This window comes from Diplotaxodon limnothrissa, linkage group LG11 (assembly GCF_057381915.1).
Source record: "Diplotaxodon limnothrissa isolate DT_005_m linkage group LG11, D_limnothrissa_male_GT1.1, whole genome shotgun sequence".
Taxonomy (NCBI): Eukaryota; Metazoa; Chordata; class Actinopteri; order Cichliformes; family Cichlidae; genus Diplotaxodon; species Diplotaxodon limnothrissa.
In genome coordinates this window covers 37,700,534-37,987,220 of record NC_140606.1, presented here as the reverse complement: position 1 = coordinate 37,987,220, position 286,687 = coordinate 37,700,534, and the positions used below count along the sequence as shown (strand labels likewise).

At 41.0% G+C, this 286,687-nt stretch overlaps 18 protein-coding genes, 1 long non-coding RNA gene and 1 pseudogene across 23 annotated transcripts; 8 read left to right on the top strand and 12 right to left on the bottom strand.

The window, feature by feature from the left end:
• Positions 1-27,972: 27,972 nt before the first annotated feature.
• On the top strand, positions 27,973-51,336 carry LOC146623550 (uncharacterized). The gene is made up of 25 exons (XM_085364949.1): positions 27,973-28,451; positions 31,856-32,108; positions 34,032-34,060; positions 34,700-34,991; positions 35,220-35,260; positions 35,574-35,847; positions 36,685-36,732; positions 37,020-37,063; positions 37,437-37,722; positions 38,094-38,137; positions 38,694-38,979; positions 39,489-39,532; positions 39,837-40,110; positions 40,493-40,542; positions 40,631-40,704; positions 40,881-41,095; positions 41,208-41,461; positions 42,100-42,252; positions 43,226-43,373; positions 45,034-45,063; positions 45,311-45,358; positions 47,218-47,298; positions 50,062-50,105; positions 50,263-50,530; positions 51,016-51,336. Exons 2-25 carry the CDS (start codon positions 31,865-31,867, stop codon positions 51,018-51,020), a joined length of 3,276 nt encoding a protein of 1,091 aa, XP_085221075.1. The 5' UTR covers positions 27,973-28,451; positions 31,856-31,864; the 3' UTR covers positions 51,021-51,336.
• Positions 51,337-53,558: 2,222 nt separating this feature from the next.
• On the bottom strand, positions 53,559-56,293 carry LOC146623549 (protocadherin-1-like). Its single transcript, XM_085365989.1, has 2 exons — positions 56,069-56,293; positions 53,559-55,292 (listed from the first exon to the last, which is right to left on the bottom strand). The coding sequence occupies exons 1-2, from the start codon at positions 56,291-56,293 to the stop codon at positions 53,559-53,561; spliced, it is 1,959 nt and encodes a 652-aa protein (XP_085222115.1).
• Positions 56,294-61,810: 5,517 nt separating this feature from the next.
• On the bottom strand, positions 61,811-62,095 carry LOC146623548 (apoptosis-associated speck-like protein containing a CARD pseudogene; annotated as a pseudogene).
• A 2,124-nt stretch (positions 62,096-64,219) lies between these two features.
• On the bottom strand, positions 64,220-65,687 carry LOC146623547 (NACHT, LRR and PYD domains-containing protein 1 homolog). Its single transcript, XM_085364948.1, is given in 7 exon segments — positions 64,220-64,332; positions 64,719-64,762; positions 64,764-64,852; positions 65,031-65,157; positions 65,286-65,445; positions 65,448-65,510; positions 65,579-65,687. Coding segments are annotated over 7 exon segments (705 nt in total).
• A 1,818-nt stretch (positions 65,688-67,505) lies between these two features.
• On the bottom strand, positions 67,506-107,412 carry LOC146623546 (uncharacterized). The gene is made up of 26 exons (XM_085366713.1): positions 107,252-107,412; positions 105,641-105,893; positions 99,811-99,839; positions 98,873-99,164; positions 81,055-81,095; positions 79,793-80,066; positions 78,908-78,955; positions 78,577-78,620; positions 77,918-78,203; positions 77,502-77,545; positions 76,660-76,945; positions 76,107-76,150; positions 75,530-75,803; positions 75,098-75,147; positions 74,936-75,009; positions 74,545-74,759; positions 74,179-74,432; positions 73,766-73,894; positions 73,041-73,170; positions 72,811-72,840; positions 72,398-72,439; positions 70,712-70,759; positions 69,533-69,576; positions 69,251-69,358; positions 68,787-69,072; positions 67,506-67,669 (listed from the first exon to the last, which is right to left on the bottom strand). Exons 2-25 carry the CDS (start codon positions 105,882-105,884, stop codon positions 68,794-68,796), a joined length of 3,309 nt encoding a protein of 1,102 aa, XP_085222839.1. The 5' UTR covers positions 105,885-105,893; positions 107,252-107,412; the 3' UTR covers positions 67,506-67,669; positions 68,787-68,793.
• Positions 107,413-116,982: 9,570 nt separating this feature from the next.
• Positions 116,983-117,249, bottom strand: LOC146623545 (apoptosis-associated speck-like protein containing a CARD; the record flags this gene model as incomplete). Its single annotated transcript, XM_085365988.1, has 1 exon — positions 116,983-117,249. A coding segment is annotated over one exon (267 nt), but the record flags the coding sequence as incomplete, so codon positions are not given.
• A 15,404-nt stretch (positions 117,250-132,653) lies between these two features.
• On the bottom strand, positions 132,654-132,920 carry LOC146623544 (apoptosis-associated speck-like protein containing a CARD; the record flags this gene model as incomplete). Its single annotated transcript, XM_085365987.1, has 1 exon — positions 132,654-132,920. A coding segment is annotated over one exon (267 nt), but the record flags the coding sequence as incomplete, so codon positions are not given.
• A 3,943-nt stretch (positions 132,921-136,863) lies between these two features.
• pycard (PYD and CARD domain containing) lies at positions 136,864-147,291 on the bottom strand. 2 transcript variants are annotated; one of them, XM_085365986.1, is made up of 4 exons: positions 146,963-147,291; positions 146,143-146,187; positions 141,073-141,105; positions 136,864-137,123 (listed from the first exon to the last, which is right to left on the bottom strand). In XM_085365986.1, exons 1-4 carry the CDS (start codon positions 147,210-147,212, stop codon positions 136,864-136,866), a joined length of 588 nt encoding a protein of 195 aa, XP_085222112.1. In that variant the 5' UTR covers positions 147,213-147,291. The 2 variants fall into 2 exon arrangements, with proteins under 2 accessions (XP_085222112.1, XP_085222110.1); XM_085365984.1 differs by lacking the exons at positions 136,864-137,123; positions 141,073-141,105 and adding exons at positions 144,236-144,597; positions 145,479-145,520.
• An 8,737-nt stretch (positions 147,292-156,028) lies between these two features.
• etsrp (ETS1-related protein) lies at positions 156,029-160,598 on the bottom strand. Of its 2 annotated transcripts, none has more exons than XM_085365982.1 (8): positions 160,499-160,598; positions 160,115-160,196; positions 158,627-158,755; positions 158,465-158,533; positions 158,006-158,155; positions 157,676-157,915; positions 157,449-157,567; positions 156,029-156,875 (listed from the first exon to the last, which is right to left on the bottom strand). In XM_085365982.1, the coding sequence occupies exons 1-8, from the start codon at positions 160,553-160,555 to the stop codon at positions 156,597-156,599; spliced, it is 1,125 nt and encodes a 374-aa protein (XP_085222108.1). In that variant the 5' UTR covers positions 160,556-160,598; the 3' UTR covers positions 156,029-156,596. The 2 variants fall into 2 exon arrangements, with proteins under 2 accessions (XP_085222108.1, XP_085222109.1); XM_085365983.1 differs by having other exon boundaries at positions 158,627-158,722.
• Positions 160,599-167,602: 7,004 nt separating this feature from the next.
• Positions 167,603-190,417, top strand: fli1rs (Fli-1 proto-oncogene, ETS transcription factor-related sequence). Of its 2 annotated transcripts, XM_085365980.1 has the most exons (10): positions 167,603-167,716; positions 175,521-175,726; positions 177,732-177,901; positions 181,852-182,055; positions 183,298-183,378; positions 187,874-187,942; positions 188,095-188,157; positions 188,839-188,886; positions 189,126-189,212; positions 189,704-190,417. In XM_085365980.1, the coding sequence occupies exons 1-10, from the start codon at positions 167,699-167,701 to the stop codon at positions 190,225-190,227; spliced, it is 1,470 nt and encodes a 489-aa protein (XP_085222106.1). In that variant the 5' UTR covers positions 167,603-167,698; the 3' UTR covers positions 190,228-190,417. The 2 variants fall into 2 exon arrangements, with proteins under 2 accessions (XP_085222106.1, XP_085222107.1); XM_085365981.1 differs by lacking the exon at positions 189,126-189,212.
• A 1,630-nt stretch (positions 190,418-192,047) lies between these two features.
• On the bottom strand, positions 192,048-201,738 carry zp3d.2 (zona pellucida glycoprotein 3d tandem duplicate 2). Its single transcript, XM_085365979.1, has 8 exons — positions 201,178-201,738; positions 194,719-194,834; positions 194,502-194,605; positions 193,421-193,595; positions 193,231-193,336; positions 192,653-192,741; positions 192,495-192,568; positions 192,048-192,385 (listed from the first exon to the last, which is right to left on the bottom strand). Exons 1-8 carry the CDS (start codon positions 201,736-201,738, stop codon positions 192,048-192,050), a joined length of 1,563 nt encoding a protein of 520 aa, XP_085222105.1.
• A 6,549-nt stretch (positions 201,739-208,287) lies between these two features.
• Positions 208,288-213,451, bottom strand: tektl1 (tektin like 1). Its single transcript, XM_085365978.1, has 8 exons — positions 213,122-213,451; positions 211,530-211,814; positions 211,159-211,263; positions 210,187-210,337; positions 209,687-209,853; positions 209,507-209,602; positions 209,321-209,434; positions 208,288-208,513 (listed from the first exon to the last, which is right to left on the bottom strand). Exons 1-8 carry the CDS (start codon positions 213,449-213,451, stop codon positions 208,316-208,318), a joined length of 1,446 nt encoding a protein of 481 aa, XP_085222104.1. The 3' UTR covers positions 208,288-208,315.
• Positions 213,452-214,724: 1,273 nt separating this feature from the next.
• On the bottom strand, positions 214,725-226,710 carry LOC146623538 (uncharacterized). Of its 2 annotated transcripts, none has more exons than XM_085366705.1 (11): positions 226,546-226,710; positions 223,298-223,524; positions 222,218-223,224; positions 221,848-221,994; positions 219,863-219,943; positions 218,728-218,832; positions 218,317-218,466; positions 217,868-218,026; positions 216,853-217,005; positions 216,118-216,309; positions 214,725-215,293 (listed from the first exon to the last, which is right to left on the bottom strand). In XM_085366705.1, the coding sequence occupies exons 2-11, from the start codon at positions 223,467-223,469 to the stop codon at positions 215,189-215,191; spliced, it is 2,271 nt and encodes a 756-aa protein (XP_085222831.1). In that variant the 5' UTR covers positions 223,470-223,524; positions 226,546-226,710; the 3' UTR covers positions 214,725-215,188. The 2 variants fall into 2 exon arrangements, with proteins under 2 accessions (XP_085222831.1, XP_085222832.1); XM_085366706.1 differs by having other exon boundaries at positions 221,848-221,991.
• On the top strand, positions 226,639-229,449 carry LOC146623537 (uncharacterized). Its single transcript, XR_014906587.1, has 3 exons — positions 226,639-226,720; positions 228,554-228,666; positions 229,005-229,449. It is a non-coding gene; the product is annotated as an uncharacterized LOC146623537 (long non-coding RNA).
• Positions 228,529-234,380, bottom strand: LOC146623536 (lysosomal thioesterase PPT2-like). The gene is made up of 8 exons (XM_085366707.1): positions 234,216-234,380; positions 231,805-231,958; positions 231,210-231,305; positions 230,989-231,096; positions 230,825-230,908; positions 230,660-230,744; positions 229,829-229,883; positions 228,529-228,672 (listed from the first exon to the last, which is right to left on the bottom strand). The coding sequence occupies exons 1-8, from the start codon at positions 234,378-234,380 to the stop codon at positions 228,529-228,531; spliced, it is 891 nt and encodes a 296-aa protein (XP_085222833.1).
• A 1,249-nt stretch (positions 234,381-235,629) lies between these two features.
• Positions 235,630-259,811, top strand: dhx16 (DEAH (Asp-Glu-Ala-His) box polypeptide 16). The gene is made up of 21 exons (XM_085366704.1): positions 235,630-235,862; positions 237,430-237,635; positions 237,743-237,984; positions 238,142-238,322; positions 238,411-238,467; positions 238,562-238,816; positions 238,896-239,129; positions 240,977-241,168; positions 241,424-241,534; positions 241,621-241,736; positions 242,635-242,845; positions 242,950-243,048; positions 243,916-244,068; positions 245,231-245,371; positions 246,804-246,966; positions 247,050-247,168; positions 247,853-247,920; positions 250,303-250,465; positions 250,694-250,855; positions 258,441-258,614; positions 259,167-259,811. Exons 2-21 carry the CDS (start codon positions 237,438-237,440, stop codon positions 259,293-259,295), a joined length of 3,168 nt encoding a protein of 1,055 aa, XP_085222830.1. The 5' UTR covers positions 235,630-235,862; positions 237,430-237,437; the 3' UTR covers positions 259,296-259,811.
• Positions 259,812-262,080: 2,269 nt separating this feature from the next.
• On the top strand, positions 262,081-263,043 carry rnf183 (ring finger protein 183). Its single transcript, XM_085365975.1, has one exon. It carries the CDS (start codon positions 262,081-262,083, stop codon positions 263,041-263,043), a length of 963 nt encoding a protein of 320 aa, XP_085222101.1.
• A 2,455-nt stretch (positions 263,044-265,498) lies between these two features.
• On the top strand, positions 265,499-269,145 carry LOC146623533 (uncharacterized). The gene is made up of 2 exons (XM_085366703.1): positions 265,499-266,345; positions 266,425-269,145. Exons 1-2 carry the CDS (start codon positions 265,641-265,643, stop codon positions 266,494-266,496), a joined length of 777 nt encoding a protein of 258 aa, XP_085222829.1. The 5' UTR covers positions 265,499-265,640; the 3' UTR covers positions 266,497-269,145.
• A 3,443-nt stretch (positions 269,146-272,588) lies between these two features.
• Positions 272,589-276,494, top strand: mgat1a (alpha-1,3-mannosyl-glycoprotein 2-beta-N-acetylglucosaminyltransferase a). Its single transcript, XM_085365974.1, has 3 exons — positions 272,589-272,771; positions 274,147-275,000; positions 275,160-276,494. Exons 2-3 carry the CDS (start codon positions 274,389-274,391, stop codon positions 275,847-275,849), a joined length of 1,302 nt encoding a protein of 433 aa, XP_085222100.1. The 5' UTR covers positions 272,589-272,771; positions 274,147-274,388; the 3' UTR covers positions 275,850-276,494.
• Positions 276,495-277,950: 1,456 nt separating this feature from the next.
• sh3bp5la (SH3-binding domain protein 5-like, a) lies at positions 277,951-285,204 on the top strand. Its single transcript, XM_085365973.1, has 6 exons — positions 277,951-278,615; positions 279,013-279,075; positions 279,682-279,810; positions 281,512-281,676; positions 283,659-283,832; positions 284,042-285,204. Exons 1-6 carry the CDS (start codon positions 278,394-278,396, stop codon positions 284,585-284,587), a joined length of 1,299 nt encoding a protein of 432 aa, XP_085222099.1. The 5' UTR covers positions 277,951-278,393; the 3' UTR covers positions 284,588-285,204.
• Positions 285,205-286,687: the final 1,483 nt, after the last annotated feature.

Genomic DNA, 286,687 nt, shown 5'->3' with positions numbered 1-286,687 from the left:
AATGTAAGTTAAAGGCAAGAAGAGAACAGCTTGAGATCGAGACAGCTATTGCTGCTTCTACAGCCAAAATAAAAGTGTTAGGACTGTGAATATGACAGCTGTAAAAATGATGTGGAACAGTGTGAATCGGCTGTTAAGCACTTCAGCTTCCAAGAGCCAAAGGTACAAGGTGAACATGATGGGCATTCAAAGGTAAACAGTCACAGTGTAAAACAAGAAGATGACTTGCACCAAACTGATGCCAGTGTTATTCCAATGAATCTATGTGAAGTCATGTTGAAACAAAATGATATCACTGAGATGTTAGTCAAACAACATAGACTGTCACATTTGCCTCAAAGAGACATTCCCATTTTTAGTGGTGATCCACTTGAGTTCATACCATTTACAAGAGCCTTTGACCATACAATTCATGATAAAACTGACAGTGACAGGTTATATTACCTTGAACAGTTCACCAGAGGTGAGCCCAGAGATTTGGTAAGAAGTTGTCAGCACATGGATCCTCAACAAGGCTACAGTGAGGCAAGGAAGTTGCTGTTTTGTCATTATGGTAATGAACTAAGAATTGCAACTGCCTACATGAACAGAGCATTCAATTGGCCACAAATCAAAACAGATGATGCAAAGGCTCTTCATAGCTATTCACTGTTTCTCACTGGTTGTAACAATGCAATGCAAGACATCAGTCAACTGCAAGAGATGGAGATTCCCACGAACCTCAGAGTTATAGTCTCCAAACTGCCATATAAAATGAGAGAAATGTGGAGAGTCTCTGCCTTTGACATTCAAGAAACAAGTGGAAGGAGAGCAAAGTTCTCAGATCTGGTTAGATTCATAAACAGACAAGCAAAAATAGTTGCAGATCCTTTGTATGGTGACATTAAGGATGCTGAAGACAAAGCAAAGTCATCTGCAAATCTGAGAATGACTAGGTCAAAGTCAAGTCAAAGTCAGCTTTATTGTCAATTCTGCCACATGTACAGGACATACAGAGAATAGAAACTACGTTACTCTCAATCCCTAGATAAAATAGCAAATGAACATTTAAATATAAGAGTGATTAAAAATGCAAGTAAAAATTTAAATAAATAAATACAATACAATTTTACATATAACAAGAAAGCTATACAATATAATGAGTAAATGACATTGAGTGCAAACCAGGCAGAGTAGTGCAAATGGGCAAATAGTGCAAATGGAGATTTGGTAATGTACGGTAAGAGATAGTGTAACAACAAAGTCTTATGAGGTAATGGCAGTCCAATGCTCCACAAAGTGACTGGTAACTGGTGCAGGCCAGTGTGTGTGTGTGTGTGAGACAGAGTTCAGTAGGACCGTGGAGGGGAGAGGGGGCAGAATCGGGAGGGAGTTAAGCTTCCTGACAGCCTGGTGGATGAAGCTGTCCTTCAGTCTGCTGGTCCTGGCCTGGAGACTCCGCAGTCTCCTCCCCGACGGCAGCAGCTTGAAGAAGCTTTGCATTGGGTGCGTGGGATCAGCCGCTATGCAAAGGGCTTTTTTTTAGTGAGACGGGTGCTGTAAATGTCCTGGAGGGAGGGGAGAGAGACACCAATGATCCTCTCTGCAGCTCTCACTATGCTGCTCTCACTATGCTGCTGGTCATCCAGGCAAAGGGGAAGCACATTTGCTACAAGTGTAACACAAGCTGCAAATGAAAGGTCACCTGAAATTAATAAAAGCGCTTCTTGTCACACTAGCAATGCCTTCCAGAAACCATGCATATACTGTGAAAAACTCCATACACTGGCAGAATGTCAAAAGGTCAGAAACCAGCCTTACAAAGAAAGACTGGAGTTCCTTAAAGCAAAGGGTCTGTGCTTTGCATGTCTGACACAAGGTCATCTGAGTAAGGACTGTAAGAAAAGATCATTGTGTGAGTACTGCTCTAAGAGACATCCAAGTATGCTTCATTGGACAAAGGAGGAGGACAGTAAGGCAGACGATTGCATCCAGAGAAATGTCTCAGACATTCCCACAACAAGTGATGAAACACACACTCCAGGCAGAATTTGCGGAGTCACAGGGGCCGGAAAAGGCATTCATGTGTTATCGATCGTTCCTGTGTGGGTTAAGTTGAAGAAAGGCAATAAGTTGATTGAGACTTATGCATTCATGGACAATGGGAGCCAAGCCACGTTTTGTTCAGAAAAACTGATGAGACAACTGGGTGTAGAAGGTAAGAAGACAAAATTCATGCTTTGCACAATGGGACAAGAAAAGATGATGACAAGTTACCATCTGTCAGGATTAGAAGTGTGTGGTTTAAATGAGAACACCTATATAGATCTTCCTGACATTTACACTCATGCAGACATTCCAGTGTCTAGAGAGAACATCCCTACACAGGATGACTTAAAAAGGTGGCCACATTTTCGGCAAATCAAGTTCCCACATTCAGATGCAGACATTGGACTTTTGATAGGATGTGATGTGCACAAGGCTATGGAACCATGGGAGATTATTCATAGTAAAGATAACGGTCCATATGCTGTTCGAACAGTCCTGGGTTGGGTTATCAATGGCCCTCTCAAGAGAGATTCTTGCTCTACTCCTTCTGACAGAGAGCTGAGTGTTTCAGTAAATCGCATCTCTATCACTAATGTTGAGAATCTTTTGATGCAACAGCTCAACTATGATTTTCCAGAGAAAGCTTCTGAGGAAAAGCGGGAAATGTCACGAGAAGACATTATGTTTATGGATTCTGTCAATGGCACAGCTGAAAGGATTAATGGTCATTATAGCATAGGTCTTCCTTTGAGAAACAATCAGCTCTCTGTCAGAAGGAGTAGAGCAGGAATCTCTCTTGAGAGGGCCATTTTTTTTTTTTTTTTTTTTTTTTTTGTTGATGAGTGAGCATAGGGGTGGGATTTAATAAGTTTTCTTCGTCCCACTCCTTTTTCAGGCAAGTTTTGTTTTTTGTTTTGTGTATTTTATGTTCAATATAGGTATTTGTTGTGCCTGAAAATGAATAAATAAATGAAAAATGAATGAAATGAAAACAAAGCTGTCAAAATGCCAAACAACCGCAGTGCAGTAATGCAGAGGGCAGAGAATCTGAAAAGAAAACTAATCAGATACACAGAGTTTCATAAGGAGTATCAGAGCTTCATGTCTGACTTGCTGAATAAAGGCTATGCAGTTCAGGTACAAAACATAAAGACTACCCCTGAAAATGAGAGAGTTTGGTACATACCACACCATGGGGTGTACCACCCTCAGAAAAGAAAACTCCGTGTAGTTTTTGACTGTGCAGCATCCTTTCAAGGGAAATCACTGAACGAAGAACTCTTGCAAGGGCCAAACCTAACGAACACACTGATTGGAGTACTAACAAGGTTTAGGTGGGATCACATTGCCTTGATGTCAGACATAGAAGCTATGTATCACCAGGTGCGAGTACCTCCAGAGGACAGTGATCTTTTGCGTTTTCTCTGGTGGCCAAACGGGAACTTGAATGAACCTCTGCAAGAATACAAAATGATGGTGCACTTGTTTGGGGCAACATCCTCCCCAAGCTGTGCAAACTATGCACTAAAAAAGGCAGCAGAAGATGCTAAAGAAAAAATGCCACTAGCAGCAGTTAATGCTGTTCTGAACAATTTTTATGTAGATGATTGTCTTCTGTCAGTTTCAGATGAAACAGAGGCATGTACTATGGTCAGGGACCTGTCTGCATTGTGTGAGAGTGGAGGATTTCACTTAACAAAGTGGATGAGCAACAGCAGAGCTGTCCTTGCTTCCATTCCTGAAAAGGAAAGAGCAAAGGAGATGAAAGATTTGGATTTGAGACATGATGCACTACCAGATGAAAGAGTCCTAGGAGTGAACTGGTGCACAGAGACAGATGTATTCAAGATCAGGATAACTGAAAAACCTGTGCCAACGACTAGGCGAGGCATCCTCTCATTTGTAAGTGCAATATATGACCCATTGGGCTTTTTGTCTCCTGTCATTCTGACAGCAAAAATCATCCTGCGAGAGCTATGTGGCAGGAAGATTTCATGGGATGAGGAAATCCCAGCTGAACTGGCTCAAAGGTCACAAGTTTGGCATTCAGAGCTTTCAAAACTTCATGGCTTCACCGTCAACAGGTGTTTGAAACCTGCTGGATTTGGAGTGGTCATATCTACACAATTGCACCGCTTCGCTGATGCCAGTGAGAGAGGTTACGGAGTCGTTACTTACCTCCTTATCACAAACCAGAAAAGAGAAACTCACTGCTCATTCATTATGGGCAAGTCCAGAGTGTCTCCTCTGAAGCAGATAACAATTCCACGTCTCGAGTTGACAGCAGCTGCAGTTGCTGTAAAAATGGACAAGCTCATGAGAAAGGAGCTGCAAATGCCACGAGAAGAATCTGTGTTTTGGTCTGACAGTAGCACTGTTTTAAAGTACATTTGCAGCGAGAACATCAGATTTAAGACATTTGTAGCAAACAGAGTGTCACTTATTAGAGACAACACAAAACCAAGTCAGTGGATGTATGTAAACTCTGAATTAAACCCTGCTGACCACGCTTCAAGAGGAATGAACACAGAGACATTCATGAAGTGTTCAAACTGGATTGCTGGGCCAGAGTTTTTGACAAAAGATAAGAAAAACTGGCCAATTCCACCGGACATTAAAGAAATACCAAAAAATGATGTCGAAGTCAAAGAGGTAATGAGTGTAGATGTTACAAAATTACCTGAAAATCCAGTGAACAAACTGATCTCTCACTATTCAGACTGGTACCGTCTAAAAAAGGCAGTTTCCTGGATACTTACGTTCAAGCAGCTGCTTGGCAGGTTAAGTGCGCATCGGAGGCTTCTCATGTCACAAGCAAGTGGCTGTGACAGCAGCAAAAGGAAATCTGAAAAGGTTGCAGGTCAAATGCAGCAGTTCAAAACATGTATTAAGGGATCTTCACTTACTACTGCAGATGTTGCAAAGGGAGAAACTGAGATTGTTAAGTTTTGTCAAAATCAAAGCTTCGCAGAAGAAATTGCAAGTCTTCAAAGGGGTGACAAGCTTAAAAGGAGCAGTCACATTGTGAAGCTGGATCCTTTTGTCCAGGATGGAGTTTTAAGGGTTGGCGGTAGGTTGCATGAGTCTGCACTACCAACCGATGTTAAGCATCAGGTGATTCTCCCTAAAGGTCATCATGTTTCTACTTTGATTCTGAGACACATTCACCAAGAAACAGGCCATGGAGGAAGGAATTACATATTATCCAGGCTGAGAGAAAGATTCTGGATTCCACAGGCAGATTCAGCAATAAGAAAGATCCTGTCAAAGTGTGTAACATGTAGAAGGACATCTGCGAAACCTGGTGAACAAAGAATGGCAAACTTGCCACAAGATCGCCTGATTCCTGACAAACCTCCATTCACGAATGTGGGCGTAGACTATTTTGGACCTTTTGAGGTCAAGCATGGGCGCAGCAGAGTTAAGCGATATGGTGTATTGTTTACATGTCTTGCTGTTAGAGCAATACACATAGAAGTTGCCCACTCACTTGAGACTGATTCTTGCATAAATGCATTCAGGAGGTTTATTGCAAGACGAGGTCAAGTTTCTGTCATGAGATCAGACAATGGCACTAACCTTGTGGGTGCAGAAAGGGAAATGCGTGAAGCAATCAAGGGATGGAATCATTCAAAAATCTCAGAAATGCTCGTGCAAAAGGGCATCACCTGGATATTTAACCCCCCAGCAGGGTCATATTTTGGAGGAATCTGGGAGAGACAAATTCGCTCAGTTAGAAAAATTCTTAACCAGATCCTAAAGCAGCAACCTCTGGATGATGAATGCTTGCGGACATTGCTATGTGAAGTTGAAGCAATTGTCAACGGCAGGCCAATACCGTAGCAGTGTTGAGTAAAATGACAATATTGTCATTAGCTCTGAATATAGCAAATGTAGTTATCACCGCGACTACTAGCACAGAATAGGAATAAAGACTGAGTAACTTTAACATAAAATATACCTCATATTGACAGAGATAATTATTTTTTTCAAGCAGTTAAAGCAGTTTTTGCATCTAGTATGATTAACTAAAGTATGTGCACATTATTTTTTAAGGCTTATTGCTGGAAACATGCTCTGATATAGTTTCTTTTTATGCAGAAATTCTGAGGAAGTAATATTTAGTGTTATTAAAAAAACCAAACAACAGCAACTTGACCATGCAAATTATCTTACTTATTTAGCCATGTGTTTCATTTTTTCAGCACACATATGACAACTTAGAATCTGTCAAAGTCCTTGTAACCACTTTTATAGATGAGAAAGAAATTTGTAAAAAAAAGAAAATTCTTATTGTCAGCAGTGCCACAGACATCATAGGTCAAAGCCAAGCTCAGCACATGGGCTGTGTGCTTGATAGTTGCTAAAGTATAACACTGATTTCATGGAATATATTGATGTTGACAGTGAGGTAGACGTGAGGCTATCGTCCTGTCAGCTGGAGGGCCACCGATGGAAACCTCTCTTGGGGGGACAAAATCAGGTACACTTTGCATTTCTCCAGTTTCCTAAGACATGAAATGTGTTTTAACAGTTATTAACTATTAGTCAGGATCAGATTTATTCACCAAGTAGCAACTAGAAGAAAATCAATTTATTTATTATTCAGAATTTATTTTATTCATTGAGTTATAATCACGGTAGTTAAGAAACCGCCTTCTTCTGCTGCAGCTTTTTGAGTAAACTCATGCTTTTATGCTCTGTGGAAATTTGCTGTCATGACTTTGAAGATTATTGCAGAGAGGTAAAGTCTCTGGTGTTGCCTTTACACAGTCTACCATTACCACAGAAGAACAAATTCAACCCCTGAAGTCACTCAGGAAAGCCCCACAGATTCTTAAGGAGTATGAAACCTGTCGGTGCCATCGAGGAGGCTCCTTGTGAAGACTTGCATTGGGGATTTGGTGGAGAGGTGTGGTTAGTAAGTATCGCACTTTACTGTACTTTGTTAAAATTTTGCAATGAATGTTTTCCTTTAAAAATGTTGAAGTGCACAGAAGTAAAAAAGTTTACCTTTGTTTTCCAGTTACCCTCTTAGTGCAGAGAAGCTAACTGTAGCGAAAAGCATCATCACCACTTTTCCATCCCTGAGTGGCAGGACAGGGGGAAGGATTTGTAAGTAAATTTAGCATTTTAGTAATTTAAATTCCACTACATACTGTAAATTGCACTTGTTCCCACTTACTGTGTATCGTTTAACCTTTATCTAATTATTTATTAGAGCTTTTTTTCTCAGTTAAAATTGCTCAGCTGTTACCCATATACCTCTGTCCTTTCTAACTAAGGAGCATTATTATACACATATATATACATATACACATACAGGCACACACAGATACAAACATCCATTCCCACCCTCATGCTCTCATATGCACTTACTCCACACTCAACCAACGTGGAGACAGACATAAAGAGACGTTGTACACACGATCACACTCCCCAAGCGTACTCTACAAACCGGGTCTAGGTGCCCCCGCCCCTGGAGGGGGGAACTGCACCCAGACCCAGGTGGTGTTTCCCTTTTCCCTGCGGTGGGGGGAGGCAGACCGCCCCGACTCCGCAGCAGCAGGAAGGCTCCACACTCCAGACCGCAGTCGGACGGCCAACTCCTCCTCCTAGCCCTCCCGCTCCAGCAGGTCGCAGAGAACGGGGGTGAGAGAAGACTCCAAACCTCCCTCCACCCGCTCATTGTAGTGTTGATGCATATGTGTTCTAAGGTGCAATTAAAACCCAGGAGGGCATGGAGCTACCTGCCAGAGAGCAGCAGGTAAGCGCATGGTCCCTCCTGCTAGCCCTCAATGTCTATGTGTATTTAAAATTGAGAGGTGGGCAACGATGCCAGGGGTGGGGTGTACACCCTGATGGTACTTTGGACTCCGTGTATCGTGCCCACCCCCAAGATCCTATATGTATGTGTAATGAGAGTGTGAGTAATGTGAATGTCTAAGTTGTGGGATAAAATTGAGGCAGAGGCAGCCAGAAGGGGACAGAGGGGGGGGTAGCCTCCTCTGCACCCTGGTGACATACCCCTACTCCAAGGCCCTGCATGTGTGGGTGGTTGTGGTGGAGCGGGAAGAGGGAGGCAGCTGGAGATGGGGAGGGAAGGAAGGGAGGGGCAGGTGACCCCTCCCTGGGGCCAGCTCCCCCGCTGACCCCAGTAGGCACCCCCATACTCCGCGACCCGCCAGGGAAAGGGGGCCCAGGCCCATCCAGACCGGGCCCAGTGCAGCAGCGCCGCCCGGCCCCACAGAGCCCGGGACAGTCCACCCAACCCCACCACAGAGAAAACTGCACCCACCCCACCATCCACTCATCTTCCAGACTACATAAGACAATAAACACCCAGGCTGAGATCTTCCTCCACCTCTCCTGTATCTCCCCCTCCTGCAGAGGCAGCTCCTGAGGAGAGGAAAGCTAATCATCTACTTCTTCTTAAAGGGCAGCCAGTACTGCCACCTGGATTGTTTCAAAGAGAGGACTTGTATGCAAAAAAAAAAGGTGGAGACAGGTGCAGTACCTGTCAGACATTTTTTGGAAGCGTTGGACCAAAGAGTATTTGCCGCTTCTACAAGAAAGACAGAAGTGGTTAGTGACTAGGAGAAATCTGAGACCAGGAGATGTTGTTCTCATAGTTGATGACAGTGCACCAAGAAGTTCCTGGTTAATGGGAAAGGTTGAGAGGACAGTTCCAGACTCACATGGACTTGTCAGACGTGTGTTTGTCAAAACCAAAACTAGCGTTTTGGAGAGGCCTATCGACAAGTTATGTTTGTTGCTTGAAATGGAGGCAACAGTTTGAATCTAAGCCTCATGTGTAACAGATATATGTTTAACACATATGACTTATGTTTCATATAATGTTTGGTTACGCCAGTTAGATTATGAGTGTTGATATTAAATGACGCTTTATTGTGTTAATATGTAATTGTTATGCCTTAGCAGTAACAATTAGAGGCCGGAATGTTAGCGCCATTTATAGTCATTACATGTTTTATTTTGAAAGGCCTAAAAAGGATATGGTGCTTTGTTGTGAAAGGTTGTAAAAAAATAAAGCAAGCGAATGGCGGAGCGACACGATGGTTTTACCGTCGTTGTTGCACAAACCGACGCGTAAAACAGCCTCTGTCCATCCAGACTCTTATTTTAGATATAAGAGAAATAGAGAACTCCAAGAAGAAACAAAGATAGCCACTACACTACCAATATCTACCAGAACATAACATGATTACATTACAAAGGTATAGATGCCTTTTCTTTGTGGGGGTTTTATTTTACACTTACATTTTTGTAAAAACTGTTCTATGTGTTGCATTTGCTCCTCAGTGGCTCCTTTAATTGATCCATTTTACAGGAAAAACTATGGATATTTGAAAGTTTTATATTAAAAAATGTAAATGTTATATATGTTAAAAATGAATCAGCGATGTCATCAGCCATGTTTTTATCCAAACACGTTTCATCCCAAAACGTAACATATATGTGACAAATCGTCGCTATGTTGCTCGTTCCCAGGCGTGAGAGCGGGTTGAAATTGATAAATGTAAGGTGATGGTTAATGCTAGGGTTAGGGCCGCGAAGAGAATAAAAAGGGGAGTGCTTCAATTAAGAATCCTGAGCGTTCATAAGGACGCAGAGGGGTACCTTTCGCATTACTATGAATCATCTGGGGCCGTGAAGCTGTGAATGAGTTTTATCCATAAATCATCCAAAGCCTCATTAATCTCTTTTTCAATGTCATCATCTTATTGTAACTTGAAACATAGTGACAAAGATTTACTGTCCTTAAAAAAAATAAACCAAAATTAAACTCATGTTTTTCTTGTTCATTTTGATGATTAATTAAAACGTTTTATAATTTAATCTTTGAAATAAAATCTTCATTTTTATCAAATGATTTATTCAAATAATAATGCAGTGTACATTATGGAGGGACGGGGGAGGCAGAAAATCAGAATATTCATTCAAAAATATGATGGTAAAACACAGAACAATTTCTGCACAAGATTTTAAATGATGTTTTGCATTTGTTGTCCACATATGCGGACATCCCATTGTAACCGAGGACAAGGGATGAGTAAACGGGGCAAAGAAATAAATCGATCATTTATTTATTACATGAGTTAGACATACTAATTCCCAGTCACTTCCAGACAGGACTTACAACACATCCTGCTGATATCCCAGCTGCACATGAGACTTACCACACAAACTGTGCGAAAATAACACTTTTTAGGTCCGCCACTCTTGGGCGCATGCGCACGCAGCGACCGGCAGTGAGAGAGAGCTTGGCATCCTAAGTTTTTAAGTTTTTATTATTTCTTTTCGGTTTTATTTGTTGGCATGTGTTTTGGTTGAAAGAAGTGACAGTTTCTTACAAAGTGACACACGCTCCACAACAGTGAGAACGTCATGGATTCTTTCTTCTTCATTTTTGTTGGATTTCTATTGTGCTGGCTTGTTTCCAATGAGGTGGGCGAGGCCCTGAGTCAGCTGAGGATTGTTTACTCCCGCGACGAACTGTTACAACTTAACTTACCGTATGATGGTAAGGACCTCACCTCATGTATACCGGATTTTATACATAAAGACTCTAACAGAACGAGTGAGAAGAGGAAGAGGAAAAGAGGGAGACGTGGAGGTGTTAAATTGCGTATGAGGAGACAACAGGTCAGTCGGTTTCCCCTGCCGTCTGTTATCCTTGGAAATGTTCAGTCTCTTAGGAACAAACTGGATGAACTCCAGGGAAACGTCAGGTTCCAGAAAGACTTCAAGCACAGCTGTGTAACAGGGAAATCTCAAGGAGGGGGGAGTATGCTTGTATGTGAACAAACGTTACTGTAGCGCTGTGACTGTTAGAGAATGTATTTGTACACCAGATGTTGAACTTTTATCTGTGTCACTACGCCCTTTTTATCTCCCTCGTGAGTTTCCACAACTTTTTATAACCGTAGTTTACATTCACCCGAAGGCTCACCCCGCCTCCACTTGCAGCATCATTTCAGACGTAGTGCAGAAGCTGCAGGCGCTTTCTCCTGATGCACCAAACTTTATAATGGGGGATTTTAACCAGGTCTCCCTTAAATCAACTTTGGGCAATCTGTATCAATATGTATCCTGTCCTACCAGACGGGATAAAATGTTGGACCTCTGTTACGGATCGGTGAAGAATGCTTATAAATCCCCCCCGCTTCCTCCTCTGGGATCTTCTGACCATAACTGTGTGCATCTTCTGCCCATCTATAAAACTGTCTTAAAACGAGAGAAGACAAAGACTAAGGATGTTGACATATGGTCAGAAGAATCTGTGCTTACCTTGCAGGAATGTTTTAAGTGTACAGATTGGGAAGTTTTTATTCAGTCTTGTGGAGATGATCTCGACGCTTTGGTGGATGTTACTAGCTCTTATGCAGTATTTTGTAAAGACATGATTACACCCCGTAAGCGTGTTAAGATTTACGCTAACAATAAGCCATGGGTCACTAAAAGTGTCAAATCCTGTTTAAGGAAAAAGAGACAGGCCTTTGAAGAGGGGGCTGTTACCGATTTTCAGACAGCCACCAAGGAACTGAAAATCGAGATTTTGAAAGCAAAACAGAGCTACAAAAACCTTCTTGAAAGCAAATTTGCTGCAAAAAATTTGGGGTCTGCCTGGACTTGTATGAAAACCATAGCAGGGTTTCAAAATCCCCAGAGCAGCAGTCAGGTCATTTTAGATGGTTTTAATTCAGACAGATTTTGCAAATGCTTTGAACATGTTTTATGCTCGTTTTAGTTCTTCTGATTTTAGCGAGGATATTTTGGAACTGAAACAGAAACTGAGAGATACTCAGCACTTTATTATTGAACTCAGCGATGTTAAAAAGGCCTTTCATACAGTCAGTGTGAACAAGAGCCAGGGTCCTGATAATATTAGTGCCGCCTAATTAAATCTTGTGCTGATGAACTCAGTCCTATATTTCAGGTTATTTTTAACAAATCCTTGCAAACACAACATGTGCCCTCTCTTTGCAAAGAAGCAGTCGTGGTTCCTGTCCCTAAATCTAGTCGTCCAAAAATTCTAAACGACTTCAGGCCTGTTGCCTCACTTCAGTTGTCATGAAAGTCTTTGAAAAAAATCATCAGAAATGTGATTATGAAAGAGACTGAAGGTCAGCTGGATCCAATGCAGTTTGCATACAGGCCCAACAGAGGAGTGGAGGACGCACTTTTGACTTTACTAAATCTAATTCTTAAACATGTAGAGAGTAAAGGGACTTTTGCAAGACTTCTTTTCATTGATTTTTCTTCGGCTTTTAATACAACACAGCCCCATATTTTAATTAAAAGACTTTTAGAACAGTTTGAAATCAGGAAAAACCTGGTGGGCTGGATTTTAGATTTTCTAACAGACAGGTCACAAAGAGTGAGAATAAATGGGGTTCTGTCTGACCCAGTGTTCTCCTCCACAGGTTCTCCTCAAGGGTGCGTCCTATCGCCCTTATTATTCACTCTCTATACAAATATGTGTCAGGGCAGACATGAAAACAGGGTCATTATTAAATATGCAGATGACTCTGTTATTGTCAGCCTACTGAAAGAGGGTGAAACTAACCACGGTCCAGTCATTGATGACTTTGTTCAGTGGTGTGAGGAGTCTCATCTCCAGCTGAACATATCTAAAACAAAAGACATGGTTGTTGATTTTAGGAAACAACAAAATGGGGACGGAGTCACTTTAATTAAAGGTCAGAAAATAGAGCAAGTACAATCATATAAATATCTTGGGACCATAATAAATGAAAAACTGAACTTTGATCAAAATTGCAAATCAGTTTGTAAAAAGGGTCACCAGCACCTTTATTGCCTTAGGAAACTTGTTCATTTCCACATTGACCAAAAAATTTTAACTTTGTTTTATCGTTCTTTTATTGAGTCTGTTTTATCCTTTTGTTTGGTGGCATGGTTTGGTCAGACCTCTGTCACAGAGAAAAACTCTCTAAATCAGATAGTGAGATGGTCCAGTCGTCTGATAGGTGAGCCACAGTCTTGTTTAGCCTCCCTGTACTCTAAGCAGGTACAGAGGATGGCTTTATCAATCCTTAAAAATGGTTCCCATCCTATAAGGGGTGAATTTCAGCTTCTTCCCTCAGGACGGAGGTTTCTATTTCCGAGATGCAGGACAAAGCGTTATAAAAATAGCTTTGTCCCCGTTGCTGTCACTGAATTAAATAAGAACTGTTTTTGATTCGAAATATTAAAATTACTATATATGTGCCACAGTGAGGTTTATATCTTTACTAGGTATGTGTGTTTTTAAAGGGATGTCAAATGCTGTCATTTTTCTGTAAAGCAAATTTACCTTGCCTTTAGGTATAAATAAAGTTACCTTACTGAAACCCGTCACACCCCGCTTAGCGACACTGCAATCGTGGCACACACTGCAAACAATTCGGGTCTCAGCGCAGCTGGGAATCAGTGCTCTGCATGGCCTGCGATTGGGAGATGAAGGGAAGTAGCACAAACAATTAAACAAAAAAAACAAAAACAAAAGGGAGGTTAGTCCGCCCTTACACAACTTACTCTCAATCAATAACCACCTTTACGGCTGGACGGACTAACCAAAACAAAATTACAAATCAATCAAAAGAACGAAAAAAGGACAGCAGAGACAGCACAGCTGAAAAACAAACATCAATTAAAATATTACCCAATAAAATATCAATTTTATAAAACCATTCAAAATCATGAAGCTAAAACAAACTCAATATACCTACAATATTGATCAGTTTCCCTGCGCGCAGTCGATCTAGGGCTTGATCAATTCTATTAAAATTCGTGGTCACACTAAAAAAGTCCAATGACACATTAAAAATAGGCACATGCAAAAGCAAACGATCCAAACAAAAATGGCAAAAGTCTCTTACCGACAGTATACCCACTCACACCTGAGTGAATTAATTGCCTCTGGTTTTTTCCACAGAGGAGCGCTGACTTCACCCCACACACCCACTACCTTTTCACAGTTCTTCAGCCAATCACCTGGCAGAGAGGAACAAACTGCCAGGTGACACTTGTTACAACCCTCCCCTTCAAAGGGCATCGGCGACCCGACGATGAGCTGAAAAGAGAGCACACTTAAAATTTTGCTCATTTTATAATGGATTGTGGCAATTTAAATGGGTTTGAGTGCTGTCCAGCAGTCTTCCTCATTGACCTACGAGACCCTTGCGCCAAGCTGGCAACATCTTCCTCCCCAGGTTCTAGAGTGCAACGATGACCCAAAAGATACTCCCTAAACTTTTCAGTGACGGCCCACTTGAGAGCTACAAGCTCAAGCTTCATGGAACTATAATTCCTCATATTCCGCTCTGTAGGCTTTAAGGTCCGACTGGCAAAAGCTATTGGCCGCAACTTACCCTCATACTCCTGGGAAAGCCCTAGCTGCTCTTTCATGCTGATTTCCATCAGAATTGGGTAATGTCGGGCAATATGTCCAATTTGCTCACACCTAAAACAAATGGGTTTATCATTTACCGTCCTTCTACGTCGAGAAGTGTGATTGCTAGAAGCAGCCACCTCCTGTGGGTTTAATGCCTTAATGACCAACTCTAATTGTGTCTGTTGGGCTTTAAAAAGGGACACCAACTCAGCATATTCTGATGTTCTAGAATCTACACTTTCACAAGAAGCATGCATATCTGCAGAGACTGAAACAGACTGATTATATCTAGACCTAAAAGGCTGATTCTCATACTATGCTATCCACCTGGTCGCTTCGGCTCTCGCCTCACGAATCGTCCACTGTGGGTTGGCATTAATCAAATCTCTCAGCCTGATCCTCAGTGTCAGATCTCTAACACCATCACAAAATTGATCACGCAGATCTTTTGAAGCTTTTCTTGCGGCTTCCTCATCCGTTTTAATAATCTGGTCCATTAACGCCATCAGAGAATGAGAAAAGTCAATTAAGGACTCTCCTTCTAATTGTTTACGATTGAACAATCTGCGTTGCAAAGAAATGTGGGAATCTAAGCAGCTGTACATTTCTTTCAGTGTAGCAAAAATTTCTCAACATTTTCTTTCTGTTCCTTTGGCAAAAACTTTATCTCAGTGCGTGCAGTACCCTCTAAATGGTTAAAAATAATTTGAGCTTGCTCTTTTTCTGTTCTGCCTCTCGTGCGCACAAAGTCTCTCATTTGCTCAATCCACTCATCTAGAGTCAGTGAGCCCATATTGTCCAACTTCCCTGTAAATGTTGGCAACTTTCTATCCTGTTGTACATATACCACAGGATTGGGTCTCACAGTCTCTGATTCACTTCCTGTAGCTCCTGTTGATGTAGAGTGCCTCTCTGTACCCACAGATGCCGTTTTCAAGTCTAAGTTCATTCTCCAACTCCTGTATACATTGGGCCATTGTTTGTTGCTCGCTTCCCTCCATGATGGCGATCGAGACCTGGCTGCTCCTTTGCTCCAATCTTACAAACCTGTCCCTGCTGTCCTTACAAAATAACAAAACAAAATGGCCACTCCCTTGAATCCTGTTCGTAACAACGCCAAAATGTAACCGAGGACAAGGGATGAGTAAACGGGGCAAAGAAATAAATTGATCATTTATTTATTACATGAGTTAGACATACTAATTCCCAGTCACTTCCAGACAGGACTTACAACACATCCTGCTGATATCCCAGCTGCACATGAGACTTACCACACAAACTGTGCGAAAATAACAACACTGAAACCCGTCACACCCCGCTTAGCGACACTGCAATCGTGGCACACACTGCAAACAATTCGGGTCTCAGCGCAGCTGGGAATCAGTGCTCTGCATGGCCTGCGATTGGGAGATGAAGGGAAGTAGCACAAACAATTAAACAAAAAAAAACAAAAGTGAGGTCACACTAAAAAAGTCCAATGACACATTAAAAATAGGCACATGCAAAAGCAAACGATCCAAACAAAAATGGCAAAAGTCTCTTACCGACAGTAGTGATGGCCCGCTTGAAGCTGACGCTCCGGAGCGTGTGTCGAAAAAAACAACACACTGGTTCAGAAGCACTGTGTCGAGGCTTGCTTCGTTTGGCAAAAGTCACGTGACCAGTGACGTCCGAAGCTTCATTACGCACGTAACTGCTTCGGTACCTGATTCAAACGGATATAAGGAAGTGAATCATCCACGGGATTCGTGGAGTGTGTTGATGGTGACAGAGAGCGAAGAGGTGATCATTCCACTGACAGATATGGAGCCAGCGAGGAAGAGAGGACGTTCTGGCGTGTGGGAATATTTTGAGTTGATTTTGCTCAATTCATTTTATCTGCCGAAGTGAAAAACTTGAAATGTCCAAAATCATGTTTTCATAATGTAAATATCATTACAGCATATGACTTTAGGAACACTTCCATGTGAATTAAAGCTAATGAAGACTACAAAAATGTATTTGACACTATACGTACATTACATTGCTACACAGTTTAGAAAATCATTTTGTTTATTGTTTTTAGGTGATAGTCTGCAGGACCCAGGAATACCTGCATATCTACCAGCTTGCAGTGTGGTTCCTGCACTCCACAGCCTCTTCTGTTCCATGCAAGTGGATTTTCTCCAGGGCAGGAGAAACTATTTCTAAGAAAAGAAACAGACTCAGCCAGCGCACAGTAACACTAATCCTCTTTTTAAATGTAAATAACAAAAGGGCTACCTGACATAGATCATGTTTTTACTTTGCAAGTTCTTGATTAGGGGTGGGTTTTGATTATCGCCTTTCTGATTACAATCCATGCTAAATTGAATAAAGTGATATTGATTCATTAAAATCCCGTGTCGATTTGTAAATTAACGTTATTATGGCTGAAACGCCAGCATCTCAGGTTAAACCTCACAACATGTCGTCAAACACCATGCAGCTAAAACAGTAACTGGGAGCAGGTTTACGGATTCTGCATACAAACGTGAACACAGAGCGCGGACCCGACGCGTCAGTCAGATTTTGGTGCGTCGTCGGGTCCGCGCTGTGTTTGCCTCTTTTTTTCCCCGCTGGCTTCTGCAGCTGCAGGTTTCATAACTCTCTGTTTACATCTCTAATTAAGTCTCACATGTGTCAGCTTTCTTTTAATAGATACGAAATTATGGATATATACTGTTAAATGATCAGAATTGTAATATTTCTGACTGAGGCAAAACTTTCCAGATTCCAATCAAATTGAATCGGATCCTGTATCGAATCAAAAATGATTCTACAAATCAGTGACGATGCAGCCCTACTCAGCTCCCTAAGCATTTTCCCTTTCCAGTTCACAATCAATCCCACCCCTAGGTCAAAAATATGTATAGGACAATTGGCCTAATCTAATATTTTGTATGAACCTGTCCAGCTGTCCAGTGATTAAACGACAAGTAGATGGAGGCAGGACTTCACAGCAGGGGCATACTCCATAATGTGCTGTGCATTATCATATGTATATTATATATATTGCTCACTTATTGTATTTACCAACATCAAGGAGTTATGAGCAAAGAAAGGCCACCATAGTGCATGTTTAAATAGGGAAAGTTTATTGATCAAAATGTATTACGCAGATACGCATTACATTTTTTTCAGCCCCCCAATCGAGAAAACAAAACCAATTACATGTTCAAAGCAACGGAACGGTGGCCCAATATCAGAGAGAACTCCACTGAGTGAGCAGTGATAATTGAGCAGTCCATTTTATTTTGCAGATTCAAGCTGCTCTTCAAAATTTTCACCACCAGATGTCACCGGAGAGGACTGTGTTGAAAAGCTTCGAGTAACGAACCGTTTTTCAATACAAGCTTCAGTGCTTCGGAAAGCTTCATTTGGCCATCACTAACCGACAGTATACCCACTCACACCCGAGTGAAATAATTGCCTCTGGGTTTTTTCCACAGAAGAGCGCTGACTTCACCCCACACACCCACTACCTTTTCACAGCTCTTCAGCCAATCACCTGGCAGAGAGCAACAAACTGCCAGGTGACACTTGTTACACACTTAAAGCCAAATTAACTCATAAAATGTGTCCGTCATAATAACGTTACAGGCTGTGCTAGGCTTTGGCCCACATCAGTCTAAAATTGTATGTAACCATGAATAACGTGTTTTGGAAACTAACTGCACAACAGGCAGCACTATTAGTTCTCTCAGTCTCAGAGCAGCATTTCTAATTTTGATTGAAACTGTCAGAGAAAACGGCAGCCTCGAACAGTATTAGTTTACAGAGGCTGTTAGAATTATATGTCTAACGTTAAAATGTTGGTGACACAATAATTACATCCTAATGGCACTGACGTGTTAATTTTTGAGACAAAATGTCATGAGGAAGTCATGCTTTTGCAAATATCCACCTTGTAGTGCAGTTTGCACACATTGTTTTAAAAATGCACTCAGCCTACAAACATTACTGATGAGTCAAGATCTGCACAAAGTCACAGAAACACTGAAGCAGCTCCACATTTTATTCTTATTGTCATGTATGTCCTATTTGTCAGGTGACAGCAGAACCAACACAAAGCTCAGAGAGCAATGGTGATACAAGATCACAGGTGAAATTGGGGGATGACTTGTTGGTTCATGACTGTATTTGAAGCACATGTGTGACTGCATGTATGTGGAATGTCTCACTGTTATTGATCAGGTGACAGAGGCAGCTCTGCCATGTTGTAGCTCAGACAGAGGTGGAGAGGTGAGCTCACAGGTGACTGACTGATGATTTGGTGCTGTAGATTAAATAGTATTTATTATCATGACAATTGCTTGGCTGCTGATGTAAATTGATTCATTAGTGTATTTGACAAAGAATCTGAATTGACACGTCTCACGTTTTATATGGCACGAATCAGTGTGTTATTTTATCAGGTGGCAATATGTCCTAGTGCAGTCAGAGGGGAAGAGCCAGGGCCAAACATGAGGCACATCAGGCACTTAATAATAATTTTAATCTGAGGATAGAACGCAGGTACTGAGGCTGAAAGAAGCTTCAGTGCTCTCAGAAGACTAAAAAGTTGGCTACGGTCAACAATGACTCAAATGAGATTAAACAATGCTGCTGTGTGTCCACCAGGAGAGACTGGACAGTATAGATGTAAAACCAATATGCCAGCAGTTTATCTCAGTTAACGAGAGGAGCAGGCCTGTGTTTGGCTGCTTCACACAGTGGACATTGAGTTGTGTGGGACACCAGTAGTCCATGTTGCTGTAACAGTAGTTCATGTTTAGAATAGAAAATCTCAGCTCACTGACTTGATCGGGGCAATAGTGCCTAAAATGTTGCATAATCTTGCTGAGAGATCTTTTACTTTGTGGTAATCTTAGATGAGTAGTTTTATGGACAAAAACCAGCAGGTCATTCAGTGTTCCCTTAGTGCTAATGTGTCAGAGATGTTGGTGTGCTTTAACTGAAGTAATGTTTTAAGTCCTTAAAGTCATATTCTTTTATTGTCATGACTGTATTTGAAGCTGTTTTTATTTTTGTATGATACCTGATTTATATGGAATATGGCTGAAGTAAACTAAAGCCTGAAATACTTAGTCAGTCATTTGTTTAATAGTAATTTAACATTATATCATTCACATATAAAACTATGAGTTGTGATTTTAAATAGTTTAAAAGCATGTAGAATAGCATATGTAGGCAAGTATACTTCTCCTTTTATCAAGAAGCAAAGACAAAAAGGGGAAAAAAAGAAACAGGGCAGGGTTCGGTGGTTGAATCATCCGTCCCCACCAATGCCAAAACCAAATCTACGCCCTTGCCTGGTGTAATGTTTTTCAGCTAAAAAGAAACATGGCCTGACTCCTACCTAACTATATAAAGAGCAACTGAAGGTTAAATGCAGCTAATATGTCCTGTTTTAAGCCAGGCACTTACACCTCCACTCCCCTGCGTCTCAGCCACCATCGCTCTGGCAGCAAGAGCGCCAGAGCCAGAGGAGGGGGGAGCTGGAACAAACCATTTTGGGAGGGGGGAGGGGTTATCTATACTTTTGTTGTTAAAATGTTATGTCTCAACCAAGTACTGTATGCTTTTTATATTTTTAGCAGTGTGTCACACAAACAGCAAATATTGTCAAAAAAAGTAAGAAATCTTTGGGGGTGCTTTGATTCATTCAGCACCCCTGAAAATGGGCTAAAATCGCCCTGCTCCAAACATTGTGGTGTCTCTACTGCTGCACTTGAACGTGTCCTCACCCACAGCATCTCATCATGATATAATAGTTGCAATAGGTTTGCAGTGGATAAGAAGGATTGCAAAAATTCAGTCATGGCAGTATAAAAGACAACTTTCATGCCTGAAAATGGGTCAGAGGTGAAAAGTTGTATTTTCGGGCTTTGAAAAGTATCATGTTGAAAATGAATCTTCCTTTAACAAACTGAACAATTTTCTGTTAATCAGAGGTGGAACAACCATTTGAATTGCACATGTCTGTCATGTGACCTCTGTTTTTGCCAGGTAGAAACGATGGAGTCTCTCATTCAGCTGCTTTCAGAGACACTGGGGAATCTGAGTGACAGCGAGCTCATGGACTTAAAGAAAGGCCTCAAGAGGAAATATAACTCAGCCGTCCCATGGAGGTTGCTGAAGGTGGCAGACCCGCAGGACACAGTGTTTTTAATGTTACAGGCTTATGGCCAACAGTCAGTAAAGAAAACCATGGAGGTTTTAAAGGAGATGAAGATGACGGATCTGACTCAGCAGCTGTCAGACAGCAGCTCAGAGCCAACAAGTAAGTAAATAGTTAAAAATACCAAAACTTGTTCTCAACATATTCCCTCATCCTCTCTGTGCAGAGCTCAGCTTTTATTCAGTAAGATGCAGAATGACAATCATAATGTAATCAATTAGACTGGATAGCTCTTTGGGTGGCTCGGGCCCATCGTCCTGTAGGCCCACCACCTGCAGGGGGCAGTGCAGTGGGTGGGTTTAACATGTACTGAGTGGTGGTCAAAGGCAGAGGCCCTTCTTATCCAATTCTCAGTTATATGTGTGTCCTCAAAAAAGTGATTCATTTGCCTGAATAATAATAATAATAGTGGTCTAAGAAGCTTGGAAAGAAAAGCATGTGAGTGGGTGTTAAGGCGTCTGGGAAGGATCTCAACACTGGATTATAGATGGCAGACAGTTGGTGTCGTAAACCACCGCCACTGTTCAAAGATGGTCGCTCACAGTGGACAGAAATGGCTTCTTTCACTCCTCTTTCAAACCATCTGTCCTGTCTGTCCGTGTGTACATTGGCATCCTCGAGGATGCCAATGTACACACGGCTTACGACACCAACTCTCTGCCATCTATAATCCAGTTCTGAGATCCTTCCCAGACGCCTTAACGCCCACTCACATCCTGGGGCGTCTGACCTCAGGAAATCACATGATAGGGTGGGGCCAGGTTTCACATTGAGCTCACCTGAAACCCTGGCTGATTGTGACCCACACCCGTTTTCACACCTTGGCTCATGTGATTAGGTAGAGGATCATCAGGGGGTCCTTCGTCCGTCTTTGGGGGGAAACTCCCACTGGGTTTAAATCTGGGACTCTCCACCATTTGATCCTAGAACTGAAGAATCAGAATCAGAATCAGAATACTTTATTGATCCCTGGGGGAAATTATTTTTTGTTACAGTGCTCCATTTTAAACCAACATTAAGACAAGACAGACAATACACTAACTAAGAATAGTACAATATATACATATATATACATACATACATACATACATACATACATAAGTCACTTATAAATAAATATTTGGAAAAGAAACATGTGTAGTTGTAGCAGCAAACAGTGTGTTAAGTGGATGCGTTGTACAGGGAGATGGCCACAGGCAGGAATGATTTCCTGTGTCGTTCAGTGGTGCTTTTCGGTAATCTCAGTCTCTCACTGAACGAGCTCCTGTGACTGACCAGCATGTCATGGAGTGGGTGGGAGGTGTTATCCAACATTGTCTTTATCTTGGACAGCATCCACCTCTCCGACACCACCTTGAGGGAGTCCAGCTCCATCCCCACAACATTGCTGGCCTTACGGATCAGTTTATTAAGTCTGTTGGCATCTGCGACCCTCAGCCTGCTCCCCCAGCATGCAACAGCATAGAGGATCGCACTGGCCACAACAGACTCATAGAAAATCCTCAGCATTTTCTGGCAGATGCTGAAGGACCTCAGTCGCCTCAAAAAATAGAGACGACTCTGGCCCTTCCTGTAAAGTGCTGTGGTGTTTTTAGCCCAGTCCAGTTTATTGTCAATGTGTACTCCAAGGTATTTATAGTCCTCCACAATGTCAACACTGACCCCCTGGATTGAAACAGGGGTCAAGTGTTTCCTGGTCTTCCTGAAGTCCACGATCAGTTCCTTGGCAGATGATTCTGCTCACACCACGTGACAAAGGAGTCGATCACAGCCCGGTACTCTGTCTCATCATCCCTGCTGATGCATCCAACCACCGCAGAGTCATCAGAAAACTTCTGAAGATGGCAGGTCTCTGTGCAGTGGCTGAAGTCTGTGGTGTAGAGGGTGAAGAGGAAGGGGGAGAGGACAGTCCCCTGTGGTGCCCCTGTGTGGCTGATCACCTTGTCAGACACACACTGTGGGAGACGTACATATTGTGGTCTTCCTGTCAGGTAATCAACAATCCAGGACACCAGAGAAGCATCCACCTGCATGGATGACTGAGAACCTTCACAAACAATAATAATAATAATAGTGAATACACAACAAGGTCTTCACACTGTGAATGCTCAGGCCCTCGTTACTAAATGTATCTGTGTTTTCAGAATCAGAATCAGAAGAATCTGAAGGGTTTTATTGCCAAATGTTGAGCAGGTTTACAACATTAGGAAATTGCTGCGGTGCTTCAGTGCAAACATACTGTCATAAATTACGCTTAAATAGACATGAAAATAAAAATAAGAATAAGAATTAAAAGTGCTATGTAGAAAGATATATACATGAGTGCAGGTGGTGATCAGTGCAAACATGGAATGATGCAGTGAACACACTGCACTGCACATGACAGTGCAGTGTCATGTGTTTGTGGTGCGAACAGTCATACGGTTATTGTTCATGTGTCCAACAGCAGAGGGGAAGAAACTGTTCTTATGGCGAGAGGTTCTGGTGCGAATGGACCGGAGCCTCCTGCCTGAGGGGAGCAGGTCAAACAGACTGTGTCCAGGGTGAGAAGGGTCAGCTGAGATCCGAGCTGCACGCCCCAGTGTCCTGGAGGTGTACAGGTCCTGCAGAGATGGGAGTCTGCAGCCAATCACCTTCTCAGCAGAGCGCACAACACGCTGCAGTCTCTGTTTGTCCCTGATAGTGGCTCCAGCGTACCACACGGTGATGGAGGAGGTGAGGATGGACTCGATGATTGCAGTGTAGAATTGCATCATCGTCCGTGTTGGCAGGTTGAATTTCTTCAGCTGCCTCAGGAAGTACATCCTCTGCTGGGCTTTCTTAATGACGGAGGTGATGGTGGGCTCCCACTTCAGGTCCTGGGTGATGGTGGTACCCAGGAAGCGGAATGAGTCCACAGAGGTGATGGGGGTGTCAGTCAGGATGATGGGGGGAGTGGGGCTGTGTGCTTCCTGAAGTCCACAATAATCTCCACTGTCTTCTGGGCATTCAGCACCAGGTTGTTGTGGCTGCACCAAGACACCAGACGTTCAACCTCCCTCCTGTAGGCAGACTCGTCCCCGTCCGAGATGAGTCCGATAACGGTGGTGTCATCTGCGAACTTGATTAGCTTGACAGACTGGTGGGTGGAGGTGCAGCAGTTGGTGTACAGGGAGAAGAGCAGAGGAGAAAGAACACAGCCCTGAGGGGAGCTGGTGCTGATGGTCCGGGAGTCCGAGACATTCTTTCCCAGCCTCACATGCTGCTTCCTGTCTGACAGGAAGTCAGTGATCCACTGGCAGATGGGATCAGGCACATTCATCTGGGAAAGCTTGCCTCGGAGATGGTCTGGAAGGATGGTGTTGAAGGCAGAGCTGAAGTCCACAAACAGGATCCTGGCGTAGGTTCCTGGGGAGTCCAGATGCTGCAGGATGAAGTGTAGGGCCATGTTGATGGCGTCGTCTACAGACCTGTTGGCTCTGTATGCAAACTGCAGGGGGTCCAGGAGGGGGGCCGTGAGGGTCTTGAGATAGGAGAGAACCAGGCGCTCAAATGACTTCATGACCACAGATGTCAGAGCCACGGGTCTGTAGTCATTTAGTCCAGTGATCCTAGGTTTCTTGGGGACAGGGTCAGTCGTTGTGTCCTTGGGCAAGACACTTCACCCGTTGCCTACTGGTGGTGGTCAGAGGGCCCGGTGGCGCCAGTGTCCGGCAGCCTCGCCTCTGTCAGTGCGCCCCAGGGTGGCTGTGGCTACAATGTAGCTTGCCATCACCAGTGTGTGAATGTGTGTGTGAATGGGTGGATGACTGGATATGTAAAGCGCTTTGGGGTCCTTAGGGACTAGTAAAGCGCTATATAAATACAGGCCATTTACCATTTACCATATGGTAGAGGACTTGAAGCAGGCAGGCACATGACATGCCTGCAGTGAGGAGTTGAAAATGCCAGAAAACACTGGGGCCAGCTCGTTTGCACAGTGTCTGAGTGTTTTAGGTGAAAATCATACATTATCATAGAAATGCCAAAAAATGTCTTAGTGTGGAAATGATATATTTTCTTTATAAATGTTGGCTTTTTTATCTTTAAGTTTTTAGAGAAAACGTGATTTCAATTAGTTTTAATATTTAAAACAGCAACAGAAACATTAATATTTAATTTTTCTTCATGAATGTTTGAATTTTCCAGGTTGCAACAATGGCAGCTGTTAAAGATCTGCTTCTAGAAACACGGGAGGATTTGAGTGATCAGGGTCTCAAGGAGTTCATGTGGTTCCTGCAGTTCACATGTTTTCAGAGGGGCCTTCCACAATTCCCACCGAGTACAAACAGAAAACATATAGTGAACGCGATGGTGCAAACATGTGGCCAACAGTCTGTGGAGGTAACCATTGATGTTTTCAGGGACATGCAGAGAACTGATCTGGTGCAGAGGCTGTCAGAGAGCAGCTCAGGACTCAAAGGTAAGAGAATAATTATCCCTAATAAAAAAAATTATCAAGAGTTGATTCAAAATCTTTGAACCAAGTCACAAAAACTGAACAATGGAAGTTTTTTTGTCTTCCTGAAAGAAGGCAGGAGAATTTTCTTCACTGAAGTGTTTAATAATAGATATTGTTAAATAAAACACAGACATTAATATTAAGATTACAAACAACTAAATTCTTTCCTTACACACTTAATTGTTTTCTGATCATTAACCCTGACGTTAAATAAGTTATGAATGGATTTAAGGTGGACGACAGACACTAGACAGACAATCATTGTGGAGCCTAAAGAGAGCAAATGAAGTAATAGATAGATGAGGTGTTGTTCACAGCCGGCACCTTTCTAACTTTGCCAGCATCGCCTTTAAAATCTGTACCTGATCCTGAGAGTTGTTGTTGTGGCGGCTGAAAAGCTGCAGCCGTGTGTGTTTGTAACAGCAACCGAGTGTAAGTATGAATAAAGATTGTGCTGAAAAGCATTAAACTGTGGACGAGTCTGCTGTGGGGATACTACACTTTCTTTTCTCATGGTAACCATGATATTGTAATATTTCTCCCAGAGAAACTTTGTGGATGAATGCTGGGCTGCGCTGAGCCAGAAAGTGAGTAATATCACCTATGACTGTATTTAAATGATGCAGCGTTCACTGAACATGTTCAGTTTAAAAAACTCCTACATGTAGAAAAGATAAACAGAAAGATTAAATTCATCAGGTTGGAATAAATGTTAATCAGGTGTGTAATTATCACTTACATCATTTGCTTGTAACTGTGTCTGGTGTAATCTAAACATTTATGAGACGTTGATGAGATAGAAAAAAAACCTGGAGAAAAGTCGCATTTACCTTTTTTTTCTCAGGTAGAAACGTTGGCGTCTGTTATTGAGCTGATTTTGGAAACCCTGGCTGGTCTGAGTTACTGGGAACTTGAGGTTTTCAAGGAAGTCCTGCGTAAAATTCATTACAAACATTAGTCAGACATCCAAAGAATCATCTACATGAGGACAGACCTGCAGGACACGGTGTTTTTCATGGTCCTGACTTACGGTGAGCGGTCAGTGGAGGAGACCATGGAGGGTTTAAACGAGATGAAGGGGGCTGATCTGGCTCAGAGGCCGTCAGACTGCAGCCCAGAACCCAAAAGTAAGACAACAAAGAGGAAATAAGTTAAATGAACTATGGTGGTTAAGATGTCTCATAAGTAAAGTTTTTGTCTTTCATAAAAATATTGTAGAGAAAAGACAGATTGTTGTCCAAATCAGAATTTATGAGTGTTCAAGGAACAAAAAAATGACAAAAAGTGACTCCTTCAGTCTGAGAGACTGAATAACACAAACAGTGTCTATCATAGTTGAGCTTTAAATGTAATGTTGAAGATTATACAACTGTCAGTTGGTAAGTAAGTCTCTTGGGAGTGACTTTGAGCACTTTTCTCCTCAGAGAAACACTCTGTGGACGAACGACGCTCTGCACTGATCCACAAAGTGAGTCATGTCACATCTCTGATTCAGTACAAGACAGCAGGCTGAAAGTCAGAGGACTAAAGTATCATCAGTTCTCATGTTGAGTCATTTTTCTCATGATTTCTGCTTTTTTGTGGTTATGAGAAATCATACTGAACTTTCTAAAAGACCTTATTTGGATAAAATGGATAAATAAATAAATGTCCTGCAAATTGAATGACTTTTCCAGGTGGCAATGGTGGCAGCTGTGAAACAACTGCTTTTGGAAGCTTCGAATGATTTGAGCTCGAGGAGTTCAAGAGATTCCTGAAGTCAATTTTTATTTGGATGAGTCTGTCATACAAATCACAGAGTCCATCATCAACCAGAGCAGATGTAATGAATCTGATGGTGGATGAACTTGGTCATCAGTCTGTGGAGGTGACCAGAGAAGTTTTCATGCACATGAACAGAACTGATCTGGTGCAGAAGTCACCAGAGAGCAGCTCAGCATCCAGAGGTAAGACCAACATGCATGAGTGTAAACTCTGTGTCATCAACAGGTTTTTGTGTTGGTGGTGTCATGGTGGTGCAGTGGTTAGCACTGTGTCCTCACAGCATGAAGGTTGTGTGTTTGAGCCTCCTGGTTGGCTGGAACCTTTCTGTGTGGAGTTTGCATGTTCTCCCTGTGCCTGCATGCTTTTCCTCAGAGTGCTCTGGTTTCCAGTCCAAACACATGCTTGTTGGCTTTATTGCTGGTTCTAAATTAAATGTGGGTGTGAAAGGTTGTCTGTCTGTTTAAAACCTGAGGTGGACAGGTGTACCCTCTCTCATTATCACAGCTGGGAACCCCCAGTTACTTTGGTTGGACAGGATGGAGGGTTTCTTTGTTGGGTTCTTATGTCATTTTATTTAGTTTCACATGATTTTCTCTTTTAAATCATCTGTGTCGTCTGAAGGCTGATTCTACTTGGATGTGTGATGATGTTTGAATCCTCAGAGTTGATGGTAAATGTCTTTCCTCCTCAGAGAAACACTCTGTGGATGAACATGGAGCTGCACTGTTGAAGAGAGTGAGTGTGACTCTAACTCAGCTTTCATTCAGTAGATTCAGGCTGTAAATCATCCTCATCTTGAACATTAAACACGATGAAACAGACGAAGCATCTTTGAAACTGGATGCTTCTCACAGTGTTAATGTGGAGTCTGCAGCAATAATGTTTCCACTGACGACAGAGTGAAGGACTCCGCCCTCAAACCAGCGTCCCTCCCTGTACCATTGTTAATTCAGTGGGTTGGTTTCGCCCCCTGTTGGCTCTCCAGGAGACTGCAGGTCTTCCTGATCGTTGACAGATGTTTAGTGAATAACAGAAACACACAGTGTTAAAGATTTATACCGTCTGTGGTAAATTACAGCTTAAGAGTGTTCAGTCAGACATAAGTAGCTCTAGTTAGCATGTGAATGTGATGCTTACTTTGGATTATGGAACTTTTTATTATTATTAACGGATTCAGTATTTATTAAACTCGGTGTATCCGTTGTTGCTTTGGAGATGCAGAGACTGATTAAAGAGACACGACGTCACTCTTTCTACTCATACCTGAGCCAAAGGTAACGTTGATGGAAAGGCGGTAACATCTATTTCAACTCGGTTTATTTCTATGGCGCAAAATTAGAACAACAGTCGCATCAAGGCGCCTCCGTTATTCAGGCGGGCTGACAGCTGGGAGGAGAGAGACGCAGAAAAGCGGAAGTTGTTCCGCCTCAGCGTTTACAGAAAGTGAGAGAAAGCAGCGGGAGAACAGTGCCTCACACTAAGCTGCTTCACAAACACTGAAGAATGATTTTCCATCAGCAGTGATTCCTGGTGTTCACATTTTACATGAAGTATTGAAGGTAAGCGCGGCATTAAGTTCTGCTTCCTCCTGGAAGTTCACGTTCGTAGTTCTGCTTCCTTGTTAGGGGAGTGCGAAGGCCCTCTATCTGCTCTGTTTCTTCTTCTTCTTCTTCTTCTTCTTCTTCTTCAGGCAAAACAAGTGCCTGTTTGAGGGCCTAAACATGCTCAAAAACTCAGCCACCTATTTGGGGTTCTATTGCATAACCTTCATATTTGGTCAGTGTCAACTACACACCCGGGCCATGTTAAACTGCGGAGCTTTTGAGTTTTCGGGACACGGTGAGGCCGTGGCGCCACGGCGAATTTCGATGATTCGCCATGAAAATCTTATTGCCTCTCACTCTGTCATACATTGTCCGACCTGGACCAAAGAGCACACATATGATAAGGCTTCAGCCCTGAAACATCTGCAACCTCAAATTTCTCCAGGAAAGACTTTTTTTTTTTTTTGCCTGTCCCGTTTGGATCTTTAGCCATCAGAATTGTTGCCTGAAGGCCAAGAAAGATGCTTTACTTTACCAGTTGGATCATCATGGCCTTGCCATATTTGTCCATTTGATTGACCTTCATTATAATTATGTATTTATTTTATTTTTGGTTGTTACAGGCGGGACAGACATGACTGGGGGATAGGACAGGGAGAAAGAAAGAGAGGGAGAGAAAGAGTTTTTTTTTTTTACCTGGATCACCTGTTGAGAAAGAAAAAAGAAAACAAGCAGAAGAAGACGAGAGCAATACAATAAACAACATCATGATGATCTATGTGAACATAACAGTAAATAGGGGAGACTGGGGATAGTTGTAACGTGGGTCAGTTGTAACACTTCCAATTTCTCCAATCAGGGCTAAGTTTCAAATGATGTGATTCATCCTGTGCATGCCCAATTCAGTTCTGCTATCACATGTGAAAAATCAGCACATTTTGTCAAACACAGACAATTTAACACGAAAAAAAGTAATTTGTATGCCAAAAAGTAAGTTTTTCTACTTTATTTCAATGTGTAATAGCATTATCTGCTTTGCAGTTAAACTCATCAAACTTAAATTATGTTATTTGTATGTCTATGGGGATATATTCTGTGTAGGTCTTTAGTGCTAATGTTTTAGCCGTTGGCTGTAATGTTAGCTAGTTCATGGCTATAGGAGTCTGGGTCAGTTGTAACAATAACGCAGATGTTAAAACTTACCACACTATTACTTTAACTTATATTAAACAAGTTGGGGCAACAACATCAGCAGAGAGAGGTTCACTGGTCGCATTTGTATATGTGGTTAATGCCATTGGCAACACAATTCCTCCACTGTTTGTGTTCCCACACATACATTATGCAGACCACTGTGTCAGAGATGGACCAGTAGGAAGTACTGGTAGTGGAAATAAATCAGGATGGGTGCAAGAAACAGATTTCCTCATCTTTCTGAAGCACTTTGCAAACCACACCAAGGTAAGCCATGAAAAAAAGTAATGGAATTGCGATGCTGGTGAACAACTACATTTTTTCAGCTTCATTGTTATGTTCAAAATTGGTGCAAGAGTTGTAGGTTATAATGCCCACTGAGCCAATGAGGCCAAACTCAAGGAAGACCAACCAAAGTTAATGAAATATTCAGTTGCAGAAAATTCTATAATTTGTCTTTTTTGGGGGGTTGGAATATGTTCAAAAGCTAGATTTCTGCATTCTGTCACACACACACACACACACACACACACACACACACACACACACACACACACACACACACACACAGCTACATAAATGGCTCTAAGTGCATTCATGTGTTGATTAAACAAAGATTACATGTTAATATTTTGTTAGTACCCTTATTTCATTGTGTTACATTTCACCCCAGGATATGTTACAACTAACCCAGACTATGGGGTTAATTGTAACATTTCACTCTTTGTGTTTGAGACCATACCATGCAATGGGTAACTGTGCTGCAGAGAAAATAGCTGCACTATTTAATAGCCGAGACATGTAAATACTTTGCATTACATTTTGAATCCACTACCTTAAAAGAGCTCCAATTTACAGACAGAAATGTGAAAAATGTTACAACTATCCCCGGTCTCCCCTACTAAATGTTAAACATTATTGTGCAGCACGTAAGATCGACAGCGCACAGTGTGCTTTGAGGTAGGAGCCAAAAAGGGTGTAGTTTGTGTGTGTGAGTCCCCGTGTGTACACCTGTCAGCATGGACACGCTTGTTTTTAAAAGGTTCCTTCATGTAAGTAAATAAAAGCCTTGTTGAGAATTAAAGTGTTTCTCACCTGTGAGAATCTAGAGGGCTTTTAATTTGAAAGAGTTTGTATAAACCAGGGGTGGGCAATTCATTTTCGCAAGGAGGCACATTTGAAAACGAGACTGCCTCCACCCCAGAGAGAAGGGTTACATCTCCTGGGTCTAGGTTCAGCTTGCCCCTCTGAGGGCGGGGGTACCTGGACCTGGGATATAGAGTATGTTTGGGGAGTGCGACTGTCTGTGCAGTGTCTATTTGTGTCTGTCTACACGTTGGGTGAGTGCCGAGTATTTGGTTGTGCATATGGGGTGGGAATGCAGGTTTGTGTCCGCATGCACCTGTTCATCTGCGTCTATAAGACCCAACCTCTCTGGGTACATCTCAGGCCCTCCAAAGTACGGAGGCCTATCTCCCCTCACCACACTCCTTGCCGGTGGCTGATGCCCTGTGTGTTGGGGGTTGGTGGTTTCTAGTTTATTGTGATGGTGCTGTTTTTATTATGTTGCTCTTTTTTTTTTTGTTTTCTTTCTCTTCTGTTTTTTTTTCTCCATACAGGTGATCCAGGCATTTTGTTTGTTTTTCTTTCTTTCTTCCCCCCTTCTCACCGTCTCTTCTCCCCTTTGGTTTTCTTTCTCTCCCTCTCTTTCTTTCATTCTTTCTCCCTGTCCTATCCCCCAGTCATGTCTGTCCCGTTTGTAGCAACCGAAAATAAAATAAATACATAATTATAATAAAGGTCAGTCAAATGGACCAACATGGCAAGGCCACGATGATCCACTTGGTAAAACAAATCCACTTGGCATCTTTCTTGGCCTTCAGACAACAATTCTGATGGCTAAAGATCCAAACGGGACACACAAAAAAAAAAGAAAAGAAAACGAGACTGTTGTGGAGGGCCTTTCCAACAAGCTGAACTCAAACTCACACACTCACGCTGCTGTGGGTTGCATGTTTTTATTACACAATTTTACTCAAGGTTCAAGCTGATGTTTGACGTTCACGTCCAATCACAGTTTTCATTTGGGTGATAGAAAAGTAACAAACGTCCATGTCAGTAATGTTGTCATTAGTGAAATACAAAGCAGTCCGTTTCCATCCATCAAATGAACAAACAGCAGACATGCTGTCCTTCATGTATAATATGATTTCTTCATTTTCCAGGTGGTAACTATGACGACTAAGAAGCTGCTCATTGAAACACTGAACCAGTTGAGTCCAGAGGACTTTGCTGAGTTCAAGTCACTCATTGAACTGGAGAAAGATCTATCATCCAAGCCAAGGGGACGACTGAAAACAGCAAACACACAGGATGTAGTGGAGCTGATGGAGGAGACGTACAGAGGAGAGAGTGTGGAGGAGACCAGAAAGGCTTTAATGAAGATGAACAGGACTGATCTGGTGCAGAGATTATCAGGTATCACCTCAGGAACCACAAATAAGAGAACAAAGAATTAAATATGTGAGAATACTGCACATAGTTCATCACATTCATATGAAACCAGGTGCTGACTGATAGAAAAATCTCTTGACTCTGTGTTGTGTAGTGAATGATGAACAAAGACGTTTATATTTTAGTGCTGCTTTTTATAACGTGGATTAGAGCAGAATATGTGCAGGTCAGGCAGGCTGGCTCATTACAGGAGGCTCAAACACAGCACACTACAAAATAATAGCAGCTTATAGCCGGTGTGCAGTGATATTATGTGACTGTTTCAGGACTTCACAATTACAACAAACCACTGAAACTCTTCTTATTAACAGTTAGACAGTTACAGAGGTCACATGCTCTGTATAGTGGTCGCACACGTGCTGATACCTAATGATCCCACACAGTGCAGTGATCCACTGCCTCTGAGAGAGGGCGCCATTGAGCCAATAAACATCACAAATCCATTGTGGTTATTATGGAATCACACACACCATAAACACTGTTACACAAGCTCAGTTACAGTATTTTGATCCGATCAGAACAAAAACATCCAACATCATTCAACATGGTTGGAAAGTCTTCAAGCAGCTCTACAGGTTATAATTATGTCACTATTAACCCTCATCATACTGACTGAAGTCTGTGGTAGATTTTTGTCATACCTCACAGATGTGTTTTTTCTATCATTTAAATTTTTAATGAATTTGTTAGTTTGTTGCTAATGTTTCACACAATTTTCTATTTCTGCTTTGATTGGTGCTTCTTTAAAAATACAAATGTTTGTAGGTGTCAGAGGACTCCAGTCAAACAATTCCACCTTTACAGTTTTAATAAATGGGACTTATTAACTGTATTGTGAATTTATTCAGTTGCAGCTGGTCCTAAATTAAAGTAACACACAGTATCTAGTATCTGTCAGTGTTTATAAAGAAGAAAGACTCAGATGCCATCACTGCCTTCATCGTCTGGATGGGGAACTTTCCAGACAAGAAGTTATCAGAATGTTGGAGACGTAGCTGCATCTACTGTACCTGAGAGAGCTGGAGTTCTCTGGTCACGCAACCCATATCAAGGAAGCATGTAACAGACACGCATGTGCAGCACGCTTTGGAGAGACAAAGCGCTTCATGGAGTCACGACCTCCAGCTCTCACTGGGGCAGTTTGAATCTGAATGTGCAACAAGTGGGTGAAAGTAGCACCTCCAAGTTTTAGGCCATGGTTCTCAGCTGGTAAAGGGTGGAGTGCTCACTCCAGGTCACGGACGAGTTCGCCCATTTGGAGGAGTTTAAGTATCTAAGGGTGTCGTTCACAGGGGAGGGGAGAGTGGAGCAGGAGACTGACAGATAGATTAGTGCTGTGTTTGCAGTGATGTGGATGCTCTGCTGATCTGCCCTGGTGAGGAGAGAGCGGGCCCTGATGTTTTAGATTTGTAGGTGGAGCTATGTTCCTGCCCATGCATATGGTCACAAGCTCTGAGGACTGAAAGAATGAGATTATGGATACAAACAGAAATGAGTTTCCTTTAAGTCTATCTGGGAATGTCCAAGTTATGTCCAAGTTACGGTTGGTTAGCATGGGAGAGGCAGCCTGGGACCCTCATTGGACAGAAACGCCCGGTCTGGAGTCGACTCCCGTCACGTTCAAAGACATGTAGTGTATATTTATATATGTGTGTGTGTGTGTGTGTGTGTGTGTGTGTGTGTACACACACATGAAAGTGATCAGCGATCAGAGTATCCTGTGTGTGCTCTCATTCACAAAGTTAGGCCTCTCTCTAAAATCATTATTAACGAGTTAACGAGGTTTAAGTGTCACTTTGATGTGAAATCTTTCATGTTCTAAATCCTCATAAAGCCTGATGATAAAACAGTTTCTAATCTGACTTTTTCTCTTTCTTTTCTCCTCAGACAAACAGTTTCCTCCACTGAGCCAGAGAGTGAGTAACGTCACATCAGTCGACTTCACACAGTTCAGCTTTGATTCAGTAGATGAAGACTGAAAATGATCTTCATCTTAAACACAAATCATACACATGAGATTCAAGCTGCAGCTTTGTCATGTACACATGAGTTTTATACATGATTGGTGTAGAAATATTAAACCTTATTTACATTTTAAAAGCAGATTAAATTCAAGAGTTTCTGTTTATCAGTAAAGATGCGAGCAGTTAAAGCTCCCCTCTGTTTGTAAAATCAGGAGACTCACTGCAGTTTTTGTAGCTCAGTCTTTGACAGAGTTACAGTCAGGCAGTAAAACAGAGTCACAAACCTGTTCATGAAAATTAAATCCTTCAAAAAGAGGAAAAAATGAGCCAAGAAATAAAAAACCAATCCAAGCAGGTACCCACCGAGCACCAGATGTTCATGGAGGTTATTTTCTGCTCTACATCTGGTCGACCGGTCATGACCTTAAAAAGACGCAGCTTTGAAGGTCAAAGGTCATCTTTTCAGGTTTTTAGAAGGAATTGGATTCAAACATGAATTTATTTTTAGCACACTAAAATGTTTCTGTTGATTAAAAATCAAGCAGACATTTGAATGGTGCATCGCTGTCATGTGACCTCTGTTTTTACCAGGTAGAAACGATGGAGTCTCTTATTGAGCTGCTTTTGGAGACACTGGCTGATCTGAGAGGCAGCGAGGTCAGAGACTTCATCCAGATCCTGGGAAGAAAACATGGCTCAATGATCCCCATGAGTCCGCCTGAGATGTCAGACCTGCAGGATGTGCAGGACGTGCAGGACGTGGTGTTTTTGATGGTGAGGACTTTTGGCCAACAGTCAGTGGAGAAGATCGTGGAGGTTTTAAAGGAGATGAAGAGGACTGATCTGGCTCAGAGGCTGACAGACAGCAGCTCAGAAGCTCAAAGTAAGATAAAGACAAAACATGTTAAAATGATAAAAGTGTTTCTGCTTCAGTTCATATTAGAAACAGTCAGATTTACAGAGCAAAGAGAGCATTGTTGACGAGCAGAAAATGATGTTCAGCAGGTTTAAATGTAACTTTTTTTTTTTTTGATCTCTGTGTATTTTTTTAAAGCTCGATTAGCTTTTATTAAACACTTATTTCTATTTCTGTTAATTTCTCTTTTTTCAGACAAACATCTGGATGAACATCTGTCTGCACTGATCCATAAAGTGAGTAACGTCTCATCTGTCTGACTCTGCAGAGTTCAGCTTTGATTCAATAAGATGCAGTTTGAAAATCATAATTTCATCATTTAGATTAAACAGTTGTCACAGAAATGTTTTTAGATTAAAAATCAAAGATTATTAAAAAGTGTGTTTACATAAATACATCTTAATAAATCAGATAATAAAAGAAAACAAAGTGTTTCAGAGAAAACATTGAAAACATTCAAAGTTTAAAACAGCTACAAAAACATAAATCTGTAATTTTCTCAGTGAGGAAACATTTTTTCTTTATGAATGTTTGCTTTGAATTTTCCAGGTTGCAACAATGGCAGCTGTTACAGATGTGCTTCTAGAAACACTGGAGGATTTGAGTGATCAGGATCTCATCAAATTCAGGTTGTTCCTGCAGTTCACTCGGTTTCAGAAGAGTCTTCCACAAATCGAACTGAGAACTGACAGAAGAGAAATAGTGAATGAGATGATTGATAAACTTGATCATCAGTCTGTGGAGGTGATCAGGGAGGTTTTAACAGACATGCAGAGAACTGATCTGGTGCAGAGGCTGTCAGAGAGCAGCTCAGGACTCAAAGGTAAGAGGAAATAATCTGTCAGAGTTTCTGTAATAACTTTAATACATTTTATTTATTCATTAAAGTTTATTTAACCAGGAAAAAATAAACTTGTGACATTAAAAATCTGTTTTACAAGAGTGTCCTGGCCAACAAGGACAGCTGTACAATAATCATAAGCTGCATAAATTAATACATCAGATATGTTGGGATTATTCTTAACTGTGTGTGGAAGGATTTTAAATATAATATTACACCTTACAGTAAAAATTAATTTAAAGAATTAAATCAGAGAAACTCACAACAAGAACTGCATAATATAAACTTTATTATCATTTATAAATGAAAGAATTTGTTTCCTCTGATTTATTTTGGACAGACGTTGATAAATGAACACATTCAGGTTGTACAAACACAGTAAAATTAAACAGATTTGTTTTCATATTTCAATGTTTAAAGTAAAAATATTCAGCTTATTGAATCAGTGACTTTCTTTAGTAAATGTTGTTTTAAAGCTCTTTGAACTTCTTTCCTTTGAAAATATTTTTCTTTGTTTTTTGCATTTTGAGCTCATTAATATCAGTCTTGTGTTGTAAATGGATCTTTATGTTAGCTTTGATTGAAACTCCACTATGGAGACAGACGACCTGTATGAGGTAAATGATTCAAAGTCTTTTCAGTGATTTCTCTGTGATTGTGTAACTATGGCCTCCTCCTGCCTTCAGTCAGCACAGCTGAAAGTGAAATATTAAAGCTTTTTATTGTCAGGACTCAGTGTTATACTCAGGATGAGCACACATAAAGGACACACACAGTGTCTGTGTCATGTAGTTACAGTTTGTATTCAATGTGTTGCAGCTGCAGGATCATCAGCTGAAGGATTTGATGTGGAGGAAACAGAGAAAGGTCAGTGTCCAGAAAACACATGAATCAATAAATACACTCATTGATATGAAGATGAAGAAGATGAAGAAGAAGAATTACTGAATGAAACAGAACTGGATCATTTCCTCACACGTTGATAGTTTCCCATCAAATATGACTTCATGTTAACAAGTTTAATGTTGTTATTAATCCAACTTACAAGGATCATCAGAATGAAATCAAAGCATCAGTTATTTCAAAGTGTCTGATTATTAACACTGATGTTAAATCAGTCATGAATGAAGCTTTTAATCTTTCTTTTCTGTCAGAGAAACACTCTGAGGATGAACGTTGGCCTGCACTGATCCACAAAGTGAGTCATGTCACATCTGTCTGACTTCAGATCATCCAGCTTTCATTTCATAAACACAGGATAGAAATCTTCAATAGAAACAAATGATTTGATTTTGATTGGAAAAGTCAAAGTTTGATAAGTTGAGCGTGTGCAGTGAGGGAGGTCTGCAGCAGGTCAGAAAAGTCCTGAACTTGTTAACAGAAGCAGAATAATTGTTAATCAGCTGTTTGTGATCATTGTGACAAAGATGACCAATGACATCATCACCTTATGTGATGGATGATGTCATCTAAACACATCTACATTTGTAAAGTGTTGATGAGAAAACAAACAAACCTGAAAGTGAGAAATGTCACATTTATCTCATGAACATTTTCTTTGAATTTTCCAGGTAGAAACGATGGAGTCTGTTATTGAGCTGCTGCTGGAAGCTCTGGATGGTCTCAATGAGCTGGAGCTCAGTGAGTTCAGTCAGACCCTGCGACAAATTCATCATGACAAATATGACTCAGTCCTCTCATTGATGTGGTACAAGTGGACAAACCTGCAGGACACAGTGTTTCTGATGGTGCTGACTTACGGCCAACAGTCAGTGGAGAAGACCATGGAGGTCTTAAAGGTGATAGAGAGGACTGATCTGGCTCAGAGGCTGTCAGACTGCAGCTCACTGCCTCGAAGTAAGACAACAAAATCAAAACTCATTAAAGTCATAAAACTGTTTTCATGTCTCATAAACGTCTGACTAAAGTCTTCTTTGACTTTATAAATAATATTTGTAATAAAGACAAAAAACACATCTTTAAAACATATTTTATGGCTGTTCTGGAAAAATCTACTTCAATAAATCCATAAAAATGAGACCAGATTAAATCCAAATACTTTGTGAGGAGGAGTAAAAATGACTCCTTCATACTGTTTATTATTGCTGAGGAGGTTTCAGTGTAATTCTGCATATTGTCCATTTTTCCAAAGTCATATTTCCTGAATAATTGTCAGTTAGTTGTTAAATGTGTTTGTCATGAGTGACTTTGAGCACTTTTCTCCTCAGAGAAACACTCTGTGGATGAACGACGCTCTGCACTGATCCACAAAGTGAGTCATGTCACATCTCTGATTCAGTACAAGACAGCAGGCTGAAAGTCAGAGGACTAAAGTATCATCAGTTCTCATGTTGAGTCATTTTCTCATGATTTCTGCTGGATGTTTGTGACAAACTGAAGCTTCATTCAGTTTGACTTCTTCAGCAGTAATTTTCTGCAACACTAATGTCAGGATGTCTTTACCACTGAGGATGAGCTGAGGAAGTGTCAGCATGTACATTTGTCCTGACTCTTCAACAGGACAGAGAAATCTGAAAACATCAAACACTTTCAGCTTAAACAGGAAACTTTATTCTACTTACAAATATTAATAAAGAATGAAAGATGATGTGAAATCAGGGAAAGATTCTTGATGGATATATTTCAGTTTTTATCTGCACAGTGAGAGAAGAACTGCAGCCTGTAAAGAAAAAGTATTCAAACCCATAAAAGTGGATCACAGTTTTAGATTTTCTTCATTTTTTTCATAAACGTACCGCAACTAGTAAATAGATGCTTGTGTTTGGCTAAATAAATATGTGACCCCGTGATTGTGTTTATTGTTCCAGATGGCAACAATGGCAGCTGTTAAACATCTGCTTTTAGAAACTTTGAATGATTTGAGTGATGAGGAGCTCAAGACATTTAAGAGGCTCCTGCAGACGATCATTCCTTGGAGGAATCTGTCATTCTTCTCAAACAGGTTCAGTCAGTCATCAACCAGAGCAGATGTAGTGAATCTGATGGTGGATGAACTTGGTCATCAGTCTGTGGAGGTGACCAGAGAAGTTTTCATGCACATGAACAGAACTGATCTGGTGCAGAAGTTACCAGAGAGCAGCTCAGCATCCAGAGGTAAGACCAACATGCATGAGTGTAAACTCTGTGTCATCAACAGGTTTTTGTGTTGGTGGTGTCATGGTGGTGCAGTGGTTAGCACTGTGTCCTCACAGCATGAAGGTTGTGTGTTTGAGCCTCCTGGTTGGCTGGAACCTTTCTGTGTGGAGTTTGCATGTTCTCCCTGTGCCTGCATGCTTTTCCTCAGAGTGCTCTGGTTTCCAGTCCAAACACATGCTTGTTGGCTTTATTGCTGGTTCTAAATTAAATGTGGGTGTGAAAGGTTGTCTGTCTGTTTAAAACCTGAGGTGGACAGGTGTACCCTCTCTCATTATCACAGCTGGGAACCCCCAGTTACTTTGGTTGGACAGGATGGAGGGTTTCTTTGTTGGGTTCTTATGTCATTTTATTTAGTTTCACATGATTTTCTCTTTTAAATCATCTGTGTCGTCTGAAGGCTGATTCTACTTGGATGTGTGATGATGTTTGAATCCTCAGAGTTGATGGTAAATGTCTTTCCTCCTCAGAGAAACACTCTGTGGATGAACATGGAGCTGCACTGTTGAAGAGAGTGAGTGTGACTTTAACTCAGCTTTTACAAAAAATAGTTTTTAGTATTGATAGAAATGAAATAATGTTTTCTTATGAAACTTGAAGTTTTGCAGTTCATAAAGAGAGTGAAGTAAATATCAAAATCACCAGCTGTCTCTTCAGTGATTATTCTAAAACATATAAATATTAATGAAGACATCTTTTTTTTTATTAATATTTGATATTTCTACTACAGTTTCTCTGGAAATTAAATAAAAATAAATCTTTAAATTGTCCAACAGAGATATTATACAGTAACTTAATACATTGTTTTGGTTTTACAGGTAAAAGAACAGGAAGCTGTCAGACAGATTCTCTTGGAAACACTGAATGAATTCAGTCAAAAGGATCTAAAGAAATTCAAGCAGTTGCTGCCGTTCACGTGCTTTAAGATGAGCCTGCCACAAATGGAGAGGTACTGGTATACAAACAGGACAGAAGACCTTGTGGATCTGATGGTGGATAAACTTGGTCATCAGTCTGTGGAGGCGACCATGGAGGTTTTAACAGACATGAACAGACCTGATCTGATGCTGAGGCTGTCAGAGAGCAGCTCAGGTGAGACCAAACAAAGTTTAATAAATAGATTTTCATAATTTACAATAAACTTGTTTAAACAACTTCTAATCAACAAACATTAAAATAAACAGGAAACACAACAGACGTCCAAAAGTAACTTTGCATAAATGATCAGAGCTGAATCCAACCTTTCTCTCTGTCTCTGTCTTGTTCTGACATCACTGGTGAGAATATTTGAATTCATCAGCTTTTGATCATCTTAGACGTCACTCAGCTGCACGTCCTGCTGAACATGTTGTTCTGATGTTGAAGCAGCACTGCACAGCATAAAGTGATCAAACAGCAAACATGTGGACAGTTAGAGGATGATTTTATATGTCAGCATAACATCATTCATTTGAATTCTTTGTGTCTCAACAAGGACGAAAAACTGAAAGAAGTTCAGAGCTTGAAGGTTGTCAGAGCCTGACGGTAATCCCTTCCATTCATCCATTTATTGCTAAAGTTTCTTTCTTTATAAACATGTGTACTTATTGACTAAAGAGACTGTCCTCTGCAGCAGGACTGCAGTGATTGGACTAAACTTGAACCTGAGGTGAACAGTACAGATGCAGACGAGGCTCCAACTTACAGGTAAATCAACTTCCTGAATGCTGCAGCACAGCAAACTGGAACTACAGGAAACAGTTCAGCTTTGGATTTATTCCCAGAGGAAATTCTTCATTTTGCATCCGATTCACACGACTACTCTCTGTGTTTCCATTCACTCTGTTGTTCCTTCATGAGTGTGTATTTAATTCCTGTTTCAGCCTTCAGTCTGCAGCAGGACTCTTTGAATGCAGAGTCTCGGGCTTGCGCTGGGTCTGTAAGGGAAAGACCAGCTTTCAGTACCAGTTTAGATCTTGGGAGGGACACATGGAGAGGATGGAGAGCAGACAATACATGCCTGCAGGTCCTCTGATGGACGTCACAGTCACTGCTGGGAAGTTAAATGAAGTTCACCTGCCACACTGGATCTGCATCGGTAAGAGGACATGAAGGAAGACTTTCAGATGTTTGACATTTCTGACAGTGAGCGCACAAACTGTTATAAACTGTTCTTCTCACCATGTTTGTGTTGTTGTGTTCTCCTGCAGATGACATCCCTGACATATTGGACACGTTTGCAGTCCTTCACATAGATGACTGTGGAGATGTTGTGGAAAAAGTGTCTGAGGTCACACCAACACATGTCAAGTTAACTGAGCCAAATTTCTCGATGATAGCGGCTCTGATACGTTTCATATTTCCTCCAAAAATCAGCTGTTACATGTTGATGTACTATAAACCCAACACATCGTTCCTCAAACTCCACGTCTACCTGATACGACAGGATCCTGCTCTGGAACAGGTAACTGAACATCTTAATGATGTGAAACAGGACAAGATTCCAAACATTAGGACCGACTGACAAAAGACAAAAGAGACACTGAAAGAAAAATGTGTTTTATATTGAACCCAATTGTAAAAATGTCTCTATTGCTACAATAAATCTCTTCTGTTTGATTATAAGAATATTTTTTAATCATAGTTTTTCTTTTAACATCAGCAGCACCTGTGAGAGTCACTTTGCTGATAAATCTCTTCACTGTAATCTGGAGATTATTTGGATCCAGACCAGAGTTTATAATATTACATCATACAGACTTCATATAACAAAACTCTGATTATTAAAAATTAGTCACTTGTTATTAACCCGAGAGTTCACAAAGCACCCATGAAGATGCAAAATATTGATCACCTTCACATGGTGATACTCTCCCTCTCAGAGTTTGACACAATATTTCACAACAATCTCTGACTTTATTCTCATTAATGTGACTTTTTCCTCCCTTTTTCTTTTCCAGCAGACCATAATACTCTCTCACAAAAATCTTATTGCTTGGTTATAAATGTCATTTCAAACACAGATGGTGTAAGTTGGTGTAAAGTTAACCCCTATTTTTGATTACTTTGCTTTTTTGTTTCCTTTTTTTTTTTCTTAAACAGGAAATTGCTGAGAAATATCGTGAGAAAAATGATGAGACAAAATCCCATTTGAACTTTAAAAAAATCATAAAGCATCCCCCAGACCCGTACCTGCAAACCAAGCGTCTTTTCAGCCTCAAAGCCGACAACACAAGTGCAAAAATTCAGCCGAAGGTAAAGTTTGTAAAGTTTGTGCTACATGTGGATCGAAACCTTGTTGACAGAAAACACATCAGGCCTTATTTTAGCCAGAATGACACGGCTGCTCTGAAACATACATGTGTCTTTGCATTGGCTGAGTCAGTGAGGTGAGGGCCATCACACCAGGGACTATCAGCTGTCTTTGTTAGCACAGCTGCACACACTTTAACACAGCAGTGTTTGATGCTGTATTTCAGTCTTCTTCAGGTGCTGATGATAGTTTTACCTGAAGAACATAAAATAATGGTAAAAGTCAACATTAGTGTTTCAGGAAAATCAAGTTCTGAAGAAAATCCTAAAACTCTTAAGTTCAAAAATTGAGTTGCAAAGTAATTATATTAGTGTGCTGCTATTTTTTTAAATGGCTCATTTAAATGCCATCACCTTTTTCCAAAATGACCTGATAGATAAGGAAAGTAAGAAGTTGTGTATTTAAAAAGAATAATAATAAAAAAACAAACAAATGTGATTAAACTGAGTAAAAAGGTCTGTAGGTCATTATGTTTTTATGCCAGTTCACATTTTTCTGGGTATTTTTGTTTTAGTTTTAGTTTATTATGAAACTCTTGATGTGAACAAGGTCAAAGGGCAAGTGCTCAGGTCATATTAGAGCATATTTAAAAAACTCAAAGTCTGAGCCTCAACATTGTTTTGACTGAAAATCACTTACATCTGTCTTACTGCATCTAAATAATATCACAAGTCCACAGATAAACTGTCTTTTTATCTTTAGTCTCTGTCACCTACACTTTGTCCATCAAATATATTTAAATAAGAAGATTTAAAAAGTAAAATGTAAAACTTGGAGGCTCCATTTCTGTACTAATAGCCAGATGTAAGAACCACAACTGTGTGTGTGTGTGTGTGTGTGTGTGTGTGTGTGTGTGTGTGTGTTTGTGCTCACAGAGGTATTTTAAAGTTCTTTTGTTTTGTTTTTCAAACACAGGAGTTAACCCTCAGATACAATAGGCTAAACTTCTATGAGGTGTACCTTAAGAATCCAGGCAGTGAACTCATACTTACACTGGTGCACACTCACCCAGCTGATGGTGAACCAGCTGATAAGCCACTATGGGAATGTGAAATTCACGCAGGTCAGTGGTTATGAAGCAATATTACCCACACTGTTACTAATATAAGAAATACTGTATGTCATAAAATGTCAAATGTAAGATGTTTTTTTTCCATCAAACTTAAAAGAGTCTGCAGCAGTTTGATTGACACGATGTTTCCAAAAGTATTCACTCGCTCATCCACATCCTTTCATTCATGTGTTAAAATCGCTTCCATGGCCTCAGGTGTATAAAATCAGCACTAAGACATGCAGACTCTTCTACAAACATGTGAAAGAATCACTCGTTCTCAGCAGTTCAGTGGTCCTGTGATAGGACGCCACCTGTGCAACAAGTGTCGAGTCGCACATTTTGAAGCCAGTATGATAACCTTATCCCACCAATGCTGTGGACGTCCAGCTTTTCAGATCCAGTTAAAATCCAATCACTCAAAAAGATCCTCTGGAAAAGAGTAGAATTCTTAGAACAGAGTTTATTAAACAGTGTCATATGAACAGCAGAAATCAGTACAATAAACCAGGATGACAGAAAAAGTGAACAAGCAAAGCGAAGCAACCCCGGAGTGTAGAGCCTCAAAGCACAAACAGCACAGACACACAACAGACAGACAGGGAAGAAGCAGCAGAGCGGGGCATATCGACCCTCCTCTTATATGGGATCAGTGACCCCTCCGCCTGCCGTTGGGTACTCTTTCATCCTTTGTTCTTTCTTTTCATCTTCCACGTATGATGCATAACTTTCTGACCCTGCCCCATAACTTTTACATCCATCATTGAATTGGCTCACTTTGTCAAATTGATGAGAAAACGGCAGTTAACAGTTAATCAATTTGACAATTTTGTCAGGTACGCATGCCAGACGTAAGCTGCTTTCTATGCCGAGTAAAGCTTTTTCTTGCCTTCTGGTGGCTGAGGTGAGAACCAGAATCCCAGCTTCACGCACAGGGGGCAGGTTTGTTTGCCGTATAGGCATCGAAAGGGCTGGACACAGCGTGAGGCGCTACAGATAAACGCAGAGAAAGTGTCCTATGCGCATACTTTAGCAGTGCCAAAGAAACCTTTGTTTGAACCAGTCACCGTTGGCCATAACACAGTCAAAGGTTACTTATTGATCCTAACTAGTACATTTTCAAACAGTATTGATCAGCATGTGTTTATACAATAAAGGGCACAAACTTCATTAATATAATTGAAGATAATCTTTGACCTAAATATGTGGGTCTTGTGATTTTGAACGAGTAGAAAAAATACTCCAGTATAAGTATATATTTAGTATATAGAAGTACAGCTGACTGTATGTATAATATTTTGTAGCAAGGGAATTTCACCACAGGACTAATGTTGTGGATTTTCTATGATATATATGACATATGTACCTGTACACACTGGACATATACTCACATATGTAATCATATATTAGTGGTATTATAACAAAGAACGACAGCCAATCAGCCACAAAGTGACGGGCCACGTAAAATCACAGAGGCCTCCAACTTTCTGCAGAGTCAGTCGCTACAAACTTCACGTGGCCTTCAGATTAGCTCAACAACAGTGCATAGAGCGTTTCAGAGAATGGGTTCCCATGGCAACCAGCTGCTTGAACACTCGGCTTTATTCAGATGAAACTTTCATATTTAACTCTAATGTCAAGTATCCATATTTTGATTTTCCTTGAATTCCAGATGACCATCCAGAGTCTGGTCAAGCTGAAGGTAAGATATCACACGAAAGGAGCATTTAGACGAACCTTTTACTCAGATTATAAATGAATGATTTTCTTCTTCTTTTTTTGTTTTTTAAGTAGACCAGAGTTTAGTGGAATATCCTTTGGTGTAGTTATTTAATTGTTTTAATTTGGTGGCACTGAGTCTCTAATGTTTCAGTTTGCTGGCATAATGAAAGTTAAAAAGTTTGAACATTTGTTAAGAAACTAAAAACTTTCCTTGTTATTTTTAACAGCTGCAGGATCCTCAGTGGGAGCAGCTGCTGTCAGCTCTCAGTCGGCTGGTAGGTTCATCAATATTACCTGAGTTTAATATAATGAAACGCATAGAAAACTGATCAATACTAACTGTACTTATGTTCCCCAATGACTAAGATGTTGCTTTAAATTTTAGAGATGATTAAATTGAAACTGAAGCTTTGTCCTGTATGGCATGACCCTGACCTTTGACCTTGAAGTATTGCATACTAAGATGGTGTATTTGATCATCTTCACCCATGTGATTGGACAGAATTGGCTGAAATCTTTGGCTTCTATAAGCCTTCAAAACTTTATGGCATCATTGTGAACTGAAAAAATAAAAAGTGTGTTGCACATCTCCTTCCATGCTGCTCACATGTCGTATTACTGGATATGGATTTTTGTTTTTTTACTTGATTATGGTTTGACCTTAACCTTTTGGTGTAAGTTTGATGCTTCTTTTCTCTGCTTGCATCTGAGTGTTATCCTCTTGTTTACTCTTAATATCCGACATTTTTATTGTCCTCTTGGATTATTTCAAACATTATAAAGATGCACAGCACACTGAGAATCCATAGCATAACGCGCAAACATGACATCAATTTACCTGCTGATTGCAGCGAACAAACATTTCCACAGAGGGCGTTGGCATGTTTCAATTAGCGATCCTATTATGCACAAATTTAGTACATCCAAACTCAGTTCATCAGTCTTTGTAGTGAAATAATGTCTTTAAACTCCAATAGCGTCACCGTTTTCCTTTACGGCTTAAACAATATTATCACTCACCAGCTTTGATGAACGAGTGACATGTTGATCCAGGCCTCAACATCAAATCTGTCGGGAGTACTCACAGACGATCCAGTAACTTTTATTCGAGTTTGACGGTGATCCTTGAAATCCATATATCCAACATATCCATTAATGAAAGATTATTCCTTTGTCCACGGGCAGGTTTTTTTACTTTTTATAGTGGCAATTCCTTTTGTTTGACAAACCAAACATCCCACAATTAAAAGTCCACAAGCCACTGCTGCACCGAGATACTATTCCGTACGCAGGCAAAAGAAGTCCACTGTCCAAACTTGAAAGTTGCGTTTTTATGGTTTATTTTATCCAGTTTGGCAATAACAAGATCCATTTTTTTTTGTTACTTCCTGCTGCTTCTCCTGCTCTGGTAAAAAAAAACATAGGCCCACCCCAGTGCATGCTGGTCCTATACCAGTCTCTTTATTTATAGAAACAAAATGGCCCTACAGCTCTTACTGCCTAATTTAACAAACATCAAACAAACAAAACACTGAAACAAATATTAACCTACAAATAAACTTGTAAATAAACCCCAAAATATAAATAAACTAACAACAAACTTTAACAAATTTCCAAATAATAAAAAATAAGAACAAATAGCTCCAACAAAAGCTTTGGGGTCTGTTTTACTGTAGAGTATTACCCCAGAAATCAGTTTAAGCTGCTGGTGGGGAGACTCGCCTCCCTGTAACTGCCTTTGTCTGCGTGCCTGCCCTTCTGTCTCTAGCAATATAACTAACTGACGAGCCCAACAAATGAAATGATCACTAGTGCAATCATTAAAAAGTAAAAATGTAGGAAAGCAGAGGAACTACAGTCTGTGTTTCCATTAGACATTTTTATTAGTTTGCTGTTATCATGTCAGATAATCAGACCAATTAATTTAATGAAGTAAATTTTCCTCATAACCTTTAGAGCAACCTTTTATTGATATTATAAATGAATGATTTTCTTTTTTTTTTTTAAGTAGACCAGAGTTTAGTGGAATATCCTTTGGTGTAGTTGTTTAATTGTTTTAATTTGGTGGCACTGAGTCTCTAATGTTTCAGTTTGCTAGCATAATGAAAGTTAAAAAGTTTGAACATTTGTTAAGAAACTAAAAACTTTCCTTGTTATTTATTAACAGCTGCAGGATCCTCAGTGGGAGCAGCTGCTGTCAGCTCTCAGTCGGCTGGTAGGTTCATCAATATTACCTGTTCTGTGGTTTTATATAATGTGACACATAGAACGCTGATGAATCCTAGTGAACAGTCAATCACACCTTTTCTCCCGCCACAATTTTACTTTTCGTTAGCTTACATACTTTGTTCTGTCTTCAAGTTTTCATTCTAAAGGAGGAGCTCTCAGTCTCTCAGCTCTCGGTGGCAGCGAGTCACTAAACTCAATCCTGCTTATATTTCTTTCTTTACAGAGATAAATATAATATTCATGTATTCAGCCCTCTGTGAATCACTTCCTTATCATGCTGGAGGGGTTTGTGAGTCCCAGGCTTTTTCCTGAACAGCTGATTTCCTCCAACAGAGTGATGATGGTTGTGTTGTCTTCTAACTTCATGAAGATTAACAATCTGAACAGCAGCCTGTTTGACAGGAAGTCCAGTATCCAGTTGCACGATGTGTTCCTGAAGACCAGAGTGACGAGTCTGCCAGTCAGCTTCACAAACAGCCTGCTGAGAGAGAGTTTGTTATATTTCAGATGTATGAAGAGAGAGTGCAGGGCAGTGAAGACGACATCATCTGTGGCTGTATTCAGCTAGACGACAGTTATTATTAAAGCTAACGCCTACTGGTAGATCAGCCCAGTAAATACTGTGTTTCTGTATTTTTACTGGTTCATCTGTTTCACTTTCAGATGAATCCCAAAGAAGTGGTAAAGTACAAGGTTAGATGTTTCACATGATTTGTGTATAAAAAGAACTGCACTTTGTGTTTGGCTGTGGTGGGTTCCCTTTGGTTGCTGACCTCATATTTGAAGTACTGCAAAATGCCAGGGAATGAATGAATAAGCTCTTATTCAACAATGGCACCAACCAGCTTTTCCAAATCTACTGATGCTGTTGACTGGACTGTCAAAATGCATAAATCGAGTCAGTTCTACTTTTACCACCAGATTTTTAGCACCAGTTAACGAATGTTTTTAGATGTTAAAGAATTCAACAGAACTTGTGGTAAAATACCAAATATAGAACTGTACCACATAGTGCCATTTTCTGTATGAAGCTGCTGGCTCTGTGGACATGAGGACGATCAGTTTGAGATATTCTCAGATATCTATTGTTTGCAGCACTGAACTGGTGTCCCTGACTTGACTGAAGACAGGTGGGATAGAGTTTTATCCTTAATGGGGACGATGTTCAGGAAACTGGAAGTGTCAGCAGGTGTTCTAAGGAGCTCTGAAAGAAAAGCATCTGGACGTCTTTCAGTTTCTTGAAGACGTTTCAGAAGCTTCTTCAGTTCTAAGAGCGACTGGTGGAGCGTCCCAGATTTTAAGCCCTATGGGAGTGTCCCCAAGAGGGTCGTGGACCCCCTATTGATCCTCTGCCTAATCACATGAGCAGTACTAGAAAAGTTACCATTCCTGGTGCAACTCTGTAAGCCTTAGTCTTCTGCAAGAACAACACATTTCACAGCTGTCTGTGGCTGTTTTATCATGTCATCAATACTTGCATGCAATGTGGCAGCTGTTGGAGAGATGTGATATAAAACTCTACAGAAAGATCCACAGTAAACACTGGAGTGGAGTTTGAATCTGAGGCTGAAGAAGATGAGGAGCAAGACGGTGCACTGAAGTGCTCACACTGTGTACACTTCTCTGTCTCGCTCACCTTCCTGTGAACTCATCAAAATCATGCAGAGCAACAAAAACTGCAACCTGGGGCAGTCCTTATTAAGGGTTACTTACTGTGGACCACATCTCAGAGTGTTCATATTTAATATCGCTGGTGCTGGGATTCTTATATTTACATAACACAATAATATCAGCTGGACAGGAAATGTTTGAAAGGCTGCCTGAATCATTAAAGAAGGGTCTGATGTGATCAGCACCTGGATGTGAGCTGATTGTCAGCAAAGTTTCCTTCACTTTGTCTGGAGTCAGTCTTGGCTGTTGGATCATAGTGTCACGGTCCGCTGTGACGGACCGAGTGGAAAGTGCGTGGAGGACTCAGGTGCAGACACGAGTGATAAGGAAGTGGACTTAAACAAAAGCGAGCCTTTTATTGTGGCTGATGAATACAACAGAAGCAAACCAGAATAAGGGCAGCACAAGAGCAATAACTAAACAGAAACCTAAACTGGGAATAAACTAAGGTAAGGCTATGACTTGGAATATAATAGACCGGGCATGGAAACACGGAGGGTGGGAACACAGACGACGCGACACAGACTGTACGAAACACAGAGACTAAATACACATGAGGGATGATCAGGGGAAGTGGATGCACACGGGGAACACAGGTGACACTGATAATCATAACAAGACACGGCAGGAGTGAACGTAACACTGATGGGAGATGGGCAAAGTAAAGCAGGAAGTACACAGAGGTTCAAACAGGAGGAGAGAGAGCACGGGGAGAACGCAGACATAACGGGCTGGGGAAAACATAGAATAAAGCACAAAGAGAGACGAGGGCTCATAAATACACAGAGGGGCACACAGGGGGTAAGAGTCACGAAGGGAAAACACATAAGGAACAACGTAACAGATCAACCCAGGAAGCATGGCCTAAATAAAGAACAAAATACAAAAATACATGAAAACTAAGAATACTGGGCCCACATGGCCCAGGACCATGACACATAGAGAGTGATGGATTCAGGATTTGCTGATTGGGCATTTTGTGACAGAGAAAAGTTGTTTCATTTATTATGTATCATGTATTTATTTTATTACAAAACTTTACAAGTAAAGATAATCTCATTTTTATGTCCTTTCTCAGAGGAAAACACTGTGGACAAACATCTGTCTGCACAGATGCAGAAAGTAAGTAGAACCAAATGATTCTGTCCTCACACCACAGCTTCACTTAATTCATTACTTATACCTGTTATTAAAAATGATCATGTGTGATGGTTTTGTTTACTTATTAATCAGTTATCCTCTAAGAAGGTTATTATTAAATCACTTTGTTTGTTCCCAGGTGTTAACAGTCCAATCAGACAGAGAGCGGATTATGGAAATATTAGAACATGTGGAAAAGAAGGACCTTAAAAAGTTCAAGTGGCTTTTGGTGGAGCTCAAACCCATCCCAAAGAGCGAACTGGAGGATGCCAACATCTGTGACCTGGTGGATCTGATGTTCGGGGCCTACACCCAACATACTGTGGAGGTGACCAAGGAGGTTTTTAGGAAAATGAACAGGAATGATCTGGTGCAGAAGTTGTCAGACACGAGCTCGAGATCCAAAGGTGAGAAACTAAATGGTGTAATTTATTCCATTAATGTTTTACTGTCAAAACTTTATATATGCACTGTTCTTAAAAACACGCATTTATTTTAAAGTCAGTACATGACTGTAGTGTGAACTCAGAGTGATGAGACTTCAGTTTGAAACATGGAGGGTTTGTAATCTAGGAGCAGATTTGAGATTAAACTTTAAAATTCTACCACGAGTTTGAGTAAAATGATGAAAGGAAATCAGTGAATGATCAGTGTAACTGTTAAATGTACAGACTGAATGTCTGATGTTACAGTACTGCAAATACTTAATGATTTCAAAAGTAATATCTTTATATATATTCTTAATCAGTCACCATCTGGTGTGAGCGCACTTTACTTATAAAAATTGTTTTGTTTTTAAAGGAAGTACATACAGACGGGTAGTTTGTTAGAAGCTTCTTCCTGGTTCTCCTGGATTCTGTCCTCTTTATTCCGTCTCTTCCTGTGTTCTCAGACTGACATCAACGTGATGCTGAGATCAGGTCTGTGGGTCTGACCATCTGCTGCAGGACTCTTTATGTCTCTGACTCTCTGTTCGGGCTCGCTGTCCTGCTGCAGGATAGATGCGTCACTCTTAGTCCTGGCGATGGATCAGAATCTGTACTTTAACATTCGTGAGATTCTAAACCTCAAACTCCAGAGTTGCAGCTGTGAACCTGCACAGAGCCTCCATGATGTTTCCCTTTTACCTGCACACACCTGATCCAGACAGCGAGCAAAGCAACATCTGTGTGAATCTACACAGCATGGCTTTGATTTGGTGCTTGCTGCATGAACTGATCAACTCTGATAAATTATTATATTTTCACTGGTGACATGGGGCTAAAAATATGATCAGATTTATCCACATGTTTTCTTTATTAATGTGACAATGTTGGTATCTGTGGCTGTGTGGACGATGAGAGGAAATGTAAAAAGAAATGAATTTGTTTTAGTGGTTTTGTTTGTTTTTTGTTACTCATATGTAGAATGACTTCATCCTGAAGCACGGAGAGATGATTTTACAGTGAGTTCCTATATCTTCTGTCATAGCAGCACATTCAGTTTTTTCTATCAGTACAGTGTGTGACAGACTTTACAGGTAGCCTGTTGTGCTTTTCTTCGTTCATATTCTTCATACTTCATATAAATATTGTTGTTTGATGCTCATATTGAACATGATCTTTTTCATGATCTCTTCTTGTGGTCGTTGCTCCGTCTGGAGGAGAAAAGTTTCAGGACCAACTGGGTGAAGGTTTGACGTTACTGAGGATTACAACACGTCTGTTTGTCACATTTTAATCAATGAGAATTTTTTAATTGGATAAACATTTGAGAATTTGATACTGTCATGTATGTGTTTGTTTTTTTGCTTTTTTACTAATTATTTTCAAAATATTCTTTTATCTGATATAAAGAACTTTAAACCAATCACTGCCTTGTTTGTCAAAGCTGCTGTACAAATAGCTACAACAGTGATGTCTGTTTACTGTAAGACGATCATTTTAAAATGTTTTCTTAATTTTAAAAACTAGAATAATCGCCTCTGAAGAGCTGTTCAGTCTTTGTCTCCGGGGGAAATTTGGCTTCCAGCATCTTTCACAAAAAGAGAAACAACAACAAATAAAGACACATAAGATTCTATTATGAACGATGCAGATGGATCGGTGCTGTGACTGCAGCGATCCAGAGGCTATATTGTCTATCGTAGTGAAGAGAGAGCTGAGCTTTACGGGCGATCGTGGCTCAAGTGTTTGCAGTTCGTCTTGTAATCGGAAGGTTGCCGGTTCGAGCCCCGGCTCTGACTGTCTCGGTCATTTTGTCCTTTGGGCAAGACACTTCACCCGTTGCCTACTGGTGGTGGTCAGAGGGCCCAGTGGTGCCAGTGTCCGGCAGCCTCGCCTCTGCCAGGGCAGCTGTGGCTACAATGTAGCTGCCATCACAAACAGAACCCCGAACAGCCCTGACCCGCTACAATATGCATTGAAACAACAATGTTTAAGAAGCACTTATTTAATCATTAACAAAGTTAAACACAGTGAAGGTGTTAGGTCATTGTAGAGTAAAAGTATATATTCATCTACGATGAAAATGCTCACATGAAGTACATGAAAACAATGCAGTGAGTTACATTTCACCCCCAAAATGGAGAAGTATCATATTTCATTTTCCACGTATTCCTGGTCAAAAGTAGATTCCTACATTACCAAGAATGCGGCTCAACCAGACAGATGGATGAATGATTTCATGTACATGATATTGAATATGTCAAAAACAAGATTAGAAAGAAAAATCAGCTTATATAGCGTACAGGACAGAACTGGAAGACTCTAAAAGTTGTTTGAAATCAGTGAATGAAGGTGTCACGATGAGCTGTGTGGCTGGAAGTGGAATAACATTAGTTTGTTTTTAGCCTGATCTTAGTTTTTGAGAAAAATTAGATCCACATATGAGGACATTCGCTTTAAATTTTGATAGAACAGTGGCAGTATAACATCCTCGTATGTGGCTATCAGGCCCTTTTTTATCAGGCAAAATTTTGTATTTTGGCCTAGACGGCCCAAAATGGGATGTCCACATTTAACCTCCTAGGAGGGCAGGCCCTAGGAGGTTAAACCCTATTGGAGTATCCCCCACAAGAGGGGGATACTCCAATAGGGTTTAAATGTTGGACTCTCCAACATTTGACTCTAAAACTGAAAAAGCTTCTCGGATGAGAGTGAAATCTCTTCAAGCAACATCTGGACTTCTCTTCAAGTCCAGATGCTTTTCTTTCCAAGCTCCTTAGACTATAATGACTGAGAATCTTCACAGAAACAGGAGGGAGACACAGCTGGGGACAATGCAGGCATGACGAGGCACGGGGAAGCAACACAGAAAACCCTAATCCAAAGACTACAAATATAACAAGAAGATCACAAATCATAATAACCAGAACTAACAGTTCATAACATAAAGCACTGGCTCCGTGACCCAGAGACATGACAGATTGATTGTAAAATATATTTTTAAACCACTCTAGTTGGAATCCTCTTTGGCCGTATTAGAAACTATAGAGCTGAATGTCTGAATCACATGAGCAATACCTGCGAGGCTGCCGTACAGGATATTGTTATGCCGAACAAGAGCAGAGCTCCCTAATAGATCTCCGGCAACATCCTTTTCCAAAGGGGTGGAGAGGCTCTCTGTGACCAGCGCCTCAATGAGGGAGATGTTGGACTCGGTACCGTTGATAAAAATGTGGACCAGTGCAGTGGTGCAGAGAGGAGGTCTGCCTTTATCACAGACTCTCACTACCAGCCGATGTAGCCCACTGTGCTTGCCGGTCACTTCCTGTGCCAGTGTGATCTGCCCATTGTAGGGAGATATTTGAAACAGACCATGTGGATTTCCACCTACACTGAAATAGTCCAGCTCAGCATTGAGCCCAGTGTCAGAGTCCTCAGCCTTCACTGCCTCCACATACGTGCCTGCTGGGGTGAAATATGATAGGTATGTGTAGGAGGAGTTGTCTGGTTTGGTGACATATGGAGCGTTATCATTCTCATCTAAGACACTGATGACCACACTCACGTAGGAGGATCGAGGTGGGTCACCTCCATCCACGGCCTTTAGGCGGAACGTGTAGAAACGTTCCTTCTCGCGGTCAAAGGAGATTCTAGACAAGATGATTCCTGTGCCATTTTGGATGAAAAAAATGCCATTTTCCGGTTCCACAAACAGTCTTAGGTGGGAATTTTCATCCTTATCAGCATCTGAGACAGCAACTGCACCAACACGACTGGGTGGAGGCATGTTCTCTGCGGCAGTAAAGCTGTAGCCTTTGAGTATAAACACAGGGTCATTGTCATTTTGATCTTGAACATTTACAATTATTGTGGCAGTGCCGGTTTTACTAGGAACACCCATGTCTGCTGCTGCCACACAGAACACATAACGGTCCCTCTCTTCCCGATCCAGCACGGTTCTCACACGAACCTCCCTGGTGTTGGCATCAACTTCAAAGAGCCTTTTGACAAAACGATCAATGATGCTATAGACAAGCTGTCCATTTATGCCAGAATCTGGATCTGTTGCCACAAGATCCAGTAATTTTTGTCCTCTGTAGTTGTTTTCTGGAAAGTCCACCTCAATCGTTGCAGGGGAAAAGTTCGGTGCATTATCATTTACGTCTGTAACTTGGACATTGAGGGAGAGAGTGCTGGACAGAGCTGGGCTTCCAGAATCCGCCGCAACAATTTCAATACTGTAATTTTTAACGCTCTCATAATCCAGCAGGGTCGTTGTCTGCAGGAAGTATTTGCCCTTCTGATCACTCGCGGGCTGGAGCTGAAATGGAACATCACTATCAACTGCGCACGTTACCACAGCATTTTCCCCTTCATCCCAGTCTGACACCTGGACCAGTGCCACTGGTGTACCAACAGGCAGGTCCTCAGAAATCTTAGTCACACCATCCTGGTATTTTACTAAGCCTATACCTTGGATGTTAAGGGTCGGTGCATTGTCATTTTGATCTGTGACATTTATGGTCACCAGAACTTTGGAACTCTTCATCCTGGAACTGGGGTCACGATCTCTGGCCACCACAAACAACTTGAGGATGCTTTCTTCCTCTCGATCCACAAGGCCTTTCACATAGATGATGCCTGTCACACTGTCAATGCGCAGAAGCCTTTGAACAGTCTCTGATACTTGATGAAGGCTGTAGTCCATCTCTCCAATGGCAATGTCTGCATGACTGGCTCTGACCTACAAGGGAGAAAAACATGGGCACTTCATTCAGCCTCACATTGTCCAAGACAAGAACAAAAACCACAAAATTTGCAGGAACCCAGTTTGGAGTTGCATGGCTAGAAGAGAAAAATAACCTACTTAATATTTCTGGAGGTACAAGCAGTCAGCAAAATATTTCACTGGATGTTAGAAGGCCTTTCTGTCTACACAGCTACTTTTATTCTTTTTAATTGCATTCAGTCCGTGCAATTCAAAGAGTGAGTGTTGACTGACAGCATTTGTGCAACGATCATCTGGGATTTACAGTAATGTTTTTTTTTTAATGTCATTTAACCTTTAAAACTGGGATGGAGCTCAGGAGAGTTTGCAAAGAAGTCCCTAAAAACACTCCAAAATTAGCACTAAATTACTTGTAATTGTTAAAATAATACAAGTACTAAAATAATAGGAAATAAAAGAATAATAAAATTATAATAAAAAAAATATCTGCCAGTGGGATACAATTATGTACGCCTTGTTTTTTCTTTTAAGCAAAACAACCAAACTTAAGTTATTTGGGTCATGGACATACTGTAGAAATCATTTGACATCATTTATTGATGAATTATTAGCACCAATGTTTTTAAATGAAGTTATTTGTGGACGTGGCACTGCTGCAAGGAACATTTGACACTTGGTAGCTGGATTCAGAGAACATATGGTGCATATGTGATTCAGTCCCTTGATCAAACAGATTGTTTTATTAGTTTATATAAAATGATAATTCTAAATGATCCTGTGTTTGGACTGACCTGCAGCACAGACTGTCCCAGCGGGCTGTTTTCTAAGAGTTCGGCCTCGTAGTGACTTCTGTCAAACTCTGGAGCATTGTCCTGCTGGTGACTCACAGTGACTGACCTGCTCGACCTCAGCAGCTTCCCACGATCTACTCTGATGTTCAGGTGAGTGGGTGAAGAGCTGCAAGACACCAGGATGGTGGCTAGAAACAGCAGAACTTTGCACCTAAGCACCGTCATGTCTCTGCCAGACAGCACTGAAAGAGACAGGAAACAGGTTAAGACTCGTGTTCTGTATTCAGTTCACACAGTGCCAATTAAGACTGTTGCTGTTGCTGGGACAGCATTCTCAAACTCGCAGCCCGGGAGCCACTTGCGGCCCACCCTCACCTCTACTTGTGGCCCGTATATTGACGTTAAGAAATATAATGCAATTTACTTTTTGTTAGTGCATTACGTTTGTTGTTATGTGCACTGTTGAAATAAGTTCTTTTAAAAGTAAAGAATGATTTTATAAAAAGGCAATATGAGCAGAGGAAATAGTTTTGACTAGCAATTAGAAACTAATGTGTACACTTATGTCTGCATTTTTATTTTGTTAAATAAGAACAAAATCAGAGCAGAAGTGCTGCCAGATGCCTGGCCAGAAAGAGAGGAGTAATGTGTTGTTTGTAGTTCAATGAAAGGCTTCAGTTAGTTAAGAGCGAGAAAGAAATGTTCACATTTGCATTTTTGTCTTTTTATACAATAATTTTAATTTTTAAAAAAGAATCAAAACACTACGTTTTCATAAATATTTGTGGGTATTTTCTTGTTCTTTGTTTTTGTACTTTGAAAGTCCAAACTTTAGTTGGTCCTGATTTGTGCTACACAAGCACATGTAATGTACAAACAGGTCTTTCAGTGCCCCCTACTGCCAAATATTCGTAAAAGCAGAGTGAGACAAAGGCTCGCACGAACTTGTTTGGTGTCTACAAACCGTTAACAGAGAGGCAGTATATGAGGCTGAGGCACAAAGAACACTTCTGGCAGAGGGTTTTGGAAAAAGGGAGTCACAAAAGAGACCATTTCGTTATTTATATGTTACGAGATCCGTTGACTACGGAGTGGTGCGAACATTCACGCCGAGAATCGTAGTTTTTCTTTTCCGCACAAAGATGCAACAACTTCCACACTCACACATCAGGGCAAACAGACAGTAACAGTCCAACAAGTGAAGTTCACCATGAAACAATCAGATGTCCCTAAACGTCAAAACCTTAAAATTATATATTAGGCTATTATTATTATTATTATTATTATTATTATTATTATAAACGGACTATGCGAATATCATCTGTTCACAGCCATTTAGTGACAAAATGAGTTCATTAAAAGAAAAACTGCAGGCGCATTCAATTCCTTCACTGCAGTATCTGTGTGTTGCTTATTCTGGTTTAGAATTTGGCGCCGTTGTTAGCGGTTTTCAATATTTAGCAGGCTGTGTATTTCTATCATACACTGCAACATGGGCTGTGAAATGCTCTTTTTTTCTGGGAATCTCTAAAGTGCTGCAAGAACCACCGACAGGCCTACTGCATCTATGAGAAGCACCGTTGACTTTCTGCTCTGCTGAATGTTGCAATTAAACTCACCCGTTTCTGATCAGTCCCTTTAAACTCGGAGCTTTGAGATCATGGACAAGTTTACAAGCTCGCTCAGAGCTGAAGCCAAAGAAGTCTGGGGTCCACTGCTCTGAAGGAGGGGCAACCTGGGCTTTTTTTTATGCCTCCTTTCTTTTGCTGGCGTCAGCAAGGAGTATTAGGGCCATATTAAGAAAAAATGCATTGAAATGTGGAATTATCCTTGTTGTTTCACGACAAACTGCCACTCCGTCGTACCCTGTACAAAATGCCTTATTTAGACGAGTTAGTGAAACTAATTCACAAGACGTTTTATGCACAAGGATGTAACCATCGATAACCTTGCACCTGTCCATTATTAGACATTTGATTTTGTGTAAATCCACTCTTCTGAGTTTGTGTGTGTTTGCGTCTGATCTTTTCAACGTTTGAATATGTTTGTGTGCTAAACAGGAATAATTTCCTTCCTTGTAGTAAAACGAATTCTGATGTATGCTTTCACTCAGTCAGCGGTTGTCTTGAAACAACAACGGTAATCTCCACTATTTCAACTTAATCTTGAAATTTTCGACATTAAATGATCACTGATAAATATATTTTTAATGTGGTCCTAATACTCCCTCGTAAATATGATTACATGTGGTTGTGAGACAAAAAAAAGTGCTCTTTTGCAAAATTAAGTTGAAAGTATCATTGTACTGAGGTCTGGAAAGTGCAGTTCAATCAAAAAATAATCAAGCAGATTGAGCCTCTTTAATAGACTGATTCACTCTTTGTAGTGTCCAAATACTAAAAAATCATTTGGAACAAAGGAAATAACTTGGCTCATTTTGTGAGCCACATTTCTAATGTAGACGTGTACAGAGTGTAAGCATTAAAAGACCATAAATGATACAGCAACATTCATGTAAAACAAATGTAAAGGTTGGAGGAAGTGGAAAGAAAGGCTCTTGGCTCTTTCAAAGGAAGAGTACCCAGCCACTGGTACAGATATGTGGACGACACCTGCGTCAAAATCAAGACACAGGAAGTGGAATCCTTCACTGCGCACATTAACGCTGTGGATAAGAACATCAGGTTCACCAGGGAAGACACAAAGGACAACTGTTTGCCTTTCCTGGACTGCGCTGTGCACATTGAAGGGAACGGCAAACTCAACATCGAAGTTTACCGGAAGCCCACACACACGGACCAGTACCTCCTCTTTGACTCCCATCACCCTCTGAAACACAAGCTTGGAGTAATTAGGACCCTACACCACCGGGCAGAACATGTTCCCTCTAAGCCTGAAGGGAAAAAGAAGGAACACACACATGTAAAGGAAGCACTCAAAACGTGCGGCTATCCTAATTGGGCGTTCTTAAAGTCAGCAAAGAGGCACAGAAAAGAAGACCAGACACCAGCGAGGGAAGAAGGACAGACGCAACAACATTGTCATCCCCTATGTAGCCGGTGTATCAGAGAAACTCAGGAGAGTTTTCTCCAAGCATGACATCCCAGTGTATTTCAGACCCAGCAACACGCTCAGACAGAAACTGGTTCACCCGAAAGACAAAACGCCAAAACACAGACTTAACAATGTGGTGTATGCTGTACAGTGCAGCGAGGAATGCTCAGACCTCTACATCAGAGAGACCAAACAGCCACTTCACAAGCGCATGGCACAACATAGAAGAGCCACCTCCACAGGACAAGACTCAGCGGTCCATCTGCATCTTAAGGATAAAGGACACACTTTCGAGGATGCCAATGTTCACATTTTGGACAGAGAGGACAGATGGTTTGAAAGAGGAGTGAAAGAAGCCATCTATGTCCACTGTGAGCGACCATCTTTGAACAGAGGCGGGGTTTACGACACCAACTCTCTGCCATCTATAACCCAGTTTTGAGATCCCTCCCAGACGCCTTAACGCCCACTCACATCCTGGGCCATCTGACCTCAGGAATTCGCATGATAAGGTGGGGCCAGGTTTCACAATGAACTCACCCGAAACTCTGGCTGATTGGGACCCACACCCAGTTTCACACCTTGGCTCAGGCGATTAGAAGATCATCAGGGGTCCTTTTGTCCCTCTGTGGGAGGAAACTCCCACTAGGTTTATATCTGGGACTCTCCACCATTTGACCCCAGAACTGAAGAAGCTTCTCGGATGAGAGGTGAAACGTCTTCAAGCAACTTAAAGAAGTCCAGACGCTTTTCTTTGCAAGCTCCTTTGACTATCTGGGATAATAAATTTCATATTGCATGCATATATGTCTACCAATTAAATCTGGCCTGAGGTCTGCCATGTTTTAAATTCAGTTATTTCTCTCAGAAATTTGAGATCAAAATTACGACTGTGTTACCTTTATACTGTCACTAGTTAGTGCAAAAAGCTCAATGGGACATAGAAACCTTTAAATTAAATTCCATCACCTGATATATATTCTCAAATAATATCAAAGCTTTGAAAGCTGTTTACGGTCAGAATTTTTTGAAAACTGTAATTGTAAATAAATTCAAACAATTGAGCTTCTCTCTCTGTGTTAAACATAAATATAAACAACGGCTTGGACAAGGCATAGAAGCCAAACAGGTTCTCCAAAACCTGTGTTTGAAGTCTGGGTCTGCTGCTCTAAAAAATTAATATACATAAAGCAAAATGTGTCAAATTAACCAACATGTTAGCTGTAGGGACTGCTGCTGCAGCACCGTCAACAGCAGTACCAGCATAGTAACAAGACCTCACACTCACAGTAGGCGGCTGTTGATAGCACCATCCATGGAGAAGTGCAACTGATAAGAAACCAACAACAACTTCACTAGCCTAATTAAAAAAATGGTTTCAATATCAGTGATCAAAACAAAATTAAATATATACATACTATATATATGTGCATAATATTATATCTTATTTCATTTGTTTGTTTCACTCAGAAAAGCAAAGAACATGTAATCAGTTATGGGGCAACGCATTTCAAAGATGCACAGGTCTCAGTAAAAGAGATATGTGAACAAATGAAGACTGAAGCCGTCGTACTCGACCAGAACAGGGTGCAAACCAGAAAAGAGGCTGATATTGATGGAAATGCGCTGCCTACCGAGATGGAGAGCCTTCCCGAATTCCCCAAAGCAATGATAACTTCATTGTATCCACAGAACGGAGTTCCAAGCTCGAGTGAATAAATAACTACTTGATATCTTCAGTGGCACAGGAGACGAGTGGACATCATATTTCTTGCAATGATGCAATAAATGACTTTGCCTCTAGAAAAACTAGAAAACAGGTTCAAAGAAGAGGGAGGAGAAAAGTAGAGTTATGTTTGATTCCTAAACCGTGTTTGATATCTTGTTTTGGGAAGCTCAGGTAGATATTATTGGCTCATCATTCAAACCCTTTTTACTGCAGACAGGCACAGTGCAATACTCATTACACTAGAATTTAAAATCTGACATTTTACTTGATGCCAGAGGAGAGTCCTGAGGGTCGTTTTACATTTAAAAAATGCAAATTTAAAAATATGTACAGTTTGAATATAGATACAGTCACCTAACACTATATAACAAATTCAAATCAGCTGCAACAAAAGGCTAATACACACATTAATGAATCAGTAATTAAGGCCAGTGACATCATGTAAATGATCCTGATTTCATTTTAGGTACTTTAGGTGAAGTCTGATGCTCAAAGCTTTGCAGATTAATTACAAAGTAAGTTGATTGAGGAGGATCGTGACTTTATTTGTTTAGCCAGTTTCAAAGGTCAATTTATTAAATTCTTTTAATTCTTCGAGTTTAATTCTGGTTTATTTTTAAGGACAATAAATGTTTGCATTATGTTTTACTTTATAGAAGATAATGAAATCTGAAAATAAATTTATGACAGTTTGAGTCATGGATAAAAACATGGCTGATGACATCGTCAGTTCATCTTTAAGTGATACAATTTACATTTTTAATATAAAAAAATTTAAATATCCAAAGTGTTTCATGTAAAATGGATCAATTAAAGGAGAGTCACTGAGGAGCAAAGGCACCACATAGCAGAACAATTTTCCACAAAGAAAAGACATCTCCACCTTTTTAATGTAAACATGTTATGTTCAGGTAGATCGTGTACGTTTGGTCTAAAAATGTGTTTTTTTCCCAACACATTTACTTCTTTGAAAGGTCTTCAACGAGAAATTTCTCATTTGCCAAAAGGCTTTCATAGAAGATGTCTTTGCAGGCTGCACTGGCTTTCAGGGGACCACTGTAGAGCTCCCTCATCCTGCCCTGAGAGGTAGGCAGAGCTCTAATTTTGTCATATTGTTCTTGGTCGATAACTTCCTTGTATTGGAGCTCATCCAAAATGGGTGCGATGTTGCTCACTCTCTGGATCAGCTGGACTCTGTGTTTGTCCACAGAGTGGTTTTCTGAGGAAAGATTGCAGAGATTCATCACATATGTTGATAATCAAAGACTAAATCCATGCATAGCTTACATCCTCTGTTACTTATTTCCAAACAGAACTCACTGATGTGTTAAACATTAAAGACTGATTCATTGTTGTGTTTCTTTTTACATAATCAAATCTAACTCGGTATCTTTCTGCTTTTTTCCCTCTTCACCCTCAAACCAGTCAAACAGATGTCTGCCTCTGCCTGAGTCTGTTTCTTTCTTCCCCTCTCTGACACAGTCTGATTATTGGATGCCAATATTCAGCACTAATGTTGTCATACCAAAGGGAACCCTCCACAGCCAAATACAAAGTGCAGTTCTTTTTATACACAAATCATGTGAAACATCTAACCTTGTACTTTACCACTTCTTTGGTTTTCATCTGAAAGTGAAAAAATGAACCAGTGAAAATAGAGAAACACTATTTACTGGGCTGATCTACCAGTAGGCGTTAGCTTTAATAATAACTGTCAAGTGTTCTCTGACTGTGAGGTGCCCACACTTGAAAAAGACCAGACTTTGAATTTCACTCAACTTTATTTTGACCAGGTAGATAGGTAGCAGCAGGTAAAAAACCTTTCAACACAAAAATAAAGAACATTTCATTAACCATTCAGATAAATTACATGCATTACACAGAAGACAGATGAAATAACAAAATACACTTCAGTAAAGCCATTTACCATGTGGTTAACTGTTAATTTAACTGTGGTTCTTAAATATACAAAATGTGTCTTCTTTGCATTTAACACTTTTATAAACAATTGTATTTTAAAGTATACATTTTAGAGTTTACAAACATTTTAATAGAGACTTTAAGGATTTTCTTAACAAAGAATTATTTTCTTTAAATCAAAATCAAACATTTATTCACTAGTTTTACAATCCACCCAAGGATTTGGGGGTAACTATTTTTAATATTAAGTAACATAAATATGTGGGAACACTAACTGCACAAACAATTTATTCAAACTTAAACATTCTTTTTTGTCAATATAATTTCTTTAAACTTAAATGCAGCAACTGTTTCCCTAAGCATAAAACATTTGCACAACTGAGCTTCCATAGTTCCAAATATATGTGCAGCAAATGTGAGCTCAAGAGCTTACCGATAGCCCATCTTGTTCAAAGTCTTCCTCACAGTGGAAAAGTGGATCGTACTTTGTTTGCTGTCCTCTCAGTATGTCGCACATGGGTCAAATGACTGCTGCATGCATTTTAAGGTCTACTAGGCATGCCCACCCTTGATTGCGCTAATGTGGCTCACCTGGCAGGGCGGCGCACACCAGGCCGCGCTTAGTTGTTGATTGCACCCAAGGTCTAAACAGCGGCCATGCGCAAGCAGCAGCACCGAACAGGTAGAGGGCAGGAGGAGGAAGAGAAGAATAACAGCCTACTAGGTCAGCGCGACACCTCCCACTCGATCTTTGCTCAGCACTGTCGTTAGCTGAATACAGCCACAGATGATGTCGTCTTCACTGCCCTGCACTCTCTCTTCATACATGTGAAATATAACAAACTCTCTCTCAGCAGGCTGTTTGTGAAGCCGACTGGCAGACTCGTCAGAATCAGAATCAGAATGGGTTTTATTGCCAAATGTTGAGCAGGTTTACAACATTAGGAAATTGCTGCGGTGCTTCAGTGCAAACATACTGTCGTAAAAATATAAGAATAAGAATTAAAAGTGCTAAGTAGATAGATATATACATGATATATACATGAGTGCAGGTGGTGATCAGTGCCAAACATGGAATGATGCAGTGAACACAGCGTAGGGTCATGTGTTAGTGGCGGGGACAGTCATACGGTTATTGTTCATGTGTCCAACAGCAGAGGGGAAGAAACTGTTCTTATGGCGAGAGGTTCTGGTGCGAATGGACCGGAGCCTCCTGCCTGAGGGGAGCAGGTCAAACAGACTGTGTCCAGGGTGAGAAGGGTCAGCTGAGATCCGAGCTGCACGCCCCAGTGTCCTGGAGGTGTACAGGTCCTGCAGAGATGGGAGTCTGCAGCCAATCACCTTCTCAGCAGGTCTCTGTTTGTCTCTGATAGTGGCTCCAGCGTACCACATGGTACCACACTCTGGTCTTCAGGAACACATTGTGCAACTGGATACTGGACTTCCTGTCAAACAGGCTGCTGTTCAGACTGGTAATCACGGCTCCTCCCCTCTAGGGCCACACTGGAGGCCCCCAGGGTCATGCACTCAGCACCCTCCTGTTCATGTTGAACAGCCATGACTGCTCTCACAGACATGGAGAGAATATCTTCATGAAGTTAGAGGACAACACCACCATCATCACTCTGTTGGAGGAAATCAGCCGTGCACAGCTGTGCAGTTTGGTGCAAAGACAACAACTCACTGCTCAGTGTCAACACATGTTGGAGCTAATGGTCAGACAGCAGGAGAGTTTACTTCATGGTGAGAATACATCAGTTACATACTTCACCATGAACAGGTGTTTATTTTATATCTGAATTATTTCTTCATTCACATTTTAGTTACCAGCATAAAGAGATCACAGGAACATTTGCCACCTGTGTTGCATAATGATCACTAAAATAAACCTTCAAAGTGAACGTGGTACAGTGATGATACAGTTTTGTAGACGTGCTTAAATCTTACCTTTTCTAACAGTGCGGGTCCAAACTGACTGAAGCTCTTTCTGGCGTCAGTCTGAGCTGGAAGTCACTGTCTGGATTCTTCATGTACACTTCAAAGAAATTTGGAGTTCTGCTTTCATATCTGAGCTTTAACGCCTGTTAAAGAATGAAAAGATAAAGTCAGGGAAGAACCTGTAAGATATTTTTCCACTGAGGGAGAGAAATCTGATGATTATTCATTCATATAATTTAAACAGACTAATATATTTACTGACCTTACACAGATTTATAAATTGTTTTGGGATCAAATGAGCAGTAAATAAATTCAACATACCTGAGGACAGATTTCTGCACCATCCAAATCTGCTCTTAGGGTGAAACAATGAAACATTTTCAAGGACTTTTCTGGATGCGGCTTTCGGATGATTTTGTATCCACAGGATTCTTCTCTCCGGTCCATCGTCTACAGAGCGAGAGAATATATATGTTTATATGTGTGTGTGTAAAGATGCTACAGGGATCCAATATTGTAATATTACTGTCTGCTGATTTATTTGTTGCACATTGTCCATCTTATACTGTGAAACATGTAATAACCTGCTGTAGCCCAGGATCATGTGGGATCAGATAAACATGCAGTGTGAGGAAAGCTGTGTTGGTCTGATATATCAACACGTTACAGTTGATTTCCACAGGAACGCCCACTTTCATCAGGAGCGCTCTTGGAGAGAAAATCAGACACTTTTTCCCACAACATCTCCACAGTCATCTATGTGAACGACTGCAAACTTGTCCAATATGTCAGGGACGTCATCTGCACAAGAAAACTTGAATCGTAAATGTAATTTATTGTTAAATAATAATGCCTTCATGTCCTCTTACCGATGCAGATCCAGTGTGGCAGGTGAACTTCATTTAACTTCCCAGCAGTGACTGTGACGTCCATCAGAGGACCTGCAGGCATGTATTGTCTGCTCTCCATCCTCTCCATGTGTCCGTTTTTTACATATTTATTTGTTTTTGACTTGTATTTGGTTCCTGAGGTGATACCTGATCATCTCTGCACCAGATTCTGCTCATCTTCATTAAAGCCTTTCTGGTCACCTCCACACACTCTCGGCTGTACTTCTCCATCATCACATTCACTACATCCTGAGTGTTTGCTGCTTTCAGTTTGCTACTTGAGATGAGGAGTGAATCTTTCTGCTATTCAATCAGTGACTTGAATTCAGGTGAGCAGCTTCTCAGTCGTCATAGTTACCACCTGGAAAATGAAAAAGTCATTTTGTACCTGCAGGACTGAAGCAGCCTGTCACTTCTTATGCAGGAGGTGCAGGGCCAGCGATGGTGACACAGCAGATCCTGACACGTATCTACACAACTACATGGATGTTTGCTCCTTCATGTTGAAATTAGCGTCACATGTTTAAATATAGTCTTTAAATGATTTTGAGCAACCTTTGAATGAAAGATGTCCAACATCACACATCACAGGTTACATTTTCATATCGTCAGTTATTTCCACCTGCATTTTGTTCCTATGAAGTTACAGCTGAATAATTCAGTTTGTCTTTTAAAGGTAAACTATAAAACTTGCTAAGGTTACAGGTTTCCATAATTTCCTTCAGGATTAATAAAGTATTATCTATTAAGGACAAAACGGGGGGGTTACCACTGTCCGGGGTTCGACTCCACCACCAGACCTTTGTGTGTGGAGTCTGTATGTTCTCTCTGTGTTTGTTGGGTTCTCTCCGAGTACTTCAGCTTCCTCCCACAGTCCAAAGACATGCAGTTAGTGTGGTTTAGTTAACTGGTGATTCTAACCTGCCCATAGGTGTGAATGGTTGTCTGTCTCTCTGTAGTAGACTGCCGTCCAGGGTGTACCCCGCCTCTCGTCCTGTGGTAGCTGGGATAGGCTAATAAGGATAATGGATGGGTGGAAAATGTAAACTGGGTTAAATGATTAAGATAAACCTCACTGACACTTGTTCTTCGTGCTGCTGGATTAAAATGGAGTTGATGGAGTCGACGCTGATCAGCCTTTGTAGAACTGAACGCTCCAGAGCGGCTGGAGTTTAAATGAACGAACGAACCAGAAAACAAGGGTAAAAAGGAGTCTTTAATAACAATTAAACCATATAAAAATTTGTACGTACAAGTCAAAATATAAGGACACATTTAGGAACAGTCTGAGTTTCTTCCTTAGACGAATAAAGTCCTCAGAGTCAGGAAACATCCAGTTCTGTGTAAATAAAGCCGTCCGATCCCGGTCTGACATTTCTGATGTTTGTAACGTTTCTTATTGACTGCTTCCATCATTTTAATGTACTTTTAGTCATTCATTTAACTATTCCTCATTCTTACTGTTATTTATGTGTTGATCTTTCTCATTTTGTGATATTTCAGTTTGACTGACTGATGCTGCAAATCAAAATGATCCTGTAGGAAAATAAAGACTGACCTGAACATCTCATCTCTTAAAATACAAAAGCACAGCAATCATCTTACTGAGTGATCTTCATTGTACATTGTTTCATTGTTTTTAGGCCGCTTCATTCCAGCAAAAGTTTCACCGTATAAACATGAAAGACGTGTTTTTACAGATTTTAAAATGTTAAAAAATGAACGAGTTTCTGACAGTAAATAGTTAATAGACACCAATGTTGCTCCCTGATGTATCCGAAAAAATATTTAATTGATAAAGAACAATTGTATTTATGTGGCTATATTTAGTAGAAAGCCAATATAAAATGTTTAGTGACATGCTTAAAAGGGAATTAAAAAACACAAAACAATGATTAAAGCAGGATATTAAAGATTAAAAAGTATAAAATTCTCCAGTTTATCTTCAAAGCAGTCGTCAAAACTTCTTAAAATGTGAGAAACATGGCAGTAACAGATGCAGGTCATGATGTTCCTCAGTAACTTCTAACCTTGGAAACTTTTCTCATTCAGGCTTCACTCCAAACCAGACTGAGCATCGACCACAAGAACAAAAGACAGAAGATAACAGAGTTCATATGGTGTTAATGTAAAATTATTCTGGAAGACTTTTCTTTATGTGGCACATTTATACTGTGACATGGATTTATCGTCTTCAACAAAATGAGAATCATAAAGCTGTTCATGATATTTTTGTATGTAATTATACATATAATGCTCATTTTCAGGTTAATATTTTTAATTTTGGACTGTACTCGAGTAGCTTTGTCTGAGTCACAGTTCAAAATCATCCTCATTTTTCTTATACTTGGTTTGGTTGTAGCTCCTCATCCTCTCTGAAACAAGCTTCTTTTTTACTCCTCTCCCTTTAAGGCAACTTTGTTCTTATTGGCTGTTTCCCACAAACAGAAGGTTTGAGGGACAAGTGGGTGGAGCTTCTGTGGAAAGGGCCAGAACTGGAGACCACCAATATTAGGATATCGCCCCTCAATGACATCACACATTACAGAAGTTAAAAAAAACCACATAAACCTGAGTGTTTGTCTCACAGTGAGTATCTGTAAACATGATGATCTCATTATCGTAAATTTGAAAGTGTATAAATGAAAACAAAGAAAAGCACAAAAAATGCCGTCTTTCTACAAACTGCGCTGCTAGAAACAAACAGAATGTGTTTCTATGAAAGAAGGAAATGAAATCACTGTCAGATCATTTCTACACGTTTAAACCTGAAATAATTCTGCAGAAAATAAAAACATGATAACAGAAAATTAAAAAGAGAAAGTTAAAATAAAATGAAAAGATTAAATATTAAAATAAAAAATGCTTCAAAAATCTTGATCTCATCCTCATGTTTGCATCAACCTAAGAACACGAACACACACACACACACACACACACACACACACTACAGTAATTTTCAAATAGATGTTATTTCCTGTATTTTAACCTCAAATCTGCTCCTACATTATAAACTCTCCCTCATGTCAGAGTCAGTTGGACGGGCAGTCAGACTCTCTGCTACTTTCCATACTACAATCATGTAGTGCACTGAAAATAAATTCAGAAGCTACAAATCTAACTATACAAAAGTATTTTGGATTAAGTAAAATATTCATAAAATCAATGATGCCATTTTGATTGTTACCTTTGCATCATGAGCTGCTGTCTGATAACTTCTGCACCAGATCATTCCTGTTAATTTTCTTTAAAACCTTCTTGGTCACCTCCACAGACTTTTCTGTGTAGGTCTGCACCACCAGGTCCACCAGGTCACAGGTGCTGGCCTTCTCCAGTTTGCTCTCTGGGATGGGTTGGAGCTCCACCAAGACATCACGGTCCCGCAGGAACCACTTGAACTTTTCAAGCTCCTCCTTTTTCAGATCTTCCAACATTTCCAAAAGCTTCTCTCTGTCTGAGTGGACTGTTAATGCCTGAGAACAAATGAGGAGATATAATTTGATATCAATCAGTTATCCAAAAATAAAATTATGCATAACAACCATCCAATTCAATCACGAGGGGGTTTTATTCAGTTTTACATTCTGAATTATGTTTAACCTGCATTTTAATGACTTAAAGCTTTTGTGTGTAAAGTCAAGCGTTACTCACCTTTGGCATCTGTGCTGCAGCATCACTGTCCCACTGTAACTTTAGCTTTTTATGCTCTTCTTCTTCTGGATCCTCATCGTACCTCTTTCTGTTGGGTTTGAACAATGCCTGGTAAAGTTAAAGCAAAGACAGGAATATGATTAGATCAGTGATTAGTTAGTTAAGTGTAAGAACCATCACTTTTAAACATTTTTAACACAGCAGTTAAAATATTGCTTTTAAAAATGTAAATCTTATGAATGAAGCTGTGTTGTGTAAAGTCAGAATAAGTTTCTTACTCACTTTCCTTCCCCGTGCAGGAGGATGTTTATCCACCGAGTGTTTCTCTGAGAAAGAAGAAAGATGAAACATAAATATTGATTGATTTGATTCATGAAGAGTTTTCCGATGGAGTGGAGTGTGTTTAATGTGCCAGGTTAAATATGCTATGAAAACATCAGAATAAGACTAGCAGCAGATATCTAACATTAAAGGACTCAGATAAAGTGACCAGGCCCCGCCCACTTTGGAGCCATTAGAACAGCCAAATAAGGACCTACAGTAGTCCAGCCTAGAAGGAATAAAATACATTAACTGGTTTTTCAGTATCACTCTGAGACAAAAAGTTTCTCATTTTATTCATAATCATCTGAATTTTTAAAGGATGAATCGTGGTCAGCAGGTTCCTCTGTCTTTGGCTGCATCCACACATATAAGGCTCATTTTTGTAAACTTATATAACTGCATATCATTTCTTAATGGTTTGTGTTATATCACCACCTTTTGTTATGGCAATGATCTTTTAAAATGTATTTGATGCACATTTTAGTGTGGAGGGAGATATTTTTTGAAATGAGCCCAGAAAAATCCCTGTTTTGAAAAACAAAGGGTAAATGGGCGGTTCTTATTTAGTACTTTTCTACCAGATGTCTCATTCATCCATTCATACAAACACTTTTTCTGGGCTTTCTATCTCAAATTCACACTCCAGTGAGCCGGGTTCAATGTTCTGCCAAAGGATACTGAATCCAGACTGCAGCAGCCCTGAATTGAACCACCAACCTTCTTGATAACCATGTGCACAACCTTTGTCCCATTTTCAGTTAACTTCCTGTTTTATTTTCAAAGCTGGGTTGTTCCGTTTCCTGTCTGCATTCATGTCTATGATTAAGTTACAAGTGCTTTAGTATCACTCTCATCGGTGTGTATTTAGTCTGTGCATTTTCACTCTCCCTGGTCATTTTCTCATCAGCTTTAACTCCTGTTGTCTCCCTGCATCAGCTTTTCCTTCTTGTTTTGGATTCTGTGGTCATTTTTTTTGCTTCTATTCATTTTCATTCCAGTTTCACTCTATTTTTAGTTTTGAGTAAAGTCTAAGTGTGTGCAGTTCATCTTCAGTAAGGCAACAACTATGACAGTTTTTTCTTGAATACTAAAAGTAATTTACTGAAAAGATAGAACAGTTAATATCTGTGAACCTACCAGCTGCCAACGTGCCGACACCAGCTGCTCCCCTTGAGGATCCTGCAGCTGTGAAACATTGAGGAAAATTTACTGTAAGAAGTTAATTGGTTTAAACCACATTTAATGTAAGGAACAAATGGAATATGGACGCTTGATGTCATTGTTTGATGTATCAGAGTTTAATAATGAAGGTTATGGTCATGATTATGATTGGTTATGATGTTTGATTTGGCCCTTCCTGACATAACACAAAGGGGGATTTGTGCCTCTGACTGGAATCAAACCAGCATCCTTTCCTCTCCAAGTAAACCATACTTCTGTTCTATGGAGCTCTTTTCTAAAACCTTTCTGTAATAAATGGTGCCATTTTTGTTTCTTATCACAAGCTGATACCTAACAGCATCAGCTGTCATGATCCTGGGTCATGTGACCCAGCATTTTGAGTTTTCCTGTGTTTTTGTCATTTTGTATTATGGTTTGTGTTCAAGTTCACTTAGTGTTCTATGGCAGCGGTCTCCAACCTTTTTTGCGCCACGGACCGGTTTATGCCCGACAATATTTTCACGGACCGGCCTTTAAGGTGTCGCGGATAAATACAACAAAATAAAACTAGTACCAAAAAAAGAAGATTTATTCATAACACACATGAAAAGACCCAGGAAAACAGAGTTAACGATAAAAACGATAACAAAATAACACTGAAAACCAATAAAAACCATGAAAACCAGACATTTCACACCTGAGCCTCAACTCTCGCGGCCCGGTACCAAACGACTCACGGACCGGTACCGGTCCGAGGCCCGGGGGTTGGGGACCGCTGTCCTATGGTGTCTAGTTATCCTGTTTTTAGTTTCTACCCTGTTTAGTTCCTTGATTATTTAGTAGTTACTCCTTGTGTCGTTGCCCTCTCTGTGTCAGTTTATGTGTTTGTTCTCCTGCCTTGTTTTCCCTCCTTGTGTTTTTTTATGGATTATCAAAATTCACAACAATATGCTAACTAAGCTTTTAACCTGGACCTTTATTGTCAACTTTGATTTTGGACGCCAACAATGAAGGTCAAGGTCAAAACCATAATCACATAAAAAAACAACATATCCAGTAATAGGTCATATGAGAGGGCATGGTAAGGGATGTACAGCACACTTTGTATTTTTTCAGTACATCATCACAATGATGCCATAAAGTTTTGACAGCTTATAGAAGCCAAAGTTTTCAGCCAATTCTGCTCCAATCACATGGGTAAAGATAATTAAATACACCATCTTAGTATGTAATACCTCAAGGTCAAAGGTCAAAGGTCAGGGTCCCACAATATAGGAAAAAGCTTTAGTTTCTATTTAATCATCTCAAAACTTTAAAGCAACATATTAGTCGTTGTGGAACATCAACACTTTCTTCGTTTGAGCTCTTTAACACAAAAAGGTTAATAAACTAGACTAGATTTCCATATCAACAATGCTGACATCAGCATGTTGTAGTAACAGCTGAGGTAGATATGTTTAATAAAAACAGGCTGATGTCATCATGTTGTGACAAAAACATCATAAACATCAAACTTTTAGTACAGCCCTTGCTCTTAGGGGGAGTTGTGCTCTCTGAGTGCGCCTGCTTACTGTGCAGTGTCTACACTTGGGTCCTCTTGTCAACAACTGCAACAAAATCCTTTAATAAGAAGACAGCAGAGTTGATATATGTTACCATTACCTGAAGTACTGACACCAGATGCTCCCCTTGAAGCTCCTGAAGCTGTAAAGACATTTTTTTAATTGTGTGTTAAATGCACCAATTTAATTAATTTTCATTACAAACAAAGAAACAGATCAAATTGTCTAATATAGACACATTTGCCCTTAACTCACTCTTCTTAGTTTTAAATGACTCACTGCTGATCTGTTTAATTCACTCAGTGTCTGAAAAGTCTGTTTGTCATTACAGACGAGCTTCTAAACTGAACAGTCACTGATGCCAGGAATGTTTTAGCAGGACCAACACAGTACAAACTATTATGTTAAACAGCATTCGACTTAACTATACGAGTTAAAGGTACAGCAACACATTTTATGTTATGAGTGAAAGCAAAGAATTAGTTTGAATACTCTTTAAGTGTATTTTCTTACCTTCAACATAACCAGACATGGGATAGTCATCTGGAATTAAAGGAAAATCAAAATATGAATGTTTGATATTGTTGTTTGATGTGCTGCATTCAGGGACCAAAGATTATGAAATAGCAGAGAAACAACACGTTCACATTGCTGTTGCTCTTCAATTTGCAGTCGTCAAATAAAAGGATGAAAGTTTTCCATTACACTTTGTGTACATTGTATTATTTAACAGAATAACTAACCTTGATGAACATCACATGTCCAGACTGGTTCATCATTATTTGAGTGCAGGAGTGTAAGCCTGAGTTTTCTGTCTGGATTCTCAATGAACACTTCATAGAAGTTTATCCTGTTATATCTGAAGGTTAACTCCTGTGGGGAAAAGTGTAAAAAAAAACACACACACACACACACACACACACACACACACACACACACACACACACACACACACACGGAGTAATATCAAACATGATGTTCAAAGGTTTGCAATATTTCAAACAGCTCAACAAACACGTCCATATTGTTTCTGTGCAGAGTGAATTACAATCTGTCTGCTCGTCCTTTTTACATTTGTATTCATCACTGACTCTGTACGTGATGTGTTGCTGAAGCTATCCAGTTATTTCATATTCCAGAAAGCTCATCACTGTTCATCACACTGCTGCCCTTCTGACCCGGCCCCAGATAAGTAGAAGAAAAAGCATGGATAGATGGATGTATGTAAAATACATATTTTGTGCAGCTTTTAACCCACTAAACAATTTTCATGGTTTAGTGGGTTAAAAATACATGCTTTGGTTCTAAAAGTGTTTGAAGATTGTGGTGATAATGTAAGAACAGCAGAAAGCAGAAAGTGTTCTTAAAAACAAGCTTCGGACATGACTGAAATGTTTCTGAGTAGAGGTTTATCCACACATACAGTGAGGGGCTAGATCTCCTCAGCAGAGCTTTTTACAAACTGTACCTGTGGTTGAATTTCTGCTGTTTCCATGTCGGCTCTGAGGCTGAAAGTACGCTCAGGTTGCAGGTACTTGTCTGGGTGTGGTTTTTTGATTCTTTTGTATCCATCTGAGGATTCTTCCTTGTCTATTCCCTGTTATCAGATGATATCAGTCATCAGCAGCTGAAGATTTTAAAATTCAGTTTGGATTTAAAATCGCAAAATAAATTCATGACGAACTCTTAGGATAATGATCATTTTAGCTTATTACACTTTTATCATTGAGTTTGCAGTCAGTATGATGTCATATTTAAAAATAATGGTCAGTGTGCCCAGATAATATTTTTCACCTTGTGTCTAGTATAAAATATAAAAGCAATCGTACTGTGACTTTCTTTGCCTGCACTGATCCTAATACATTGAATCTGTTCAGTTACCTGTTCCAGAGCAGGATCCTGTCGGATTGGATAGACGTGGAGTTTAAGAAATGATGTGTTGGGTTTATAGTACATCAACGTGTAACAGCTGATTTTCAAAGGAAATATGAAACGTATCAGAGCCCCTATTAGACAGAAATGTGGTTCAGTTAACTTGACATGTGTTGGTGTGACCTCAGACACTTTTTCCACAACATCTCCACAGTCATCTATGTGGACGACTGCAAACGTGTCCAATATGTCAGGGATGTCATCTGCAGGAGAACACAACAACACAAACATGGTGAGAAGAACAGTTTATAACAGTTTGTGCGCTCACTGTCAGAAATGTCAAACATCTGAAAGTCTTCCTTCATGTCCTCTTACCGATGCAGATCCAGTGTGGCAGGTGAACTTCATTTAACTTCCCAGCAGTGACTGTGACGTCCATCAGAGGACCTGCAGGCATGTATTGTCTGCTCTCCATCCTCTCCATGTGTCCCTCCCAAGATCTAAACTGGTACTGAAAGCTGGTCTTTCCCTTACAGACCCAGCGCAAGCCCGACACTCTGCATTCAAAGTGTCCTGCTGCAGACTGAAGGCTGAAACAGGAATTAAATACACACTCATGAAGGAACAACAGAGTGAATGGAAACACAGAGAGTAGTCGTGTGAATCGGATGCAAAATGAAGAATTTCCTCTGGGAATAAATCCAAAGCTGAACTGTTTCCTGTAGTTCCAGTTTGCTGTGCTGCAGCATTCAGGAAGTTGATTTACCTGTAAGTTGGAGCCTCGTCTGCATCTGTACTGTTCACCTCAGGTTCAAGTTTAGTCCAATCACTGCAGTCCTGCTGCAGAGGACAGTCTCTTTAGTCAATAAGTACACATGTTTATAAAGAAAGAAACTTTAGCAATAAATGGATGAATGGAAGGGATTACCGTCAGGCTCTGACAACCTTCAAGCTCTGAACTTCTTTCAGTTTTTCGTCCTTGTTGAGACACAAAGAATTCAAATGAATGATGTTATGCTGACATATAAAATCATCCTCTAACTGTCCACATGTTTGCTGTTTGATCACTTTATGCTGTGCAGTGCTGCTTCAACATCAGAACAACATGTTCAGCAGGACGTGCAGCTGAGTGACGTCTAAGATGATCAAAAGCTGATGAATTCAAATATTCTCACCAGTGATGTCAGAACAAGACAGAGACAGAGAGAAAGGTTGGATTCAGCTCTGATGATTTATGCAAAGTTATTTTTGTACGTCTGTTGTGTTTCCTGTTTATTTTAATGTTTGTTGATTAGAAGTTGTTTAAACAAGTTTATTGTAAATTATGAAAATCTGTTTATTAAACTTTGTTTGGTCTCACCTGAGCTGCTCTCTGACAGCCTCAGCATCAGATCAGGTCTGTTCATGTCTGTTAAAACCTCCATGGTCACCTCCACAGACTGATGACCAAGTTCATCCACCATCAGATCCACAAGGTCTTCTGTCCTGTTTTGACACCAGTACCTCTCGATTTGTGGCAGGCTCATCTTAAAGCACGTGAACGGCAGCAACTGCTTGAATTTCTTTAGATCCTTTTGACTGAATTCATTCAGTGTTTCCAAGAGAATCTGTCTGACAGCTTCCTGTTCTTTTTCCTGTAAAACCAAAACAATGTATTAAGTTACTGTATAATATCTCTGTTGGACAATTTAAAGATTTCTTTTTATTTAATTTCCAGAGAAACTGTAGTAGAAATATCAAATATTAATAAAAAAAAGATGTCTTCATTAATATTTATATTTTTTAGAATAATCACTGAAGAGACAGCTGGCGGTTTTGATATTTACTTCACTCTCTTTATGAACTGCAAAACTTCAAGTTTCATAAGAAAACATTATTTCATTTCTATCAATACTAAAAACTATTTTTTGTAAAAGCTGAGTTAAAGTCACACTCACTCTCTTCAACAGTGCAGCTCCATGTTCATCCACAGAGTGTTTCTCTGAGGAGGAAAGACATTTACCATCAACTCTGAGGATTCAAACATCATCACACATCCAAGTAGAATCAGCCTTCAGACGACACAGATGATTTAAAAGAGAAAATCATGTGAAACTAAATAAAATGACATAAGAACCCAACGAAGAAACCCTCCATCCTGTCCAACCAAAGTAACTGGGGGTTCCCAGCTGTGATAATGAGAGAGGGTACACCTGTCCACCTCAGGTTTTAAACAGACAGACAACCTTTCACACCCACATTTAATTTAGAACCAGCAATAAAGCCAACAAGCATGTGTTTGGACTGGAAACCAGAGCACTCTGAGGAAAAGCATGCAGGCACAGGGAGAACATGCAAACTCCACACAGAAAGGTTCCAGCCAACCAGGAGGCTCAAACACACAACCTTCATGCTGTGAGGACACAGTGCTAACCACTGCACCACCATGACACCAGCAACACAAAAACCTGTTGATGACACAGAGTTTACACTCATGCATGTTGGTCTTACCTCTGGATGCTGAGCTGCTCTCTGGTAACTTCTGCACCAGATCAGTTCTGTTCATGTGCATGAAAACTTCTCTGGTCACCTCCACAGACTGATGACCAAGTTCACCCACCATCAGATTCATTATATCTGCTCTGGTTGATGACTGACTCAACCTATATGAGAAGAATGACAGATTCCTCCAAGGAATGATCGTCTGCAGGAGCCTCTTAAATGTCTTGAGCTCCTCATCACTCAGATCATTCAAAGTTTCTAAAAGCAGATGTTTAACAGCTGCCATTGTTGCCGCCTGGAACAATAAACACAATCACGGGGTCACATATTTATTTAGCCAAACACAAGCATCTATTTACTAGTTGCGGTACGTTTATCAAAAAAATGAAGAAAATATAAAACTGTGATCCACTTTTATGGGTTTGAATACTTTTTCTTTACAGGCTGCAGTTCTTCTCTCACTGTGCAGATAAAAACTGAAATATATCCATCAAGAATCTTTCCCTGATTTCACATTATCTTTCATTCTTTATTAATATTTGTAAGTAGAATAAAGTTTCCTGTTTAAGCTGAAAGTGTTTGATGTTTTCAGATTTCTCTGTCCTGTTGAAGAGTCAGGACAAATGTACATGCTGACACTTCCTCAGCTCATCCTCAGTGGTAAAGACATCCTGACATTAGTGTTGCAGAAAATTACTGCTGAAGAAGTCAAACTGAATGAAGCTTCAGTTTGTCACAAACATCCAGCAGAAATCATGAGAAAATGACTCAACATGAGAACTGATGATACTTTAGTCCTCTGACTTTCAGCCTGCTGTCTTGTACTGAATCAGAGATGTGACATGACTCACTTTGTGGATCAGTGCAGAGCGTCGTTCATCCACAGAGTGTTTCTCTGAGGAGAAAAGTGCTCAAAGTCACTCATGACAAACACATTTAACAACTAACTGACAATTATTCAGGAAATATGACTTTGGAAAAATGGACAATATGCAGAATTACACTGAAACCTCCTCAGCAATAATAAACAGTATGAAGGAGTCATTTTTGCTCCTCCTCACAAAGTATTTGGATTTAATCTGGTCTCATTTTTATGTATTTATTGAAGTAGATTTTTCCAGAACAGCCATAAAATATGTTTTAAAGATGTGTTTTTTTGTCTTTATTACAAATATTATTTATAAAGTCAAAGAAGACTTTAGTCAGACGTTTATGAGACATAAAAACAGTTTTATGACTTTAATGAGTTTTGATTTTGTTGTCTTACTTCGAGGCAGTGAGCTGCAGTCTGACAGCCTCTGAGCCAGATCAGTCCTCTTCATCTTCTTTAAGACCTCCATGGTGTTCTCCACTGACTGTTGGCCGTAAGTCAGCACCATCAGAAACACTGTGTGCTGCAGGTTTGTCCTCATATACCACACCCATGAGAAGACTGAGTAATATTGGTGAAGATGAATTTCTTGCAGGTTCAACTTGAACTCATGTAGCTCTCGATCATTGAGACCATCCAGAGTTTCCAGCAGCAGCTCAATAACAGACTCCATCGTTTCTACCTGGAAAATTCAAAGAAAATGTTCATGAGATAAATGTGACATTTCTCACTTTCAGGTTTGTTTGTTTTCTCATCAACACTTTACAAATGTAGATGTGTTTAGATGACATCATCCATCACATAAGGTGATGATGTCATTGGTCATATTTGTCACAATGATCACAAACAGCTGATTAACAATTATTCTGCTTCTGTTAACAAGTTCAGGACTTTTCTGACCTGCTGCAGACCTCCCTCACTGCACACGCTCAACTTATCAAACTTTGACTTTTCCAATCAAAATCAAATCCTTTGTTTCTATTGAAGATTTCTATCCTGTGTTTATGAAATGAAAGCTGGATGATCTGAAGTCAGACAGATGTGACATGACTCACTTTGTGGATCAGTGCAGGCCAACGTTCATCCTCAGAGTGTTTCTCTGACAGAAAAGAAAGATTAAAAGCTTCATTCATGACTGATTTAACATCAGTGTTAATAATCAGACACTTTGAAATAACTGATGCTTTGATTTCATTCTGATGATCCTTGTAAGTTGGATTAATAACAACATTAAACTTGTTAACATGAAGTCATATTTGATGGGAAACTATCAACGTGTGAGGAAATGATCCAGTTCTGTTTCATTCAGTAATTCTTCTTCTTCATCTTCTTCATCTTCATATCAATGAGTGTATTTATTGATTCATGTGTTTTCTGGACACTGACCTTTCTCTGTTTCCTCCACATCAAATCCTTCAGCTGATGATCCTGCAGCTGCAACACATTGAATACAAACTGTAACTACATGACACAGACACTGTGTGTGTCCTTTATGTGTGCTCATCCTGAGTATAACACTGAGTCCTGACAATAAAAAGCTTTAATATTTCACTTTCAGCTGTGCTGACTGAAGGCAGGAGGAGGCCATAGTTACACAATCACAGAGAAATCAATGAAAAGACTTTGAATCATTTACCTCATACAGGTCGTCTGTCTCCATAGTGGAGTTTCAATCAAAGCTAACATAAAGATCCATTTACAACACAAGACTGATATTAATGAGCTCAAAATGCAAAAAACAAAGAAAAATATTTTCAAAGGAAAGAAGTTCAAAGAGCTTTAAAACAACATTTACTAAAGAAAGTCACTGATTCAATAACCTGAATATTTTTACTTTAAACATTGAAATATGAAAACAAATCTGTTTAATTTTACTGTGTTTGTACAACCTGAATGTGTTCATTTATCAACGTCTGTCCAAAATAAATCAGAGGAAACAAATTCTTTCATTTATAAATGATAATAAAGTTTATATTATGCAGTTCTTGTTGTGAGTTTCTCTGATTTAATTCTTTAAATTAATTTTTACTGTAAGGTGTAATATTATATTTAAAATCCTTCCACACACAGTTAAGAATAATCCCAACATATCTGTTGTATTAATTTATGCAGCTTATGATTATTGTACAGCTGTCCTTCTTGGCCAGGACACTCTTGTAAAACCGATTTTTAATGTCACAAGTTTATTTTTTCCTGGTTAAATAAACTTTAATGAATAAATAAAATGTATTAAAGTTATTACAGAAACTCTGACAGATTATTTCCTCTTACCTTTGAGTCCTGAGCTGCTCTCTGACAGCCTCTGCACCAGATCAGTTCTCTGCATGTCTGTTAAAACCTCCCTGATCACCTCCACAGACTGATGACCAAGTTTATCAATCATATCATTCACTATTCCTCTTCTGTCAGTTCTCAGTTTGATTTGTGGAAGACTCTTCTGAAAACAAGTGAACTGCAGGAACAACATGAACTCCTTGAGATCCTGATCACTCAAATCCTCCAGTGTTTCTAGAAGCAGATCTGTAACAGCTGCCATTGTTACAACCTGGGAAATTCAAAGCAAACATTCATAAAGAAAAAATGTTTCCTCACTGAGAAAATTACAGATTTATGTTTTTGTAGCTGTTTTAAACTTTGAATGTTTTCAATGTTTTTGTCACGGCTGCCGAGGCGAGCCGTGTGGAGTTGGAAGAAGGACCCAAGATGCAGGCAGTGGATGAAATGCTGGTGAGGTTTATTAACAAAGGTGTAGTGGCAAACAAGCAGTGGGGCATGACAAATAACTGAAGACACCTAAACTGGGAGAACTAAAAATAACAGACCTGGGAGCATACGACAAAGGGGATGAGAAGCAGAGAGACGCGGACCAGGACCAGGACCAGGACCAGGACACTGTGGAACACAGGGTAACGCAGACTGACACGAAGTAACACAGACGAACCGGCAACAGGAAAACACAGGGCTTAAATACACACACCAGTAATCAGGGGAATGGGCCACAGGAGGGAGACACAGCTGGGAGCAATTAGGCTAACGAGACAGGGGAGAGGTAAAACTGAACACACTGACATGAGACATGAACTTCCAGAATAAAACAGGAAACTAACAGACAGAGAACCAGACAGGACACTGAACTTGACAGGCAGACTCATAAGTAGACACAATAACACCATGGACAGACAGAGGGAACACAGAGAAGTGGGAGCAGGCAGGCAAAGAACAGAAACCTAACAAATGGCAAAGTCACAACAGAATACACACTCGGAATGAACAAAAGCATAAGGAAACACAAAACACTGAGTCCTCAGACTCAGGACCATGACAGTTTTCTCTGAAACACTTTGTTTTCTTTTATTATCTTATTTATTAAGATGTAGTTATGTAAACACACTTTTTAATAATGTTTGATTTTTAATCTAAAAACATTTCTGTGACAACTGTTTAATCTAAATGATGAAATTATGATTTTCAAACTGCATCTTATTGAATCAAAGCTGAACTCTGCAGAGTCAGACAGATGAGACGTTACTCACTTTATGGATCAGTGCAGACAGATGTTCATCCAGATGTTTGTCTGAAAAAAGAGAAATTAACAAAAATAGAAATAAGTGTTTAATAAAAGCTAATCGAGCTTTAAAAAAATACACAGAGATCAAAAAAATAAATTACATTTAAACCTGCTGAACATCATTTTCTGCTCGTCAACAATGCTCTCTTTGCTCTGTAAATCTGACTGTTTCTAATATGAACTGTGGGGTTATAATATTATTTTTATGCCAGGTTAGACCCCTAATTGTGTGGATGCTTTAAGCATCCACACTATTGAGTTCCTCTTGGGACTTCCGTACACTTTTTGGCACTTAACTACTTCCGCAATTTTCAGCCGATTTTCACCGTTCAAATTTTAAACTATTCTGCTATTTCTGCTAATGTGTGCTATGTCTTTTGGTATTTTTCACTATTATACTTTTTAAAATATTAAGCTTAATTTGTTCCATTGAAATGAATGGGAAACTTCTGCAATTCTGCTAAAATTTGCTTGTTTCTGAAACTTAACTACTTCCTCATATTTTCACGTAGAACAACCATTCAAACTTTAAAATGTTCTCAAATTATTGGGCTATTCAGGTATAAATCAGCTTTTTCAAATCTTTTACCGTTTTACTTTTATGCCTCTTAAAGTTTTCAGTTGCACAATTGTGATTTTTCACAAAATACATGCGTTGTTATGGTTGCTATGCACTTGGCTTCCAGTGTGCCACTGAAGGTTTTGCAGTCTTCTCTTCATGTCCGAACAACTTCTTGCTACTTGCTCAATTTTCACTCAACTTCCACAAATTATACATCAAAACGTAGGTATTTTTGCTGGCTTTCCGAAAATGTCACTATCATTGTTGTGAGATTTATAGAATTTTGGCAAATCTCCTCAGACCAACACAAAGTCGCAAAACTCTCCATAGAAAGTCAATGGAGAGCTTGTTCAAAATCACCGCTTGATTTCTGTAACGAGAGGCATATTCAAATCGTTATATCTCCTTAACGAAGCAAAGTTAAGACATAAGGCTTGTCCCAGTATATCTTCAGACACTCCTGACGCTCACAATTCAAGAATTATTTTCTCACCTATTACCATTCTGAAATGAGTTAGACTTGTTTGAGGGTAGGAAATTTGTCCTTCGCTCAGAGTTCTTCAGATTTCAAACTCTGGAAATGAACCACTTTTTTCTCTCGTCATAACTTTTTGTTGGATTTCCACAGAGACCTGAAAATTTCCATGACTGTTCACCAAAGCCTGCTGTCTCTTACGGTGAAAGAATGATATCGATACTCCAAATAGATTTAGAGTTAGAAAGCGTTGTTTGAGGGCAAGTCAAGGCAGTTTTTGCTTCGCTCTACTCAGTTATGGTGCATTACAAGTCAAATATCTTTAATAATTCATATTTTAATGATAAATTGTCAACACTTGAAGATTCCCCCATCTCTTCTGAACAAAACGGTGTAAGAATGACCGCTCTAGCCCCTACGGTTAGGAAATTATGGTCATTTGTTTGAGGGAAGTTGTCACTATGAGAAATAGACTGCAATAATCCTGTGTCTCTCTGTGCTGCGTGCACCTGTTTTGGCGGGAAAAAATACACAGCCTCTCTGATTGGTGGATTCAAATTCAGCAGCTCCCAGTCTGCTCTACTGAGCTAGAAACTTACTTCTCTCTCCCTGTGTGTGTGTGTGTGTGTGTGTGTGTGTGTGTGTGTGTGTGTGTGTGACAGAGAGAGAAAGCCTTTTAATGGGATGATCTCATTGTAAGATTTAAATTCAATATATTTAGAATGGTTGACTGAATTGGATCTTGTGTGTGTGTCTCTCTGTGCATGTGTGTTTCCTTATGTGTACATATTTGTGATTGTGTGGCTGTTATATATTTTTTTGCTGATTTTTTTCATTTAACAAGTATATTTGAGGGACCCTCAGCATGTTCAGCATTTTTTCAGCTGTCCATTTTGCTTTTCCAATTTTTCTGTTTAAGTTATTACTATTGTGCTAAATCATACTATTTCTGCTATTTTATAAGATTTGTGCTAAATATAGTATTTCTGCCAAATATAGTATTTCTGATTAATTAGAGTTTTTCTACCAAATAGCACAGTATTTTTGCTTTTTATAGGATTTTTATAGGATATTTATATTGCTTAATATAGTATTTCTGCTTTTTAAAGGATTTGTGCTTAATATAGTATTTCTGCTAAATTATAGTATTTCTGCCATTTTATAGTATTTGTGCTAAAACATAGTATTAATTTAAAATTACAATATTCATAGTTCATCACAGTGTCTCTGGTAAATCACAGTATTTCTGCTATGTTGTACTATTTTTCTAAATCATAGTGTTTCCATAATGTTTAAGTATTTCTGGCTAAATATATTCTTTCTGTTATCTTATACCATTTCTCCTAAATTCTTGTATTTTTGAGAAGTTATAATGTTTCTGGTAAGTTACAATATTTCTGCTAAGTTCTGCTATGCTATTGTATTTCTGCCAAGTATTATGTTTCCTCTAAGATATTGCAGTTCTGCTAAGTTATTCCATTTTAGCAAAGTTCCTTTGCTTCTGCAAAGTTTTTACAATTTCTGCAACTTTTCAGCTTTTTCAGCTAGTTTTTGCATACAGCTTAGCTTTAAAGCATCCACACTGCATTTTCGCAGGAAATGCAAATTTTTCTAGTTAAAGATTGTGAATTATTATGTAGTTTTAGTTTGCATTATTCTCCTGAATTAGAAGAAGCTGATAACTATTGCATTTGTTAAACTGATTTGCATTACATTAGACTGCTGATTTATTGTGAATGAATGATGTTGTTTTATGATGCATTATACTGCTGAGTTATAAGAAATACTGTTCGCAGAAAGTCATCGCCTTATTTGTCTGATTAGAAGAGAACAGAACATGCTGGAGTTTTCTGCCCCATCTCAGCAGGAGCAGATAAACAGGGAGCCAAGGTCGTAGCTTAGGCGCCGTGTGAGAGAAAGAATAAGATAAGATAAGATAAGATAACCTTTATTAGTCCCACACGTGGGAAATTTGTTTTGTCACAGCAGGAAGTGGACAGTGCAAAAGTTATGAGGCAAAAATTAGGATACAATAAGAATAAATACAGTACACAACTGTACAGAATAGAATAAAATAAAATACTATATACAGTAGAATAAAATAAAATAAATATACAATAAGATAAAAATAGAATACAAATACAAATGCTATATACAACTGAGTAAAAATACAATGATGACAGAAAGGATTATTGCACTTAGTATTATTGCATATGTATGGATGTGTGTGTTTGATCAGTTAAAGTCTTTATTATGGAGTCTGACAGCAGTGGGGAGGAAAGACCTGCGAAATCTCTCCGTCCCACACCGTGGGTGCCGCAGTCTCCCACTGAAGGAGCTGCTCAGTGCTGTCACAGTCTGCTGCATGGGGTGGGAGATGTTGTCCAACAGTGATGACAGCTTAGCCACCATTCTCCTGTCACTCACCACCTCCACTGGGTCCAGAGGGCATCCTAGAACAGAGCTGGCCCTTCGGATCACCCTGTTCAGTCTCTTCCTGTCCCCAGCAGAGATGCTGCCGCCCCAGCAGACCACACCATAGAAGATGGCAGAAGCCACAACAGAGTCATAGAAGGTCTTCAGGAGTGGGCCCTCCACTCCAAATGACCTGAGTCTCCGCAGCAGGTACAGCCTGCTCTGCCCTTTCCTGTAGAGGGCGTCTGAGTTATGAGTCCAGTCCAGTCTATTGTTCAGATGAACACCAAGGTACCTGTAGCTGTCCACAGCCTCAATGTCCATACCTTGGATGTTCAGTGGTTGCAGTGGAGAATGCTTGTGCCTGCGGAAGTCTACCACCAGTTCCTTGGTTTTACTGGCGTTGATCTGGAGGTAGTTCAGCTGGCACCAGTCCACAAAGTCTTGGGTCAGACCTCTGTACTCCTTGTCGTCCCCATCAGTGATGAGGCCGACTATTGCAGAGTCATCAGAGAACTTCTGCAGGAAGCACTGGGTGGAATTGTGGGAGAAGTCTGCAGTGTAGATGGTGAAGAGGAACGGAGCCAGAACCGTTCCCTGTGGGGCCCCCGTACTGCAGACGACCCTGTCCGACACACAGCCCTGAGTCCTCACATACTGTGGTCGGTCGGTGAGGTAGTCCAAAATCCAGGTAGTGAGGTGATGGTCCACTCCAGAGTTCACCAGCTTGTCCTTTAGAACCGAGGGAAGAATGGTGTTGAAGGCACTGGAGAAATCAAAGAACATGATTCTCACAGTGCTTCCAGCGGTCTCCAGGTGAGCGAGGGAACGATGTAGGAGGTGAATGACGGCATCATCCGCTCCAATGCCAGGCTGGTAGGCAAACTGAAGTGGGTCCAGTGATGAGCTTATTAGGCGCCGAAGCTGAGCCAGGACCAACCGCTCCAGGGTCTTCATCAGGTGGGATGTCAGAGCCACCGGCCTGTAGCTGTTGAGGTCCTTGGGGCGTGAAGTCTTTGGCACTGGTACAACACAGGAGGTTTTCCAGAGCTGTGGGACTCTTCCCAACCTCAGGCTCAGGTTGAAGAGGTGCTCCATCACCCCACACAGTTGGTCCGCGCAGGACCTGACGACCCTCGAGCTGATGCCATCTGGACCCGCAGCCTTCTTGCCATTAATCCTCCTCAGTTCCCTCCTAACCTGGGTGGTTGAGAGAGACAGGCTGGAGCCTTGTGTTGAGTGTGTATTGGATGCTGTAGTTGGGGGTGGGGGGGAGTGAGCAGGGTGAATAGAGGAGGTGTGAAGTGTCTGAGGTGGAACAGCAGCAGTGGGGGTGGGTGAGTCTGCAGCCGATGTTGCAGACTGCCTCATGGCTGAATCAAATCTGTTGAAGAAATGATTCAGTTCATTTGCCCATCTCACATCCCTCCCAGGCAGAGAGTTCTGCTGTTTGTGGCCCGAGATGGTTCTGAGGCCTCTCCAGACTTCACCAACGTTGTTTTGTTGAAGCTGGTTCTCCATCTTCTGCCTGTAGCTCTCCTTCCCATTCCTTATCAGTCCCCTCAGCTCTCTCTGCACCCTTTTCAACTCCTCTTTGTCTCTGGATTTGAAGGCCCTCCTCTTCTGCTTGAGGACGGTTTTAATTTCTGGGGTAATCCAAGGTTTGTTGTTGGAGAAACACCGTACAGTCCTGGTAGGTACGGTGTTATCCACACAGAAATTTATATAGTCAGTAATGCATGTAGTAAGGCTGTCGATGTCCTCTCCGTGGTCATCACAAATCACCTCCCACATAGTCGACTCAAAACAATCCTTAAGAGCCTCCTCGCTCTCCTCCGACCATCTCTGTACTGTGCGGGTGGCTGGTGGCTCCCTGCGCACTAAGGGCTCATACACAGGGACAAGGTGCACCAGGTTGTGATCAGATCTGCCCAGGGGAGGGAGAGGTGATGAACTGTATGCCTCTTCTGCATTGGCATACAGTAAGTCCAGTGTTTTATTGACTCTGGTTGGGCAGGTCACATACTGGGTGAAGGTGGGCAGTGTGGAGTCCAGTGAGGCATGATTGAAGTCCCCTGATATTATGAGAAGGGCTCTCGGTGATTGTGTTTGCAGTCTGCTGACCACAGAGTGGAGAGAGTCACAGGCTGCATCCGCGTTGGCCGAGGGGGGGACATACGCTGTTATCGCGATAACATGCGAGAACTCCCGGGGCAGGTAGTACGGACGCATGCTAACGGCTAACAGCTCAATGTCTCTGCTGCAGAGTTGCTCTTTTACAGTGATGTGCCCAGGGTTACACCATCTGTCGTTCACAAAAACTGCCAGTCCCCCTCCTTTCCTCTTACCGCTGTCTCTGGTCCTGTCCGCTCGCAGCAGCTGGAATCCCGGTAGTGTCACGCTTGTGTCCGGAGTTAGCGATGTTAGCCACGACTCCGTTAGCATCATGATGCTACATTGCCGGTACTCCCTCTGTGACCAGGTTAGCGACGTGAGCTCATCCATCTTATTGGGCAAAGATCTTACGTTTCCAATAATTACAGAAGAATGTGAATGTTTAGGCTTTTATGATAAGGTGGGGGCCACTAGAGACTATAAGAGTTTGATCAATGCTCCACCATTTTGAGATCTGATGCTGTCTGCGTACGGTGTCCATCTCCCACGCGTGTGATCATTAAAATCATCGTTTGACTCAACCCGGCCGGACCAGTGTTGTTCTTTTGGTTTTTCCTCTTGTATCCATCCCCAATATTTGAATCCTAACAGCTTGGGGGCTCGTCTTGTGGTATTGGGGTGGAAGTTGGAGGTTTGGACGGTCCGAGGTTGTCGAACGGACAGGCACAAGCCAGTGGTCTGACGTAAGTGGGCATAAGCCGGCTTATACAAAGGTAAGGCACTACCTGTTGAATCTATTTCCAAAGTGTGCCAAATTGGACATGATAAAATTAAAGTCTACTCACTGAAGTTGCTGGTGGATGTCTGTTTTGATTTTGATGAAAAAATCTCATGAGTTAAAGCAGTTGGACTGCTGAGTGAATTACAGTACTGAGTGTTTAATGCAGTTAGAGCCTGTTAAGAAATGAATGAAATTAATGCAGTTAGAGGCTGCTAAGAAATTGAGTTAAAGGCTCAAGTAGTTTGGTAGGGAATTGGTCGTGTTGTTGGTTAAAGTCCAAATTGGTTATAAGTGTGGACCTGTGTGGTTATAAGTGAGGGGAAAGGCTCCATTGACCTCTAGGTTGCACTTGCCTTAGTCAGACTCTTGTTTTGGCGTGTTGACTGTTGTTTCAAAGTGTTATAAATTATTATAGGACGGCAGTCAGAAACTGCTAGGAAGCGCAGTGCTCGGAGGTTACGCTCCGTCCTGGCCGTGGACGCGCGACCTTGATCTGTCAGCGAACAGGGTTAGTTCAGTTGGTCACTGTGGAGCTTGGGGCACTCCAGAATAACTAAGTGGTTGCACCACTTCACCGTGGAAACGGTGTTTGCGCTTTTTTGGACACTGTTAAATTTAGCGATTAGGCCAGAGACTGTGGAAACAGATACTGGGTAAGTGGCTGCAAAAAAGTTAACTTTCTTCGGTTGGACCCGTTATGTTAAATTTGTCGAAATTGTGTAGGCGCTAAAGCTGTCGGGCCTGTCAGTGTTTGTAAATATAAGACGTCTTTGTAACATAAAATAATAGAGCTTTGTGTGAGCTGGGTGTGACGACAGCGCGCTCCAGCGCTGCGAGCTATTTTTAGACTGTGTGTGAACATGCAAATGAGGTGGCTGCTGTGACGCGCACAGACGACTTTTGCTTCCGGTTTAGCGTGTTTTTGAGTTTTATAATTATGATTTGCAAACAATGATACATGCCTGTAATTAAAACGCTGATTTTGCTGATTATAATATTACAAATAAGGGTTTGAATGACTGCGGTGAATGTTTGATGTTTGGCTGGGTTTTGATATAGAAGAGACAAATTGTGCATGATTTAGACCGGCACTTCAGTCGGCAGAGTAAGAGTGAGTGATAAATACACCTGTGATTTGTTTCAGTTTTGTGGTGTGAAATATGTTGGGTTTTAAAACTGAAGTAGAGAGAGGAGTGTGTTGGGAGGCTGGCATGTTGTCTGCGCTGTAAAGGTGGGCGTGTTGCCTGCTGGTCTATTTAACAGTGATGAAAATGATATTAAATAAATCTCTTAGTGTGTTGATACAGGTGGCTACGGGCCTGGACCAACTGCCCCCACAAGCACAGCGGCCGAAGCAAAATTATAGTAATGGAAACCACACTCAGCAAGAATCAGCAGCTGTGGAAAAGTCAGCAGCTAGCAGAGAATTAGAGGAGAAATTAAGAGAAGTTTTTAACACATAAAATTGGGGCCCACAAACTTGTGGAGGTTGGGAAAGCGCCCGGAGCATCACAACAAAAGGTGAAACAAAAACACACACACGCAATGAAGAAACAGCTTACATTCATGAACACGTGAAGATTTTCCAGCAGGGTTAAAGCAGGGAAACTTAGCATACACCTGTTGTTAAATGATAAAGGTTATCCACTACTAACAAATAAACTCTCTGGGTTGCAGGACAACAACTTAACTTAAAAAAAAAAAGACACTGGTCTGACCAACCAGTGAAGACACGACAAATTTAGTGGTAAAAAGATTCAAATTGTGACATGTTTTCTGCTGATTGATTAATACAAGTGATTACTGAATGAAAGAAAATTCCATTTTTGGGGTTTTAAACATGATCTTAAGGATTTTAACATGTACCTGTGTTGTCCTGTCAGCTTGGTGGGTTATGAGTTGATTATATGGTGAGAAAAAACAAAAAAGGGGGGGAGAGAAGGCTGACACAGGGCCTGGCCCCGTTGTTCCTCCCCTCTCTGAATAACACAGCCAACACAACATCATTTTCCTGTTCGTCCGTTTTTGTTTTGTGTTTGTTTTGTTTTTTCTCTTTATGTTTGATTACAGGCTGCTTTGTTGGCCCGGAAAGCCGAGGCTGACCTGGACTCCTGCTCTCCCCTCTACCATATTTTCTCACTACTCTACCATCTTTGATGTGACCCTGACCAAATGCTACAGCAGCTGGACCCACAACAACAACCTGAAAACGTCAACAGTGCTGCAGGAAAACGATCTCATGCAGCGGAGACGGAGAGCGTTAAATCCAAGGCCCGTTTCACTACACGGGGGAGATTTCCAGACAGCTTCAGCTGACAGAGCTGTGACGAGACGCCCATTAAGCCCGGAGGAAAAGTGAGGTCGAGCAAAACAATGCTGACCTTAACAACTCTGCATTAAAACTGTGCAGGATAGTGACGGACCAACACGGATGATCGGGCAGCAAAAAGGGCGTGCCAGAGACAGGAGGAGTAACTGAGGTCAGGAGGCGCCTCAGAATGGACAAAAGCACAAGAAGAAAATGAGCTGAAGGCACAGGTGTCGGGGCTCGGCCAGGAGCTGACCTCTGAGAAGAGCCGAACAGCAGAGCTGCAGAAGGCCGTGGAGCAAAGCAAGGAAAACATCAAGGGACTTCAATCTGACTTGTACGGAGAAGAATCTGAGGTTTCTGCCCTCAGTAAGAGCTCAAGGCATCAGAGCAGAAACTGAGCATGGCTCAGGAGGAGCTGGCTGCTAATCGAACACATCAGGCTTGGAGTCCCAGACACAGGACTTGAAATCAGGCCGGAGCTCGCTGGAGCAGGAGGTCGCCAAACCTGACGAAAAAGCTCCAACAGCATGAGCTACAGAAGCAAAAGGGTCAAGTTAAGGAGGAGCTGAACAAGGAGAAGATGCAGGACACTGGAGAAAAGGACTGCCTCAATTGGGGCCAGAACCAGTATGGACAGAACTTTGAGCAGCAGCACCAACGGATGCAAACGGACTGAAATGGAGGGGGGCAGGACCCCAGGGCACGCTTCAGGCCGCGGCTTACCCAGAACACCAGAACAGGAAAGTGATGAACACAAACACACACAAACACACACATCTACATGCACTGACTCAGAATGAAGAGAAACACGCATATGAACACATATGCACTCATTGATTGAGTGAGAAATGACACATACACACGCGCTGAGTCAATTCACTGAGAAGTGATCCACACACACACGCACACATGCACACGCTTGTGCAATGAAGAGTGATGCATACACACACGCTGATGCAATGAAGAATGCTTTACTAACAAATGCTGCACACAAACATCCAAATACAGAATCTGTTACAACAATAAGAAGCCATTGATTGTTTATTGGTTAAATGCATTTCATGTATGCCTCCAAATCTGAGGCCATGGTTCTCAGCCGGAAAAGGGTGGAGTGCCCACTCCGGGTCGGGGATGAGTTCCTGCCCCAAGTGGAGGAGTTCAAGTATCTCGGGGTCTTGTTCGCGAGTGATGGGAGAAGGGAGCCGGAGATCGACAGACGGATTGGGGCTGCGGCTGCAGTAATGCGGACGCTGCACCGGTCCGTCGTGGTGAAGAGGGAGCTGAGTGTAAAAGCGAAGCTCTCAATTTACCGGTCGATCTACGTCCCTACCCTCACCTATGGCCACGAGCTGTGGGTAGTGACCGAAAGAACGAGATCGCGGATACAAGCGGTAGAAATGATCTTCCTCCGAAGGGTGGCTGGCCTCTCCCTTAGAGATAGGGTGAGAAGTTCGGCCATCCGGGAGGGGCTCAGAGTAGAGCAGCTGCTGCTCCACATCGAAAGGAGCCAGCTGAGGTGGTTCGGGCATCTGACAAGGATGCCCCCTGGGCGCCTCCTGGGTGAGGTGTTCCAGGCATGTCCCACCGGGAGGAGGCCCCGGGGCAGACCCAGGACACGCTGGAGAGATTATATCTCTCGGCTGGCCTGGGAACGCCTTGGTGTTCCCCCGGATAAGCTGGAGGAGGTGGCTGGGGAGAGGGAGGTCTGGGCCTCTTTGCTTAGGCTGCTGCCCCCGCGACCCGGCTCCGGATAAAGCGGATGAAGATGGATGGATGGATGGATGGATGCATTTCATGTCACCCAGAGGGCATTTGTGTAGATTTGGGGGACAAGGTCTAAGGCGGTTTGGTTATGAAAACAATGTCTGTGCGTGATGTCTGTTTATGGCTTAAGGCCTCCACTGAATTGTTTACTGTGCTTCACACAGCCTGATAAGGAGCAGTGGTACAGAGTGAAAATGATGAATTAACGGCGTGAGCCTTATTTCGGAGCGCCACATTGTTGTGAGTGAGATTTAATTGAAGGAGGAACACACTGAAAAAAAAGGGGGACCAGCCCTAGGATTTACGTAAGCATCTCGCATGCATTTAACACAATTGCCTCAAGCTTTAAAGATTTGTACGAAATTCTGGTTTCCAGTGTGAGACAAAAAGTCATGCAGTTATTAGAACTATGTTAATTATACATGAATGTAAGTGTAAATGGTTATTTGTTTCTATCTGGTAACCTCTCACTTCAGGGTTATTTCCCAGCCCTGCTGTAACCAGGATAAAGATAGGAGGATAGTAGTTGTTGTAGACCCCTTCAATTTTTATGGTAACCATGATCTAGACTTTGTTGAACCCAATGCAATATGAAGACAACATGTAGTATTTAAGTGACCAAGTAGTATTTAGATAAAAGTTATTGAATAGTGTTGAAATAAAATGACAGAATTGTGAAGGATTACAATATTCCAAGAGCTCAACTTACTCCATCTGAACATGTTTCACTCGTGTTTTATGAACCTTAAAATGCACAAGTTTACTAAATATGAAAAGGTTGTGTTGATTTAACTCAGTTGTTTAAGTTTCTGCCAAAGCAAAACCTTTGTGTGCAACCAGTGTCCACTATTGAATCGAGTAAGTCCAACATGTTTTTGTCAGTGCAAAAAGGAGTTACGGTACCTGTGTTCCTGCACAATATTGTCCCGGGAGGGAGAAAAACTTTCTGGTGAAGTTTTGGTTGGTTTTTGGGTTTTGCTTAACACTAGGTTGATTTTATCAGTGAGGTTTGGATTGTTTCCTTTCTCTAAGAGAGAGAAAGATGGTTTTATGCTTGGACATGTTTGCAATGGGCCCCAGTATTTGTCATCATATGAGTATTTTATTGGTTACGTTTGTTTTTGTTTTTGTTACAGTGCACTGAAATAAGAACATCTGAGAGGTGTGGTCCACCGGTGGTGATATTTTGGTATTTTGTGAGCTCCTGATTTAACAAATCAGCTCTTTAATCCAGGCCTGAGAAATTGAACTTTAAAGCGCTATAAAATATTCTTACTGAAAGCAGTTGCAAAGTGTTTTCTCCATGATTATAATGGGCTTGGGAGAAATTCACTTATATGGGACATTGATCACATGAGAAGTCCTGAGCCTAAAAGGACTGCAGCGAGTCAATCCAGTCCAAGAAACAAGGAAATGTTTTCCTTTAAAATGATGACGTCATCTTGCTGGTGATGGAGGCTCGAATAGGTTGCGCGTGAGACTCCATTATCAGCAATAACTGGTATGAATGTGTGTGAAAGTAGGCATGTGACTGGACTGTGATGGACTGACGACTAAAAGTTTTAACTGACTTGATACTGAGACAAAAACAGTACTGACTTTAGAGTTAGAAAACGTCCACAAACAATTCACCCAGCCTGTAAAAGAAGGGTGGATGTTTTGTCTTGCTTTGTTTTGTTTTTGTAAGAACAGAAGGATGACAGACACTAAGGGGGAGGCTGTAGCTTCACATGAGTGTGAACTGCAGACTGAACCCTTTAGTTGCTAAATTTTGAGTTACTGATGTTTGCATTAAGAAAATTGTGTTTGAGTAACTGTGTTTTAATTAATGTATCACATTATATCGTTGGGAATGTTAAATGCTAAAGTGAAGAAAAGGTTTGATTTCACTCATGACTGAACATCTTATTATTAATCATTGCGGGCCACTGTAAAGAGTCAATTAACTTTTATAGAGGTAAAAAAGAAGAAAAAAAAAGGCCAAAGAACCCTCTATTGGGGTCTATGAATAACAGGGGAATGATAGACTTGTCACACTCAAAATGGAGATATGTAATGATAAACACTGGTCCCCGTCTTTTAGGTCCTCTCATTGAAATAGTCAATAATTCAGAAAAGTAGAGATATAACTGACAGGGGCGTGTGATAGGAGGTGGTGCTGCACAAGAACAAGAGCAAAATAAAGAAAAATTATTGTGTTCAGCTTTGAGAAATTCAAATTAAAATGTACCATTACACTCAGAGGATCAATATGAAATTCAATATATGCTAATTTTGTATGAAGTACATGACTGATGACTGTTCTGTCCTGAGCTTTTGTTTTTACAGCACCCACTTGACCACACCAACAGTTTCTCGCCACCAACAGGGGGTACTTGCAAAGAATAGGGAGGAATTGGACTCAAAACTGGGAAAGGTAAGCCCAGAAGGGGGTGATAACACCATAACTTTCACTTACTCCTGCTCCAAATTCTCAAAATTTGACCCCAAACATGAAAAATTCTTCAAACCTTTAGAGACAGAGTGGAGTTCTAGATGAATATAATGTGCCAAACCACATGCGGATGGAGCATTTGAATCGATAAGATGGTGAAATAACACGCAGTAAAATGTTGATCATGTTGATTATGTTTATTCCGGTGTACAGGGCAAGGTTATTATCATTAACGAAAACTAACGAAATAATGACAACTAGAAGTGAGGAAACATTTCATTAACGGAAATAAAAATAAAAACAAAAAAAGGAAAACTGACTAAAACTGTAATGAGTGTTCACAAAATTGTCATGGTCCTGGGTCAAGCGACCCAGTATTTGAGTTCCATGTATCTTCTGTATTCATTTGCATCTAGCTTAGTTCACCTAGTTAATTTCTAGATTGCAGTTTAGTTTTGTTCCTTAGTTGTTTATGTCATCTCCCCCTGTACTAAGTCTCCCCGGTTCATGCGTCATGTCTGCGTGGTTATATTTAGTTCTTGTCATGTCTAATCTCCATGTTTCCTGTTTTACTTTGAAAGTCTGTGTTCACTGTCAGTGTATTCAGTTTCACTTCTCCTGTCCTGTCGTTAGGTTCATGTGTGTCAGCTGTGCTCCCATGTGTGGCCACTTCCCCTGATCATCCCTCATGTGTATTTAGTCTCTGTGTTTCATACAGTCTGTGTCGCGTCGTCTCTGTTCTGACCCTCCATGTTTTCACGGTCAGTCTTTGCAGTGACCATCATAGACTCTGAGTTTTCTTAGTTTGTCACAGTATTAGTTTTCCCAGTTTAGTTATAGTCTAGTCACGCTATCCCTGCTTTGTTTGTACACTTTGTCTTCAGCCATAATAAAGGCTCGCTTTCTGTTAAGTTCACTCCCGTCTACTCACTTGTGTACGCACCTGGGTCCATTACACACACCACCGCACGGCCTGTCTCTGCAGACCGTGACACAAAACTAACTAAAATTAACTGAATTTATAGCAAAATGTGTTTAGTTTCATTGATGTGTGCGTGTCCTACAATAGTCAAGAGTGAAAATGAAATTTAGTTTCCAGATTTTTTCTTGCTGTCTCATTATGCCAGCAGGTGGCAGTACGTTAGTCGAGTCATCTGTGTTGCTGCCAGTGTTGCCAACTTAGCGACTTTTGTCGCTATATTTAGCAAGTTTTCAGACCCCTTAACTAAAAAAAAAAAGACGTGAAAACGCGTATCACTTTTACTCTCAACAAGCAGCGGGGGCTGTAACGCAGTCAGTTCTTGTTTTACTGTTTTACTCTTATGCTGTTTTGTGGATCACAAGGGTTAAAACTAGTTATAAACACACACACACACAAAGTAGCTCCACAGGAGTGCCTATTTCGGGTCACTTTTGCCGGTCCAAGCCCAGGTAAAGGAGCAGGGTTGGAATTGTGTCCAAAAAAACCCAAAAAACAATAATTGCAAAAGAAATTTAATTTGTAGTTCTAAATAGACTCTAAATGCATTTAGGACGTTTTTTACCCACTTTATGTCTCTTCCACGATGTTATTTCTCTCTCCAACAACTTAGGTTACAATGAGGTTAGCATGACCAATTATGCAAAATTAGGCGATGACGTCATTAAGCGACTTTTGGCGACTTCTAGCGACTTTTAGGACAACCAATAACGATTTTCCTTACTGAGGAGTTGGCGACACTGGTTGCTGCTCCGTCCTCGTGCAGAATCATGTCAGGGAAAGTCGGGAGAAAGCACCAGAGTCGAATTTGGGATTACTTAGAATATGACTGTGTTTCGGATAAAGCAAGTGTCTTGTAGTGGAAAGAGACAAATTATGAGGGACATTTATAAAACGGAAAAATCCCACAAACCTCAAAGTGCATTTGAAAAGCTCACACAGGAAGGCTAACCTAGCTTACCTTGAAAAGGTAAGGGAGCACACTCCCCTCCACTCAACCCTCATCCCCAGAAACAGAAGCTAAACCCAGGCAAGGCAGCGTGATGCATCCCGAGACAACAGGACGGGGACATCTACATAACTGTGGGAGTCAATTGCCTTCACAAAGTTTATCAATTCACTTGAACCAAAATTAGGAACACCCGGTGCCGTAAGAGTTAATAGTCTCAATACCCGAGGATAAGCAGAAGAGCATGACTGATATGATGAAACTGGGATTTTGTTACACTTAATTATCGCAAACACAACCAAACCTAAACTGAAACTATAACTGACACTAATCATAAACTAGACTGAAACTAAGGATTTTCAAATAATAAAAACTAAACTAAACTAGCGAACAATTGGTAAAAACTAATTAGAAACGGATATAAAATTGAAAATCTGAGGTCGAAACTAAATGACAACTAATGAAAATTGCAAAACTATTAAAACCCTGGTGCAGAGATTGGCAAATCTGACCAGGAAATGTTATAAAATGGATTGTCGGAACAGTCAGCGTTAAAGTCACCTTTGACAGTCCAGACTAAGATGGCGTTGAACATCTTCAGGGCGGAAAAGGGTTGGTGTGACCAAGGTGTGGTTTGGCTTGTTGTATGTATATTTCATGATCATATGGCTCTGGATGGACCAGTTACCAGGGCATGGAAGGAGGACAGACTCATTAAATGAGGAGAAGGAAATTTCTGGGATTGGAAATCCTCTGGTTGAGTGGTTGACTGAAAGCATGCATACAATAAAAGCTATTTTTCATTTTTGATTGGTAATAGATTGATAATTGGCCACATTTACAGCTGTATTGACTTGTTGTGGATGTAGTCTACTTCATGTTTAAGCACTCTAATTAACAGATTGAAAATAGTGACATTAGAGGAAGAGTATGCAGCGCCACCCTGTCAGACGCCAGTGACGGTGGGGCTCAGTGATGAATCAGGTGAGCTGCACTCATGGCTGAAGCAAAACTAAGTTTCCCTTGCTGTGGTCAGTGAGGGAAAAATGGGGGGAAATAAAATTTAAAAGAGGCTGGTAAAAGATACATTTATAAACGTTTATATGTGAAGTAAAAGGGATAAAAAGGGGGTGTTTTACTGTTATTTCAGCATCAGCATTATTGCATCAGAATCAGATAACAAGCATTGCATTAATCATTTATTGAAGCTTTTGACATTGTACTAACTTTTGTGTTCCAGTGATTGTTATAACCTGAGGTTAACCTTGTATTTACAGGTGTCAGGATAATCATATGATCTTTCATTGCAGGTGTAACCATGATCATTTTTAGACATATTGCAGTTTGTTGCTCATTATAGAGTTGTGCTCAAGTTAATAAGGGTTAAAAGCTACAGTCAACGCGATGTTTGGCTGATCTATGGAGTGGAGTGACTTCGAGCATAGAAGGCCGCACGCGCTTACATAACACTGATATCATGCTTTTCTTTGTGATCTTTTTTCAGTTATATCTTTTGCTAAGTTTTAAGTAGTGGCAGTTAATTAAACGACATTCATTTAATATTACATACCTGATTCAGAACATTACACACAGATCAACTTAACAGTCTGCAAAGCCTTGTAGCTGCAATATTGTGTCTCCATAAGGGACAGTTGGCTCCAGGAGATAAGTGGGAGTCAGTGCCTGTCCTCGAGAAGAAGGGAATATTCCTTGGTTGTGTCAAAAAGTAGTCAACGAGTTCATATTCAAGTGAAGTTCATGTTAATGCAGGTTTTGTTTCTTGGCAATTCTAAGGACGCAGGCTCTGGGTGGAGCCAGGAGTTAAACAGATCTAACATGTCAATTAAATTGATTTCATTCCCTAACACAGGATGACAGCACTGGAGCAATGACACTGGATAGGGGAAGGTCTGATAGTTTCTAAGATAGGAGGTCACTAACCTTTTAATTTTCTAGCTCCGTTGATTTGACACATGGGAATGTGTCAAAAAAGGGGGGGAGTTGAGTGTTAACATTAAACAAGGGTTATATGAACATTTTTATGACTTCATTTGTGTTTTAATAACTTAGGTTTGGTAAAACTTAAGCTAATAGTGACCCTAAAGGTTTCATAAATCATTTTTCCAGGGTTAAGCGTTAATCATTGAAATGAACTGAATTTTTTTGGGGGGGGCAAATGTTGGGATTAAAAATGGCTAATTTGTTTTTGATGTCTTTTGTTAAAATGAGTGGTTCTAATAATTTTCTTGCACACCTTGCAAATGTGCTTATAATGAGTTGGCACTCAGTCTTTTGAAGGTCATAAGCTTCGTTCGGCGTGATGGTCCGGACTGATAAAGTGTAGGGAAATGCCTTGAGTGCAGAGGGCTAAATGCAAACACGCTTACACACACATAGGATATGATTAGAATAAGTCCCTGGGACATTCTAAATGTTCTAAACCAATTCTGAATCACTAGAAGGTCAGTAGATAACAACATTAGATTATTAGGGTTAGGCAGAGAGGTGTTTTGGTTTTCTGTCTCTCACAGAGAAAAGGAACAGACACCAGACGAGGTCACAGATATACGAGGATCCTTCGCAGCGGAGACAGACACAGTGACTGCCGAGACACCAACTGGGTCCAAGTGTCATGGCATTTGGGCTCCTCAAAGGATGGATCCCATAAACACAGCGATAACCATGAAGGGGTTGGTGGAAATCCAGGAACACCAGACCAACGAGGTTCGAGAGGCTCTTGGGCAAAAGGGGGACACGTTCCTGTTCCTTTTTCTGGAGGATACACAGGATACACACACCGGAGGATGCACAGATTGTTGTTTGAAATCGGGGCAGAATAATCCCCTGATCTGTGCGACGACTGAAGGGTTGTCTAACCCCCGGACCAGTGTTGTTATTTGTGGTTTTTCCTCTTGTCTCCATGCCCAATTTTTGAATCCATAACAGAACTGAAGCAGAAACACTTTTATCATTTTAACATGTTTTGTCTTTATCTTACTTTGAGCTTCTGAGCTGCTGTCTGTCAGCCTCTGAGCCAGATCAGTCCTCTTCATCTCCTTTAAGACCTCCACGATCTTCTCCACTGACTGTTGGCCAAAAGTCCTCACCATCAAAAACACCACGTCCTGCACGTCCTGCACGTCCTGCAGGTGTGACATCTCAGACAGAGTCATGGGGCTCATTGAGCCATGTTTTCTTCTCAGGATCTCGATGAAGTCTCTGAGCTCGCTGCCTCTCAGATCAGCCAGTGTCTCCAAAAGCAGCTCAATAAGAGACTCCATCGTTTCCACCTGGTAAAAACAGAGGTCACATGACAGCGATGCACCATTCAAATATCTGTTTGATTTTTAATCAACAGAAACATTTTAGTGTGCTAAAAATAAATTCATGTTTGAATCCAATTCTTTCTAAAAACCTGAAAAGATGACCTTTGACCTTTGACCTTCAAAGCTGCGTCTTTTTAAGGTCATGACCGGTCGACCAGATGTAGAGCAGAAAATAACCTCCATGAACATCTGGTGCTCGGTGGGTACCTGCTTGGATTGGTTTTTTATTTCTTGGCTCATTTTTTCCTCTTTTTGAAGGATTTAATTTTCATGAACAGGTTTGTGACTCTGTTTTACTGCCTGACTGTAACTCTGTCAAAGACTGAGCTACAAAAACTGCAGTGAGTCTCCTGATTTTACAAACAGAGGGGAGCTTTAACTGCTCGCATCTTTACTGATAAACAGAAAGACTTGAATTTAATCTGCTTTTAAAATGTAAATAAGGTTTAATATTTCTATACCAATCATGTATAAAACTCATGTGTACATGACAAAGCTGCAGCTTGAATCTCATGTGTATGATTTGTGTTTAAGATGAAGATCATTTTCAGTCTTCATCTACTGAATCAAAGCTGAACTGTGTGAAGTCGACTGATGTGACGTTACTCACTCTCTGGCTCAGTGGAGGAAACTGTTTGTCTGAGGAGAAAAGAAAGAGAAAAAGTCAGATTAGAAACTGTTTTATCATCAGGCTTTATGAGGATTTAGAACATGAAAGATTTCACATCAAAGTGACACTTAAACCTCGTTAACTCGTTAATAATGATTTTAGAGAGAGGCCTAACTTTGTGAATGAGAGCACACACAGGATACTCTGATCACTTTTATGTGTGTGTATATATACTCACACACATATATAAATATACACTACATGTCTTTGAACGTGACGGGAGTCGACTCCACACCGGGGCGTTTCTGTCCAATGAGGGTCCCAGGCTGCCTCTCCCATGCTAACCAACCGTAACTTGGAGTGAGAGACATCAATATGAAGCCATACCAGCTGGGACGTCACCCAGGTGGCATAGTGGCTCCAGCAGATCCCAGGAAAACATTAGAGATCTCTGTCCAGAAGAGCGCTGTCAGAGTTTTACCCCCGATACTGCTGGATAAACAGAAACTCACTCAGGAACGAGGTCACACACAGCTCAAGTTTTCACTCGCGACAGGGAAGCAGTTGATCTCCAACCCACTTCAACTTGCTTCCCCCTGCAGGTCGTTTTTATTGTTTACACACATGACTATTCATAAAGCTCGTTGCTGTATTAACTAAGACAAATTACTATATATGGTTAGAAAGTGTGTTGTGCAAGCGTGGTTATACAGTGTGAGTGGTTATATGATGTGAGTGCAGCCCTCCCAGGATGATGTCAGTATCTTGTCCCGCCAGGTGGCTTCCTTCACTGCGTACAGTCTGTTCTTCTCAAAGCTACTTGTTCCCTTTATGGAGGTCGTGCAAATACTCATATTTGTGGGTTACACAGCGAGCAAATAAAACGCAGCTTCTCAAGACTCCCAGGGTTTTCCCTGTGGATTATGTAGCTTTGAGAAGATATGGGATCTATGAAGGAATCCTGCGTTTCAGATTGTTTCCATGAAGGTGGAACACATCTTCATGCTGGAAGTGCCTCTCTCACCACCAACCTCTCCCCCAAAGATAAGAACATAATCAGCATTAGCTTGGAGTGCATTAATTAAGTTAATAACTAAAATTAAACGTAAACTATTAATTACAATTGATGTGATTTGATTATTCTTTTTACATTATTTTAGTTTTTCACTTTTTCTGTACAAGAATGTGTGTGTGTGTGTGTGTGTGTGTGTGTGTGTGTGTGTGTGTGTGTGTGTGTGTTTTTATGGTGAAATGCACAGTGAACAAACAAGCTGATGAGTAAGATAACCTGCTGAGAATGACCTACAGTAGCGCTCCTTCCTACGCTGTGAGTGTAACAGTGCTCCTACAGTCCCATGCAGGGGGTGGGTGTCAAGGAGCGGCTGTGTGCTGGCAGGAGAGGACCCAGATGCAGACTCACAGAAACAAGACGTAACTCAAAAAATGGCTTTGTTTACAGAAAGGGCAAATAAACAATACAAAACTCAACTGGGAAAAACTAGTCAGCTGAACACTCGGAGAATTCCACACAACCATGAGTGACGACGCGACACAGATCCAAGGGAGACTCCGACATAAATACACAGAAAGCTAACGAGGGACGTAGGAGCACACAGGGAACACGGCTGACACTAATAGTAACAATGAGACAAGGAAAGAGCAAACACAACATGACGTACACTGACGAGAGACTGTCAAAGTAAAACAGGAAGTACACGACAGACACAGAGGACCCAGACTAGACACTGAACAGAGGGAACACTGAGTACAGGGACAAGAGCAACATGAGACACTACTGACTGGGGAACGAGAAGGCAAACACGAGGACAGAAGTAAACTACACAGAACATGGGGGTACAGGGACCCAAACCTAAGCAGTAGAACTCTCAAACCGAGGAGAACAGAGGAGCTAGAAGTACAAACTGAAACCCAAACCACAATCATCCTAAGAAAACAAAAGTACAAAACTCAAAACACTGGCACACCGACCCAGGACCGTGACAGTGGGAGGTGCTGTCCATGATGAATGTTAGGTTAGACAACATCAGTTTTCTCTGTGGTGGGGTTGGGTGGACTGTCCCGGGCTCTGTGGGGCCGGGGGGCGCTGCTGCACTGGGCCCCGGTCTGGATGGGCCTGGGCCCCCTTTTCCCTGGCGGGTCGCGGAGTGTGGGAGTGCCTACTGGGGTCAGCGGGGGAGCTGGCCCCAGGGAGGGGTCACTGCCCCTCCCTTCCTTCCCTCCCCATCTCCAACTGCCTCCCTCCTCCCGCTCCACCACAACCACCCACACATGCAGGGCCTTGGAGTAGGGGTATGTCACCAGGATGCAGAGGAGGCTACCCCCCCCTCTGTCCCCTTCTGGCTGCCTCTGCCTCAATTTTATCCCACAACTTAGACATTCACATTACTCACACTCTCATTACACATACATATAGGATCTTGGGGGTGGGCACAATACACGGAGTCCAAGTTACCATCAGGGTGTACACCTCACCCCTGGCATCGTTGCCCACCTCTCAATTTTAAATACATGTAGACATTGAGGGCTAGCAGGAGGGACCATGCGCTTACCTGCTGCTCTCTGGCAGGTAGCTCCAAGCCCTCCTGGGTTTTAATTGCACCTTAGAACACACATGCATCAACATTACAATGAGCGGGTGGAGGGAGGTTTGGAGTCTTCTCTCACCCCCGTTCTCTGCGGCCTGCTGGAGCGGGGGGGCTAGGACCAGGAGGAGGAGTTGGCCGTCCGGCTGCGGTCTGGGGTGTGGGGCCTCCCTGCTGCTGCGGAGTCGGGGCGGTCTGCCTCCCCCCACCGCAGGGAAAAGGGTAACACCACCTGGGTCTGGGTGCAGTTCCCCCCTCCAGGGGCAGGGGTACCTAGACCCGGTTTGTAGAGTACGCTTGGGGAGTGTGATCGCGTATACAGTGTCTCTTTATATTTGTCTCCACGTCGGTTGAGTGTGAAGTGCACATGAGAGCATGAGGGTGGGAATGGATGTTTGTGTCTGTGTGTGCCTGTATGTTTGTATTTATATGTCAGGTTGGGTATCAGACGCCACCTCTCTGGGGACATCTCGGGCCTTCCAAGGTTTGGAGGCCTATCTCCACCCACCACCACTTCCCCTGCCGGTGGCGGACTCCCTCAGGTGTCGGTGCGTTGGTGGTTCTTTGTATCTGGGGGTGGGCGTCCGGGTACACACCGGCTCACTCCTTGGCGGCCGCTTATTGGGGCTCGCTCGGGCCATTTCGGAGGTGAGGTGCCCCCGGCCTCTCAGCCTAGGGCTCGGTCACTCAGGCACAGCTGGCTGCCGGCGGAGCTCACGGGCGCATCACTGCAACTCCCCCTGGCTTCTGCTCCGCGGCTGCTGAATGAGCTCTCATCTGGGACTCTCCTTAGCTCTTACTGGGACAGTGGCGCGGCTGCCCCTCTGTGGGTCTTCCTTGGTCTCTTGTGTTCTGGGGGCCTCTGGATGTCTGGAGTTTTGATCTCCTCCATACCCGCTTGATACCATAGAGGACAGGGCTGTGGCTCCCCACACTCCCTAGCAGATCATTACATGGAGAAATCTTTGGAATGCAAGCATGCTGATCCACACAGGTGTTACACATGGGTATTCACAGACGCGGACTACAGCTTTCTTGGCTGCTGCCTCAAAGCACACTGTGCGCTGTCTATCTTGCGTGCTGAACAATATCGTCTATTATTTAGTAACTATTGATATCTATGACTAGCTAGTTTATTGTGATGGTGCTTTTTTTTTCTATTATTATGTTGCTCTTTGTTGTTTGCTGTCTCCTCTGTTTGTTTTTTTGTTTGTTTTCTCCATGCAGGTGACCCAGGAGTTTTTTTTGTTGTTTGTTTGTTTTTTTCTCTCTTCCCCCCCTTCTCACCGTCTCTTCTCCCCTTTGGTTTTCTTTCCTTCTCTCCCCCTCTTTCTTTCATTCTTTCCCCCTGTCCTATTTAAAAAAAAAAAAGAAAAAAAAAAAAAAAGAAAAGGTTAGACAACATCCTCTCCTGAAAACATCCTCGATGGACTTCAGCGGACAGTCCTGGACAGTCCTGGCCCTTTGGACCAGAGATTAGAGAGATTTGACCTGCAAGGCTACTCAGGTTTCTTCATATCAGGGAAAGTAGGGCAGACACTTGCATGTCAAGGCAGTGAGGCTGGACCAGTCCCCTCACCTACATCGGCTCCAGAACCCTGCATTATCTACTGGATAAGACTCAGAGGATCAGCCAGACATGTCTAGATCTGTCCAGCAGCCTCCTCCTGGTAGGACATTCCCAGATAGACTTAAAGGAAACTCATTTCTGTTTGTATCCATAATCTCATTCTTTCAGTCCTCAGAGCTTGTGACCATATGCATGGGCAGGAACATAGCTCCACCTACAAATCTAAAACATCAGGGCCCGCTCTCTCCTCACCAGGGCAGATCAGCAGAGCATCCACATCACTGCAAACACAGCACTAATCTATCTGTCAGTCTCCTGCTCCACTCTCCCCTCCCCTGTGAACGACACCCTTAGATACTTAAACTCCTCCAAATGGGGGAACTCGTCCGTGACCTGGAGTGAGCACTCCACCCTTTACCAGCTGAGAACCATGGCCTAAAACTTGGAGGTGCTACTTTCACCCACTTGTTGCACATTCAGATTCAAACTGCCCCAGTGAGAGCTGGAGGTCGTGACTCCATGAAGCGCTTTGTCTCTCCAAAGCGTGCTGCACATGCGTGTCTGTTACATGCTTCCTTGATATGGGTTGTGTGACCAGAGAACTCCAGCTCTCTCAGGTACAGTAGATGCAGCTACGTCTCCAACATTCTGATAACTTCTGGAAAGTTCCCCATCCAGACGATGAAGGCAGTGATGGCATCTGAGTCTTTCTTCTTTATAAACACTGACAGATACTAGATACTGTGTGTTACTTTAATTTAGGACCAGCTGCAACTGAATAAATTCACAATACAGTTAATAAGTCCCATTTATTAAAACTGTAAAGGTGGAATTGTTTGACTGGAGTCCTCTGACACCTACAAACATTTGTATTTTTAAAGAAGCACCAATCAAAGCAGAAATAGAAAATTGTGTGAAACATTAGCAACAAACTGACAAATTCATTAAAAATTTAAATGATAGAAAAAAACATCTGTGAGGTATGACAAAAATCTACCACAGACTTCAGTCAGTATGATGAGGGTTAATAGTGACATAATTATAACCTGTAGAGCTGCTTGAAGACTTTCCAACCATGTTGAATGATGTTGGATGTTTTTGTTCTGATCGGATCAAAATACTGTAACTGAGCTTGTGTAACAGTGTTTATGGTGTGTGTGATTCCATAATAACCACAATGGATTTGTGATGTTTATTGGCTCAATGGCGCCCTCTCTCAGAGGCAGTGGATCACTGCACTGTGTGGGATCATTAGGTATCAGCATGTGTGCGACCACTATACAGAGCATGTGACCTCTGTAGCTGTCTAACTGTTAATAAGAAGAGTTTCAGTGGTTTGTTGTAATTGTGAAGTCCTGAAACAGTCACATAATATCACTGCACACCGGCTATAAGCTGCTATTATTTTGTAGTGTGCTGTGTTTGAGCCTCCTGTAATGAGCCAGCCTGCCTGACCTGCACATATTCTGCTCTAATCCACGTTATAAAAAGCAGCACGAAAATATAAACGTCTTTGTTCATCATTCACTACACAACACAGAGTCAAGAGATTTTTCTATCAGTCAGCACCTGGTTTCATATGAATGTGATAAACTATGTGCAGTATTCTCTCATATTTAAGTCTTTGTTCTCTTATTTGTGGTTCCTGAGGTGATACCTGATAATCTCTGCACCAGATCAGTCCTGTTCATCTTCATTAAAGCCTTTCTGGTCTCCTCCACACTCTCTCCTCTGTACGTCTCCTCCATCAGCTCCACTACATCCTGTGTGTTTGATGTTTTCAGTCGGCCCCTTGGCTTGGATGATAGATCTTTCTCCAGTTCAGTGAGTGACTTGAACTCAGCAAAGTCCTCTGGACTCAACTGGTTCAGTGTTTCAATGAGCAGCTTCTTAGTCGTCATAGTTACCACCTGGAAAATGAAGGAATCATATTATACATGAAGGACAGCATGTCTGCTGTTTGTTCATTTGATGGATGGAAACTGACTGCTTTGTATTTCACTAATGACAACATTACTGACATGGACGTTTGTTACTTTTCCATCACCCAAATGAAAACTGTGATTGGACGTGAACGTCAAACATCAGCTTGAAACTTGAGTAAAATAGTGTAATAAAAACATGCAACCCACAGCAGCGTGAGTGTGTGAGTGTGTGTGAGTTTGAGTTCAGCTTGTTGGAAAGGCCCTCCACAACAGTCTCGTTTTCAAATGTGTCTCCTTGCGAAAATGAATTGCCCACCCCTGGTTTATACAAACTCTTTCAAATTAAAAGCCCTCTAGATTCTCACAGGTGAGAAACACTTTAATTCTCAACAAGGCTTTTATTTACTTACATGAAGGAACCTTTTAAAAACAAGCGTGTCCATGCTGACAGGTGTACACACGGGGACTCACACACACAAACTACACCCTTTTTGGCTCCTACCTCAAAGCACACTGTGCGCTGTCGATCTTACGTGCTGCACAATAAGGTTTAACATTTAGTATTTACTGTTATATTCACATAGATCATCATGATGTTGTTTATTCTATTGCTCTCGTCTTCTTCTGCTTGTTTTCTTTTTTCTTTCTCAACAGGTGATCCAGGTAAAAATAAATAAAAACTCTTTCTCTCCCTCTCTTTCTTTCATTCTTTCTCCCTGTCCTATCCCCCAGTCATGTCTGTCCGGCCTGTAACAACCAAAAATAAAATAAATACATAATTATAATGAAGGTCAATCAAATGGACAAATATGGCAAGGCTACGATGATCCAATTGGTAAAGTACAGCATCTTTCTTGGCCTTCAGACAACAATTCTGATGGCTAAAGATCCAAACGGGACAGGCAAAAAAAAAAAAAAGTCTTTCCTGGAGAAATTTGATTGAAATGAAAGTTGCAGATGTCACCCATCACTATACTGTACCCCAAAGTGTCCCGAAAACTCAAAAGCTCCGCAGTTTAACATGGCCCGGGTGTGTAGTTGACACTGACCAAATATGAAGGTTATGCAATCAAACCCCAAATAGGTGGCGCTACGGAGCCATTTTCAAATGCTCATATGTAAAACCATTAAAATACGAAATGTTTCACCAAACCTGATGCGTGTGCAAAACTTCATGAGTCTTTGAGCATGTTTAGGCCCTCAAACAGGCCCTTGTTTTGCCTGAATAATAATAATAATAATAAGAAACAGAGCAGATAGAGGGCCTTCGCACTCCCCTAACAAGGAAGCAGAACTACGAACGTGAACTTCCAGGAGGAAGCAGAACTTAATGCCGCGCTTACCTTCAATACTTCATGTAAAATGTGAACACCTGGAATCACTGCTGATGGAAAATCATTCTTCAGTGTTTGTGAAGCAGCTTAGTGTGAGGCACTGTTCTCCCGCTGCTTTCTCTCACTTTCTGTAAACGCTGAGGCGGAAAAACTTCCGCTTTTCTGCGTCTCTCTCCTCCCAGCTGTCAGCCCGCCTGGATAACGGAAAAAGTTCCATAATCCAAAGTAAACATCACATTCACATGCTAACTAGAGCTACTTATGTCTGACTGAACACGCAAGTTTTTAAGCTGTAATTTACCACAGACGGTATAAATCTTTAATACTGTGTGTTTCTGTTATTCACTAAACATTTGTCAACGACCAGGAAGACCTGCAGTTTCCTGGAGAGCCAACAGGGGGCGAAACCAACCCACTGAATTAACAATGGTACAGGGACGAACGCTGGTTTGAGGGCGGAGTCCTTCACTCTGTCGTCAGTGGAAACATTATTGCTGCAGACTCCACATTAACACTGTGAGAAGCATCCAGTTTCAAAGATGCTTCGTCTGTTTCATCGTGTATAATGTTCAAGATGAGGATGATTTACAGCCTGAATCTACTGAATGAAAATCTACTGAGGAAAAGCACACTGAAAAAAATAATCAGTGGGATAAACATAAAAAAATTATTGTAAGCGGTTGCACGAAATTAAGTTATGTTTGGTTAACCTTAGTTTTTTATGTTATACCTGCACACATTTTTCTGGTAACACGAACATGACTTTTTTATGTTGTTGTTATGTTTTTCATTCTGGTCAAATATTTATAGAAACCACTTGTTTATCAGACATGAACTTTTTGTGTTAATTGTATTGGACTACTATGTGTTATATTGACAAGACAATTTTATGGTAAGCTTATTTTATTTTATAACAAATTTCTAATATATAATATATAATCTAATATATAATTGAGTGTTCAATAAATAAAACTAAATTAAGGCTGATCTTACTGTATGTACTGTACACTTTCTCTCAATCAAAGAAATAAGCAAAACATTTTTGAACAATGACCTGTATTTTTGAAAATACTACACAGTTGTAAAAATGGACTTTCAATTCAGGCTTCCAAAATATACATGAGTCATATTTGTACAATGCATCTCTTGAAAAACATTCCACAACATTCCTCAAAGTTATCTGCTGGAACCTGAATTCAACATTGTGGGGCCTTATGACATCGCGCTTATGTAAAAAATAGTTTTTTAAATGTAAGAGCCATAAGGTAATATGGCAACAGGGGTGTAATTATTAAAATGACACAAAGAAGAGACTTAAAATAACATTATAACCCACAGGCACACAACCAAGAGACCTAAACTGATTAGTATTGGCTTGCTTCTATCACTAAACATCACAATCACTAATACTAGACGATGCAATCTGTTTGTAGTGGTGCACCTTGGGAACAAAATTGCAAATTGGTGAAATTGGTGCAAGGCACCATTTCCATTGAGAAAAATGGACATTCAAAGTTTGAATTTTTTTTTAAAAGAGCCATGGCTTGAAAAGTGAAAACTGCAGTAATAAAGGCCCCAAGTTGAAAAGTGCCAGAAAAATAAGTTTCACTATGTACTGCAACTTTACCAGTGCTGGCTTAAAAGAAAGGATGGTATATATTCGAAGAGGTAAACATGTTGTTCCCACATCATAACTGGAAAACTGTTCAATCGTACAGTCTGGTCCTGAGAACCTGGGCCTTCTTTGAAAGGCTGTTCCTTTTGAGCTCCATAACCAGTTTCTATAATACCTCGAAGGTATACTTTTCCAGTGGGTAGGTGAGGTTCAAAGTGTACATTAGTCCAAACAGCATTGCAGCTGCTAGGGTATAGTTATCCAAATCCTGCCAGACTCTCTGGCCTTCAAGGACTATCCCGATGTCCTCAGGGCTGCCATTGGCATCTCTTGACTTTATGATGTAAATTCCCATGGTTGTTTCCTTATTAGATCGTTGGATAATGGCTTCATCTGTGGCCTAGAAAATGCAGAATTCCAAAATTTAATTAAACAGAACACTGGTCAAAGAACATTATACCAAATCTTTTTTCAATCTGTGTCACTATTCCAAAAAATGTTAACATTAACACATTAGGTGAACAAAAATGGATTCATTACAGCATGTGATTTGAGTCCTCAGAATGCTTAAAAAGGTAATGCATGAAGTGAAATCTCCATGCAAAGAAGCAGAATACTGTCAGAGCATAGAGAGGTGTTCAACTATGAACTCCACACATAGTTCTAATGCAGGTAAAAGAAGAAAAAAAAAAAAAAACGCACCCATGGTAAATTGTGAAAATCCCAGGTGATTTTCAACATACTCCTGGCATAGAGTGACAAGCAGCATTTTGTTAAAATTATTATTTTCCCTAGAGTGTATACACAAATTATTTTTTTCTTACCTGGGCCGTGGGCTCCAGAATGTTCTGCAGTCTTCTTCCTATTTGTCCGCCTCGCCTTTTGAAGACCTTTATGAGTTTGTCAGATAGCACATCTATCTGCGAGAGTAATCTGGACTGCAGTGGCATGGTGGTAATGCGCTTAAACTCTGCATTTATCTAAAAAGAGAAGTTGTCACATAAAAATGCTGTCAAAATCTCAAATCTCACAAGGTTACATCCACACAAAGTTGTTATTTTTTGTCATATTACTATTTATTAGCTATGGGTCCCATGTTGCTGAGCAGTTCCATAGTTGCCCTTACTTCCATACCACCCAAAGCCTGTTTGCAACCACAGCAGTTGCCTCCTTCTGGCCATTTTGCAGTTCTGCCAAATGACCCAGAAACTACATCTATTATTGTCATATACACATCAAGGTCTTTCATTAATACTTAGTTAAATTAGTTAATTTGACCTTTCCAGAAAATTTACCTTACAGAATGTGAGATAACATATGCAAATCTTCACCCCCCCCCCCAACAGAGCCCACCCCATGGCAAACTAGCTTATTTAACTGTTTAACTAAAACATTTTAGGTACAACCAGTTAACTAAATGGACACGAGTTTGTTAGTCTGTATTCACTGAGAAAAAACAAGCGGATGTGACTGGGCACACACTGAAAAAAAGCTAATGCACATAATATTGTCCCGCAGCTTAAGCTAGCATTATCGTTAGTTAACTTAAGGAATGACTTGTTTTTTCCATTTTGTTGCTCAACAGCAATTCATGAGAAAAACTTCCCCATCTAATGGATGTTCTCTTCGTTTCCTCTCAAACATGTAGTTTTCAGTTTACCTCGACAAAGTAAAGCTCAGCACCAAACGTAAACGAAGCAACGACAAAAAATGGCGGACCGCCACAGTGAATTTTCCCTCGCAGAACACGCCCTGGGGGGTGGAGTTTCAACAGAAAACGTAACTATTTTCTGTTATTTTGATATGACTGGTTTTAAAAGACTGAACATCCTTCTAAAACAAGTGAAAGGCGTGAGACTTAATTATGTTTAGACCAAAAATATAACTGATTCATGTTGGATATATTTACTGTATTTTTACTAATTTAACAACGTCATCATTGCATTAGTTGCTTTATGCTATAGCATTACGCTTACATTAGCTTGAAGCTCAAGGTCGTCATTTTATTTAATTTCTTTTTCTGGGCTTACAAACAGGACACACAACATTTAGATAACCGTTACACTGAATCTTGGGTCTGTGTTGAGTCTTCCAGCTGCTGACTACAGAAGCTAGATTGACCTTTCAGCATGTTTTTAGCGGCTGTGGCTATGTGCTGGTAATGTTACCGTGTGTGAGCAGTCACATTGGCAGCAGACATGTTTCAACAAACTAGTCATATCCCGGCCCTACATTAGCTTGTTTAATGGTTAAGACACTGCAGGTACCACCACTTACTACAGACACCGATGCAAGTTTGTAATAGTCTGGTAATTTAGACTGAAAGAATATACAAACAATATTAACTCACATTATATATGTTAATTACTAATTTGCTTATCGCATAATTTCGGTTACCATTAGCAAACTGGAGCTAGCTAACATTGGCCTTTCATGGTTTTCGATAAACAGCCCACATACCTGTAAAATGACAACACCCCAGTAAAAGTCCACATATATAAAGGGTCTACACTCTTTCTCACTGGTGTGTTAGCTTTAAAATCCTATTTACCTTCAAGTGTAAAACTCCAGATGGTAGTAGATTTTCCAAAGCGAGAGACAAAAATGGCGGACAGTGCAGCCGATTTTTCCTTTCCAGGGGGCGGAGCTTGAGGATAAAACACGACTAACTTGTTTCTTTTCAACATGATTTGTTCTAAAAGAATGAATATTCTTAAAGAATATGTGAAAATTAAAAGACAAAAATATGTTTAGATGTGAAATTTAAATTAGTCATGCTGGATATATGAAGTAATTCTACGCAGATTCAACAACCACCCTATTGCATTTTTTTCAGTGCATGCAGGCACAGGGAGAACATGCAAACTCCATCCTGTCCAACCAAAGTAACTGGGGGTTCCCAGCTGTGATAATGAGAGAGGGTACACCTGTCCACCTCAGGTTTTAAACAGACAGACAACCTTTCACACCCACATTTAATTTAGAACCAGCAATAAAGCCAAGCATGTGTTTGGACTGGAAACCAGAGCACTCTGAGGAAAAGCATGCAGGCACAGGGAGAACATGCAAACTCCACACAGAAAGGTTCCAGCCAACCAGGAGGCTCAAACACACAACCTTCATGCTGTGAGGACACAGTGCTAACCACTGCACCACCATGACACCAGCAACACAAAAACCTGTTGATGACACAGAGTTTACACTCATGCATGTTGGTCTTACCTCTGGATGCTGAGCTGCTCTCTGGTAACTTCTGCACCAGATCAGTTCTGTTCATGTGCATGAAAACTTCTCTGGTCACCTCCACAGACTGATGACCAAGTTCATCCACCATCAGATTCACTACATCTGCTCTGGTTGATGATGGACTCTGTGATTTGTATGACAGACTCATCCAAAGAAAAATTGACTTCAGGAATCTCTTGAACTCCTCGAGCTTGGAATTCCTCAAATCATTCGAAGCTTCCAAAAGCAGTTGTTTCACAGCTGCCACCATTGCCACCTGGAAAAGTCATTCAATTTGCAGGACATTTATTTATTTATCCATTTTATCCAAATAAGCTCTTTTAGAAAGTTCAGTATGATTTCTCATAACCACAAAAAAGCAGAAATCATGAGAAAAATGACTCAACATGAGAACTGATGATACTTTAGTCCTCTGACTTTCAGCCTGCTGTCTTGTACTGAATCAGAGATGTGACATGACTCACTTTGTGGATCAGTGCAGAGCGTCGTTCATCCACAGAGTGTTTCTCTGAGGAGAAAAGTGCTCAAAGTCACTCCCAAGAGACTTACTTACCAACTGACAGTTGTATAATCTTCAACATTACATTTAAAGCTCAACTATGATAGACACTGTTTGTGTTATTCAGTCTCTCAGACTGAAGGAGTCACTTTTTGTCATTTTTTTGTTCCTTGAACACTCATAAATTCTGATTTGGACAACAATCTGTCTTTTCTCTACAATATTTTTATGAAAGACAAAAACTTTACTTATGAGACATCTTAACCACCATAGTTCATTTAACTTATTTCCTCTTTGTTGTCTTACTTTTGGGTTCTGGGCTGCAGTCTGACGGCCTCTGAGCCAGATCAGTCCCCTTCATCTCGTTTAAACCCTCCATGGTCTCCTCCACTGACCGCTCACCGTAAGTCAGGACCATGAAAAACACCGTGTCCTGCAGGTCTGTCCTCATGTAGATGATTCTTTGGATGTCTGACTAATGTTTGTAATGAATTTTACGCAGGACTTCCTTGAAAACCTCAAGTTCCCAGTAACTCAGACCAGCCAGGGTTTCCAAAATCTGCTCAATAACAGACGCCAACGTTTCTACCTGAGAAAAAAAAGGTAAATGCGACTTTTCTCCAGGTTTTTTTTCTATCTCATCAACGTCTCATAAATGTTTAGATTACACCAGACACAGTTACAAGCAAATGATGTAAGTGATAATTACACACCTGATTAACATTTATTCCAACCTGATGAATTTAATCTTTCTGTTTATCTTTTCTACATGTAGGAGTTTTTTAAACTGAACATGTTCAGTGAACGCTGCATCATTTAAATACAGTCATAGGTGATATTACTCACTTTCTGGCTCAGCGCAGCCCAGCATTCATCCACAAAGTTTCTCTGGGAGAAATATTACAATATCATGGTTACCATGAGAAAAGAAAGTGTAGTATCCCCACAGCAGACTCGTCCACAGTTTAATGCTTTTCAGCACAATCTTTATTCATACTTACACTCGGTTGCTGTTACAAACACACACAGCTGCAGCTTTTCAGCCGCCACATATCAACAACTCTCAGGATCAGGTACAGATTAGCCGATGCTGGCAAAGTTAGAAAGGTGCCGGCTGTGAACAACACCTCATCTATCTATTACTTCATTTGTTCTCTTTAGGCTCCACAATGATTGTCTGTCTAGTGTCTGTCGTCCACCTTAGATCCATTCATAACTTATTTAACATCAGGGTTAATGATCAGAAAACAATTAAGTGTGTAAGGAAAGAATTTAGTCGTTTGTAATCTTAATATTACTGTCTGTGTTTTATTTAACAATATCTATTATTAAACACTTCAGTGAAAAAAATCCTCCTGCCTTCTTTCAGGAAGACAAAAAAACTTCCATTGTTCAGTTTTTGTGACTTGGTTCAAAGATTTTGAATCAACTCTTGATAATTTTTTTTATTAGGGATAATTATTCTCTTACCTTTGAGTCCTGAGCTGCTCTCTGACAGCCTCTGCACCAGATCAGTTCTCTGCATGTCCCTGAAAACATCAATGGTTACCTCCACAGACTGTTGGCCACATGTTTGCACCATCGCGTTCACTATATGTTTTCTGTTTGTACTCGGTGGGAATTGTGGAAGGCCCCTCTGAAAACATGTGAACTGCAGGAACCACATGAACTCCTTGAGACCCTGATCACTCAAATCCTCCCGTGTTTCTAGAAGCAGATCTTTAACAGCTGCCATTGTTGCAACCTGGAAAATTCAAACATTCATAAAGAAAAATTAAATATTAATGTTTCTGTTGCTGTTTTAAATATTAAAACTAATTAAAGACATTTAAATCATGTTTTCTCTAAAAACTTAAAGATAAAAAAGCCAACATTTATAAAGAAAATATATCATTTCCACACTAAGACTTTTTTTGGCATTTCTATGATAATGTATGATTTTTCTGATGATCACCTAAACCACAGATACATTTAGTAACGAGGGCCTGAGCATTCACAGTGTGAAGACCTTGCTGTGTATTCACTATTATTATTATTGTCTGTGAAGGTTCCCAGTCATCCAGGTCATCGTAGTCTAAGGAGCTTGGAAAGAAAAGCGTCTGGACTTCTTTAAGTTGCTTGAAGACGTGTCACCTCTCATCCAAGAAGCTTCTTCAGTTCTAGGATCAAATGGTGGAGAGTCCCAGATTTAAACCCAGTGGGAGTTTCCCCCCAAAGACGGACGAAGGACCCCCTGATGATCCTCTACCTAATCACATGAGCCAAGGTTATTGGTGAGGACAATTCAATAATCGCTGATTATTGGTGGGGACATGTCCCTTCCGTCCATGCCAAATCTACGCCCTTGCTCCTTAGACTATCTGGGATAATAAATTTCATATTGCATGCATATATGTCTACCAATTAAATCTGGCCTGAGGTCTGCCATGTTTTAAATTCAGTTATTTCTCTCAGAAATTTGAGATCAAAATTACGACTGTGTTACCTTTATACTGTCACTAGTTAGTGCAAATAGCTCAATGGGACATAGAAACCTTTAAATTAAATTCCATCACCTGATATATATTCTCAAATAATATCAAAGCTTTGAAAGCTGTTTACGGTCAGAATTTTTTGAAAACTGTAATTGTAAATAAATTCAAACAATTGAGCTTCTCTCTCTGTGTTAAACATAAATATAAACAGCGGCTTGGACAAGGCATAGAAGCCAAACAGGTTCTCCAAAACCTGTGTTTGAAGTCTGGGTCTGCTGCTCTAAAAAATTAATATACATAAAGCAAAATGTGTCAAATTAACCAACATGTTAGCTGTAGGGACTGCTGCTGCAGCACCGTCAACAGCAGTACCAGCATAGTAACAAGACCTCACACTCACAGTAGGCGGCTGTTGATAGCACCATCCATGGAGAAGTGCAACTGATAAGAAACCAACAACAACTTCACTAGCCTAATTTTAAAAAAATGGTTTCAATATCAGTGATCAAAACAAAATTAAATATATACATACTATATATATGTGCATAATATTATATCTTATTTCATTTGTTTGTTTCACTCAGAAAAGCAAAGAACATGTAATCAGTTATGGGGCAACGCATTTCAAAGATGCACAGGTCTCAGTAAAAGAGATATGTGAACAAATGAAGACTGAAGCCGTCGTACTCGACCAGAACAGGGTGCAAACCAGAAAAGAGGCTGATATTGATGGAAATGCGCTGCCTACCGAGATGGAGAGCCTTCCCGAATTCCCCAAAGCAATGATAACTTCATTGTATCCACAGAACGGAGTTCCAAGCTCGAGTGAATAAATAACTACTTGATATCTTCAGTGGCACAGGAGACGAGTGGACATCATATTTCTTGCAATGATGCAATAAATGACTTTGCCTCTAGAAAAACTAGAAAACAGGTTCAAAGAAGAGGGAGGAGAAAAGTAGAGTTATGTTTGATTCCTAAACCGTGTTTGATATCTTGTTTTGGGAAGCTCAGGTAGATATTATTGGCTCATCATTCAAACCCTTTTTACTGCAGACAGGCACAGTGCAATACTCATTACACTAGAATTTAAAATCTGACATTTTACTTGATGCCAGAGGAGAGTCCTGAGGGTCGTTTTACATTTTAAAAAATGCAAATTTAAAAATATGTACAGTTTGAATATAGATACAGTCACCTATATAACAAATTCAAATCAGCTGCAACAAAAGGCTAATACACACATTAATGAATCAGTAATTAAGGCCAGTGACATCATGTAAATGATCCTGATTTCATTTTAGGTACTTTAGGTGAAGTCTGATGCTCAAAGCTTTGCAGATTAATTACAAAGTAAGTTGATTGAGGAGGATCGTGACTTTAAAGTGTTTAAATATTTGTTTAGCCAGTTGGAAAAAAGTAGACAACATTGTTTAAACTCGGATGCAGACATCGTACACTGCGTTTATGTCACTATATTTATTTATTCATTTCAAAGGTCAATTTATAAAATTTAATTATTCACTAAAACGAATTCTTCGAGTTTAATTCTGGTTTATTTTTAAGGACAATAAATGTTTGCATTATGTTTTACTTTATAGAAGATAATGAAATCTGAAAATAAATTTATGACAGTTTGAGTCATGGATAAAAACATGGCTGATGACATCGTCAGTTCATCTTTAAATGATACAATTTACATTTTTAATATAAAATTTTTTTTAAATATCCAAAGTGTTTCATGTAAAATGGATCAATTAAAGGAGAGTCACTGAGGAGCAAAGGCACCACATAGCAGAACAATTTTCCACAAAGAAAAGACATCTCCACCTTTTTAATGTAAACATGTTATGTTCAGGTAGATCGTGTACGTTTGATCTAAAAATGTGTTTTTTTCCCAACACATTTACTTCTTTGAAAGGTCTTCAACGAGAAATTTCTCATTTGCCAAAAGGCTTTCATAGAAGATGTCTTTGCAGGCTGCACTGGCTTTCAGGGGACCACTGTAGAGCTCCCTCATCCTGTCCTGAGAGGTAGGCAGAGCTCTAATTTTGTCATATTGTTCTTGGTCGATAACTTCCTTGTATTGGAGCTCATCCAAAATGGGTGCGATGTTGCTCACTCTCTGGATCAGCTGGACTCTGTGTTTATCCACAAAATGCTTTCCTGGAGAAAAAAGGAAAGAAATGACAATAAAAGTTTACGGTTGTTTATCATGTGAAAATTTTATTAGCTTTATTCTCAGCTTTCATAACAAAATGCTTTAAAAAAAATCACACTTATTTCATAATTAAAATTAATTAAATGTTAAAAATAGAACATAAATGATGTCTGTAGGAGCCATATGAGTTGTTCCTTTTTGACTAAGTGGGTTGGTTTAAATGGACTCACTGTATTGGTGCACAGGCGTGTGGGGCGTGTTTCATGGGTGTGGTAGATGATAAATGTGGTTGCACTCACCTGTTTACAGCACCTGATGTTGATGAGCAGAAAGGTAAGGTGAGCATGAGGCAAAACTTTCTGTTGACCGCAGCTTGAATGATTTTGATGTATTTTAACTGGAACTTGATGGTTTATGTATATTTATGCACTAATTGATGCCATAGGCCAAGTTGTAGTTTGGTATAGTAGTTAGTGCAGTTCTTTGTGAGTAGCAGTTATTTGTTTGTGCAGTCTGTGCATTTGTTTAATAGTTAATCCCACGTGCTGATTTGTATATTGGACAGCTGCATGTGGAATAAAAGAAGCAAATGGTACAGAAGTGTATTTTATGCTTTTATTGTTGCGCGTCATCTGTATCCTCATGTTTAGCCTGCCGCGGCCATAGTTGGAAGAGCCACAACAAATTGTCAACAGAAAAGTTTATAGGTTTTATTGGATTGTTTATATATAGATGAGTTTTATTGGTGAGAGTCTTATGGTTTGCTGTTGCCTTTGTCCACGCAGCTTTTAGATTAAGCCTTTGGCTACACAATACAGATTTCTTTCAGGAGTCTTATTCCCCTGTTAGGTTTCAGCAGTACAGCTGCACAAGGCGTTGTACTGATTTGCTTTCTAGTTATTGTGCATCAGGCGGCTGAAGCCATTGGCTTGGGAGTACCGCCGCAGTTTGTGTTTAAGACAGTTTGTCTTCCTCACAGCTGACGGTATGGAGGTACATAAATACCCACCGCTAGTATGTACAGAAGACTAGGTTGAGTTAGTTAGGTTTAATAGGCAGATAGAGGGGGATATTGCTCCTGTTAATTGTGTGTGTCCAAGGTTGATTGAAGGGAATGTCATCAAGTTGATGTGTTGGGATGAGGCTGTGTGGCATAGGTGCAGTTCAGCGTTTGCATTTTGTAATGTGTTGAAGAAAAATGGAGACACACCAATTAATACAATGTGGTGATGTGGATGGAAAGAAAAGACAGCCGAAATCGACTGCTAAGGCTTTGGAGAATCAGATTGAAAGGCTGCAAACAGAACGTCATACTAAGATTAATAAAATTAAAAAGGTCGTAAAAATTATTAAAGAGTTAAAGCAATCTGAGGATAATGTTTCCACTGTTCAGGCTCAGTTAGAGAATTTGTCTGTTGCTTAATGAGGCAACTCGTCTGCATGAAACCTTGCTTCCTTTGCTTCCTCAAGAAGAGCAAGAGAAACAAACTGCTTGGTTTATAAGTGTGAAAGCACATAATACTGAGTTTGTGGAAGAGATAAAGAAATGGCTTCGTGATGCAAAGGGAAACCCTCAGAGTAAAAATCAGGTGTCTGAGCTTGATTTGCCACATTTAAATCCACCTGGTGTTGAGTCTTCTGATGTATTACCTGCTGGAAATGGTTCTGGTGCTTCTAGGCACACCGGGAATGTTGGTAAAGGTGCTGCGATAGATGATGTTAATCCAAGTGATAGCGTCTCTAATGTTTTTTTTTTTTTTTTTTTTTTTTTTTTTTTTTAAATGACATCAGAAACAGCAGTATGCGACATTACGTGATGGCAGAGCTTCAGTTCATCCTTTGTCATTTTTTTTTTTTTTTTTTTAAATAAATAGGACAGGGGGAATGAATGAGAGAAAGAGGGGGAGAGAAAGAAAGAAAACCAAAGGGGAGAAGAGACGGTGAGAAGGGGGGGAAGAGAGAGAAAAAAAAAAAAGAACTCCTGGGTCACCTGTATGGAGAAGAAAAAAAAACAAACAGAGGAGACAGCAAACAACAAAGAGCAACATAATAATAGAGAAAACAAAGCACCATCACAATAAACTAGCTAGTCATAGATATCAATATTTACTAAATAATAAACGATATTGTGCAGCACGCAAGATAGACAGCGCAGTGTGCTTTGAGGTAGCAGCCAAGAAAGCTTTAGTCCGCGTCTGTGAATACCCATGTGTGCATACCTGTGTGGATCAGCATGCTTGCATTCCAAGGGTTTCTCCATGTAATGATCTGCTAGGGAGTGTGGGGGGCCACAGCCCCGTCCTCCAGGGTGTGAAGCGGGTATGGAGGAGATCAAAACTCCAGACATCCAGAGGCCCCCAGAACACAAGAGACCATGGAAGACCAACAGAGGGGCAGCTGCGCCACTGTTCCAGTAAGAGCTGAGGAGAGTCCCAGATGAGAGCTCGCCCAGCAGCCGCGGAGCAGAAGTCAGGGGGAGTTGCAGTGACGCGCCCGTGAGCTCCGCCGGCCCCCAGCTGTGCCTGAGTGACCGAGCCCCAGGCCGAGAGGCCGGGGGCACCCCACCTCCAAAGGGGCCCGAGCGAGCCCCAGGCCCCGACAAGCGGCCGCCAAGGAGTGAGCCGGTGTGTACCTGGACGCCCACCCCCAGACACAAAGAACCACCAACACACCGACACCTGAGGGAGTCCGCCACCGGCAGGGGAAGTGGTGGTGGGTGGAGATAGGCCTCCAAACCTTGGAGGGCCTGAGGTGGCGTCTGATACCCAACCTGACATATAGACACAGACATACAGGCACACACAGACACAAACATCCATTCCCACCCTCATGCTCTCATATGCACTTACTCCACACTCAACCAACGTGGAGACAGACATAAAGAGACGCTGTACACACAATCACACTCCCCAAGCGTACTCTACAAACCGGGTCTAGGTACCCTTGCCCCTGGAGGGGGGAATTGCACCCAGACCCAGGTGGTGTTACCCTTTTCCCTGCGGTGGGGAGAGGCAGACCACCCCGACTCCGCAGCAGCAGGGAGGCCCCACACCCCAGACCGCAGTCGGACGGCCAACTCCTCCTACTAGCCCTCCCGCTCCAGCAGGCCGCAGAGAATGGGGGTGGGAGAAGACTCCAAACCTCCCTCCACCCGCTCATTGTAGTGTTGATGCATATGTGTTCTAAGGTGCAATTAAAACCCAGGAGGGCATGGAGCTACCTGCCAAGGAGCAGCAGGTAAGCGCATAGTCCCTCCTGCTAGCCCTCAATGACTAAGTGTATTTAAAATTGAGAGGTGGGCAACGACGTCAGGTGTGAGGTGTACACCCTGATGGTAATTTGGACTCCGTGATTGTGCCCACCCCCAAGATCCTATATGTATGTGTAATGAGAGTGTGAATAATGTGAATGTCTAAGTTGTGGGATAAAATTGAGGCAGAGGCAGCCAGAAGGGGACGGGGGGGGGGTAGCCTCCTCTGCACCCTGGTGACATACCCCCACTCCAAGGCCCTGCATGTGTGGGTGGTTGTGGAGGAGCGGGAAGAGGGAGGCAGCTGGAGATGGGGAGGGAAGGAAGGGAGGGGCAGGTAACCCCTCCCTGGGGCCAGCTCCCCCGCTGACCCCAGTAGGCACTCCCACCCTCCGCGACCCGCCAGGGAAGGGGGGCCCAGGCCCATCAGACCGGGGCCCAGTGCAGTAGCGCCCTCCGGCTCCACAGAGCCCTGGACAGTCCACCCAACCCCACCACAGAGAAAACTGCACCCACCCCACCATCCACACATCTTCCAGACTACATAAGACGGTAAACGCCCAGGCTGAGATCTTCCTCCACCTCTCCTGTATCTCCCCCTCCTGCAGAGAGTTCCTGAAGAGAAGAAAGCTCCTGCAAGATGTGACCATCCCCCCCACCAGTTGAAGAGCCCCCCAGGCGGCTCGACGCACCGGCGGCACCCTGCTCCAGGGCCGGGCCCCCATGCACCCACCCGCCCACAACCCCGGCAACACACCAACCAGGACCCAAGACCCCGAGGCCCGGCCCGGGCCCCAGCCCAGAGACGGAGCGCCCCCAGAACCTCACGCCCATCCCGGACCCACCCAGGGGCAGCCAGGTTGCCAGGTCAGTAACCCACGTCCGTCAGCACAGACCCTCCCCTAGCCCCGCTGCACGCAGCCGCGAGGAAACAGTCACCTGAGAGCCAACAGAGCCCCCAACCGGACGTGACCGCTACCCCGGTTGAGCCCCCCAAGGAAGATGCCTCCGGGGAACCCCCCGACGCCCTAAGCCTGTCCCTACCCCCTCACCAATCACAACAGTGAAGGCGGGACCAAACTATGACCCCCCCACCCCCACTAGGTGATGGAGCTGATAAAAGGGGCCCAGAGCAATTGATCTAATGTGGTGGCAGAGGCTGTGTCAAGACTAATGTAATCTAATAGATAATTTCTATATTGGTTAGAATTAAGATTATTTTTATTTTTCCAGTTCATGAGGACTGTTTTCTTGGCTATGCATAGGGCAGTGAAGATCATATGGGCTATATTCTTTTCTGAAGTGACATTATCTAAGCTGCCCAGTAGACACACTAAGGGGGAAGTTGGAATGTTACATTTCAGACACTTTGATAAGTCTTCACATATCTCGCGCCAAAACTTTTGCACTGGTGGACAGAACCAAAGAGCGTGGATGTAATTGTCTGGTGTATTGCCTTGACAGTGTGAGCAGTTGTTGGAAGATGTAAAGCCCATCTTGAACATCCGATGACCTGTATAGTGCACTCTATGAAGTATTTTGTATTGTATTAATTGCAGACTGGGATTTTTAATTAATTTAAAAGTTTAAGCAAATCTGAGACCAGAAGTTTTGGTCTAGGTTGACTGATAAATCTGCTTCCCACTTTGCAGTAGGAAGGGATATTGATTCATCTAATTTAGAAAGTGTTCTGTATATTTTAGATAATAATTTGGGGGATTTAAGAGTAAGAAAATGTGCCGCACTTAGTGGTGTTTGTAATTCAACTTGACTGAGGTTAAATTTCTTTTTTACTATGGATTTAATTTGTTGATATTCTAAAAACCTTGTCTTGTTGATCCCATATTGTTCAACTAGTCTGTCAAATGGAATAAATTCTGTTCCCTCTAATATATGTTCTAAGTATTTAATTCCTTTACAACTCCATTCTGGGAAATTAATCATATTATTGTTTTGTAATATGTCAGGGTTATTCCAGATAGGTGTACGTTTGCATGGGATTAATGAAGACTCCGTTATTTTTAGAAACTCCCACCATGCTGTTAGAGAAAAGCTGATGTTGATACTTTTAAAGCATTCATGTCTTTTGATGTTTGAGCTAATAAATGGTAGGTCTGAAATCTCTAGATCCTTGCATAGTGCCTGTTCAACATCTAGCCAGGGCTCAACTAAGAAGGTATGTTTTAACCATTCTGAGATGAACTGAAGCCTGTTGACTAAGAAGTATTGGTGAAAATTAGGCAGATCTAATCCTCCTCTATCCTTGGTTCTTTGTAGCGTTTTTAAGCTAATACGCGGGGGTTTATCTTTCCAAAGGAATTTGGAAATATATGAATCCAGAGATCTGAACCAATCTTGTGATGGTTTGTTAGGGATCATCAAAAATAAGTAATTTATTTTTGGCAAGATCATCATTTTTATAGTGGCGACCCTTCCCATGAGTGATATGGGTAAAGATTTCCATCTAGTCAGATCGCCTTCTACTTTCTTTAGAAGTGGGATGTGGTTTAGTTTAGTTAAGTCTGAAAGCTTAGGAGAGACATTAATACCTAAATATTTAATATTTCTGGATTGCAGTGGGGCAGAGGAAGAATTATGGAAGGAGCAGTTAATGGGGAGAACTGTAGATTTTGGCCAGTTAATTGAATAATCTGAAACTCTTGAAAACCAGTTTATTAAAGTAATTACCTCAGAGAGGTTGGTTTGTGTGTTTTGCAGAAAAAGCAACACATCATCCGCATAGAGACTGATTTTATGTTCTATGTTCTTACATGTTATGCCCTTAATTGTTGTAGCCTGTCTAAATGCTGCTGCTAGAGGTTCGATAAAAATTGCAAAAAGTGAAGGGGAGAGTGGGCATCCCTGTCTGGTGCCCCTCAGGAGACAGAAGCTGGAGGATGTCTGGTCATTTGTTCTGATACGAGCCGTTGGGGAATTGTATAATATTCTTATCCAGTTTATGAAAGAGTTTCCAAAACCAAATTTGTGTAAAGTTGCGAATAAAAATTTCCAATTAACTCTGTCAAATGCTTTTTCTGCATCTAGAGATAATATTATGGTTTCGATGTTTTTATCGTATGAGTAGTCTATTAAATTAAGTAATCTACGAGTGTTTGTTGAGGAGTGCCGACCTTTTATGAAACCAGTTTGGTCAGGATGAATTAAGAGGGGGTTTATTTTCTCTAATCTCTTTGAGAGAGCTTTGCAGATTATTTTAAGGTCTACATTTAAAAGAGAAATTGGACGATAGCTTGAGGGAAATAAAGGGTCTTTGCCTGGTTTTAGCAGGAGACTAATGTTGGCAGAATTCATATTTGATGGAAGTCTGCCCTTTTCTTTAATTTCCAACAACGTTCTGTAGAAAACTGGTGCTAGAATCGACCAGAATTCTTTGTAGAATTCTGCAGGGAAGCCGTCTGGACCTGGAGCCTTATTATTGGGCATACTTATCAGGGCTTCCTGGAGTTCACTTGGCGTCAGTGGCGAATCCAGTTCCATTGCTTGACTGTCTAGTAATTTTGGAAGAGTTACGTTGTCAAGAAACAGATCAATTTCATTTTTAGATGGGTTTATTTGTGGTGAGTATAAAGTTTCATAGAAATCCCTAAAAATGTTGTTTATTCTTCCAGGATCATATATTGTGTTCCCCGATAAATCTTTAGCAGCACATATAGTTATTTTTTCTTTATTTATTTTTAGCTGGTTAGCTAGAAATCGACCTGATTTGTTACTGTGTTCAAAATTCTGCAAGCGAAGTCTTTGTATAAGGAATTGTGTTTTTTTTTTTTTTTTTTTTATTAATAGTTTCATTTAATTCTAGTTTTGTTTTGCATATTTTGTTCAATGTTTCCTGATCTTGGTGGGACGCGTAGGCTTCTTCTAGTGATTTGATGTTTTTTTTCTAATTCCTGAATATTTTTGTTTTCTTCTTTCTTTTTGTGTGATGAGAAAGAAATTATTTTACCTCTCATCACAGCTTTCCCTGCTTCCCATAGAACAGAAGCAGATATTCCGGGAGTGTCATTAAAGTCTAAATATGAAGTCCATTCCTTTTTAAAGTATTTAATAAAGTCTTCATCTTTAAGTAGTGATATATTAAATCTCCAGTTTTTACTTGGCGTAGTATTATTCTTGTGCATTAGTGTTAAAGATACAGGAGCATGATCGCTGACAGCTATAGGATGAATCTCAGTGTCTGAAATGTCACACAGCAGTGAGCTGCTGACCAAAAAATAATCCAGACGAGAGTAAGAGTGATGAACATGCGAGAAAAAAGTATATTCCTTACTGGTGGGGTGAAGAGAGCGCCATGCATCGCAAAGACCAAAGTCGTTCATATACTGTTTGATTATATTTGTGGACTGCCAATTACGCTGAGTTCCTGTTGTGTTGAGCCTATCCATTTCTTCATTTAGTCCAAGGTTGAGGTCACCGCCAAGAATGAGTGTGCAATCAAGGTGTTCAGAGAGTGCACTAAAAAAACCGTGGAAGAATGAGGGTTCATCAACATTTGGACCATATATACTAACAATACATAGTTTTTTGTTCAATATTGATAGTTTAATAATTAGAAATCTACCCTCTGGATCTATAACTGTATCGAGTACTGTAAAATTAACATTTTTATGTATTAAAATTGCTACTCCCCGTTGTCTAGAATTATAACCGGCTGCAAACACGTTAGGAAACTCAGGTGTTTTAAGTTCATTTAAACCTGTGACAGGTTTGAGTTTCTTGTAATAAAACAACATCTGCCTGTAGTTTTTTAAGCTGGTTAAATATTTTTAACCTCTTTCCTCTGGTGCCAGCTCCATTTACATTCCATGTGACAAACCTCAGCATGCCCTTAATTGTGTGTGTATGTCTAATGATGTATGCTGGGTGTTTCGTTTAGACAGGTGGAGAGAATATGGAAACATCCCTTGTTTGTAAATAGAAAGAGAAAAAGAAGTGTGGTGAGAGACTCCATAAGTCTGACTATGTGTGTGAATATTCACTAATATGAACAAGCGTGGGTGCTGTGAGGCTGTTGTGAATGTGTTGCCGTTGAGCTGATGTGTTTGCGTGATCGTGTTGTGAAAATATGGAGAAATAGAGGGTGTTGTTTGTAGGTGAGTGGGGAAGTAGGTGGCCACAGCAGTGAAAGACAAGAGAAAGAAAGAAACCACATGAACTGTGAGCGACAACAAAAAAAAAGAAACGAAACGGAAACATTCCAATTAAAGCAATGACGGAGGATGACGGTGTTATATCTGCTATGACATCATATTGATATTACTAGCTTAAACTCATGTTAAAGGAGAGAGTGTGAATGAATAAGAAAAGAGTGTAGCGGGTTCTTATCTGGAGTGCAGTTAATATAACCACGGTGTGGTGCCGAGGTCGCGGTAAAGCTGTCCGTCCACGTAGAGCCGGTGTTCCAGATCAACTGGCGTTTAGATCAACTGGCGTTGGTCGAACAGATGTGTGGCAGTCTTGCGTTTCAGTAGCTCCTACCGACAAACCAGCAAAAAAACGCCAAATGTGTCATCTGTGACACTTGTGAGGTTGTCTCAAACACACTCCGTCAGTCTTGATGCTGTTGAACAACAAAATGTTTAAAAATGTGGCGAGTTTACCTGGTGATATCCTCATGCGCGACGCGATCGCGAAAACAGCAAACAAGTAACACCACGCCGTTGTTGTTCACAGGACAGCAAGAGTAAACGATCGGGAGACTCTTGTCGTCGTTATCGTTCCCCTCGCACGGTTTATTTCACCGAATTCAGCGTTTTTGCTTCACAACTAAAGCGAGCAGTTTGCTCTGTGCACCAACATGGAGTCGAGTCAACCAGCGCCACCTCTGGCCAAGTGCCACAGCCTACAGCCAGATCAACCTGTGACACACATCTGCAGCACGTTTGAATTCGTGTCATGCACATTTGTACCTTTCAATTGTGTGTTTGTGCGTCATGCAAATAAACCTTTGAAATGAATGAAATGATATCATGTATTTATTATCAGCCTACATTTGTACAAAATGCCAAATGACATACACATAAGAATCACCATCCTGATATCAATACTTTTGCCCATACGAAAAATGTCGTGAACACACTAATATTTCACCAGTGTTGTAACATCACATGTCGTTAGCATAGTCTGCCTGTGTCTTCCCTCTGCAAACAAACATGTTAGAGTTGGTTGTGATATACAGTCTGCATAAGTGTGGTCAATCTAATAAACATTTATAAGGAGATGGCAGTTACTGTGAATGTACAGCAGTTACACAGTGATTAGTAATAAACAGTCAGACAATGACCCTGACAATCTCATTCAATCTTGCAGATTGCACCTTCTGTGGAAAGTGGTACCACACGGTGTGTGTGGACTTCCCCTGTGCAGAAGGCGACTACAAATGTTGTGGGTGCTAAATAAACAGAACAAATTGATCCCTGTTGTCTTTGCTTACTGATTGTTTTCAGTGTTGACAATCCACATTGCTGCCATTGCATCTTTCAACATGTTTGTGGGTAGATTTGGATGTACCAGGGGTAAGTGCAGCCACTCAGCCTCTACTCAATGTGATCATAGCAGCAGATGTGTCACAAGTTAATCTAGTAGTGGCCTATGGTCATGTGTTAGTGGTGGGAACAGTCATATCCACTCACTCTCACTGGCTGTTTATTACTAATCACTGTGTAACTGCTGTGAATTCACAGTAACTGCCGTCTCCTTACAAATCTTCATTAGATTAACCACACTTATACAGACTGTATATAACTCCAGCCATGTTGATGAATTGCCTATATTGGCTGGAAATATTCATTTCCAGGGAAAAGACACAGACAGACGATGCTTACAGGATGTGATGTGACAACACTAATGAAATATTGATGTGTCATATTTGTCCAAGGCGTATTTCATTGTTATGGAAAAAGAGAATATTAAAATCATGATGACCAATTGGAGTGGTGATTTCTATGACTTTGTGTATATAATTTGGAATTTTGTACAAATGTAGGCTGATAATAAATACATGATATCATTTCATTCTTTCCAAAGGTTTATTTGCATGACGCACAAACAGACACAATTGAAAGGTACAAATGTGCATGACACGAATTCAAACGTGGTGCAGATGTGTGTCACAGGTTGATCTGGCTGTAGGCTGTGGCACTTGGCCAGAGGTGGCGCTGGTTGACTCGAGTCCATGTTAGTGCACAAAGTAAACTGCACGCTGTAGTTGTGAAGCAAAAACGCTGAATTCGGAGAAACAAACCGTGCGAGGGGAACGATAACGACGACAGGAGTCTCCCGATCGTTTACTCTTGCTGTCCCGTGAACAACAACGGCGTGGTGTTACTTGTTTGCTGTTTTCGCGATCGCGTCGCGCACGAGGATATCACCAGGTAAACTCGCCACATTTTTAAACATTTTGTTGTTCAACAGCATCAAGACTGACGGAGTGTGTTTGAGACAACCTCACAAGTGTCACAGATGACACATTTGGCGTTTTTTTTGCTGGTTTGTGGTAGGAGCTACTGAAACGCAAGACTGCCACACATCTGTTCGACCAACGCCAGTTGATCTAAACGCCAGTTGATCTGGAACACCGGTCCACGGCGATGACAGCACGGGAGCCTTTCTGGATGAAGCTACGTCGAACTGGGAACAGGACCTTGCGTCGTTCCAGGATCTCTTTGGGGAACTGGTCGTTCACGCTGAAGTCCGTTCCTTTCAGCTCTCTGCCGCGACTCTTCACCTGTTCCTTCTGTTTGAATTGACTGAATTTGGCCACAATAGGCCGTGGTCTCCCGGTCCGCGACCGCGCGCCCCCCAAGCGATGTACTCTATCGAAGTCGATGTTCTTTACGGTGTCCTCCGGCAGCTTCAGGTGGATTTTAATGAAGTTTTTCACCGTTGTCTCTGCGTCCTCTCCGGCAGTTTCTGGAATACCAGAAAACACAAGATTATCTCTCATGCTACGGGCTTGTAAATCGATAACGGACTCTTTTATTTTTTTATTTTCAATGTTTAGCTGGGTCACGTTATCGGTGAGAGATTTAACCGACTCCCGTAGCGTGGCATTTTCAGCGGCAAGCGTTTCCACCTGCTGCTGGCTGAATTCCAGGGATTCTCTCAGAGATTTGAATTCCCGGTGTAAAATCTCCACCAGGGACAGCCTCGCATCGAAACTGGACAATCGCTTGTCGATTGACTCCAGGATTTCTGCGATGTCTTTGCCGGCAGGCGATGTTGTACCGGGGGAGTCTGCCTGGCGACTTCTCTTCGATGACGGCGTCTCGATTTTGGCCGGGGAAGGTGCACTCTGGGCCTTATGCATTACTAAATCTTGAAAACAGCGGTCGATGTAATCTTGGAGAGCGTCTAAACTCTCCCCGTTGTCCTCCAGGGTGTTAGAGATGATAAAACAGATGTTGTTAGTTATATGACAATTGATTAGTATATTTGGTAATACTGAAGCTTGGAAAACCTTTGTTAAACTCTATGCTACCATTTGCTTTTTCTCCGCCAAACTCTCCGGCGTCTGACGTCACCTACAACATCACTTCCGTCACTTACCGTCTCACTTCCCTATGTACACCGATGTACACTTAATCTACCCCTCACTCAACTAATTAGCCTACCTTTACCAGTGTCCAACCAGGAAGATGCCTGCCCCTTGTCACCCTATCTGCTGGCATGTTTGTTTTACATCTATACTGTCCAGTCTCTCCTGGTGGACACACAGCAGCATTGTTTAATCTCATTTGAGTCATTGTTGACCGTAGCCAACTTTTTACTCCTCTGAGAGCACTGAAGCTTCTTTCAGCCTCAGTACCTGCGTTCTATCCTCAGATTAAAATTATTATTAAGTGCCTGATGTGCCTCATGTTTGGCCCTGGCTCTTCCCCTCTGACTGCACTAGGACATATTGCCACCTGATAAAATAACACACTGATTCGTGCCATATAAAACGTGAGACGTGTCAATTCAGATTCTTTGTCAAATACACTAATGAATCAATTTACATCAGCAGCCAAGCAATTGTCATGATAATAAATACTATTTAATCTACAGCACCAAATCATCAGTCAGTCACCTGTGAGCTCACCTCTCCACCTCTGTCTGAGCTACAACATGGCAGAGCTGCCTCTGTCACCTGATCAATAACAGTGAGACATTCCACATACATGCAGTCACACATGTGCTTCAAATACAGTCATGAACCAACAAGTCATCATCAAATTTCACCTGTGATCTTGTATCACCATTGCTCTCTGAGCTTTGTGTTGGTTCTGCTGTCACCTGACAAATAGGACATACATGACAATAAGAATAAAATGTGGAGCTGCTTCAGTGTTTCTGTGACTTTGTGCAGATCTTGACTCGTCAGTAATGTTTGTAGGCTGAGTGCATTTTTAAAACAATGTGTGCAAACTGCACTACAAGGTGGATATTTGCAAAAGCATGACTTCCTCATGACATTTTGTCTCAAAAATTAACCCTATGAATACGTCAGTGCCATTAGGATGTAATTATTGTGTCACCAACATTTTAACGTTAAACATATAATTCTAACAGCCTCTGTAAACTAATACTGTTCGAGGCTGCCGTTTTCTCTGACAGTTTCAATCAAAATTAGAAATGCTGCTCTGAGACTGAGAGAACTAACAGTGCTGCCTGTTGTGCAGTTAGTTTCCAAAACACGTTATTCATGGTTACATACAATTTTAGACTGATGTGGGCCAAAGCCTAGCACAGCCTGTAACGTTATTATGACGGACACATTTTATGAGTTAATTTGGCTTTAAGTGACTTGCAGGTTTCTTTGAAAAATACTTTCTTATATCCAGGTTCTTCCTTTTTGCTGCCATCCTCCTCTCCTCCTGGCAGCGCAGGCTTGCAGCTGCTAAAACTAAACAGAGCTCCCTGAAAGGCTCAGCCAATCACATTGGCCATATTTGTCACATGAGGTAGGACTCCAGTAGAGAACGTAATTTAACCCTTTCTGCACCGCTGGGTGAATGAGACGCTGACAGATCTTTTTCTTTTCTTTTCTTTCTATCGGGTTTGATTTTCTTTACTCGAATAGATCAAATTATTGGTGGGGACATGTCCCTTCCGTCCATGCCAAATCTACGCCCTTGCTCCTTAGACTATCTGGGATAATAAATTTCATATTGCATGCATATATGTCTACCAATTAAATCTGGCCTGAGGTCTGCCATGTTTTAAATTCAGTTATTTCTCTCAGAAATTTGAGATCAAAATTACGACTGTGTTACCTTTATACTGTCACTAGTTAGTGCAAATAGCTCAATGGGACATAGAAACCTTTAAATTAAATTCCATCACCTGATATATATTCTCAAATAATATCAAAGCTTTGAAAGCTGTTTACGGTCAGAATTTTTTGAAAACTGTAATTGTAAATAAATTCAAACAATTGAGCTTCTCTCTCTGTGTTAAACATAAATATAAACAGCGGCTTGGACAAGGCATAGAAGCCAAACAGGTTCTCCAAAACCTGTGTTTGAAGTCTGGGTCTGCTGCTCTAAAAAATTAATATACATAAAGCAAAATGTGTCAAATTAACCAACATGTTAGCTGTAGGGACTGCTGCTGCAGCACCGTCAACAGCAGTACCAGCATAGTAACAAGACCTCACACTCACAGTAGGCGGCTGTTGATAGCACCATCCATGGAGAAGTGCAACTGATAAGAAACCAACAACAACTTCACTAGCCTAATTTTAAAAAAATGGTTTCAATATCAGTGATCAAAACAAAATTAAATATATACATACTATATATATGTGCATAATATTATATCTTATTTCATTTGTTTGTTTCACTCAGAAAAGCAAAGAACATGTAATCAGTTATGGGGCAACGCATTTCAAAGATGCACAGGTCTCAGTAAAAGAGATATGTGAACAAATGAAGACTGAAGCCGTCGTACTCGACCAGAACAGGGTGCAAACCAGAAAAGAGGCTGATATTGATGGAAATGCGCTGCCTACCGAGATGGAGAGCCTTCCCGAATTCCCCAAAGCAATGATAACTTCATTGTATCCACAGAACGGAGTTCCAAGCTCGAGTGAATAAATAACTACTTGATATCTTCAGTGGCACAGGAGACGAGTGGACATCATATTTCTTGCAATGATGCAATAAATGACTTTGCCTCTAGAAAAACTAGAAAACAGGTTCAAAGAAGAGGGAGGAGAAAAGTAGAGTTATGTTTGATTCCTAAACCGTGTTTGATATCTTGTTTTGGGAAGCTCAGGTAGATATTATTGGCTCATCATTCAAACCCTTTTTACTGCAGACAGGCACAGTGCAATACTCATTACACTAGAATTTAAAATCTGACATTTTACTTGATGCCAGAGGAGAGTCCTGAGGGTCGTTTTACATTTTAAAAAATGCAAATTTAAAAATATGTACAGTTTGAATATAGATACAGTCACCTATATAACAAATTCAAATCAGCTGCAACAAAAGGCTAATACACACATTAATGAATCAGTAATTAAGGCCAGTGACATCATGTAAATGATCCTGATTTCATTTTAGGTACTTTAGGTGAAGTCTGATGCTCAAAGCTTTGCAGATTAATTACAAAGTAAGTTGATTGAGGAGGATCGTGACTTTAAAGTGTTTAAATATTTGTTTAGCCAGTTGGAAAAAAGTAGACAACATTGTTTAAACTCGGATGCAGACATCGTACACTGCGTTTATGTCACTATATTTATTTATTCATTTCAAAGGTCAATTTATAAAATTTAATTATTCACTAAAACGAATTCTTCGAGTTTAATTCTGGTTTATTTTTAAGGACAATAAATGTTTGCATTATGTTTTACTTTATAGAAGATAATGAAATCTGAAAATAAATTTATGACAGTTTGAGTCATGGATAAAAACATGGCTGATGACATCGTCAGTTCATTTTTAAATGATACAATTTACATTTTTAATATAAAATTTTTTTTAAATATCCAAAGTGTTTCATGTAAAATGGATCAATTAAAGGAGAGTCACTGAGGAGCAAAGGCACCACATAGCAGAACAATTTTCCACAAAGAAAAGACATCTCCACCTTTTTAATGTAAACATGTTATGTTCAGGTAGATCGTGTACGTTTGGTCTAAAAATGTGTTTTTTTCCCAACACATTTACTTCTTTGAAAGGTCTTCAACGAGAAATTTCTCATTTGCCAAAAGGCTTTCATAGAAGATGTCTTTGCAGGCTGCACTGGCTTTCAGGGGACCACTGTAGAGCTCCCTCATCCTGTCCTGAGAGGTAGGCAGAGCTCTAATTTTGTCATATTGTTCTTGGTCGATAACTTCCTTGTATTGGAGCTCATCCAAAATGGGTGCGATGTTGCTCACTCTCTGGATCAGCTGGACTCTGTGTTTATCCACAAAATGCTTTCCTGGAGAAAAAAGGAAAGAAATGACAATAAAAGTTTACGGTTGTTTATCATGTGAAAATTTTATTAGCTTTATTCTCAGCTTTCATAACAAAATGCTTTAAAAAAATCACACTTATTTCATAATTAAAATTAATTAAATGTTAAAAATAGAACATAAATGATGTCTGTAGGAGCCATATGAGTTGTTCCTTTTTGACTAAGTGGGTTGGTTTAAATGGACTCACTGTATTGGTGCACAGGCGTGTGGGGCGTGTTTCATGGGTGTGGTAGATGATAAATGTGGTTGCACTCACCTGTTTACAGCACCTGATGTTGATGAGCAGAAAGGTAAGGTGAGCATGAGGCAAAACTTTCTGTTGACCGCAGCTTGAATGATTTTGATGTATTTTAACTGGAACTTGATGGTTTATGTATATTTATGCACTAATTGATGCCATAGGCCAAGTTGTAGTTTGGTATAGTAGTTAGTGCAGTTCTTTGTGAGTAGCAGTTATTTGTTTGTGCAGTCTGTGCATTTGTTTAATAGTTAATCCCACGTGCTGATTTGTATATTGGACAGCTGCATGTGGAATAAAAGAAGCAAATGGTACAGAAGTGTATTTTATGCTTTTATTGTTGCGCGTCATCTGTATCCTCATGTTTAGCCTGCCGCGGCCATAGTTGGAAGAGCCACAACAAATTGTCAACAGAAAAGTTTATAGGTTTTATTGGATTGTTTATATATAGATGAGTTTTATTGGTGAGAGTCTTATGGTTTGCTGTTGCCTTTGTCCACGCAGCTTTTAGATTAAGCCTTTGGCTACACAATACAGATTTCTTTCAGGAGTCTTATTCCCCTGTTAGGTTTCAGCAGTACAGCTGCACAAGGCGTTGTACTGATTTGCTTTCTAGTTATTGTGCATCAGGCGGCTGAAGCCATTGGCTTGGGAGTACCGCCGCAGTTTGTGTTTAAGACAGTTTGTCTTCCTCACAGCTGACGGTATGGAGGTACATAAATACCCACCGCTAGTATGTACAGAAGACTAGGTTGAGTTAGTTAGGTTTAATAGGCAGATAGAGGGGGATATTGCTCCTGTTAATTGTGTGTGTCCAAGGTTGATTGAAGGGAATGTCATCAAGTTGATGTGTTGGGATGAGGCTGTGTGGCATAGGTGCAGTTCAGCGTTTGCATTTTGTAATGTGTTGAAGAAAAATGGAGACACACCAATTAATACAATGTGGTGATGTGGATGGAAAGAAAAGACAGCCGAAATCGACTGCTAAGGCTTTGGAGAATCAGATTGAAAGGCTGCAAACAGAACGTCATACTAAGATTAATAAAATTAAAAAGGTCGTAAAAATTATTAAAGAGTTAAAGCAATCTGAGGATAATGTTTCCACTGTTCAGGCTCAGTTAGAGAATTTGTCTGTGTTGCTTAATGAGGCAACTCGTCTGCATGAAACCTTGCTTCCTTTGCTTCCTCAAGAAGAGCAAGAGAAACAAACTGCTTGGTTTATAAGTGTGAAAGCACATAATACTGAGTTTGTGGAAGAGATAAAGAAATGGCTTCGTGATGCAAAGGGAAACCCTCAGAGCAAAAATCAGGTGTCTGAGCTTGATTTGCCACATTTAAATCCACCTGGTGTTGAGTCTTCTGATGTATTACCTGCTGGAAATGGTTCTGGTGCTTCTAGGCACACCGGGAATGTTGGTAAAGGTGCTGCGATAGATGATGTTAATCCAAGTGATAGCGTCTCTAATGTTGCAAGCAGAAGTTGTAGGAAAAGTAAATCATCACTCAGTGGCTCAATGGTTTCATCTGCCTTGTCAGCACGCATAATGGCAGAAGCTGACATGGCTGCCCTTCTTGTTCGACAGAGGTTGTTGAAAGAAAAGCATGCTTTGGAAGAACAAGAAACACAGCTTAAGAAAAGAAAGGAGCTGCTTGACTTAGAAACTGAAATAGCAGCTTCAGCAGCAGAGGTGAATGTTTTAAAAGTTTCTGAAATGTCCCGAGTCTCAAGTGTGGTTAATGGTAAATCTGATGGAATGAATTCGTATTTAGAACGAGAGCAGGGGCGTTTGGGCGTTTTAAATCCTAACGCTCCTACGTTCAAACCTGTTACCAGAGCCCCAGGCCCACCAGAGGTGTACGAAGACCACAAACCTCCCTCCACCCGCTCATGTGTAGTGTTGCTGTGTCCTGTTCTAAAGTGCTTTTAAAACATGGCAGGGCATGGCTTCCTGCCAGAGAGCAGCGAGTGTCAGCACGGCCCCTCTTGAGAACCCTCAATGTTTACATGCATTTAAAATTCAGAGGTGGCGCCAGAGGTGAGGCTGGACGCTGTATAGTGTGTCCACCCCCACAGCCCTATATGTATGTGTGAGTGTGAGTAATGTGGATGTCTAAGTTGTGGAATAACATTTTATGGCCCGCAAGATCATTTTATATAGATTTATTATTATTGTTATGCATGCCCCGGCGATATGGGGTCCTCAGGGACTAGTAAAGCGCTATACAAATACAGGCCATTTACCAATTCAGCAGACGTTTGTCACCAGAGCAAAGCCACAAACTGAAGCTGTTGTGAAAGCAAGTTCTATTGTAGCAGAGGAGCCAAATCAGCTCGGCCATTTACCGAGGGAGAGTTTCTGAAGAGCTGCATGATGAAGCTGTGCAACGTCTTGTGTCCAGACAAAACGCAGATCTTGGCAAATGTGAGCCTGAGCAGAAATACGATTGCTGATCGGGTTGGTGAGATGGCCACTGATTTAAGAACACAGTTGTGTGAAAGAAGCAAAAACTTCATTGCATACTCTCTTGCTGTGGATGAAAGTACAGACATGATGGACATTGCACAGCTGACCATCTTCATCCGTGGAGTGTAAATATTGAACATTAAATCAATGCACGGGACAACGACAGGAAAAGACATGTTTGAAAAGGTATTTCAAAGTGTAACCGACATGAAACTGCCCTGGGACAACAGATGGAGCGCTGGTGTTGTGCAGGATGTAGGATCTAGTAAAGATGCAGGAGAACTGTACGGTGAGTTAACAGCATATCACTGCATCACTCACCAGGAAAGGCTGTGTGGTAAAGTCCTAAAAATGGAGCATGTAATGATCACCGCAACACAGACCGTAAATTTGATCTGAGCTAAAGGTTTAAATCAGCGTCAATTTCAGTCTTTTATGTGGGAAATAGATTCAGAGTTTGCCAACATTCCTCATCATACAGAGGTCCGCTGGCTGAGTTGGGGAAAAGTTCTCAACAGAGTTTGAGCTCAGCAAGGAAACCTGTCAGTTCATGGCATGTATGATGCGGTGGAGGCATTTCAAGTGAAGCTGTCACAAATGCACCAGTGCAACCTGCCTCACTTTCCCTGTTGCCGAGTAATGTTGAACAAAGCTGGCGCACTTTGCTCGTCTACATGCGGCTCCAACCTTGTGTTTGCTTTCATTTATTTTTTCTGGGTTTTTTGGCAGCATGTTCATATTTCTACTTTGCATAATTTTGACAGGATATATTTTTATGGAGAGCAAAATATAAAATAAATAAAATAAAAAGTTAAAGTTTATTTTTTTAAGTGCATTTATTCTGGAATAATTATTAACAACAGAGTAAACGTTCGTAGCCTGTATGATGTCACCAGGTCCAAATTATAACCAGTGTTTTAAATCCGCCCACTATGATATTAAAGCATAAAACAAAGAGTCTGATATTTCTTATGTTTACATCAGAAACAAAAGGCCAAAAGGCTTTAATATAAAAAATTTTTAAATATCCAAAGTGTTTCATGTAAAATGGATCAATTAAAGGAGAGTCACTGAGGAGCAAAGGCACCACATAGCAGAACAATTTTCCACAAAGAAAAGACATCTCCACCTTTTTAATGTAAACATGTTATGTTCAGGTAGATCGTGTACGTTTGATCTAAAAATGTGTTTTTTTTTTTTCCCAACACATTTACTTCTTTGAAAGGTCTTCAACGAGAAATTTCTCATTTGCCAAAAGGCTTTCATAGAAGATGTCTTTGCAGGCTGCACTGGCTTTCAGGGGACCACTGTAGAGCTCCCTCATCCTGTCCTGAGAGGTAGGCAGAGCTCTAATTTTGTCATATTGTTCTTGGTCGATAACTCCCTTGTCTTGGAGCTCATCCAAAATGGGTGCGATGTTGCTCACTCTCTGGATCAGCTGGACTCTGTGTTTGTCCACAAAATGCTTTCCTGGAGAAAAAAGGAAAGAAATACAATAAAAGTTTACGGTTGTTTATCATGTGAAAATTTTATTCACTTTATTCTCAGCTTTCATAACAAAATGCTTTAAAAAAATCACACTTATTTCATAATTAAAATTAATTAAATGTTAAAAATAGAACATAAATGATGTCTTTCACTTTTTTCATCCAGACATTGAAACATTATTGTGTTTCCTGAATTTCCAAGAGTCAAGTTAATGTTGCAGTTTCCTCTTTTATTACAGAGAATCTAGTGAGCTGGTTTCGCTCGCTGCTGGATGCTTCATTCACATCTTTTAGCCGACTTTCAGAGGGTACTTCACGTGATCTTGGTTGTCAGCCATGGGGGGTCCAGGTTTTTTAGACAGACAGACCCATCATGATGAGCCCCCACAGATTTTTGTCTCAGCCCAGACCTGTCCTGGGTTTTTAGCAGCCGCACTCCTGACTTTGGGAATGGTTGCTTTAGTTGTTGGTTTTGGATTGTGCAGAACAGACTGTGGTGCTCATGGTCAAGGTTACATCAAGGGCAGCAAACACCAAATTAAATTTAAGGTAATGATACTGAATTCCACCTTAACAGCAGCTTCATTCTTCACACTAAAGAACACTGAGGCAATCGTTGATTCAGTGCCCTATAAATAAAATTGAACTGATTGAATTGGAAATCAGCCATCACAGCTCATGGAACATCTGCTTATAAGCCTGCTGAGTTCAGTTGGCTAAATCCACAAATAGTAGCAGCGTCGGTCAGCTGATCATAACCTTTACACAGAAGCCACCTGTGCTCACAAGAGAAATTATTATGATTTATTTTTAAGTGATTTCTGTCCTCATGCTGCAGCACCACAGCCGAACTTAGGGTTTAGTGATGTGTCATTCACAAACGAGCCGACACAAAGAGCTCATTCTTTGTAGCAAATGACAAAAGCCGACTCTTCAGCCTCAACCACTCAGCCCTGCTGAGAATCCATGCAACCAGCAGCTTTGATGGGCACACCGTGTGACCAATGGCATGCAGGGACAGATAAGGATCAGACAGTTATGTGAATAAAGGAAGGGGGCGAACAGCGAGTGTACACTCTAAAAAGTAATTCATCAGGCCTTTTACCACCACTTGATTAAATCCATAGCTGCAACATAAAAATTCTAATTTATTGATTAAGATAGGCCTTCTAAGTTGCAAACTTTATTTTTTGGGTTGTGTTGAATTAATAATGTTGGTAATTACATTAAATTAATTTTATATGTAATTTGAAATTAAATCCCAATGTTAGTGGGTTCAAAATAAAATTCAAGTTGTAATTACTTAAAGAAATTGAATAGATAACTTATTTTTTTTCTTCTGATTTCAAATTCCCTCCCCTACCGACTTAACTAGCCCGGGCAAATTCACACATGCTGGGTTGCATGGTGCAAGCTTTTGTAAAAGACATTTCAAGGTAAGTAACATTTCATTTACAAATAACAGTTCTACCAAAGCAAAGCATTTGTGCTAGTCACCTGTAGTGGATTTGTGTATGATGTGATGCTCATACAGATAAGGAAATACTTTGCACTACCACATGTAGCTAATGCTAGCCATTCTAAACTTTAGCACAGCAGAGGATAAGACTTATAAAGTTTCATTTGAGTCTTCAGCTTCAGCTAGAGAGTGCAACTGTGGCTAGGAAAAGCGTGGTTAAAGTTTTGCTACACAGTGCAATCTAATTTCGATCTTAGGCTAATTTTGTTTTTCTTTTTACCAAAATTAGAAGCCTTTAAACTGTGAATAGTTTTGTCAGAGGGATAACCTAGAGGCTTCTTTTTTCCATCTGGCTCACCTATTTTATGTCTTTATAAAACTTGCATGACCTATACATTTTTTACAAAATGGGCTGGGAGTGAACAATGTGTAAATTCGAAACCTCTGCAAAAACAGGGTTGCTAAAACATTAGAGATTACACCACGGTTATGGTGGGGAAGTCTCCCTCGTCTTCACCAAGATTGTTTTTCTTCCCTCAAAACTTGGGGTAGCCTTAGATCACTTCTATCCTCTTTAAATAATGTATTAGAGCATTCATTAATGCAGTGTAGCTAATAGTCTGCAAGGTTTAATTCTTCTGTTTGTGTGGTCTACAGATAAAGGAGGAGTTCAAGAGAATAACCACTGTAAGCCTTGAATGGCTACACTTGACAATTGCACCCCAAAACTGATGGATGTCATTTTATCAAGGGGAGGAGCTAAGGGAGTGAGAATCAGGCAGATCAAGGACATGCTTCTTGAGGTAGGACAACCTTTAGACTTTGGGTAGCTTTGAAATGCACTTTGTTGTCAGTCACCCATGTATTTTATACTCATATTTTATTTTTTCTTAAATAGCACAAGACAATTGAAACAAGCAGAGAAGTAGCCATCTGCTGCCTTATCACTTTCCTTGGAGAGAAGGACGAGGACCTTTTCATGGAGTTTGGTGTAAGTAATTCAGCATTGTGTGTGTGTGTGTGTGTGTGTTCGTTCCATTGATCATCTGAATTCATTAAGATTCTATAATTCACTAACCTATTTTTTAAAATTTGCTTTACAAGGACACCGAAGAACTTAAGGCAGGTGATGAAAACTGCCATCATCAGTGACCGGTACACCCCTGGATCTAACCATAAGACTGCAACCATTGTGGTGGAGGAAACAAAAATCATGGAGGGCCAGAATTTCCCAAGGTGCTGTGTTTTGCTCATGGGCATAATATATGCTCTCAATCTGAGCTAATGCAAGGATCTGAAATATACTTTTGAAGTTGTTCAGAAGCTGTTCCTTGACCTTGATGGAACCATCATTATGTTAAAGATGTTGACTCTGTTTCAAAAATTGTTAACTGTTTTGAATCCTGTATGTGTAAAATTGATCTTAAAGGTGTTTGCTGCATTGTGTAATAGAAAGATGCAAGATCTTGTAAAGTTTGGTAGGCATTGAAAGTTAACATTTACTGAACACTTGCATGGAAGTATTACTGCAACAAAATGTTTTCTAAGTAGATTTTTTTTACCAATTGAACACATTTGTTTCTGTGGTGTTAAATACATAAAGGCATATTCTATAACTTGGCTGTGATGGTATAAATCTAAATTTCTGGTTTATTTTCACTTTTTAAATACAAAGTGTTGAAATGCCTACTGTTAAAAAATAAAAAAGTTATTTGATTAAAAAAATGTTGAATGAATTCCTTTCTTAAAAGCTATTACAATAAAAAAAGAGAAAGCTAAAATGATGATAATAATGATGAAAATCAGCAACTTAATATTTTAAGTAATGAACTTTAAAAAAATTTTTTGTAATTGCTGTAATTGATTACATAACACTTAAAAATCATTTCAAATAATGTGGAAAAAGTAATTGGAGGAACATAATTTTTATGAGTAAACAACTTAAAAATATGTTTTTAAGCTACCAAATATTACGTAAATGGTAATTAAAATCACCTTTGATTATGGAGGATAATTTAATTCCCGTAACTCAATATAGTTTGTTGGTTCAATCTAATTTCAACATAAGTTATCATAACTCAAAAAGAGTAATGGAAACTGTTGCGTTAATTTTTTTTGTTGAGCTTAAACAATAGTTTTTAGAGTGTAGTGGTACGGACCAGGTACTCAGAGCACCACAGAAAAGTGAAGAAACAAGCAAAAATGGAAAAGGAGCAGCATCTGGCTGCATTTCATTGATTTTGGAGACCAAACAGCTGAGTGCAGACTCTTTCAAATCAGGAGCTGGCTAAAATGATACTTCTTTTTAGACTGCAGGAACACCACAAAGCACACGTCACCAAAATCTCAAAGACTTATTTTCATTTCTGTGCCTCACAGAGCACACATCTTTTTTTCATTACTCTTGACCTCAGGCTAAGTTATAGTTTGAGTCAGGATCAGTTACAGGGAGAGGACTTCATGCTGCACCTACCGTCTGCCATTGTACATCCACCAGATGCTCCAGCTGGAACAAGCAGAGGGGAAAAACTATTGATTAATACTGTTAGAGCCAATCTATAGAGAAATATTTTTGATACTGTTTCAGTTATGTTACATGTTTAATTTTGTATGATATGTTGTTAGAGAATAAATGCTGCGCGTTTAATTTGTGTCGGGTAAGAAAAACATTACAGCGCATGTGTGGTAGCAGGTTAGAGTGAGCCAGGATGGCAATGGAAATGTGCGCTGTAGCAGCAAATAGTTTTTTGACCGTGACATCTTTTGTTTGTATGTACGAATCAGAAATAAATCTGCACAGCTCACATTAAAAAGTGGAAGAATTATTTTTTCGAAGCTTGGGACAGAAATTCGCCACTACAAATACTGATGATGATGTTTTACACTGATAGAATATAAACAACTTCCTTCTGTCCACAGGATGAAGGGCTGCTCAGATTTAAAACTGTGCACCTTATTTGTTTCCAGTTGGTTGGAAACAATAAACGATGGGCTGATGCACCAGAAAACATTAAAACCAACTAAATCATGGCTCTTCTTTAGGTTATTAATATTTGGCTCCACTGGACATACATAGATAAGCTCATTTCAGGATTAGGTTATCTTATCTTTTCTTTATTTTATTCGATCTATTGCTAATAAAACATTGCTAATAAAAACAGCACGCTGCCCTAGTAACCAATGTGCTGATTACAACTGTCTACTGTTTTACGGCTTTTTTCTGTTGTTTTTGTATTTTGGGACAATAAAGACGAGTTTCCACTCTTGAAGTTCTATAGTCAAAGCACACGGCTCAATAATTTAGACTAAAATTTAAGCTCATACTACGTCATTTTGATAAACAATACGGAACTCACCGTCACTGGAACCACGTTTTGAGGACTGTCCACCTGTAGCGTTCTCTGCGGAAATGAGGAAGACACAGAGTTTGATGTGTGATGAATGTGTGATGGTGCTAAGAGCAGTAATATTAAAATACCATACATGGGTGTAATGTTACAGGCATTAAAGAACTATTGGAGGTTAAACGCAGTGACCCTCACAGCCGTCACGTATAATGGCTTCAGCTCCACATTTATACAGAAGAATGAAGCAGCTCCATCAGCACATTATATATGATTGTTATTACACAAGAAGTCAAGACTTTCATTTGTAATGTGAAACTGGAGCTGTGGAGCTGAACCTCTTAGCCGCGGAGACCTACGCTTTTTAATTTCATTTTTATTATTTAGCTTTCTCTCTCTCATAAACCTGCACCTTATTCCACAACATTTTTCTTCATCCGAGGTCTTTAATCCTGTCAAACCGCACGACATCTGCAGTCAGAGGCAGTGAAAATGATCAATCAGCGGAAGCAACATCTGGAACACTGTGGAATCACACTGGGGACAAATATAAGCTGAAACACCGTCGTGGAAATATGTTGTAGGCAACTCGCACAAATTCGCCAAACTGCGATTTGGGAACAAAATGTTCTCGGACGGTGTAAGGATCAGTGACTCTGTTAGCTGTTATAAACGGGGACTGGGGGGTAAAATCGAGAGGCTCTGAAGAAGAAAGTGAAACTGAAAGAAGAGCAAAGACGAGCGGGAAGTTTTTTGTTTATTTTGTTTTTTTAAACCTTTTTGCTTCAGTTTTAAACTTTATTTGTTGTACAGATGTGCGGATACGTCAGCGGTCCTTCCAGTAGTTGCTCATTATTAGGTTTCGCTCCGTACGATACAATAATCTAACACTCAGTCTTCAAACCCTGGCACCGAGCTACCGCAGCGGTTTGTGTCGGGTTTAAAATATGAATCTAATCGCAGATTCTTACCTCTGCGCTGCTGTCGATTTGTTTCAGGATCTCCAGAACCACCGAAGCGCCTCCTCCGCGGTAAAGTCTGTGACCTGCAGCCGGCTTTTCCCTACTTCCTCTTTTTTAACATTACGCGCGCCTTTTTCACGTTTTCTCTGCAGTCCAGAAGCAGATGATTTCAGACCATATGTTGTGCCAGAGTGATTCATTCAGTGTTTCGTTTTTTAGGTTCTTTGGGTGAAGTTTGATGCTCAAATCTTCACAGATTAAGTTGATTAAGGAGTTGAAAGTGTTTACATATTTGTTTAGCCACTTTGAAAAAAGTCCTGTAACTTCCTAAGACCCGAGCGCTTGATTGGGACGTGATGAATGTGAAAACAAAGAATTATCTTTTTACCTAATTTTGCTCTACAATGGCCTGATATTCACATATGAGCACATTCGTTTTAGATTTCGATAGAACAGTGGCAGTATAATGTCCCCGTAAGTGGATATCAGGCCCTTGTAGAGCAAAATTTAGTAGTGTGGTCGAGACAACCCAAAATGGGATGTCCGCGTATGTGGACAACAAATGCAAAACATCATTTAAAATCTTGTGCAGAAATTGTTCCCAGTGTTTTACCATCATATTTTTTGAATGAATATTCTGATTTTCTGCCTCCCCCGTCCCTCCATAATGTACACTGCATTATTATTTGAATAAATCATTTGATAAAAATGAAGATTTTATTTCAAAGATTAAATTATAAAACGTTTTAATTAATCATCAAAATGAACAAGAAAAACATGAGTTTAATTTTGGTTTATTTTTTTTAAAGGACAGTAAATCTTTGTCACTATGTTTCAAGTTACAATAAGATGATGACATTGAAAAACAGATTAATGAGGCTTTGGATGATTTATGGATAAAACTCATTCAGCTTCACGGCCCCAGATGATTCATAGTAATGAGAAAGGTACCCCTCTGCGTCCTTATGAACGCTCAGGATTCTTAATTGAAGCACTCCCCTTTTTATTCTCTTCGCGGCCCTAACCCTAGCATTAACCATCACCTTACATTTATCAATTTCAACCCGCTCTCACGCCTGGGAACGAGTAACATAGCGACGATTTGTCACATATATGTTACGTTTTGGGATGAAACGTGTTTGGATAAAAACATGGCTGATGACATCGCTGATTCATTTTTAACATATATAACATTTACATTTTTTAATATAAAACTTTCAAATATCCATATTTTTTCCTGTAAAATGGATCAATTAAAGGAGCCACTGAGGAGCAAATGCAACACATAGAACAGTTTTTACAAAAATGTAAGTGTAAAATAAAACCCCCACAAAGAAAAGGCATCTAAACCTTTGTAATGTAATCATGTCATGTTCTGGTAGATATTGGTAGATCTATATTTGGTCTAAAAACTGTTTTTTCAACACATTTAATCCTTTTCACTGAGCTCTTTAACGAGAAATTTCTCATTTGCCAAAAGGATGTCATAGAAGATCTTTTTGCAGGCTGCACTAGCTTTCAGGGGACCACTGTAGAGCTCCCTCATCTTGTCCTGAGTGGTAGACAGAGCTCTAATTCTGGTATAAGTTTCTTGGTTGATAACTTCATTGTCTAGGAGCTCATCCAAAATGGGTGCGATGTTGCTCACTCTCTTGGTCAGCTCGACTCTGTGTTTGTCCACAAAGTTCTTGTCTGGAGAAAGAAAAGGAAAGAAATTTAAAAAAAAGTTAAGGGTTGTTTATCATCTGAAGTTTTTATTCACTTTATTCTCAGCTTTCATAACAAAATGCTTTAAAAAATTCATTTATTTCATAATTAAAATTCATTAAATGTTAAAAACACATTCGTTCCTTTTGGTCGACTATTTAAAAAGAACATAAATGACATCTTTCCTTTTTTCATCCAGACATTTAAATATTGTTGTATCTAGTTAATGTTGCAGTCTTCTCTTTTATTATCAGGAAATGAGGAGCTGCATGAGAGTGCATCTGCTTGGCAGTTTCAAGGCCTCGGGCACAAAGGTGAGAAGTAACGAAGTACAAATACAAATGTATTTTACCCGAGTCTTATTTTTTCTGACTACTTTTTACTTTTACTCCCTGCATTTATAAACAAATATCTGTACTTTCTACTTCTCACATTTTCTAAACCGGCTCGTTACTTTTGCTTTAACGCATTTTAGTCGAGTTATTATTTCGTCACTGCGAGCCTCCAAACATCCAAACGATTTAAACCTGAAGAGAAACACATGGTAGGCGGTCCTGTTCGATTATCATTCACCAGAGGATGGTGATCTCATGGTAATCTATGGGGCCTTATAAGGCTCACTGGCCTTAGATTTGATGGTGGGCTGAAGGTTTCAAACTTTGATCCTCGTGCTTCTCTTTCAGCTAATCTAATTAATGCTATTTAAACATATGTTAGGGTGTAGGAACACAACAAAGCACATGTCAACAAAATATGAAACACTTAATTTCTGTGAATCCAGCGGACATGTTTTTGTTTTTTACGCTTGACCATGTCCGAAGTTTTAGTTTGACTCAGGATCAGTTACAGGCGAGGTCTTCACCTACCGCCTGCGGTTCCACCAGCTGCTCCAGCTGACGCACTCGAGGCTGGAACAAGCAGAGATCTAGTGTAAGAGCATTTTATTCTTTTGTTTGTGTTGTTGCACATTTTAACACTCAGTTAAATAAAAACTGATGCACGAGGAAAATAACTGGTTAGATACTCAAGGAAATAAAAACGGGACTATAATGTTCTGGGGAGACGACAAATCATTCAGAATTAATTAATGGTGTGTAGAGGCGGGAGGAGCGATCCAGTAAGTCGCCCCCCTTTTACGCACAATTTGATCTGCCACCAATAATCAGAATGGGAGGGGCAGACAAAGCGTCCACGCTCCATGTTTCCCGTGAAAACAGGACAAAATGTCGACGCTTGGAAGAGAAGAGAAGACACATGGACACATTTCGCATTTGACGTCAAGGAAAGTACGAGCACAGAAAACCTTTACAGACTTTAATCAACCGAATTAGCTTTAGAATTAGTCTGCGATAATCTTCCGATATTTAGTCAACTAAAGCTAAAAGAATTTAGACAAAAATTATGATTAAAACTAAATCAAACGTAGCACTGGTCTATACTGTGAAATGTCGGTAAAGAAGAAAGGAAAACAGCAAATCAGCCTCGTCCCGTCGAGGCTGATTTGAAAGGTGAAGCAGCGCAGAAACTCACCGTCAGTGGGAGCAGGTTTCGAGGAATTTCCACCTGTAGCTTCCTCTGCAAAAATGAAGACACAGTGTTAGAGTCCGTGACGGTGTTTCAGTGGATCACACAGAGACGAACAGTAATATTAAAATATCATACATGGGTGTAATGTTACAGGCTTTGAAGAACAAGTGATCCTCACGTACTATGGCTTCAGTTCCACATTTATACAGAGGAATGACGTATCCCTCAGCTCCATCAGAGCTATCAGGACATTTTATAAGATTATTATTACTCAAGAAGTCGAAGTCCAGACTTATCGTGGGACTGGGAAATCGCATCTGTGCGCATGCGCCAAGCGCATGGCGCCAGTGCCTGATCAACGTCAAAGAGGTCTGCCATTTCCATGCTCTGGCAGCCGATAAATGCGGAACTTATACCAGCATTATCTCCCCATTCTGGCTAGCGTTAACGACATCAACACAGTCTCACGATGAAAATAGGTCGCAGTCCTTCTGTACGGGTGTAGGTTCTGCACAACGTTTCCTCGTACACATTTCTAATTGTTACACGCGAACGGCGCATAAAGTAGCTGCTCTAATTAGGCCCGGTCGCGCCCGCTGACTTCACTTTTAATCTGCAGATCGGGAGTAAAACGGGCTCGGACACGTATGGAAGAGTGACTCTGTTCGCTGTTATTAAATAAACGCTGAAAAACAATCGAGAGGCTCTGGTCAGATAAGAAAAATGAAAGTGAAAATGCAGCATCCGAACACTCAGCCATCATTAAACCCTGACCTCCGTCTGTGCAGGTTTTAGGCTGCAGAATCACAGTCGTTGATCTTACCGAGTTCTTTCGCCTCTTCGCTGCAGCCGATCTGTTTCAGGATCTCGAGAGTCACCCTCAGAGCCCCCTCCTCAGTAAAAATAGACACCAGCGCGTCTGTGACCTGCAGACGGCTTTTGTCCTCCACCTTGTTGCGTTTTACGCGCGGCGGTTCTCTGCGGTCCAGAAGCTGGTGGCAGAACTTCTCATAGTTCCCCTTTTCCAAGTCCTCCAGAGTGTCTGCCACAGCGGATTTGATAGTTTTGGCCATTATTCACCGAGATCCAAAACTGCACCTCTGATTGTAACCGCTGTTGCTTTCCGGTGTGGTGCCAGAGTAGCTATGTAAAGCTGCTTTAAGCAATTTGGAACTGTAAGAGAGAAAAAAACGGTGCATTCAAATGCCTTCGGAAACAGAAATACTCTTTATAATAGCTCAGTCTGTTTCACAGCTTTTACAGATTATTTCACAGTGTAGTGATTTCACAGGCCTAACAATTCTGTGATGTATCTCAGGGCAGATATTTCAATTATTTGTATTTATTTTGTTATTGTCACATTGCTTCGGAGCAACACTAGCAGTGTAAGTGCAAAACTAACATAATTATGATTAATAATATATCAGTAACATCATTTAACCCTTTACATGGGCAACAACCACAGTCATGAGCCTGGGAACGGACACTTTTATCTAAGCTTAAGCTACAAACTCAGTCTTCTTTAACTGCACCACCACAAGCCCAAAACAGATTCGGCCTTTCTAAAGTAACATAAGGAAACCTGTGATGTCTGTCAGCATGGAACAAACGGGAGAAGCCCACTAACCGCAGGTCCTCACAGGCTCACTGGATGGGTCACAGTGTAACAAGCACAGTTACAGTTATGCAATTCCTCGTTCATCACTCATTTCCAGCCGACCACCTTATAGATCACATCCATCTATTACAGTATAATGGCATATTTTCAACATATGAGAGCTAACATTTCATTCCTTTAGAGAAACACAAACAACTTTCATCTTTTGGGGCTTCGATTCACAAGTCAGTGATACCACTGCTTAAATCCAAAAGAAAAACTCACCACGCTGTTTGCTTTGCTTGCTAAACATAATTTAAACTGCTGCTGCGCCGACAAACTACTCAGTAACTGACAGGGAGCAAGGTCAGGTTGTATAAGTAATGTTTTTCTCAGCATATAAAACCTTTCAGAAAATCACTGGAGTGTTTAATATTTTCAAAGCCAGAGTTTATATCCATAAGGAAAATGTAAACTGCACAAAGCAGAACAACATCATGAAAAAATAATGCCAGACCAGATCATTTTTACTTTTAGTGTCCCAGAGAGCAGGGTACAGTGAAACGTGTTTCTGCTTACACCCTAAGCAGAAAAAAGCAGAATCCATGTAATGCATGGATGTGCTTTATTTTAATGGATGGATGTAAAAATAGTACAGTCTCAGCCACAGTTAAAATAAAAGTGCCACAGGCCCCCAGTCAGGGCCTTATACTATGAGTTAGTGCAGGAATTTATATTTGCAACTGTGATAAAAAACTAAGAAAAATAAAAACAAAGTTAGTTAAAAACAGTAAAAGCAACCCTGACATTGTGTAGAGAGAAGTGCAAATGGCATTAATAAGTGATATGTACACTTTAAAGGTAAGAAAAATGTTTGGATGAAGGTATAATAGAAAATATGTTTGGGATCTTGTGCCTCACAGGTGTGTTCACCTGTGACAGACTGAAGCCTTATTGTACAGATATAACTAAAGATCAGTAGGAATGATTCCCCGAAGTGTTCTTTATGGCAGTGAGGCTGAAAGGTCTGAGGGAGAAGTGTGAAGTGGGAGTGACGGGTCGTCCATGAAGGAGAGCAGCTTATCTGTTTCTTCAGTGACCTTTGACCCTCACCGACTAAATCGCCTCCAAATTCTGACCGGTGATGCTTCCAGCTTTGCAGATTAGTTTATTAATTTACACAATACAGTTAAATAATAATAATGGATTGCATTTATAGAGCGCTTTTCGGGGCCCTCAAAGGGCTGTACAATCCCACTATTCATTCACTCTCACATTCACACACTGGTGGAGGCTACAGGTGTAGCCACAGCTGCCCTGCAGACTGACAGAAGCGAGGTTGCCATATCACGCCATCGGCCCCTCTGGCCAACACCAGTAGGTGGCAGGTGAAGTGTCTTGCCCAAGGACACAACGACTGAGACTGTCCGAGCCGGGGCTCGAACCGGCAACCTTCCGATTACAAGACGTACTGCCAACTCTTGAGCCACGATCGCTCTTGTAAATTATATAAACAGACGTGGAAAAGTCACAATAAGAGTGTCCAGGTGGAAAAATAGACAAAGAGGCAAAACTGGCAACTAAAAAATGACAAATACCTCAAATCGACGGCCAAATCGCAAAAATCAGACACTAGAAAACACCTCTGCAGGTAAAACCACAGCAGCATAAAATCCCTTAACATTGTTTTTTATATTTCTATGACAGTTGCTTTTGAGTGTCCATACAACGTAGCAGAGGATGAACATCATTTCAAAGGTGAAGTGAGGCATGATAGTAGGACGATGCTTCTGTTTTTTTTTTCTTTTCGTATATTATGGCATAAACCTTGGTTATTTAACTTAACCTGTAAGTTTAACTGTTACTATTACAGAACATGTTCTTCATTAAAAACACAAAGTTTCATCAAACAATAATAATATCCTAAATTTAAAAAAAGAATAACAGCATATTAACACTGATTTGCTAACGTTTGAGCTTCCTCTGAGCTCCACGTTTCAGTTAGTGTGAACAGCTAGGAGAGTAAAAGACGATGTGGTTTTCAAAAGGCATAAACTTGACACATTTCTTGACTGTTCTGAGCAAGAATACTTTATTTCCATCTTTTACAGTTTTAAAATAATAAAAAGGGCTCAAAGTAGATGTTTAGGGACCCCACAGTTCTTGCAAGCACCACTTTAGTATGACAGCAATGTAAAGCCTTTTTATAGCAGTTGAGTCTCTTTTAGTTCTTGTTTTGTGGATTTCTTCCTTCTGCGTTCTTCTGTTTCTGATTCTCAGTCCATCTTGCGTGTGGCTTTGTTTGGAACAGATTTTCTACAATGTTATGCTCAGGGAAGTGAGAGACAAGGTTAAACCTTCAACTTAAAACCTCTGAGGTAGTCCACTGTGGATTTTGAAGTGTATATTGGCTCAAAGCAGGGTTTGGGAAAGCTTCCAAGTCTGCATTCTTGATAAGAGTGTAGAATGTTATGATAGGCTACCTCTGAACAGATGGACGATCCAGTTTTGGCAACAATAAAAACTGAAAACATTGAGCTATGACTAAAAGGAGGACCTGTTGAACCGCAATGAAATCTTTTTAGTTTCTCTGAAATTATTTTATTTATTTTATGAAATTCTTTAGGATTAAAATTTAATGACACAACAGTTATAAAGTCAATTGTTTTGAAATAAATCTGTAGTTGGAGCTTGTGTGTGAATACTAGAGCCTTTCACACAGTTTTCCAGCTGCTGTGAAGTCTTTCACCTGCAAAACATAAAAGAAATCATAGATAGCATATAGTTGTTTATATGAACAAGTTAACAGAAAGATCAACTCACTGTCCAGGTGAGATGTCTAATTTCCTCCACCGGCTTCTGTGACTGAAAAACACAAATGAATCAAAATGTTAGCCTCCATGTTAGCCTCCATGTTAGCCTCCATGTTAGCCTCCATGTTAGCGGTGTAACAGGAGAGCAGTTTTAGTTTCAGAATGAAAATAAACTCTGACAATTGCAATTTTAAAATATCAGTGTTGCATATGTTTTATCATTTCGCTGTTACAGCTGCCCTGTTGGCTGCCCCTTCAAAAAGACAAAAACAAATCTGGAACGTTGCACTATCAAGCTGCAGGGCCAGACTCTCCATTGTTATGTAATTTCCATGGAACTAAATTTGACTGTTGAGCAGCAAGTCAGCACATGTCCAGAGTCACATCCTGACACTGGAGTGTCACACAGACTTTAGAAAAAGGTTGAAGAATTCAGAGAGTCATTTCTCTCTGTTTTTCTCTGTTTTTACTGCATAAAGCTGGTTTCAAGTGTGATGCTACAAAAAGAAACTTTAGCACTTTGTTACTGTAGGGCTGCATTTTAACGCAGACCAGACCCGTGTAAATGCTGGGCGATTGAGAAAATAAAAAAAATTCAAAATGTTATTGCGCCAGAAATCGAATAACTGGCCAACTCTTCTTTGTAGAATTGCTTTAATTTGGCCATATTTGAAGGTTTCCAGCATGAACCGCATGTTTAAAGTATCTCAGTCTGATTGAACTTGAACTATTTAAGTTCATGCCAGATACAACTGGTTTTTCACACAAGTCTTGGGGATCATTCAGATGTTTGTTTTTTTTGGTAAACGTGAGACGAGCCTTCATTTTTTTGCTTCTTTGGTTGGCAGTGGTTTTGTCCTTGGACTCTCCTATTGAGGCCATTTTTGCTCATTCTCTCTTTTTTTTGTTGAACCATGACCTCTGACCTTAACTGAGCCAGGTGAGGCCTGCAGTTCTTTAGAAAATGTTCTGAGTTCTTCTGTGACCTCCTGGATGAGTCATTGATGCACTCTTGGAGTAATTTTGGTCGGCTGGTCAGGTTCAGCACTGTCCTAAGTTTTCTCCATGTGTGGATAATTTCTCACTGTTGTTCACTGGAGTCCTGAAAGCCTTAGAAATGGCTTTGTGAACCTTTCAGACTGATAGATGTCAGTGCCTTTTTTTCCTCAGCTGTTTCTTTAAATCTTTTAGCTTACTTCACTTTGTCAGACAGCTTCTATTAAATGATTTCTTGATTGGTCTGGCAGTAATCAGGCCTGATTTAATATGATATGAGGGACAATTCGTTTTGCTTCAGGTAGGTTTTTCTTCATAAATCAAATCATTATTTAAAACTGCATTTTGTATTTAGTCTGGTTATCTTTATATAGTACTAACATTTTTAATGATCTGACGCATTAAAAATAGAAATCAAGAAGGGGAGCAGTTCTTTTCCACAGCACTGTATTAACTCTTGTTTTTGTTTTCTCATAATCAAATATTGAAGTCAGAGACCTCTGCTTGGTTTCACCCCTTTTGTGACACGGTAAGCCCCAAATGACAGCAGCGATCAGTTTAGGAAGTTTAAAAGTGAAAGTAAATAAATGAGACCCTTTTATTGTTGGTTAAAAATGTCTGCAGTATTGTTTCTGGTTCTGTTACCCATCGATCTCTGTAGTTAGTTTTTACCCTGTGATTAACTGTGATGACGCTTCTGTGTAAATCCAGATGTACAAATGACCACTAACTGAAACTTGGACATTGATCTCACCGAGTGTTTCCGCCTCGTTGCTACATCCAATCGCTTTCAGCAGGTCCACAGTCACCCCAAGAGCCCCCTCCTCGGTAAAGTGGGACACCAGCACGTCTGCGATCTGCAGGCGGCTTTTATTTTCCACCCTGTTGCGCTTGACGCGTGGCGCTTCCCTGCGGTCCAGAAGCTGGTGGCAGAACTTCTCAAAGTCTTCCTTTGATATGTCCTCCAGCGCGCTCACCAAAGCAAGCTTTATAGTTTTGTCTGACATTTCGTGGCCCAGAAAGTTCTTGTAGCTCTGTCTGAACTGCAAAATACGCTTTTGTCTCGAACTTTAAGGAAGATGACTTTAGAAGGCGCACCCGGAAAAAGACGCATTTACTGCGACTGGGAAATATGGGTGCTCTAAGAGCTATAAGCGGAACACACACAGCAGCAAACATCTGGAACACACTGTCTGTCTTACGATAACAGTGGGGTCATGTTCCAAGTACAGTAAGACTTGCTGTAGGGATCCACCAACAACGCCTGTGTGAGTAGATCTGTCGACTCATATTGTGCATTGGTTTGCAGTTTTCTTGGTATGTTTGATTTTATAAATCCTAACAACCACATGGTATAGCGCCGCTAGGGGGTTTCGTCCTATTATTGTAGCACGTCTGTGGAGGCTCTGAGTTATGGAGGATCACAAGAGCCATTATTCTCTCGCCTCTGTCAGTGCGCCCCAGGGTGGCTGTGGCTACAATGTAGCTGCCATCACCAGTGTGTGAATGGGTGGATGACTGGATGTGTAAAGTGCTTTGGGGTCCTTAGGGACTAGTAAAGCGCTATACAAATACAGGCCATTTACCATTATTTCGATGCGCGTGGCTCTTGTGGTCCTCCATACTCAGTCATCCAGGTCATCATAGTCTAAGGGCGATGGGGCGATCGTGGCTCAAGAGTTGGGAGTTCGCCTTGTAATCGGAAGGTTGCTGGTTCGAGCCCCGGCTTGGACAGTCTCGGTCGTTGTGTCCTTGGGCAAGACACTTCACCCGTTGCCTACTGGTGGTGGTCAGAGGGCTCGGTGGCGCCAGTGTCCGGCAGCCTCGCCTCTGTCAGTGCGCCCCAGGGTGGCTGTGGCTACATTGTAGCTGCCATCACCAGTGTGTGAATGGGTGGATGACAGGTTGTGTAAAGCGCTTTGGGGTCCTTAGGGACTAGAAAAGCGCTATACAAATACAGGCCATTTACAGGCCATTTAAGGAACCTGGAAAGAAAAGCGTCTGGACTCTGCCTTTCCAAGCTCCCTAGAATATTATTGTAGTTGTTGGAGAGTCTCCTAATGTGAGTGCCGCTGCAGCCTGCTGCTCTCCGTGCATCTGTTTAGAGCAGGGCAACTCCAGGTCTGTTGTTCTACACTGTTAAAAAAAAACATCTTAAAAAACAGTAATATTCCGGCAGCTGGGGCGCCAAAATACTACCGTAAAATAACAGAAAACAACTTCCTCATAAAAATATGGTTATTTCCAGCAATGACAATACAGTTTGTTGCGCTAATTTTACATGGGATCTTGCCTTTTCAAGTGATCTTAAACATTAAATTGGGAACATGTTAATGTGATTAAACAATGAAATTATCTATAAATAGGGGGGAAAAAAACAAATCCTAATAAAACAGTAATATTCCGGCAGCTGGGGCGCCAAAATACTACCTTAAAATATCAGAAAATAACTTTCTCATGAAAATACAGTTTTTTTTCAGTAATGAAAATCGAGTTTGTTGCGCTAATTTGACATGGGATACTGCCTTTTCCAAGTGCTTTTAGACATTAAATTAGGAACATTTTAACGTGATCAAACAATGAAATTACCTATAAACAAGGTCAATGATTGTGGTAATATGATATAATACGTAAATGTACAGAAATATACAGTTAATAGTTGGTGTAAATTATAATGGATTGCATCCCCTGGGATAGACTGACAGAGGCGAGGCTGCCATATCGCACCACCGGCCCCTCTGGCCATCACCAGTAGGCAGCAGGTGAAGAGTCTTGACCACGGACACAATACCGAGAGTGTCCGAGCCGGGGCTCGAACCGGCAATCTTCTGATCACAAGCGAACTGCCAATTCTTGAACCACGATCGCCCTAAACAGCAATGATAATAATACTTATGTGAAGTAACACAAGCTTATAGGAATCATGTTATATACTTTTCCATAGCATTACATTTGAATTCAACAGTTCAATCTTTCAAATAACGGACAGATATTTGTGAAATCACGATACATTTGTGAATGTATTTTAACAATCTAAATATGCATATGTACAAAAAATATATTTAAAAAAAACAAGTAAATTGTGTTTTTACTATATTTACAGTGATGTTATGTTATTTTACCTTTGACATGTAAAATCAGTCTACTTGTGTAAATTTAATGATATTCTAGAAAGACAGCAGGCTACAACGCTTTAAAATATACAGTAAGATACTTTGACATTACTATTTTTTGGAACAGTGTATTTAACTGACTGGCCTCCGAGTTGTCCGGCCAACATCCACACCACATGCCCGCTGAACCTGCTTGGTGTTCCTTCCTTGCCAGACCGCGGTTACAAAATGTATAACTTCATTTTATGTATTTAAGACAAAACAAACAAAAAAACCCAACAACATCAACTTGCCATAATGTCGTTGTACAATGAAAATAAAGAGCTGTTCTGTCCGCTTTTTCCTCAAACATGGACACGTGTTTTAGTATTTTGTGGGTGGAATATTTTCTAATCCATGTGTGGGGTGAAAATGTCCCATAATTACATGGGTCCTGTAAAATGAAAAATGTACAAGGTGTTATAAATGTCAGATTTGCATTCTTGATCAATAACAAGGGCATCAAATAATTATCTAATGCATTTTCCTTACAAACGTGGCGCCATTTAGGGGGACATAAAAAGGCTTTCCAATAGTATACGATTTATTGCCAAGTAGCAAATAAACAAATGACCACAAGACACATTTCCTTATGTTTTGTAAGTATGTAGTATGTTTACGTTGTTTTCCTGGGGGCTGAAACTTGACATGTTGTGTATATCCCGCTAATAGCCTGTATATGCCATACTGCACATTTTGGTATCAATTTGATACAAAGTAAATAAAGGGCAGTGTTGCTGATACCGATACTGTTGTCTTATAAAGGAATCTTGTGTAGAGGAGAGCTATGTGTCATGACTAATAGTTTACAATGAAGTATATGATATAGATGACAAAAGGAACCATTGTGGTGAAGTGATTCGATCTTTCTGTTAAGTTACGCCAGTGCAAAGCCAAACAAAGAGAAAAGAGCAGGATAGAACTCACGGAGCAAGTCATATAAGACGAAGGGGAGCAAGGAAGTGATGCATATGGCCAAATGAGTATAAAAGGGGGCTCTTAGGAACATTCAGGGTTCTCCCTCTAGTTCTGATCAAAGATCTGAACAGTTTGAAATTATTAGATTAGAAATCCGAATTAGCTCAAAGTAGATTAACTTGAAAAGTATAATTTAAGTGATTTGATTCTATTTGATTCTGATTTGATTTTGAAAATGAAAAAAAAAACATATATAAGATAAATCTTTCAAAATTGTTGAATTTTTAAAAAGTTCTCTTTTTTTAAATTAGTTGTAGACGCATGAATCCCTCTTTGTCCACCAGGGGGAGCTGCAGTATCATTAATTCCCCCAGCCTAATTTTATAAAAGAAGACTTTAATTCAACACGTTTATATACAGTTTATTTACATCAGACAACCATCACACGTCACTGAAACCTTCACAGCAAGTGCCTGAAAACCGCCAGTTTGTTATTCAGAGTATCAACAGAGGTAGACACGAGTTTTGTATTTAGAAAATAATAATAATAATAATATAAATGCACAAAACTCTACATAGGGTTCATATAAACACTATTTACAAATCCATTCTTTCTTTAGAAAACAAACAAACAAACAAACTATCAAACATAACAACCCCAGAGGAACAAAGTACAAGTAACCCGAGTGCTTAAAATACCCCTGGCTGGTGTCTGTGCTGCACTTAAAACAACCTGAGGTCAAGTAGCTCTTTTTATAGAAACATTTAAGAAAATATGATATGATGTCATTAAATATTGGCTGCACTATGGATCTATATACTTTTAATTATTATTCCCTGAAATGCAGCATCTGTAAACTGCCTACATCAAGTTCGTCCTCTTCCACGAGGCTTGAGGAAGCAGAGTTCACTTTGAAGGCTGAAGTACTCAAAACGTTCAGGTCTGTCAGCCAGCAGCACCGAGGCTCCTGGGGTCGGCCCCTACTGTGAAACCCACGTTTCACTGCTGTGATCAGAGGCTGTCGATACCCCAGAGCACTGCCAGGACTCTGTGTTTGTGGGTAAAACGTTCATACTGCTCAGGACCTCCTGTGCTGACTTCCCCAGCATGCCCTGCACGTCACAGACGAAGCGGTAGACGTAGCGCTTGCCCGCCGTCTTATGGATGATGTTTTTGTGGTAGTAGTAACGCAGGCCACGGCTCAGCTTCTCGTAGTTCATCTTTGGTTTGTTCTTGCACTGACCCCAGCGCTTCGCCACCTGTGGGATCACCAGCAAACACATGCTCAGAAAAATACAATAGAAATGAGTAATGTAATTAAGTAAATGTACTAAAAAAAAATCTGTTAAAGTTTATAATAAGTAAGATGATTTATTTAAGTGCTTCTAAAAACAGAAGAATCCAAGTGTTTATTCAAATGCATTACATGTTTGTGTAAAGCAGTAACATAAGCAGATTCTGTCTTCTATCATTTTATTCCCACATAAATGAATCCTCACACCTTTCAGTAAAGCTGTGCAATGCTCGTTTCTGCCCCCTGTTAATCTGGCTCTATAAGTACCAGGATGAGCAGCATCAGCACTGCAGGTAATATGAACAGGGGCCCCCATCCAGTCATTGCTCTGTTAAATGGTACAAAGTTTCAACACCAGCGGCTCCATTTTTAGGAAAACAAGTGATTCCCGGCCTGACTTTCTTAAATGTGATCAACGTTTCTCCCCAAAGTACAAAGACACACTCAAATGGAAAGTTTTGTGAAGCAGGTAAGAAATAACCTTTTATCGGTTCCATGTAGTGCTCAACAGTGGCTTTGTCTAAAACAGGATTCTTACCTCTGTGGGGTCAGACATCTTGAACTCCCATCCGTCTCCAGTCCAGGAGATGAAAGTGCGGCAGGCAGAGTCCAGCAGAAGCTCCAGTAAAAACTGCCACAGCTGGATTGGACCGGAACCTGAATGAAGAGTTTGTAGATAAATGAATGAGGTCAAAGTAAGTAGCTGGCGCTGTAATGTGTAATCCATGTGTCATTATACAAAGAGGAAAAGAAGCAAACTCTAACCTGGATAAGCCGACATTCCTGTCATCTGCCCCTCCCTGTCCAGCCTCTGTGGAGGGGTGTTTTTTCGTTTCACCACACGGGGGCAGTACTGCTCTGAGGACTGGAGGCCGGGGTTTGAGGGACATGAGGCCATAGATGGGTGTGATGGAGGGGCAGCTAAGTTGGGGGACTGATATTCAGACCAAAAAGACGAGGACTGTCTCTGTGCATCCGAGTCAAAGTAGCTCTGATCTGTTTCGCCTGCACCAAACAGAAGAATCACACACTGAACTACAAAGATCAGGTCACTGGAAAAGTGTTTGGTTTTAACCCACGAGTGAAATGTCTTACTTTGTACTGAGTTTGATCCCGCTCCTGTGAGGAAGGGGCTGTGGCTGCCTTCCACGGCAGGGCTGAACTGTCCGGTCTGGGGCACCAAGTTCTGGTATGTCTGAGGAGACTCCTGGTATCCAGTTTGTGACTGGTCCACTGCCAGTCCATCTGTGCACCAGGAGAGAGTTAGTCACAAACACAATTCCCTTAAAGTCAACTTTAAATGAGGTCAGTGTATGCACAAATAAGCCCTGTAAGCTCGGGCTTTAATCTGCTCTGGAAGCTCGGTTCCAGAAGATTTTTTTCTGCTCATGGTTCTGTGTGATGTCACAAAGAGGAGATACACACAAATATCTGTTTTTAAAAAGTAGCTACTCAAAAAGCAACTCTCTGGTGTTCTCGAATAAAACATATGAACACTATAGGTCTCCTTTAGAGTTATTTCACACGTAGCATCAGTGAACGTGAGACGCTCACCTTGTGGATACGAGGCCCACCAGTTGAACTCCTGGTATGTATCCAGGCTGAAGAGGGCAGCGTCACTCACTGAAGGTAAAAGAGCAAAAAATACAAGATAAGTCAAAAATATTTGACTTTAATAAGCAAGCAAAGTATACCAAAACACGTTTTTCTTTTTACCTTTGGTGCCATAAGGATGGGAAGCTTTTGGCGGCTCCGTGTAGCCGCTGTCTGCCGCGTACTGCTGCTGCTGCTGCTGTCCGGGCGCTTTACTGTCTAACAGAAAAGACAGGTCTTCACCAGGGTAGTCTGGAGGTTCAACATAATACAGACAGATGGAGTCAGTGAAGGATGGTGAAGACAGCAGGGAAGCACAGCTCTTTTTAAAGCACCAAGCCGATACAGGATTACCTGTTTAATCGTGCAAACCTTAAACTAATTCATTTTACAGCAGTTTTTTTGCAGCACAGGATGACACTGCTCTTTGTGTCTGGGGGGCATCTTATACATAATATATGTATAAGATTTGCTATAATGAGCAAACAATGAGGATAAACCTAATATTAGGCTACATAATTAAGATTACACTTTTTAATTTAGTAAAGGGTTGAAATACTTTTTTGTAACTTTGTAAAACAAAGTTTGTCTTGCTTACACAGCTGTACTTACAGCTGAGTAAGCAAGACCTATTTGCAAAACGCTTAATTCCTGATAGACTAAGGTGATCCGTGACTTTACTTTCTTTTGCAAATGTTTAAATTATGTTTGTTTTTAAGGTGGATTTTTTTTTCTTATGACTTAACAGATGTGATGACACTGTAAACTCTTTGGCACTGAAGGCACCACCAGCCCTCTGCTGCTTATAGCCTCATAAGGATAACTTTGATCCAGCAGTAAGAGCAAGTTAGCTGCATTATCTTTAAGCTGATTTTATGATTATATTAAGGCAAACAAATACAAAACATGAACTCAAAATCTGCTATGAATGTATAGTTTGCTGTAAATATGAAAGATTATGCTAAAATGCCGGTGTGGTGCTTTAAGAAGGAGGTTAATCAAAGCTCAGTTCTGCAGAAAAAGTCATGGAGAGAAGAATTGTGGGAGAAATCTATAAGTTAGACTTTGGAGTTGGGCTGAAATCGTGACGTGGGACATGAGAAAAAAGAAAAAAAAAAGGCCCCCCAGGTTTTTTCAGTTCTATGGATGGAGGCAGCTTGGAGGAAACAAGGCAGGGAGGGGGAGGAAACGCCAGCGGAGGGAGTGTGACAGAGTAGTGATGGAGGGATGGGGAGTGGGGGGCGAGGGCTCTAAATCTGTTGGAGGAGGAAGTCTGGAGGAAAGGATTAGGAAAGACAGAGAGGGGAGTGCAACACAGAGACCGTCTTTAACCTGACCACCCTGCGTCTCTCTGTCTTTGCAGATCTCAGCCCATTCAGACAATTTCACACACACATAATCACGGGCGTGTCAAGGACTCGCAGAGAAAGCTCTGACAGATGTGATGACACTGTCTGCGAACATGTTTCCTCTGTCCTTCAGCCGCTCGGCTTCAGAGGAAACAGATCGCACAAACATAAAAAAAACCTGTGTCTGAGAGTTTCAGCGCCGTGCACCAGGATCAGCAGGAAAGCCAGATGAAGCAACATCAGAGGGATCCACTAAACTCACCATAAGATGCAAAGTCGAAACCAGCTGGCACTTCCTGCGTCCTGAAGTCTTCTGTGTAGTATCCGCTCTGGCAAACCTCCATCTGCGGTCATATGATTACAACTTTTTGTCACCACTGGGAATGAATTCAAACTTACAAACGCAGTTTAGAATCACGCGAGTGGGGCTGTAACGTTTCCCACTGGTGTTTATCTCGATGAATAATTAGGGAATAAATACATTTTTAAAAAATCGGAAAAGCCAAGAATCCTGCAGTTTTCTGTCAGCTGACGTCCATCCGTGCAGCACAGTTCACGCTCTAAACTGCTCGTTGTGGATGAACGACACTTGCTGCTCATTTTGTGTCGCGTTAAAATATATTTGAGTTTAAATGACCGAGCTTACCTTTACTTTGGAGTCGGCGCTTCTGTCTCCTGCTTTGATCGAAGTGTCCCAGTACATGTGGCTCCTTCACAGCTTCTCCTTCAAACTTGTACCGGCTGCAGCAGCGTGGAGTGGTCACTCTGCGGTCGGCCGCGTCCCGTTATAAACTCAGCGAAAAGAAGTGGGCGGGGCGCGTGCCCGCGGTGAGTCGTGACCTGCTGCGGCACTGAGGTTTGTTTAACACCCCCCACCCCCGACCCCCTTTCCCGACCCCCTCAGCAACAAGTCAATCAAACTTTCATTCATAAAAGCGTCTCAGGTAACAGACACGCGAATGTAGCTTATTCCAAAAAGAACAATTTATTTATTAACTACACAGAAGTTCAAGATTTAAAAGGGGGGGTATAAATGTTGCTGTAGAAAACAAACTTGCATGTATGAGGGGTGTGTAATTGAGGAGAGAGGATTAAAAATGGGATTAAAAGAAGATAACACGCTGAAAATATAGTATTCATAAAGAACAACATTTGGAATTCAAAAATAGTCCATTATTGAAGTTAAAGTAAAGAAGTCCATTTCTTTCTTTCCATGCCATTCAGACTGAGAACATATACAGATACTGACAATTTTACCATCTTTCTTATTCCCTTTGTTATCGGTAAACTTGTTCCTCTTACACTGCACCCGTATTTAAGTCTTTTCTTAAAACTGACTGTTTTCTTCTTTTGTGGAGGGAAAATGGTCACTGCAGATGAAAAAGTGAGGGAGGAATTTCGTGACATGGTTTAGAATAAGGACAAAGAAAAAAAGGTGTCTTCAAAACGAGTATGCAGACATGATCACATTTAAAGGTCGTCCATCAGGACATTTGGACACATTTTCCTGCATTAAGGACACTTTGGTACCTTTGCATGGATTTGTGGGAGAAAAGTTTCATACAGAGGAGTTCAGCATTTAAATGGTGATGCTCCCGGGTACAATTTCATTTAATTATTCCAAACTATTCTCATTTATTATTAGCCATGCTGAGTCAACACACATTCAGACATGTTTTCCTGTTTTTCTTTTGTGTTTGTCTCCAGACTGAGTTCAATGAGTTGATTCAATTCCCTTTGATATTAGGCTTTTGTTAACCTGCTTAAACGGGGCCCCTCTTTGTGTCACAGAACTTTTACACACAAAAGTTCTCGAGTTCTTTTAAAGCTCAGGTGAGTTTTACTTTTAAACTTTCCGTACATTTGAAACTTGTTGCAGTCTGTTGTGATTTTCAAGACTTGTGAACATCTCATTTCTGTTACTGACTAAAATGAAGGAATACAGACAAACATTAACTTCAGATTAGTTTGAAGTGGCCCGACAACGTTGGGTTTTCAGATTTTTTATCGTAGGACTTCCTTTTCCTTTTTCCTTACGGCTCCTACATGACTCAGATTAAACTTCTATGTGTGTCAGAGGGAAAATTACTTTTGTGATGGGGGGTTTTCAGTCCAATCCTCCTCTTAAATGCAGGTGGCTGTGAAAGTTTGTGAAAATAGTCAGTAACACGACGTTAATTATCTTTTTGTCACACACACACACACACACACACACACACACACACACAATGTTCATTTTTATCCTGATTATTCTACAATAAAGGGTTACAGTCAGCACTAAACGTACATTTATGCAGAGCTAGAGAACAAAGCAGATACCTGAAGGGTAAACATTTGGATACATAAAAATGGGCAAATTAATGGAGATTATAAAGGCACAGAATAATAAAGTCTAAGATTACATGTAATACTTAACACACTTTAGCCTAAAGTCATAACTCTACCACACAACTCATCACACTGCAGCTGTTAAACAGTTCATTGATGTCACTGCCAGTGAAGTGATTTGTAGGAATAAAACACACTAAAACAACAAGATCCGGATTTGTGAGTCAATTAAATGATTAGTCATTCGACAAATTAATAGCCAACACATCTAATAGTCGGCTAATTACTGAAGTCACACTTTTTTATGATAGAAACAAATGTTTTTTTGGAATAGGCCAGATAAAAGAAGACATTTGAAGATGAGATAAGGATTCCCGTTTAGTTTGACAAAAAAAAAATGTGTCAATTAATTAATTAGTTCCCTGAAAACATTTAAGTGAGAGATTTCTGTCTTGTCTTTCTGTGAGTGAAAACAAAGACAACCTTTCATACAGATCATGCAAATAGGATGATTTAAAAACTAACTAACTGAGAAAAAGTCAAAGTCACAGCACTTTCTCTTAATATCCTTGGTTTTTGGATATTTAGTCAAAACAAAACAACTAAAAGACTAAAACATGAAATTAGTTATTTAATCAGTTAGCAGATTAAGAAAATTAATAAGAAAGAATTCAGAGTAATGACTGAATCGACTGTTTTTCCTTTCATGTCTGTGGATTTTTGACATTTTTAGCTTTTTATCAAATTTAGTCAAAGTAAGAATATCTCCCCAGCATGAGGCCCCTAAATTAGCCAAATATGATTAGCTGTAAAACAAAAATAGCCAATTTTGTCATGGACAATCATGATAATCAATTAATAATTCAATCATGTATGTCATTGTTTTTTCCACTGATAGTTGGACAAAAAAGAGACATCTGAATATCAAACTTAGTATTTCTTACTACTTTGAGTTCTTTTAGGCCACAGGCCGATAAAACAATCAATGAATGAACAAAGAAAAATCTGGTTATTAATTAATGGTTCTCTCACTTTTTTTTCTTTCATTCCGTTGTTTTCTCTCAGTCTTCTCTGTGTGTGTCTGTAGTGTCTGGTATGTTACACAAAATAAAATTACCACTTTTCTTTTTCACATTTTGATATTTAGAGGCACCAAAGATTGACCCTCACGAAAATAACACATTAACTAATGTACCACCTGTAAAGCACGATTTTCAGTACAATAAAAAATGACAAATTCTTTCCTTGCTAAACATAATCAATAGTTCCACATACACCGCTGCAGGTTTTACAGCAGATGGGTGGCCTTGTAGAGTGTATTTTTATCGCGTCACTGAATGGCTTTAACATATTTCAGAGCTGCGGTCACTGATTGTCTGACCAAATAACTGAGCCATAGTTTGGGTGGGGTTGAAGTGGAGCCTTTTGAAATCAGAGCTTTTGCCAGTCGCTTTTTTTTTAATGAGGTGGGAGGAAGAAAAAATCTCAGTATCTTTAGCAACCATTCGACAAAACAATGGCCCGTAAAAAACACACAAGCAGCCGCTGAAGAAAGTCTGAAATCACGGCGTGAGTGGCTGCAGCAGATAAGGCCGAGCCCAGAGGCTTGTATAAACAAACATCTCTGCTATTCAGCTCGGACACACACACACACACACACACACACACACACACACACACACACACACACACACACACACACACACCGCGCCGACTCCATCTGGAAAAGTGCAGCCGGCTGAAATCGTGCGTGGAGACGGGAGTCGTGATTGGGGGCCCCACCCCAACACAAGGACACAACCGGGATAAAGTTACACAACAGACCAAGTGATTAACAACCGTCTGCAGCAAACTGTCAGCTCTGGAATCCACCGGGAATAATCACACACACGGACAGCCTGCGAAAGGAAACTGTCAGCGACGGCACCAGAACGCCCCAGAAATGAAATTCATCAGATTTACTGGAAATCATGAAGGTGTAACCACAACGCAGAGACACACCGGTTACAAAGGCACGGGAATGAAACCGGCAGGGAGAAATCATTTCGACCAGAAACACCAAACTAGATTTAATCCGTGGCCCACGAAAAAAGCTCAATTTGATCCTTTAAGTGGGCCGGAACATTTATTTGAATGTAAATAGGTCTATTGTGATGACATCCACGGAGCAGACGATCAACAGCCTGAGACACAGTTCATTAAAGATGAAAAAACAAAACAGAAAAGCCTCACCTGCATTGTTTCTGCTGTTAAACAGCTATGTGATCATTTATTGACGTGATGAAGATATATCTTCAGTATATCTTCATGTCTGTGTTGTAATTTAATCTAAAAAAAAAAAAAAAAGATCACCATAATTACGTCACTGCTGTTTTCATTGACGCGTAAAGCAAAGTATGGGCCGGTTTGGATCTTCGGAGGATGTTTTCTCAGGCCCGGGCCGCATGTTCGACAGCCATGTTTAATACGTCAGCATAATGTTAACGCAAAGGTTACTTTAGCTCAGATGTTGAGAGCCATTTTAGGCCATCTTTTTTCGCTTGCAGTCCTTTACAGCAAGACTGCTACGTATCAGAATGTCACTTCACAGATCAAAATAAAATCAACATAACAATATTATTTTAAAAAACATGAAAATTGTTTGTGTTGTGTGATCTAAAAGTAAAAGAAATCCTGCTTTTTACTATCATATAGGCATTATTAAGAAAATATTGATATTTCATTTTAAATATCCTGATTATCACAAGTTCTCAGTGTTGTGTATGGTACACATTTATAAAGACAACATTTATTAAAACACACACACACACACACATTTAGTTCATTTAGTTCTTAAAGCAGCAGAAACATGAATTTCATCTTGTTGAATATAATCGTGTTTTGCGTGTATTTACTAACCTACAGTTACGTCATGCGGTTATGTGGGGCTTTGGATTGCACAGTACTTTTTGAATTGTGATGGCAGAGTAGTTTTACCTGCTCTAATCCCTTTATCTTTACAGCCAGTTTATTTTTTTGTGCTGCTGTAACATCTAATCCTCCCAGCAGGGCATCAATAAAGTGCTATCTTATCTCACCTTTCCCCTGCTGGTAAGTTTTTCAGTTTTACTTTAAAAACTTTGTTTGGTGATTTGTGACTGTTACTGTGTGGCTAAAATATATTTTCCCCAGAAGCCCCGAAGGATAAAAGTGGACTAATTAAAAATATATCTTTTATGTTTCATAAAAATCCAAAAGTTCCTTAGTTAACGAGCCAAGGGCCACATTTTCTACAGCAGTCCTGAATGAAACAGGAACCTCTTATTAAGAGGGCCTGTAAATTTCATGAACTGCACCGTGCTGATGCACTCTGTCAAAGCACTAACTGCCACCATGAACAGCTCTTTTTTCCCCACTGAATGTAGATCTTCTAAAGGTCAGACGCGTTTTTCAAAACGTTACGATCTTTATGAACATGCAGGAAGTTGAAGATTTTTTTTAAAGTGACAAAAAGAACACAAACAGGGTTTTTTTGTGATATAATCTTTCCTTCTCTTATAAGTGGGGAGGTGAGCATGGGGCTGCAGTACTTCTTATTGGAAAACTTACTCTTCACACCAGGGAGATGTGTCTACATTTTCTGAGCAATATCTTCTCTTTATGGTAGCATGACTTCACTGCAGCTCAGGAGGGAAACAAGACGACCATCTGCTGCACGATGCAAATTGTGGAAGTCTCATCTAAGCTGCAGGTGGACTTTTGAATACATTAGTGTTCATGTGGGCACCTATGCAGCAATTTCAAAACACTTAAAAAAAAGAGGCCTGTGCCCCAAATCCATCACTCAACACTAACATCTGCCACCAAAATGAGACAAGAGCTTGTTAACATAATGGCCCTTAATCTGCTACAGGTTCATAATATATGTGAAAGGTTAATATCCCATAACTGTCTGTTTGCACTTCAAATGCAATCAGGTGGGAGTCTGACAGGAAGTTTAAAAAACTGCTGCACACTGCAATCCCAAACCAAATGAAATAATTGAAGAGCTCAATCACCTACAACGCCGAGCTACTGCTAGAAATATACTTTTAATGTTAACTTTACTTGTGAAAGAAAAATAGGAGAGAGAAAGGGAGGCTTAGAGACAGTAGAGTCCAAAAATACACTTTTATGACTGGTAGGTGCTTCCCTGTTGGTGAAGTAACGGTGAATTATTTTTCTTCTCCACAGGCACAAAAAGGCCAGTTTTACTTTCTGCTTTTTCTAAATGAATCTTTTTCAGTGGGTTTCCTTAAGTGTAAACAGCCAAGGAAAAGCAATTTTTCACATGAGGAGTTTATTAGTTTATTAGTCATGATACACACCTACATCTACTGTGAAATGAAACCAAATGACAACAACAGACACACAATTTCAGGCTGAGCCAGCTGTTTACAACGAGACACGTGCTTTGCTTGATTTTTTTTTTTAAGAAAATACATATTTTTAAAAAAGGAACCAGTGCTCGCCAAGTACAACATAACTGCTGTTAATAATAAAACCTTATTTTCAAAATATGAGGATTAATTGATCTCATATGTCCTACTCTCAGGGAATGTTTGATATTTATCACAGGAATAAAGATTAAAAGTTGCAGTTATTTATGGAACTCTGTGTGTAGTTTCAGTTATTGTTGGATTTACACCATCGTGGGCGCTGAAACGTGTGGAGTGTAGGGTGTGCAGTGATGAACTTCAGCCTGTCCTATGACTACAGGCTAAAAATGGCCTTCATATGTTCATATAGTCAGGTTGTCTAAATATTCACAAGATCAGTGGAAAAAAAATCAAAACAAAATAATGGCTTCAGTACAACGTGGGACTGAATGAAACATACTCAAACACACAAACAGGAGTTTTATTTCTAGGAGATTTTGTGATTTTCCTTTAATAGCGCTTAAAAACACAAATTTACTAGACTCTATTTCTAATGTTGTGTAGTAAGTTGTTCTAAATCGTGGGCACCTATTACCCAATAAGAATATTTTTGTAATCAAATTACATGCAAATAGTGTGAAGTCTGGCTGTTAACCATTTAAAGCCGCTGGGACTAAAATCACAGAGGCTAGTTGTATTTGACAAATATATATATTCAGTCACATCTCTGCTCTGTCGAGGTGATGCTAAGCCTCGCGCGCTTCAGACAGTGTGTTGATGCTTTGACTTCTTATGAATCTAATAAAGCTTTTTTGTTTTTCCTTCTAAGCAGGACGTGTTGGTTTCATGAGAAGTGACTTTACTGCTTTCAGTGTTGAGAGTGACTTCACTTCCCAATTTAGAGTGTGAAAGAGAGAGAGAGAGAGAGCGGGTGAGAGAGAGGGGGGGGGAGAAAAAAACTTGCCATCCGGTTTATGGTCTGTGAGCAAAAATTGTAACTGCAATGGTTTGCGCCATAGAGCCAATGCAGCCGTGCACGATTTGAAGTGAGGTTAGGAGCTAAATTAACTGAAACAATCACAAAACGACTAAATGACAAAGACCGCGAGGCTGCTGCTGCAATGGACTGTTCGATAAAGGTAGGTGTTTGCGCCGTTTTTTTAACGCCCGTGTTGAAGATGACAGGCGGCCACCCACACCGTGAGTCTGCTGAGTGAGAGAGTCAAGGCGGTGATGCGAGCTCCCCACTCTTTCCTTCTTGTACAAAATTTCCTCTTCCTTCCCGTTCGTGGTTGTATGTCGGCTCTATAATAACACAACTAACCACTACATCTTTACACTCAGATAAAAACACTAATTGGTGGCCGGTTATACGCGTAAAAGAGGATTTCCAAACGCACGCCTTTCGACTTTTTTCGTAATTTCGTCGAACTCTTCCTGCATTATTCACGGACCCACAATTAACGACAAGCATAAGGCACGGAGAGTCAAATTACTGACCACCGATCGCTTTCATAAACGCTTTTGTTTCTTTAACGAAGATGAAGTAGATGAAAGGGATGCTGGACTTTCTCGGTGCGCGTAAGGCAGGTGTCCTCGAAGGCGTCATGGATCGAATTGGAGCAGGAGGATCCATTTCCATCAGATGACTGGTATTTCACATTCCACACTATTACAGCTACAGCTGTTTATCGTCTCCTGAGGACCGTTAATTGTTTCGATGTCTTATCTTCTAAGAGAAGCTGAAATAAAGGCCTCTGTGTCAGAGAGAAAACGAACTTTTTACCGAAATTAGCGCCGACTGTTGCGCAACGAGGGGAAAATGCAATTATTTTAATCCGATTGTGCACTCAAGTGACCCAATTCACGCTCGGTTTCTATTAAATTGCGCCTGTATGCAACACTGGGCCTTTATATGCATGTATATAATTCTGTACTGTGATTTTTGCAGTATGCACGATCACAATTCTTAATTTCGACGCTATTTTAATATTGACATTTTTAATTAGTTCAAAATTAATTACTATAACGAATTCCTTTAAAATTTCATTACGGCTGCAAAACCTTTTTTGCAAGAAAAAGCGTTCCTCGGATGCAGGAAGTCATTATTCGCTGATTTCTCGGGTTGTTTCTAACATGCATTTGTATGTGCAGCTGTTTTTAGGCGCTAAACATGACCGAGATACGTGGTTTCTCGTTATGAAAAGGACAGCAATTAAAGGGCTAGTACAAAAAAGGGGCAAAATGAAGCCATACTAAAAGTAAACCTTAAATTATTATTAACATCCTTTATGACGAGTTTTTTTTTTTTTAATTCTTTTTAGTTTGTAGTTTCAGTGTCGGGAGACTCTTTGGGATTCTTTGTTATTTTTATATAATTATCCAGATGCTTATTCTCTTGTACTCTGTAGCTGTCGATTGTGTTTGAGGTTATTTTAAGAATAATTTATAGCAGCAAACGGGAGCACTTGTCAGGTGTCGTTATCTGAACGCAGCAGGCTTCCTGTCTCAAACCTCAGACTTTCCGCACACATTTCCGCTCCCTGGACCAGAAAAAAAAGTCAAAAAGGCAACAAAGGCTCTGAAAGACAGAAACAAAGTGGACAGAGTGAGGCGTTGCGTTGTCGTAGCCGCGCTGCCCGCTCCCTCGCTGACAGGGAGCTGGAGCAGAGAGGCCTGGCCCCGAGTTTGCGGCCTGCAGAGGCCTGCGTGCTGTCAGGATCCGAGCTGTGAAAACCGCACCGTTGTTTGTGCAGCACAAAGCGCAGCTGCTCGAGCCTTTGCAAAATCAGCTCAACTTTTACTTCTCCTTTCTGCCACTTGTTGCTTCAGACATGGCGAGGACAAAGGGCTGTGCCTTTGCACAACGTGATCTCTGGTCTTTTACTGCAGCAGACACCTCATGCGTGGGCTGCACTTAAACACAAATGTAGGTGTTTTTTTTATTATTATTATTATTTAAATTAAACTTAAATAACCCGAAATCAGACTCTTATGTAAGCAGGAGCTCAGTTAAGCTTTAAGACTTTTAGTCTCTATAAATAAAAACACCGAGGGGGGGGGGGGGGGGGGGGGGGGGAAGAGGAACTCAGAAATCACCAAAATACAATGTTTCCCATTAAAATACCAGCGTTTGAGATGGATATGTGGAAGTCCTGTTTGCGCTGCACTATTATTTATTCAAATATCAATCCAGGTTATTTGTCAGGCTGCATGCAGCATATTTTACTGAAGGCAAGATAATGCAGGCATCAACATATATCACCCAATCCGCTTCTTCAGCCCAAGATAAGCCTTGAGGGGCGTCATAAACGACTAAATATAAAACAGATTTTAATCATGTAACTGCTTCTTGCAAGTTGTTAACCACATCCTTTGTTCCAGCTTAGGGTTAGTGGCTTACCAACCTTTTTGGCCTTTAACCCCTTCATACAGTGTATTGTTTTATTAAATATTGCGTAGAGGTAGAGTTATGGAACATTTATGCAGTGAGCCAGATAAAAGACATATCTTTAAAATAAAATTGTTACACAAATATTTTCTAGTTGTCTTGCTAACCATTTGGCAACCTGCTGGAAACTACGAATTAAATGAACAACAGTAAATTCATCTAAAAGGGCTACTTTTTGTTTTTAGTGCACCTAGATTCCAAACTGGGGAACTGACAGTTTTCCCTCCCCTTTAAAAAGTAGAACCAATGACCTTCTACCTCTATGGTTAGGGGATGTGGTGATTTTGTTATGCTGTGTTGCAAGCATGTTTTGGGTCAAATGATCCCCTCAGTGGTAAAGAGCCACTGTAAATCTATATAAAGTTGTTTATGAAATATTTTTCTCCTATTTAAGGATAACACTGCTTATCCAGGGAGTGAGGGTGAAAGGTGAATGGTTTGAAGAGAATGAAAATGATGTGAATCATAATTGTTTCAGAGTAACCAAATCTCAGCCCACCTTAACAGTTTTGTTAGACCGCAGTCTTCCCTAATATTGCCACACAACAAATACAGAAATAATTGGAAAACCGGTGTTTCATCCTTCCACTAAATGCTTCAGACTGCAGAATCATTTCATTTAGGTTAGTCTGGCTCACTAAGACCTTTTATGTTGGTTTCCTTTAATTTGTTACCCGTTTGTAGCATTTTAAGGCTTACACAGGAATTTCTACAATTTTTGTTTGTTTGTTTATAGATCAAATTATTAACCAGGACATATTCATTAGATTGTAGGATACCTAAATGGTAGTTTTTGGTTGCAGCCCTGGTTACAGGTGAACTTTAGCAGTACAAATACATGTAGAATAGTACATGCAGCAGGATATATTTAAGGGGAAATTTCCTTTAAATGAAAAGGTCTTGGCAGTAAAAACTAAGAGTCTTTGAACACCAACACCCTTCGTGTGTGATTCATAACAGACTACTACTTAACGTTATCTGATTCAGGCTCTGTTGCAATGGCCTTCTCGTGTGCTACTGAAAAATGACTTTTGCAGGTAGAGTTATTAAAGTGAGTCTTGGAATATAAGGCATTTGGATTCATGGTTAAATGTGGATAAACTATGAATCTTATACAAATTTATACAAAGATGAATAAAGATCCCCATCTCGACAGGCCTCCTGTGAGCACGCTTTTAGTTGCTGGCTTGGGCAAGACTGCACTGATGCAACCTGCAAAGCTGCTGACAGCCATGTCAAAAGTTTCCATGCAGGACTTCGTGTTTGTGCGCTCACTCAAAGTGGAAAGTGCGTGCTATCAAAGTGAGCAGCAGCGGCGTAAATTTTAGGACATCGAGGCACAAGGCGGCCTCAGTTTCAAGAAGGTCATGTTTTTAAAAGCAGTTTTGTGTCACTGAGCAACAGCCTGAAACGCTCTCAACAGGAAGTCAGTTGTGGCATCGGCGGTCAGGCCGCAGTTTGGTATATTTGTATCAGTGAGCAGAGGAGATGAAGAGAGAGGGAAAGAGCAGAAAGAAACAGATAAAGAAAGAGCGGGAGTGTGCATGAGCTTTTCACTGAGCTCACTGTGCCAAAGAGCAAACGTTTGGATGAGAAACTGCAAGTGACGATAATATCAGCTTGAATTTTGAGCTCTAAATAAAATTAAAAAACTAAACAAAGCAACAAAAAAAGATACAATCTTCAGCTACGGCTCACAACTGCCTACTATCACGCATTCTCGTGAGAATTTGCTGTCAGCAGCGAGTTTTATCCCGCCTTCAGTTGACTGTTTCACTTCTGCACAGAGTAAAGGCCCCGGAGTGTGAGAAGACAAACTGACAACAAGAGGACAACAGAAGTAAAAGAAAGCAAAGAGATGGAGAACAAAGCACAACATGCAGTCCTGCTAACCACTTCTCAAACATACAACACACACACAGAGCCCTACATTTACAGCATTACATGCGTCAGACTCTGTTGCTGGTCTTTCATATGCGGAAGTATTCCTGTAAACAAAGTGTGAATAAGGTTTTGGTTCGGCTACATTAAGCGTGACAAGAAAAAAAACTGCAAACTCGAAATAAAAACAATATTAGATGGTAGTTTACAAAAGTGTCAGCGTTCATGTTGCATTATGGGTATTGTAGGCATTTTTTTTTTTAAATGACAGATATTCATCTGAAGTAACCATCTGCATGAATTTTGATCAAACAGCAGCCTGAAGCTGAGAGTCCCAAGTTAAAATCTCCAACTTTACAGCACAAATAAACATGTTTACAGTAGAAAGAAAAAACGCACCCCTGAATCGTATTTGTGTGTTCACAGTGACTATACTTGGCGGAGGGGGTTCTCATCTGTGTAGATTTTTATCACGTGGCATTATGAGGCCATCCTACTTTGTTGGTGACTGTAGTCACTGGCTTCATCTCCAGTAATATGAGTCAGAGAAATAGACCCGGCAGTTGTATATTTGGTGTTGGTGCTTTCTGAAGAATTTTCTAAATCAGTTATCTGATATACTGACACCTGCTTTGTAGCCATTTGTAATATAGGACCATCCAAGAAGTCCGGATGGTCCTATAGTGCAGCTTCTCACCTCATTAGTTAATTAGTTTAGAGGAGGCGAGTATTAGCATTGAATTTGGGCACATTAACACTAGTCAGCAGGTGTCTGTGTTTGTATGTAACACTGCCATCCGTCATCCAAATATGGCCACTTTTGGCTCAAATGTTTCCAACGACTCACATTTTGAAACCTAAATCTGAGGCTTCAACAAAGCAAGGAGTCCACAAACCAGTAGGTGCTGACATCCATCTTTTACATACAGTCTATGATTTTGACAGTAGTGCAGTGTTCAATATTTTTCGTAACAATTGTGTCTTTAAAATCTTGAGCAACTTTTTTGTGTAATCGTGGGTTGGAGTGAAATGAAAACGTAACCTTCTTCTAGAAAAAGGGCGTATCCATTACACAGCAGCAAACGCTCCACGCAGCAGAAGCAGTAGCTGACTTCTGTAGGAGTTTGTCTGCAGCATGAAGGAAATGCCGAATTGTGTGCCATGCATTAAGATGTGGTTCACAGTGCTCAGGCAACAATTGAGCTAAAAACAAACAAACAAACAAAACAACACACACACACGCACAAATGAAAAACAATGTGATGGCGGCACTTCAATCAAGGCTCATACTCTTCTTTCCGTCCACCCCTCTCCTCTCCTGACCACAGGCCTTTAAGGGTTGTTTTCCAGCTTTAAAATGACCCACATTTTTACACTATGCACCCCCTCCTCCACCATTTCCTCTCCCTTGGCCTGTGCCAAAAGGTTCCTGTGCACATGGCGGCCTGGTTTCCTGTAGGCCACTGAAAAAGCATGGCACTGACGTACAAGGCCCAAAGACAATGCTCAGCTCCTCTAAACAAACATGCACTTGCACCCACTTAGATGGCCGTGGTCGCATCACACATGCACGCACTTAATTTGAGCAGCAGACAGAACAACGGGTCCGGTCTCTGGCCTCCTGAGTACGTGGGATGAAAGTGCCATCTTCGAGCGGTTTTGAGGCCACATTTTGGGCGCTGAGCACAGGAAGACTGACTTAAATCTCAATTAGACTCCACCTTGAGCTAACACCCCTCCCCCTCCCTGCAACCCCGATCCTAACGGCAAAATAAAACTGTGGTTAAGGTTACTGATGTTCTTTATGATTAGACAGCCTCCTGGCTGCTTTCACAGTTCATTTCGCTCCTCATTGTAGTGGTTTCATAACCTCCTGTAGCTTTTTACGTTAAACATGCATTTAAAGTTTTAAACAGTCACAGGGGAATTCTTTATCGTGCAGAGAAGAGTTGAATCCTTCAAACTCAGCCCAGGGCCCAAATCTGGCCTCTTACAAAGGGAATTTCAGCCAGACAGTTGAAGTTCAGGAAAACTGCAATATGTTTGATTGACAGATTTTCATGTGCTTCTGTTTTCAAAAATATGCTCCATTATATCGACATGATTACCTTTTTTTAGGGCTTTCTAAAAATACTTTTTCTTGAAATTTGTCATTCAAGTTCTCGTCTTGAGGCCTTCAAGAAATACATGAAAACACAATCAGGGATTATTTTGCTTTTACAAAATCAAAGGAAAATAATCTGCAATGTTATCAAAATTAACAAATTAAACACTTTTAAACATAAATAAAACAATGACAATCTAGACAACACACCACAACATAAACATACATTTTGCAACATAAACAAAAAAACAAAAACAAAAAAAGATTTTCAACATTTTAAAGTTGACAGTTTTCCTGGTTTCTTGTGTAATTACTTCCATTCCTGCACAGTTCATCAAAAATAGTTCATCTGACTGAATTCAACCTTCCAACCAGACAGTTATGTTTCAACGCGGATTCGTCTATTTTGTGCCACTTAGCATTTCTTTATCGGATCCTAAAAACCCATCATTTTGTTTTTGGTTTTTTGGGTCAGAATTTTGCACATCTTTTAATTATATAAAGACCAAATCCCATGTTAGCAACTATTTTAAGTGAAGTATCGGTAACAAATCTACAATAATACCCAGGAACCCAGACTCCCAAACTGGGTTTAGAAGCAGTTAATTTATTAAAAAAAAATAAAATTAGATCGTTTATTTTACAAAATGGATTGAACCAAATATAATGGTAAATGTCTAAAACACATTCAGAAGCAGTTTATCGGTGTAGCCACTGAGTGCAACTCTAAAAGTGTGTAATGCAGTCATGAATTTAACTGAGTTTGAATAAAAGTGAACAAAAACAAACTGATTACACGTTTCATCCACAAGAAATCAAATTAAATATTAAAACGAGACTTCACAACGTATTCAGCCCATATTAACTGACATCGGCATTAATTTGTTGCTTTTTGATGTTTGCTGATTCTCAACCATCGAACTTCTGTTGGAAGCCATTTTTCCCTTTGTTGAGCAAGTTTCCAAAAATAGAAATGTGCTTCCTCGCAGCAGGTATCTGATCTGATATATATGTTTCCTCTCTGCCATTGTTGTCCAAAAACTATTAAGAACCCTTGACTGGGGGACTAGTTTGTTTTGACTCAGTCACACATACATCATCCTGTTGCTCACTAACGTGCATTAATCCACTGGCGAAAATAGTCGCCAACAAATTCATTACTTCCTGCTGTTTGAGTAACATTTCGTAAACAATGAAATTAATTCGTATTCAGTGAAGATCACTTAACCTTCTTCTTAAACTCTATATTTGTGACACAGATTTAACACTTCATGGCAGCATGAATTAATATACTTGAAATACGCGATATTATTTCCTGATTCCAAATCCTGGATGTGATTAATTCAATCTGGTTTCATACAAGCAGAAAACATTTTAGCATTAAAGCTTCAATGCTGCTGCTACAATCAGCTCCTGCTCGTTTCGGTGGATAAAAATAAGTGTTTTGAAAAAGCAGTTTCCACAGGTTGTGACCCGGCAGACACTGACCCGCGGTTCTGTTGAACAGGAAGCGCTGTCCGTGGTGAGTGAGGATCAGCCCATATTCGAGCCAACCTACCCCGCAGCCCCGGCCATGCACATGAAGACCGAGATGACGTCGCCCGGCGGGTTCAGCCAGACAAACAAGCAGAGCCCCGAGCCCACTGAGCCGGAGTGGGTGGGGCCAGGAGCACCAAGTGCTGGGAAGAGAGAACAACACGTCAATGGCACCAGGTGAGTCACGGCACGCCGAGGCCACAGGAGAGCGCGGGTTCCCGTATTATCTGACTCGAGTCCACGTTGGTATGTCGGGTTTTCCACATACTAAAAATATTTGTTTATCGTTCACTTCCCAGATTCCCGCCTCTGATTGTGATCACGGCTTTGTTCATTTCCCCCCCATCATCGCTACAAAGCGTGGGCCGGCTGTGATGGAAATTTGGGTCCCTATGTTCAATATTTTAATTTCCTGCATTATTGTGGTCCACCTGAACACGCTGCTCACTTTATACTGCGCTGCGTTTACACTCCGCAGCTACGTAATAAAACATGAAACACACAAAAAACATTAAGCATATACTTTCCAAAACTTTTGGCTTCTGAGATATCAATGTTGTGAGCACCTCACAGATTCATTTGAAAACACAGACGTAAAATACAAATCAGTTGTTTGGTTTGTTTGTTTTTCTGTCCCCGCTTCTTCAGTCAGAAACCGCTAAACTACTCAAACGTAGGCTGTTTATCAGCATCCACCTCCCACTGTGAGACATAAACACTATTAGACTGTTGCCGTTCTATTAATTTCAAATGTGACATCCATCACAGCTGACATTTGAATGAATAAGTACTTCTACTTTTGCTACTTAGACTGAAAAAAGAAAAATCTTGTAGAACTTTTTTAAAGCATTTTTCCACATTTGCATAAGGCTCTGTGTAGATCTAATAAGATATCCTAACAAGGCTTGAACAGCTTTTTCATTTAGTAAAGTCAGTGTATTTTTTTAAGTCTTTCTTTTCCTATTTGTTGCATGTTAAATCTAATTGACAGGGATTTATGTCCATTTTTAATAGAAATCCTTTAATTCAAATGGACTTTTTTTAAAAGTTAACTTATTGCAGCACAAGTAATCCCTTTGCACTGAAAGCTCAGACTACTCTAAATGCTCAGTTTTACAGATTTCTTTGGCTCAGTATGATGTCAGAAATCATTATTAAGGCACACAAGCTCAGGCTTTAAGCACAGAAGCCACGTCTTCTTTCTGTTCTTACCTTGTGTTTGTGATAGGCACCCAATCACACTGCAATCCCATTAATGGCGAGGTAGCTAACCAAAACTGATTGTTTCAGACCGCATGAAGCAAGTGGCTGCATGAAGCCTGACGTAGTGAGTCATTCTCAACAGGACCAGCAGGTTAACAGTGCTGATATGGAGATGGTTGCCAGTTTAGCAACCAACTTTCACAACTTTGACCATCTAATGTGACGGTAAATATTACCGCTTCAATAAAAGAACTGTATAAATACAGAACGTGCAAAACACTTCGGGTAAAGCTCAAAAGTTTTGCTCCTACCAAAACTACCAGATACAAGTGCCTGTATTGTGTTTACTGGGATTCTATGATCAGCAAGATTTCAGCTGGACTTTGAATTTGAAGTAAAATCCCAAGTCGGTTAAATATTCTGGAACCTCCTTCAACTCTGAAGCTTTTAAACAGAATAAATCAAACAAGAATAACATGAAAAATGACTTCAACAAGTTACATTCACAAATACAAATATGATTTTTAACCTTGACACATTTACATCTGCTTTCTATATTTAAGTGTAGTACACTCTGCTCATACCATTTCTGCACCGTTATTTAAGTAGGGCTTTTAATTCTAGATCAGCGCTACTGAGTGCAAGTATTTTCTAACAACTTCTATTTTTATGCAAAAACTGTCTATGTGGTGAAAACTGGGTTAAATTAGTGATGCACGCCACCTACTCCTGACAGGTCATTTCAGTGGAAATTGTTGCAGAGAAACAGTTTGACTAAATTTACCTCCTGTCATATACAGACTAGCAAAAACTCTGAGAGGAAATGTAGCTGGCTGAAACTGCATCCAGTCTATTGTCACAGATTTTTCTCTCTTCATAATTTGACTGTGGAGAGTAATTGATATATTCTCGAGACATTTAGAAGACTGAAATTGCTCCTCAGATGCTGACTAAAGCCTCTCTTTTCCTTTTGTCGTAGTCGCGAGTCCCCAGTGGATTGCAGCGTCACCAAGCGTTCCAGACACATGAGCAATGAAGGGGCCTCGATGCAGTACCAGGCCTCCTCGTACACGGAGCCCCGCGTCAGCCCCCAGGCCACCACCCCACCCAGCAGTGCCACTGAGGAGAAGAGGGTCATCGTGCCAGCAGGTGAGCTGAGCCACTCACATGAGCTGGCGCTCAGCCGCCATGATGCATCACTGTCCCCATCACGAGACGGTTTCCCAACAGCCGGCACAGCCTGGGCTTGTGCAACATCAGTACTAACTGAATCAGAGACGGGCATGTGCGTGTAATTATTCGTCTCTTAAAAGAGCCCCAAGAGCCCCGGAGCACAACAGATAAACAATAGCAGGTTTCTAGCAGTTGTGGCACAAGGTGACATCAGGCTTTCAAAAAAAGTGTGAAGTCTAAAGTGCAAAATTAACGCTCAGGACTGTGATATTAACAAAAGAGAGAACAAGCAAGAACAGACCTGATGAGCAGGCTTCAACATTTTCAGTTTTAATCAGCTCGCTTCCTTTTTCAGGACTGTAATGAAAATACATAAATAACCAGCAGCTACGTCTGAAAACACAGTATTTAAATATTCTTTGAAATGAATTCTTTTTTAAACTCAAAGCAAACCTAAGAAATCACATAAATATGTGTGCACCACATTAATACATCACAGGAATTTATCTCAAGGGATGCTTTAAATAATTAACTGAGCACTTCTGCCATAGTAGTTCATTTACTCTCACTTTATTTTACTTTTTATTTTAATGCAGAATTGCAACGAAGCAGGTATGTAATACACAGATTTCACTGTAATATACATCAGGAGATCACATGAAGATTATTATAATAGTGTAATGTAACTCAAACAGCTGGTAGTATTAGACTGCAAAGCTCCTATTTGCTGTGCTTTTATAGCAAGAAACTGTGTACAACATGGTTTTTATGGTATATTAATCAGCAGGAACATGCAGGCATATTTCAGCAGCTTTCATACCTGTTAGTAAATCTATATCGCTATAAAGCTAATAATAAATGTTTGTCCAACCAAACATCCAACGATTTAAAATCAACAAGCCACTGCTGCACTGCGGTAAGATTTTGTAAGGCAAAAGAAGTCCAATATCCAGAACTTGAAAGTTGCTTTTTATGATTTATTTATCCAGTTTGGCAAGCAATAAACAAAGATCCATTTTTGCTGCTTCCAGCTGCTTCTCCTGCTCTGGTAAAAAACCATAGGCCCACCCCAGTGCATGCTGGTCCTATACCAGTCCCTTTACTTGCAGAAAATGTCCCTACTGTTCTTCCTGGCTGACTTAACAAGATAAACAACAAAACAAAGCAAAAAATGAAACAAGTATTGACCTACAAATAAAACTTATAACGAAAAATATAAGTAAACCAACAACAAATTTAAAAATAATAAAAATAACGAATAAAAAGCTCCAACAATAAATAAACAAATATTTACTTCACATTCTTCTACAGCAACAGTATCTATTTTTAAAAAGTACACATTTGAAAGGTATTAAAAAAAATCTGAAATGAATGAGACTGATGTCGTAGCCACCGGCTGCTTTTCACATCTGTTGATCTTCTGAGAGTACAGAACAACACCAGCCCTAATATTTAATACACACAAGGCTGATACTCATCAGACGAATGTGAACATGACAAAACAGGAAGGATGTGTCGCTGCGACTAATTCAGTGTATCGTTTTTATAAGTCGTGGTGTCGATGCAAGTTTGTTTCAGCTGAGCGATGTGAAAAATGCACCGATCTCTCTGTTTGCAGAGGAAAAAAGTCGCCCATGCACAAACTGGATTAAACACGCCGATGTGTCATTTCTAGCTGAGTAGTTCAGTTTGCTGTCCCTTTTATCGCTGCTATGAATCACGGGTCCAGTCATCTAAATTCTTCCTCTGTCACAGCTTTCCTGATTTTGTCATCCCCAGAGACTCGTTAAACAGACAGCATGTTTCAGTGCACGTTTCAGCTGGCAGGTGAGGTGGATGATTTTAAAATTAATGTAAAAATCATCCGTGAGTCACCATCACAGAGTTATTCTGCCTTATAATACACGGATGTTGCATCACAGCAACACGTGTTGATCAGAACAATCAGGAGCTAAAGGACAGGATAACGTCCGCTCAGAGCTGAAGCTGCCGTCCAACATCACAGCCAGTTCACAGCACACAGTCATTGTTTGCTGCTGGAAATGAGCTTCCTGAATCGGACCAGGTATATTTTAACAGATCAACACCAAGCCAAGCTGAAGCTGCCACTGACTTGAGCTTAAAAACATGTTAGGCTCTTAGCACACAGGATACAATTAAAGAGTACAATATTCAGCATTATATAAATGAACAAGAACATGTATTGGATCCCTCAAACAATAACAAAAAAGACAATGAAAATCTAAATGAGCAAAAAGAAATATTCAAGATGAAGTCTATCTCTGTGAGATGCATATTACTACAACACGATTAAAAAAAATACTTTTAAGGCTAGAATGAGTAAAAAAAACAGTAGAGTTTAGAGTTTAGGAAATTTCATCATGCGGTGTATATATATCAGAAATATGTTCGTTATTACTTCTGCAGATTATATCAGTAAGGAAGCTGATTAAATATTGACTAATGACATATGGCAAAGGGGTGAGATTAAAAAAATATTTCTATGTCCGAACAAACGTGTAATCAGAGTTTACTCAAAAATGTTTTTGTTTTTTTTAACATGTATTGTATGTAGATTATGAAATATTGGACTCACACCAATGTTTCACCTTTACAATAATAATTTGACCAATAGCAGACCGGTACCATCAATACCAATGTTTCTCTCATTTATTCCCAGTTTGTGTGCAAATCGAATATTAAAATCTTTTTTCATTATTATAAGTTTCAAAGCCTTTCAGCGCTTCATAATAATTTAGAACACACAGCTGATGGGCCATTTTCAGTCCCACCAGCTGCCACTACAACACTAATGCATGTCAAAAATGTAAAACACTCCCACGTACATGAAATATGCTTAATGAACGTAAATATAGACGGCTTTGTCAAAGCCACTGTAATATTTCTAAAAAGCTGTTTTCAGCTCAGTATTATGGTCATTATTTACTCCCTGAATATTGAGCCCTTCAGGGAAATCAAGAGCGCAGATGGAGAAGCAGTTGAACAGTCAGAAGAAAAAAACAAAAAGAGAAAACACATGGCTGAAACCAAAGAACAGCTTATTTTAAATGTAATTTTCCTAATTATGCACGTACATATAACAGAAGTGTTGTCATAAATTTTAAGATGACTATTGATTTATTAAAATAAAAAAGAAAAACAATCCCGGCCTCAAATTTCAGTTGACTTCACAGCCCTTTAAAGATCACCAGATACCCTCTGAATGGCTCCACTGGATGAACTTTTATGACTATAAATATAAGCAGGACCCATTTAAACGTGTTCTCTGGTTAGGGGTGTGTTATCTGTTTTGACAGTGTGGTTATTCCCACCCTACCACCTATTTTACAATCACTATCAGAATCACTAAGAAGTATCCGGTGTTAATCAGCACTTTCATGACCTCCAAAACAAACAGGTTGTATTTAGCTGTGTGCTGAGTGCTCTTTAGACCGTTGACTCTTTCATCCCCCCCAATGTGATGGTGTGAAGGATTACAGGCGAGCACTGCTGGTATTTAAAGATTCCTTCCTGACATTTTAGAAAACGTAATTTTCCTGACATCATAAAGGTAAAACTTCAATTTTGTAAAAATTAACATCTTAATAATCTTCACATCCAGGCTGCAGTGCTGAGTTAAAGAAAATCCAGGTTTTAAACTCGTGTGAAAGTCTTCACATCAAAGCTGAAGTTACTGCTTGAGCTAACCACTCCTGGAAGTGTTTTCACAGGAAATCAGTGACCAGATTAATCAGAGTAATTTATGGTAATTCCCCAGTAAGTAGCTTCTACAATTTCCTGTTTGAAAGTTTCTGATACACAAAAAGCAGAACAGCCTCACAAAGGATGTTCAACTCTTCAAAAAAATGCCAAACATGAGTGAAAGTCTGTGTAATAAATGACTAAGCGCCTCTCTTCAATTCCAGATCCTGAGGTGTGGACGCAGGACCACGTGCGCCAGTGGCTGGACTGGGCCATCAAGGAGTACGTCCTGGAGCAGGTGGATGTCATGCTTTTCCAAGCGCTTGATGGGAAAGCCCTGTGCAAGATGACCAAAGACGACATGATGCGGCTCACGTCGGCCTACAATGCAGACATCCTGCTCTCGCACCTCAATTACCTCCGGCAGAGTAAGGCTGGCTTCATGTGTGAGATCTTGCTCTGCAGCTGATAACATTGTTCACGTCTCGCAGATTTCAAAGGTTTTCAAGTGGCAAAAATGCATCGAACACGAGGATCTAACAGTTCCCCGACGCAGCTGCGTTAGTCTCGCTTCAGTCTCACTGAAGCATTTCCATTTTTGTCCGTGTAATGAAGATCTTCTGAAATTAAACACTCGGAAAAGAATTGCAGCAAAAACCATTTTTGAAAGTGTGCATTTGGATTTTTTAAATATTTTTCCTGAGGTTTGTTATCTCAGAATTGGATTTACTGATAAATAAACTCCACCCAGGTATCAGTGCAGTTAAGAGAAACGCAGATTCATTGGGGGCAAATAAAGAGTTCATGATGTTTTTTGTTTTGAGGAACATGATGTCACTTCAGGCTCTCGTTTGTTGTTCTGTTAACCAAATTTGTGGTCTTCACTGAGCGTTGTGGCCACTGTTCCTCTTTGCAAAAGCAGGTTTCCTGTGTTTCGCATAACACACGTACGTCACCATGAGTTTGGATCCGTACTACATTACATAATTTACCAAGTGTTTGTGACTGAAGCAGCAGCAGTTTGACGAGTGCAAATCACTGCAGTCATCGTGTCTGAGCTGGTTCGACAAGAGGTGGACAAATGAACAGCAGCATCCAGTGTTGCACTGAGGGTGGGCTGTGAGGAAGACAATGTGGGTGCTTAGTAGCCTTGAGGTTAGGGAAGCAGACATTTTGAATTAACAAAAATCAAAGTAAAGGTTGCAGGAAAAGGTTTGAGGTTTTAAATGTTCGAAAGCCGATTTAAAAAAGATTAAAAAGTAGTGAAACAAAAACAGCCGTGGCGATTAATTTACTGCAGAAAATGATGCAGTGTTTGTAAAAGTATTTCTTTCAGTATCACAGGAAATGGTCCTCTCAGATCCTTCCAGAACTTTTCTGGTGAATTGGCACCTCAGTCTTTGATAGATCCTCATTTTTTTAAATAAAGCCTGAGTTTTCACCTTCAAGTTATCCTACTGGTTCACGAGGCATTCACAGTCCATTCTTTTCAACTGGCTGGACAAAAAAGTCGAGTCTGTTGAAGCAACAGGAAAAACAAAGCACCCCCACCCCACAGTTATGTTATGCTTCTGACACACAGGACAGGCACTACTCTTTCTACTCTGCTGTGCTTGTTTAAAAGAATATAACATTGATTTTTATTTCATTCTTGAATCTTTTTTCCCCAGGTAGTCCAACGTTCTCCTACCCAACAACTCCCACCAACAACACACCACCACAACAACAGCCGCCCAGACAGGTGAAAACAGGTGAGATCAACCTCTGGCACATTTCACCCATTTTCAGGACAACACATTCTCCTAATCAGCTTCTTTGTGTGATGAGGTCCCAAATATTTTAATACCTAACATGAGGGATTTTGTGTTGTTGCTTAGTGAAAAATCATAATTAGCAACACTAACATCAAAGTTGTTCAGTTATCCACCGATTCCACATATACTAAAAGGTGCCCTTCACCTCAGAATTGAATATAAATATATATATTTTAATGTATTCATTTTGCTTTCGACTGTCTGCATCCATCACCCAAAAGTTGTGCACAGCTAGCTAACAGTTCAGTTCAGTTCAAAGAGGCAGTGTTGGTAATATTTACCTTCCGTCACGAGCACGAGGCCTAGTGTCAGATACACACTTCCTTCTGCACTGCGATAGTTAGCGGGTGTAGTTTGATAGAAACAAATAGTTCCTACATGAAACCACTCACAACAAGGTTTGTGGAGGTTTTCAGTAACCTGGTCACGATTTCTGGTAAGACACACGGCTGCTTAGGTTCTCAGATGTATTTTTTGTTTTTGCCGCTTTCAGCACCACAAAGTTACTGTGAATTAGTTGCATTACGTACAAGGAAAGGACGACATTTCTTGGGGTCATGCAAGGTTCATTTTGGGGTGAACTGTAATTAACCTCAGTTATACCTTCATCGTGCAGATGAAGCTGATTAGCTGACTTGTGTTAAATTAATAAATAAATTCTAATTTGAGGTTTCGGTTTACTGGGACTGTTATTTACCAAGTGTTGCATTAAAACCAAATCTGAAGGGAGGTGCATTTTTATTTTATGCATCGTTTCTATAAAAGTACATTTCCATTTAATACAGGATGTTAGGGTTCTGAAAAATAGAACAGTTCATAATATTGTGGTCATTCTTCAAAATGAGGTCGCGATAACAACTGTGCAGGACTGAAATGTATAAAACGCTTGGCTGTTAGACTGTCACGAGTCACTTTCTGCAGCAAAACCATCACAATCATCAGAACTGATACTGAAATGATAAAAACAAACCAGTTTTTAATTAAAATGCAGTGGATGTTTACTCGAGTATTGTAGTTAAAGTAAATTATGGGCACCTCAAAATAATTTGATTTTAGGGTATTTTTATGTGTTTAGTCTTAAATTTCAGAGGGAAACAATACGTTCCTTTCTCCTGCACTGCATTTTTCTAGCGGGCACGCTCTGTTTTGCATAACTATTTTTAAATCCCGGTAGCTCTGCAACCACGTCAGCTAGCGCAATAATTTTTTTTTTTTTTGCATATGAAACCGGAGGAGTTGTACTTACATCTTATGCCATCAGCTTGTCCTCGGTCACAGTTTCCTTCCACATATAGCTTTGCAAAAACTGCATAAAAGCACTTGCAGCAACAAAAACATAATATTCCAGAAACAGGCTTTGCCGATCCGATCAGCTGTTCGTAACACTTCCTAAATTGGAATAGATGTCAGCGCAAACTTTTGCATGTCAGCCATGAACTGCCCGAAACAGGAAGTGACGTCATTTTCGCGGGAATGTAGTTTTTTTTAACCATCAGGGCCTCATGAGCCTATACTGGTGTTTTTAAAAGTTATCTTTGACTTTCTAACTTTCTGTGTCGTTTCTGGGATGCTGAGGACTCATATTGCACTGCTGGAAATAGTTTATTTTGATGCATATGCTGCTTTTTTGCTAATTTGCAGTATAATATTTATTTTCGTTTTTCCTGCAATATATAAAAATTGGTGTATTTCAGAAATAAAACTATGAAGACACTCAAAATAAATTTCCTGTGGTGGGAAACTATTTTGTGCAACTTTTTTCTATTTACAGTTTTGAGGGATAAGCCTCTTAAATTTCTCTAACTAGAAATATATGTTAAAAAACAAAAACCATTTAATTTTTTTGTAGTTTATTGCACTTTTTTGCAATTTATGTAATTACTATGCACTTAATGCAGACATATTATTAAGATTTGGGCTATAATGGTTGCATTGATGTATAGCAACTTGAAATGCTCCCAAAAATGGCACTACAACATGTAAAAATATAATATAAGCTCTGGCGGGCTTGGTTCTATGGTAGGTCTTAAAGGGTTAAAGGTTGCTGATCACACAAACATAAAAACACACACACACACACACACACACACACACAAAAAACAAAACAAACAGCTACAGTAAATGAAACCATTGTGAGACGTCAGGATTTCCAACCTTTTCTTGTTTCAGGTTTATGTGAACAGCAGTCTTTCCTCTAAACCTCACTGCAGACTCTTATTTAGATCATGTCCTGAACTCTGAGGTTACATTTTCTAATAATACAAACAGCATAACTGTCTTTCATTTCTTTCATGCTTACTACCAAACTACTTACCTAAAAGATTTATAATTAAAAAAAAATTAGAGTAGTTCAAACTAGGCTTTCTACCATGACCAGTAAACTGTACTTGGTGTACTCTGTAACTGTTGAGCATGAGCACTATTATGGACAGCCTCTCCGTTGCTACTTTAAGCATTCATAGCAGATACTGTGGTATGATTTTATTTGGAGCATTGGAGGATTCAAAATTAACCCATTGGGCTTTTTTTGTTTCATACTTTAATTGCTGTACTATATTCAAGTAGCTTAGTATGATCACTATTCAAAATAATCTATATGCATCTATATCCGCCCCCTTAATCCTCCATCTGAAAGAAGACATTGTAGCAGTTTCTCCTTTAAGACAACTTATGATTGGCTGCTGCTCATAAACAGTATCTGAGCTGGGTGGGGCTTTGTATTCACGGGTAGAGATGTCTGATACCATACAGAACCAAGAGTTAAATTAAAAATATATATTTTAGATGTGTCCTTGATCCAACACAGCTGATTTAAATGGCTAAATTTCCTCCTCAACATGTCTTGAAGTTCTCCAGAGGCCTGGTAATGAACTAATCATCTGATCCAGGTGTGTTGACTCAGGGCGATGTCTAAAACCTGCAGGACACCGGCCCTTGAGGCCTGAAGTTCCCCACCCCTGGATTACATGATGGTGGGGCAATGTCTTAGAGATGTTTCACACCTTGGCCCCGGTGACAGTAACTTTTTTTCTACACCTTGGCTCATGTGACAACAAATGATTAATAACTGATCAGTGACCCAGAGGTGAAACATCTTCACAAACATTTGAGATGGCTTCCTGTACAGCTTGTGTAGGAGGGAGTAGCTTGTAATAAGTACTGATGTGTCTCAGCATTGATAAAGTGTTTCTGTAAGAGGTGGATCAGGACACATTAGCATCTACACTCAGTTACTGGACATTCAACTTGTAGTACTCACTGCACAACTGTGCAGTAGTTCATGTTTGCCACAGTTTGCTATTAGTCATAGTCTGTGTTTCAGGTTGCTTGATGCAACTGGTGGTTTTTTCCATTTTTTCATTTCCATCACCCACAGCCCCTCTCTGTGGGGGCCGGGTTCTGGTGGGGGTCTCTTCCTTTGACTTGTGTCGCCTACGATCATCTGATTATTGAGGTTCTCTCCTTGAGTTCAGAGTTATTATAGTTTTGTGTTGTTTCATCAATTTCCATTTCATTTGACTACAAAGCCTTGAGGTGACTGTTGTTGTGATTTGGCACTATATAAATAAAACTGAAATGAACTGAACAGACTTAAGTCTAGCTTGAAGAGGAGGTTTGCTCATTTTAGTTTGAGTTTTTATTATTATTGTGTGGAGGGCATATGTCAGGGTCAGCACAGGTCTTACAATAAAAACACAGTTGACTTACATTTTGTAGACATCCAAGACAAACTGTGATTAAATTTGACTTAAGTACGAAGTAATAAAACGTCCTCTATATTTTTGTTTCATTCGTTAGTTTTCCAAGTTCACAAAATTGTTTCAGTTGTATTTTCCAAGTCTATTTTTTTGTTGAGTAAAATATTTTGGGGGGGGTTTTACATCTAGTTTTAGAGTTTAGTTTTAGTTAACTAAAATTAACCTTGCTTGAGAGAACCATTGTTGTGAATTGGTGCCATATTACCAAAAAAACCCTGAATGAAATCAAAGCTTATGAGTGCAGGGTTTTAACAGAGGCCTGAACTACCTGAACATTTAAGGATTTAAAAATGATGTGCCGAGTTTCAGAACCATGTTGCCCAGTGCCAAAGTCTGAAAGGCTCCTTGGCACAACATTGGCCCCAAAACCGACGAGTCCAAACTCAACAGCCAGTTTCAAACAGGAAACAGCTGCACCGACAAAGGAAATGAGGGGGTATGGCTTCGGCTCCTGGGACAAAATTCACAATCTTGTGGCAACAAGGGTGGTCTGAACAAAAGAATGCTCTCCCAAGAAACTACGGGTCATCTCAAGACCTCCAAAGCCTTATCATTGTGGTCTCGGTTTACTAAACTTCCTTCCTACTATAGCTCACTCGTCTTAATGTCCACTTCAAAGATTTTAATGCTCGTCAGTGTCTGGTCTCATCCTCATTGTGTTTGTGTTCATACAGAGAACAGTTTTGATGAAATCAGCCGCAGGAACAGCTGGCCGACAAACACCATGACTACAGTGCCTAAAGGTATGAAAAAAAAGACGATATGAAACCGATAATAAGGATGAACTTTTTCATGCAAGAACACCCAATGGATTTTGCATTTTCTCTGGCTTTAACACAGCAGAAAAATCAAACAATTTCACACATTATACACAAGTTTTATTTTTTTTTTTTAGGTTCTTCAATGGAGCACCAGCACAGTACACGAGTTACAGAGCCTGCTCCAAGGATTGGGCAAGGTACGAAGACCACGTGTATGTTTAGGCAGATCCTGGTTTACTGCTAACATTTTCTTCTTCTTTTTTGGCTCTAACTCATTGCACCCCTCACTGTAGGAAGTATGGGAAAATGAGGAGTCACACAAAATGATATGCAAATGACATCGGTGCCTTTTTAAATGTTTGTTTTCAGTCTATCGAGTCAACGAGCTTCATCTAACAATTATTTCCTTCTTAGTTAACTCACCACAAGCACAATATGGGACAATGCTGTTAGTTTTAATTAAACTGATGCACAAACCTAAACTTTGATTGTAAAGAAAGACAAAGCTTGTGGCCTGAAAGGTCACAGGATCACCAAAGAAACTGCTGAAACACAAATCTGACTGCAATCATTTAACAGTTGGAGACGATCAGATATTGGTTGTGGCTAAAGTGGTGAACTGATCACACATCCCTTATCCCTTAGGCATTATATTAGTTTGACAGGTTTCATTGTGCTCACGTTAGAACATTTGAACTAACCTCCTCAAAAGACCACATTCAAAGCTCTGATTGGTCGAGCGTTTCTTCAATCTCAGCTTGAATTATGCTTATGTGTGCAAGAAAATGTGTTTTAACTCATTTCAGGGCATTTAAATCTTGGAGCATTAATATTAAAGTGACAATGTGTAAAAGTAATATTCCTTTTCTTCTTTACAGACCCATACCAGACATTAGGACCCATTAGCAGTCGGCTAGCCAACCCAGGTAAGAATCTGAACCATCATCAAGATAAATAGACAAGGACGATACAAATGAGGCCTTTACACTGTCTGCTTTGGCATCATGAGAAGCAAGCAAGCAAGCAAGGGCTGGCACACATGCACTTACTTTCCAAAGTGGAGTAAACACCAAGCAACAGCTGTTGTGTCATCACGCTTTACGCTATGACAAAATCTGGCTTCCCTCTCACCAGAATGACTGTTTGCCCTGCTGTTTCCTCACAGAAGGCCAAGCCCTCAACTCATCCAAGAACCGAACAGGCAAACAAAGTGCATACAAGCTCCCTGACCCCAGCGCTCACAGGCCTGTGGGTAGGTTTCTGCCCTGATGTCTATCACTTCAACCAAGCCACACAGTGAAAAGGTCACATTTGCTGAAAAAACAAATAAAGCATATTCTGACTTTTGTTTGGAACTCGTTACACTCAGAAAACCTGACGAGCTATCCAAAAGCAAATGGATCCATGATGAGGCATTTAATCCTATGAGGCTGAAGTAGCCAAGTTACCCTAACTCTGTATTCATTCATTCACTTATCCTGGAAACTAAAAGTGTTTTGACTTTTTTCCTGTCAACACTTGAGAGAACTCATTTAGAAATTGGGGGGGGGAAAAAACTTTATCTTTACACAAATTTAAATGCTAATTTTAAAGCCGACCTGTTTACATTTTTAAACACTGATGATTGTATTCCTTGAAAATAAATAAATATTAGGCACAAACCGTTTCCTTTCTTGTTTTGAGCATGCAGTCACTGTTAAATCAGAACTCAGTGCCTTAACTCTCCTGCGTTTATCCTCCCAGGCTCAGGGCAGATCCAGCTGTGGCAGTTCCTTCTGGAGCTTCTGTCTGACAGCAACAATGCCAGCATCATTACCTGGGAGGGTACCAACGGTGAGTTCAAGATGACCGACCCGGACGAAGTGGCCAAACGCTGGGGTGAGCGCAAGAGCAAGCCAAACATGAACTACGACAAGCTGAGCCGCGCCCTGCGCTACTACTACGACAAGAACATCATGACTAAGGTGCACGGCAAGCGCTACGCCTACAAATTTGACTTCCAAGGCATCTCGCAGGCACACCAGAACCACTCAGGAGATGGTGGGATTGTTAAGTACCAGAATGAGATGTCTTATGTCCAGACCTACCACAGCCACCAGCCCAAAATGAACTTCATGGGTGGCCATCCTGCACCTATGCCCGTCTCCCCTGGAAACTTTTTCGGCCCACCGTCACCATACTGGAACTCACCCAACAGCCCCATCTATCCTGGGTCAGCCATGACCAGACATCCTGCCACTCACTCCCACCTGAGCTCGTACTACTGAGCATGATGCCAACTGAACAGAAAAACAAACAAAACAGGAGAGGAACCCAAGTGCACCAAAGCACGCTCCGTCTCACCTGCCACCGAGCTGAACTCTGTTGAAAGAAGGCGAAATGACGCCATCATTCAAATTTTAAAGGCATTATTAAGTTGTCTTTGTTACGTTCCGTCTCAAAAACAAAAAAAAAACAAAAAACAAAAAAACCACGGACAAACATGAGGGTATATTAACCCTGGTATTGTATGCTTCCAGGAGTTTTATAAATAAACTCATAATATACTATATTAATGGTTATTCAGTTATGAATTTTTTCACACATCTGTAAAATACTTTGTTTGATATTGACTGTTGTAAAGACAGACGTCATAGTAGCATAACAGATCTGCAACTGTTCTTTTCACTTCACAGGTCAAAACAGTTATCCCTGACTTTTTGTAAAAGGGAAATTGTACAGAATTAACATGTAGCAATAAAACAAATGCTTGATGTAAAGCTAATAAATAACGCCTGTATGAGGAAAAGAGATCTGATTTTATGTTTACAGTTAAACAAAAACAGCAACAACAACAACAACAACCACCCAATCCACTCGGAGGAAAGTTGACCAAAGAAGGTCCCATACTGCAGCCCACAAAACCCAAACCATCTGTCATCAGAGACCCCAGGACATCCTCAAAGATCCCACACGCCTTACAGCAGCACAAGACACCTTAGATGGTCCTATATTAAATTATAGCACAGCAAATCTTTTAATTCATAATAAACAAGCTAACAAGAAGCTGGATGCAGATTTGCCATTTACAAAAGATGGATGTAGCCTTTGGGTCTGAGATGTTCAGTCAGTGTAGAAGTGCTTTAAACTCCTCGGGATCTAAACAGAAGACCAACTGTATACAAGACTCGGGGAAAACTATAACATCCATTCATCCACCCACTCTATCACCCTGTAAGAGGGGCCCATCCCAACTGTCACAGGGTGAGAGAAGTGGGGCACACACAAGACGGGTGGTCATTCAATCACACCTTCAATTTAGGATGGCTATGCCTTTGCTTGTTTTTGTACCGTGGGAGGATCTCTGCATGACCATGAAGAACCATGTAGACACAAGAAGAACATGCAAACACAGAAGGGCGCAGCTGGCTGCTCGATTCAAACCAACAATCTTCTTGATGCGAGGCGACAGCGCTGACCACTGCACCACTCTGCCCCACAAGTTCTCGCCGTGCCGTCTTATGCACGACAACATGGTGAAAAATAACACTTCACTACCAGCGCCTGAATTTTTACAGAAATAGAAATGATGACAAAATGCTCATTGAATTGAAATTAGTTGCATTCATATCTTCTCTTACTGTTGGAGAGATGATCCAGTGTGAGTCCTGCATTTCTTTCTCTCTGTGATTGAAGTCCAAATAATTATTGATAATACAGAAATGTCTAAACTGAGTCACTGCACACATTAAATTCACACTGACATGCTTTGACCTACACATCTGGTTCTCACATCTGGTCCTCACAAACGACAAGATGGCAGACCTGGAGCTTCACAATGAAGTTTATTTTCTATACAACCTATGGGGGTGTCCACTTTCTCACCCATCGCTCAGTAAGTATGAGATTGAATTTCCAATAATCTTTATGTCATTGTTTATAGATTTAGTGATGCAAATCAAATAAAGGTAATCAATTTGCTCAGTATCAACAACAACTTTCTCAAACTTGTTTACCACAGAAAACATTTTTGCAAAAATATAAGTGGAATTAATTTGGTTTGAAATTAGAGACCCGGAGGAAGCTCGTCGCTGATCAAACTCCAGCTTTATTTGTCAAAATCAAATATTTCTTCAAATATCCGGCGGGGTTCTGCGATCACCTCCTCCACAGAAGCAGAGCCCTTCCCCTGCTTTTCCTCACCTTCCTCCTCAGTCCACATCACTCCACCACCTCCAAACGGCCACTCCAAATCCTTCACCGTTTTCTCCACCTTATCCATCGGAAGCGCTGCTGTCACCACCGGCTGTGACGTCCACCTCCACTCAGTCATGACTGACTCCGGTGCCGCTGTTGTTTTGGTGGAGATCGTGTTCCTCTTCAGGGAGCCGATGGCTTTCGCTTTAGGTTCTATGGTCCACGGCCGACTGCTGATTATTTGAGTCTCTGGAAAAGTTGAAAATGTTTTAATATTCAATCATTTAATTCCAGCAGAAAGCAAACAATTTTTTTTTTTTTTTTTTTTAAACAAAGAAAAGTTTAAGTGATGATTCACCATTGGATGCAGCAGAGCTACAGTTGGAGTCACAGCAGCTGCACACTGTGTCTGATCCATACAGCTCAGCCCATCTGCACAAAGCAGCAAAGACAACAGACGCTTTCAATATCATCATATCACAGCGTTTTTAAGAAGAGCTTCAGGGGAAATCTAACCTTCTGGCCTTTGTGTCGTAGTTGCAGGACTTGGCTGTGGGTGTAGGCACCGAACTGCTCACAGACATGATGCAGTGCATGTACAGCTGCTGCAGCAGATACAGAAAAAGCAAGTTTACTCTATTAGCTTTTAAATCGCTTTATTCAGTCAAACCACACTGACTCCCAGATATTCCCAAAAATGTTTTTTTTTTTGTTTTGTTTTGTTTTTTTAATATGGGGGCCAAATCTAACCCAATTTAATTTAAAAAGGGGTCAGCCATCCAAAACCACTGAATTTTTACAGTTACACATGCACAGGCTTAGCAAACAATTAATTTGCATGAAGCAAATAATTAACAGCGAAAGATGTGGAGTAATTATAACAATGCGCCTGCATAAAGAAGCTCTTTGCTTGTTTTAAATATAAGACTTCTGCTTTACTCAAATTTTTAAATCAAGCGGGTAAAGGCACATGTCGAGATCTACTTACTTCTCAGTACACATGCAAGCCATCACTGATTTACGGCAAAGAACTTGGGATAAAATAAAGTACAAGAACATATGAAGCACATTAGTCTGGTGACACTTCGGCTGACCTGGCCCATCATTCCCTTGAACAGGAACGCATCCACAGAGAACCTCACAGCATCGTTTCTGTACGGGATGAACCTGGAGCGCCCGCCTTTGCTTTCAACCATACATCTTTATCAGAAAGAGAAAACAGCTGACCATGGCATGATTTTTTTTAATAATGCTTCAGCTTTTTTAACGTGTGACATTCATTACCCAAAGTTTCTCACAACAGGGAATCTAAGCGTGAATGTGTGGGACTTCTCTGGAGTGGCATAACACGAGTGGATGTATAGTCTCTCATCGTGGGACATGGGCAGGGCCTCGGCCTGAAAGTACATGGGCTTTCCGAGCACGTACTGATCTGATGGGGACAGCCTTTCCCATTTCGCTAAAAGGAAAATAGGACAGTAAATTAGCAGTAAAGCGACAGGAAAAGCAGCTGCAAAGCTCACTCACACTTTAAAAACAAATCATTTTGATAGCAGTTGTGTGAAAGCAGCTTTGCAAAGTGCTCAAACTGCAAAAATTCACCTGAATATCGACGGAATATCTACTGGACAAAGTATTTTCCAGACAATCTGCAAAATCCTTGACGTGTCAGTTAGGAGTAAAGTTGGTGCCAAAAACAAAATATTAGTAGCAAAGAATGAATCTCTGAAGTCAGCTTGCTACATGATTAAAACCTTGTGTTCCCTGGATATCTTAGCTCATAAAGCATCAACATATTTATGAGGGTGACGTCACCATGGCGCCACCAAGCAGTTTGTTTGTTAGCAGCATGACTCAAATAGTTATGAACACATCTGGATGAAATGTGGCACCAACTTAAGAAATTAATGTTTCTATTCAGATCTGGATTCAATCACTATAGGGAGGATTTTTTATCTTTATGAAATACAACAAAACTGGACATTTAACTTGTGATCTTCATAAACACATATCAAATTGAAATAATTAAATGTTTGGTAATCTAAATAAAATACATCATTATTCCAGATATAAATGTCCTCCTGGATCCAAAGACTCATGATTAGTGTGGAGGAGTGTACTAGGATACTGTGCTTAAAGAACCAGTGACTCAGCAAAACCACACGAGTGATTTTGACATTAATCTGTTTCTAGCACCTGCACAGAGTTGCAAGCTTTGCATTTGTCACATTAACATCAAGGTCTTGCTTCTGAATGATATTGAAAAATGTTTATCAAAAATTAATTTAATTTGATAAACAAAGACCACCAAGAACCTCAGAAATCCACCGAGGTTTAATAACTGCACACATTTCTGTAGGTTTACCGTTTCGTGGCGTCAGACTGAATTTAGCTCCGTTCTTTACTCGTTTGAAGAGCCTGCGTATGGGCACCTTTGGTATGTAGCCAATTTTGTAGGTGTATTGGTACCTAAAAGGTTGTTAGCATTAAAAAAAAAAAAAAATGGAAAAACAGCATTAATAAACAGTTTGTGTGTTATGAATAAGTTTCTGTCTGTCCTCAATTTAATCTTTTAAGCTCACCTGTTAAAATAACATGACACAGGTAGGTTGAAGGGCACCACTCGCCTGATTGGTCCTTTGAGTCTCGGTGGGTCGTAACGAAGTGTGTTTGAATAGACAACCTGGTTATCAATGATCTGCAACCAGAATTTTTATATTAACATTTAAATAAAACTTTGTCTACAGTTATGAGACAGGCTTTTATGGCTCAGCAGTGAGCTGAATGCCAACAGTGAATCACAGCAGGTGTAGACATAATCTTACTCAACATGTAATCCTAATCTTATGACTGAAGATTTAGTCAAAAAACTAAAATTCAAATATAAACTAGAAAAATTTGCATTTCCTGCGAAAATGCAGTGTGGATGCTTAAAGCTGAAGCTGTATGCAAAAACTAGCTGAAAAAGCTGAAAAGTTGCAGAAATTGTAAAAACTTTGCAGAAGCAAAGGAAGTTTGCTAAAATGGAATAACTTAGCAGAACTGCAATATCTTAGAGGAAACATAATACTTGGCAGAAATACAATAGCATAGCAGAATTTAGCAGAAATATTGTAACTTACCAGAAACATGATAACTTCTCAAAAATACAAGAATTTAGGAGAAATAGTATAAGATAACAGAAAGAATATATTTAGCCAAAAATACTTAAACATTACAGAAACACTATGATTTAGAAAAATAGTACAACAGAGCAGAAATATTGTGATTTACCAGAGACACTGTGATGAACTATGAATATTGTAATTTTAAATTGAGACTATGTTTTAGCACAAATATTATAATTTGGCAGAAATACTATAATTTAGCAGAAATACTATATTAAGCACAAATCCCATAAAAAGCAGAAATACTGTACTATGATTTAGTAGAAAAACTATAATTAATCAGAAATACTAAATTTAGCAGAAATACTATATTAAGCACAAATACTATGAAAAGCAGAAATAGTATGATTAAGCATAAATACTACATTTAGCAGAAATACTATATTAAGCACAAATCCTATAAAAGCAGAAATAGTATATTAAGCACAAATCTTATAAAATAGCAGAAATAGTATGATTTAGCACAATAGTAATAAGTTAAACAGAAAAATTGGAAAAGCAAAATGGACAGCTGAAAAAATGCTGAACATGCTGAGGGTCCCTCAAATATACTTGTTAAATGACAAAAATCTGCAAAAAAATTTATTACAGCCACACAATCACAAATATGTACACATGAGGAAACACACATGCACAGAGAGACCCACACACAAGATCCAATTCAGTCAACCAGTCTAAATATATTGAATTTAAATCTTAGAATGAGATCATCCCATTAAAAGCCTTTCTCTCTCTCTCTCTCTCTCTCTGTCACACACACACACACACACACACACACACACACACACACACACACACACACACACACACAGGGAGAGAGAAGTAAGTTTCTAGGTCAGCCTGGGAGCTGGTGAATTTGAATCCACCAATCAGAGAGGTTGTGCACTTTTCCCCACCAAAACAGGTGCAGCAGCACAGAGAGACACAGGATTTTTGCAGTCTATTTCTCATAGTGACGACTCCCCTCAAACAAATGACCGTAATTTCCTAACCGTAGGGGCTAGAACGGTCATTCTTACACCGTTTTGTTCAGAAGAGATGGGGGAATCTTCAAGTGTTGACAATTTAATATTAAAATATGAATTTTTAGAGATATATGACATGGATGACTTGTTGACTTAGAAGCCACGAATTCCCCAATATGCAAATTTGAATGCCTGAGACCACATATGTGATTGGCTGGCTGGGAAGCCGTGCAGGCCCTGATTTGTGGATTTGAATTCCTCAGCCCTCAGATATGATTGGCTGGCTTAGAAGCCACGAAGGCCCCAATATGCAAATTTGAATGCCTCAGGACACTTATTTGATTGGCTGGGAAACTGTGCAGGCCCTGATTTGAAAATTTGAATGTCTCAGTCCTCACAGAGGATTGGCTGCCTGGGGACCTGGCAGAAATATATAGAAATACTATTATTAAGCATAAATACTACATTTAGTAGAAATACTATGTTTTAGCACAAATATTATAAAAAGAAGAAAAACTATAATTTAGCAGAAATACTATATTAAGCACAAATCCTATAAAAAGCAGAAATACTATAATTTATAACAAATAGTATAAAAAGCAGAAATACTATAATTTAGCAGAAATACTATGTTAGGCACAAATCCTATAAAAAGCAGAAATACTATAATTTAGCAGAAATACTATATTAGGCATAAATCCTATGAAAAGCAGAAATAGTATGATTTAGCAGAAATACTGTATTTAGCACAAGTACCGAAAAGTACCAGAAATACTATGATTTAGCAGAATAGTAATAACTTATTGAAACACAAATGCACAGAGGGACACACAAACACAGGCTCTAATCCAGTCAACCAGTCTAACTATGTTCAATTTAAATCCTACAATGACATGCTGTCAAATAAGGGCAGGATCCTCTCTCTCCCACTAAACACACACACACACACACACACACACACACAGGGAGAGAGGACTAAGTTTCTAGGTCAGCCTGGGAGCTGCTGAATTTGAATCCACCAATCAGAGAGGCTGTTTACGTTTTCCCGCCAAAACAGGTGCCTCTTTTTACACACGCAGCACAGAGACATAGACCTGCTTCTTTCAGTTTATTTCACATAGTGAGGATTCCCCTCAAACAAATGACCATAATTTCCTAACCATAGGGGCTAGAGCGGTCATTCTTACACCGTTTTGTTCAGAAGAGATGGGGGAATCTTCAAGTGTTGACAATTTATCATTAAAATATGAATTTTTAGAGATATATGACATGGATGACTTGTTGACTTAGAAACCACGAATTCCCCAATATGCAAATTTGAATACCTGGAGCCCACATACATGATTGGCTGGCTGGGAAGCTGTGCAGTTCCTGATTTGTGGATTTGAATTCCTCAGCCCTCAGATATGATTGGCTGGCTTAGAAGCCATGAAGGCCCCAATATGCAAATTTGAATGCCTCAGGACACATATATGATTGGCTGGGAAGCCGTGCAGGCCCTGATTTGAAAATTTGAATTTCTCAGTCCTCACAGAGGATTGGCTGCCTGGGGACCTGGCAGAAATATATAGAAATACTATGATTAAGCATAAATACTACATTTAGTAGAAATACTATGTTTTAGCACAAATACTATAAAAAGCAGAAATACTATAATTTAGCAGAAATACTATATTAAGCACAAATCCTATAAAAAGCAGAAATAGGATGATTAAGCATAAACACTACATTTAGTAGAAATACTATGTTTGAGCAAAAATCCTATAAAAAGCAGAAATACTATATTAGGCACAAATCCCATAAAAAGCAGAAATAGTATGATTAAGCATAAATACTACATTTAGTAGAAATACTATGTTTTAGCACAAATAGTATAAAAAGCAGAAATATTGTAATTTAGCAGAAATACTATATTAGGCACAAATCTTATAAAATAGCAGAAATAGTATTATTTAGCACAATAGTAATAAGTTAAACAGAAAAATTGGAAAAGCAAAATGGACAGCTGAAAAAATGCTGAACATGCTGAGGGTCCCTCAAATATACTTGTTAAATGAAAAAATCAGCAAAAAAATGCACAGGGAGAGAGAAGTAAGTTTCTAGGTCAGCCTGGGAGCTGCTGAATTTGAATCCACCAATCAGAGAGCCTGTGTACTTTTTCCCGCCAAAACATGTGCCTCTTTTTACACACGCAGCACAGAGAGGCACAGGATTATTGCAGCCTATTTCTCATAGTGAGGACTCCCCTCAAACAAATGACCATAATTTCCAAACCGTAGGGGCTAGAGCGGTCATTCTTACACCGTTTTGTTCAGAAGAGATGGGGGAATCTTCCAGTGTTTACAATTTATCATTAAAATATGAATTATTAAAGATATTTGACTTGTAATGCACCATAACTGAGTAGAGCGAAGCAAAAACTGCCTTGACTTGCCCTCAAACAACGCTTTCTAACTCGAAATCTATTTGGAGTATCGATATCATTCTTTCACCGTAAGAGACAGCAGGCTTTGGTGAACAATCATGGAAATTTTCAGGTCTCTGTGGAAATCCAACAAAAAGTTATGATGAGAGAAAAAAGTGGTTCATTTCCACAGTTTGAAATCTGAAGAAATCTGAGCGAAGGACGAATTTCCTACCCTCAAACAAGTCCAACTCATTTCAGAACGGTAATAGGTGAGAAAGAAATTCTTGAATTGTGAGCGTCAGGGGTGTCTGAAGATATTCGGGGACAAGCCTCATGTCTTAACTTTGCTTCGTTAAGGAGATATGACGATTCGAATATGCCTCTCATTACAGAAATCCAGCGGTGATTTTGAACAAGCTCTCCATTCACTTTATATGGAGAGTTTTCTGACCTTGTGTTAGTCTGAGGAGATTTGCAAAAATTCTATAAATCCCACAACAATGATGGTGACATTTTCTGAAAGCCAGCAAAAATACCTACGTTTTGATGTATAATTTGTGGAAGTTGAGTGAAAATTGAGCAAGTAGCAGGAAGTTGTTCGGACATGAAGTGAAAATTGCAAAACCTTCAGTGGCACACTGGAAGCCAAGAGCATAGCAACCATAACAACACATGTATTTTGTGAAAAATCACAATTTTGCAACTCAAAACTTTAAGAGGCATAAAAGTAAAACAGTAAAAGATTTGAAAAAGCTGAATCATACCTGAATAGCCAAATAATTTGTGAACATTTTAAAATTTGAATGGTTGTTCTAGGTGAAAATATGAGGAAGTAGTTAAGTTTCAAAAACAGGCAAAATTTAGCAGAATTGCAGAAGTTTCCCATTCATTTCAATGGGACAAATTAAAGGAAAAAAGCTTAATATTTTAAAAAGTATAATAGTTAAAAATAGCAAAAATCGTAGCAGGAATTAGCAAAAATAGCTGAATAGTTTAAAGTTTGAACGGTGAAAATAGCACAAAAATTGTGGAAGTAGTTAAACGGCGAAAAGTGTACGGAAGCAACTAGAATAAAGTATAAAGAATAAAGAGAAACAGGAACTCAATAGTGTGGATGCTTAAAGCATCCACACAATTACTGCAGTACATGAAAATGTTATGGAAACATACATTTAAACTACTTTTATTGAAATATATCTATTGTTTTCTTATTTGTTCAATAGGAATATGAAATCTTACAGTAATGCTGACATCATCGGGTGTTTTGTGTCACCTGACCAAAACTCCAAACACTCAAAAAGGTTTATCTGACTGTGGTGTCCTACTACAGAGCCCCTTAGTGGACAAACGAGGGTATAAATATATAAATATGTCCACATCTTTCCAGCACAGAAGATTTCTCTATGCAATCAGATGAATAGTGCAATACTTTGATTAATTTGTGTGACAGAAATAAGTGCATATACAGACCGGTCATTGAAGCTAGGAACAGGGGGGCAAAGACTTGTCCTCCAGCTCTCAGTAAATATGTGTCCTTATGTTCTGTTAATAAATTTGCATTCATTGTGACTTGTTTTGCGCTACATATTTAGCATTTTGTGTTTTATTTAAAGGCAGATTTATTGATTAATAAGTCATTTGTTTAAGTTGGACTTTTGGCAGATTCTGTTCTGCATGGTTCTTGTAAAAAAAGAAAACAACAATCTCTTCCAGTATTTTTTCCCCATTTTGTGATCTTATTAAAGATGAATACGCTTAAACAGCGGCACAAAATTCCTGCTCTGAACTAAAAAAATAATTTTACCCTGCCTGTGCTGTGCCAAGAAAAAGTCAGATATTGTTGAAATAGTATAATGGATGCTTCTGTATGCAACTCCAAAGATGGACATATTTACAGCTCATCTATAATTTTTCTTTTTCATATTTTCTGTGTGTGTGTGTGTGTGTGTGTGTGTGTGTGTGTGTGTGTGTGTGTGTGTGTGTGTGTGTGTGTAACAGTAACCCCTGTGAGCCAAAGGTCCAGTTTAACAGTTTTCCCCCGACTCTTGGCTCGGTGTGACGTCATAAAGTTAGTTCCTCTGGCAGTGAGCACAGAAAACCAATCGCCTCCTGATCAAGCCTACATTTGCCAGGGGGAACCAATCAGAAGCAAGCTTTTTTTAAAGTGAGGTGAGGCATCTTGCTCCAGACAGAGGGTGAACTTGGGGCTGTAGGCCCGGTAATCGGTAAAATTAAACAAATCAAGCAAAGCTACTCTAGTGAGTCCAAGAAATAAGTAGTACCAGGCCCAGTTTAACCTACTGGAGCAAAGCCTGGCATATAACTGACATGTTCACCGTTTTAGATGTCGTCATTGGTGTAACAGTTCTGTGTCCACTGTAACCCACTAAAGACGCAAAACAAAGCGGTCTTTTTTAACTGGTTAATCATCTCGGACAAGAACAGAAAATCAGTATAATTCCGTTTTTAATTCTCTGGGGTCCTTTCTTGCCTGAGACTTACCGTGCGCTTGGTTCCACACATACCGAGGCCATACTCAAAATAAAAGTAATCCCTCGTGGATTTGCTGGCTGTGCACGTGCCCAGCTTGAGCTGAGACCGGGCTTCACCCGTTCCCAGAAGGCTCCTCTCCACCTGGACTTGCATCTTTGTCCGCTTACACGTAGTCTTCACGGAAACATCCGAGACGCTGGGCGGAGTGGATTTGGGCGGAATAGGGAGCAGGATGTCCCGGACGCGCTCGGGCAGAGGCTCCACTCCCGTGCCCCTGAGCGGAGAGAAGTACTCCTTATCCACCAGCGGCACTTGAGAGTCCAGAAACACCGGGAGGTGGAGGTACGGCGGCGAAAGGAGAGTCGGCGTTTCTCTCCGGGGAACTTTTCTCATCACCTGCGCTGTCTGCTCCGAAGGCCGAGGGGCCGCTGTCCCCGCTTCAGTGGACGCAAACACGGGCAGCAAGAGAAGGAAAGGTAGGTAAAGCATGCCCGGAAATCCCAGTGACATACAACAAAGTGTCCGAAAGGGCGGAAGGTTGGCTGTCACGGCTGATGATGCTCTCCTCATGTGGAGGTAAATTAACAACACCTGGCGCAGATGGACAGCAAAGGGCGCCACTCACCGGCTGTTTGAAGTAAAAACAACGTTTTGATGTTTTCCAGGAGGATCACCTGACCTCCCCCAGAATCAGCTGCTTTTTCATAGTTAATTAAAACGCGCAATCTCTCATACTATGAAAGATTTCCCAGTTACAGGCTCTGTTAGTACAGAAGGTTGCGTTGACATTTTGTGCTTTTACATTTGCTTTATTTTTCCAGCATTTTTTTTTGTCTTTCAGAAGTACAGAAGAAGACAAATATATTCAGTTTTCAGGGCAGAAAACAGCATGATTTTTGTTATTGAGCATCTGGTCATGGGATCAGCATCTCATCATGAAACATATATTTTCAATGCAAAATGCCACCAATTTAATGTCTATGATACAGAGGAACAGGAACAATTGGTACCCTGGATGTTTAGTCTATGCCTACATTTTGGTGCCAGGCTGTGACTCGTCACTGTTTGTGTTCTAAAAGGAGTGAAAAGATTCACCATCTGGTGACAGATGTTCTTATCCTGACTGTTTCAATAACAGGAATCGATTCAATCTGAATAAAAAACCTTTACACTTCTACAGGTTGCATGCTTTGTAAAACCAACACATTTAACTCAATGGACCTCCAAAACACCTGCTGATATATACAAAGGACTGTTAAAGAAAGGCAGTAGTGATGTGCGATACCGATACTGATTTCCTTTCCGAGTCGTATCGACGATACTGATCCGATACCAATACTCTCTACAAAAACTTAATGTTTCATTGTATTTCATAATACAATATATAATTGTATTATGTAGTCGTAATAATATAATTTCATAATGATTACAGGACATCAGACTACTTGTTCATATTGCTTAATAATGTAGAATTATCATGTAGAAATTAAAAACAAAACTGAAGTTTTGCACTATTTGAACACGTTGCCTGCCTGCAGCACTAAAGGACTCCGCGAAATTCATCTGTCTCCCCTAGCAGCACCTGTCCCTCTCCTCCTCTTCAGTTCGCCTCAACATACGCTCGTCATATTCTGTGATATGATTTACTCTGAGGTGTTTGACAGGTTAGTGGTGTTGACACAGCACCTCACTGTCTTGCCACATGTATCGCAAACCACGTCTCGGCCGTTTGTGGAGGTAAAATACGTCCACACATGACTCCGTTCACGCTCAGCCATTGTTGTGAGTGCCCACGCCAGGGGCTGCCACACATTTATACATTTATATTTCGCATATGACTGTGAAAGGCGTAAGAGGAAGTAGTTCCTTCCAATTTAGACGATCAGAATGATATAGTTTCTTTCCACTGTGTTCCTGTTAATGAAAAACTACAAATTTACCCCAAAGTACTAAAATATCGATATTTTAATATGAGAATCGATTCTAGAATATAAATTACTGGTATCGGAAGAATCTGCACACCACTAAAAGGCAGTCATATCAGTATTTTAGAATGTTTCCATCCTGCTCGTCAGAAACTTCAGGTCATGAAATAAATGCACAGAACAAAGATTTTAAAATGAAAATATCCGCAGGTGAATTCATGCCTCAGATTAATACACTGTAACTGGTTAATGCAGGTAAATTGTTACGATATAAATATGCATATGAACTAAATGTGCAGAGGCTAAAGAAAGCCTGTTTCACTGTGATTCACTGGGATTGGTTTGTATCCAGAAACACAGACATATCATAAAAATGAGCAAAAATTAATGAAGACAAAATATTATAAATGGACTCAAACCTTCAAGACCTGCATATACTGAACGACAAAACGTTTTTTTTAATTTTGTGAGATTTTTGGATCCAACAGAAAATTTACCAGGACATTGTTTGTTTTAAACGTTGTACTTTTTCATGTGTGTCTGTGTGAATTTGGATATTACAGGATGGCTGCTGTGTTGCCTGGGATTACTCCTTATCCCCTACCCATCCCTGTTGCTGGTCACGTGCTCTATAATGTTGTACTGTGGACATTTCTGTGCTTTCTGTGCAGAGGAGTTTTTTTTGTTTCCTGTTCTCATGCTGTCCTCCTATAGGAGCCCAGCATGAGTAGAGGTCTCTTTTTTTCCTCTTGTACTTTCCCATTGTAGTGGACATTTCAGTGGTTTTTCTGTAATGCAACCGTTCTCTGACTTGTATCCCCATGTGATGTCTGTGTAGTGTGTGTAAGGTCGGGGGCGGGTTCATTCCACTGCAGGGCAACCTGCCACTGCATGTGGCGAATAAAATTTGAACTTGAACTTGAACTACACTGGTGCGCTTGCCTTATTGTTACCGATTTACTGTTAGAGTAAAAATAAATAAATATAGTGTTTAAAAAAAGTTTAGTACAGCTTTTGTCCGTTAGAGGGCGGAAATAGGAACTCTATCTCTGCCAAACTGCTTTATATCATTGACTATTCACCAAACGGAGTACAGAGTTAGAAGTGTGAATAATGTCCCAATCCAGTAGGGGGCAGCAGATGTAGCAGCGCCATTACACAAGTGAGTGTTGCAGCATTCATTGGTGAAGGTGAAGTTGAGTCCCAGCGCGTATTTTTCACCCGTGATTCCGCACAGGGAGGGCAGGACGCAGCTCTTCTCGTACAAAACCACACGGAAGTCCCCTGAAAGAAAGAAGCAAATCACACTGACACACTCCTCCCCGAGCCGGGCGCTGACCTTTCTCGCTTCTTTTTCTCAGTTTTGATTCATTTAAATTTGACTTTCAGTGACTCGAGTTGAACTCACCTTTCTCACCCACGGCTCGGCTGGACAGGCAGAGCTGCCCAGGTGGACACTTCAGGGGGAATCTGATGCAGTCCAGAGGGGAGATGGTGGGGAACACACAGGTGTAACAGAAGAGGGGAACTGAAGTACAGATGTGAGTTTTGCATGTGAGCCACAGTAAAAAAAGTCAACTGAATCATAATAATCACAAAATACAAGGATGGTAAAAACGGATGTCTTTTAAACTGCCTTTTAAAATGTACCTCAAAATGATTAATCACCAAGATTAGAATATTTATTTGTTGCAGCCCTAATATGATGAAACACACTGCTTTCTCTTTACCACTAACACGAATGTTAACCACTTCTTCTTTCAGCTGCTTCCTTTAGAGGTCACCATCTGCAGGTCCTCCTCCACTACATCACGCATCTTCTCTGAGGTCTTCCTCTTCCTCCTGCCTGGTGTTAAACATCCTTTCTAAAACATATTCACCATCCCTTCTCTGCGCATGTCCAAACAAACTCAGGCTCGCCTCTTCTGATATATTAGCTTCTAATCCTGTCCGGTCACTCTCAGTGAAATCCTGCCTCGTGTCGTTTTATCAGTGCCACAGTCTCCAAACCATACGTCACAGCAGGTCTCACTACCGTCTTATAAACCTTCCCTTTTACTCTCACATGTATCCTTCTGTCTCACCTCCACCCACTCCACCCTGCGTGCACTCTCTTGTGCACTGTCTGTTAGCCTCAGCTATTTAAACTCTTCTATGTTAACTACCTCTGATTGCTAATGCACTTGGATATTTCTTATGGAACGGCATCATGTGACACAAAGAGGTTTTTTATATGTACAAGTAATACAAAGATCAAACATATTCATTACTAAACAAAAATATTTCTGTATTTTAAAATAATTTTATTTAGGCAGTTTTATAAGGTGTAATGGTTCCAGTTTCCCAGTTACATCTTTCTTCATCTCACATTAAAGCTACTTAAATAGTTATTTTCCAAAAATTTCATACATCAAACAATGAGGGGAAAATAATAGATCTTAATTATGCAAGAAAATAAGGTTTTTTATATTAATGTTAACCTTGGAGTTTTCTGTCCGCTATAGCTGCATGGATTGTGCCTTTAAACACACGAGCAGAAGCATGCACACACCGTCTTTGCTGACTTACCCACAGCTGGAAGTAAACACAGGAGAAGCAGAGAGCCAAGCAGCTTCGACATCACTGATGTTTCTGTCTCACCAGGAGAAAATCCTCCTGCCGGTCGACGCTTCAGCTCTTAAAGGCGTTTCTTTCAGAATATTTTCTAGAATGAATCCGCTGTTTTCATCTTGAATTCAAGAAATCAAGTTGTTTTTTGTTTGTTCTTTTAATTTAAAGCTAAAGTTTTACAAACTAGCTTCACGCAGACGGAGCAGCCACAGAGATCTGAAGGTAAATCTCTTACTGGTTTCTCTTAATATTCCCTTAATCAACTCTGGGAGAATCTCCCACCCCACTCCTTATGATTAAATTAGACTGTTAGACTTCTGTTCGAAGCCATGGCTGCTTAGAAAAGGTCCATTCAGACTTAAGATAATCAACGGGGCTTTATGAAGAAAATCCACATCTGTGTAGCTTAAAATGTGGAAAAAGTGGAAAGTATTAAGCTTTCTTGAGGTTTTTTTTTCTAAAGAATGATGTGACATGTGTCTGTACTGAGGTGAAGCAGGGCAGGTTTATTAAATCACATCTCATCTCCTAATGAAAGACGTTGAGTTTGGTGGGAGGGATGTCAAGTGACCTGCAGTCCCATGACGAGAAAAGTGATTAGAAGCAATGAACAGTCCCACAGTTTCAAACTGAACACAGGGTGATTTCATGTTTTTTCACAGTAAGATTTGTTCATAGTGTTTGCATTGAGATAATCTGCAGTATATGATTATTCTGCGGTTAGATAAGATAATCGAATTACTCCATCTCTGGATACTTTTTCCTATTTCTGTTTTTCAGGCATACAAAAAGTCATTCTTTCCATTGTTGTTATTATTGTTATTTCAATAACAGATAGCCTAATTAGATCAGAATGAAAGTGTCTGTGGAGTGATACGCTGTCTTGAGAGAAACCCACAGAATTATACTGGTTTCAAACCCAGAGCTGAATTCTGTGGAGCTGCTGAAGATTTCATCCTAACAGCACAGGCGTTAAACTTCAACTCTTCTAGGAAAACTCTCCAGTGAGAGAAGGCAGCTCAAACAAAGCTCTCTTTTTTATTTCATCTCTCCTACTGTACATCACAATTTCATTGCACATGTACAATGACAATAAAGGCTATTCTATTCTATCAGGCCAGACTGCAGAATAACAGCCTGCAGTATTTAGCATGCGATTCCTAAATGCTGCAGTTCTTTGAGTGTCCACTTGATGATAGCTCCAGATGCCTGTTGGTGCAAACAACAAACAGACATACCCCATGGTCTTTGATTTTGTATTTTAAGTGTCAAAGATGGTGTTTTGCTTCTCCCACCCCAACCAATCACAGCAGATGGCCCCGCCCCTCCCTGAGCATGGTTCTGCCGGAGGTTTCTTCCTGTTAAAAGGGAGTTTTTACTTCCCACTGTCACCAAAGTGCTTGCTCATAGGGGGTCATATGATTGTTGGGCTTTTCTCTGTATCTACTGTACAATATAAAGCACCTTGAGGCGACTTTTGTTGTGATTTGGCGCTATATAAATAAAATTGAATTGAATTGAATTGAATCAAACAGTGCTCATTTTTTTGGAGCCAGAAGTTGTCGTATTTAACAAGATGATGCAGTATGAGGCTATCAGCTCAGAGTTTGGTTAGAATATCCATCCTCAGATCAGACAGCTCAGACACACTAGAATTTAAATCTGGAGAACAGGATTTTTGGATGGGCTGTACCAACAGAAGAGTCTGAGATTAACATGAAAAGTTATAATAATACTTCTTGGTGTAAAAAACTATCTCATCATCTGCATGATGGTGATATGCAAATGATGATCAAGTCAAAACTCTAAACTGTATGCCTGTGATCGTTGGACCCTCAGGCAGCCCTGCATTAAAAACCAACATGATTCAGTCATGGAAACAACTGCATGGACTCAGCAACATTTCCAGAAATCACAGTCTTTGAACACAGCTCTCTGCGCCATCCCCAAAAGCAGGGTAACGCACAACCATGCAAAGAACTTCTCTGGGGAAAAAGCTCGTTAAAAGGCAAAGTGGAAAATTGTTCTGTGGACAAACTGAAATCTGAAATTCTTACTGGAAAACATGGACACTGTGTCCTCCGGACTGAGGACGAGAGGGACAATCTGACTTATTATCAGAACTCAGTGCTGGAGAGGCCTGCTTGCATTCCAGACTTTTCATCAACATAAAACCTTTGAAGCATCATGAAACAAGAAATATAACTGGTCCAGCAGCTGCTCTCCCCAGACCCTGGACATTTAGGGACTGGATATAAAAGAAGAGGGGCCACAGGACACTGCCACACAATCTGTCCCAACTTTTTTGAGACGTGTTGCCACATCAAATTCAAAATGAGCTAATATTTCCAAAATTGTATATTTTCTAAGTTGAAACATGTAATGTTTTGGTTTGTGAATAAAATGTGTTTTTTCTGAAATTTGCAGATCACTTGTGTATTAAATATCTATGATTATGTAATACAGTTCAACTAAAACTAAACAGCTTAGGAAAAACATAAATAAGCCAAAGAAACAAGACTGTGCATGAACATTTTACCTTAAAGTGCATTTTCAAGCTGTTCTAATGTTCTTTAACCTGTAAATAGTTCCCCTCATTAACTAAATTAGCATCACAGCGCCCCTTGCTGGAGGAAGGCGGGCATGGCTCGCTTGTCGACCTGCTGACGCCTCATGCGGACCACAGCTGCGTCCACCTGAGCTGCAGCTCTCTTGCCCTGCAGGTCATCCAGCAGCTGCAGACATGTGTGCTCCAGCTTCCCCAGCTCACCCTCAGAGGACTTAAGACATCGTCTGAGCGCTGCACCGCTCTGAGAGACACACAGGAAACACATTTCAAAATGATTTTGTTTGTCTGAGGAAAAATGAGAGGTTAGAGTGATAAACCACTTTGCTTTTTTAATACAAGTGAACACCAGCCACTGTACTCCATAATGATACGAATCCTGGTAAATGTTCAGTTTGTGTTTATTTTTAGTCGTATCTGACATGCAAAGCATTATTAAGCATAATTTTAAAGACTGAGCTGAAGAGTGAGACTGTGCTTCACGCCTATCGTTCTGCTTTGAGGTCACAATTTATTTTTGCAAACCATAAAATGCATGAGGCAGAATTTAGAAACAAGTCTCAGCTTCAGTTTCTGCAGACAAACATGCAGATTAGTTTCTGCTGAGTTCAAGTGCAAACTAACATCACCCCAGAGCATTCAGCTCACCCTGTATTTGGATTTTTTTTCTTTGTACAAATGTGTATTAAATATTTATCCATCAGTAATCAGCAAAGTTATTAAATGTTACCAGAATATAAAAAAGAAAACATGATTGGAAATATTAAAGCTGCAGATTAATTATGTTCAATTTATCACTGGTTCAGTTTGCATGTGAAAGGCACCGTCCATGTTGACACACCTGCAGCAGAGTCTGTTAGCTTAGTCGTTTCAGCACAAAAGGTCCAGCTGGCTTAGAGTACACTCCCAGCTTAGCATCACAGTGCAAACACACACATGTAACCTCAGCAGTCAGAGACTCAGATACCTGACATCAGGACGAGGTAAAGGCCAAAACACACTTCAGGAAGTATGATAATGAATGTGGCAGCCGAATGTGTGTCGGACGCACCTGAATGAGCTGAGCAGCTTCAGGTAACTGTGTCCCCGGGTGTCTCTGATAAACCTTCACCAGAGGCCTGTTGAGCTTCTCTCTGGACAGAAGATCGCCGCTGTACTCTGGACCCTGTGAGCAGGACAGCGTGAGCCAAACGTTTTCATGAAATCTCAAATAAACACGCTCCACACGCTCTCTGACCTGTGCTCTGCCGTGGCTGTGACGAATGCAGTTGATCTCCCTCTGCTTACGAAACATGGCCTGCCGGGTGGCTGCAGACGTCAGCGCCAGATTTTGCTACAGAAGACAGAATGATAGTTAAGTATGTGTTATTACTTTAATACAAAAATGCACTTCTGCATTAATTCAGGATCTTTTTACCTGCAGAGTGACTGTCTCTGCAATTTTTTTCACCAGGCCGTCGTTGACAGCGCAATGAGCAGCTTTCTGCCTGCTGATGGCGCTGGTTAGCGTCCGTCTGATGGTTTCTCTCAGTAGCTGCGACTGGTTGACCCTCAGGGAGGACGACTCTAAAGCCTTTTTACACTCTGCAAGAGAAGCAGGAGATATCCTATCTGTCAATTTTAATCCTGAGGACACAGGAGATCTGTTTTAAGATGATCTGCTCTTTCTCTGAGTGTGAGCAGGGACACTGGCTGTGTAGATTAGTGACCACACGCAAAGCAACTAATTTGTTTAATTAAAGATCTGGAGTTTATACTTCTCTGTTTTTAGGATCTTGTTTTGAAAATATATAATTTATGTGTGGTGTAAGAACTGTGCTGTTCTTTTTCTCACTTGTTTCATTGATATTTGGGCAAAATTTGCTCTTATTTCTTATATAATTTCTTAACGAGAGCTTCTCCTTGTCCTGAGTGTACCTGGAGTAAAGGGGCTGATGGGGTCTGTTTTGATAAAGGTCTGAGGTGCAGAGTCATGTCCTCCAGCAGAGCCACTGAGAGGGAGCAGTTCCAGTACTCGAGCCCTCTCACTGGCACAGTCCAGCAGCTGTCTGCTGCTCTCACCCAGGGCCTTAAAGAAGAAGGCAGGAAATAATGCATTAGGACAGCAGCTGGCAGACAAATATATAGGTACAGGTTACTTTGCAGACAGAAAAATGTGGTAAAAAATAACAATAAAAAGTTTCATAACATAAAATATGTGAGATTTTCAAGTGGGGGGGTTTTTTCGACTGAAAATGCAAACCACAAACCAATCGGTTATTTCACAGTGGCTACATGTATCTTTCTGTCTATGTACATTATTCTTGACTCAGGCTAACAGCACCAGTTATACTCTCTGTTCAGTGCGCTTGCTTGACAACAAACAGCCCATCCAGTTCAGGGGCATTCGGGCCTTTAGCTTATCCCAGCATCCCAGCTCATAAGGCAAATGGTGGACTAGACCCTGAACATGTCCCCATCTATCACAGGGCCAACACAGAAAGACCTTCATTCAAGCTCACATTCACACATACAGCCTATTCAGAGTCAACAAGCAGTTCTGCTGTGGGGAAAAGCTGCAGCAGCCTAAAGAAACCCATGCAGGCAATCTTTCAATTCTTCATTCAGCTGGTCGAGGCATCAACAGCCTGGATACGCAGCAGAGTTTCAGTAACCCAGTAAACATAAAGATGTTAAGTTTAGCAACCTCAAAGATATATGCTACATGGCTGTTACTTCCTGTTACTCATCCCCTGAAATGCCTGAGCTTTAACTTAAAGGAACAGTTCACCTCAAAAGTGAATTTACATATGTTTCCTCTGGCCTGTAGTTCTAACCAACAAGACTGGACAACTGAGTAGAGTAGAGGGAAAACAAGTCAAGCGATGAAGACAGAGGACTGTAAATCACCTGAAGCTGGCTCAGTGTGGTTTTCAGTGTTCCCTCCAGATCCTGTTTCAGCTCAGCCAGCTCTCTCCTCTCCCACAGCAGCAAGTAATCAGCACCATCTCTCTCCTGCAAACGGGCAGACCTGTCAGGGCCTCAGTCTACAGCTCTGAACTTCATCAAATAATCCTTGGTGCTGGATTAACTCTCAGTGACACTGGAGGTAATAAAGATTTAATGCTGTATGTGTGTGAGGCAAGCAGGCAAGTTTTTGCACTTGAAATCCTGAAAATGATCCTGAGGTGCCGGGCAGAAAATACTTCACCACGGTTGAGCATCTTTAACACCAAAGTAGACAGAAGAATTTCAGCATTTTAAGTGTTGTGTAAGCTTGCCGTCTCAGTGGTGGATGGCCTCCTGGTTCTCCCCTCCGAGCTCTTCTGGTTGATGGTCAGATTGGTCCTAAGACTGCGCAGCATCCTCTCCAGATGTCCTCGCTCTCTCTCCAGCTTGACACCTTCCTCGGTCACTCTGCCAGCCTGCCTGCGCAGCTGGACCTCCACCTCCCGAACTCTGCGCATGTAGTCAGCAACTACAGCAACACTGGCTCCGGCACACTGCTCACGCAGGCTGGAAGGTGGGAACGGGGCCACAGGTGTCCTCTGAGAGCCACCAGGGAACTTTAAAAAAAGCTCAATGTCTGAGTCCAATACTCAAAAACATCAGTCAACTTTAAAAGATGCAGAAGATGAAAATCTAAATAAAAACAAGTGAAGGCTTTTAATATAGAAAGAGTTCGAAAATAAAGGTGTTTTAAGTCTTAAAATGTCTCAGAGATGAGAGTCTTAAATGAATTTAGCTCTGCCTCTACCAACAAGTGTAAAATATTGCTGATTTATAAAGCTGTACTTTCCTCCGTGGGCTTTTCATTGCTCTGCAGTGTTCTGTAAAGAATGTTTCAGTCTGTTTATCTCCTAAAACATCTCATCCTGGCTCTCTACGAGCTGAGATTCCAACCTTTTCAGGCTCATACCCCATAAATTTAACGTCTGCATGCCACTGGACTGGAGTACTGTTGAGCTCACAATGCCCAACACCACAGGATGAGGGCATGGATAGGGTGAGCAGTGGAATGTAGTAGTAGCAGCAGTTTAGTAGATTTACTTAAATACTTTGCTGATTCAGTTTTAATAGACTTTGTTTAAGTATTTCTCTGTGATTCTGTTTTTTAGATGCTTGAATCCAGGAAGAAAATACTCCACATCTGTGTGCACCACACCATTATTTTTGCTTTGCAGATTTTAAATCTATGAATATGTATAATGCTGTATTAAATAAAGCTATTCAGGGGTATAAGTAATTAAAATCACCTCCAGTGTGTTAATGCATTATGAGTAATTTTAATTTAGGTACTTTTAGTATATTTAGATGCTAAAACAGTTGCTCGTGCTGGGTTATGACATAATTAAAAAGACTGATTAAGTCTTTTATTCTATCTTAGTTATTCTGGTCTGTTATCACATTGGATGTTGTATGCATGTGTATATGTATACATGTATTTATGTCCACGTGCATACCTGTGTGTGTCTATACGTATATGCATGTATGTGTACATATATACTTGTATAGACAAGTGTATATAAGAGTCTGCTTATGTGTATATATATGGATTTTTTGGATCTTCTTTACCTCCTTTATCTTAATTCCTCTTTTTTTTTTATTCCACGTCCCTCTGTTCAGCACTCTGGCCGATACTTGATGTCTTTTAAATTTGCTCTACAAATAAAGCTGCCTTGACTTAATTACAGAGCAAAACAGTTATTCATTATTATTCAATATGAAATGAAGTTTAAACTCTTGTGCAGTTTTCATATGGATTCCTGTAACTGTGAACGCTAGTTTAGAATAGTTTACATATATTTACTTTTAAAATCTATAACTTCAGGCTTTCACACCACCCTGGCACACTGTGGATCGTTTGTCTCACCATGGCTCCTGCACTTTGGGGTCTTGATATCTTCTTGTTGCAGACGCAGTCACGACTCCTCGGTCTGCACGCCTCCGCTCTTATCTTATCTCTGGCTGTGACTTCCGCTGTGCCGTCTGAGCGCTTTAGGCTTACTCCTGCAGCGGCGCTGCTGCTGCCGCTCCGGGGCTGGCTGCACGCAGCGGGCTGCCCGGCTCGAGTCTGCCGGACCAGGCGCTCAGCACGCCGAATGGAGCGGACCGTACCCTCGCGCCAGGACTGCGGTCCGATGGTAACAGAGCCGAGGGGAACCGACTGAACCTGCATCACTATGCTATGAACTGGCCTCATCTGTGACTGCTACCAAGTATCCAGGGTGAAAACTTTGTGTCATCTCCATAGCAACAGCAACTAAAGTAACTAGAAACTCCAAGCCGTTTGGTGATTGGAGAGAAAATGGAACAGAGGACACGCAGCACTCAGTGTGATCTCCCCCTTCAACTTTCACAGAAACTCTTAAATGACTGAAACACAGCTGTGGCGCATCAGTGCTCCTCTCTACTTCGTATCTGGTTCTTTAAAGGAAGGCGAGGACTGATAGTTTACTTAAAAACAAGACAAAACTATAAGAGATGTGAGATTTCTGCAACAGGTGGGGATGGAAGTCTACAGCTTTAAGCCTCATGCTTTTAAAGCTTCAGGAGGAGGAAGTCAGGAGCTCTGTGAATGTGCGTGTTTTTAAATATAAAATCTGACTGAAATTAAAATTTAACTTAGACAGTGCTTTAAACCTGCGTTCTCTATAATGACCAGCAGGGGTCGACTCCCTGAAGTCTCATCTACATCAGAGTAAAGTGGAAAATAAAGCAGTCTGCTTTAGCTTGTGCGACTTTGTGACTGACAGCACTGAATCACTCCTGTTGCATTACTGTAAATCAAAGTGTGCACTTTCCCACAATGAGAGACTCGTGCTCACGACAGTCTGACAGCATCTAAACATTAAAGCCGTCCCTCTTGGTTGAGCTGTAATGTTAGACGCACACTTCTCAGGGTTGGTGGAACTGCTCACGTTAGGTTTGGGAATTTTTCTTCCAAGTAACTGCCTCGTGAACTTTAAGAGAGACATTGCTGCTGAGTTTTTCAAACATGTGGTTTGCTGCTTTGATTACCATGGAGTGTGAACTGTTTACTTACATTATATTAAAGTGAAGGATCACTACTGCAGAGCAGTCCAAAGGTAAACAGATTGAACTTTAATTCTGGAGTGAAATGTCCCTTTAAGAAAGAACAAGTTGAAATGCAGTTTAAAATAACAAGAACTGCAGACTGAACTTATTTGGATCAGAGTTTTTAATCCTCTTGAGCTAAAAGGCAAAAAATGGGGGAAAAAAATGTCTCAGTTCCTGACCAACAATACGAGACATGTAAACATTAAAGATGGTTGAAAATAATTCCAGAAAAATAGAAAGCGAGACAAAGAAAAATGGAAAATTAAAACCGTTAAAAACATTTCTTTGGTTGCACGTTTCCACTTAACAAAGCGTGACATCAGCACTGTAAACAGCAACTAGGCAGTTCTGTACTAAGGAAAAAGATGAATACAAGACGCCACCATAAAGAGTTTTAAAGATTATAATTAGCCCGCCCCCCCCCGAAAAAAAGAAACACCTTTTAAAGCAATATTGTGCCCGCTCCTGCCCTAAAGGACAATCACACCATTCAGAAATGTTCCCGCTGCATGAAACGATCTCACTGCCTAAACCCGTTACATTCAAAATCACATTTATACAGTAATCTGCTCGTATCTGAATCAAGTATTAAACATCCAGCCACAAGGACACACCAAACATTTCCCCTTCCAGAAAACAATCACACCGTCTCACTCACTCCACAGAGATAAGTAGCTTCTTTCCTTCAAGTCTCATTAATCTGCGAGGATAAATATAAATAGACTTAATGTACACCAAGATAAATATGCTCAGGAGGAAGAAAGGAGGTGCGGAAAGTGCAAAGTGCTCCTCCGTCTTTGTGCAGTGAGTTTGCATGGCGTCGGTGCAGTGTGTCAGCCCGGCTCCTCCTCCTCCTCCATCACAGTGTGTGTTTGACGGCCGTCAAAGGCTCACGTTTGTTCTGCAGGTTCTGCTGCAGCTCTCTGAACAGATGGTCCCGCTCCTCAGCATCCAAAAGGATTTGCTTTAAAAAGAAGAGCACTCATAAGTACAGCGAGTTCATTGTTAGTTCTGTACTCCTCCTACTGCGAACAACAACACTGAAGACAACTTAACCAAGAAGTAATATTTGAATTCAAGTGGCAAGCAAAAAACAAAAACCACCTGTCTGAGCTTAACGATTCTTCTCGCGGTTTGGAAACACGAACAAAGGTTCATAAGTTCGAGAAGTTCCTAAATTAGTGCAGTGTTTCCATACTTTCTGTGATATTTTGATCAAAACAAAGCCTAAAGAACGCAACAAAGAACAGATTCTTTACTGCAGTCGTGTGAGGAGTCTATCAGCAGCAGATGTAAGCAGCAGTGCTTTCCACTACAAGTCTTAGGCCCTGTATCAGGTGCTCTGTCTTCACATACATGACAGCAAGGATATACACAAACACTGGCACTCACTCACTTATTATTTGCCCAACAATAAATATTAAAGAAACATCAAGTATCGGTATTATTATCAAAGAGAGGAGATGGGGCACTGAAAGAGTCCTGAACAGAAATCTATGGGTGGATTCAACAAACATGGCCTCCAATCAAGCTGCCAGGTGCATAAAGTGGTTCAGCACTCTCATTGGCTGAGCAAAAACGCTGACAGTGTTGGTACTGAGCTGTTAATGAAGCTCAAATGTTCTGAGACACTGGCATGTGCAGCACAAGTGCATCTTCCTGGGGATGAAAAGCTTTTTAATATTTATTTTGACACAGATGCAAAATATTTTAAAGCTTTTGTTATTATTTGAGGCGTTCAGAGTAGCTGCCTAAAATGCTGCAGAGTGGCACGAATTGCTTCTTTACCTCGATGAGTTTGTCCCTCTTCTCCAGGCTGTCCCTGAGTCTCCTCTCGCCCCGCTCTCTGTCCTCCCTGTCGTTCTGCAGCGCTCGGTCCACCTCCTTCTTCTCCTTCTCCTTCTCCCTCAGCTCCTGCCGAGCGTCTCTGAGCTGAGCCGTCAGGGAGGACACCGTCCGACTGTGACTCTCCTGCTGACTCTGGTGAAAAAGCAGAATGAACGGCTCAGATTTGTTGTGGCTGTGATGTGGAACTTTAGGGTCACAAACCGGAGGCAGCTTATGGCGATGATTTCATTTTAAATTTCAGTGTGGTTTTCCAGCCAGCACTGATTAGAAGCAATTTCTAAAAAACGAAGCACCACATTGTTTTGGAAGAGCAGCATTTTTACTGGTTAGATTATTAAGTTATTCCATTTTTTAAATTTCCTGTCATTTCTGTAAATCACTTGCTCTAACCTGTAGGAAAGGTACATTCAAAAGAAGTTTAACCGCTCGATCAGAGAAGCTAGGACTTAATTATCTTTCACATTATTTTTGATACATTAAAAGTTTACAATTTAATATTTTTCCCTGTATTTTCAAAAGTTTGTCTTATAATCTATTATAAACTATGAATGTGTGTTTGAATGCAGACTTATTAGGTAAAAGTGGAAATTCATCACAAACTCAGCGGCTTTTTGCTTTTTCAGTTTTCTAATTAACTTGAAATAATTAACTCTTCTGGCCGGGCTAATCTCCCACCTGCACCATGTCCTGGTATTCCTGCAGGGTCGTTGTAAGCTTGGTGACCTCCTGGCACAAGGTGGCGCTGCTTTCCTCTTGATCCTTCAACATAGCTGCCAGTTCAGCCCCGCCCCCTCCTGACTGCTGGCCAATCACAGAATCTGAGAGAGCCTGGAAGAAAATGACACGTTTCTACTTACTGAAGTCAGTATTTACTGACAAACCTCAGCTTAGCTGTACAGAGGGAGGAATGCAGAGTTCATCCAGTCACACAGAGAAAAAAAACCCCACATGTCATATCCTAATAATACGAGAGACATGGCACTAAAAAGATCCTGACTTTAAATCTGGGGGAGAATACAGAAACATAAAAATGCTGATAGAAGTAAAACTTGCAGGGGAACCTTTCTAACTAGTTTTAATCACATCTGACTGATGCTCCTCATAGAAGCAGCTTTGGTTATTAGTCAAAGTTAACTCAGATAACTGCCCACCAGTGCATGGAGGCATTGCCCAGCGTTTCCCGGGGACTAAATAAGCACACAGACAGGCTCATAATTATACTGTTAGCACACTAATGACTGGTGGGTGTGTTTGTGTTCATGTGCATGTGCATGCTAAATACAGGCGAAGCTTTTTCATTATAGTGATTAAATTCAATAAATTCAATTCATAATCTAATTCTAACCCAGAGAAACCAATCTAGCTCACTTTCTAGATTTGCTGATGCTACTGCAGGTTCATTCTGTCTGTGCACAATGACTTCCTGTCTAGTGCCAGGCTGTTCCTGTCTCTCTGCATAAAGCTCCAACAAACCTTCAATAAAGAGATGTGAGATTTGCTCTCAAAGCACTGAAGCATCAGCAGACTACAGCGAGCCTCAACAGTTAAGGAGGGCGCGGCTACTTTAGGGGTTTTTCTGCCCTGCTTCTGTGAGTGCTGTGCAAAAACATTTATATATCTCGTGTTTTACGGCCACAGGACAGTAAAAGGAGAAGCTTCAGAGAGGTTTGTTTGGCTGCAGGTGTATTACCTCCATCCCTTTCTCCAGTTGCTCTTTGAAGGTGCGGATGAGAGCCTCCTTCTCCTGCAGGACAGCAGTGAGGGCCCCGTCTCTCTGCCTCCACAATTCCCTCTCTTTCTCCACCTCCTTCAGCAGTTGCTCCTTCTCTCCCAGAGCCACCCGCAGGTCCTGAGTCAAAAACAGAGAGCTTCAAGTACATGTAGCACGACTAAAGTGCTGAGCGTGCGGTTGTGTTTTGCGTTTAATTGAGAGTATTTGAATTAAATAAAGTAACCAAATAAACAGATCAGTATGTGTGCAATGTATGAATGAGCATGCCTGCAAAATAAACAGCATGAGAGGAGCTGACAGGATTGTTTTATATTCCCCGAGTTGTCCTGCATCTCTAACCTCGTATCAAAAAGAAATAGAGGCACAGCCAAACAGGAGACCACCCGTGTGGCAGTGTGTGGTCTTACACTGATGATGTCCTGGTTGCACTGCAGCACAGTGTTGAGGGTGTCCAAGTCTCTCTCTCGGTCTCGTCCAGCCTTCTTCAGAGCCTCGATCTCGTTCTCCATGCTCTTCTCTTTTTCAGTTATTTCAGACCTCAGAGCCTCCAGCGCAGCCTGAAGATCAGAAAATGAAACAATCAGCTTATTGACAGAAAATAAACATAATTTTGAACTCAATAAAAAGTGTCCATCACAGTACTTCCACCCTTTCAGGGACAAGAGAGCTCAGTTTGCTGACTATCAGCAAAAATGTGCCTGCTTGTGCCGACAACCGCCGTGCTTCAGTGAGCGGGTAACATGTGTCATCATAAGCAGAGCAAGCTTTGCTATAATGTCAACAATCAGCATGAGAATGACAGACAGCACAGCTCTAACCTTGTTGTCAGAGATAATCTCTCTCAAGTTCTCAGTCAGCTTGTTGGCCAGCTCAGTCCCTGCTCCCTCCTCCACACACAGCCTGCTGATCAGACTCGTGCACTCCTGGAAGACAGGAAATATCTGTCTGTGAACACATTCGTGATCAGGGAAGACATTTTACCTGCATTTTCTGGATGTTAAATGATTGAAATCCTTTCTAAACGAGGATTACAGCGAGCTTTTAAAGCAAAATACTACAGAGAGCTACAATACCCAGAGGCAATGACTTGATATGGATGCAAGTGAGAAGCAGGTACACGGACATGCTCAAATCTGTTTAAAACCACAACTCTCAGTGTTCAAGTGTAAAGAAGGCAGAGGTGTGGATCAACACAAAATGAAGTATAATGCTGAAAATGTCAGTATTATGTTGGTTCTGCTGCTTTTACAGGACATGGTTCTCCTTTTGTAGCATATATTTACTGTCTTACTCAGTGGTTTCTGCATTAAACGGCTGAGGTAAGCAGACTTTCTTTGAGTGTTAGATGTAAAAATATAAAGTATGTGCATATTTTAAATGGAAGAGTTTCAGATTCAGATAAAGTTGGCAAAGAGAAAGTAAGCTGGAGCCAGAAGCTTGTTAGCCCAGCATAAAGACTGGAATAGAGAGAAAGAGCCAGTGTAAAGCTAGAGACGTGCAGTCTCTGTCCACAAGCACATGTAAAACCAACTAATTATATCATCATATTATCATTGTCCACATAAAATACTAAAACGATTAAAAGATTGTAACTGAAAAGCTCCATCCTATTACATTATCCTTAACCATAAATGTCAATATTTTCTTTAATAGTCTCCATGATCCTCCAGTAACCTTCAGGTAAGAAAAACTTTCTGCTAGGTGAGCCCGGTTTTGTTTTGTGTTTTTGTGAGTCCACAAATTTTCCTGCTGTTAATCATCAACATGACAAGTAGCTACAAACACCGGCAGTCGTGATGAAAGCTTTCTCCGATCACTCCTGAACACACAGATTTGGCACTGCCACTTTAAACGTACAGCAGCGTCACAGAAAAACAACATTCCAGAGAGCTTTCGAGTCGGAGCCTCAGCAGCAGCAGCTCGAGCTGCCGTAACGCTTTCCACCTCACCCACCTGGATCAGACGCTCGCGGCTGTGCAGGGAGAGGCCGAGGCTCTGCAGCAGGGAGCTGCCAGCCTCCTTCTCCTGGACCAGCTGGAGGAAAGAGAAAAAACAGCTTCATTCAAAAGCCACAGAGAAGCCATGGAACAGCTCAGACTCCAGTACCTCATCAGAGAGTTTAAAGACGACCATTTCCATTATTGATAATTTTTTTGTGCGTTTGAAATGGTATTGGCTCAGAGTTTACCTACTTTTATAAAATAATTTTAAAAAAGAGAAGCCAATTTTCTTATTTGAGAACTTAAACGCATTAAATATTTGAAGTATTTACTTAATAGGAAACTAATAATAATTACAAAATTTATTTTCTACAGAGTAATCCCTGAAAATTCTCAGCATTGTTTAAACAGTGATTACAACTATTCCAACCTGCTGTGTGATAACTCATAAAACATTTAATAAATATATTTAAATATGCTCAGAATAAGCACTTTAGTCCTTTTTATTATTTCATTTCTGTAAGGATCCATTTAATTTAATACTTGGCAGCTTTGTTTTGGGTTTTTTTGCAAATCCCCAAAACTTAGAAATTAAATACCAAATTTTCCAAAGAGAAAAAAGCTCTTCATTTGTTGATCTGTAACCACCCAACACTGCTTTAAAACTGAAAAGTTTCAATATAATGTGATGAAGAGGCCATGAGAAAATAGGTGGCTGTTGTGACTGTATTCATTTATGTTTCAGTTCAGCCCATTTCTTACAGTTACAAGCCAGAAGCAGCAGGAGGCAGTTTTCAGCTTTTTAATGGAACATAAAAAAAAGCATTCATCTGTTCATGAGGAAAATTCTTCCCTCAAGAGCTGCTGGAGATCAAAGAAAGCTAAAAGAGAGCGAGTACTGAATTTAAAAACATCAGTTTCCTGGAAAGAGAACAAAAACAAAATAAACTGTAACTGCTCGGGGATAAATTAGTAACTTAAATGTCAGTTACTGCACGTTTAAACCTGCTGCTGTTTTCAGAGATTTCACATTAATTATTAATAATGTTCACCATGTGAACACAGCAGCCTCGCTGTGACAGGTCATGAGGCCGGTTAATGATATCCTATCATAAGACTACCGAGCCCGGGGCAAACTCCACCGGTCGGGGAAGATTCCAGTGTGTTTGTGTTGTGCGTGTCTTTATGTGCACCTGAAAATGAGGAAATGTAGACACACCCTGCACAGATACAAAACCAACCACCCAACCTCCATTCCTTTCATAATGCTATATTTGTACTCGGTCAACACTCGCAGGGTGGCTCACGGAGCTGTTTGGACATGTGACAGAGGAGCTGCTGTGTCACTCTGCTGTAATAAACCTGTTTTTCTTCTTAGAAATAAAAGGCTGGAGACATTTACCTCGTGTGACAGTGGATAAAAATAACTCTGTGGTAATAAATAAATATCTCTTAAATCACAATATCAGCAGCATCTCCGTTCAGTTTACCCTTCAAGCTAGTCTAGATACCAGTACTTAGTAAATCTGGCCTTTGGACTACCGAAGCCTAGAATGAGATGTTTTCACCTCCCACCTGGCTTTGCTTTTGCTTTCACATCCACAAGAGAAATGATGGCAATCAGAAAACTGTGTGATGCCACTGTGACATTACCCACTGTGACATCCCAATCTGAAGCTGCACCTTTTAAATTTTGACTGTTGCCATCTTTTTGTTTGTTTTTTTCAACTCAGACATTATGAATTTCAAAGACACCGATGACCCACTTCATCATCCATTTGAATTAAAGTAGGACCATGTTACGGTCCTACCATAATTTATCAAATGAACATGATGCTGCGTTATAAAGGACTATCAAATTAGCGTGTCAGATCAATGAGGTCACAAATTGAGTGAGAAGTAGGACAGTTTTCTTACAGGCCCTGCCGACCAGTTTTTCAAACTGAAAACTGGATTCATTTTATTATTCAACATCTAAAGAACAAACTGAAAGCTTACAGGGGCCCAGTCTTGTGATCCGTTGACTTCCACTTGTTTGCTTCTCCCATGTTTCAGCTCAGCCTCCAGGGTCCTGATGTGGGATGCAGCTTGGTCAAGTTGGCCTTTTAGGTGCCGGATACCATGATGAACTCTATCAGTAGTCTTCTAAAATAAAATAAAAAAGCCTCACAATAAACACGGTGTGGGCTATTATGCAATACACAAAGAAAAGTAACGCGTGTAATTCTAATCATGTTGGACGTTTGGACAAGCTGCAGCTGTTCCTGGATAAACTATTGCAGCCACGGTCAATATTTATAGCTACTAGCACACATGGCAACTGCTCAAAGTTCATCCAGGCCTGCATGATCTTCTACAGCACACTCACCTCTCGGTGAAGAGGCATGAACTCGTCCCTCAGCAATGTTAGGACATCCCCATTCTCTTCATCCGTTTCATCCCCTCCGTTCTCCACATCCCTAAAGTTCAGCACCCTGGTCACTGTGGGTGATGCAGTCTCCTCGATTTTTCCCAGGTACCTCCCATCCCTTTTGCCCAGAACAGGGATTTTACTTCCTGATGGCGAACTGACCGGCTTCCCTCCAATACTTCTCAGCTCTCTCAGCATGAAGTTGACTGACTGATCACTTGCTGAATCAAAGGGGTCATTCCCGTCCAGAGAATCAAGAGACTGAATGGACTCCGTGTGGGAAGGAGCTCGTAACGAGAGACTGGACCCTGCCAGGGAGGCTGGGCTGGAGTTGACGGATGGCACCCTCTGCCAGTGGAGGGGCACGCTCTGGGATCTATCCTGGGACAACGGGGAGAAGGGCTGGAAAGGCATGTGACGAGGAACCCCACAAACTGACTCGTAATCAGAGTCGGAAACCCGTAAGGAATCGCAACCTTCGCACCCCTTCCCTTTTCTGCATCTTTTCCCCGTTCTGATAAAATACGGACACGTGTCCCACTTCTCTGACCAGCACTCATACTCTGAAAGCGCCATATTCTCCTTGAGCATCTCCCTGTAGCCTTCCTTCTCCACCTCTCCTTCCTCCTCGCTGGTGCTGCTCCTGCTCTGAAAGTCCTGCAGATGCCTGTGGCAGTAGTTTTGGCGCACCCACTGTCTGATTTTATCCCTCTCATGCGTCAGCTTCTGAAGGCGCTCAGACGAAAGCACCCTCACCCTGGCTATGACCGTGTCAAACTTGAACACGCGTTCTAGCAGGCACACGCATTTGCCACATACAAACTCCCCCTGCCCGCCGCCCCGTGGTACAGACTGCCCCAGTATGTGGGTCAACACCGTGAGCAGATCCACGCTCTTGGAGGGGGAGCTCACGGACATCAGGGACTTGGAGAGAGAAACGGAGGAACCAAGAGATAACGTGCTGCCTGTGAAGAGAAACAAAATGTTTACTTTTACATTATTACAATATGTTAAGCATTTTTTAAGCTCTATACTCACCCCAGGAGCTGCTCTGTGATGACTGGGACCGGCTCCCTCCTCTCAACGACCCTGTTGGGGTCTGAGGCTGACCAGTTTTCTTATTCTGGCCCCCAAACAGCCACCGCCGTTGGTTTCCCTGGAGAGCTCCGCCACATATTTGGCACTGGTCCTTTTTACTTCTGGAGGACATCTTGGACAGACGGATGGATGGACTTCTTCCCCTTGTTGTCCAATAGATGAGGAAACTGTAAATTAAAGCAGAATTTAGCTCAAATGTTTCATACAGACACTGATGGAAATTCTCATCATTTACTACTGACGGCCTGGTGTTGTGAACACTGTATGATCAATATTAGGCAGAACAAAGTTTGCTTTTGAACTACACACATAAGCTGGATCCATTTCCTTTTTGGCCTGGAGGGCAAAAATTCCAAGATTTTCAAACACAATTTTGGATTTTGATTGATCAGACCACAGGAAGCTTTTACTTCCACCCACTCCATCACAAACGAGGCCCAGAGAGGGCTGCTGGGGTTCTGGCCTCTTTTTGTTTTCTTTTGTTTTGCTTGGTGGAGTTTTAACTTCCATTTATGGTTCCAGCACTGGTCTGTTGTAAGCCCACAAAGTGATTTCCACTACAGAACCATGTGTGTTTTAATGTAATTGCAGCTTGAGGATCCAAACATAACACACATTAGTATTTTTCCCAGTCTTGTTCCTTGTGTAGAGAAGTTTTTTCTCTATTCTCCAATTCTTTATTTGATATATATCATTTTTACACATCTCAACATTTCTGGAAACAGGGTTGTGCATTTTTATGATGTTTGGATTTACATAACGAGGAGACGCTCAAGCTGGTTTCTTTGTGTCAACAGAAAATATATTATGTTAGTGTACTTTGAGGGCTCTGCAGATTACCGTCTTCTTCTTTGGCTTCCTCCTCTGTCACACCCTCTGCTTGTCCTCCATCACTACATCCATAAATGCCTGGCAGCTCATCTTCAACATCCTTTCTCCATCATATCCACCATCCCTCCCGTGCACATGTCTAAGCCACCTCAGCCTCGTCTCTCTAACTTTGTTTCAAAAATGCTCGACCTGAGCCGTCGCTCCCAATGACAACTTTAACACCTTCAACTCCGCCACCAGCTCAGCGCCACCGTCTCACAGCAGGTCTCCCTACCATATCGTAAAACCTTCCCTTTCTCTCTGCCTGCTATCCTTCAGTCACAAATCACCCTGACGCCCGTCTCCACCCACTCCACCCTGCCTGCATTCTCAACAACAGGTATTTAAACAGCTACTTTTATTGTCTCTGCTCCTTGCATGTTCACCACACCACCTAAATCCCGCTCCTTCACACACGTATTCGGTTTTGGTTCAATTGACCTTCACTCCTCTTCTGTCCACAGCATACCTCCACCTACTCCAACTACAGGTCACAGTGTTGTCTGACAACATGATGCAGAGACTTCTGCCTTACCTCACCTGTCAACCTTTGACCCTCTCTTCTCTATGCTTCTCCATCAACACTCTCAAAGTAAACATCAGGTGTGTGGAGCTCTTTCTCAGAATGAAGCCGCACTGATGCTCACTGTTCCTCACCTCTCTTCTTAACCTAGCTTCAACAATTCTTTCCCATATCTCTAGTGTGTGGCTCATCATCTTCATCCTTCTGTTACTACAACTTTGCACATCAACCTTATTGTTGAAATGGATGAGTAGATCCAAGATTCTGTTGAACAATCTGATTAGAAACTTAACTGCTGTCTCTGACATCACCATAGCTCCACAGGTTTGTCATCGGGGCAAACCACCTTTACACTCTTCATAGCTGCCCTCACTTTCTTTTAATCCTCTGCACTTCCTCATTCTCTAGCTTTCCTCCATCCATCCTAGTAACCCTCCTCTCTTTCTCCTTTTCTTCAGTCATCAGCTCCTCAAAGTACTTCTTCCATCTTCCTAGCACACTCTCTTAGAATGTTATGAAAGCTCCATCTCTATTCTGAATCACTCTAGCCTGCTGCACATCCTTTCTAGCTTGACTTCTCTGCCTAGCCAACCATTACAAGTCCTTATCTCCTTCCTTAGTGTTCAGCCTCAAACAAAACTTACTTTTCCTTTGCTGTACACTTAGCTTTTTAGTACTTCTGTCTACAGACTTCATCTCCCTGACTATACCATTTTTTCGTCGAATACCTTCTTGTACTTCCTCATTCCACCACCAAGTCTTCTTGTCCTCAGCCCTCTGCCCAGAGGATAGGCCAAAGAAACTTCTGCTGTGCTTCCTCAGTCATTTGGTAACTCTTTCCTATCACCCAGGGCCTGTGCCAGCTCCACACTGAATCATCTTCCACCATTTAATCCTTGCCTCTGCCTTCATTTGCTTTCTCTTCTTCATTTTCAAAGCCATCCTACAGCCTGCAGACACCCAATCCTGCCCAGCTACATTCTGTCTTTCCGACTGTTCCTTTTGCATAAGATATACTCCCCCACTGTTGCATAAAGCCTTCTGTCTTGATGAAATGTTCACTTTAGCCATGTCCAGCCTTTTGGCACAAACTACTACCATCACCATACCTACCAACACCTATTCATCTACAAGTTCACTCCAATCGTCATTCTTCCCCTGGGGATCCTCCCTGCAGATTACAGTATGTTGATCTAGTTCCACTATCACAGTGGCATACTAGCTTACTGAGAAGGTAATGAATTTCTTCTGGTACAACATTCATCATAGGCAACAGTGTTCCTGACTTAAAGTTTAAATGGATGGCTGAGAATTGTCTGTATTTTCCAGCTGCCTTCACACTTAGCACGACTCGTTCTGACATTATCAGCAGCCTGACTGGTGCTCTGATTTACAGCTTTCTGTTCCCTCCGTGGATGTTTTGAGCCCTGTGCTGTCTGCAGCTACAGGCTGTTTACAGTAGCTCCCCACAGGGCGGGACACGTCGACCTTGAGCCACGCTGACAGTGAAGTGCAGCCAGACTGTCGATGAATGAATCTGTCTTTCCAGCTTTCAGTCCCTCCGAGCGGCTTTCGCCCTTCGAAGGGCGCTCAGCTGTTTTAAACCCCAGCCTGTCCCGTCCCACAACATGTTTCCAAAAAGGAAACCCATCCCCATCTAGTGGAAAACATTTCAACTCCGTCTATCTGCCTCTATTTTAAGCTACCGAGGTCTAGAGATTGAACGTGAAAGCAGCGTAGTTGATCCAGCACGAGACAAATCCACGGGGAAGTTTTCGAATCGGTGTCAACTTACGCTGAAAGTCCTGCGGGCCTCTCAGAGGGAGGAAGGTTTGAAAGAGCCGGCGGAAAGCTTCATGGTCGCGACAGAAAGAAAGAAGCAGGAGACACAAAAGATTTCCAACCAGAAAAATCTCCACCGGGAACTGAGCCGGAGCTGCGTTGCAACACACCGGAGAGGAGGAGGAGAGGTGGGTGTCACCTTAGTGACGTCACCGTCATACCTGTTAAAGAGCAACAGCTGGAGCGAGTCAGTAAAGATCGTTACTGCTCTCGTGTGGCTCTGCGCTGACTCGTAGGCCCACTACCACGCCTGCTTTCACTAATGTAATGAGACACGCAATCGGCCTTTCTGTTATGGAAGCTTTTTTAATTTTCGCATTATGTACTTTTCATATGAAAAGTAGGCTACATAATGCTAAAATTAATTTTTTTTTTTTTTAAAAAAATGTGTTTTTATTTATATATTTAAGTAGTAGTAGTAGTGTTACACAATAAGTCGATGTAAAATCATTAATTATTACAGATCCACTTCTTGACTCTGACCTTTTTAGTAATTCAGCTGCAGGGTCAAATACTAAGTCATTTTTATGCTATTTTGTCACATAGAATCTAATCTGGATGTAAGAAATAATTATGAGGGGGAAAACTGCGTATGGAAGATTAAATATATTGAATTTTTTCCTATAAAAATGAAATGAAATGAAAAATATATTAGCTAATCACAATTTAAAGTGAGACTGTGAATCAGTAACCCTTGTTGGAGAAAATGAATTGGATTAAGTGATTGATCACACTCCACCATGACGCTTTAATCTAATCATGAGTGAAGTGTCAGCAGTGGGACAAACTGTATGTAAAATCTAAGCCAGGTCAAAGAGCCGGTTTAGATTTTCACTGCTGTTTAACTAGAAAATATGTTGACTTACAATAACGACTTCAACTAGACGCTGGAGAAAAGTTTGGCAGAAGCATTATTTGCTGGTTTACATTCAAAAGTAATTAAGTCTCTATTCTTATGAGCAAAGCTAAATTTGACAATCGTAGGTAGCATCATAAATCTGCAGTTAAAGTCACAGAGAAGCATGAAAATATGAGAAATTTCTGAGAATGCATTTTAGAAAAAAGTTCATATAATAAAGTCATTCAGGTCATTAGCTGGACTGTACAGTCTGGGGGAACCAGACCAAGCATTGCAGAGATGCAAGTTTTCATGAAATATGTTAATGCAATAATGAAATACACCTCATGAAGAGGAAAATAGGAAATAGCTTTGATATAAATACATTGTTATAAATTACAATACAGTTCCACCAGAGGGCACTGAGTGATTAATCAGGAGCTCAGCTATGCATACAGCCGATTCTTCACCACCACGGGTGTGATACTGACAGCAAGCACACAGTGGACAGGAAGTCTCATTTAGTTATACTCTGTACTCCTGAGTATACTACTTCCTCTCTCCTTGTATATCTTGCTCACCTCCTGCCCTTACACCGCCATCTGAAGGTGCACGGAGCGGAAGTGAGGATGTACAGAATGAGAAATGAGAGCAGCAGCTACGCCCAATATTCAAGACATTTCCATTAAGGACTTCTCAAGGTACAAAAAAGGATCACAAAGTTTTGGCTGTGTACAAAATGCACTTTCTGTGAATCAGACAAAAACAACAGTTTAAAAGATGTTTCATAGATAGTTATTATCAACACTGATCAGTGGAAAACGTTAAAACATTAAATAAGATGGCTTATAAAGAGATAGTTCATCATAACCTGAAAGCTGATTATAAATGCAACTTATACACTTATATAAGCAAATCATGTTAATAAAATAAAAACCTTTTTAAAAATTTACAGCAGTCAGTTGTGCAGTATGAATAGTGCAGTAAGCACAAATCCTGCACATTTGCACAGACAGGAGTTAAATCATTGTTTTCTTTGATTGCACAAAAAGTTTTCACATGTGGACGGACGTCCACGGTTTTACTGTTGGAGAGTTTTTATGTGAGCCACTTCTCCATGCAGTTCCTGAACACTGTGAAGTTGGAGTGCCAGGTTGTGTGCTTCACCCCCGAATGAACACACGTCACCAAGTCGCCACGTTGGTCCAGCGTCTTCAGCCCAAACGCATCGTTCAGGTAAAACTGAGAGGGCAGAAGAAAATGACATGATTCAAGTTGTGTTTTTGAATGAACACAGTGGAGGGTCTGCAGTGAAAATAGTAGAGATATTAAAAAAATCCAAGTTTAGTTTAACACATTTGCAATAAAATACATTCAGCTAACATTTTATTCTCTACAAGAGAGCAGTCTAACACAGCAGTCCAGCAGGAGGAGCCTTTTTGTGTTGGTCTCTGTAACATCCTTTAGTTTTGAGTTCTTTCTTAAACTTCCTGTGCCTACTTCTGGTTTTCTTTGTGTGCTCATTCTCATTTCTCACATTTGTGCCCCTTCGATCCTCCTACCTGTTTATCCAGAAAACAATCTCATTACTCCATTTTGAAGAACGTCTCGATTCCTAAAACACGTCTGGTGACAGACAACAGAGGAGGCTTGCTGCAGGAGCTACGACTGAAGACGCACAGGCGCGTCCTTTTTCAAAAGCATTTTTTTACCTGTGATGCATGATAGAGGTGTGATACGCTGCTGGAACATGTTGGTGGGAGGAGAACTCCAAAATGAAGTATTCCTACATTTGCAGCATCTGCACAAATTGTATGTTCTGTTCCCTGCCTGACTCCAGCCTCTGCCTTCCTCCTCTTCCTCCTCTGGCTCAGCTTTGAAACCTCTGCACCTAGCTCCACCCGTCTCTCCCTTCATCTCTCCTCAGCAGACTGAGCCACCTTCCTTTCAGCCTCAATTCCACCACCACTCCCTCCCCATCAACCACCCTGAGTATTTTTATTTTGCTAATAAAATGATCTGTTCATCCTTAATTTCCTCCCTTCAACATTTGTGTGTGTGTGTTAAAGAAAATGTGTATAATATCCTGCCACACTTGCATGCTGTGAATGTCACTAAAAGTAGCTCTGCTATGAGATAATAAGATACAGCAGACAAATGATTCAGCTTTGCCACACATCCATCCATCTATTCTCAATTCATAAATAAAACATGGACTGTATAATGCAGCACAACTAAGAAACACCACCAATTTCCACAAAGCTGAATCAACACCTCTGTAACAGACTTAATATTATGTCAGTCATTAAGTGAAAACCTACAGCAGGACTGTGTTTTTAGCTACACCTCAATAAAAATGAAGTGTGTTGTACAGGCAGCACTTCAGTTTGCCACTAACCTCCTGCTTCTGCATTTCTACGACGTTTTCGCTGCTGTCATAGAATCCGAAGTGGCTGCACAGAAAAAAGGAAACAGTTGTTTCAGGTAAAGATGTTTCATAACTTTTACCACAAACTGATCACTTTGCAAACACATCGAAGGCTCTGCTGGTAAAAACGTTGTTGTCTCCAAACCGAGTATCTTTACAGTTTTAGTATAGGATAGGATAGAATAGCCCTTTATTGTCATTGTACATGTATAACGAAATTGTGCGTGCTCCACATAACTGTTCTGGAATAAAGTTTTATTAGCAGACAGCAGGAATAAATAGCAATCAGAAGAAATGTGCACAAACATAAGAGAAAGGCACACATTTGAGAACAAAACAGTTGCAAAGTGCAAAGAAAAGACTTGGTCTGGCCTGAGTGATGAGGGTTACTCTGGCTCAGACCCTGGCTCAGAGCAGTGAGGTGAGTGGGGGGATGAATGGCTCAGGGGGAGGAACTGTTTGTGAGTCTGAAGGTGGGACCTGACTGACCTGAGTGCAACTGAATACAAATATTGTACTTTGAATCCAATATTGAAAAGGACCGACATGCATCTTAAGGTGACCATCACATAAAGTGCTGCTTTGTGGCCCACAAGCAGCAGAATGCACTACAGGAAATTTTGTTCCTCCAAAATTCATGTCAGGATTTTTTCGATTGATTGAAAGCCAACAGAAGGAAATTGATGGGTCACTTTTTTTCAAACAGTCTCGTCAGTGTGACATAATGAGCCACCTCTCATTTATAAAATGTAAATGAAAGAGAACAAAGAGTGTGCGCTGTAAAGCTGATGACAGTGAGACCTTGACTGCCACGGTGTGATGACACCATCATCCGGTCCTCCAATTAGCACCAACTTCTCGATTTGCAGGAAGTTTTCCCTCCACGCTGTGAAAGGAAAAGCCAAAGGCATGAACGTTTGTTTTCGTGCTAACCAGTGCATATGATGACTATACCAGATCCAATACCTTTCATGTCACTGTGAGGTCGTTCACCATTAAGGAGAGGCAGAAAGATGTTGTTCCGCAGGTAGCTGAGTCTTTGGTGAGGGTCTGTGGACAAAATATGTTTTATCTTTCAGTAAATGTGCAGACTGTCTTCAGTTAAATCTGAAGAACTCTTGTTTTCTCACCGTTCCAGTAGTCACAAATAGACACTTTTTGACCGAATTTGTTGTAGCAGATAAAATGCACATTCTTCTTTAAGGTTTTGTGGAATACCTTCTGCAGGTAGTCTGTGTCTGTGGAGTAAGAGGATAAGATCAAGTTCATCTTAAACATCCTGGCGAATAATGAGAAGTGTGTTAAAAAGCTCACATTCTTTAAATGTTGAAGTTTTTAAAAGCTCTCTGACCTCCGTACTGTCCAGCCAGTGGGGATGAAAGTGAAATGAAGGTGTGCACGTTGTGGTTGGGAGTCGTGGAGAGAAGTGCTCGACAAATTAGACCACCTTCATGGAAAAAAAGAGACTAAATATGAGTCTCAGCTTCAGAAATTTCTACCTTAAATTCATCAGTCCTCACTATTATGCAGTTTCTCTATATAACTACTGCGTACTACGATAGAGATGAACCAGCGGCTAGAAGTGGAAGAGTGTGATGTGTCGTATTTTTACCTAAACTTGCTTAAACCTAACCAATGAATAAAAGTTAAAACATGATAACAATAATTAATTTAAAAAATTAAATCAATCACACAGACAAAGTAAAAGCTAAATTCAAAATTCAAAAAGTCCCAGTGGGATATAAACTATTGTCTCCTGGATGAAAATCCTCTAAATTATGACTTTACCACCTCTCCAAACTCTAAATGTGGACCTTCTAAGTCCCCAGAATTGGACCTTTATTTCTCAGTTGTCAGGTGGGCATCAACGCTATAAGACTATGTTTTTGTTATTTTTCTATCAAATCTGTTTTTCTATTAAATGTTTAATTGTACGGCAGGAGCACCTTGTGAAAAGCACAAAAGATGGACACCATCAGGAGCATTTTTCATGACGGAGTTGAAGGACTGCCTGAAGTCTGGGACCTGCTTCCACAGCGGCTGCAGACTCAACAGGTCGTCGTACAAGTCGATCACTGTGACCTCAGTGCCTGGATGCACCTGAGAAGTGCAAAGAAATTGAAGTGGAAGTAAAACTTTTGGCACAATGAGGGGAAACATCAGCTGTCATAAATCTTCAGCCAGGTGCTCGAATGCAGAACTCTTAAGTCAAAACTGATCCTGAGGAAATGAAAGACACAGAGGAACAGAAATCGCTAACTGGAAACCATTTGCTGATTTTCACTTCACTGTTTTGTTTTATCTGATATGTTATCAAGTCCAATATCATTTTAAGTATTTTATTCCTACTTGAAATACAAAATTCTGCCTTGAACCTACAGTAGGATAGAAGCTCTTGATTTGCGTGTTGAACATTTGGTGGATTCAGGTACCGTTGAGGAAATACCAACCAGTTCAATTTACACACAAACAGATTGTTGTTTAACCAGGAAAGACCCACTGAGATTTATAATGTCCTTTACACGGCCAACCTGGACAACAACAGCACTAAAACACATGACACGTAAATCTTTACAGAGCATGAATTTTTATGTTGATCGAGATTATTAACCCTGTCATGCATGAATTATGAAAACCTCGATCCAGATTTTTAAGCATTTTTATTCATCTTTAGGAATTAAACATGAATAAAAACACTTAAGAAAAACTCTGATTGAGGTTGTCATAATTCATGCATGACAGGCTTAAATAAGATTAATTACAATGAAACACGTCATACATCTATAGTAACATAAAAGGACCAGTGGGTGGTGTGGAGTGACACATCAGTGTCCAGTGTAGAGGTTTATGTGCAAGTATGCCATCGACACTGACACAAATACAAGAAAACAGCCTTTGAATAGCTGTCACTGTAGTGACCACTATACATGAACGGGTTAACATATTATTAACATATAAGGTGAACAAAATTGGCCCCAGAATTGATCCCTGGGAAACACCTTCAACCACATCAAGGAAGCAAGAGGTGATGCGTTCAGCATTCACACACTTAGTTCTGTTGGAAAGATCATCTTTGAACCACTCACAGTTTTTGCTTCAATAGCTCATGATCTACAGTGTCAAAAGCCTTGGAAAAGTCCATGAAAAAGGCTGCACAGTGTTTCTGTGCAAAGCCTCAATAAAATCATTTAGTACTTTTAAGGCTGCTTGAACAGACTGAACACGTGATCTAATATCATGACTGATGAGATATTCCTTCCTATTGCTCACTTACAAGAGACACTTTGGGGGCTTTTCATTCGTCTTTGGAAAGGATCAAACAACAGTCGAGCGCACAACTGTAGTTTATATGGTTTTGGATGAATAATAACAAGCATAGAATCATAAGCACATTATCTGCCTGCTGCGGTGACAGAATACAGTCAGAACATCCCGTGCAAAAGATACTCGGAGCAAATCCAGTTTAAAAAGTAATCATTTCAAAGTCTTTTAACTTGAAATGTAAGTCAAAGAAGTAAATCTTTAAGCGTGATCACTGAGTTCTAATAACTAGTACTTAATGATCAGACTTACCCCCTTTTAGCATTGTCCTCTGTCAATCAACAGCTTGGCGGCTGGATCCCAGCATCCATAAGAGTGTGAGTGTTAGTTCGGTTAAAAGCACCTGAAAATGTTTTTAATGCTCAAATAGAACAGGAAAGCTCTGTGTGAGTACCAGTTTATTTATTATTAAAAAAATAAAATAAAATCACTGTTGTGAACTGTAATGTTTGATAAAGTTGGCTTTAGTCGAAAAATATGCAGACTTGTTGCCCCAAAGTTACTGAAAGTCAACCGAGAAAATGATACAAACTTGTTTTGACTGCGTGTGCAAATGAGGACAAGCCTCAAACTTGAAAACACATTTTCATTATTTTATAATAAATATGTAAACATGCTTGTACGCAGTTTTTAGTACCGCTCTAGAGACAACGCAGGAAAACTGGTTTTAAATTTGAACAGCTACTCTGAACATGAACTTGGCCTGGAGACGTTAATCACTGAGCCCGAGTCCTGCGGTCCGTTAATAGCTAAACACTTCCACCAGAAACACATCCCCGAAAAACCAAAGTCTAAACGCAACCGTGGACACAACAGGACCGCCTTAAGACTCTAATATCGAACATTAACAGGCCCGTGAGTCTTTGTGCACATACAAGTTTGCACAAAACACATCAAAGTAAAGACATCACCACAAGCACGAATAATACACCACTTTTAATTCCTGTGGTAAATAAAGCGGCTCTAACGCATTTGGAGCTGTTTTCGAGCCTTGTTGTTCTGCAGCAGAGATATCGCACGCTGTGCGCGGTCCTACCTTCTTTATGAACCTTGACAGGTTCTGGAACTGCTGTGGTCCATCAAAGATGCCATGCACGATGATGACTGGTTTATAGCTGTCCACGCAAACACCTGCGACCACCAGCAGCAGCAGCAGCAGCATCGGGCCACGCGACCCTGCGGCTACCCGTGGACACTTCATCTCCGCCCGGATACAGGTGAGAAGCAGTGCGGGGGGCTGTAGATGATCCCGAGGACTTTGACCTGAGGTGGTGTCGTTAATACGGCCGATGAGGGACTACGGCTCTCTTCATACTGACAACCAACCATACATGAGCGCGAGCTGCTTCCTCTTTATACACATGTATTTTTTCCACAGGCCACATCCGCTTTTACAGAATCACACCCCTTCAACATTCAACGGTCTGAACCCCATCGATAAAGCAAAAGTCTTTTCGACCTTTTACTCACTTATAATTAATTTGAGACAATTAAAAAAATGTTGCATTTTAATAAATGAAAGTTTTTTAATTTATATTTTCATCTGTTAGATGAACTCACAAATACACACAAGGCATACGTTAACATCACGTTGCTGCTCATCTCTTGCTTCTGTTCATGTGTTTGACTTCATGTTACAAGTGACGTGAACGTTTGTTTGTTTAAATTAAAGTTGTCTGTCTTAGCATTAAGTCTGTTGGTGGTGGTGATATTGTGTGTGTTAGACTGTTATTATAATAGCAGGAAGTTGGGGTGGATCAGTGGCTCAGCTAATATAACTTTATATTGACTCATCATGTACCACTTGTAAAAGCCGCGTGTTTTTGTCATGTTTAATTGTGATCAGAAACAATAAGCTTTAAAATTGTTGTCCAACTAAAAGCCAGAACCTAAAGATTTTTGTTTACAATAAAAGAATTGGGAAATTGAGTTCTGGTTGTGAAATATCTCTAAAAATCATAATATGAATTGAAGAAGCTGGAAACATAGATTCGACAAAGACACAGGACAGTACTGTATGTGAGGCTATGCCCGGTGTATTCAACGCCATTTTCTTCGCAGATTCTACTTCTGATAACATGTTATACTTTCCCCTGTTTACTTTTTTCATAGTGTTTTGTCAGAGAATATATACCTTATTTTATGATCTCTTATGAAAGTGGAAAGACAGGCTGACATATGAGATCAGGCAGGACTCTGCAGATGATATTGTGACCTGTAGTGAGAGTATGGAGCAGGTGGAAGAATAAGAAGAGAATTATTAAATGTAAAACGTATTGTCCTGCTCTTATTTTCTGTTTGTTTGCGGAACTGGATGTTTTGGTTTGTTTTATTGCTAGCTGGTGTTGCAGTTCTTTACATGGCCACACGGGGGCAGTGAGTGCTGGCGCCTCTGATGCAGCCCGCTCTTCTTCCCTAGTTTAGCCTGACGTATTTCCGTTTGGAAGTTCAGCGTGCGTTAAGCTAAAACAGCAAAACAGTTTACAGTGTATGAGTGTGTGTGATGTACTTTTAGGACAAATGCACAGTTTTTCGTGTCTACGGCAGGATGCTCGTGTCCGCTAAGTGTCCGAACCGGAGACTTGTGCGCTGCAACTCAAGCTAACGCCTCATCTGTAGCTGGAGTTAGCAGTCGGCTAACTCAACCTGCTGTTTCTGTCACAACAAGAGCGTTTGAGAAGCGGTGAGTGGACTTCAGAGACGGTTGTGTTGTGTCTCCTCTAACGCTCACACTTTGTATAATGCAGGTGTAGTAGTGGATGGATAACTACGCTGTAATATGAAAACTGACAGTATTGGTGCAAAACACTGCGGTTTGAAACGACGCTGAATCCAGATCTGCAGTTAAAGGCGAAGTTATTGGAAACTTGAGCTTGTTTAACGAAACCTAAATGTGAGGAAACATTTTTATTTAGTAGTTTTGCAAAAAAAAAAACCAAAAAAAAAACAACCACTCACTGCTCTGACTCTTTAGCTTTCACAGAGGTTATCAAATCTAGATTGTCAAAGGTTAATGCTGAAGGTTTGTAACTGGACCTGGTCTGAATGTGGGAAAGGCAGCAGGGAAATCATCTCTTTTTGCACATTTACTGTCCTGGAGCATCCTCCAAGTTGAAGCTGACATGTTGGCTGGCTCCTTTCAGTGTGGAGGTGTAGCATCTCCATTATGAGCTCCTTCACGTCCTGGTTTCTAAAGTCTCCCTCTTAAACCCAGATTTTAAAAGTCTGGATAAAGTTGCTTTTACTTTTGTTCTGCTGTAGATGCTCCAACAGTCATAGCATTGCTGCCTGTTTTTGTGTTTTCACAAAGGGATTCACTGCAGCTCTACAGTTTAGTAAAGTTTTCCCTTTCTAAGGGTGATCCTGTCCATATTTGAAAATTCTGGATAAATCATTTCAAATTTTGTTTTTATTTTTTTAAGTTGCAGTGATCTGTGACTTAATTTAAATCCCGTCCTGGAGTCTGTTAAAACAAGTCTGGTCAAATGTAAAAATCTGTTAGCCTTTTTAAAACAAACAAACAAACAAACAAACTAATTTGTTTACTCATCATATGGCCAGGTGTGGTCCACATGTGCAGAACAGTATCTACAGTGTTTTAGATCATTTGAACAGTGAATCATGCAAAGCCAGTCTAGGTCATCTTTAAAGAATAGTGTTTAAAATGATCCTTATTTATCCTAAGCTGGGCCTTGGTGCAGCCCTCCATCCACCCTGTGTCTGAAAAGAGCCATGCTGGCTCTATTTTGATTCAGCCTTTCTTTACAACAGCATTCTTTTGATTGGCCGCTTCATGCAAACAGCAACTTGGCGGATGCTGTGCTGATAACCATATTAAGGATATCCTCTGTGTGGGACATCATACATCTAGAGGAGCTGAAAAAGGGGTTTTGGCTCCCAGGCATTACTTATACATATGTTGACCTCATTATCTAAAACTTTGGCGATGTTTAAAATGATCACCCACTGGAACGCTAATTATATAAGAGAAAGTAAGGAAAAATATGTAAGATCCTTTATTTGTTAATTATTTTAAGCTCGTTCTGCAGTCTTTCATGAAGCTGCTGTGGGATTATTTTCTTTGGGAATCAGTTCATTCTTAGGAAAACTTTTTGAAAACATCACAGCCTTCTAAACCTTTATTTTTCAGGCCTTGTATGAAGATAATGGTAACCAGGTACCTGCGCATGTGTCTGTCGCACCGGGACTTTGGATAACCCTGTTTTTGTTCTGTGACTTTGCTCTTTCAGAAGACACCATGGCCAATCTGGAGCAGTGGGTGAGCGACCGTCTCCACGACATCCTCGGGCTGAGTGACAGATACGTGTCTCAGTTCATGATCGGCACTGCTCGGAAAGCATCGAGTCCCGAAGACTTTGTGGCTCGCCTCGAGCAGACGGGCACGATTGACATCGACCAGAGTGTGGCCGCCTTCGCAAAGGAACTCTTTGAAAAGGTTCATTCATGAAATTCTACCCGAGTTCCCTGTGACGTTCACCAAAACTCATTTTCTTTTAGCTCTGGTGGTTTAAAAAACCCTCTAATGTTGTTTTACTGTTGCAGGTTCCTCATAAACAGGTCGTTGAGAAACCGTCCCGAGCGGTGGAACGGCAAGCGATCGAAATGGAGAGGAAGAACCGGACGTACACGTTACTGGAGGACAGCGACGATGCCGATGAAGATGCTGCGAGGGAGAAACAGAAAGGAAAAAAGAAAAGCAAAGACAAGGAACGCGGGAACAAGAGGAAGCACATCAGACAGAAGAAAGGCAGCGAGTCGTCCAGCGAGGAGGAAGCACCTAAAAGGTAATCTGCTTATTTTCTGCTTTTTTAAGATCTTGGTGCTTTTTTGTTTTTTGTTGGGGTTTTTTTTATTACGATAATTTACATTCATATTTATTCTTAGTTGTGGAGGAGAGATAGACACCAGTGTAAAACTATGTATCCTGTTCTCTAACATCAGGGATAAGTCAATTCAAGACGACCACAAGACAGTAAAGAGAGAAGAGGAGGAAGAGGAAGAGTGGGAGAAGGAAGAGAGAGAGCGACTGCAAGACATCGAGGAGAGGGATGCGTTTGCCCTGCGAGTGAGGGAGAAAGACAAGGAGAAGACGCGCAACATAGCCGAGAGGACGGACAAGAAGGTGGGCACGCAGCTCTTTTACGGTCTTTCACAGGTGACCTTGTGTCTCACGCAGGCAAATATTTATCCTGTTGTTTTGTTCTCCACAGGCTTATGAGGAAGCTCAGAAGAGGCTGAAGATGGCTGAAGATGATCAGAAGAATATGGTGGGTGGTACGGGACAATTTGTGCGCTCATTGATTCCTGAAATGGACCTCAGTTGCTCAGCTGTGTGATAAGGTTTCCTCTTCCTCTTTAAAGTTGCCGGAGTTGAGGAAGCGCTCTCGATGGGAATATCTGAAGAAGAGAGAGTCGGAGAAGCTGGAGGACCTGGAGGCAGAGATCGTGGATGACGAGTACCTCTTCTCCACTGAGGAGCTGACAGAGAGGGAGAGGAAGGAGCTGGAATACAAACGCACCATTCGGGATCTAGCTAAAGATTACAAAAAGGCCGGTGCCAAGGAGCAGGAGGAGAGAAAGAACAGATACTACATGCCGGAAGAGAATAGAAGAAAGGTGGGAACGAGGAATGTCACATGTAGAAACTCGTCTGACTGCAGTTGTCCATATCTTTACCGTCTCTCCACACTTACAGGAGGTGCCACAGAGGGACCTGGAGCTGGAGGAAACCCCCATGGAGCTGGGAGGAGAGCAGGGTCGCTGGGAGGAGGAGAGGCTGAAGACGGCCTCCCTCAGCTTTGGGGCCAAGAAGGAGCGAGAGCAAGGAATGAAGCAGGAGCAGGAGAAGTACCAGCTGATCCTGGAGGAGGACGAGATGATCGACTTTGTCACCACCGCCATTACCATGAAGGGAACTCGGTCTGAAAAGGTGACGCTCATCAGATTCCTTATTCTTTTTTATCGTTGTGGGTCTCATTTAATTTTGATCTAGTCTGCAGCTCCGTGTGCAGTACTGATTAAAAGGAAATATCTGCTTATTTTCACCGTCATAGCCGGCGTGCAGGCGTTACACAGCCTCCTGCCCAGCAGCAATAGTTTGTGTAATTTCACCGAGTGCTGTGCTTGATGGAAAATGCAAAGATACTAATTATTACCCGTTTAGATATCATATCTGAAATACCAGCTCTTTCTCAGCTGCATTTAAAAACAAAGAAAAAGACATGAATGGAAAAAAAGTATCAGCAGAAAAAATGGTGACCACCTATTTGTTAAGATTACGTGTTGCATTCGGTTTTTACCTCTTAGACAGATGGACATATTTTTAGATTTGTCCTGATCTGCACTTTTTAACATGAATGTTCGTTCTTCTTGCCTTATTCCCAATGTTCAGCTTGGAAAAGTATAGAAAATTACCACATAATTACATTTCTTTAAAAATATGTACATTTTCTATTTTAAAAAAACTCTTAATGTAAGCATAGAAGTGTAGAACCAAAGAAACATTTCCCAGCTCGGTCTAACAAAAATGTTCATTTTTACTTGAGAGTGATTTTTAAAATTTTCCACACGAAGGAAATTCCTAAATGCAGAGAAGCAGGTGATTTCCAGTTACAGTAATAACAGCAGAGGGGAGAGTCCACTGGCTAAGCCCCAGTTTTTCATGTATTATAGCCCATAAATGACACAAGCCTCCGGGCCTCTTGTTTCACCACTAGATGGCAGAACTGATGATCTAAAAAAGCAGCCTCAGTATTTGATCCTTTGCCTGATGAGCACGGTGAAGTATTTTGGACTGTAGTGTTACATGACCTCTGACATCAGCGGATGTTGAGATCTGATCAACTTTTAAGTCATTTTTTTGAACTTGTCAGTGAATCTGAGGAAATAACTACGAAGAACCAAATCTGCAAAGTCAAAACATAATTATGCACCTTAAACGGATCAGAATTTATTCGTTTCCGTTTTCATTTCCACGTTTCTTTTTGCCTTTCTGCTTCAGCGCACAAACGATCAGGTTGACTTCAGAGAGTGCAGTGGGATCAGCCTTTCACCTGTCAGATAATCAATGCAGGTCTCAGAATAATGAATGCCTGCGTTCAGAAAAGAGCTGAAAAACCAGGGTTATTTTGGGTGTCATTTGCATGATGACACAGAAATCCTTAGAGAGGCGTGTAAACAGAACGAGAAGTAAAGAAATTTAGGGAAATAAGAAGAGACTACGTGCAAAAATAATAATTAAGTGATCAAACACAGAAGCCAGTTCATACAAATGTTTTGCATTTAGTAACAATTTAATGTATTTGCTCATGTTTTCACGGACAGTTTCAGCCACATGTGTGTTCCCAGGGTGCAATGCAGCCTGTGTCGTAGTGTGATCTTTGGAGTGATGAAAGGCTGTATTACAAGGAAACATGTTTGAGTTGGTGGAAAAATGAAAATATCTTCCACCTGCGTGCCTTTTTATATGAGTGTAAATAAAAGAACCAGTCGACTGTGTCCTTCCAAACCTTCTGTAAACATCGCTGACACAAATTCGCCTCCGATTCAACCCGACGAGTACACTGTGCATTAGTGTTATCTGTGCAACAAGGTTTCATTTATTACTGAATGATTGTTTTTAAATTAATCTTTTGTAATTATATTTAAGCTTTTCTTTGGTGACACCGCAGGGACTGCACTTATTTTCCTTGTACTTGTTACAGTGAAGAGATTGTGATTCTTCTGCTTCACTGTAAAAACTCAAACTGCCTTTTCTTCTGACCGTGTCACGTTGAGGATCAGGATGCTCCGGCTCTGTCGCAGGCTGAGCTGAAAAAACAGTCAATGCAGGAAGTCCGACGCAGCCTTCCCATCTTTCCCTACAGAGACGACCTGCTGACCGCCATCCACGAGCACCAGATCCTCGTCATCGAAGGAGAGACGGGCTCGGGGAAAACCACCCAGATCCCTCAGTACCTCCTGGAAGACGTGAGTGTAGAATTTAAATGTAGCTTCATATATTCACGTATTAAACGTGTTAGAGAACAGCGACTGGGGTACCCAACCGAAATATTGGCCTCTACCTCTTGGAGTAAAAAACAAAGTCCACCACATTGTCCATGTATCCTAGGATGTTGAACTATAGACTGCTGTTCCAGTGTGAAATATTTACTTTCCAGAGTAAGGAAAATCCTGAGCATCCTGAAAGTGCTGTCAAAGTAATCCTTAAACACTTTCCATCAGGGCTACACCAAAGGAGGCATGAAGATTGGATGTACGCAGCCTCGCAGAGTGGCAGCCATGTCAGTGGCAGCCAGAGTAGCAGAGGAAATGGGTGTGAAGCTTGGTAATGAGGTGAGCTTAGTACATGACTACACCAACACTTGATGTGTTACTGCACCTTCAAGCAGACTGAAATTGAGTGTTTTACTGTCATCCAGGTGGGTTACAGCATTCGTTTTGAGGACTGCACATCAGAGAGAACCGTGCTCAAATACATGACAGACGGCATGCTGCTCCGAGAGTTCCTCACCGAACCGGACCTGGCCAGCTACAGGTGCCATTAATGCGTCTGTGCCCTCTGCTGGGTTTTTATGTTGCTTTTCATGAAGAGCAGAAAGCACCTAAAAGTAACAGTGCTGACATGGGAGAGTGTACTTCTGTACTGGCTGCTCTTTACGTGTTTAAGTAGTTTATGGAAGCAGGGTAAACGATTCTCATAAACCATTTTCTCTATTAAATCTACATTCTGGGAGCAAAGTAATGCTGCAGAGGATTTGTGGAGTTATGTAGGCTTTACTAGGAAGACAGGGCAGTTGACTTTCAGCCTGCAGACACAACCAGGCGTGCACGCTTGTTAAAGATTATCTTGGTTTAGGCAGGTACACAGTCTTAAAAGTAGGTAACTTTACCAGTACTGACCTTCTCTGTTTCTTGGCCACTACCTTTTTCTTCTGTGGGGGGTTTGGAAACCTCATCTGATTTAAATTTGGCCTACCTCTCCATCAAGATCATTTGGTCATGCGCCTGTGAGCTGCTAGGCTGTAGCGTCTCAAAATAGCAACCGTTCAAACCAACACTGACATTTTCATAATGTGAATGCAGCAGCAGAGTGGTGGATCTTGTGAACAGAGGAAACTGCAGTGATCACTTCATTCCTTCAGCATGTCATTGGTTCTGCTGCTCACTGGATCTGTCACCCTTGAGCTTATTAGAAAATTGCTCAACCTTAGCCAAAGCTGTCGTCACATGAGCGTCCGGTCAGTTTGAAAAGGAAGGTGACATTTTCTCTCTGCACACAGCAAAGTGCAGGTGGTCTAATCTGGTTTAATCAGACACTTTATTTAGTTTTATAAATCCTCTGCTGGCTTCTCTGTAGTTTGACATTTATCGCCGAACCCGTTCGTGTCGATCGTTTTGCTCCCCCCACGATCTCTGTCTGTCTCCCCCCACAGTGTGATCATCATAGACGAAGCCCACGAGCGAACGCTCCACACCGACATCCTGTTCGGTCTGATTAAAGACATCGCAAGATTCAGATCAGACCTGAAGGTGCTGGTGGCGAGCGCCACTCTGGACACCGAGCGCTTCTCCTGCTTCTTCGATGACGCGCCTGTTTTCAGGATCCCTGGCAGGAGGTTCCCCGTCGATATTTTCTACACGAAAGTAAGATTATATTTGAATCCTCGCCACAGTAAACGTTACAATTTAGAGCCTATAAACCAAACTGTGGTGTTGATGTGTGTGTGTCTGTGTGTTGTCTTATCAAGGCTCCAGAGGCAGACTACCTGGAAGCGTGTGTGGTGTCGGTGTTGCAGATCCACGTCACTCAGCCTACCGGAGACATTCTGGTCTTCCTCACTGGACAGGTGCGCTTCATATCATATTCCCAAGAGATCCAGAGCTTCAGACACGACTGTGATGCTCTGCAGCAAACATCAGACTGAAATCTCTCTCAAAGAGTTACACCTAGTTTAACATCATGTTCTCTCCATGCTTTCCTTTGTGTGCAGATGTTTTTATAATATAATCACATTCTAACTGATGGCTGTGAAACAACATTGATCTTCACGTGTTCTGTAGAATAGTTTGGACATACCACTTTATCAAAATCCTGACACAGAGGATCGCAGGTTCATAATGTGAAAGTAAAGTCTTTATTAAATATGGCTTAAGTGAATAAGAAAATCAGCTGATTTTAATGAAACTGATGAAATTGCCTTCACTTACCTGAATCCTTTTTCGTTTCTTTTTTCGTGGAATGAGGAAAAAGGTGAAACGACAGAGTCGCTGTTGCTCAGGACGATTCTTTCTCCATAAACTCTTTGTCACAGTGAACACATCACTTTCTGTGGAAACTTGATTTTCCCATGTGGCTCCTGCAGCACTGATAAAACACAATGAACGTCAGAAAAAGGCCACAGTGAACCTGAAACAGACCTGATCTAAAACCAAAGAAGGATCAGAGTGAGCTTGATCATCCATGCATGCGTTCATTCATATATTTCTATATTTATTCTTAAGATTTGACTCTGTTTTTGTTAGAAAACAGGTAAAATCCCACGTTCACTCTGAGAAAGTTGATCTTGTAAATTCTACAAGTTTAGAAAACTGTCCTGACATGTACGGATGCAAAGGGAAGGAGAGGGATCAGAACAGATATGTTAGAAACACGGGTACAGTGTCCTTGTGTGTGTCGGCTGATTGTTGAGCCTCGCTGAACGCGTGTCTTGCAGGAGGAGATCGAAGCGTGTTGCGAGCTGCTGCAGGAGAGATGCAGGCGGCTTGGTTCTAAGATAGCAGAGCTGCTCGTCCTCCCCATCTACGCCAACCTGCCGTCTGACATGCAGGCAAAGATCTTTAATCCTACTCCGCCTGGAGCGCGTAAGGTGAGACAGTGTCTTATTTCTGAGAAGCTTTTATTGTTTCTTAATACAGCTGCCCTATAACTAACAGGTCAGTGAAGGACTAATATTTCATTTTGGCTGACACAAAATAGACCAGCAGTCGACCATGACGGGTTTTTGTTAAACCCTTATTTAACCAGGATACCAGAGTCTTGATTTAAAATCTGTTTGCACAAGTGTCCTGGTCTGTTTACTCTGCCAGCTGGATCAGCCTCGGATCATTTTCCTAGACTGGAATATTCACAGTTTGCACCAGCTCATAACAATCACAACAGGCTAACAGGCCTGTTTTTTGCTTTGTTTTGATGAGAGCTGCTGGAGCATTGCAAAGTATCATTAGCATTATGCCAATACGGTGTTGAATACTTGACATAATTTATTAGCTAGCGTGCCTTAGTTGGGAGTTGGATTCTCTGGGAGAAACAGTTGCTTCTCACAAGTCCATCTCACAACCACAGCTGTGGTCCCTGCTGGTCTGCCTCCACTGCAGATGTCTGATGGTGCAGATGGAGGTGAACGGATCTGCGCTGTAATCACAGGGTGAAACCAAACGCTAGCTGTCATGCACTGCTGAACGTGAACTGGATGTGAGGCTCTGAGTGATGTTGGGACAAAGGGAGCTTCAGTTAAATCTTTCCACAGGTTCACCTACGAAACCTTCAAACTTTTAGGCTCTCGCTGGCCCAGGTCGTTCTTTCAGTCTTGACTCCAATTATAATCACTAGAAACATGAATCCTAATTCACATTCAAATTTGTTTGACTGCCCAATCTTAAGACAAAAGTTTCAACCACAGATGATCTTAGGTTAAAAAACGGCAGCTATTAAGACCTAAAACAATTCCAGCTGTTCAGGAGATTTGCGTCCCGTAATCAAGGTGAGCTAAAGCATTTAGTGCTGCGTGTAAACAAGGTTAAGTGTTATATTGGTACATTAAATTCCACTGAGTCAACCCGTCGTATCCTTTGATTTTACAGTTTCTCTGTTAGAAATCCTGGTAAATAAATATGAGCTTCCTGCAGTTGTAAATCATGTTTTTGACGTCTTTTTTTTTTTAACCTCTCATTTATCATCTGGATTTAATCTTTGTTGGTGCAATGTTTTCTAACTTTATCTCTCGGTGTTTCTTTTCTTATCAATCCAAGGTGGTGGTGGCCACCAATATAGCAGAGACTTCATTGACCATAGATGGCATCATCTACGTCATTGACCCTGGCTTCTGCAAACAGAAGAGCTACAACGCCCGCACAGGCATGGAGTCACTCATTGTTACACCTTGCTCACGGGTAACTGCTTTTCCTTAATGTTTAACTAGCAGGAAATCAAAGTGAAGTGACGATAAATTTAAGCCATTTCCTTTTATTGCTGTTCTAAACAATGACGGGTGCATCCTTGGGATTGGTACAGGCTGGTCTGTGGGGTTAGACCAGTCTTCACCACCATGGAGGTACTGAATGGAGTCTTTGTGTCTTTAAATATGAGAGCTCAAAAAGTTTTGAATGAATTTTGATAAAGTTCTTTAAGTGTTTATTAATAGAACAAAGAAAAGTTGAATGCATATATACAAAATACAAAAGTAAATGCTACCCGGTGTGAGCTGCCTGGGTGGAGCTTTTACTTACATATCACTCTAATGTGAGATAAACTGTTACATAAAAAACTAATATTTGGAATATAAATATATTGTTTATACATATTATATTGTTTAAAGACCAAGTCCTAGAAGCTGAATTGAAGAGAAATGATGTCTCGTTTATTAGCTTCTCTTTATTGGCTCACTGTTAAATTGAATTCCTTCTCCTTGTGCTCAAAGTGCTGAATGATTAGCCAACACCATAACTTCATAGTACCATTTTATCCTAATAGAGCACTTTGCTCTCAGACTGCAGGTCTACTTGTGTTCTTAGAGTTCCCCAAATTAAAATGGGAGGCAGAGCCTTCAGCTTCCAGGTCCCTCTCCTGTGCAACCGACTCCCAGTTCAGGTTCAGGAGACAGACACCCTCTGCTTTTAAGAGCAGGCTTCAAAATGTCCTTTTTTTTAAAAAAGCTTATAGTTGGGGGTGGATCAGGCGACCTTGAACCATCCTTTAGTCATGCTGCTGTTTGAGGCGAACCAAATTAACTGAACTACAGGTGTGAAATCACCTGGAAGGTCAAACATTTGCTGAACTTTATTGTAGCTGCAGCTGAGACATCGAAAGTTCAGACGTGTCAGATTCAGTTCGTTGGATTTCTCGTCTGTGATTGCTTTTGACTCATTCGTTGTTTTAAGGTGGATTGATTTTGGAGTTTTGTCTCCTAACAAGGCAGCTGGTGCAAACCTGTTTTGTGAAAACATCTTACTGAATATATTTGATTTGATCTGACTCGCACTGTTTTGGCTGCTGAAAGCAGCCCGTGGTGAAATTGTCTTTGAAATATAATCAAAGGTGGAGGAGGGCCTGATTGGCACACTCGAGTCAGCCAGAGATCCTCAGAAGAACAAACCTCTCCAGCTTTCCAAAGAAAAAAATAAATAAGTAAATCTCCTGATAAGCTTGTGGACTTGTGGGACTGTAAATCACTTTGACCCAGGTCAAACATAAAAATACTATGTTAAAGAGACCTCAGAGATATCCTCCACTGGCTTCACAGACATGTATTGTAGCTCAGGTGTGGTGGTGTATTAGTGCAGGTGATTTATCTGTCTGTTTTTTTTCTGTGTGTTTAACTCTCAGGCTTCAGCCAATCAGAGAGCAGGCCGAGCAGGCAGAGTGGCTGCTGGGAAATGTTTCAGGCTTTACACAGCCTGGGCCTATAAACATGAGATGGAGGAAACAACTGTGCCTGAGATTCAGAGGACCAACTTGGGAAATGTAGTCCTGCTGCTAAAGAGTCTAGGTAGGGGAAGAAATGGGGATCCTGTGATTTTAAAACACCAGGTGGCTGCTGTTGTGTAGTGAGCTAATCTTTTTTCCTTGCAGGTATTAATGACCTCATTCACTTCGACTTCATGGACCCACCTCCTCATGAGACTCTAGTCTTGGCTCTGGAGCAGCTCTACGCCCTGGGAGCCCTCAACCACATGGGAGAGCTCACAAAGGTGCAAACCTGGAGACGCTCTCTATATTTTTAATATAGTCATATATATTTATAGAATTTCTGCAATCACAGGTTGCTTATAGACATTAACCTTCACAGTATCGTGATGTGAATATGCACCGTCCGACAGAGTTAATAGAGGCCAAAAACAAAGCTAAGGGAGGGTCGCCAAAAAACTCCACCAAAATCAGATCGCACAGATCCCTGGGTATGTACAACAAAGAGCTGGTGAACTATCTCATCCTATATTTGAATCTGCAACAGGCGCTGCAGAGTTGGACATATTTTACATTCTTACTGTAACTTAAGCTGCGGGAGAGAGATACACCACCTTTTATTTTTACAGGAATAATCTGTGACCATCTCTGCCACGCTCGGCTGCATATTTGCATCACGTACTTTGCACACCTGATGCTCGTAAGGCTGTAAAATGGCTTCCAGCACTGAAGAGTCACTCACTTCCTTGATCGAAAGTGCTGATGCATTTTAACTTGGAGCTTTTATTACCAATCTGATCGTGTTAATGAGTAATTATCAGGGACAGGAGGATGTTTTTAAGAGCGTGTGTAAAGGTGTCATTAGCCAGTTTTGTAGGTCATTGGGTTTGTTTGTTTTTTTAATTAAATGAAGTGTTTATTGGTATTTAACTCTTTCTTTCTCTCGGTCTCTTTTTGGGGCGGCTCAGCTGGGTCGCAGAATGGCTGAGTTACCTGTGGATCCCATGCTGAGTAAGATGATCCTGGCCTCAGAGCAGTGAGTCTCCAGTTTGATTGCATCATAGTCACCTGCTTGAGTCTGTACTACCTGCCAAATTAGCTGTTTATTTATTCAGTCACATTGCACCATGAAAGCGTTAAACTATTAATTATCAGGAAATCTGATTCCCACACTTTATGTACAGGAAGCTTGCATGGTTTGTTGAAAGATTTGTATGGCGAAGTTGTAGAACAGGTAAGCTTGTGTGCACATATTAGCATAATTCCAGTCTGTCCCTCCATCCTCACATCTGTGCTGATTTTAGCTGCACGTGGAGTCTCAGTTGGGTGAGCTGAAGGGTGTCTTTGACGAGACGAAGGCTAGAAATAAAGGTTAGAAATATGGTTTAACACAAGTCGCTGCGGTTTTTACCAACCAGAACACGTCAGTGATGCTCGGTCACTACATCAAAACCGTAACCGTAAGGAAAGAGAGCATCACGACACATCTGTGTGTGCAGATTGTGTCTTTAACGCCCTCGCTGTCTTTGTATCTCGGACATCTCGTTTTATGAACATATGCAGTAAATGGTAAATGGCTTGTATTTGTATAGCGCTTTTCTAGTCCCTAAGGACCCCAAAGCGCTTTACACAACCTGTCATCCACCCATTCACACACTGGTGATGGCAGCTACACCCTGGGGCGCACTGACAGAGGCGAGGCTGCCGGACACTGGCGCCACCGGGCCCTCTGACCACCACCAGTAGGCAACGGGTGAAGCGTCTTGCCCAAGGACACAACGACCGAGACTGTCCAAGCCGGGGCTCGAACCGGCAACCTTCCGATTACAAGGCGAACTCCCAACTCTTGAGCCACGATCGCCTCCCAGTAGAAGATGAAGATGGACTAGAGCAGGGGTGGGGGAACTCCATGCCTCGAGGGCCAGTGTCCTGCAGGTTTTAGATGTCCTTGATCCAACACAGCTGCTTTAAATGGCTGAATGACCTCAACATGTCTTGAAGTTCTCCAGAGGCCTGAAGTTTCCCACCCCTGGACTAGAGGCTGCTGGTGTCCACCTACTGAGAAACTCAAACAAAAAAACAGCTAGTGTGCTTTCGTTGCTAGTTTTTCCACTGATGACTGCTTGGGAAAAACATCCTGCCTGTAGCTAAGCTGACACAGGATGCCATCATCTTTATCTAACAGAAATAGAACTTCCATTCAGCATCTACAGCGATTTACACTGCTGTGTATTCACTTTCTATTTTAAGCGTTTTTATGCATTTTGTCTCGATTTCTTGTCTGACCTGTTGCTATCATTTCCCATTATTATTAGCATTTATATTAACAATAGAAATTATTAATTTTGATGCACTTTTATGAAACTTTTAAATCTGTCATGCATAAATGAAAGACTTTTTTTGTTTGTTTATTACTCCTGCAAAAATAAAAATCACATGGAAGTCGTATCTGTAGCTGTGCGGACTTTCCCCCTTTCCATAAACAAAAAAGCTGTTGCACTTTAACAAAGTGTGGTCAGTAAGTCTGCCTGAGTCCGGTCTGAAGGATTTATAACGCTCATACACTTACGGGCAGTTGGTTTGGAGCAGCATGTGGCTGAACCTCCACATGACAGAGAAACAGACTGAAAGACTGGATTCAGTCAACTCAACACGTCATTGTTCAGCGAATCAGCCATGTTTACCAGTTAGAAACATGATTGTTCATCACTTTGACAGCAGAACGTTGCTGAATTAAACACTTACACTTATTAGAGTGTTGGAAACTTGATCAGCTAGTTCAAGTTTTGTTCACTAAGAGAATGGAAAGCAGTTTCATCAAAGACAAAGAGAGAGAATTAAAAAAAGAATACATAGGATTTTAATTAGCAGAAGTACAAATGAAGACTGTGTAGGACTGGTGGTGTCTCAGAGGGTGGGCAACATCTCATCTTAACACTCGGGTGGTCTCAGAGTAAACAGCATATGATGTTGAGGGGAAAAATGTGACAAATCCCAGTTAGAGATCAGTGGCAGTAACTGAAGGAAGGCTATAATAAGATGAATGAGTGATTCTACATGACCTTCTTGTAACATTCAGTAGTATGAAGGTAAATATGGGTTTGAGGACACTTTTCCACCGCGGAACAAGACTGATGACAAAACAAAAGTGTGATTCACAAGGTTAAAACATGACTGTAGAGATTAAAATTGGATTAAACTCAACTTATGGACTTCTGTGTTTACATCAAACAAAAACATTATGTGCGGCCTGTGAAAGCGGGTCTGCTGTGGAGGAAGAAATGCAGTCTGTCTAATGTGTGGGTATAAAGGATGCAAGCAGGTTGAGTGAAACAGTTCCTTTAAAACCTGAAAAATGTGCATGAATTCAAGACTCGCACAGAATTTCATTTCGGGAACATTTGTTTTTTTTCTCCAGGTACAAATGTTCGGAGGAAGTGTTGACGATCGCGGCCATGCTGTCTGTAAACAACTCTATCTTCTACCGTCCCAAAGACAAGGTGGTGCACGCCGACAACGCCAGAATGAACTTTGTGGTGCCCGGAGGAGACCACCTGGTGCTGCTGAACGTCTACAACCAGGTATAAACTCAGCCGGGTAACATCAGGGCTGGAGATATGTTTGACGTTTAGAAACACATTTGATGCTGTGTTGAAGTTGGCAATCTAAATTCAGGTAAAATCACTGATAAAGACACAAGTATCAGGGCATCATTTTAGAGGCTGATTTAAGAAACACACTCAGCACTGGCTCAGCGCACAGTTTGATTATTGTGTGCTAACTGCAGCTGTGATATCTTCCTCCCACAGTGGGTGGAGAGTGGTTATTCCACACAGTGGTGCTATGAGAACTTCATCCAGTTCCGCTCCATGCGAAGAGCCCGGGATGTCAGGGACCAGCTGGAGGGTCTGATGGATCGCATTGAAGTCGAGGTGGTCAGCTGTCAAGGAGACAGCGTGCCCGTTCGCAAGGTTAGTGACACTGATGAACTACAGTACAGCGTTAGCTGTTCCCAGGCAACAATATGGAGTCTTATTATCAGTCACTTCATATTAATAAGGAACTACAGCTAGTCCCACTCTGGGCTTTAGCTTCATCTGACAGCTGCAGCACTGCTGAGTGAGGCCTTTTTGAGATGGAAACACAGATTGAGATTGAGCATAACTTTGCAAACAAAGACTTGTCTTATCTGCCACGCTCTGGGAAAATAATACCAGTGATATTTATAGCTTGTACAGAACGAGAAAAAGGAAAGTTTGAAGCCTAATCTTGAAAGTAGAGATAGTGTCTGTCTCCTGAATCCAAACTGGAAGCTGGTTCCACAGAAGAGGGGCCTGAAAACTGAAGGCTCTGCCTCCCATTCTACTTTTAAATACTCTAGGAACAACAAGTAGGCCTGCAGAGCGAGAGCGACGTGCTCTAATAGGGTGATATGGTACTACAAGGTGTTGATGCACGCTCAATCATCCAGGTAAGTAAATCCCAAAAAGTTGATTCTGTTCATCTGGTCGTAGCATTTTGTGGGAGAAACGTGTCGTGACTCATCAGCTGACTTCTTCAGTCTCAGCTGACTGCAGGTTTCAATCTTATAAACAGTACATTTGCATAATGACTGAAACCAGCCCACTGAGGGAACAATGGGCTGGGAGGTCAGTTCCTTGATCATTAATATACAAATTCTCATTACCATTGATCAACAACCACTGATCAAAGTTCATTGATCAATGGCCAAGAATACCATTCACAGAGAGTTAAGGAATGGCTGCAATCACAGCATTGTAAGATTGTAAGATGATGACCGATGCACCCTCAGGCCCCCTCTTCGATTAGAGCCTGAGGGTGCATCTTTCGCCATCTTACAATCTTACAACACTACGTCCAGATGAACAGAATCAACTTTTGAGGATAGTACTATAAGGTCATTAAGATAAGATGGGGCCTGATTAAGACCTTGTATTTAACAGGGAGCCAATGAAGGGAAGCCAGTACAGGAGAAATCTGCTCTCTCTTTCTAGTCCCTGTCAGGACTCTTGCTGCAGCATTTTGGATCAGCTGAAGGCTTTTCAGAAGTTTTTAGGACTTCCAGCCTGGAAGTAATAAATGCATGAACTAGTTTTGCAGCGTCACTCTGAGACAGGATATTTCTAACTTTAGAGATGTTGCGCAAATGGAAGAAAGCACTCTGGCCTATTTGTTTAATATGTAGCACTCTATTTTATTAGATTAAGCACTAATTAGCTGGCATCTGTATCTGTGCTGTGTACTTAAGCACATTATGGATTCTCCTTACAAAGCAAGGTTGCTTTTAACTCTCCACCCTCTCACCCAGTTATCGTCTTCCGGTTTCAGAACACTGACATGTAAAAATCAAGCCTTCAAGACTGGACTTCACAAACTAAGTAACTATATTCATCTTTAAAGCGGCAGCAACAAACATAAATGTTAGATTGTTAGTTAAATTATTAATTGTTATTAATGAGAGTTGTCCATATAAAAACAATGCTAAAGTAAAAACTACGAGGGCTGGTTTGGTATGCCCTGACTCAACCATTTGATAGAGAATTGGTCTTTATTTGTGGATGTGTTTTCTTTACATACTTACATCCTGACACATCCTGAAAGCAAAAGCTGAAACTGGTTATTCAAGAGATGGGATGGTTCCTCTGGCACATTGTGACTCAGCGAGTTGCTGTGCTGATAAGATTATTAATGTTGTTTACAGTCTGAAATGGCACTGCCGGGTTTAACTGTTTTTAGCACCGTGGCCTTTAAACAGTCAGATATTTCAACCAGGATATAATTAAGAATGAGAACATTTTCTAAATCAGACTTGGAACCGACCACGTTTCACAGCTGCAAGTTTCTTGCCATCAGGAAGCACATTCACTAAAAAGTTTTGTCCTTAAATCAGTGGTTCCCAAATGGTTGTGGCAGTCGTGCAGTATTAGTACACTATACAGCTGCACAAGAAGATAGAAATGACCTGTCATTTTTGTGTGTCGATACTTTTGTATGTACTCATTTACTCTCAAAACTGACTAAAAAACACTTGTGCCAGAGGGTAAAAACTAACATCCCTCTAAGAGAAAACTGGCTTACTTCTAAAGAGTGTTGGATCTAAACCAGAGGGAGTAAGACTGATTTTGTGAAGTGTTTGATGACTCAATGGAAGCAAAGTATTTGCTAGTGGAGTGGCAACAATCTTGAAAACTGGGAACTAGCGCGACATTTGCCATTTTTGATCTGCCAATTTGTCAGTAAAATCAAAACAACTAATGACATGCCACATGACTTAGAGACTGTGTAGTGCACGTATGATTGGAGATAGGCCTTGAAATAATTTCAGCTAATTTACCTAGTGAACAGATGTTGCTGTTTTTAGGGTTTTCTGTCCTCATCGGGCATATCGGAGCTCGGTGTTTTTTAACATCCATGCAGAAGCATATAAATCAGCCCAGCCACCGCTTTCATCACCCTCTGGAACTTGTTCTGATATATGGCATAGAAATATTTTACTATATCTCTTAAAACTTCATTTGTATTATAATTTTTAATTATTTCTGCCCGTGTTACAGCAAAATGCCCGAGTAACGAAATCCGCTGGCTCTGATTGGCTGAGCCTACAATGCCTACAATGCCTTCTGAATCATGTGACAACCCCTTGGCTTCCATACTTGCGCTTCGCTGTTCCACTTGAACGACGTATTGTTGTTCTAGTTAGCAATTAGCCTATAGCCTATCGTTCAGCATCGCCTCACTCAAAACGCGCAACGGGTGCTTCGACTTACGAAAGTTTTGGACTTATGAACGAATTAATTTCGTAAGTCGGGGTTCCGCTGTATTCAGATTTCTCCAATTGATGTTTCTGAGTTAACTTAAATAATTTCTTCCTCTTGACCATCAGCACATCTAGACTCTGACAAGACTGTCGAAAAATGTCCTACCATTAATTAATGCTTAAATTAAATATAATCAACATGTCTATGGTATCTAAGCAGATTCTTACTCTGGATGGCATTACCTTGGCCTCCAGTAACGCTGTGAGGAACCTTGGAGTCATTGTTGACCAGGACATGTCCTTCAACACACATATTAAACAAACATGTAAGACTGCTTTGTTGCATTTGTGCAACATCTAAAAACAGAAACTTCCTGTTTCAGAGTGAAAAACTAGTCCATGCATTTATTACTTCTGCACTGTGCTATTATTATTCATTATTGTCAGGTTGTTCTAAAAGCAAGGTTACCAACAGGAACTAGACAGAGAGATTATATTATCCCATATTGGTTCTATTCACTGGCTCCCAGTTACATCCAAGATCAAATTTAAAATAGTTCTCCTCACCTAGATCGTCTTTCGTCCTCTGTATCGTTGTAGGTCTTTACCTTAGAATATAAAGTATCCTGAGTAAATACATAGAATTAAATGGAATTGTTTCTGCAGCTATAGTTTTAAAAGACACTATGCTCTACTTTTTTATTGGTACATCAGAACTATTAATATTAAACCGAATAAGATGAAATGAAACAAATGAATGGTACAAACAATCCAGGGGAGTCGATGCAAGGTAAAGATGAGTTTCACGACATAATGAGAGAGCGAGGAGAGAACAGGGTAACAAAACCACCGGAAAGATGAATAAAACGGAGTCAATGTCAGAAACGTAGTGTAGGTAGTGACCTGTTCGAGGAGTAATCAACACCATTTCATATTTGCTTCTGCTTTGAATGTTCACAGGTAAACATCAGTGATGCAGTGCAGTGAATGTGATGCACAGGAGGGTGGAAATTTAAAAATTCATTTTTCTCTGACACAAGATTGATGATTTTGTTGTAATCTTCTGTGAACAGTGATTTTACTTGCTTCACGTTCACGCTCCAGTACAGCTCAGAGCAGCTCCTATATTGCTCAAGGACAAGACATTAACAACATAACAAGCTTTAAAGAAATCTGGATTCTGGTTCTGTAACTAAAAGAGTACAAGGATCTGTCAGAGGAAGCCTGTAAATCATCAGCAGGCAGAAGCTGTGTGAGTTTCCTTCACATACCTGTACCTGTGTGTGCGGTGAACACCTGAAGTATTCGCGATAAGGAGAGGGCGTTTATTTTCTTAGCTGAGTCACACCTCTTCCCTTTGCACGCTGCCTTCACTCAAGTCAAACATCCTACAGCTTATAGAAAAAAAGACGACGCACAACTTACTTAATGATATTAAATGATAATTGGCGTAAGGAGGATTGTGTGTGTCCAACGTTTAAATCCAGGAAGCATCAACTTCTCAGCTCCTCTACACAACACATAAAAAGCCGAGTCAGTCATCTGATGATTATTCCGTTTTGAAGTGAGAGACAGTTAGGTTACATGCTACATGACTTGTACGTGACAGCTGCTGTCTGTCTGCTGTATCAGCAACTATCAGCACGCCCATGAAGGCGCCCGACACCACCCGGCCTACATTACAGAAAGTGTGAGTGTTGTAAGGAGGTTTCACTGTGGAGAGGATCTCCATGGTTTCTGTTTGTGAATCCCACATGGATCCTTTCTCAGACCCTGATGTTTCAGTCTCAGTGCTGATTGTCTTCTTTTCCTTTAGTTTCAAGCAGAACAGTCGAGTTTTTCCACACAATCCAGTAACATCAGAGGATTTCATCTCAGCTAAACGAGAACTGATTTCTCTACCTGTCTACAAAGTTGTAATTGTACAATAACAATATAATAACAACAATAAACTTGCATAAAAAAGTTTTTTATCACAGAAAAAATCCACATAAGACTACATATAGCAACTTTCTATTCACATATTCGCTCATTATACTTCAATCCAAGCAATGATAAGAGCATGGTCTGAAATGCGTATCTGCCCTGACCTCTGCTCAGCAGAAACAAACAAACAAACAGAGTCAGCCGACCTGAGTGGCTTGAGGCAGTTTAGGTGCTAGAACCTCTAAATCAAGGAAGTCAAAAACATTTACATGAGCCACATGCAGCCCGCTTTGATGTTATGTGGATCGGGCCAGTGAAACGCCAATCATCAATACGATATCTTAATACTAGACAAAGAAGTGCTATTTCAACAGTCTTGTGTTTTTTACATGATAAAGATATCAGTCAGCACAACTCTTTGGGCTTCAATTATAAGAAGTAAATGTGTAAAATACAGAAATCCATCACTTCCTTATTTTGGTGTATTGTGAATGGCCATGGGGGAGGTCTTTATCAGTAGGAAAAGCTGTACAACAAAACAGTTCATGTTTTTCTGGAGTCTTTACCAGACCAAGTCAGGCCCCCAGGCCTTTTGTTTGACATCCCTGCTCTAAATCATGGTCACTATTGTATTATAAATAACAGCGGCGAAAGTTAAAAGGTTTAGACTAGAGTTAGTGGTAGACAGTCCCCTCACTCTTATTTAAACCCATCTAAAATCTTCCCTTCAGGCAGGATGGCTGATGTCGTAGTCCTGGAGCTCTTTCACTCTTTTATTTCATTTGCTGTGCCCCGTGCTACCAGCACTAGACTAATTCTGGTCACGCTGAACTATATGAGATGAGATAAGGTGTACTTTGTTTATCCTTAAAGTAGGGAAATTCTTGCACTAGAGCAGCCAAAACATTAAACACAGCCTATAGCAGAAGAGCTTGAATAAGCAGAATAGACATATAAAGGTCGATAAATTACACAACAGAGATCTTAATAAATTAAAAAGTGACATAAAAGAAAAGTTAAAGTTCAGGTTAAATGGGGCAGCTAACCCCTGAATATTCAGATCATAAAACACTGCTTCATTATTTTAAAAAAAATCATTTAATGTGTTTAAGTTTGAAAGACTATAAGACTGTAAAACTTGTTTTTAAGAGTATCTCATAAAATAACCTAGTTTAACCTTCTTCAGCCTTGTGCCCAAAGGTAAATGGAGTGCATTACTCGTACTGTACTGATCAACAGACTGGAGGAACCAGTCATCAATGTGCTGAGTCAGCCACAGTGCTGCGGCAGCTGCCATTTCTCACGTCTTCTGCTTTATCGTTGTTGTTGTTGGTGTTATTATTAAAGTCTTTATTATCATTGTTGTTATCATTAATACTCTTATTTAACACTGTTACACAGTACTTCATGTGTAACGCTTGTATGGAAGTGTGGAGCTATGAACTGTGGCTACACACAGTGGGAGAAAGGATCAGGAGATCCAAGCACAGATTCAGCCGGGCGGATGGGCTGAACCAAGTGTGTGGAACAGGTCTCAGTAGCTCTGAGAAATCAGCGTTTCGAATGCTGGTCAAAAGTAATACCAAGCTCTTAGCAGAAGATTTGATATTGGCGGTGAGCGTGCTGATGTAGTGACTTGGTAAAGAACATTAGATCCTCAGGTTTTCCTCAGAGGTAAGAGAGGAGGTTAAATACAGAAAATACGTCTGAGTGTCATCAGCACAGCAAAGGTAAGAAATACTTTTGAAGCTCACAAGTAGGTGACATGTATTAAAAAAGCAGAACTGGTCCAAGGGTTGAGCTGTGGGGACTCCAGATACGTGGGATGTAAATGAGAACATACAGTTGTTCATGTGAATTCAAATAAGTATGAAAACCATTACGAGAGCCGTGCCAGTGACGCCGGCTCAGCTCTGTAATCTGCATCATCAGTGGTCTCAAAGGTGGGGTTAGCGTCTAGTAGGACTAAAATTCACTGTTGTCACTGGTAATTTTCAGTAATGCTGTTTCTTTGGTAATCGGATTGGAATTTATTATTTGTTTTCCTCAACGCGCTGAAGGAGCTGATGAGCAGCTGTGAATGGACCTGTGGTTATCTGAAACCCGGCAACTCAGGAGGGTTTTTTTAAGCACACGGAAGATGTTGGCTGTGATTGTTTTATAACCGTGAGAAGCTATTGGAAGATGACAGGTAGAATCTCTTTAGGATAATATCGAGTTTGCAGAAAGATGGGCACATGTGACAAACTATATCAACGAGATCTGTTGGGGAAATCGGATTAAACCCAAATAACATAACTGGATGAGACACTTGGGCAGGTTGAAAGGATCCACACTTGAATTTGAACTTTTTCCACAGTCAATGGAAGATACAGCAGGAAAAGCAGACATAGCAGGATTAAGGAGTCTGATAATGGTGTTAACCAAGAGCCTCAGATTGTTAATCAAACCAGCAAAGTTCTTGTCTTTATGGTTGGTTGTTGTGTGTGGTTAGTAACTTCTTAATGTGCAGGTAGCAAACATGGAAATTTGTGAAGACTCTTCTCTTCCCTCCACAGACGTTATCTGCTGTTTGTGTCACAGTCTTGAGCTGTTATGGGAAGTTTGTTTTGGGCTGCAGCTCCCCAGTATCTCCTTTCAGACATGAGTTCTTCTAATAAGCAATTAATCTTCTAATAAAGAGTAAATGTTTTATTCTAATCACACTTTGTTCATTGCGTTATATTCTAACGCCATTCTTTTTTGTGCCCAGCGCTTGTGTATTTTTCTTGTTGTTCGTCCCTGCAGAGCCAGGAATCCCTGCTTTATTAACCCATCTGCCCTCCACTGCTTCTTATCCTCCCCTTCTGCAGGCGGTGACTGCAGGATATTTCTATCACACGGCCAGACTGAGCAAAGGAGGCTACAAGACTGTGAAGCACCAGCAGACTGTTTACGTGCACCCCAACAGCTCTCTGTTTGAGGAGCAGCCCCGCTGGCTCATCTACCATGAGCTGGTCTTCACCACCAAGGAGTTCATGAGACAGGTTGGCCTGCTCGCCATGTCATACAGTTTTACTTTTTCAGTTATAAGCTTTTGCATATCAGCGACTCCCAGCTGGTAAATAATGATCGGTTAATCAAGTGTATTTGATTAGTGGCACCTGGCTGCAGTAGGGTTGTACGTTTTCACACTGCTAATGCATTTTAAATGCTAAGTTTTGTAAAATGAATAGTAACACAGTGTAATGTGCCATGCTGTTGTCCATTTCAGGCTGTTTAAATAATTTTAGAACTTGCTAAGAGCCAGATGACTGTACACAAAATCTCAGAACGAGCATGTAGTCGTCTTTTCCGTGGCTGTTTTATTCCCAACAGGCGTCTAACTCAAATGTTTGCAGCACTTTCTGTTGTTTTTCACAGCATGAGCCTTTCTCTTGTTTCAGATCTAAAGGAGCCAGCTGCACCCTTCTTTGAGTTTAGTACGAGTGGTTAATGAGGATGTGTCAGTGTTTCAGAACAATATTTAACTACAGGCATGGCTGCGTATCAGTCCACTGATTAACCTCCACTCGCCTTCTGTCCTCTGTTGCACTCAGGTGATCGAGATAGAGAGCGGCTGGCTGCTTGAAGTGGCCCCTCACTACTACAAGAGCAAAGAGCTGGAGGACAGCAGCAGCAAGAAGATGCCCCGTAAGCAGGGCAAAACAAAAGAGGAGCTGGGCTGAAGTGAAGGTCAAGGCCGTCCACGGCACATACCATGAAAAAAAAGTGCTTCTCACTCAGGACAGGGTGACAGGACGAGGCGCACGAGTCTGAGTGAAAATGGAAAACGTACCATGTTTCTAAGCTGTAACTTGTTTTTTGACAGCGATCGAAATTTGACCCGCATTATTCAAATCACACCAGTATTTTCAAACAAGTTTCTATTTTCAAAACGGAAAGAGAGAAAGGTCGAGTGAGAAGTGGGCCACGCACCGACTCTGGTTTAATCATCAACCAGCCGGCAGGGCTGGGTCTCCAAAAAGGAAAAACGAACACGCTTGGATCTGTGTTTCCCGCTCTGATGGCAGCAGTGCGGACTCACCAGCTGGTTTGTGAATCGGCACGAGACTGTTGTGCTTTGACCGCTCGCTTATTCGCTCTGTGTCAAACTGTCACAGCTGGCACCCGATTAAAGCACGCTCACGTGTGAGGCTCCTTTCCTTTTCTTTTTTTTGGTCTATTTTTCTATGGCAATAAAGTTTTACAATCGATTTGTTTTTCAGCTTAATAATTACTCATCGCAGTAGTATTTGCAGCCTTTTCAACTTGTTTGCTCGTCTGGTTTTATTTTCAGGAAAGTCACAATCGGAAGAAGAAGTTTTAATGTCAGAAAGGCCTCTGGTTTGTAAGGGGCGTATTTTATTTGATTGTTTAAGCCAAAACAAGGCATATACGCTACCTGGCAAAGGAATGCTGACTTTTATGTGCGTTCATGTTTTTATTATATAAAGCGTGACGTATTTTCAGAAGATTGTTGAGCTGTTTGACAAACACAACTCTACGATGTGCAGTTGTGCTGCACTGTTAATCTTCAGACTCAGAGTAGTTTATTGATCCATAAGGGAAAATATTTTGGTTACAGTGCTCCAGTACAAACAGTAACAAAGACAGACAATACACAAAGTAAGAAATGGCACAATATATACATACATATAAGTCACTTATTGATAAATAGCTGAATAAGAAAGAAGAGCATGATGTGCAAAAGGGTGCAGCTATTGCAGTAAACAGTGTGTTAAGTTGTACAGGGAGCCACAGGCAGGAATGAGTTCCTGTGTCGGTCAGTGGTGCTTTTTGGTCATCTCAGTCTCTCACTGAACGTGCTCCTGTGACTGGCCAGCACGTCATGGAGTGGGTGGGAGGAATTATCCAACATTGTCTTTATCTTGGACAACATTCGCCTCTCCGAGACCACCTCAAGAGAGTCCAGCTCCATCCCTACAACATTGCTGGCCTTGCAGATCAGTTTGAGTCTGTTAGTATCAGCAACCCTCAATCTACTCCCCCCAGCATGCAACGGCGTAGAGGGTTGCACTGGCCACCACAGACTCATAGAAAATCCTGAGCATTTAATGTCAAAGACTTGAATCTGGTGTAGTTATTGTCTCGAGCTGTGTGGCTCTCAGGCACAGAGTGAGTACCTGCGGGCCTGTGGAGTGAGGAAAAGCTATGTAGCTGATCTTGTTTGAGTTGTAAAACCATGAAGTGACAAGACTGTGGCAGAGGAATGACAAATATGACATGCTGATATGCTGTATGTTCACAAAGATGCATTGTCATCCTCTTTATGGAGCCAGAGTGGAATTTTCCTGACGGTGACTGTTGTCTGTCATGACTTGTATCACACTAAGAATCAGAAACAGCGAGACAAGACGTGCTTCTATCATGTGATGCTACAGGTACCTGATCTGATATGTGACACGGGGTTAGTCTGCACACGAGGGAGACATTAGTATGATTCTCTGGGGTGCAATGTCATTTTCATGCATCTTCTTTCAGTGTGAGTGGCCACATGGGGTCATTTAAGTAAATAACTAAAGTATCTATAAAGTCCACAGAGAGAGAAACGAATGAAAACAATAGCAGCTGGTTGAACTGGTCTGACGAGAAAAAGGAGGGCGGGAGGAAGTGTGGCAAAGGGGGGAGGGTTCAGAGGAGGAGGAGACAATGCTGAGTCCTCAATTAGAAAAGTAGATATAAGAGCAAAGATAAGAACAGAAGAGGGAAGCAGGGAGCTCAAAACAATCACTGTTTTTAGTTATGACGTTTAGTCATGAGCAGTGTTGACTGCACTGACACGACTGGATTAAATGTCAGATCAACTCTGACGAACTGATCCGGCAGTCATCTACCTCACAGGTCAGTGTGCACAAATTCTTTTTTCTTTTTTACTTACCAGCTTCCATTCAAAAGTCATGAAATCATAAAAAGTCTGAAGTGGGAATTCTTGCAACTTTGCCAACATGTCTGCGCTGCTTTTTTTTAAACAAATGTGAACAATGTGAATTCTGAGCCTCTTGTTGGTGTTAAAACTTTTTTTAAAAAGTAAATTCACTGGGTACAATGAAAATTTGCTGCAGCGTTACAAAGAAATCCCAGTTTTGCTTCTCAGAAGTCCAGCCTCCACTTGACGCACTCCCGGCTCATGTTTCCTCACAATTTCTGTGCAGGAAAACCTACTAAACAAATATAGCAACTTATCAATTGTCAAGACTAAACCAGCACATACATGTTGAATAACAACAGCATTTCAATACAATCGAGATGTCAGCCAGCGACTAGGCGTTCTTGCTTCATCACCGTGAAGCAGCAGTGGTGACTGCAGGTAAATTCCTGTGGCTTACTTCCTGCTCTGCTTGATTTTGGGAGCCAATAAACTCATCTGAGGTTTAATTTTCCACAGCAGCTGTTGGGAAACTGGTAGGAGTCGAATTCCAGACGGCACTTTACCTCTGACATCACTCCAGTATGAGTGATGGTGGGGAGGGAAACAGCAGGGCCGAAGAGAGCCATGGAGCCAGGCAGCCCCAGGCCCCTAACGTCAAACCCAAACTCGGACAGAATGACAGGAACAGCAAGGAGGAGCACCGGAAAAAAGAGAAATCATTAAGAGTGAGGAGATCGAGGAGTTCTGACTCTGAGAGGACGGAAAGAGGGAGGAGAAGAGAGTCAGACAGGAACCGTGGAGAAAGGAGGCATCGTGGAAGGAGCGAGGAGGGCCGTGGGCGGCGCCAGAGAGACGGAGAGAGCGATCGGAGAAGGATGAAACCCCCTGAAAATGACGTGGAGGACACAGAGTGCGCTGTGTGCTTCTGCACTTACGATAATGTCTTCAAGACCCCAAAGCTGCTGGCATGCGGGCACACCTTCTGTCTGGAGTGCCTGGCTCGCATCAACGTCACCTCACCTGAGCTCAAGACCCTGTCCTGCCCCGTGTGCCGAGAGGTGACTGAGCTCCCTCGCGGCCGGGACCTGCCCCGTCTGGGAAACAATCGGGACATCATCAGCAAACTCCCTTCAGATATGCAGCGGGCGCTGTCCATCCGCTTTAAGCGCAGCCAGGGTAAGCTGATGCTGAAGAACCCTCCTCCCAACAGCCCGAGCAGGCCTAATGTCTTCAGTCTGCCTACCAAGAGTCAAGACACTCAGGCGGCACCAAGCAGGAACCTCCAGCTAAGTGCAATGGAGCAGGGGATCACCCCGACCACTGTGGTGGATGTAGGCAGACCTCCGAGCAGGATGAGAGGTCGCCTGCGCAGGATGTTCCGTTCAGATCAGTGCTACTACGCAGTGGTTGCGACCATCATCACCATCACTGTGGCGCTCATGCTGGTGGGAATTCTGGCTTTTGTGATCATACCCACTGTGTCCTTGAACAACGTTCGTCCCCCACGTCCACAATCAAACAACACTTCACAGCAAAATCCATGAACTAGAGATGCGTCCATGTCAAGGACAGGACTGTGGAGGGTGATGGTTGGGGAGATGAAGTGGACAAGGAGAGAGAATCACACAAAACTTCCAGTGACCCTTGTTCCACTTTGCACACCTTGTGTTTATAATGGTGAAGTACAAACTGAGCTCCTTCAAGCTTGGGTCACGTGGAGAAATGAAGGAAAACCAGGAGAGCAACATTTTTTTAAAAACAAAAGAACTGGCAGGTGCACATGAAGGAAAAGGGACTGATGTGTTTCCTGTTTTTATTCTTTTCTGAAGGTGTTTGTGTTCACCGTGAGAGCGGCTGAACACAATAAAGGAACCTTGTGCACAGATCAAGTAAGCTGTAAATGTTGAAATGCACTACACTCTGTGATGAAAGGTTGGGAAGATCTCTGGATTGAACGCTGATCTCGCAAACCAGAGTTTATAGTTCTTAACTAATTTTGTTTATAGTCCAAACCCATTGTACATACAGATGCCACAGATGATTTATATATTTGCAAGTATTTCTCAACATATCCATCAAATAAAGGCATATTTGAGATTGTCCTCTACTGATACACACCTGCTGCTTATTTCTTTTCAGAAGCCCTCATGCTTCATTTAGACACCTGATCCCCTTTAACCGTGTAAACACACCTGCTAACAGGGTGGATTGAGCAACTTCCTCTCAGCTGTGCATATCGGGATTTTTAGGATGACAAGCCTGTTTGACAAACACGGGCGTCACGCCCTTTGTGGCATTTTTCTGGCTGATTGGGGAGGATCAGTTGCAGCATGTCATCCATCACTTTGATGTAGGGTGGATCAGGAATGTGTGCAACAAGCAGTGAGTGAAAAAACATTTAAAATCAGCACATGGAAAACTTTAATTTGATGGCCTGTTTCAGGATCAGGCTTTTTAACTTCAGCAGTAAGAAGTAAAGAAGTGAGTGATGTCAGATGGGAACTGTTCGTACAGGGCAACAGGGAATTAAAAATTCCGGTGTTAAGAATTGCAGGTGAGTCTTTTGTACAAAACCACAGACATTTCTCTTGAGTCAGTGTGACAGGTTTCATTCTGTGACTCTTATGTATATTTGCAACGAATGATTTTAAAAGCAAAAGTTCAAAACTTCTTTCTGTAAAGTACAAACCAGAAACAGTCACACTTTAGAGGGTACCACCCCGGCGATAAGCTGTAAGGTATCGACTTAGTCAGGGGTTTCAAGAGAGACTCATAACTGACCCAGAGGATCAGTGTTGACCTTTAACCCACTGAGCGTCCACTCACCCAGAGCTCCTCCTGGGGGACACTGGGCAACGTCCCAGAGGGGTGTAGTTAAAATAGTAATAGTGTCCATTCTGGGTCATAACATCTGACACATGAAAAAGAGAAATACTTAAAAACCTGTACCCCGTCTTTCCTGGAAACCATGTCTTAACAGTATCCAGCTATTTCCAATGGCAAAGACCACTTTAAACTGTCTGGATTTAACAAATATTTAAAATCATCACTTCATCAGAAATGAACTGTATTAAATCTGATAAACAAAGGGAAAAACACAACAACATGTGCTGAGTCTAATAGAAATGTCACTCCAGCCTAAATCCTGAAAAGCTTACAGCAAGGACTGTGTGGGCTCAGCTTACTCAAACCTTTGTAACATTATACAACAGCACTACAGAAACGGTATGAATTGCTTTTTAAAAAAGTAGGACAATAAAGTTTACACAGTACAGAAATCTTTATAAAATCTTTTTTGAGGGCATTTTAGCTTAACCTGTAGCGCCCCCTTCAGGAAGTGCTCTCAATAAATGTTTGCGTTTATGTTTGTATTCATTGTCCAGCTCCAACTATTATGTAATTGTCCTGACCAAGGTCACTATAACGAACGTAACGACCAAAGGTTAGTCTGGAAAAACTTTACATTAGTTTAAAAAAAAAAGCATTTAAACATGTTAAATAAAAGAATCGAATTCATTTTGGAAATTAACTGAAATGAAATTGAAGTGCAAACTATACTATTTCCACATTAAATGGAAATGATAAACGAAAAGAGAAAAAAGAATATTCAGTAGGTGAAACTTGTTTATTGCTGTTTTGTGCGTTTCTTCAGAGTCACTTTTTATTTATTAACAGAAGTTTTTATTCATGTAGAATTTTGTGACCCGCGATGCCCCCTGTGACCGGTTCTCAGATCTTCGAGTGTCACACTACTACTTTTTTATTTTTAGGAGAAGAAATAGATCGTATAAATCGATCACTCGGGGCAACTGTGCCCATTTTTGATTTACTTCAAAAACCTAAACTGCATTTGTCTCCCAGTCCCTCTGCATCCGAGTACCTGCTAAATCTGTCTCATTTTCATCCAGTGTTTCCACTCCGGGGTGTAAAGTAGCTGCTTGTTCTGCTCTGGCCTAAAGACACACCCACACGAACCCCCCACTGTCACAGTCGAGGCAAATATAGTCGCGTGGACCAGACTAGAAGAAACCCCCCACCCTCCTCTGACCCGCTCCTTACGCAAATAAACCTCTGAAGGTTATGTGAGTGTTTAGACGGAGGCTGGCGTTAAGGAGGAGAGACGTGGACGCTACCGATCACCATGGCTTCCACCCCCTCGGCCTCTGCCCTGTCCGCTGTTCTCCGGTGCCGGGGGAATATCTGGACGAGGAATCCGCCGGCCAAGCGGCCTGCCAGCTCGGCGTACGGCCTAGGACTGGCCGGCGGGGCGCTGCGCGACTCTCCGGGCGAGCGCAGCGGCTCACACCAGGCGTCAGCGGCGGAGGCTTCTCCACACGGAGAGTGTGTGGTGGTCCTGGTGGGAAGAAGGCTGATTGTTTCGTACAGGTCGGACAGAGTGGGGGGTAAAGTTTCCAGGGAAGTGAGTGGATTACGTTACCCAAAACTTTCGCAATCTCCAGCGCACGCGCACTCAGCTGCGCCTGCGCTGGTGCGCGTACTAGCGAGCAGACTGTCTGGAAATAATAAATGCTCTAAAATAATTCAGATTAAAGATCCTGCACACATCCGCAAAAGCGCTTTGGTTAAAGACACGAGTGAAATCTCTGCGAGCGTCCTGAAGCTGTCCGTGACGTCCCCTCCGTGTTTAGTGGGACAAATCCCGTCCTTCATGTTAAACGGCTGGTCTGTACTGAGGAGCACGTGCTTGTCTGTGACTTGTCTGGTGTCCAAAATTCTGTTTTTGAATTTGGGAGATGTGCGTAGCTCAGGCAGCAGCCCCGATGAAGCACCACGACATCTGCTGTGCCAGCGGGATGAGAACAACTCCAGCAGCCGGAGCCTCCAGGTGAGAGTCCTGTTGAACCGAGAATAGATAATTCATGTAAATGTTACTGTATGAAAATACATCACGCTTTGTCTTTTAGGCAAACAAACAGACCTCTTACAAGAACAACTCCAGCTCAGCACAAAAGATCACACAGGAAGGACCTGACTGAGTCCAAGGCCTCAGCGCCACAAAGAAGCATTGCGATCAACATCATTTATTGACTTTTCAGGACACACACCACATCTGGACTTCAACCTGCTGATAGAAACCAACCAGCTGTTTTTCATGGCACACTAACCAGTGGCAAATGAATGGAAGAACCAGAATGAAGTGTTTGAAATGAAGCGTTGAGCCTCCACAAACACCATTAGTGCTGTTTGGCAGCGACTCTCTAAATCTCTGATTTGGGCAAGACCATATTTACTGTAAAAAAAAACGTTTTCCCTTATCTGTTTTTTTGATGATAATGGTCGAGGGCAAAGTCCCACATGGATTAGTGATCAATTAGATTGAGATCAGATTGAGTCGCATACTGTGGCAAAGGCTACAGCGTGTGGTTTGCATCATTTTCACCCTCTTAAGACTTTTCAGTGGTTGGGGATATGTCATCATGGAAGAGCCCACTCCCACCAGGACAAAAATATTTAATCATTAAGCTGATGTTTCTGCATAACTTTGTATTGATTTGAAGTGGATCACCACTGCAGGGGCCTACAGCGAGTTCCCCCTCTGTAGGGTTCAGTGGTTCTGGTTTTTTCCTTTAATTTGCCACTTGTCTGTATGAGCAACAAGAAACAAGCATGTATTGCAAGTCTTCTGAATGGATATGCTCACCTTGCGTGCTGCAGATACTCTGTTTGTCAGGGCTCAGTGTTTCCAGTGGGAGAAACGTGTTCTCGCTCGTCCAGGTGACCTCTTCGGTCCCCGCAGACAGAAGAAGTCGGCCGTCTGCAGGTTTCTCCAGCCAACTGAAAATGCTGCGCTCAGATGAGCAGAATCAACTGTCTGCATTAAAACTCTCACCCTGCATAATTTGCACAAAAGCTCATTTTACAGAGACCGTGACACAAACTTCCTCTTTAAATTGGAGTTAAAATAAAGCCTCAAGAAACACACCAATGCACACTGAGTAAAAACGATATAAATGTGTGGAAATAATTAAAAGACGTCCACTGTTTTTATACAGTGCACAAAACATAAATATTCTGTGCCAGCGGAACATATACCAACATACCCTACCAGTCTAAAATGTGAAAACACCTTCTCATTTAATGTTTTTTTTTTTCTTTATTTTCATGAGTATTTAAATTGTAGGCATCAAAACTATGAAAGCACATTACTGCTTTGCACAAGCTTGGAATTTTCTCGTTGAGTGAGTGAGTATAGGGGTGGGATTTAATAAGTTTTCTTCGTCCCACTCCTTTTTCAGGCAAGTTTTGTTTTTTGTTTTGTGTATTTTATGTTCAATATAGGTATTTGTTGTGCCTGAAAATGAATAAATAAATGAAATGAATGAAATGAGCTGAATGCCATTTCACCTGAAATGGTTCTCCAACAGACCTGAAGGAGTTCCCAGAGATGCGGAGCACTCGTTGGTTCTTTTGCATTCACTCTGCAGTCAGTCTCATCCCAAACCATCTCCACTGGGTTCAGGTCAGGTGATTGTGGAGGCCAGACCATCTGGTGCAGCACTCCATTGCTCTCCTTCTTCGTCAAACAGCCCTTACACAGCCTGGAGGTGTTTGAATAAATCTCCAACAGTGTCACCAGCAAAGCACCCCCACACCATCACACCACCTCCTCCATGCTTCTCGGTGGGAACCATGCATGTAGAGACCATTCACTTTTTCTGCGTCACACAAAGACACGGCGAGTGAAACCAAAGATCTTACATTTAGAGTCAACAGACCAAGGCACATGTTTCCACTGGTCTGATGCCCATTCCTTGTGTTTCTTGGCCCAAACAAATCTCTTCTACTTGTTGTTTTTCCTTAGTAGTAGTTTCTTAGCAGCTATTTGACCATAAAGGCCTGATTCACACAGTCTCCTCTTAACAGTTGATGTAGAGATGTGTCTACTCCTGGAACTCTGTGTGGCATTTATCTGGGCTCTAATCTGAGGTGCTGTTAACTTGTGATTTCTGAGGTAACTCAGATGAATTTATCCTTAGCGGCAGAGGTGACTCTTGCTCTTGGGGCGGTGCTCATGTGAACCAGTTGCAACGTAACGTTTGAACTCTGGCAAACGTACACCTGTGAGTGAAAACCATTTAAGGTGACTACATCATGAAGCTCACTGAGAAAAGGCCAAGAGTTTGCAGCGCTGTCAACAAAGGAAAGGGCGGCTACTTCCAGGAATCTAACATATAAAACATATTTAGAATTATTTTTCTGTTTTTTGCTACATAATTCCATGTATTTGATGTTTTCAGTATCTACAATATATAAAGTAAGAAAAAGAAAGAAAACCATTAAATGAGAGGGTGTGTCCAAACTTCTTACTGGTAGTGTATGTTTGACTTTTTTAAACCTCTACCAGGCTACTGTGCACCATTTAGTAGCCACATGTTAGACATGCACATTTTGATACTGCTTTAAAATAACTGACCAGAGACTCTGTCAAAGGTCACTTGCTTCAGAAGGGACTTCTGGGATCCATACATTTTTATTTTTTTATTGACATTTTTTGAAAAGTGACCCTGCGCAATATTAACATAAATATTGTCATTTGATACGTTGTACCAGAGTTACCTTAAAGCTAATTTGCCTCTCCACTCCCCACAACACTTCCACGCACCGATGAGCACCAAACACGAAAAGACGTCAGTATTTATAAGCCTGTGAGTCTCTTAGCAAATCTTTCAGTCTGCTGATAGAGATAGAGTTGCAGTTCTTCATGAGATCAGCAGGATATTCCTTTGAGTTCAGGATTTCACAGAGAGAAAAGCAAAGAGAGGAAAAGTTAAGTACAGTCTTCAGTTGAATTTTTGATTTTATGGATCTTTTATGGATTCTCCTGGGTGGAGCCTATCCCAGCTGTCATAGGGCCAGAGGCGGGGCACACCCTGGACAGGTCACCAGTCTGTCGCAGGGCCAACACACAGAGGCAGACAACCCTTCACGCTCACATTCACACCTATGGACATTTCCCTACAAACTGCATGTCTTTGGACGGTGGGAGGAAGCCAGAGTACCCATCTCATCTGTTCAAAAGGACACTGATCCAGAAGTCTTTTGATTTGATCAGACTAAAGTTTCTAAACCTTAGCTGTACTGATGTGTTCTTTATGGAGAAGAAGCTTTCTCTAAAAATCCATCAAGTCATTATTTTTCAATTGTTTTCTGATTCTATTGTCATGAAATTTAACATGCTAACTGTCTTAGATGGAGCTCTTGGGTTTTTTAGAGTTTCTCTGAGCATTACTCTGACACTGGGCTGAATTTGCTGGGATGCCTTTGCCATTGTGTTAACAGACCTCCAAAACTTGTGTTTGTGTAGAGGCATTCACAATAATAACTATGGATACATTAAGGGTGTAGCACATTTTTCACATGCTGCATCTGCATTTTGGCTTATATAAATAATGGCCCTGAGTAATATGTCATAGCTTATTGCTCATCTGAGGTTCTATGATTTTATTACTCGATGATATTTAAAACCTAAAAAACTGAAACAAGGTGTACTTTCTGTATTTCTCCAACATTAAGTCTGCCAACATAAACCTCCAAAACAAAACATTAATAAAAATAATATCGTGGTAATACACTGTTTTTGTATTGTCCACTATGTCCTCATGTAATTATTGACTAGTCAGCATTAATGTGACATTTTATCTTCTCCATCCTGATAAATCTTTGCTTGTGGGGATTAATTGAAAATATTTCATTTTTAGGCTGATTTAGAGTCAAAATAAGATGTTTAAAGGCAAAAGGCTCTATGTCACCTTTATAGACTTAGATTCAGCAGAAAAACTATTCAGGTTATTAATTAATCTATAATGAGTATAATCAACAGCTATGGGTATACAGTGGGGCAAAAAAGTATTTAGTCAGCCACCGATTGTGCAAGTTCCCCCACTTAAAATGATGACAGAGGTCAGTAATTTGCACCAGAGGTACACGTCAACTGTGAGAGACAGAATGTGAAAAAAAAAATAAAAAATCCATGAATCCACATGGTAGGATTTGTAAAGAATTTATTCTTAAATCAGGGTGGAAAATAAGTATTTGGTCAATAACAAAAATACAACTCAATACTTTGTAACATAACCTTTGTTGGCAATAACAGAGGTCAAACGTTTACTATAGATCTTTACCAGGTTTGCACACACAGTAGCTGGTATTTTGGCCCTTTCCTCCATGCAGATCTTCTCGAGAGCAGTGATGTTTTGGGGCTGTCGCCGAGCAACACGGACTTTCAACTCCCGCCACAGATTTTCTATGGGGTTGAGGTCTGGAGACTGGCTAGGCCACTCCAGGACTTTCAAATGCTTCTTACGGAGCCACTCCTTTGTTGCCCGGGCGGTGTGTTTTGGATCATTGTCATGTTGGAAGACCCAGCCTCGTTTCATCTTCAAAGTTCTCACTGATGGAAGGAGGTTTTGGCTCAAAATCTCACGATACATGGCCCCATTCATTCTGTCCTTAACACGGATCAGTCGTCCTGTCCCCTTGGCAGAAAAACAGCCCCATAGCATGATGTTTCCACCCCCATGCTTCACAGTAGGTATGGTGTTCTTGGGATGCAACTCAGTATTCTTCTTCCTCCAAACACGACGAGTTGAGTTTATACCAAAAAGTCCTACTTCGGTTTCATCTGACCACATGACATTCTCCCAATCCTCTGCTGTATCATCCATGTGCTCTCTGGCAAACTTCAGACGGGCCTGGACATGCACTGGCTTCAGCAGCGGAACACGTCTGGCACTGCGGGATTTGATTCCCTGCCGTTGTAGTATGTTACTGATGGTGACCTTTGTTACTTTGGTCCCAGCTCTCTGCAGGTCATTCACCAGGTCCCCCCGTGTGGTTCTGGGATCTTTGCTCACCGTTCTCATGATCATTTTGACCCCACGGGATGAGATCTTGCGTGGAGCCCCAGATCGAGGGAGATTATCAGTGGTCTTGTATGTCTTCCATTTTCTGATGATTGCTCCCACAGTTGATTTTTTCACACCAAGCTGCTTGCCTATTGTAGATTCACTCTTCCCAGTCTGGTGCAGGTCTACAATACTTTTCCTGGTGTCCTTCGAAAGCTCTTTGGTCTTGGCCATGGCGGAGTTTGGAGTCTGACTGTTTGAGGCTGTGGACAGGTGTCTTTTATACAGATGATGAGTTCAAACAGGTGCCATTCATACAGGTAACGAGTGGGGGACAGAAAAGCTTCTTACAGAAGACGTTACAGGTCTGTGAGAGCCAGAGATTTTCCTTGTTTGAGGTGACCAAATACTTATTTTCCACCCTAATTTACGAATAAATTCTTTACAAATCCTACCATGTGGATTCATGGATTTTTCTTTCACATTCTGTCTCTCACAGTTGAAGTGTACCTCTGGTGCAAATTACTGACCTCTGTCATCATTTTAAGTGGGGGAACTTGCACAATCGGTGGCTGACTAAATACTTTTTTGCCCCACTGTAACAGTAAGTTTTCAGGGCTTGGACACCGAATTTCAGATGAAATAAGCTTTCTCTAGGTTTTATAGATCCAATTTCTTCAGTGTTATATTCAACACTGAGAGTATGTGTCATAATTTTAGGATGGTAGTGCAAATTTCACAATCTCTTTATGAGATTAATTCTTTATTCCTTTGGAGCTAGCCTGTTTTTGTAAGTGGGCAAGCTTTGTGCAATTTGGATGCAACAATATAAGCTGCAGTAAAGCAGTAAATAGGCCGTACCCTGTGTGCTTTTGTTATGTGCTTGTCTACAAGTACAGCAAATAGAAGGGAAGGTTTTCTTCTTCTCTCCATTCCCCTCTTCCCGTGTGGCTCATGCAAATTACGCGCGCTCCTGTGCAGCTCAAGCAGAAAAAGATAAATTAGCTAAATTAAATGAAAAAGCAGTTTTCCGGGCCTCCCTGGCTGTTCGCTGTCCGCGTGGAAGCCTCGGTGAGGGGAAGCAGACAGTGTGTGTGTGCACAAAGACTTCAAAGGCTGCCGCTGTTTCTAATTAGCTCCGCTGAGAGCGGCTCTCGCGTCAAACTGTTGCGTAATTTCTCAAGGTGACGGCTGGGGGCGGGACTTCCGTGTCTGCCCTAAAACCAGGAAGTTGTCGTGTTACTTCTTTTCTCCTCCTCTTTTTCTTGCAGCCAGCGAGAAACGGGAGAAAGTCGGCGGCGTGAAGTTGCTCCAGCCGCCGGGGAAGAAGCAAGACACTGGCCTCATTTCTGCGGAACTTTTCCCGAAGAAATGGCCACAGCAAGAAGGAGCGGGCACATTGTGAGGTGAGGGCAGCTTCGAACTCTCCTCCTCAGACTACTGTGTTTACTGTGACGAGCACAAGGCGCCTGACGAGCAGCGTGAGGGAGGGACGGAGAGGGTGAAGTCGGTGATGCCAGCTGTTTTTGTGTTTTAATAAACCGCAGTTTGTCTGCTGTGTCGAGTCAGCCACAGGTGATAAGAGAAAATCGATCACAGGCATTTTGGTGAATCATCACTGTCAACTTCCTGTCTGATTTCCTGCCTTCACTTTATTGGTTATTTAAAGCAGAAACAGAACTTTCAGATGTAGTTGGAGCGGTGTGGGGGCAGGGCGTTCGGGGTTGACCTGGCCCTATTGAATAGTCTTAAACTGCCGTTTTGCATTAAGGGGCGGGGTCATTAATAATTCGTTAGTAATTATCAGGTAAACTGTGCTGGCTGCGAAGTTGTTTTTTATTCATTTTTATTGACTTAATAACAATGTGTTTAAAAACGGAAAATTCCTAATCAAACGTCAGCAGCTTATTTTAAAACAATAAGCTCCAAATGCTGCGTGTAATTGCAGGCGGTACTTAATGGCACGTGAATGACTGTACATAAAAGATGGATGTAGCCATTGTGACGTCACCAAACGCTGGTAATGAAGACTCCCATTTTCGCATCATTGCCTTGGTATTGAAACCAGATGTGAACGAATGAAACTGTCTGAGAAACTAAAGGCAGTTTGTGAATGACCGATCTTGTGCCAGTGAGCGAAAGCTGTGCAGCCCTGCTTTCAAACCGTAGTAACGACCAGACTTTATACCTTTAAATTCACGTTTTATTCAGTAATAAAGTGATCTGCAAGCTCTTTCCTGAGTAAGAGAGCTGAGGGTCGTTGACCCATTGATTTCTTTATAACTGTAAGTCTTTACTCAAGAGTAGTCACCTCCTGCTGGCCATTAGAAATCTAGGTTTAAGGCCCTTTTCAGTCCGGGAAGCCGAGTCCATCTAAATACAGCCTATGTCTGCAATCTGCATAGTGAAAAGCCCCAGTTTCTGTTTAGCTGTATTAAAATTCCAGACCACTGAATTTGAATACCGAGAGGTCATGATAACTAAGATAAACATCCACGCACACAGTACTAAGTCTTCATCTCCTGTTCTGACAATAAAGCACATAAACAGTGTTTTGCATTCTCTGATATGTGTAGTTCAGTGTTTTTGCTGAAAAATGGTCAAAAACTCCTGTTAAACCTAAAAAGGGCTGTCAATTTTTTTTTTATCTTAAAACATTGGCTTTAAACCTTTGATGGGAGATTTGTTTGGGCAGGATGTGAGAGGGAAAGTTTTGTGAGAGTTGGAAACCTTGATATTGACTTGATTTTATTTGATATTTTCCCTTTTATCTTATTTCAGATAAAAGAGGACATTAAATGTTGAGGATTTTCTCCAAGATGAATCTTGCTCTTCATCGGATTTTAACGACTTGCGCTTTCACCAATGCTGTATTGTGTCTTTATAACTTCACTATCTGCAGAGCGAGCCCGTGATGACACAAAGCATAGGCTGCCCCTCCCATATCCCATTCCTGTTGTCTCTCTGTTCAGACTCTGTCTTCCTGAAATTTCCCACCCTCCCTCTCTCTCAGTTTCTGGGCCATGATCCGTAAGAGAAGCTGTCTGATTTTTTGTGGCGCGTTCCTGTTTATCACATGGAATGCCATACTGGTACTCCTGCTGTGGGGGAGACCCCCACAGGGCCGAGATCAGAAAGAAGGTCCCAAAGGGCCCCCCAGCAATGTGATGGAAGATGTGCTTCGATTTGCAAATGCATTCGAAAGTGAACTTGAGATGCAGAAAAAAATCCTATTGCAAATCCAGAATCATCAGTTGCTCTGGGAGCCATCAGACAACAAGCCAAAGGTGACCGCTGCTCCTCAGCCTGCCATCCCTATCCTTGTCATCGCCTGCAACAGAGTCACCGTGAAGCGCTGCTTGGACAAACTCCTGCAGCACCGGCCCTCAGCAGCGCTCCACCCAATCATAGTGAGTCAGGACTGCGGACATGCCGAGACCGCTGAGGTGATTCGGTCTTATGGAAACAACGTAACTCATCTGAAGCAGCCGGATTTGTCTGACATCCAAGTGAGGCCTGAGCACAAGAAGTTTAAGGGTTACTATAAAATCTCCAGGCATTACCACTGGGCGCTAAACCAAGTGTTCAAGACGCTCGGTCATTCATCTGTGGTGATCGTGGAGGACGACCTGGAGGTGATTATTTTCATGTTAAACACCAATGATTTGTGATCTCTCCTTCATTTTCATTCTTTATTTACAACTTAAATTAATCTTCTTCTTTCAAAACTCGTTATTTCACTTGTTGCGATGGTTATGTAACAGTTGAACTGAATTATTCATCTCTTGCTCTAGGTGGCACCAGACTTCTTTGAGTATTTCCGAGCCTTGCTGCCTTTCCTGAAATCTGACCCCAGCCTGTGGTGTGTGTCTGCCTGGAATGACAATGGGAGGGAAGGCTATGTGGACCCCGGCAAGGCCGACCTGCTCTATCGGACAGACTTCTTTCCCGGCCTGGGGTGGATGCTCCTCAGGGAGGTGTGGGAGGAGCTGGAGCCAAAGTGGCCTGAGGCTTTCTGGGACGACTGGATGCGCCAGCCAGAGCAGCGCCGCAACCGTGCCTGTATACGCCCAGAAATCTCACGGACTTTAACTTTTGGTCGCCAGGGTGTGAGTCTGGGTCAGTTTTTTGACAAATACCTGCGTTACATTAAACTGAATACCGAGATTGTGCCTTTCACCAAGTTGGACCTGAGTTACTTGAAGGAGGAGACATACAAGGAAAACTTTGAGAAGGAAGTTTACAGTGCTCCTGTGGTTAAATATGAAGATGTGAAGCAGGGCCAGCTACAAGGACCCGGGCCCTTCCGCCTTCAGTACTCGAGTAAGGACAGTTTCAAATTGATGGCCAAAAATCTGGGAATAATGGATGACTTTAAGTCTGGAGTGCCACGGTCAGGGTACAGAGGGGTGGTCAGTTTCATGTCCAGAGGACGGAGGATCTACTTAGCACCCCCTCCAGGATGGACCCAGTATGACCTTTAGTGAAGCTGATGATGAAGAACGTCCATGAGCAGTAGCCTTTTATATCTCTTCAATGTGATGGGGGAAAGCATTCCAGACCAAAGAAGAAAATGATCTTTGCTGACGCTGTTTGTCCTTACTGATACAGAATGGATGTCCCTTTCTGGTGTGGGGGTTTGCCAATACTACTCAGGTCTTTTTCATTCTTCCAAAACATTTATACACACGGTGTAGGATCCACCACAACTACGTGTTAGACAAATCTGCTGTAATTCGCCAGAGATCTATTTTTATACGATGCTAAGTGTGCACATGACATTCATTAATGCATTCAATGCAATTACTACTTTGCCACTTTTGTTTAAATTATTTGCAGTCTCGGGTAATCTGTGTGACCTGTTTCTGTCTGCTGTGAAGAGGGAAATGTAATCTGTGGTGTGGTTGCTTATAGTGTTGGTGCCAGGTAATAACTGCAGTATAATCTGTCGTTTGATTCCGATCATTAATGCCTTCTATGGAAATTATTCTTTGTGCTTACTTTTTGTCACATGATCCTGTTTGATACTCTAATGTGATTCTATTTGCAGGCTCGTTACCCTGCAAACTACTACACTTGTTTGTCTGATCATTTCTGGATTAAAAAAAAAATACACAACTTTGATATTTTCACTCGCACTTCATGTTGCATGTGTTTAATAAACAAACAGGAGAGAGGTTTTCTTTAGGTGTGGAATTGGGTCTGTGAACTCGCCACACACACACTGGGATAACTGAGTACACAATATCTTCAACGTATTATTGAGTCATCCTGTAAAAAGGCTGCACAAGCTGATAGATGACCTCTTTTTGGCTCCTGAGACACGAGGGGTGCTTCCCAGAGTCTAACCTGCGTGTGGTAATGTGCTCAGTGCTGTGTTGCCCTCAGTCATCCTGGTTACCAAGATTCTTGCAGAGGCACTAAAGTACTATTAACTGGATAATTAAATTGATCTTGCACTGCAATATCAGTGATATAGGTCATTACCAAAATATAAATAACTTCTAGTCAGAGTGTATCTGTAGATTTCAGCCGATGTGGCACGGTGACTTTACTGGGTGGGCCTGGACCCCTGGGGGCTGAGCTTAACACCGACACTGGAAAAGAGAAACTCCCGTCCTATTTCCTAAATTGCACGTCCTGGATTTCTCTCCTCCCATTTCAGTCTTTCCCACCACAGATGCGAAGAAGAGACACTGAAGCCTCAGCAGAAAGGTGACTGTCAAGAAGCTTTCTTAAGAAAGAGAAACTGCGAGAAAAGCTTGAAATGTCAAATTACACAAAAACCGGAAATCGGAAAATCAGTGGCAACAGGTCTGATGGAGCGATGAAACCAAACTTTAAAACTGGCCGTCAATATGTAAAGAAGAGATCAGGAGAACGCTACAGCAGTGAAACTCTTTGAAACCGCTTGGGGCTGCATTTCAGCCAGTGGTGTTGGGGACCATTTCAAACTGGATGGAGAAAAGTTGGCCTGAGAGTTAAAAAATAAAAACAAAACATAAAGGTGGTCATACCAAATTCTGACTTTAAAGCTCAATGGAACTGTACAAAATCGGGTTTTTTGTATACACTGTATTTCTATTTATGTTCGCACATGTTCAATAAATTACTGCAATTATTTCCCATTTCACAGCAACAAAATAGAGTTGAGGACTGGCTCTTTCACACAGTACGTACCTAGAAGTTCTTTTATATTCACAAGTCATTATTGTGTGCACGCAAGTCCTTGTCTTGCATGACCAACTTACTGTCTTGTACGGAAATGTTCTTAGCGCAGAGCAGTAATTATCTTTTTTATTTTGTCTTGTTATCTTGTATTAACAAAGTCATATCTTGTACAAACAGTCATCATCTTGTGCCGACGTGTAATTAATTTATTTGCACAAGACAATTTGCTGTAATAAGCTTATTATATACCTTGTTTTTTTGCATGGCAAAAAATATTTGAATTCAACTCCAGAGCCCTTAGATCACCTGTCTGTCGCAAACCTTCAGATAGCCTCCATAAAATTAACAGCATTCACTGCTGTAGTGCAACTACGGTGGCCACCCTGGCTCAAATCTTTAAGTGCGTAGCGCTTCTATTCGCCTGTTTACCTCATTTGTAATGATGATGTGAGGCCGAAACCGCTAGCTAGCTAGCCTAGCTAAAGTACTGAAGAGCCGGTAAAGGATGGAGGGAAAGAGGCGTGTGTCGGGGGGTACATTTTGATAGCCCCCCCTTTTAGTTCTCATCTCCTGGCAGCGGTTTGTTCAGAAAAGCAGCCGTCACGCTTTCATTTAGGCGCTAGCCTGTTAGCATGCTAGGTGCAGGCAAGACTAGCTTTAGTGGGTTTCAGTGTGGTTTAATATGGCAGATAGCAAATTCAACACCACTCCTGACCGCTGGAATAATTTTTTAATTTACCTCTACTTAATAACCTTCGGTCGTTGTTCATAGCACCGGGTTTTTAGGTCAACAAACCCCGCCTGCTGTTGAAGACTCCTTAGCTAACGCTGGTGCTAACCCAAAAGTGTTGCCTGGAATGGAGCCAGGCGACCTGCGAGAGAGCCCCGCCGGCTCCGGGGAATCGGACGTAGGGGAATGGAGGGAGTGTATTGAGGAGGTCAAAGCCGCGGAATGCGATGGAAAGACTCAAGAAATGGCGCTCAGAGACACCTGCGAGGAAGGAGAGAGTGACAAACAGAAAAGCCCCGGAGAGCAATTGCACAGTCCGTATGAAGAGGAGTTGGACCCCAGAATCCAGGTACCTCAAAATTCGGACTTTTTGTTTAATCTATTGCTGACCGTTAAACATCCTTCAGCTCTATTATTATATTAATCAGCCGCTTTTAAATTACTGTTACCTACACCTGGGTGTGTACATCCGTGATTACTTTCGATTTAGTGTGACAGAAAGGTAGTAATGTATTCAAATGAGCACATGTTCATTATTCATTTAAAAGATAATGTCTTCATAATACGGTAATCTGTGCAAATCCCTGTCAGATCTGAAGTGATTATCCTGTCACCAGTGTAACACACCTCTGACGTGTGTCACCTTACACTCCCAACCTATTAATCATCGCCATTACAGTCAAATAGTACTACTAATGCTTTCCCAATATAAATACGTGAGATACATATACTGTGTTTTTCCACAGGAGGAACTGGAGCATCTCAATGAAGCCAGTGCTGAAATCAACAAGCTAGAACTGCAGTTGGATGTAAGTGTAAATACGTAATAGATAGAAAGCTATTCAGTTATTACAATCATTGTAAAATATAACTATCAAATAATCTCCTATTATCTTTTTTTTATTTTTAAATGGCTTCTCTTCTGTCCTCCTGTGTTTGTTAAATGTTTGGGCTTTGGTCAGTTTTCCACTGTTTTCCAACCTTCCCAGAATAGTAACTGATAGGTTAATTGGTGGTGAATATAATCAGTTACAAGTCTGCGTGAAATGTATGACAATTTAATAAGACTTGCCCTGCTTTTCTTGTCAGATTAAATAAAATTGCTTTGATGTTGACAAAACAAACTCATTATAGATGTGAAAAACCATTTATTGCCACCCTGGGAATTACTTCTCAATGTGTTTGTGTTTAAATATTTTATTAGTCTACCCCGAAGGTGCTAATGAATATGATAATTTTGTTTTTCAATATGTGTAAAGCACAGACTCTGGAAAAGTGTGAGCTCTTAAAATGGAAGATGTAGTGTTGCTTTTTGACACTCACTGAATCGGCTGCCCACTTCCTGTGTGAAATCGAATTAGTTGCTGCATTACAGGTAAATCTAATCCTGTCATTTTCATGCATTGATCGTCCAGGATGCCAGATCGGGATACCGGAAGATCCTCACAGAGTCTGCCCGAAAGCTGAATGCTCAGAGCTCTCAGCTCGGCAGCTGCATTGAAAAAGCGAGACCATATTATGAAGCTCGGCGCCTTGCCAAAGAGGTATACACAACAAGGTTTACATCTGTTTTCTCTGCCAAATGGAAGATGTGTTACAGACATGCATGTTTTTACTGCAGCATCTGGATTCAGGAGTGAGAATCAGGTGTTCTGCTCGAGGCGAGGGAAAAACAAACATCGGGTGCTGCAGTTTGTGAACGTGCACAAGTTCTGAGTAGTGCAAATGTTTTTTTGCTTTTTTAAATTATTTATTTATGTTTTTTTGGAGAAACGCACTGATCCCCAGTGTAAAATGCATCTAGGTCTAAACACAATTTAGATGCAAGGTGCTTGTTCTGTTCCTTTACGAGCTCTAGTTTTGGGCGATTTTGCAAACCAGTTAAATCTACAAATCTGAAGTGTAAATCTGCGTTAACTCAGAAAACCATCATTGGTGACATCAGCGAGCATATCTACTGAAACACCGGTGTGTTCACTGTGTGCCTGTATGACTGTGTGTATAATGACACAACGCTGACTTGGATGTGATGAAGCTCGCGATGTCATCTACGTGCTGTGTAGTTACGTTACAGCTAGCTGGCTAACCACCCACGTGTTGGTTGTTACTGTGGAAAATAAATGTCACTTATTAATATTTGCCGTGTGCCATTAAATCATCTACTGCTGGCTAACCTCAGTACTGTGTGATCTGATGTTAGCACACACAGGACAGTGGCCTCTGTGATGATTACGAAACTTTGAGCTGTGCGTGTTTGTCATTGACATCTTGTTTTCTTTTCTAACTGGATGTGACAGATGGGTGGAACTGACTGTAAAACTGCAACCTCATTGGCGACTGGCCAGTGTCTAAAATTGAAATTTACATTACCTGGGCACAAGTGGACCCTGTTACACTCAGACCTGCAGAAACTTTAACATTGATGACAGTTTGAATTTGCCTGATGAAGTAATTTGAAAAATGATCACCCAAGTTATCAAATCAGCTCTGGAGGTTTAAATTTCACTGATCACTTGCTCCTTATATTGCACCTTACAGCATATATAACTTGTATACAGCTGTATATATCTGTGTTTTATCTTTGATTGTGAAGTAATTTTAACGTAAAAATCTACATACTTCTAATGGAGAGATGCCAAACTGTTTTTCATTGTTCTTGTAACAGTAACAATAAAGATCTATCTTATCTTATCTCTTAGATGAACTAGCCAACCTGGTCCAGCCTGTCATTTGTCTGTGTTAGCAGGCGCACTAGCATTATCTAACATTAGCCAGAAGAGAGAGCGAGAAAAGTTTCAGATTTGATCCCAAAAACCCAACAACCTTGGACAAGCAGGTCTTTCATTGACGTTAATGATTAGTGAATTCCATTTCTAAGATTGTTTTTGACGCTGGGAGCAGAAGAAAGGCGCTGAGACAAAGCACCTGGGAATTACAACAAGCGTCACATTCTTTTCATTTTTGCTGAAAATTTGACCCCAGTCCTTCACATAGAAATCACATGTTCGAGATATGCAGGGAACAACGTCTCATGCATTAAAAGTTACCTAACACATTCAGACTGAAAGGCAGTATTGTTTTCCTGTAATTGCATTGACCTAGAAGCGTTTTGAATATAAAAACTATGATATGCAAACTCATTTCAGCAGAGAGATGACTGTAATTGGATTGAACAGAACAGGGGTGTTGTGTCCTTGTCGTAGTCCACTGCTGTAGGTTGTTAAAGGTGCGTCTGCTCTCCATAGGCACAGCAGGAGACTCAGAAGGCAGCTTTGAGCTACGAGAGAGCCGTTTCCATGCACACAGCTGCCAGGGAGATGGTCTATGTGGCCGAGCAGGGCCTGCTGGCTGATGGCAAGAACACCCTGGATCCCACCTGGCAGGAGATGCTCAACCACGCTACCGCCAAGGTAGAAGAGCAGTTTTAAGATGCGTGGCTAAACAGAATGCTTTCATTTCTATTTGTCACCTCAACAAGGTTGCTATAGTTTTACCAAACAATGCAGAGTTCAGTCATCTCTGAGTTTATCTGGGTAGAGTCAGAATTTTGTCTGATTATTCTTGTTAGGTTTTTGCTCTCCGGTGTTTTTTGCGTGCACACATGCACACCATTATTTTTCTTCGTGATCTCGCTGCTCTGCTGTCTGCATTGTTTGTGGAAAAATAAGTGTGCAGATAAGTGTAGTGATTCTTGGCAGCCTTGGATATACTCACAAACTCACTGTTGCTGGGTTACAATTGCCAGACTCAACAGAAAAGATACAGACAGCTGGTGAACTTCAGTGCCCTCTCAGCTGTAACATGCAGCATGGATGACATGATTTTCTTGGCCTTGAGTGTCACAGAACTCTGTAAATGCTTGACTTGTTTATTCCTTTCAGTTACAGCACAGTTTAGATCTAAGTGTGATCTGGCTTCTAGATATTATATTGATAGCTGGACTAGTTTGATATTGCTACAGTAGTTTCAGTCATCTGCAGATTTTAGAGAGAGCAAAATGAGTGCTCTGAAAATCTCGCCAACTTTAGTGAAAACTGTGAATGCCTTTAGCTGTTTAAAAACACATTATGTTATCACTCTGTGTCTTGGTAGCCAATAGAAAGCTAGTATAATGCTGTTACCCTGGCTGCTGTAGTCCTGCAAACATAACTTTACTCAAATTATCTATATCACAATAAAAAGATGGACGAAGTCACGGCAGCATCAGCCACCGGTTTTGATTTTCACTCAGCAAAACCAAAGTACAAACTCCTTGGATTGGCTGTACTGCACAGAACGACGTATAGTTCCTTAAGAAGACGCAGTAACGGCGCTACACGGTGAAAAGGTCCGTTCAGTGATTCTAGTTAGCTGAAATGAGGCCTAGCAGACACAAATCAGCTACACCCTTGCATACACCCTTTGACCTGTAAAACTGTGCATGTTAACATGGGAGCTTATAGGCACCGACTCACTTTTAGAGTCAAGCTTAAGTGACCCCCGGAGGAACCGCCATTAGGGCACTTTCATTCACTTACATCTTCATCCTCACAGGTCACCTTTTGTTTGCACCAAATGCTTTGGCTTATGTCGGAGAACTACACTAGTAGACAGACCTGACACGTGGCACCCCACTGTGTCAGCAAATATTTGAAATCTGATTATATAGCTGAATATTTAAAAACATTGAACCTCAAATTTCGGATATAAAAAAACTGCATTTATGGGATCACGAGTAAAATAAGATAAAAATTTCATCTACCATCATCTTTGCTGTGGCAGAATTTTATTTTTTATTTTTTTAATGTCTCTGGCAATAAACACCTACCATAATGTGTCAGAGTCAGAATAGCTGCTTAGTGGAGGCCCACTGATGTTGAAAGAGAGGTGAATGATCGATGTTACTCTAACTAGGGAATCTAAGTGGACAGTTATCAGCCGAGTACCTGTAGGTAACCGATGTCAAGGCCCAACGTTTGTCTTGTTCTTAATTTTTCTTCTCCTTTTCTCAAGTCTACCAAGTCGTTCAATATGTATTTGACTACTTAGAGTTTGTGTGAGGGCCTTTTAAACAAATAATCAAGTGTCATTTCATTTGGCAGCGCAGACACAGAAAGTACAAAGTCTTGAATTGTGCTTTATTGTGCTATTAAAATGTTTCCAGAAATTTAGAAAAGACAACAATAAAGAGTGTGCCTGAAACTCTGTGGACAGGCATTTACAAACTAAACAAGAAGCCTTTTCAGTTCTTTACTTTTTTAAGAAAATAAGAACTAATGAATGAACAGTGAGCTAAATGGTTGGGAATGAAGATCAAGGCAAAGTTTATGATAAAACCAGTCATATTTGCATTAAGAGAAATGCCGTTTCCTGTTACTGTTATAATACCGTCCGTCTCCTGTGTCTCTCGCAGGTGAACGAAGCCGAAGAAGAGCGTCTGCGCAGTGAGAGGGAGCACATGCGTGTCACGCACGCCTGTCAGGAGGCCGAGGCGCGTGTGCAGATGCTGCAGAAGTCCCTCAAGAGAGTCATCATCAAGTCCAAACCTTACTTTGAGCTCAAGGCCCAGTTCAACCACATACTGGAGGTAACACAAAGAGCCCAGTGAGACCTCTGTTTAGACACCTTCTGTTTAGTGTTTCCTGCACTTAGAAAGCTTTATCTGCTGATTTGGCAAAAGTTCTATAATATATTCAGTATTTTATGGATTTACTGGAGGTTACTGGGAGGTTATTTTCCTACTGGCATGAAATCAATGTTGAAATTGATGATGAAAGTTGCTTTGTGTGACTCCAGGAGCACAAGGCCAAAGTGCTGCAGCTGGAGCAGCAAGTAGCCAAAGTGAAGACCCGCTATTCCATCGCCCTGCGGAACTTGGAGCAGATCAGCGAGCAGATCCATGCTCAGAGAGGGCGGGACCCGGGCGAGGGGGGAGGACGCCCTTCTATCTGTGTCGGGCGGAGCCCCCCTGTCGGAGCAGAATCTGACATCAAGGTTCAGTCTGAAGGCGGAGCCTGTGGCGGCGCCATTGGAAGGGATGGAGTGGACGCATCCATCGACCTGCTGGAGAGATACAAGGAGAAGGAGCATGAGAGGGAGAGGGAGCGAGCCGGCTCGGATTCCCTTTCAGTCTTCAGCCTGCAGACCATTGCTTCTGACCTCGAGAAATACGACTCCATCGAGCACCTCGGGAATCTCAGCGACGTGGGGAGCATCACCGGGGATGAAGGGGAGAAAGAAAAAACCAGAGTGACCAATAAGAGAGACAAGCTGGTGGAAACGAGCGCCAAAGAGCGCCAGCAACAGTTCTATAAGCAGCACCACCGAAGCTTCAGTTTGTGAGGCTGTCATAGAAACAGCTGCTGTAAACAATGCAAAAATAAAAACAGCAATCCACACTAGGATAAACTTCCCTCATTAAAAAGGTACCAAACAAAAGTATGAGACAGGGAATTAAGTGAAAAAGAAGGAAAGCTGCAGCGATGGGTGTAAATAAGCACATGCACATTATTCTAAAGCTGAACACAGTAAACAGTGTAGCCTAGTTAGAACACTACAGGATCTACAGAGCTTACATCCCTGCAGGACAAGTATTCAGTATATTTACTCCTCTGAAGGATTCTGGGTAGAATTTGTTCCTTGAGCATGAAGGAGCAGCTAAGAAAGATGAAAAGCCTTGTTTGAACAGACATATTTAAAAAGGCATCATTTTTTGCTTTCCCAGGCTAATCGTTGATCTAACTTGGTGAGACTGGTAAAAACATTCTCCCTCGTCCTCCTCTGTTGCGTCCTCTCCAGTCGAGTCGAGTCTCATCAGCGATTGCTTCAAGGTAGAAGGTCGCAGGGCCCCTGAGATCCCCACCTCCTCAGCGAGTAGGGAAGAATGTAAAAAACGTTTCTTTGTCAGTGCAGAGTGAAAGCATGTTTGAATCCTTGTTCCATGTGTTTATTTCCTGTAACATGCTGCAAGTTGTGCTTTTTTTTTTTTTTTTTTTTTTTTGGGACGTTTTAGCACGAGAGAATGCGTTTTTTGAAAATCCCTGAAATGAGTCTTAAGGCAGCATGCACTCCATCATTTCGGTTTTTGAGCGCTGCTTGCTGAAACAAACACTGACACAATCAGCCTTATTTGTTTTATTTAACTTGGTGTTGTAACACTGGAGTGTCATGATCCAGATGATTTGGATATTGTTTACATTTGTGTATATTTTTTGCCCTTGTTGTAATTTGAGGTGTGCCTTGACACAAACAAATTTAGCTTGAGTAGTAGTTTGTTGTAATCTCAGTTTGGAACCATTTAAATATGAAGTGAGTGCCCGTTTTATGATTTTCAAATATTTTTAACAGCCTGACTGATTTTTGACAAGAATTGAAAGAGTTCTGATGATGATTTTTTTTTGGTTCTTTTATGATTGTACTTTGTCAAAGAAGCAAAACAATGAAGTCAGAAAAGAAAGACTTGTAAATTTGTGTAATTATTACAAAGCTGGAAAATACTGACATGTACAGATGTTGAATCTTTGCTGTACAGATGTTCTGAGTATCGCAGACATATTTAAAGTCTCATTATTGTCAGTTTATCTGAAAAACCTCACTTTTCACCGCTGTCTTAACAGTTACTTTTCACCCTCTGAATCGCATTTGTGAGTTAGTCGGATTGGATTGTCACACCTGTAATCAATAAAAGCAGATCCTGCTGCCTGGCCTTCTGTTCTTTCATGCTGAATTCAGTGGGATGGGAATTTGTGAATTTCTTCCCTCGCCTTGCTTCAATTATTCAGCAGACATATAAATATGAAGCAGGATCGCGAGAAGATGGAAGAACGGGGAGAGGCTGATTTAATAGATGACCAGTGTTGTGGGGATGACTGATTGCTGCCTCGTTGACTTAAGCTTCAAAGAGCTTTAGAGAAAGGCTTAACAATGTAGACCGCGTTAATACCACAGCGCCATATCTGCACCTCCTCTTGTCTTCCTGCCGTCGAGATAATTATCCACGTGGACTGAATCTGCAAGCTCATAAATCCAAAGCCGCTTCTTAAGATTGTGCTATGTTTTTGCTGTTGTGGGGCTTTAGACGTCGGCATGTTTCATCTTGGAAAGGAGGGAAAGAAAAAAGATGCGATAAATGCGTGAGGGGGGCTGTTACGCACGGCGCGTCTCCATCATGACGTCGTGAATTAGCTCAAGATCGTAGAGGTGGAGAGAAAAAAAGGAGGGGAGTGTGGTGAATCGCTGTTTCGTCGTTTATGGTGGGCTTGCGTTTGTATATAGTGGATGTATGGGACTTTTTTTCTCTATGGATTTTTTTGTCATCTCTTCTCTTGGCCATGCGTAACTGCAGTACACGGAAACAATCCGAATGAGAGCCGTCTCGTTTTTGTAAGATTCTGTTTAGGCACGGAGCAGCTTGCACATTTACTGTATAGCCATATTAACAGA

Coding starts and splice junctions, on each gene's coding strand:
- LOC146623546 (XM_085366713.1), bottom strand. CDS start 105,884: ATGACGACTAAGAAGCTGCTCATTGAAACACTGAACCAGTTGAGTCCA. Junction 76,151..76,659: donor GAGCAGCTCAGCATCCAGAG/GTAAGACCAACA, acceptor TTTCCTCCTCAG/AGAAACACTCTGTGGATGAA. Junction 69,359..69,532: donor CTCCTGCACGGGGAAGGAAA/GTGAGTAAGAAA, acceptor TAACTTTACCAG/GCATTGTTCAAACCCAACAG.
- dhx16 (XM_085366704.1), top strand. CDS start 237,438: ATGGCCAATCTGGAGCAGTGGGTGAGCGACCGTCTCCACGACATCCTC. Junction 241,169..241,423: donor CTCAGTACCTCCTGGAAGAC/GTGAGTGTAGAA, acceptor ACTTTCCATCAG/GGCTACACCAAAGGAGGCAT. Junction 244,069..245,230: donor CTCCGCCTGGAGCGCGTAAG/GTGAGACAGTGT, acceptor TATCAATCCAAG/GTGGTGGTGGCCACCAATAT.
- LOC146623549 (XM_085365989.1), bottom strand. CDS start 56,293: ATGACGGTGCTTAGGTGCAAAGTTCTGCTGTTTCTAGCCACCATCCTG. Junction 55,293..56,068: donor TGGGACAGTCTGTGCTGCAG/GTCAGTCCAAAC, acceptor TCTCCCTTGTAG/GTCAGAGCCAGTCATGCAGA.
- LOC146623536 (XM_085366707.1), bottom strand. CDS start 234,380: ATGAAGTGTCCACGGGTAGCCGCAGGGTCGCGTGGCCCGATGCTGCTG. Junction 231,097..231,209: donor ACTGGCTGGACAGTACGGAG/GTCAGAGAGCTT, acceptor CTTACTCCACAG/ACACAGACTACCTGCAGAAG. Junction 230,909..230,988: donor TATTTGTGACTACTGGAACG/GTGAGAAAACAA, acceptor TTTTGTCCACAG/ACCCTCACCAAAGACTCAGC.
- LOC146623533 (XM_085366703.1), top strand. CDS start 265,641: ATGGCTTCCACCCCCTCGGCCTCTGCCCTGTCCGCTGTTCTCCGGTGC. Junction 266,346..266,424: donor CCAGCAGCCGGAGCCTCCAG/GTGAGAGTCCTG, acceptor TTTGTCTTTTAG/GCAAACAAACAGACCTCTTA.
- etsrp (XM_085365982.1), bottom strand. CDS start 160,555: ATGTACTGGGACACTTCGATCAAAGCAGGAGACAGAAGCGCCGACTCC. Junction 160,197..160,498: donor GCGCCGACTCCAAAGTAAAG/GTAAGCTCGGTC, acceptor ATATGACCGCAG/ATGGAGGTTTGCCAGAGCGG. Junction 157,916..158,005: donor GGGATCAAACTCAGTACAAA/GTAAGACATTTC, acceptor TGTTTGGTGCAG/GCGAAACAGATCAGAGCTAC.
- sh3bp5la (XM_085365973.1), top strand. CDS start 278,394: ATGGAGCCAGGCGACCTGCGAGAGAGCCCCGCCGGCTCCGGGGAATCG. Junction 279,811..281,511: donor CTCGGCGCCTTGCCAAAGAG/GTATACACAACA, acceptor TGCTCTCCATAG/GCACAGCAGGAGACTCAGAA. Junction 283,833..284,041: donor AGTTCAACCACATACTGGAG/GTAACACAAAGA, acceptor GTGTGACTCCAG/GAGCACAAGGCCAAAGTGCT.
- LOC146623538 (XM_085366705.1), bottom strand. CDS start 223,469: ATGTCCTCCAGAAGTAAAAAGGACCAGTGCCAAATATGTGGCGGAGCT. Junction 221,995..222,217: donor TCATGCCTCTTCACCGAGAG/GTGAGTGTGCTG, acceptor ATTTTATTTTAG/AAGACTACTGATAGAGTTCA. Junction 218,027..218,316: donor GCAACCAGGACATCATCAGT/GTAAGACCACAC, acceptor TTTTTGACTCAG/GACCTGCGGGTGGCTCTGGG.
- fli1rs (XM_085365980.1), top strand. Junction 175,727..177,731: donor CAACACGTCAATGGCACCAG/GTGAGTCACGGC, acceptor CTTTTGTCGTAG/TCGCGAGTCCCCAGTGGATT. Junction 189,213..189,703: donor CAGCGCTCACAGGCCTGTGG/GTAGGTTTCTGC, acceptor TTATCCTCCCAG/GCTCAGGGCAGATCCAGCTG.
- tektl1 (XM_085365978.1), bottom strand. CDS start 213,451: ATGAGGCCAGTTCATAGCATAGTGATGCAGGTTCAGTCGGTTCCCCTC. Junction 211,264..211,529: donor GGCCATCCACCACTGAGACG/GCAAGCTTACAC, acceptor GCCCGTTTGCAG/GAGAGAGATGGTGCTGATTA. Junction 209,854..210,186: donor CATCAGCCCCTTTACTCCAG/GTACACTCAGGA, acceptor CTTCTCTTGCAG/AGTGTAAAAAGGCTTTAGAG.
- LOC146623550 (XM_085364949.1), top strand. CDS start 31,865: ATGACGACTAAGAAGCTGCTCATTGAAACACTGAACCAGTTGAGTCCA. Junction 40,111..40,492: donor GCTGTCAGAGAGCAGCTCAG/GTGAGACCAAAC, acceptor TGTCTCAACAAG/GACGAAAAACTGAAAGAAGT. Junction 47,299..50,061: donor TGTCAGCTCTCAGTCGGCTG/GTAGGTTCATCA, acceptor GTCCTTTCTCAG/AGGAAAACACTGTGGACAAA.
- pycard (XM_085365984.1), bottom strand. CDS start 147,212: ATGGCCAAAACTATCAAATCCGCTGTGGCAGACACTCTGGAGGACTTG. Junction 146,188..146,962: donor CGAAGAGGCGAAAGAACTCG/GTAAGATCAACG, acceptor TCATTTTTGCAG/AGGAAGCTACAGGTGGAAAT. Junction 145,521..146,142: donor GAAACCTGCTCCCACTGACG/GTGAGTTTCTGC, acceptor TGCTTGTTCCAG/CCTCGAGTGCGTCAGCTGGA.
- mgat1a (XM_085365974.1), top strand. CDS start 274,389: ATGATCCGTAAGAGAAGCTGTCTGATTTTTTGTGGCGCGTTCCTGTTT. Junction 275,001..275,159: donor TCGTGGAGGACGACCTGGAG/GTGATTATTTTC, acceptor CTCTTGCTCTAG/GTGGCACCAGACTTCTTTGA.
- rnf183 (XM_085365975.1), top strand. CDS start 262,081: ATGAGTGATGGTGGGGAGGGAAACAGCAGGGCCGAAGAGAGCCATGGA.
- zp3d.2 (XM_085365979.1), bottom strand. CDS start 201,738: ATGAGGAGAGCATCATCAGCCGTGACAGCCAACCTTCCGCCCTTTCGG. Junction 193,596..194,501: donor CAGTCTGACGCCACGAAACG/GTAAACCTACAG, acceptor TTTTCCTTTTAG/CGAAATGGGAAAGGCTGTCC. Junction 193,337..193,420: donor CCTGTTGTGAGAAACTTTGG/GTAATGAATGTC, acceptor TTTCTGATAAAG/ATGTATGGTTGAAAGCAAAG.